Below are 235,575 nucleotides of genomic sequence, written 5' to 3' on the forward strand. Positions count from 1 at the left end.
ACTCTTTGGATACCCTGTACACTATCTAACTCCAGAATCCAAGGGATCAGCCTTGGGTCAACGTAATGATCTCTTTGGAGTTTATAGTCTATTAGCACTTTACTGAATGTAGATGTGGCCATTAAACAGGTTTCTCTGCAGCTAATTGAATATGGTTGAAAAAAAAGTGAAGGCTGGATGACAGAATTTTTCCCTTTTCTGGGTGGAGTACTGTCATGTAACAGAAATCCTTTATCTCATAACAGTAAGGAATTATTTCAATATATGCTTTTTCATGTAATAAATAATAAAGAAATGGGAAGGTAGAACAAGGCCTTTTCTTCACGATGGCTATATGAGCCTACTATGGCCAATAAAATAAAGATACAAATTGATATTTGTATAGCAGAGATAGATAATGAAAGTATGTGATGGTTTTTAAGAAGGCAATAGTATTGCAATGGTCATCAAACACAATGATGTCTAAAGTAATTAATGTTAAAGGGATCAATATTTTTCTGATTTTTATAGCCAAACTGATTCTCTAGCACTAGAAATTCATGTCTCTGGTAAGCAGAAACACAAAGTGTCTGTGATCCCAAGAGGATGATAGACACCTGCATTGAGCACCAGTTAATATTCTTGTACTGACATCACAGAATCAGAGGATCACTGAATCACAGAACCACAGAATGGCCCAGGTTGGAAGGGACCTCAAAGATCGTGAATCTCCAACCCCCCTGCCATAGACAGGGCTACCAACCTCCCCATTTAATACTGGACCAGGTTGCCTAGGGCCCCATCCATTCTGGCCTCGAATACCTCCAGGGACGGGGCATCCACCACCTTTCTGGGCAGCCTGTTCTAGCACCTCACCACGTAGTAAAGAACTTCCCCCTACATCCAAATTAATCTTCCCTCCATCAAAACCATTTCCCCTTGTCCTGCTGTTATCTACCCTTTCAAAGAGTTGACTCCCCTCCTGTTTATAGGCTTCCTTTAGGTACTGAACAGCTGCAATTAGGTCACCCCGCAGACTTCTTTTCTCCAGGCTGAACAAGCTCAGCTCCCTCAGCCTGTCTTCATAGGGGAAGTACTCCAGCCCTCTGATCATCTTTGTGGCCTTCCTCTGGACCCTCTCCAGCAGCTCTTTGTCTTTCTTGTGTTCTGGGAGCTTGTATGAGATTACTATTTTTCATACCATTACCTGAAAGTTTGCTGATGAACATCTCCAAGCAAGTCCTGGGCAAGGGTTGCGAAATCCTTTGTCTAAGGGAAAAGCAGATGGGCATGTCCTGTGGCAACGACAGAGAGATAAGCTGCAGTTCAGTGGTGGGAGAATACACTTCAGTGTGGTACTCATTTCCGTGGGGAGACAGCCATCTCAGGAGATGCTTGCCTGGCACCCTAGCATAGAATTTGTCACGTAGGCAGGAAAAATGGAGGATAGAAGAGGGACCGACCACCATGAGGATAGGTATTCTACCATCTGAACCCTCACAAGCTGAGCACTGTTTAACAGGGCTTCAGGCCTAGATGCAGTACTCCAGATGGGACCTCACAGGAGAAGAGTAGAGAGGGACAATCACCTCCCTGTCCCTGTTGGCCACCCTTCTTCTGATGGAGCCCAAGATATCATTTGCTTTCTGAGCTGCAAGGGCACACTGCTGGCTCATGACATCACTAGAGCTGAAATCATATCTTTCTATTCCTTTGATAAATATAACATCAGTACACTTGCTTTTCTTAGATGAAAACAAATCTCTAAATTATTTGCAGGATGTGACTCCTGAAGACAGCTGAAATGTTGAGTGAAATTAAGTTGGTAGAAGTTTATGAAACAAATTGATGAGAAATAATTCTAAATAATATGCTATGGATCTGTTTTAGAATCTTGTAATTCTACTTCTTCATAAATTCATGCTTCTAGTTAACCTTTGGAAACTCCTGAAAATTGAAAATTTTGTTATTATTTTAGCTGTACAATATGGAAAAGTTCTCCTCAAATTTCTATATATCTCATAGCAGGGCAGTGTGTGTTTTCTGCTGCACTTATGACAGTTTTCCTGCTTCTAAATTTTGCAGTATCTGTTCTGTATAAATATCCCATTGTAAATTAGAATTCTAAGCTATAGTGTGTTGTGCAGATACTTGAGCATGAATCATTGTCCAGGAGTCTGAATAAACAAAAGTCTGAATTAATAGTCTAAAATAAAGAGAAAACAAATACAATCTGGATGAGAATAGTTCCTACATTACTGATGGGAAATTGAGCCAATGCAAGATTAAATGATTTGACATGCCCAGGGTCATGTAGGGAACCTCTGGCAGCTATTGGCATTGAATTGTGGTCTCCTGGCCGCTAAGCTTAACTGCAGAACCATCATTCTTTTCATGATACCTTCTCTCTTCTTAACTCCTTCATGTAAGTGGGTGGCATAGAGTGACAGAGTCAACCACTTTTCAATAATAAAATGCGTCAGAGATAAGAGTACATCTAAATACCTCACACACAGCTGCTCTAGGTGATAGTTTAGCACCAAATAGCCCCCTGAATTTTAATCCCCACTGTTCTCCTAGATGCCTTGGTGTGGTAGCAAAGCTAACTTCCAGACTTGGACCTTCACTGGGCATATGTTACAACTGTAAGGAATACTTTCTCTGTGCAACAATGGACATTTATTTTTTAATATAGAGCTCAAAGACCACAGTATCCCACAATACTTAACCACTACACAGTGTAATCTTTTGTTTTTCCTACTTGCCACTCCTAAAGAGAAAAGCATAAGGAAATGATAAATCCTGTTGGGTAGAAAAAAAACCTAAGATGATCAGGATGTAATTTTCTGAAGAAATATTACAAAAAAGAGTTCAGCTCCTGATCTTAAAGCAAGACACATGTGATGGAGTCCTTCCTCCTAGTCTAGCAAACTCTGAGTTCTCCAATGCATTATTAAATGAATCGCTCTTCAGATTTAATAGGAATTTACTGTAAAAATAATAGCTTAAAATTATTCCTCCTGAATTAGGGTGTGAAAAGTTTTTACAGGGAGCTATGTTGTGTATTTGGAAAGCAGAGCCCTTCCACAAATAGCTATGCTCTATTTTGGCTCTGTAAGGAAGCTGCAGTGATCAGAAAGATGAATGCATGCTAAACAATCTTATCATCAGTGCTCTGGAGGAATGCTTTCACTTCCTATATTGTTATGGATGGAGTGACCTTAGATGGTATGCAGCAGTGCACAGCATACAATTGCGTTAAACTCTTCATAGTTGCTAAACTTTTTTGACCTTATGTCTGTAGTAAAATAGTGTCCTTCAGTGTAACTGAGAAAGATGGAAACTTTCTTCCCATCTGCCTAGTCACTCTTGCAGAGTTTATGTTGTTATGTGTCAACAGACTGTGGGCTGGTTTGTCCTGGTTCTGTGACTAATGGGATGGGGGACCTAAAGACCCATGCCCTGGGAAAGGGGAAGGGGGAAAAGGGAGAGGATAGGGAGAAGTCTTGGGATTCACGTACAGATTTATCTTTCCCTCTGAGTGGAAAACAGGAACGCAAAGTCCTCTGGGGTATGTAATTCTCTTATGAGATTCAGGTACCCAGAAATTCAGCAGTTCACAGACTTGGAAAATTAACACTTTAACTCCCAGAGCCTCAAATAATGTTATGATGTGGAATACTGATAACAAAAAAATCATAAAACCGTGACATTGTGCTACATGGACTAGCTGTATCCTTACACTATATAGTTTATACTACAATTGTCCAAATATATTTGATGAGGAAGAAGGAATAAAATAACCTCATTTTTAAGGCTCACTCTCTCTTTCATGCACTGTGCATATAAATGCAAAGTATGATGCAAGACCAAAGTACAGCCCATGTGAAAGCATAGGGGACACAATAGAAAGAAGCATCTCCCTGCAACTGCAAAGATTCAGCTTCCCAGGGAGTGCTGATATCAGTCTGGACAATTTGATGTAACCATCCCAATGTAGCTGAAGCTATCTGGGCTCAAAGATTTATTAGTTGTGAATGTCCATTTTTGTTTTTGCTGGACTAGTGCCAGTAAATAAGTCACTAAAACCACTAGCTGAGTGTCATTTGATAGGAAAAGGCTGGGATCATAAGTAAGCCTTCTGCCTTTTAACAAAAAAAGTGCTGAGGTAAGCAGTGTCAAACCCAGCTGCATCAACACGATGGTGGAAAGACAAATGAGAGCTTTCACTGCTGGATACACGGGATAGAGAGCCCACAGTTCTAAAAAGCCTCTTCACATCCCAGAAACAGCTGTCATAACTGAAACTGCAAGGGTTTGCTCTTTAAACTACCAGCTTTGATAAGGAGAATTCTCTCACTAGCCCTTTCTCTACCAGATAAACACACTTCTAGCAGCACAGCTCATCTGCAAGGTGACTGGAGATTTAAATATCTTCAAAGGTTTCCAAACCCCTCTTCTTATAACCTCTCCCACATTCTGATGCTGAGTCCCCATCTGACATTTCAGAAGGATTTATGGCGATAGCCTCTGGCTGCTTGATTGTATGGGCTCAACAATCACCACATAACATAAAACTTACTAGATTTTTTCTATGGGAGGTTGAATTTACAAAGTTAGGTACTGTTATTGACAACAGTGAACACTGAAACAGACACAATAGAAGGGATGTGGGGTCGTTTCAGAATAAATGCAGGAGTGATGACATTTGAAATCTGGTGCACATTCTGGAATGGGAGGTCAGTAAAAGTCAAAAGTGATGAAATGTGCATGCTCATAATCCTGCTCTGCTGCACAGGAGATGCCCAGGCCTACATGCTGTGTGCCAGCCTGCACATGCAGGCCATGTCTGAGTATAGGGAAAGGGAGCAGGGAGCCCTATGGAGGGGGAGGGAGGTGCCTGCAGCTGATGGTGCGATGCTCCAGACAGGCAAGGCTTTCTCTCCACAGGGACTGCCAGCTCCTGGTGGCTGTTGCCTGGGAAATGGGTAGGGAAATATAAGGAATGCTTGGAGACTATATCCTCCTTTTGGACTTGTGGATGGAGCAGAAAGTGGGGTGGATTGCTTTTCTTTTCTTTTCTTTTTTTTTTTTTTTTTTTTTTTGTGTGTGTTTTTTTCTTTAATATATATTCAGTAGATTAGACAGGTAGGTTGCTGTGGCAACAGCATGGAGGAATTCTCCTGCACACCTGCACCACAAACAAGGAGCCCTGCCAGCATAAACATAGGGAATCCTGGAGACATGTATTCCCTTTCCCTTTAATTCCATTCTCTTCCCATCCCTTCCCTCCTTCCCAGCATTTATGGAGCTCCATATTGGTAGTCCCAGCCCTCCACAGAGAGAGGAATTTCAGTGTTCTGTGTGTATTTTGAGGTAGGTTTTACAGATCTCTCTGTGAGCCCAGAAACCTGGGGAAGTAAATATGGTAGAAATCAGATAATATAAGGAAGGAAGGTAGATAATTTCTGTAAGAATTCTTTATGTTCCTCACTTTGAGATTTGAATTGTCTTTCCCTTATTACACGTAATCAACATGTGCATAGTATTTGTTTCTTGCATACTGTCCTTAAAATTGAAGTTTTTGATCTAGAAGGAGAAGATTAAAACACTCAGTTTCATTCCCAGCAATTCACTTGCACCCATGGAAAGACTGTTACCAATTTCAGTCAGATCTGAACTGGCCAAGTCATCTCCCTTGAACAGTTGGGTCATATTTCCACCACATTTAGGATCAGCTGCTCACTCTTTCTTCACTGTGCTTGAGTTGTTTGTATATGACTGAGAGAACTAAAAAACACATCTCTTTACTTGCTAGTAAAAAAATGTGTCTGTGTGAGGCCCCTGTTTCAGTCTAGATTTCTGATTGAAGTAGTAAATATTAAGCATTAACAAAAATATGAAAGGACATATGAAAATTCTTTTGAAGTGGTTCTTCCAAAGATATTACTAATATCAAATTAAGTTCAGAATTTGAATAAAATGATGAGCAATATAATATATTTTATATATATGGCAGTTTTAAATTACCTGCAAATTACTTAAGCTACAGATCTGGCCAAATCCACCGTAATGCTTTATACTCCAGAAGGAATGCTAGATTTAGCCTTAAAATATGAGAGTAGTTTTAAAAGTAGTGCCTACTATTTTATTATGTTAGCCCACAACATCAGAGGCAGATGGTGGTTGGTGGTATGTCAGTAGAAGTTGAACTCTCCCACCTATAGCCCATTGTACTTTGTTGCTGCGTGACAGATGGCAGCAGAGAGGCACTATAACAAAATGGTGTCTGATGCAGAGGTGCATTTAAAGAAAATATGTGGAATTCATTTCCGTCATGTGGGAAAAGATGGCACCCATTGACATTCATCACCACTTGCTGAACATCGAGGCGATTTCAGTAGTGGTGACAGCAACGGTGGGTCACCTCCGTTGATGAAGGTGTTTACAAGTGCAGCATGCTTTGTTCATAAATGCATTACTAATGAAGGTGACATTGAAAAGTGATGTTTTGTAGTTGAGAATTTGCTCTATCGAATGCTGTTATTGTGTTCTTTGTATCTGTTGCAGCTTCCAAGGAAATAAATAGGAAGAATTACTTTTCGAGTGACCTACATATTTCTGTATATTGTAGAAGTCAAGTCTTCCTATTGGGCAGCATACATTTGTATGTATATTATGCATATATATGTACATATATACATATATTTTAAGAAGAGTGAAAGATCATTTTTTTCTTCAGTGGACAGTACCTACTACATCAGAAAATGTCAACAGCAAATGACACTCCCAAATTTAACTTATTTGAAGATCTCAGAAACACAGAAGAGACTACAAACCTGCAGAAAGATGGAGATTTTGATTAAAGGAGTATTTATTAAGTGAGCATTACTTTGTTTTAGTTACATGAAAAATGATGGATTGTTTGTTTATAACAGAACTGAGCTGAGTTTCCAACTGTGTTTGAAAGTTAAATTTAAAAGAAAAAGATGTGGAATGGTCAGTTCCTGACACAGAAATACAACAATTCACAAAAATAAATAGAACATATACTAAAAGAATATTATTTTTGGACCATAGTAAAAAGGGTGATACATTCTTCTTCTAAAAGACTGTACCAGAAGAGATGAAATTTTGCAGCCTTTGTTGACTTCCTGAAGGAGAAAAACAGAGAAAATGCAAATTGCCTTCAGAATCCAACCGTGTGCAAACTGAGGTTTCACAGAAGCCAAGGGACACTGCTGAACACTGTTTAGTCTGAAAGTTTTTATAATGCCAGATTTGTACTCCATCATTTTTTTGGAGGGTTACAGCCACTGGTCTGGAAAATCAGTAACATCCAGCTGGAGAAGGTATATGAGCAGGGTTCTAGGAAGTTTCTACTCAAAACTGATTTTCATATGTGTATTCCCAGAAAACATGTGAGGGTTTTAAACGGCTGTGTTTGTATTCAGGGGACCCCACATTTCAGGAGATACATCTGGTGGGTGTTCTGTGCCTTCCCAATGCCAGTTTAAGGGAATCATGGCTGTTCTCATCCACTCCTCTAAACAAAAAATAAGTTAAAAAAGAACCTCTGAGTGCAAAGGAAAAAAGGGACATGAGAGGAAATTCAGGGAGGTCTTGCATCTAGAGCCCCAGGCAGACTAAGTCACAGCAAAAGTGGATATTACTGGAACAGAACACAGATTCTCATTACATTCTAAGCATGGCCCTTTAGAAGCAGTACGCTGGCTTCTTCAGAGTTTTAGAGAGGAAAAGCAGTACTTCACAGCTAGATGACATCCTTTACCCTCCTTCTTCATGCAGAAAAGGGGAGAATGGTTTGGAGTTTCCCCTCAAAATGAGTTGTTCTGTAATTTGTAAGGTACTAAAAAGTAATTCTAGGCTAGGACTATGTAAATACAGTACAGTTATTGTTTAGATACTATGAATGTGTTTAGAATGAAACCAGCATGTTTTTGCTTGCAAATGTTGAATGTGGTTAATCAATGTGCACTGAACAACTTCGCAAATATCAGGGATATTTCTATTGCCAAACTATTCAAACAATTTAGGATCTATGTAAGATACTCCACTAGGTAGGGGCAAGATATTATCTGTACTGTGTGATTCTTCATGAGCCTTCTAAAAACAGTAGTTTAAAAGTAAACATTGCATTATGTTCCACTTTTAAGCCAATTATCATATGCACAGACTCAGGGTCATAGGGGTTGGAAGTGATCTCTGGAAATCACCTATTACCACCCTCTGCTAAAGCAGGTTTCCTACAGCTGGTTGCATTAGGCCCTGAACCTTTGTACTGAAATATGCCAGCTGTTTGGAAATGCCTAGTTAACCTATTCTTCTGTATTAGGAGAGGCGAATAGTACAACATGTTGATTCAAACTGCAATAGGAATTTAGATTAAATATTTTTATTTATGATAGAATTTGATCAAGAAATAAGGAATTAACCCTTATTCTCTGAGATGTGGGTTTTAATTCAGAACTAAGTGACTTCACTGCAGATCTAAAATGTCGTGAACATTCTGTATTGGTTTAGTCTTTCCTTCCTTGTGAAAAATTTGTTTTCAAAACAGTATTTTATATTACAAAATATTATAGACCAGGTTTGATGATTTTCTGATCTTGCAAAATGATGCTTCTTTTCCGAGAGATTAAGCCTTAATTGATCCTTCCCAACATTCTTGGCTTCCACGTGCGTGAAGACATCTGCCTTTGAGTAGACAGAGATAAATGATTAGTTCTACATATACTCATTCCTTTAAATTCCATTCTTCTACCACATTGCCTCTCAGATGTAAAGTGTTATTTTCCATTACGAATAACTAATTATGGATTCCAACTTTTTCAAAGCATTTTGAAATCTTAGTGTTGCTCTGGACACTGCTCCCACCTAAATTCTCTGTCCTTGATTTCAGGATAGCACTTGAGGTTTAACTCAACATTTCTCCCAATGTTGTTGCATTCAAAACTATGGCCATGAATTTGTTTTATAATTTTTTGTTTGTTAGCTGAAGTGAATAAATGGAAAATCCTGGAAAACTGATTTATCCAATGCAGTAATAACTTGAGTAACAAAAGTGATAACGTTGGTTTTTGGTAAAGATTTTTGAAAGTTCTTCAGAACTTTTGTCCAGTGTTTGTACATACACGTGCATATGCATGCGTGTTTCTGATTTTTATTTTCCGATTAAATGATTCTCCTGTCCTGTACACACGGTATGAGACCAAAATCAGGACAGTGGAAAATAACATTCCAGTTCCATGTCATTTTTCTGCAGATTGTGCATGTGCAGTCTCAGTCATTTTTAAATATCTTTTCTTTTCTTAAAGTTGTTCCATTCTTTAGCCTATCACAGCCACTGGAATTGACTCTCTTCTTCCTCTTGGTTTTCAGTTTTAGAGGATTTTTTATGAGATGAATTATTCCTATAGTTTCATTAAGATTAATTGGCATTAATAAAAATAAAGCATTCTATCAGAGATATTTTTATCCTCAGCCTCACTCTTTGTTTTACTGCAGTAAAAGCTTCCAGACTACATACTTGGTAGGAAAGAACATGTTTTCAGTTATATAGATAGTAAGGCTGTTTTAGACTGGGATATAGGATGTACTAAATACATATAATCTGTGGGGTCAATTTTGATGTATGACATTTTACTTAAAAAATTAAGCAAGACAAAATGGAGGAATAATTCAACTGCTTCATTCTCTTATTTTGACAACATAAAAAGCTTAGCCTTCCAAGTATGCTCTCCACTGTTACTGGAGGAGATACTCCTAATAAAATCATTAGACAGTTTGAAAATGTTGTGGTCAGGATTCCTTGACCTTGTCACAAGTACTGTGGATACATTTGGGTTCAGCACTGGACTTCATGTGCCAATGGCACAGCATTGCTTTGTCAGATCAGAAGCAGTTAGGAACATGAGCAAGACTAAAGATGGGGCAGAAGAGTCAGTAATATGAATAATGATAATATGAATTTGAGGAATGTGAAGTTTGTTGAAGTTGTTTTTTGTCACCTGTTCACAGGGTTTCAGAGTCCTGTAATTTTCTCTTAGCATTTGAAGCTATTCCAGGCCTTTAGGACAAAAGCAAAATTTGTTAACAAAACCAGTCCGTTCTTTCAGTTTTTCCATGATGCCCCTGGTTTCAAAAAGGTTTTCATGCTTTGAGAAACTCTAGAATGGTCTGTTATATTAAGGATATTCAAAATACAATCAAGTGCTTCTGAAGGAAAGACAAATTTAAGCCAAGCTAATATTTTACAGTGAAATCATTTCTTCCATTTCTAGACAGCAGAAGAACAATCCACTTCATATATCTTACAAAATCATCTTTACAAAACCTGGAGTATGTTACTGCACTCTTCTTGGAGAACTGCAGGTCTAGAACAGATGTAAGTGAAAGTAATGCTGGAGCACTTCAGCTCCATGTCATTTAGTTAAAGGATTATATTAAGTTTCTCAGTGTTTATAGAATTTTCTCAGCTACCTGGCAATCTTGAGATTAATCAAAGAAGAACTTGGATTTAGATGCAAAGTTGCAAGCGAAAATGTACCTAATTATATCATCCTCTCTCCCTCCCCTTTTGACCCAAGCGCTTACAAAAAAAATCATGTTATTGGAAGTCAGCCATGGTTTAGAGCCATGTGTCTTTGATGCAATCTTTCTCATTTACAAAGAAAAGAGAGTTTATCTTCCCCTGAATGTAGAGAAATAAAGCAGAAGATAGTTACGTTACTCATAACTTAAAATCTCATTCACCTCATACTATATAATGCTTAAACTTGTTATTTCCATTCTCTCAGTATTTTAGTTACATGTGGGCATTCTTTCCAAGCCAGTACATTTGGCTTCTAAGCATCATTCTGAGGGCCACAATACCTCAAACACAAACTAGGCATTAAGATGCAGTTGTTTCATATGTCCATTGACATAGGCATCCTCAGAGGTATGAATTATGTCTGTTCTTAATTCTATGGACTGCATCTAAGCTTTTGCAGTTAAAAAATATAATATAGCAAAGCATCTGGTACTGGCTACTGTTCCTACTGGCTTTATCTCTTTGAGCTGTGTTTTTTCCAAAACTCAACACTGATTTCTACTCTGGCTTTACTTTAACTGTTTTGGAACATCATTTTTCTCTATTCCAAAGAGACAGGGTGCAGTGATCTTGCTAGTGTTTTTGTTCCATTGTGTTCCTTGTTTCCATGAACTGTGCAGCTTTCAGCAAGGAAGAACATGGATCAACCTTGGTTATAGTCAATAATACAGTTAACTGTAACAGGCTTAGGATTTATTGAAAGAGGAGCAGAGGTGACCAGAACATTAATGCTTCTGGTACATGCCCCATGATGAACTGCTGCTTCAGGAAAAAAAAAATAATAGTAATCTATCTACACTGGGAGCACTGGAGCAATTCTTTCCCACCCAGCATTATCTCCAGAGAGTCTGGGTTACAGCAAGAAACACTGGGAGTTCAGACTGTGAAAATCACATTCTTTATCATCTCCCAGAAGGCCTAGAAAGAGAACTCAGACAACGTGCAACAGAGATAAGTTTGAAACTTCCAAAGAAAATATTCTGTGGAATTCTCGAACATCTGCAGTACTCTCTCATTCTCCGCTGAAAAAATCTATAGTGAATTGAAAAATGCTTGGTTAGGGCCAATTGTTTATCCCTCCATGCATGGAATTCTGGAGCCAGTCTAATGAATCTGATGTTGTTAATAGCTCTAAATTTGTTCTAGTACATTGGAGATCAGACTGAACTGTGATCTCCAGGGCAGCATGAGAACTATCTGTCTGCGTTGGACACTTATTCTGCCTTCCACTATCTTTTTTCCTGCTTTATGTATATTTCTTTTTCAAGGATAGGACTCTGGACTTGGAAAAGTGGAAGAAGAAACATACAAAAGTAAGAAAATAACACCAACATTTTTGCAGCTTAGCTATTCTGCCCTCTGTCTGTAAGGACAAACCATTCCAACAGAACAAAACTTGTGGTCCAACAGCTATGTCCACAGTGACAAAATGATGTAATAGTCAAAAATCTCTGCAACACCTATTGGATCAAAATATTACAACGACAAACAGACATGACCACATTTAACCTGTACTCAAAAAACGCCCATAATTCAGAACCCTTGCTGTTATTTGGATGTGAAATCTGAGAGTAGAGAAAAGATAGGGAGAAAAACATTGTGTTAAGCTGGAATGCACCAGAGAATAAATGACTGGCACTTGCAAAGCTGCATTGCAGGGGAGCTTTTAACAGTTGGCCTCTGCCAGCTGATGTCTCTTTAAGCATAACAGCCAAGAAGCCAAAACTGGAAGCAGGTTCAGGGACAGAGAAACCGAATGTGGAAGGGGAGATTAAAAAATAATGAAGAACAGAACTTCTGTTCTTAAAATTCTATTGCTTTCATTGAAACCTAAACAAAGCTTTTTTAAAAACCTGAATGATATATTTTAGTTTGATAAACTTCTGCCTACCCAGTTTGAAAATCCTCTTACATTTATGCACTGAGTTAAAAGATTTCTGTTGTGGTGATGTTTTTATAAATATCCTGAAAAACCTTAGATTATATGAGATTAATCTGTATACTGATTATACTAGTTTTCCTATGGATATTCAGTACATTTTATTCTTAGTGCCCCTTGTTCCACCCCTAAGCAAGCCATTTTTTGCAGACTCCCATCCCCCATTATTCCAGGGCCTGAGAAGAGAGCTGTTTCCCCAGCCCAGGTCCCTATCCTCAGAAAACATTTTACAACAGTATCAGAGTAAAATCTTGAAAAGCACATGGGAGAAGGAGGGAAACTTTTCTTCATTTCCTTGCTAAGAGCTTTATTTTTAATTATTTAGCATTTAGTGTTCCCACAGGTTGCAGAAAATATATACCATCTTCTAGGGAAAGCCTGGAATTTCAGCTTCTCTGCTGCCCACTACCCTTTATTTTATTGTCCTTTAAAAATTCTTACTGTGGTCAGATAAAGATATTCCTTTCTGCTTTCCTTCTCCTGTTAAAGAAATTGTAATAGCTGAAGCCACACTGGGTAAGATTAGAAGGAAAGTCTGTATGCAACTGCTTCTTTTTCCTTGTGTTTTAAAATCATTCATTTTCCACATTCTAAATATTATTATTTTAGATTACTAAACAGTGCTTTGGCTTTTTGTTTTGTTTTGTTTGTTTGTTTGTTTGTTCTCCTTATTAATCTCTGGCATACTGAAACTACACAGGGTGCTCTGAAAGTAACGTTTTACTATTTTATTACATTGGCTCACAACATCAAAGATGGATATTGGAGGTACAGTAGTAGAAGCTGAACCTTCCAGAAAATATTTCATTCCATGTTGTTGCTACTGACAGATGGTAGCAGAGGGGCAGTCTGACAGAATGGCATCTGACATGGAAGTGCATATAAAGCAAAGGTGTGCAGAAAATTGCTCTTATTGACATTTATGAACACTTGCTGAACATTTATGGAGACCAAACAGTCGATGTGAGTACAGTGACACACTGGTTGGTGTGTTTCAGCAGTGATGACAGTGATATGAAAGACGAACCATGTTCTGGATGACTGTGCAGTTTTATGAGTGCAACACAGAGTTTCTTGTACACCCCTGGTGGAAATGCATGTTTGTGACTATGTTGGAAAATAGTGCCTTGTAGTTAAGAATGTGTTCTATCAAATAGTGTTATTGTACTCTTTGCATTAGTTGTAATTTCCATGGAAACAAACGAATCACAGAATTGTAGGGGTTGGAAGGGACCTCTAGAGATCACCTAGTCCAACCCCCCTGCCAAAGCAGCTCCCTAGCCCAGGTTGAGTAGGTAGGTGTCCAAGTAGGTATTGAACATCTCAAGAGGACACTCTACAACCACCCCAGGCAGTCTGTTCCAGCACTCTGTCACCTTCACCATGAAGTTCCTTCCCATATTGGTGCAGAACTTCCTAGGCTCAAGTTTGTGGCTGTTTTCCCTTGTCCTGTCTCCACAGACCACTGAAAAGAGGTTGGCCATGTCCCTTTGACTCCCACACTTAAGATACAAACATTATTAAGATAATCTTTTAGTTTTCTCTGAAATCTGAACAGATCCAGGTTGCTCAGCCTTTCTTCATGAAAATGAAATTGCTGCAGACACTAGGATTTTCAAAATAGCAATCTTAGGCTTTCGTTCTATTCCCCCAGTTCTTACAAATTATGCAGCCTTTATCCAGATGAGATTCTCAGAAGAATTACTGTAATATTTAGAGTTTGTTACAAAGGCACCAAAATGTTAAAATTATAATAGAAATAGGCCTGTGATTCTCTCAGAAAAGCAGAATAAACTTAAGCACCTAAACCTGTTCTTTTTTTTTATGTGACGAAGCATTGCATGTGTGGGAGCTCACACTACTAAGAACATTCTGAATTTCCCAGCCCACTGGGTTTTGCTACGTCCTTCATCTTTTGTTTAACAATACATGAGTAATTTTGAGAAGTCAGCAGTTCTTCTTAATGCCAGTGAGAAGTTGTCCCATGTCTTATTTGCAACATGGTCCATGCTGAAACATAAGTGTGGCAACTCCTGTCCTTGAGCAAGCTTCCTGGATGTGCACTTCAGTCTGTGAGAATTAAATGGAGTGTCAAATGCAAGGAAATATGTTCATGGTGTACACTGACGTATCATGGGAAGTATGGCAACAGGGAAAACTTGCAGCACTGCAGGCTGCTACAGGCTGACATACTCCTAAACTTTTTGTTAGGAGAGTTTAATTTGTTTGGAATAGAAGCTATATTTCCAGGGATTATCACAGCAAAATGGAACACTGTACCTTTAAGCACTTGATCCATCCTAAACTCTGCCAAAATTACTCAAATTTTATTTCTGTAGCACTCAAGAAGGCATTTCAAACTCCAAGCACTTTGCAGTTTTTATGCACGATTAAAGTTTAAAACAATGAGTGTTCTGAGATAGTTATATTTATTTGTAGGTATAGATAGATAGATAGGCGCATACACGCATAGACATGCAACCACACTAACAACACTATTGGTCATTTATAAACTCATGAAACTGCTACATTTTCTATAAACTGAGCTAGCTTAAAGATTCAGCAATAAAGCTGAAAATAGTATAGTTATAAAAAATAATACAGCCAGGGTCTATTAAATGAAACCATAGATGAAGTGAACCAGCCTTTGAATTTTATTCATTTTGAACATCATCCAAAAATTATAATCTACTGTTTGAAATGTTATATCAGTGGAAAAGGAGAAATGGTCTCCCCATCACAAACTTACAGCCACAAACATTCACATCCTACTGTAAATATATCACATACTGTATCATGTTGCTTATGGAAAATGACATTTTTTGCTTTTAATTTTCTAACCCTTTTCCTGAACTTCAGTGCTTGGCAAAGTCAAGACTGTAGTTGTTCTTTTCCATTTTACTCTGCAGGAAATATGTTTTCTCTGATCTAAAATATACCATTTTATATTTCCATATACACCACGATCTGTATATAAAAATAATGTAATCCAATTCACCTTGAGGATCACAGGACTGTATGTATGCCTGCGTTTTTTTAGTCTCTAAATTATACTGTTTCTGTTTAGTGCAGTGCTGCATTTAATAACAATTTTTACATTTATAATGTGCTGCTCAGATGAGCCAGAAATGTTGTGCCTAAAAACTTAAAAATAATGAAAATACATAACCAAAGTTCAAGCTAGTTTGGCTTTACTAATAACCAGACAAGTACCAGTATAAGGAAAAGTGACTGTCATTAGAACTGATCATGTCTCCTGCTGAATATTGTTCTGGTTGAGTGCCAGCAATACTCCAGAAATACTCAGCATCTTCAAGTTTTGGACCTTTAAGTATCTGGGAAATTATTTATCTAAAAACACTATATTAGGTCATCATTAGTCTCTCATCTTTTTTAAAGATGTAAAATCAAATCCTTACTCTAAGGTTTTCTTGTTTTATATTCAACTAAGTTTTTGATCCTAAATGAAGTAAGGTAAGGAGTTGTATTTTGAGAGAGCAGACTTTGGCATCTTTACTCACCTGTCTGTAACAGAGCGTACTGGGAGGTGGTTTGGCAAGACAGGAGGGATGGGCCTTCTTCAGTAACGAAATCTCAAAGGCCAGTCTTTATCAATGCATCTGAAGTCAAGCTGATGTACTAGCACTGCTGAACAGAGGGCTTCCTCAGGAATTCAGGAAGAAAAAAAAAAAAGAGTTTAGGGACTCTGGAAGAACAGGAATGACACTACAGAAATATCAGGGAGCTGTGCAGGAAGAAAATTAGAAGGACCAAAGTCCACCTAGCTCAGTATGGCTGGAACAGTAAAAGACAATTAAAAAATGCTTTCATAAATACATCATCAGGAAAAGGAGAACCTCCAGGCTCTGCTGGATGTGAGGAAAGATGTAGCAAGGAGTTGTGAGAATAAGGCTGAGGTACTTGTGTTTGTTTTTGTGTGTTTGCTTTTGTGTGTGTGTGTGTGTGTGTGTGTGTGTGTGTGTGTGTGTGTGTGTGTGTGTGTGTGTGTGTGTGTGTGTTTATTTATTTATTTTTGCCTTAGTCTTCATTAGTAACACCAGTTGTCTCCAGGGTAGCCAGAACCCTGAACTGGAAGACACCGATCAGACAGAGATGGATCAGAAGGTGGGCACTAAGGAGCAATGTAAATGAAGATCAGGTTCACAGCCACCTGAAGAACCTGAACACCCATAAGAAGCATCTCAGAATCCTGAGAAAACTGGCTGCTGTAATCACAAGACACTCATGATGATACTTGAAAAGTCATGGCAGTTAGGTGAAGTCTCTGATGACTGGAAAAGCACTGCTCCACCCATTTTTAAGAGGGGTAGAAAGGATGATGCAGGGAACTACTGCCATCTGCCAGCTTCACCTGTGTGCTGGGGAAGATCGTGAGTTGCTTGAGTGTGTGCAGTGAAGAGCAACAAAGCTGGAAAAAGGACTACAAAAGAAGATTTACACGGAATGTCTGAGGAATTGGGGTTCTTTAATCCAGAGAAAAATAATCTGATGGAGACCTCATTGATCTCTACAGCAACCTGAAAGGGGGTTGTTCTTAGGAAGGCATCAGTCTCTTTTCTCAGGTACCAGGTGATAGGACACAAGGCAATGATCTCAAGTTGTACCAGGGGAAATTATGGTTGAGTGTCATGAAGAATTCCTTAGAGGAGAGGGGGGTCAAAAATGAGAATCAGCTGCCTAGGGAAGTGCATGGTCCCAGTCCCTGGCTGAACTGAAGAGATGCATAGACATAATGCTAAGGAACATGGTTTATAGATGGGACTTGATAGGTCAGGTTTGTCTTAGTGATCTCAATGGTCTATTTTCAATCTAGGTGATTCTATGATTCTGTAATACTCCAGAAATACCCAGAAACTTCCAGGTAATGATCTTCAAGTATATGGGCCCAATATCTGTAACAAAACATTTTATTAGCTTGTCATTATTTTCTGGTGTGTTTTGAACATATAAAATCAAAGCTTTAAGATTTTGTTGTTTTATATCCTGGTGCATAGCAACAGGGCTGTTCCTTTGTAGAATAAAAATGACAAAGCACTTGTTTCATTTCCCTTTTCAGCACTCTTTTCAGCAAGTGTCTTTTTACAGAGACTTCTCTTTCAGTGGGGAAAAAATACTGCAATTTAAGTGGTCTGCAAAGCATTCATTCACTCTTGAGAGTGGAAGGACACAAGAAATTCATAACGAATGACTTCAGTAGTAAACTTCTAAAGTAAGTGTCTGTTCCTTATACTTGTGAACTATCAAAAACACTGTTCTGATTCTGTACAATTTTGACAGTATCATCTCTTTGATTTATTAGTTTTATATTCTCTTAAAACTATTTCTGTAAACCCTACAGTGTTAAAATTTAGTATTTATTTCTCAAAGCCTGTGACACTTCATCAGCACCCAGCAATTGTCACATTTCATATAGTTATGAGATAGCAAATGGAGGAGGATGTCCTATGTAAGCAAAGTCTGTCAGCAAAATGAAAGAACACAAACAGAACATAAAGACTGCAAAGCCAGAATCTTTTTTAGCCAAGCAAGATATATAGAATGAGAGTTGTGGTTTTGACTTGGGAGGAAGCCAAAATGAAATAAATAATACTGCTCTAGGTTATTATATTAATTAAAGTGGTAATTGAAATTAAAAGGTTTCATAACTCTTCACTGTGCATAAATAAACCTGAAAGGTAATATGCGTTTATATTTCATACATTTGCCTAGATATTTGGAAGTGATTCTGCGTTTAGACATGGATGGATTTTTGTAATTTTACCCCATAAGTATTCTAGCCAAGAGGAATGAAATGTAGATGTCTGAAGAAAAAGGTATGACCTTGCTCAAACGCACACACCTTCTCTTCTACAGACTACTAAAGCACATCTGAAGCAGGACACCACTAACGCTTGAGTTGACTATTGGTAAAACATAAACTCGCTTAGAGCATCTTTATTTGCCCCAGATAGTACACAGTCTTCATGCTCTATTTCTTCTCCACATCATTTGTCTTTCATCACTACTCAAGTCCATTCAAATTTGCACACTTCTTGGCAATGCAACAGTTTCAGCCTATTATACAGCTTCTTTTACCAGAAGTTTGATCTGAATGTATAGAAAACAGTTATTTTCACCTATAAACATATTTTCCAGTCATGTTTTGTGTGGAGAAGAAAAAGCTTTCTAATGAGTTCCTGTCGGCCCATTTCTCCAGACTGAACTTCCTCTGGACATCTGCACAACTATCTGGTATAAGAGCCACTCCTCCCAGTTTTGTGCCATCTGTATTTATATTATGCTTGATGTACAACTATTATTCACATTGTTTTGTTATATTTTGTTATAATGATACTTCTCATTATGACATATGAAATCATTGTTTTCATAGATTTTCATAGAAAAATTATGCTTAGGACCTGGATCCTACTAATTCTATTTATTTATTTATTTATTGAAATGGCAATAAGTGCTCACAAGGACTGATGGAGATGAGGCTAACAGGAGTCTCACTCACTAGAAATAAAGTTCAGCCTAAGGCAAACACAAAATGTTACAAACCTTTATTAATGATCAATAATAATTACTTTATACTAAGACTGATCAACTGTCAGGAGTTATGAATTATTTCACAAGATGACAGTAGAAGACTACTTTTGCCAACCGTACAAACTTGCAAAAGACAAATTCATTCCTTAGCGTTGTTGAGAATCTGGTTCTAGCCATTATTATCGTTGTTAATGCTTTTCTCAATACCCTTATTTGTCAGAGTACCATCCAAGGTGTAATTTACACTGAGGTCAACTGGAAGTGAAGTCACTCAGCAGTTGCAAATCTGCTCCCTAGTTCTCATGACCTGTGTGTCAAACAGTTGTCATTAATAAGATTAAACTGGTATAGGACAAAATACAGAGGAAAAAATATAGGGAATCTTCTAAAGCGTTTAAGAACTGGCTTCCACATAGTTAGTTCCTGGATCCTTTTTTCTCTCACTAAGAAGCTCCTGGTTAGTTCCGCTCAGTTGCTTTAATCAGAACAATTGTTCATTGGATTTTTCAGTTTGTTTTGAAATTTCAGAAGAACACTGTCCCACAGAGAAAAAATTTATTTCATCAGGTCAGTGTTTTTTATTTTTTATCCGAAGAGAACAAAGAATCCCAAACCAGTTACTCTCTCAATCTCTTTCATTTATTTATATTTATATTTATATTTATATTTATATTTATACTTATATTTATATTTATATTTATATTTATATTTTGTGGGCAAGAGTTGTGTAGTTCAAATAAAACACATCTTTCAGTTTGTACGGTGAATAGAATATATCGTTGCATTTTGTACTTCTTCTGCTCCATGTCAGTTTGTAAATTACAGCTGAGTTAAAACCACAATTTAGGATATGGTTCCAGTATTAACCCAGAATTTGGGAGGTGTTCAGTTTGGGTTCTGTTTATTATTTAAACGAATAATATTAATATTGCTACATAGCACATTTCATCAGCAAATCAAAGCTTTTTACTAAGGAGTCATTATGCTAACTCTGTGGATGGGAAAATAAGAAGCAGGCACGTCCAAGACCAGTAAGAATTTTGTTGGTAGTTCTGTAACAACTCTGACCGCCTGAGTATCAGTTTAGAGGAACTACCTATCATTAGTGATAAGTAAATCTCCTTTGTTTGGTTTAGATGAACCTCAAAATTTGAAGATTAATCTGAATAATTCTAATCATTTTTTACAAATATACTGAAAAAAATGATTTTATCTGAGAACAGAAGAACACTGAGTTGTGCTGCAAGGCAGATGCCCTCTTAAATTAATACATTTAATCATATTTTGCTTGATAATAGTTCAACATCTTGGTTTTTTTTTTCCCAAATAAATAAGTTTTCCTTAAGTCCCCTGGTGTGTTTCAAACCAAACCATAATGTTTTTTTTTTCTAACAGTCTTCCAGATTTTCCTGACCATACTTATTTCTTCATTGCAATGAAGAGAAACAAGTTAAGGATTTCTTTCTTTTAACCGTAACTTATTTTGGGGCATCCAGATATATTATTCAATGTATTGTCCAGTTTAATAAGATGTGCAGTTTTGAGAATTAAATTGCACAGCCTTTCAGATGGTTTTGGAACATACAGTAAATGCAGAGTAGTTCATAACTGTAATGGTTTCAAATCAACAACTATGCTAAACATTTGTGGGATTGCAGTAAGACTCTTTAATTTAAGAGGAGTTGCTGTTTTGTATGTGTGGATATGCAAAACCAATAAGTCTTAAATGAAAACAGGAAGAGTCAGATAGTTTACTTTGCTTGCCAAACTTTAAAGATCGTGAAATTGTGACTAGCAGCAAACTGATAAGACAAGAGTAAGTCATTTAATATTTATCCAACTTTTTCATCTATTCACAAATGGCTGTTCAGGTGGAGTTTTTGATGGGTGATAAAAGTGAGAGTTAGGATACCACCACAAAATTAAAATTTGTACACGCAACACTGATTTTGAATAGGTTCAGTGATGACAAAATCACTGGACTTCCTACATTTTTAGAAGTATAAACCAAGTTCATCAATTAAACTCTGACCATGGATTTGGCATTTTGTGTGAACCACAAATCCTTTTTTAGAAACAAAATTGGTGGTCATTTTCAAGTATTCAAAGATATAAGTAAACCAAAAACAAGCTGGAAAATATTTCTATTCTATCCATATGCTTCTTTACTGTGTTCAATAGCTGTGTTGGTTGTCAAAATTAAGATTTTACAAAATTATGTGCTCTAGATTCACTTGATGTTGTATACGCTCACTTATACCTAGCTCTCTCAACAAATTTCTCCTTCCAGAAAAGTGCATCAAATTTAAACTGGTCAAGGAAGGCTAAATTTCAAAAATGTTTTATCTTCTTAGGTGAGGATTGAATATACCTCAGATTATGTAAGCTATGCACACATAGAGATTTAAATATTTAAAATATTTTAAAATAGATCTGATCTATCTATTTCATATTTATATTATTACTTCAAGGCCAAAACAATTAAAAAGTGATTCAGAAAAATGGTGACATGGTTAGGATGTTTAAAAAGTACCTCTGCAACGTATGCTGGGACTGTATTCTGAGATTCCAAGAAAAAATATACAATCCAACAGCTATGACAATTGTACCCTTCAAAATTTAAACTGTGTTCTGATAAGTAAGATCAGTTTCTCATGACTTACTACTATTCGTAATGGTCTGCAAAACAAATTCTATCCTGATTTTTATTTCTGCAGGTCCTTCAAGGTTTTGCTTACGTATTTGGACCTACTAGGAATTTTTATACAGTTGGAAAGGAGAGAATTCATACCAAATCAATACCACCCTTTTTTGTCAAGTTTCATGATCTTGCTTGGCTAGTATAAGCTACAAAACATTGCTTTCTGTCCCTTATGTAAGCCAATGTGAGCCTGATTATACCAAATAAGCACATATATTGATGATAGAAGTACAGATATTTGTCAGAAAGGTATAAATACTACACTTCTATTCTATTTTTTTTAAGAAATATACAAATACAAAACAGACAAAAATGACCAATGTGTATGTGAATAGTATTATAAATAATAAATTTGGAATGAAACATCCACTGATCTCAAAACATAGCAATAGGCTTTATAATTCGGTTGCCAATGAAAATACTGTCTGGAGTATTTTCACTGGCAGACTAGCAGTTCCTTATACGTTATTATGAGTCTAATTTCTTCACCAAAATTCTGCACAATTAGAATACACACTGCAGTCTAAGATGAAATCAAGAATTTATTTTGTAGTTTAACTGCAGATGGATTTAAGTCAAAAGTTTGGATAAAGTTCTAACCTTTTTCAAAGCGAAGGGCGATTGGATCTGGTATTGTGGTAGTTATGTACTTCAGTATGGTCAACGGAAACATTCTTATGGGGTTACACAGAAGTTGGACCAACTTCTCAGTGTAATATAAATGGACAGTGGCGCAGAGTAACATTACTTTATTCATTACAAGAACACAAATTGGGGGATTTTGCAAGGAAGAAGTGTTAGCATTGATACTTTTAGCTTAACGTGTAACCATATTTCCATCTGAAGAGTTCTGTTTATAATTTGTTACCATCAGTGGGAAAATAGCCAGTATCAAAGAAACTGAAGGATTTTGATTTTAATTGCTTGATACATCAACTGAGCATAAAATAAAATTGTGAAGAAAAAAAAGTTAATTTGCACGATCATTAGATTAATTTATTTTCTATTATAATTGCATCAATATTTTAGTTTTATATACAAATGCTTTTACTGTACTCGTTATTAAGATCTTGTAACAATTATTACCTCTTAATTAAGATTTATTTCTAATCAGTTGAAAAAAATATTAGTATCATATCCAAAATCTGTCCTGGATAAAATTTACTTTGAATCACATCACAGAATCATAGAATCATAGAATAGCCTGGGTTGAAGATGACCTAAAAGATGATCGAGTTTCAACCCCCCTGCCTTAGGCAGTGCCACCAACTACTGGAGCATACTGCCCAGAGCCACATCCAGCCTTGTCTTGGATGCATCCAAGGATGGGGAATCCAGAACTTCTCTGGGCAACCTGTTCCAGTGCGTCACCACCCTCTGAGTGAAAAACTTCCTCCTAATACGTAACCAAAATCTCCCGTCTTAGTTTAAAACCATTCCCCCTTAACCCATTACTATCAACCTGTGTAAACAATCATTCCCCCTCCTGTTTATATGCTCCTTTCACATATTGGAAGGCCACAATGAGGTCTCCCTGGAGCCTTCTCCAAACTAAATAAGCCCAGTTTCCTCAACCTTACCTCATACAAGAGGCGCTCCAGCCCTCTGATCATTTTAGTGGCTTTTCTCTAGTTAAGAAAACTAAATCAATTTCAATCACAATCACAACAGCACCACAAATCTCTGAAGATAAAATGTATTTGACTACAGCTTAAATAGTAGTGAGTCTAGAGCTCAGTTATTAAGCTCTGTCAAACAGGATTTTGTACTGGAAAAAGCAGAATCATTTGTACATATGTGTGCACATAGGAATATTAACCAGCTGCACAGAGCTAAGTAGCTAGTAGTTACATGAACCAAAAATGATTTTCATCCCGAGTTTCCACAGACATACATGCAGCTGAAGATCTGTACTGTTATTTTCCTACCTATTCATAATGTCACGGACTGCCATCATTTTTTATCTGCCACCCCGTACTTTTTATTTATAAAAAGGGGACTTTTTACAGAAAATACAGCAAGTTTCCATAAAGGTAATTGTATTACAACATCTTGTCTTTCTGGGAATACCACTAAGGAAACATCATATAGAACTGGCTAATAGTTCTAAACTAATAGCTCTAAACTAATAGTTTTGAAAAGAAAATTACTTCCACAGAAAATATGTTAATAACAGAAACTGAGGATGTATTGAAGGAAATATATAACTTCATGGGAACAGGTAAAAAAGTCTTTAAAACTTACTTCCTTTAACTAGCAGGATTCAGGCAGAATAATCATTAACTTCTCATTTGAGTGAATGCATTTTTGAATGCAAAAATACTGGAACACACTGAGATGATCCTATCAGGCCATAAATACACACAGGTTCATGTAAATACTAAAATTTTCTGCATCTTCATTCTTCTGCAAATTGCTCTAGGAATTCTCTCTGTTTCCCTTTCACAGGCCCTTTTCTTTTCACAGTATCCTTTTGGATACTTCAGAGAGAACACGGCTGTAAATGTCTTCTTTCTAGGACTGATAAAACAGATCCAATCTATAGGAGTTCTTTGTCAAAGCAATGAAATGACAAGTGAAAGTTGAGTTATATTCTGGTCTGCATATAGTATGAAGAACATATCTGTCCATTGGCCTTTGGGTGGATTTGGGGAGAAAAGTTGCAAAGGTTCTATGCCAATGATGTCACACGAAAGAACTGAGTAAACAAAAATGAACTTCAGTTTACACCATCACAAGTTTAAAAATATCTTTTATTCTTTACAAAATTGAGAAAACAAAACACACAGAGACTGTCATCTGTCGCATATTCAAAAACTGGATATAACAGAGGTACTACAACATCAGAATTCTGTTAAGTATTTGTAGAGCTTGTTTTTCGTGGAACACTTGTAATGAAATGGCATTTTACTGTCTGTGGTCTTATAGCTTTCTCTTCTCATGCAAAGAGTGTTAAGTAATAATTGAAGTGATTTTGTGACAAGACCACTACCCTTTGGAGAAGAGACACAAAAAAATAATAATAGTAACATATTTAAAGATTGATATTGAAGGGATAATTTTGGATGCTCTTTCCACTGAACAAGTTTTAAATCCAAAGATAAGTAGTCAAAGAATTTTGAGTCAGGAAGCACAAATACTGGTGGCAACAAAAAACTAAGAGCAACTGGGAGCTAAGGGTTACAGAACATCAGTACAAGAATCCCAAAAGCTATGGGTTTGTATTTCTACAGGGTTGTTTTTCTACTGCCAGAATAGCCTGAAGACAGCAAAAAGGGAAACAGACAAAATTCTGTAACTGTTCAGATCCCATGGTTTACGTTAAAGGAAGCAGTTACACAGGTGAGGAGCCCCATTTGGTACTCCTGCCCACAGCAATGACCATTGCTGAGGTAGGTTGTGTACAGTTAGGATCTGGACATTCCAGATAAACTCAGCAACCACAAAACTAAGGGCACATTGGACTGGAGAGCACACTGACTGCAGGAGGTTAATGGAAAGGGGTACTGTGCGATGGTAGAGTGTTCACGACAAAGCTCTCAGTACTCACAGTCACTCCCATTGAAGCAATTTTGTGCCGTTAAACACCAACTCATTTTACCTTACTCTTCAAAAAAATAACTACTTGTTCCCAAAAGGATATTAGCCATAAATTTTTCACTCTGTGGCAAGATTTGTCCCTACTGAAGAAAAACAATGAAAAAAAAACTTATGAGATGTCAGTTTTTAAATGTCTTGTCTCCACTGTGATAGCTTCTGCGTTCATATAAGCCTTTGTGTCTTGATGCAACTATGAATATATTGCTTTTGAAGTTAGGTAATAACTCATGAAAAATATGAACTTCATCCAAATTGAAATTATTGCTAAAAGCTAGATTACATAATGAAGTTACACAGCCAGGAGCCAGTTCCATCTGAGAGGTCTGGAAAGGAGCAAGGCTTATCTTGTATTCACCTTCTCACCAGAGGCAAGAACAGAGAGTACTTGACAAAGAACTCCTAAAGTTATAAAGAAAACAGTCCACTAGAGAAACATCTGTCGAGATGTCTTGATAAGAAACAGCCAATTGATGAATGCAGGGAAAAGCTTTCACAGAAAGTGAAGTGTCCACAGTACAGTAACAGGAAAGATACAGAGACACAGTACCAATAGCTACAGTGAAGCTGGAAAATTAAGTCATTTCCAGGCAAAATATAAAGGAAAAAGCATTAAAAACCCAGAACTGCAATAGAATAAATCTTAGATGCTAGACTGGAACAGAACATTTTCATTACACCAGAGAAAGTTTTGGTTCTGTGAAAAAGAATACAGGAAACTTATTAATTTCAGGTTGCCCTCAGATTTAGCATTAATCACAGAATCACAGGATTGTAGGGTTTGGAAGGGACCTCTAGAGATCCTCTAGCCCAACCCCCCTGACAAAGCAGGCTCCCTAGACCAGGTTGCACAGGTAATCCAGCATATGATGCCCTTCAAGAAGTGACTCTACAGCCTTTCTTGCCAAAATAGGTATTCCAATAGTTTATAGGTACTTCAGAAAAAAAAAAAAAAAAGAAAGAAAGAATAAAAAATGCAAAGAATATCCACCCTGTGTTGCTGAATTGGCATCATCTACCTCAGCCTCATTGGTATGTCATCCTTGTCCCTCCAATCCCCCATGGCTACTGCTCTGCAGAGGGAGCAGAGTTATCCAATTCCCATGGAACCTGTTCCCTTCTTTCTCCCTGCTTTGTGTTTCCTGAATTTCACTTGCACTTACTCTATGTAAGTTCTCTATTTCTAACTCCCTATGCATCTTTTTCTTACTGTGGGACTCCATAACAATTGAAGATTTAGTTATGTTTTCAAATTCCCCAGATTTCGACAACAAACATAGTGTTCTTATTTTGAAACAAGTTCTACTCTAAAACAAATGCTGTTTTCCCATCTTTTCTCATCACAGTAAAATAGCTTGAGGCACTTTTCCCTTTGACCTTACCTTCCTATTCCATGCCCTCAAATGGAAACAGAGTTTTGCTTTGGGAAAATGTAAGGATGTAAGCAGAACTTCGAGTCACTTCAAAATATTTTCTGTTTTTAATAATGAATTGTGAGGCAGGAGAGGAGAAACTATGCCAAGATCTGTCTCCCAGGTGACTCAGCAATGGCACATTCTCTTAGGCAAGTCATAGAAGGCAAGGGATGAGATAAAGAACTCTCAAAAACTCTTGGAGAAAGGCTCACAATATAACAAGAGACCCTGTTCACAACAAAATAACTTCTATCTCTCTGACTCCTTAACTGAACCCTGGCATCCGTGTGGTCTCCATGCCACAGTAATAGTTGTGAATTTTGCTAGTTCAGCTATTTGGTTACCTGGATATAATATATAATATTATATAATATATTCAATTTTCCATGTATACTTCCTTTCATTTATAAAAGAATAAATTACCAATTGGCATGAATCTTCATCAGGTTAGGGCAAATGTGACTTATACAACACTTTAAGACCAATGAGCAGAGTCCTTTGATGCACAAATCATGATCTATAGTTCTTCACATTTTCTGCTGAGTTTGCAGTAAAAAATGTTGTGAATGCTGACACAGACATTTTGACGAAGACCATAAAATTCAGCCAGAGACATCCTCCAAGAACTGGACTAGATCTAGTCTAGCTCCTCTCATATCCATAATATAGACCGTTGGGTGGATCATGCAGTTTCAATTTCAGTCAAATTGTGCTGACAAAGCAAGTGAACTCCAGATGCTATCCTTTGTGATAAGGTAATTCTATTATTGCTGCTTAATTTCATATCCAAAATCTTCTCCTATCTGTTCATCTGGTCTCAGACTTAATTGTGAATCTGTATCTTAGACCCACACCTGAACCACACCTGTTTATAACCTCTCTCTGTTAATGATTGTCTGGCATGATCTGTCTGATTTAATTCCTGGTGTGGCTCTTTAACCTATTCTAAGCTTACTGTCTCAGTCTGAATCAAGTATTCATTCCAGGTCATTTGCTGAAACCCTATCCTCAGCTGAAACCTCATTCTGGGCCCCAGTCATCAGCCCTGACTGGAGATCCTTTTTGCTGTTTGCCCTTAATCTGTGAGCCTAATCATTCTAAACCATAGTTGCTAGCTTAGTTGTTTATTATTACTATTATTATTATTAATAATAATTATATAATCATTATTATTAATAATAATAATAATTATAATAATAATATTTCTTTTTGTAACTTCAGACCTGCTCTCATTCATCCACCTGATTCTGTCCTTCAAACGTAACACAATCTAAAGAAGACCTTATGCACCTTATGCCTGACAGATACAGTTTTCTCCTGGAGATTCAATCCTTAAGATGTTATTTGACAAAGGAAACCTTTTCTTCCACCTAATTGTAGGAAACCAGTTTGTGCATATGAAGCAGTCTAGGACAGTTAGGCTTGATGATCATAGAATAATTGAACTTGTTGATCTTAGTTTTCCAACATAAATGATTCTATCTACCTTGTATCCAATTACTCGTTGACAAGTCTTTTGGAGAACACTATCTTTAACTGTTTTACTTTTAATGAAGGAGACTTAATACTGAGAAATAATAGTTTAATACTTCTATGAGTAGAGATTCATCTTAAGACTGCTGTGGTATGACTGATATGCTCTCTATTCTTATATGTTCAGGTCCAAATCTGCAATTTCCCCAGAAATATCTGATCATTTGATAAAAATGCGTTTAGATGTGCTAACCAAAGAAATAAACAGAATATTTATGATTCCTGTTTGTAATTCCCTTTATTGTAGTGGTGCTGGAGCACATGAATGGAAATCAAACCACACTGCAGATGGCATGGAAATAAGATAATGCATAGTATTTCTTCAAAAAGGAATTTCAGGTAAACTTGTCTGAGCCCTTCTTAATTATCCAAATATATCAGCAAAAATTTATTCCATATTTTGCTTTTTACAGTGCTATTGGTTTCTAAGTGCATGCCAATATCAGGGAAGGATCTCAGCAGTCTCATATTGGTCTCCTACATCTTCAACTCATTTAGTCAACATTAAAAATGCCCAAGAACATTTTCAGCTTTATAAGATACATAGCACACAAGTAACCTGATATAAAGTACCTCTTCATTGCAACCTATTGTTGTAAAAGAAGAGGTAGTTAAGGATGATTTTACATGTGTTTGCTTGAGGAATGTTACAAATTATAACCTAACAGTGTGATTGTTATCAAATGACCCCATTTCTCCTTGCCATGTTAGGGGCTGCTGTTGCTGTGGAATCATATGCAAGAACTGAAAGTTATGGGACATTTTCCAAAACACAAACTGTACTCCTCTCTGCTCCCTGTGGTTGTGAATGCATGCAGATGTACATATTTATAGATACATATATAGACAAAGCTACGTAGCTACAGACATATATATAGCCTCAAATTATTGATTGATTTGGTCTTTACAAATAATTTTCAGGTTGCATTTATTACCTTCAGAAGAAACAGTGCAGTCCTGGAGAAGGCAAGCCCATTGAAGAAATCAATGAAGTTTGGTTATGGATACTGAATACTTGCAAAACTACACTTAGTAGGAAGAACCAATTTTCTCCTTAGGTGAAGTGACTGTCAACATTTTACTCAACCATAAGCCCTAAGAAATAGTGTAGTCACTGTTATAATGCAAAGGGCAATTTTAGCCAGAGCTTAGAGGACAATGTCTGCAAGTTTTTTAAACAGAACTTACAAGACTTATTGAAGTCTATAATGCAAAGTAAAATACTCTATCTAAATAAATGTGATAAAACAATATTCAGGAATTATTAGTACATCCAATTTATTGTTACAATTTATACTAATGCAGCAGAATGCACTTTTCATATTTATTTTTATGAAGAATTTCCTGGCAAAATGTTAAAGTTTGATCTTACTGTAGTTCTATCAGTCCAATAGGAACAAACACTGATGATTGTTTTTCCATTTTAATGTATTTATATCTTTAGAATTATGAAATGTCATCTGATTTTTTTAATAACTCAGTCAGCAATAACTGTGAAATAAGATTATTAACAAAGAACAACACTGATTCCATTGCCTCCTTCCAGCAGTGGATTTCATCTGCTATCTGATTTCTTCACCATTTTCCAGACTAAATTTCTCAGTAGATCTTATTGGGAAATTGTCCACTATTTGTGATCCAGACATGTAGCTGAACCATTTATGAGGCAAACGTGCCTCAGCAACATTTGCATTTAGAGGTATGGCAAGTTCTATTTTCAAATTCTAATGTGAACAGACTCAGGTGTAAGTCCTCATTAGTAACACTTAACTACAGCCAGAATATCTGCCTGAATTCTATTTGCTATAGCCTTGTGCTTATGATTTACTGTGTCCTAAACCAGGACTTTTACACTAGAAGCCTTTGGATAGAGGTTTCATAATAAATTCCATAAACAGAAACTCACTTCTATTTTTAAAAGAGGCTATGGCTGATGATTCAACAGAAAATATTTCAGAAGCTTTGTAGATAGGGTAGTCAAGGGACCAAAGGAAAGGCAAAATCAACCCAAGCCAGAGTAAAACCAGAACACCAAATTGCCTATGGACTTTCTGCAACATCTTAGGGTAGAGAAGGGACTTGGAAAATGCTGAACATGAGGCGTAATTTTCCAGATGAAAGAGCAATAGCAGGTCATATGCTAAATATATCAAGGCCAGTGTCTGAGCAACAGGACCTGAAGTAAAGATGCCCTGAGTTTCCAGAGCACAGACTCAGAATCACAGAATCAGAGAATTGTAGTAGTTGGAAGGGACCTCTAGAGATCATCAAGTCTAGCCCCCCTGACAAAGCAGCTCCCTGGACCTCAAGATCCATTCTAAACTAGTCTCTTTGGTTCAACAGGCAAAATTGCTAATTGTTTAAATATTGATTGACTTGCAATACTGCTGTCAGAATCACAGAATTGGAGGGACTGGGAGGGACCTCAAGAGATCATTGAGTCCAACCTCTCTGCTAAAGCAGGTACTCCACAATAGGTCATACAGGTAGGTTTCCAGGTGGATCTTGAGTATCTCCAAAGAAGGAGACTACTCAACCTTTCCGGGCAGCCTGTTCCAGTACTCTGCCACCATTACTGTAAATAAGTTCTTCTGCATGTTTGTATGGAACTTCCCATGCACACGTTAGGCCATTGCTTTTTGTCCTCTTGCTGTGCAACAGAGTCCAGCCTCATCCATAACATCCATGTCAGAATCACAGAATAGTAGGGAAACAACCGCTACTGCTGCTTATCAGCAAATTAAAAACTTTTTGCTTGACTATGATGTTTCTTCATCCCAGAAATATGAGAGAATATTTATTTACTTAACAGATATAGAGTTTCAGAGGAATTTCTCTGCTATTGCATTGTAAATACATTCTGGGAAACATCTTTCTAGTTTGCTTTGTATTTAAGCAGCTTCAAATACAAATACAATCTCTTATGAAGGGCAAATATTTTTGCTAAAATAGATTAAGCAGTGCAATTTCTAAAGCCATTACCTCTGACTACTTCATGATGCCAATTCCTGTTTCACTCCCTATTGCTTTTAGCAACTAACAGTTTCTTGCATCTTTCCATCTTTAATTCTTTTTTCTCTCACAATAATGTTTTAATCAGGTTTACTATTTTAGATACACGTTAAAATGTGCTAAAACTGTAGAATATGTTTAAAATGCGGAGCGCTCTCTTGAAGGAATTCATTTTCATCACACAGGCACTGGAATGCATAGTGTTGCTAACAACTCTGTCTTTTCTTCCAGACCTACACCTTGTGCTAGGTACTAACTTCATTTGTGACAAAAAGATATCAAAATGGGAATGGGAGCTTGTCCTTTCTGGAGTTACCTAGAAGCATGACTTGGTACTTCATGGAGTTAAACCATGTTACCTCATGTGATGGGACACAGTACATGGAGCAATATAGATAACACTTGTTTACAAGCAGACAAGTTGCCAGCCTGGAAGATTTATTTGGGGAAAGATCAGGAACTGCCAAACTACCATGGAAAAATATCACCCGATCTGTTCCCACTTCCCAACACCTTCTCCATTTAGGAGGAAAAGAATTTTAAGAGTTACACTGCCCTGAGGGAATTAAAGCATGATAAAATCTCTCATTTTAACGGGGCAGGGAACCTAAGCAGCTCTTCTATTTCCTCTCTATTACAGTGTAAGATAAAAAATCTTCCTTCAGAAGAATACACAATTTGTTTTGGCCAGGACAATGTTAGAGCTGGTATGAATCATGGGGAAAGATGATGAAACTCTGGAGCAGAGAAAAAAGACATTTCCAAGCTTTAGAATCTTAAATTATAATTTTTCATGATGAACCTACACTCCTTACCTATTTGGGAGAATCTGAAAGTGTGACAATCTTTAGTCCTGTAGGATGTCCTGCATGACCTTAAGAGGGTCTTGGTGAAGCTGTTAATTTTAGATTTTCATTTTTTTTTCCAGGAGTCAAGGAACAGACATATTTTGGACACATTTTGTGATTCTACTAAGCAGCTATGACAGTTCAAGAAAAAGAAAAAGAAAAAGAAAAAGAAAAAGAAAAAGAAAAAGAAAAAGAAAAAGAAAAAGAAAAAGAAAAAGAAAAAGAAAAAGAAAAAGAAAAAGAAAAAGAAAAAGAAAAAGAAAAAGAAAAAGAAAAAGAAAGAGAAAGAGAAAGAGAAAGAGAAAAAGAAAAAGAAAAAGAAAAAGAAAAAGAAAAAGAAAAAGAAAAAGAAAAAGAAAAAGAAAAAGAAAAAGAAAAAGAAAAAGAAAAAGAAAAAGAAAAAGAAAAAGAAAGAGAAAGAGAAAGAGAAAAAGAAAAAGAAAAAGAAAAAGAAAAAGAAAAAGAAAAAGAAAAAGAAAAAGAAAAAGAAAAAGAAAAAGAAAAAGAAAAAGAAAAAGAAAAAGAAAAAAAAAAGAAAAAGAAAAAGAAAAAGAAAAAGAAAAAGAAAAAGAAAAAGAAAAAGAAAAAGAAAAAGAAAAAGAAAAAGAAAAAGAAAAAGAAAAAGAAAAAGAAAAAGAAAAAGAAAAAGAAAAAGAAAAAGAAAGAAAAAGATAAAACTAAAACAATAAAAAATCGAATCTGGAAATTCAAACACAGTAATGAAAAATAATCTTTTTTTCTGCTGAAAGCTAGAGGAAGAGAGGTGAGAAGAGGTCATCAAGAAGGGGTTTTTTTTAGCAAAGAAAACATAGATTTTACATAAAAAGAAAGTTAGAGGAAAAGGGACAGGAGAATGTGGTCTGCTAGTTGGAACATAGAACAGAATGGACAGGAGAGAAGATTTGAAAGGTGAAGTTTTGTCCCTTCCAGCTCAAGGCATTCCATGAATCTGTGGAAGATGCAATTAAAGACAGCATAAAAAATACCAAGAGAGTTATATCATATATAACTGTGCAGGTTTAGCAAAATGAAGAGCTTATTAAACTGCAAAGATAGCATGAGGTTGTTGAGGAGGGAAAGAGAGCATTAAAACAGTGGACTTTAAAAGAGAGAAATTTTTGATGGTGGTATGCAGTGGGAGTGTGAAGAAATGTTCAGGAAAAAAGTCAGGAAAACAGGAAGGAATAAAGAAAGCAGTTTAAGCTGAGTTTCATTTCTCAGTAATTACAGTAGGATGGTACTAATTTGGAGTACTTTTTATTTAGAATGTAGAATGTCACTGCAGGATAAATTAAACCTCTGATATCTGAACATCTTGCAAGTGGTGAATTAGAAAGTTATAGACATCTTGTGCAACCTCCCTGGGTTTCATTTGCAAAATCACACCAGTTAAATTTTCTATACATAAAATACACTTCTGTAAACATTGCCATTCACAAATGACCCATTCTTGGAAGATGACAAAGAGTTCATTGTATAGGGCTTTATAGGACAATTATAACAGGTGAAAAACATCTGCATTCCTTTTTCATTATGTCTGAGGCACTTATGAGAACAAGAAAGGTACTGAGCTGCTAACACACCTAACGAGTGCCACACGATTTTGAGCCTGACAAGCTAGTCAGACCTCAGCTAAACAAAGGGGGAATAATGCTATCATTGTTAAGACAGCCTGAGGCTCATATATGTGTAGGTAAATGTGTGGAAAATTGTGACAGTTATACGCGCCATGAAAACTGCCAGTTTATTCATCCTTCCATTTCTGGTCACCCCAAACTGCACAGAGTGTGAAGTGCAGATTTCAATTTAAGTAACGTATATGCATTTGGAGTGCAGCAAGTGACCATGACCATGACAATACATCTACTGCAGATTAATGTCTGGTGCAGGCAGGTATGTCATAAACTATGGCTTAATATGGAGAGTCTTTCAGTGTTTCCCCCATTTTCACTAATGCATTGTGTGTGCCTGTAAGAGATTCATAGTCAATGTAAGACTATTGCTTTTAAACATTGCCTCTGACCCAGATAATGTCAAACGTCTGAATGCAGACTATGCTCTTTTTAAAAAGAGCATCTCTAATGTAATGCAAATGCACATTGTGGGGAAATTCCAGCTGGGAAAATGAGGCCTTATATTTCTAAAGCCATATACATGTCAATAGCCCATTATTCTCCAGTTTTAAATGTAATTGCAACCCAACTTGGAAGGAATTCCTGAAATAAAAAAAAAAAAATGGAGTAGCAGTTACAGAGTCTTCCAGTTATTTTATGCTCTATTCCACTCCACAAAGAGAAAGAAAAAAAAAAGTTATAAAAGTAAAAGAAAAAAGAGAAAACTAAAAGTGAAGAAAAAGAAATGCAGGAGAGAATGAAGTGAAGACGGGAGGCAGAGAATAAAAGTGAAAGTCATATCCTTTTCTTTAATGTGTTATTGGAACACTCTGTGCAAAAACATGCTGGGCTCTTAAAAGGCATTACAACATCAGTGCATCTGAAACTTTTGTGTAAACGTATCTCAGTCCAATTTTGTATGACAAATTATTTCCAGGCAATTAAGAATTATAATTGTTTTCTTTGGTTGAAACTTTCTTCTATTTCCAAATATCTTTAAAGATAATGTTTCCTATAAACCTCGAACAGCCGTCATTTTGAAAGAATTCTGTCTTAGTCATGTGAACTGCTGCTTGCAACCATCTTTTTCTGATAAAAATTAACATGTGCATAGTACAGACTTTATCTCCAGTATTGATAAGTTTAAAGTATTGTTATTTCATTGTGGAGTTTTTACCCCCTTGCCTTTCTTGGAAGAATTCCAAGAAACAGCTTCTCCAATTAAAAATAAGGTAGATGAATACTGCAGTAGGCTAAACTGCAATATTTCTTTCTCTCCTTTCTTCCCTCTCTGCTTTCTTCTCTTAGCATCAGGCCTTACACATCTCAGTATGTGAAACTTACATGGTTCTATTTCCTAGCCAGTTTTCTAGGGTAGAGAACATACACATGGAGCTCCTGAAAATAAGTATCGCACTAGCCATTGCTCAAGAAGCTCAAGAATTACTATGTGATGTATCCCCTGACAGATTGTTCCTCTGAATACTAAATTTAAGATACAAGTGTGTGTATTGTAAATGTCTTGAGAAGTCTCAGAAATGAGAATTCAGTTTGTCCACAGAGATGTAGTTTTGTGGAAGCAGGCAATTGCAGTAAGAATTGACTTTTTTCCCTGAGTTTTTTTTTTTTTATTATTATTATTTTCACACAAACCAAGAAGTAGCTGCTGATTTTTTTCCTTTTTGTAATTTTTTTCTTCTTCTTCACTCAAGGGAATCTGGGGTCCTTCTATCCAGCTCATGGAGGTTCAATTAATTACTTAGACCTTTCATCTTTCTTTAATTTATGTCATAGTGTAAGCATAAATTACACATTTTATCTGTTTCTCATCAAGCTGCATTTCTGTCATTGTTTGTAAGCCTGAGGATAGACAAAACTGTAAAATTAACCGTGCTTCAGTTTTTAAATGAAAAAAAAGTACAGATAAAAACAGTCTCCTCAGGACTTTGAGCCTCTGGTAGTTGATTAGTCCCTGCAGTAGGGAAAATTAAATTTTGTGGTTGAGACCCAGCATGCTTGGATGGTTTAATAATGCTGTGGCCATCATCCAATGGCTGACAACCAAGAACCAAGGTACTTTTTGTACTTTACTCCTTCGTGCAACACCTGAAAATCCCGGGGCGAATCAAACAGCAAATTATAGCTAAAAAAAAAAAAAAGAAAAAGAAAGAATCCTCACCTGCAAAGCTTGTATAAAAAACTCATTTTAATGCTTTCAAGCTGAAGTCATTGGGACAGAAGCCCAAAAAAGAGCGACAAAAGTATCTTGGTAAGTTCTTAAAGCACCTTCTTAAATTTGTTGTAGCTCCAACTGTGCTTGCTATTTAATATATTTCTGTTTTCAGTGCATGTATCAGGCAGTCAAAGCCAAGTAGCTACTAAAAGTAATCAAATCATATGAAGCACTTCAAAAAGCCAAACTGGTGATTATGACTAAGGGTACAAATAAAGGCCTGGCCTTCTCAAAAGTAATTGGATGAGGAATTCTTCCCAAAAGCTAAGCCCAGCCCAGGGCCCAGTGTGTACTCTCAGCTACTTCTTGAGTCTTAACTGGGCAGAGTAGTGGTCTGCATGATGCACACCTCTCCTATGCGCCTAACTGTTCATGGGCATGACTCATACCTGACAAGGAAAAAGTCTCTTTCTTACTTGGTAAATGAAAAGTCAGCTGCAACAAAATAGGCTCTGTCACTCTGAAAAAAATGAGCAAGAAAGGTTCAGTGAAATGTGAGATTCAATTTGAATAATTCTATGTGGAGAAAATTCTCAAAGCAAAAGATGATTTCTGTGATATCTGTAAGGTTTTTCTACATCGTTTTTAATAATAATAATAATAATAATAATAAAAGGCAATTTGGATGGATGGAAAATAGCCATAATTCAGTGCTGGGAACATGGTGAATATTTTTATTCCTCAGACAAATACCTTAAAATTAACAGTTTTGGCAAGCAGTGGTTGGAATTTTGTCACTTTTCCCCTTTAATTCCACAGTTGCTAGGGAGAAAGGTGATGTTTCTTTTAGGTCAGATATATCCTCAGAACAGACTTTAAGAAGCAGTTGTCAGCTTTGTTATGTTCTGATTTAGACTGAGGGAGGCCTTAGTCACAAAAAGAGCAATTTCTTTTTTACGTGCCAGTACACTACAGTGCCAGAAAGATACAATGCAAGTGTTGACTTTAGGGCTATGATCAACGTCACTTATTCGTGTTTTGTGTGAAACATTAGGGGAAGAAGGAGAAAAATGAAAATGTGTCCTTTAGTGACTGTTCTTTAAATCACATAATCTTCTTTAGCCTTTGAAATTTCTTCCTTGCTTTATATTCTCTTAATGAGGATAGCTTGGAAATGCTCTACAGGGCCACACCATTCTGCTTCTTTGTGCTATTGCCTGTAACATTTCCGTAGCAAGTGGTCAGCTTCAGGGGATCAAGGTAATTATGCCATGATTGACTTTTCTGAAAACTGACAGCAGGATTTGGGAGATAGAATTAAAATCAGAACTCTCAGAAGGGTGAACAGTTGCAGTTCAGTCCCCTTTCTGTACCAAGAGGCTGCAAAGTCAAAGACAACTATGAATTTGCTAAAACATGAGTTAAGCCTGGCTAAACAAATTGGAAACAGACACAGGGCAGAACAGGGAAAAGCATATATTTGGAACATCAAACTAAGCTAATGGTGTCATGAGATTTGTATCTGGAAATTTAAGGCATAGAAATGGGATGGGTTTTTACAAAAATGTTCTGTGAAGGCACTTCTACACTGTACAAGTAGTATAGATCTGAACTCAGATTGTACCTTCCCAAGCCTTTCTGCTTCATTACATTATGTGGAATATGTGATCAGGATCCTTTGGTTTAAAATTCTTAGAATTCCATTCTGTAGATGAACTTTTCAGTTCAATGCTAGTTATTATTTACTTAGGTGTTCATTTCAGTCCTATTATTTACTTAGTGGTTCATAGTGCTGTTCAAGAAGTGTTTAGATGAGGTGCTGAGGGATTTGATTTAGTAGTTCAGTGGGTAGGGATGGTGATAGGAGGATGGTTGGACTAGATGATCTTGTAGGTCGTTTCCAACCTAATGTATCTATGAATCTATGAACATATTTCAGTTCTTATGTATGGCCAGCCCTCAGCACTTATACTCACAGTTGCCTCTTTAGATAAGGAAATTCTGACATCCTCATTTTACAAGACTTCAGGGATGGGCTGGTATGGGCAATCTTCTCAAAGTCATACAAGATGCAAAACACACTGAAACAGCTACTCTGAATGTAAGCAACAGCTTAATCTGATATGTCAGTTTCTTCTGAGCCAGTCAGGCTCTCTCTAGTGCTGACTTCTGCTCCTCAAGAGCCTGGAAGTGTGATTAGAAACAAAGGACTCCCACAGGAAAGCAGAAATCAGCTCTGACAGACTTCCTCCCTCCTTGCATTTGGACCAAAGGACGCTTGAAAATCACATATCTTTTTTTTTTTCTTCTGCTCATACTAGAGTGGAGGTTTGTTGTTTGGGTTTTTTTTTAGCTTAATCCCTCTATTGATTGCACTGCTGTTTCTGTAAGTGAGCACCAAATTTTTAGTATACTGTTCTGACAGGCTTTGTTCAGTTTAGATGAAAAAAGCCTTCTTTTCCATGCCTTGTTTTTAACCTAATGGTAGTCCTGATTTTTCTGCCTCTCAAAATTGTTGATACTGTACCTTCTCTCAAGGGCATTTGCTGGTGCAGTCATTCCTTGAACTCTCAGACCTACTGGTAATACTGTTTTCACAAGAGGGATTTGCACTCGGTCTAGAGTGAAGTCCAGTACGTGCCTGCAACTTAAAATGTGTTCCCCCTGAATGAAATATATGCAGAGCCTTTTAAAAATTCACCCAACATAATTAGGTACACCCTGGTTCATCTAAATGTTATCCAAAGGCTAAATATCTGAAGCTTTAATTGAAAAAGCTCATTAACTTTAAATACAGCTAAAGCTGTTGAAAAAAATCTCAGTGGAAATAGTAGATTCTCCAAGAAGACCAAAAATAAAAGCAATTGAGTCTGATGTAATTAATCATAAAGTTGACTTGCATATTTGTGCTACTTTTGAAGTAAGTCTGAGTGCTTAATTAAAAAAAAAATGAAGAAAGAAAGAAAGGAAACTTGTGCATACATGCTAACTAGATTCTATTTTGTTGCAAGTTCAGTGCATCTCAGGTTCTTAAAGGAGCCCAAAACAAAAACACCTGCTTGAAGTAGAAGCTTAGTAGATAGGGTTATATTTAACTTGAAAAAGTGCTGATTATGTGTGATACTTGTCCATAATATATTGAATAAGTAATTCTTCTTCAAATCAGCAGCCAAAACACATTCCAAATTTTAACAGTTGTCATCATCATTAGTACTCAGTAATAAGCAGCCCTTAATAACATAAGTGGCCTTACTATGCAATGAAGCAAGCAGAGAAATCCTGTAGGATGTGAATTGTACCAATAGTACGTCTATATGCAAAAAAATATATATAAGCGAGATGAGAATATCAGTCAGGGGTGAGATATTAGCAAACTTGCATAATCTCTACATGTGCTACAGAATGTGCAGGATTAGCTGATGCTGTCGCTGAAATGAAAGAACAGCTGACTGCTGCAAGCATATTTGGTGTGATGCTGACATGATAGACACAATGATGAGTAGAGGTGTGTGTTACTTTTGAAATACAAGTGAAATACAATTTTCACAGCTTCTTTGAAGGTATTTTTCCCTTTGACTTCTGAACTAAACAAGACATGACAGTGAATGTGACGTTGAAATGGCATCAAGGCAGACTCATCTGCCCAGCTCTGTCTGGAGCACAGGACACTAACACTGAAGAATCAGTGTCAGGAAATACTGAGAAAGTGTGAATGTGTATTACAGTATCTGACTATCAGGATGGCAAATTCACAAGGAATCATTAATATCTGAGGAGTATCTTTATGTGCCAAACCTCTGAACTAGGCCAGCACACATAATTCATTTAGAAATTACTCCACTCTACTAAAGTGATAAAAATTCATTTGTTATCAAATGTTTTCTGTGGGAAAATAATACAGTATCAGACTTTAAATCACAACTGCATTTCCTAAAATGAACAACTTCTGCCATTAAGGAAGTATTTATATTTCAACCCAACCTCCCTTCCACCCCTTTTCCCTAAGATTCATCTATTTGACACACATTTCTGATATAGATACTGATATAGCAGGTTAGAGTAATACACTGTAAAAATATTAATTAATAAAAAAGAGAGTAAAGATGATTGTTTTCATGAGTTTCATTTTTAAAAACATGAAAATGCAGGGAAATAGTATGAATTAATAGCAGCAGGACAGAACTTTTCAGTAGCTGTTTTTACACGGTATTATAAAACCAGAAGAAAAAAATTAATAGCCTTATTTTGGTTTTTGTTAACTTCATTTTCATGACTACTGTGTGAAAACAGAAGGCTGAAAATGTGACTTAAGAAATATACAATTCTTGATCTAGACAAAAAATGTATAAATGATATAAAGAAGTATAAGCTGCTACAAGCAAAGTGTTATTTTATCTTCAGATAATTAAGCCATTCTTGTGATATTTAGGGATAGAGGGGCTTGGCTTGTTTGTCCTGACACTGGTATTGATCCTGTTTTCTTTTACGTTGCTGATTTTCACACATTCAAATCCTTAAGAAAATACTCTATCGTGATAGTCATGCATAGTTCGTGGCTTCTAAATAATGTTGTTCTTTCCTTTTTTCCCCCGGTAGTCACGTGTCGAGAAAATTAAACAGTTAGGACTGAGAGAATTCTACTGAATAGATTATGTGGATGTTCTAGTATTTAGCATATATTTAGCAGACATTTAGTATTCAGTATTTAAGAACATGTGACTAATGCTGTGTTTAAACCTGCCATATGGAAGCAGGCCAAGATTTATAAATGTAGATGCTTACAGTTAACCACAAATTGTTCTGAACGCTTGAGAATTCATTTATTTCATCACAACTTATAGATGTTTATAGCGTCTCAAATTAGGCTGTGTACTTAATTGCCCAAACTAAGAAATCAGTGTCTAACTGTAGGCCCAGAAATAAATTATTAAAAAAAAAGTTTTTAACAACAGAAACAACAAAAAATATATATATTCTTTTTTGTAATGCTGAGGTAAAAGTGAAACCTGTCCTGTCCTTGAAAATTTTGCAAGGCAGGTATTTTCTGCTATTTTTGTTGAGCTCCCTAGTTATATCTAATCTTCATATTTCCAATTTATTCCATTAGAATGTGATGAGAAAAGAGAACATTAACTCTATTAAGCAGCTAATAAATCTGGTTTATATCTTTCTCTTGTTCAGAAAGAGATCAAGTATTTTTAAACCTGGCATTCTTGTATATAGGCGAATATAAAAACTCTTCCTGTTTAAAAATGTACAGGAAAAGGATTTGAAATACCAAAATTTGCTGGGCTGTATTATTGACTGTTCTCTCCTTTTAAGGTGGGTTTTTCTTCCCTCTTCTCTCTCTCGAGGTTTCTTCTTCTTTTTTTTTTTTTTCTTTTTCTTTTTTCCTTTGCCACTGTTTTTGCTCATAAGATGAAAGTCTCCCAGATGGGAACAGAAACTATACACATCATCCCTTGCACAGACTGAATAATGGATTCAATAATAAATGCTTGTATAAATGCTTCTCTTAAGCTTATATCAAGAGAGCTGGTAGACCAAAACAGTACACTGAGAAAGGTTACAATTCAGGAATGGAATTCTACCATCAGGCTCAGTATGCAAACATTTTAAGAGGAAAAAATTCATAATGTAATGACTACTTTGATTCGAGTGTTTTTATTCACATGTAGTCAAATAGAGACAGTGCTTGCCTTGAGAGAGGAAATTTACTTATATGTGGAGTTCCCTGAAGATATTACTTTCAAGTTAAAAATCCAGTCTTCTTCCTTCTTGAAAGGTGTTTTATTTCTTTTTCAGTTAAGGCTCAGATTGCAAAGGAACTGGGTGTGATATTTACACGCCTCAAGGTAAATGTAATAATACACACCTAAACAGTTTTGCTGAAAGGTAAAAGTCTTAACTAATCAAGCCAGAGATCACATCCCCTGCACCATCCACTGAACACTTCTAAGACACAGAAAATTCCCATAACAGCTGCTGAAATTTGGAAGAGTCTCCTCACAGACAAAGAAATGTTTTGGACAGTTAATAATTAGCACTAGTGTCTCATCTTCTTTTTTTTTTTTTTTTGGACAAATCTTAAAATACAAAACGATTGAAGTATTGCATGAGAAGTATCTTTCTGCATGTACAGTTTTATATTTACTAGGTTTTTTATTTGTTCCACTTTCTAAAAATGGTTTATAGAGTTTACTATGCATACTTCAAACAGCTAATTCCTTTCCAAGTCCTAAAAAGTGTCACTGGAGACAGAACAGGGATAACTGAAATCCAATAAGTATTCTTTCTTTATATTTTAAATTTAGTTTTGAAAAATACAAAGAAACCATCAACATAACAAGTGCTGATTTTCTAAAGTAAAATTAATACTCTGAAATCTGTGGAAGTTGTATATCAGCAAGAAAGTAACTGGTGGTAATTAGTTCTGATGATAAGTTCAAGGTATACTTTTGGTTGTTCTGGTATGTCATGCTGGCATTGCTAGAACTTGCAGTGTGTTCCAGGCAGCATAACTTGCTACAGGGAGTAGTGACATGATGGAAAAGAAGGTGACTAGGGACAGAAATAAAAATAAAAGCAGGTTGCTGGAACTAATGAGTAATTTTCTTGTGAGCTCATTCTACAATGAGTGTTGAACAGTAAGGAAATCTGTTTCAGATTAGATGTCCTCGCAAGTCAGTCTAAGCTCCCTGCCTTGTCAAAGAAATGGGGTAGAAATACTGCACAAAATCTTGTGGAGTATTGCTACAGCAAAGCTATTGATTTTTGATACTCCATTTAGTTTTTATAAATTGCTATCCAAAGTCACTGCTGGGCAACAAAGAATAATAAGTCACCTCTCTATCTAATGTAATACATGTATTTGAAGTACACAGAGATTCTCTTTGTTCACCACATGCACAGCTATATAAAGAGACTTAACAGGATAACTAAATGTCCTAAACAGTCCTCATCGAACCCTTCTAAATATTAAGTTTGCTCTCATAAGAAACACAATGAAAGCAGTTCCTCTACCATTTTTTAAGTGAGATCCATTTTCTGTTTGAATTCAGCTGCATCCCTACACATTTCTCATAGAGCAGAAGATAATATCTTACTACTTGATATGTATATAATTTGCAGCCAGTGATGACTGGTTACTTTAAAAATAGAATCTGTCAGTAAAGTGAAGAATATATATATATATTTTTCAAATGTAATTGCTTTATCTGTATTAAATAAAAATTCTCAACAGTTGAAAAGAGAATGTTACAATAATACATGGATTATGAAAGAAACAAGCTTATTGTGTCATATCTGGATCAGTTTCTGTTAAATATAGAATAAAATAATCTGTTCATGTTCACAAAAAAAAAAGTATATGTAATTCAATGCAAAAATGAAGCAGTTCTTTTTCATATACAGTGTTTTTACAGTCATTCTCCTCATAAACATAGTTTAAGATGTAATCTATGGGATAATGTAATAAGATCAACAATATAACAAATGAAAAAAAAAAAAAAAGCAAAAGGCAGCCTTCTTGTTAAAGTCATTTGGAACGACATCAATGAGCTTAATACTGCCTTGGTACAGATGCACAATGGGAGCTGCTTTACAACCTATGAAGAGAGGTGGTGGCCTTCATGTTGTAGAATATGTTAAACAAAATCAGGTGATGATGAAATGAGCACATGGGTTTAAACTTTTTTCTTCAAATCTGACCTCTTCAAAATAATCCCTATTTTTCTTATTTGCCTGGAAGCAGGAAGGACACTGTCTCTAACAACTGTTAGAAAGGAAGAACAAAACACTGATACAGGGAAGAATTGCCATTAATTAAGTATGTCAGGGAGATAGCCATTGAAGCAGGCAAGAAACCATGGAGACCAATTAGCTACATTTTGCTTCATGCTATTTTGTTGGGAAATGTAGCTGAAAATATTTTGTTTCAAACTACTGCCAGTAGTACTTCATTTGTGCATGAATGTCAACTGCATATGTAACCATGAGTGAAGACAGGACCAAAACTGCCTCCAGAAGAGATATTTCTACTCCACAGTAGATTAAAAAAATACCATGATTGATCCCCTGAGGGATGTCCTTCATTGTTTTAGACCAAATAGGAACAACTGATGGTGATTCTAAGCATTGACTTCCTTATGTTCTTGAAATTTTGATAAGGTCATATCTTTTATGAAGGAAAAATAAATGTCTGGTAGGAGGCAAAGAAAGCAATCAGAAATAGCACATTATGACTTACATTATGAAGGCAGAAAACTAAAAGGTGAAATCTGAGGCAGTATTGGTCTGCTCTTTCAATATAATTGGTCCCAAAATCAAGATGCCTATACAGATACTAATGTTTCAGAAATAAATGAAGATCATATTGGCTAGAGGTTTTGCAGTCAACATTCCTTAATGTACTATGCTTAGTAGAAAAAAAAACCACATCCTATCATGGGCAAGTTTATCCCAATCTGCTGTGTATATTCATATTCCACTAATGAAAACAAGATATCTCGGTCCTAGCATCTGTTATCTAGAGGAGCTCATAGACTTCATTTCTGCTCAATCTCAGCTGCTGTAATTACCTTTTTGATCACGCTTTTTATTGGTGATTTTTATTTATTTTTATTATATTATTAAGCGTTCATGCATTTTAAGTTCTCCTCTACTTAAGCTGAGATCAATACAAGCATTGTCCACTCCAGCTTTTACATTAGCTATTAACTAGAGCTATTACAGAAAATCCCTCATACAGTGAAGCTAACATCTTTCTTTATCCTCATTAATTCATAAACAAACAAACAAACAAGAACAAAACATCCAATTTCCTGAAGTATTAAGAAGTAGTCCAGTTCTGGGCTCCCCATTTCATAAAAAGACAGAGACATCCTAGAAGGAGTCCAGCAGAGGGCCACAAAGAGGCTGGAACATCTCCTGTATGACAAAAGGCTGAGTAACCTGGGTCTGTACAGCCTGGGGAAAAGCAGACTGAGGGAAGATTTGGTTAACGTTTATAAATATATAAAGGGAGGAAAAAGGCATATGGATCAGGCCAGGCTCTTCTCAGTGGTGTGTAAGAATAAAACAAGGAGCAATGGCCTAAAATTTGTCCATTGGAAGTTCCATACAAACATGTGGAAGAACTTTTTTACAGTAAGGGTGACAAAGCACTGGAAGAAGATGTCCAGTGAGGTTGTGGAGTTTCCTTCTATGGAGATATTCAAGATCTGTGTGACCTATTGTAGGCAATCTACTTTAGCAGGTAATTTGGAATCAATGATCTCTTGACATCTCTTCCAGCCTTCTGCTTCCAGCCTCTACGTGCAAAGTCTACACCACAAAAAGTTGTCAGATATTTCTGAAGGTTTTACTCAATTGTTATAGCGGTTACAAAACAGAAGTTACTCTGTGGAAACTAGTAATCAAATAGTTTTCACAAATTTGTTTCTTTCACATTAGCTTTTTATTTAATGGAAATTAAGGGGAATAAATAATTTTTAGTTCTTACTTAAATTTTAGCTATAATAACTTCTGCTAAATAATGATTATTTTTAATTGGAAATGTGTGAGGTTTCATTAATGTTATCCTAGGTATAAGTAAATGAGCAAAAGCAAGGGGTTCATGCAATGTCCAGCAATGGAGTTGTGTCAGTTCACTTCTAACTGAAAATGGCCTAGAAAAAAAAGAAAAAATATTCTTCATCATTCTGAGTTCTAGATGTTTAAGATGTTTAGATATTCACTGGTTAGCAAACAAATCTACATCTTAGGGATGCTGAGAATCAGAAAAAAAATTGTACCCTATAAATATTAACTGTACTTTTTCCTTACCTCTGATGAAAGTGAGATGCTACTGCTTCTGTTACTTTACCTTTGATTGCTATGGGATTGGAAGCAGTCAGTCACTACAAGCTTGGCAGCTGCAGGATCCAAATATGTAGCCTCTGGAGTCAGTTTTTCTGGCAGTGTCATCCAGCTATCAACTTCTCTTCTCTATTCTACTCAGCAGATTTGATTTGATTAGTGTTGTGTATTATACCAGTGCTATCCATTTTCACACCTTTTTCTTGTAATGAGAGGAACTGAGTAACTATAGCATGCAGGTTAAGAACAAACTATGCATAGAGACCCTGTTTCTCTTTTCTATGTTGATTTACCTTCTTTAGCCTGTGTGGATTTAGCCTTAATTTACACAAACCAAGCAGAAAAAGTTCAAAATGTGTAGTACTCTTACACCAGCAACACAGTGAGTTCAGATCTCTCCTCTATTTTTTAAGTAGCACAGAATGCTCCTGTCAAATTTCAGGAAAACTAATGTGGCTGGCAACTAGGACTGATATACTATATCTCATATACTCAGTCCAAAGCCATTTGCGAATGGACTGTAAATAAAAGTTAATTAAAACAATTCTGGAAAAGAAACAGTTGACTCAGACATTCTATAGAATATGATTGAGGGTGAAATAGAGAAAGTTTTGTAAAAACAAAAGCATAGATCATACAAAGTGTATGTAAATTAGACTAAAAATACATATTTGGTATACCATCTTCAGGGGAAAAAGAGGACCTTTTAAACTTTCTGTCCAGAACAGTAAATGAGTAAGAAGTAACATGGAAAGCAGAGCCTCAGAGAATGGTGCACCTTTCTTATTTGTAGCACTAGGCACTGGTAATCTAACCATGGATAATACTGAGCTGCCTGTACCCATGTTTATTGTGAAGACCTTTGTTCAGACTTATTCTGTTTCTTGGACTGGGATCAGCTCAACCACATGCAGAACAAGAATGAATTGGTCCTAATTCTCCTGGGCTTTCTAATTAAAATCAAGCTTTAACTGAAATTTATTAGGGAAAGATATAATCTCACTAGTTATTTTCTGCTAATGGCAGAAGATGCTGTGAGTTTCTGGTCTCTTTAATAACTGTTCTTATGACATATGCAACATAATTAGCAGAATTGCTCTCTTCCTTTGAAATTGGAGTAGTCATCTTTGTCCCAAGTTCATCATAAAGAGGGGACTGAAAAGGGAAAAATACACACATAGATTTTGTTTGTAAATATACACTCCTTGGTTTCATAGAATCATATAATGGTTTGGGAGGGAAAGGATCTTTAAGATCTGCTAGTTCCAAACCCCGGCTATATTCAGGGACACCTCCCACTAGACAAGGTTGCTCAGAGCCCCATCCAGCCTGGCCTTGAATGCCTCCAGGGAGGGGGCATCCTCAGCCTCACTGGGCAACCTGTTCCAGTGTCTCACTACCCTCACTGTAAAGCATTTCTCCCTAATATCTAGTCTAAATCTACCCTCTTTTAGTGTAAAGACATTTCCCTTCATCCTGTACTACATGCCCTTACAAAATGATAATCCCCAGCTTTCCTGTAGACCCCTTTCACGTATTGGAAGGCCACTAAAAAGTCACCCCACAGCCTTCTCTTCTCCACACTGAAGAGTCCCAGCTCTCAGCCTGTCCTCATAAAGGAGGTGCTCCAGCCTCTGATCTTCATGGTTCTCTGGACTCATTCCAACGACTCCCTGTCTTTCTCCTACTGGATCCCAAGAACAGGATGCAGTACTCCAAGTGGGGTTTTAATTGGAATAGTTGCTATTCAGTATTCTGGTGGCCAAAGTATTTAAGTACTTGCTCCATGAGCTTTTTTAACTAGTCTAAAGAAAGAGTAATCTCCTTTCTCCTCTGTATATGGCAAGAGTGTCTCACACAGATGACTGACGGTGACTCTAGAGTTCCAGATACATAAGGATATATGTCCAGGGCAGAAAATAAGCCCCATAAAACCAGCCCCAATTCTTTATTTGCTTCTGACTCCAGTTTTAAAAAGAGAAAAAAAAAAAAAAAAAGAGTTCAAGTCTTGAAGTACAAAGCTTGCATTTTTTTCCACATCCTATAATACAGCTTAAAAATAAAAGAAAAAAGGAGACACCACTAACCTCGCATATGTGAGATACTCTCTGTTGTCTCATTGGGTTTATTGGGAAATTGGTTCTACAGTGCCTGGTAAATTTAGCAGCCTCTGTCTCCAGTTCCTGGTTTCCTTTTAGTTTATTTACTCAATGCACTCTTCTGGAGCAAAGTCTACAAATTCCAGCTCTGCAAAAGTTTTTGACCATATCTTGATAAAGACTTAAAATTCTAAAAACTGATCAGTGAAACTGAGTGGAATATAAATTTTATCTGCTTCTATATGTTTCCATTTTGCTGTCCTGGAGAACAAGGTGAGAGAATAGATTTTTACTCTTTAAAATTATGGAGAACATGCTGAAGGCCTGTTGAAAAGGAGATGTATGGAAGAACCCTGATAAGATTTTCCAATGGTATTGCTTCCATGAAGGCAAACATAAAGGCGAGATGGTTTTGTACATTCCAAAGTTAAATGGTGTTGAGTCCAAAAAAAAAAAAGAAAAGAAACAAAAATAAAAAAACAGAAGTAACTAATTTTATTATTCCCCAATTTAATTAAAAGATTTAAGATAAAAAAATTATTTAAATATGTGGAGGAAGAGGAGGGTGGCAAACTTATTTCCTGTGCATTGATTTTTGTCCCAAATATACACTGCTGCACTGGTAAAAATGTGCATCAGCAGATATGGCTAACAATTGATGTCACCACTGCTGAAACATGCCACCCACTGCCCCTCTGTGCTCATGTTCACTATTTGGTCTCCATAAACGTTCAACAAGTGTCAGTGAATGTCAATGAATACCATACTTTCCACATGGAAGAGTTCAATTCCACATCTTTACTTCACCCACACTTCCATGACAGATGCCATTCTGTCAGACTGACCCCTGCTGCCATCTGTCACACAGCAGCAAAATGTAATGGAACCCTGAAGGTTCAGCCACTATTGCTAAACCACCAACATGGCCCTCTAATATTATGGGTCAATATCATAACATGGGAGGTTTATGGAGCAGCTGCCATGTATTTAATATATATACATTATATACATACATGTATACATGTATATTATATATACTAGTAAGAGTACTATTGTCTATTATTACTATTGCTATCTTCTTTGTGTGTTCTTGTTTTTATTTATGGTTAAAAATCTGCTTAAAATACCATACAGAGATTTACTCAAAGGCAGGATTGTTACCGGTTGTCACACTCCAATATAAAGGAGGGAGACAAGGTTCTTTGATACTGTGTATACCCAGTGTGAGACTAAGACACAATGGGTCAAATGTTAGCCCAACCAGTTTATTACAAATACTAGTTGCTTAGGGAAATGGGGAGGGGAAGGTGAGCAATAGAAAAGAGATAAAAAGCAAGGAGTCTTGGCAGAAAGCAAGAGAGATATAATCACCACTGTGGATCCAGCGAGGTTCGTAGTAGGTCCCTTGAACTCAGGAACTTGTCTGGTCACTGAGGGGGATGGGAGATCGCAGAAAGCAGGCCAAGGGGTTCTTCCAAAGAGGTTTTCTCCTCAAGGAATTCTTTGCCAAAGGTTTTTTTCTCTCTGAGAGTTCTCCGTCAAAGATTTTTTTCATTTGGAGTTCTTCTCCAAAAGTTTTTCTCTGAAAGTTCTTCTCCAGGAATTCTTCTCCAAAATCCTTGGTTCAGTGAAGGCTTTTTATCCCCCATTTCTCAGGTGTTTTCCTTTTCTCTTTGTTTGTGTGACATGTCTGGCCCAACAGATAAGACAGCAGAGGATGTCACCTTCATTGCCGTGCAGGAGCATTGTTGTTTTTCTGTGGTGGTCAGCTTCTCCAAGCCGTAACCCCCCAGAAAAGACTATTTGCCCCTATTTCTGCTTATCTTTACAACCATAAGCAGAGACACTGAGGCACTGTAACACCCATCTAGATAATCTGCAGTTATCAGTCAGACTCTTGTCACCAGAAAAGGCCTTACGAAGCAAGCTTTGAGACAAAAGAAAGGAAAACAGTTTCTGTCCTTCACACCGGTGGTGAGGCATGATTTGGAATTTACCCTTGAACAAGTGCAAAATTGTAAAAATATTATAGAATATCTTAAAAGGTATGCCCCAATCCTTAACTGCCAGTTATTCACGGCTCACTGCAGAATGCTAGGGTTAGGGTTTTAATTATGTCTACTGAACAGTAACCAGCACTATTCAGTACCCTCTGAAGGAAGAAAATGTGTCTGTGTCTGCTCCAACTCACGCAACTGACCATACAACTGCTTCAACTCCTGTGACAGTCCCTGAGGTTGCTTCATCTACTAAAACAGGTGCTGCTGCTGATACAGTTCCTGTGAAAGCCTTTGCAGATGAACCAGAGAACCAACCTGTGCCAATATCAGCTGCTCCTATACAGTAAACAAAACAACAGTTGTCAAAGTCAGTTTGCTTACAATAAAGAGAAATTTATAGTAGGATATGAATCACAGAATCACTAAGGTAATCTAGTCCAATCATCAAACCACAACCACCATGCTCACTAAACCATGTTGTTCATATTTATATTTTTCTTGAAAATCCGCAGCAACAGTGACTCCAGCAGTGGGCAGCCTGTTCCAGAGCCTGATCACTCTTTTGGAAAAGAAATGTTTCCTAATGGCTAAACTGAACCTCCCCTGGTGCAACTTGAAGCCATTGTCTCTCATCCTATCACTGTTATCTGTGAGAAGAGGCTGATCCCAAACTCACTACAGTGTCCCAAAACTGAACACAGTACTTGTGTGTCCTCACCAGTGCTGAGAATGCAGCGATGGCCACTACCAGGCTCTTGCTGGCAACACTACTTCTGATACAAGCCAGGATGCCGCTGGCCTTCATGGCCACCTGGACACACTGCTGGCTCATGTTCAGCTGGCTGTCAACTAACACACCCAGGCCTATTTTCTCTGCACAGCTCACGTACCACTCTGCCCACACTCTGACTTTTGGTCTTCCTGAAGGTCATATCTTTGGCCTATCATTGTCCAAGCCTATTCAGATCTTTCTGTAGGGCCTTCCAACCCTCAGGCAGATCAACACTTCCTTCCAGCGTGCTGTCATCTGCAAACTTTCTGGCAGTGTATTCAGTTCCCTCATTCAGATCAGCCTTAAAGACTAAAAAAGACTAGCCCCAGCACTGACCTCAGAGTAACACTGCTTGTGACTGATTGCCAGCTGGATTTAACTCCATCTGTGACCAGTCTCTGGGCTCAGCCATCCAGCCAAGTTTTTACCCATTGAGAATATATCTGTCCAAGCCATAGGCTGCCAAGTTCTCCAAAAGTGGAAGAAAAGGATGAAGATGAAGTACGGTTGCCACAAGAATGGGAGAAGGAAGAAGCAGAACTCATAAAGGAGGCAATAACAATCTGGACTATTACCACAAGTGAGCTGCGAGACATGAAAATATTTCAGACATTGTTCAGGCAAGCGCTTTTTCACCTGCTTGCTCTATTGGTGGTGTAATGGGGCCAGTAGTCTGGACTTTGTGGGCAGCAAAGACAGGAAGCTGGGATTCCTTTCTAGAGAAGAAAGCATTGACAAAGCAATTAGAAAAGAGATACAAACCTTCACTTCATGAACATGACTCTTGCCAGTTGTGATGGAAGGTTATTTCTTCGTGGAAGGTCTGGTATATTATCTAGACAAGTGGATCACTATGGAGAAACGTATCTAGTACCTGTGAAAATTAGCCAGAAAGTGATGTATAATATTGACCTACACAGTGAGCAATTATTTGAAGGTCCATAAGACATCAAGTACACGCAGCCTATGTGGTGGATGTTTATATGGTGTGCCCTCTAGTCATATACCAACAAACTAGCTGTAATGACCTGCAAAGTTGGAGAAAAAATGAAGGTGGATGAACTGACTGGTCAACTTCGGCAATGTGAAGAAAGTCTACTGGCCTGTGTGAAGTGAGTAACTAATGCAACAACCAGGACTAGAGGGATCCCACCTCTAACCAGGTAAAGGGAAGGAACAGCTGAATTTTTGGACTGTTTCAATTCACTGGCATGACATATCAGAGCTACAGGAGAATAAGATCCTAGTGGACACAGGTGCACAATGTACTCAGGTTAATGTAATCAATGTAATCAGGTTAAAAAGGGACAGTAACCATATGCATTTCTGGAGCAACAGGGGCGATCCCAGGAGCTAATTGCATTGAAAGTCAAAGTAAGTCTACCTGCAATTGAATGGCAAAAGCACCTCATTGCGACTGGTCCAGACTCTTAGTGCATCCTTGGCATAGACTACCTCAGGAGACGATAATTCAGTGGGCTTTTGAGACAGCTGCCTTGGAGAAGGAGGGCATTAAGTAGCTGCCTACTTTGTCTCTTCTCTCAGAGGACCCTTCAGCTAAATGTAGAACAGCAGGTGCCAATAGCTGCCACAGTGGTGCCCTGGCAGTAATATTCAAATAACTGCAACTCCCTGCTAGCCATTCATAAGCTTATTCATTAGTTGGAAACCTAAGAAATTATCAGAAAAAACTTGTTCACTCTGTTACAGTCTCATATGGCCAGTGAAAAAGTCCAGGGGATAGTAGAGGCTTACAGAGTACAATCGTGGTCTGCATGAAACCACATCACTGAGTGCTGCTTGCCAGTCAACTGAGTTAAATGCAGCTGGCAAACTGTCATGACTAGTGTTCTCCAGCGACTGGGACCTGACTTGTTCAGTATCTTTGTTGAGAACCTGGTTTGGCTGTACCCTCACTAAGCTTGCAGATGGTACCAAACTGGGAGGAAGTGTCAATCTGCCTGGGGAAAGGAAGGCCCTAAAGAGGGATCTGTACATCAGGATCACCAGGCTGAGGCTAATGGGATGAAGTTCAACAACACCAAGAGGCAGGTTCTGCACTTCAGCCACAACTCCAAGCAACACTACAGGTTTGGGACAGACTAGCTGAAGGACTGTGCAGAAGAAACGTATCTGGGGGTGTCGGTTGATGTTCAGCTGAATGTGAGCCAGCAGTGCAGCCAGGTGGCCAAGAGGGCCAATGGCATCCTGGCTTGTATAAGAAATAGCGCTGCCAGCAGGAGCAGGATAGTGATCATGTCCTGTATATTCATCACTGGTGAGGCTACACCTTGAGTACTGTGTTCCATTCTGGGCTTCTCACTGCAAGAAAGATATCAAAGCTGTGGAGCATGTCCAGGGAAAGGCGATGAAGCTGGCAAAGGATCTAGAGCATATGAAGAGCAGCTAAGGGAACTGATTATTTAGTCTGGAGAAGAGAACGCTCAGGGGAGACCTTAGCACTCTCTGCTACTGTCTGAAGAGAGGTTGTAGTGAGGTGGGTGTCGGCCTCTTCTCACATGTAACTAGAAAAAGAACTAGAGGGAAGAGCCTCGAGTTGCTCCAGTGGAGATTCAGGTTGGACATTAGGAAAACTCTGAAAGAGTGGTCAGCTACTGTAATACCAGGGAAGTGGTGGAGTCATTAACTCTGATGGTGTTCAAGAAGTGTTTAGATGCTGTACTGAGAGACATGGTTGAGTGGGAAATATTGGTGATAGGTGGAGGGTTGGATTGGATGATCTAGGAGCTCTTTTTCAACTTTGGTGACTCCATGATTCTATGAAATCTGGACTATAAAATGAGTGTGTATATTTCGTATAACAGTCCAGGCAAGACTGGCAATAAGCTCCACAGTCTTCAAACTAGTACAGTGCCTGGTGTTATTTTGTTGCAAGATGAAAGATTGTCTTCTTCTCTGGTCTGACTCTCAAGTTGGAACATTCAGCTTTGTCAACATCACGATGTAGCAGCCAGAGTTGATAGCTAGTCTGTGTTCCAGGAAATCCAGAAGGATCACCCTTTTTCTATTCCAAAACATTGCACATCACCTTATCCACTGAGGGCCATGCCTTGAATTTTTTCTTCATTGGGAAATTCACAAGTCGCCACTCCAGGGAGTGCCATTTTGACTCCAGCTTATAGTAATGACAAGACATCTAATTGTTAGTACAGATGTGATACAGGAAACTGTCATGTTCAGCCTTGAGTTCATTTAATAGGTCCTGACAAGCTTGCATACAGTATTCTTTCTACTCCTGTGTGAGGATTCATGGGACCCACCCGATGCAAACTTTGCAGTATTCCCATGTTGCTACCATAGTTTCCAAAGCTCCAAAGTTGATATTCAGCTCTGTGTACAGTTCCTTGGTTGTCATCTGTCAATCTGCACGATCGAGCTGATCAAGATGCTCTTCATTTTGTGGTGTAACAGTTGTTCATACACTGAAATGCACCACCCTCTGCCTCTCTGTGCAATGATCTAATGTTTGTTGGTAGAATGTCAGCCCACTCTGGGCTAACATAGTAAAACAAGAGGTATTACTTTTGGAGCAACCCTCGTGTATATGTGTGTGTATGTACATATACATAATATTATTACATTGTTATTATGATTATTATTATTTTTCCATTCCTCTTCTATCTTAGTAAATAGTTTTTATTTCAATCCATGAATTCTATCTTTCTTTTCCCAGTTCTCTTCCCAGTTCCACTGGGAGTGGTAGTAAGTGGATGACTGTGTGGTGTTTAGATGCCTCCCAAGTCAAAGCACACAACATGGGGAGACAGTGATTATGATATAGCCCTATGGGTGAAGACAATTCTATCTCCATACATAGCCCTGCAGCCACAGATCATAGCAGGCTTGAGCTACTCCCCAGCAACCTTGTTTGCTTTGGTGTACTTCTGCATTTTGCTGCTCCTCTGAATGCATATTATCCAGCCCTTCTACAATTGCAGGTTCGGGGTTCTCCAGATGTGAGAATGAAGCCTTAAAGGACATGGTATATGGTTTTATGATTGGACTGATTTGGTCAGGTGGACAATTGGATCTGATGTCCTTCAAAGTCTTTTCCAACCTAAATGATTCTGTGTTTCTATAATTTAATGACATTTCACTAAGAACTGTAGTGATATGAATAGAAGTAATGGTTTCCAATTCTAAGAAGCTAGACTTAGATTAGATAGTAGAAAGAAATCTGTTACAACAAGGGTGGTATGGAACAACTTGCTCAAAAAGGCTGTCCCAATTTCAGGAGTGTTCAAAGCTAGACTGAATGGGGCTTTTAGTAATCTGATCTAGTATAAGATATCTCCACTGTCTTGAGATCACTGCATCTCAAGCTTCCCTCAGCCCTGATCAGTCCTACCTTGCTTAGAAGAACAAGGTTCAGCAGTAGATCTCTCCTTGCCAGATCCTCTACTATCTTTGTAAGAAAGTTATCTTCAAAAAACTGCAAACACTCCCTGAACTGAGCATGTCTGGAACATGTCCAACAAATGTCTGGATGTTTTAAGTCCCCCAACTAATGCCTGTAAATTTAAACCCAATTTCAGCTATGTGTAGAAGGCCTTGTCATCTTTCTCATCCTAGTCTGGTGGCTTGTAATAAACACTCACATTTGAGAGGAATTAGTTTAATATTTTTAATAAGAATAGGAAGAAGTAGTGGGACTTTTTCAACAGGGATGCCTTTACCTTCACTTGCAGATTCTGTCCCTGCAGGCAGCAGGAGTTGGTTTCCATCTGACACTTGACCTGGTGCCCATGCCTAGATGGCAAGAGTGGTACTATATGTGGAGTGCTGCACATTGCATTCATAGGGATATTGGCTGTGCCTGAGGTATTGCCAGCAACCTCCCAGATGCGCCCCACTGGTGGGGCAGTGTCTTTTCACGGATATGGAGCTCCAGAGCCTCCTTCACCTCTTCTTGCAGGAACAGAGCCTCCAGTAAACAAAAGTAGATGGGGGCAGCACTGCAGTGGAGCAGTGTGACAGCTGTGCAGGCTGCCATCCTGTGAATGTACTTCTTGTGGGACTGCTGCACAGTGATGGTGAAGACTCTCAGCTTGGTCTCTACGGACTTCCTCAGTATATGCATCTTCAGGAGCTTCCAGAAGCCCAGTCTTTGCTCTAGCCTTGACACAGGTTGAGGATCCATCCAGTGGGTAGATTGCCATCCTTATGGAAACAGTGATAGGGAGTGATGCAGCCTTGTGGCAAACATCTTTAAGTCTCTTCTCTAGCATGCAGAGCACCTTCTCCCCCACTTCTCTGAACCCCTGGTGCCTGCAGAGCTGTTTGTCACATCTGAGTTCCCCACTCCTCAAGCTTCTCGAAGCATTTTTCCCTTTCTTACATTTTCACAAAAGGGCCCTAGCTACATTTATGGGCTCAGCTGTCATCTGTGCAGGTGCTGTGGTGAAGCTGTTTGGGACCAGCAGGAATTGGCTGGAGCCAGCTGGAGTGTTTGGCACAAGAGCTAGCCCAGCCCTATCAAAACTCTTGATGTACTGAACTAGATATTCTAAGTATAGGGCACATGAAATACATGATGGGCAAGGAAGTCTGGGTTATTCCTGCCTCAGCAAAGTAAGCTCATCAGTGAGGTGGTTTTTGCTTCAGGACCTGGGTACATATGGTGGATAATACAGAAGGAGAGAGCAGCTTGTGCGTACCTTAAGGTGATTTGATGTTGAGTAAGAATAGCCATTAACTTGAATTGTTTGATGGTAATTGAATGTCATCATTTCCATGATTGCTATATGCATTATCAATAGTATTCCAGAAAGAATCACTTAGATTGAAGAAAAATTAGAGAATCATAGAATTGTAGGGGCTGGAAGGGGCCTCTAGAGATTATCTAGTCCAACTCCCCTGCCAAAGCAGAAAACAGGTTGCACAAGTAGGCAGCCGGGTGGGTCTTGAGTATCTCCAGAGGAGACTCAACAGTCCCTCTGGGCAGCCTGTTCCAGTGTTCCATCACCCTTACCATGAAGTTCTTACACACATTTGTGCAGAACTTCCTATGCTCCAGAATGAATGAATTCTGATGGAGTCAAAACTGGTTCCAACATGCAACAATCCAACACTATGAATCAAATCACCTGCCCTGTAGGGTTGTTATGACAAATGCAGCCCAAAGTTATGGACTAAATGAACATAATGGACAATATAGAGGAATGGCCCATAGACTACAGGATCAGTATTTGTGTGTATGAATCAAAAGTTGTAACAGTTGATGGTAATTCATTGGGATGTATGGAAAGTGTAGGGACCTGAGAAAGATGTAAATGGTATAAAACAAGAGGTGGAAACTGTCCTGATTTCAGCTGGGACTGTATTGATTTTCTTCATAGTAGCTTGTAACTTGCTATATTTTGGCTTTTGGAGAAAATGTTGTTAATACAACAGTGTTTCTCTTGTTGCTGAGCAGTGCTACACAGAACCAAAGTTCAGCTTCTCATACAACCCTCCTAACAAGGGGTGAAGGAGGGGACAGAATAAAGACAGCTGACCTAAACTGTCCGAAGAGGTATTATGTAACATATGACATCATGGATGAGCTATAAAAGTGGGGAGACTTGGCCAAGAATGGGCAACCACTACTCAGGGATTTGCTGGCCATTGTTCTGTGGGTGGTGAGCAATTGTATTGTGCATTACTTGTTTTGTAAATATATATATATATTATGTATTATCATTACTATTATTCCTTATTCTCTCTCAGTAAACAGCTTTTATTTCAACCTACAAGTTTGTTTTTTTCCAGTCCTTTCTCCTGTCCCATTTCACCCCATCTCATCCTGTAGGGAGGGGAATGACTGAACAGCATTGTGATGCTAATCTGCCTACTGGGTTAAACCACAATTTTATTTTAAGCACCAAGAGGCCTTGGTCCTGAAGTCTCTTCTGGCAAACTTGGAAAGATGTAATATAACCAGTATACATAACATACAACCGGTATATATAACCAATAACAGTACCAAGAGGTCTAGATTTGTCAGAGTAACATTTCAGATGCTATCTGAAACAATATAAAACTGTGTTTTGTACCATCAATAGCCTGACTCTTCTGTTCATACATGTGTGGTATTCCTTATTTGCATGTTTTCTAAGGACAGTATGTCTTCTAGAGAGTTATCATTTCATATGAGTGTACTGCTAAGGAAAGGCAGTCTTCCTTAAAAACAATATTGGTTACCCACTTCAGCAGCTTCAAGTTCAGCATTCATGCCCTGACAGACTTGGAGATGATTAGGGTAACAGAGGATAGAATTACAGTTTGATGCCTTCATCAGCTTACTCTCAGTGGCATACAGATAGTTACATTTTTCTATCTCAGGACTGTTCTATGAGATTAATTTTCTACGTCATTATTACTCTTTTTTGCCTGTGAAACTTCTACATCTAGAACAAGAGAGGTTACAGTTCGATTCTTTCATCCTGAACAAGGTTACAAGCTAAATATGTGTTGAGATAGGCACATTAGTGATAAGAGAAGGAAATAGGTTCACCTGGGGATACGAGAGACAGTTCAGGTAGCATTCAGTGAGAGAAATCTAGTGACAGTTTTGGAGAAAATCTGGTGATGGGACTTCTGAAATGCAGTTTGATCTGACTTGGCTGAAAAATACCAAAAAGATTAGGTCAGAGTTGTAAGTTCCAGTTCTTCTAAAAGAATGCAACTAGGGATCAGTGCTGTCTTGTTTATTTTCTCTCTGCCTAATAAAGTTGAGTCATGTGTCATGAGGAGGCAGAACCTTGAGTACTGGTATTTCTGATAATTTAACCTTATTTAAGAAAATGTATATTTTTAAATGCATGTGGTTGTAATCATCTAGCAAAATGGTTTCGATCTAGAAACAATTGGCAGAGAAAGAAGGAAAAAACTGAGAACAGTGCAGGCTCCAAGAACATTCCCAAAGGACAATATTTTCAACAACAGGAAGATTAACATGGGAGAATGAAAGACACACTAAAGTCATAGCCATTTCGTGCTCTGTTATCGGTTGTTCTAGGATCTAGATCCTTTCTAAGAGTAATTCTGTTTATAAGCACAAGGTTGACTGACAGCTTTAAATGAAGGATAGGTATGTCAGATTCTTGGCAAACAGGTAGAGCTGCAGGTCTTGGGTGGGTCAAGGAGGGAGGGAGGCAAACAGCCCTAAAAAGACAGCACTGCAAAAATTCCAATTGCAATCCATTTGTGGAGGTATTTTTATTATGTCTCTATTGTTTCTTTCTTGAATCTGAAAATCACAGGCATGCATGTGTAGGAAGAGACCTCTGGAGATCATCTGTTCCAACCCTACTCCTAAAGCAGGCTTCCTACTGAAGGTTGTTTAAGTAGGCAACCAGACAGGTCTTGAAAATATCTTCATAGCAATTTTTAAAAGCTATGTATATACATTATTGTATAAACTGGCTACATTGGTCAATGTGTTTTATTCAGAAGAGTTTATATGCTCTATCTTGTCTGTCACAGATTGAGTTAATTCTCATACTGCATGACTTTTTCTTTATTTTTTAATAACTTCCTTTTTTTTCTTTTTCTTCCCTTTCTTTTTGTGATCATGTTACAGTTAACCCACTTCTACAAATAAATGCAGCTAAACAAAAACAACACAATGTTCTTACCCAAGTATTTGTGGACTGCACTCTGTCATTATTTACAACATGTTTCATTACAAGACGACTCCAGTTCTGTTTCACTACAATATACAAACAGGAACAGAGCGGTAGGTGTTGGCTTGTCTCTCTACTATTTTTCCAAACACAGTTTAGCTTGAGACATAACTCACACAGACAGCAAACACCAAAAACAGAGATACAGAAAGAACTCAATCTCAGCACATATAAGTTTAAAATAATAATATAATAAAATGACCGAACAACATTTTGCAGACATCTAGCACAGGGTAGTTTACTCTGGCTTGAACCTTGGTTTGATGAAGAAATTATATTTGGCACTGCTTACAAAACTCAACAACAATGGCTGAACTGCAGGCCCACGTGCTTTACACATTTGTCTAGAGCTTTACTTCAGACAAAGAATTTAACACAGAGGCAATGAGGAAAAATTAAATTAATGTGTCTAAATTTACTTGTAAGTCGCTGTGAAAGTAGCACTTCCTACTTAATTCCAAGGAAACTACAACAGATACAGAGAACAGAATAATGCTATTTGGTGGAGTGAATTCTCAACTACAGAACAGTATTGATCAACATAGTAATCATCATTAGCTATGCATTTTTGTCTGTGATGAACAAGAGCTTTCATGTGGTGCTCATAAAAATCTTAACCAGCAGAGGTGACCCACTATTGCTGTTTAGGGATTTGATTGAGTAGTTGGGTAGGGATAGTGATAGGAGGATGGTTGGACTAGATGATCTTGTAGGTCCTTTCCAACCTTATGAACCTATGAACCTATGAACCTATGTTACCACTGCTGAAATACTCAACTCACCACTTCACTGTGCTTGCATCCACTGTTTGGTCTTGTGAAAGACAGAAACTGTTTTCCTTTTCTTTTGTCTCAAAGTTTGCTTCGTAAGGCCTTTTCTGGTGACAAGACTGACTGATAACTGCAGATTATCTAGATGGGTGTTACGGTGCCTCAGTGTCTCTGCTTATGGTTGTAAAGATAAGCAGAAATAGGGGCAAATAGTCTTTTCTGGGGGGGTATGGCTCGGAGAAGCTGACCACCACAAAAAGACAACAATGCTCCTGCATGGCAATGAAGGTGACATCCGCTGCTGGCTTATCTGTTGGGCCAGACATGTCACACTAACAAAGAGAAAAGGAAAAAACACCTGAGAAATGGGGGATAAAAGGCCTTCACTGAACCAAGGATTTGGGGGGGAGAAGAGCTTTCAGAAAAGAACTATGGAGAAGAACTCCCAATGAAAAAATCTTTGAGGAGAACTCCTGAAGAGACTTAGGACGGACCCCTTGGCCTGCTTTCTGCGATCTCCCATCCCCCTCAGTGACCAGACAAGTTCCTAAGATCAACAAACCTACTACAAAACCTCGCTGGATCCACAGTGGTGATTATATCTCTCTTGCTTTCTGCCAAGACTCCTTGCTTTTAATCTCTTTTCTATCACCCACCTTCCTTTCCCCATATCCCTAAGCAACTAGTATTTGTAATAAACTGGTTGGGCTAACATTTGACCCGTTGTGTCTTAATCTCATGCCGGGTATACACAGTATCAAAGAACCTCGTCTCCCTCCTTTATATTGGAGCATGACAGGTCTCCATAAACATTCAGCAAGCATCAGTGAATTCCTCTGGGTGAGATTTATTCCACATGGAGGAATTCAGTTCCACACCTTTTTTTTATACACACTTCCATGTCAGATGTCAATTTATCACAGCGACTCTCTGCTGTCATCAGTCACACAGCAACAACATATAATGGAATACTGATGGGAAGATTCAGCCTCTACTGCTTTATCACCAACATCCATCTCTGACATCGTGGGCCAAAATAACAGATTAAGAGGCATTACTTTTAGATCTGCCTTCATATATTCTTTCGGTAAATGCTGATTTTCTGTCATACATTTGTACATGTAGGTTATCGATACTGCTGTGTTCATGGTCAAGACCTTCAGCGTACAAGTACAGTGAAATCAGACTCAATCTTTCTCAAATTGATTATCTAATGTAATTACTTCAGTAAAAGAATTACCTGCACATCTCAAATAATTCTCTCTAAACAGACAATCTTTTTGAATGCTTTGATCAAAAGACTGCAGAAAAGAGAAACATTGTAAGTATTCTGCAAGGTCATTTCAGCTTCCTCCCAAGTATTATGTGCATGCATGTTTTTAAATTAAGTAGTAGTTTAACAAGAAGGATTTAAATGTCCAAGAGGTGTCTCTGGATCACAAGATAAACTTCTGTTTACATTACAACTGTAGAAATCATGTCCTTATACTAGTCTCTAGAAATCTGTGTTGGGTCAATTCAAGATGCATGCTCTTCATCACATAACGTATCCCATAATTTCTAGCTCAGCAGGAACAAATGAGCATTTCATCAAGATTAGAATGAATAAAATGAGGATGAATGAAAAGGAAGTTTTAAAACCATTTTCATCTAGCAAACTTCATTCACTCCCCTATCTCTACTCCTTGTTATCTATGCCTTTTCGTATAAAAAGTAATTTTACCCATCTGTTCTTTTTCTATTAGTATGTTGGATGTTAGATGCAGTCAAACCTTTGCTTTCAAATTAATAAAATATGATCTGGTTGTTTAAGATATGGTTCTGTGACCAAATTTGTGAACAAATAAAAAGCAAATTCTTTGCATATAACATACCAGATGGAAACGGTAAGAGCCCTGGGGCCTTTTTTACTTTTCACCCTGTGCTCTTGCAGATGGCAGGCTTGCCATTCCTTCTTTTCAAGTGCTCTCCTATGGGATGCAGAGGAGAAGTCAGTATTCCATACTCCAGCCCAGCAATGAGTGGTTCCCATAGGATTCCATGAAAGCACAAGTAATCTTTCTTTTTTCTCCCACATATCTACATGTATTTGTAAATACGCCAAGAAGGGAAAAACTTCAGTTATTATATTTCCCAACTGTACAAATGCAGCATTGAAGAGACAGATTACCTTGTGTCCTTGCATGATTTTTTAAAACGCACAAAAGCAGAGTTGGTAAGCTCTTCTTACCAATCATTATGGGCATGATTTCAGCAAATTCGAGGCAGAGAGCTCTGCCAAGTGGTCTCTGCTGTTGTCCTGTGACTTGGTGGAGACTCAGAGTAGAGAAAGTTCTGAGAAAAGGTTGTGAGTAAGGTAAGATAAGGTCCCAAGATAAACTGAGGATTCAAACAAATCAACCCAAATAATTTCAGTCACAGTCTAGCATCACAAGAAATCAATTAGGTTCCATTCCTGTGTGCCACTGTCACAGGTGCTTCCAGCAGTGGCAGCAGCAGCTTGAGGATGTAGTCCCCCGTAACTCTTCCTATGGACATCCATGGGGAATACATCTCTCTGATCTTTTTCCCTTGGAGTCTGAGGACAGCCAGGGCTGGGGGGATTGTTGGTAAAGATCAACAGCAGGCAGATGCTGCTCCCACCCAGCTGCTGCCTGCTTCCTCATCCCATCCCTTGGCACAAGAAAAGGCTTCCAATACAACTGACAGCAAGAATCCCACAAATCCACTGGGAGGAGATCCAAACAAAAAACAGATTTCCTGTGCTTAAAACCTCCTAAGCAGGGGGTACATAGGAGTTTGTGAAAACAGTTCATAATGAGGGGTATGCTGAAATCAAATCCAAGTAGATTACTCTGCTTCAGCCATGAGGAAGTGGATATTTGTGGGGTTTTTTGTTTGTTTGTTTTTATTTTTCTTTGTTCGTTTCTTATTTGCCCAGGTATCTGGTGACATGCCAAAACCAGGGAAGAATAGAGATTTTTTTTATAGATCATTAGTATTGTTAAAAGCCCAAACCTTTCACTGACACCTAACCAACACTGCCATCCATCTCTAAGCAGTTTTAATCTATGTGAAACGATACTTAAATCAGTATGACATTTAGAGTATATCACAGAATCACAGAATGACAGGGCTTCGATGAGACCTCAAGATTATCAAGTCCAACCCCCTACTAAAATAAATAGCCTACAATAGGTCACACAGGTAGGTGTCCAGATGGGTCTTGAATATCTCCATAGAAGGAAATTTCACAGCCTCTCTAGGCAGCCTGTTCCAGTACCGTCACCCTTTCTATAAAGTTCTTATACATTTTAGTACAGACCTTCCTATGTGCTCTTTAGTGCTTTGTTATTAATATCTCTACTTAGTATAATATATTAACAGCACTACTGTAAGAGTGCCACTTAAGAGTTTCCTCCTTTCCCACCAGTAAAACATAAACCTCTCAGAATTAAACTAATATTTTTTCTTACTTTCCTTTATCACAGATGTGCTATGCAAAAAGTGAAGCAATAAATAAACAAGCAAATAAACCCAACTGCTTTTTTTTGTAGACTACTCAGGTACTAAGACAGTATTTTGATCCTGATATTTTGCAACATCTATTATGTGCTTTTTTGTTTGTTTGTTTGTTTGTTTTTCTCAATAGACAACTCATTCCGAAAGAAAATATCTAACAACCTTCCTCCCTTCTCTCTCTCTCTCTTTATTTGTTGTTGTTTTTGTTGTCTAATTATTATTATTATTATTTAAGAGCTTCTTGTTCTATAGTTTTTATTGCTACTTTGGGTAAAAGCTCATTAAAATATTATGAGGCTCACAGCATAATTACTTGTCAGCACTAGCCAACAAATAACACCTGCAGCAGGATCTATCTGTATTTATTTATTGAGATGGTCCATGACATCAAAGGCAACTGGTGGTATGGCACCTCAGTATTCTGCTGTATTTTGTTGCTGTGTGACAGATGGCAGCAGAGAGGCACTCTGACGAAATGTCATCTGACAAGGAAGTGAGTATAAAGTGAAGGTGTGGAATTGAATTCCTCCGTGTGGAATAAATCTCATCCAGAGGTATTCATCACGTTCCAGTCCACTCACCAGCTTTTTTTTTTCCCTTCTCTGGACACTCTATGGCCTCAATGTCTTTCTTGTAGAGAAGGGCCTGAAACAGTGCAGTACCCGAGGTGCTGCCTCACCAGCGACAAGTAAAGGAGGCAATCAGCTCCCTGCTCCTGCTGGTTACACAGTTTCTGATACCAGCCAGGATGCCTTTGGCATTTTTGGGCACACTGCAGGCTTATGTGCAGCTCTAGCTAATCTCTCCAAATCCTCTCTCAAATGCAACTTTCCTTCTACAGATACCATATAATGTGAGGCATCACAAATGAACTCTTACCTACATACAGTATAAAACAACAGATTTATCATATAATGGAAATCATGTTTTCATTTGTCTTTATGATAGAACATTATCATATGCTTTTAGTTGGTATTATTTCCTACATCATTCTAAGTTACTTCTAGATTAGATATATTAGGTCATCCACAGTTAACCAGAGGAGCTGGAGAGCAAACATGGTTCATCTGTGATAGCCTTTGGCTGAACATTTTCACAACAGTTAGCATGAAATGCAAATACATCTTGTAAGGTATGCATCATGGTCTTTTTGATTATGACAGACTTGCCAAGCAGTACTGATGTTTGCAATTGGAGAAACAACTGCAAAGCATTTTAGGAAAGAGAAAATCTGTAGCTGAACTTCATTCAATCCTGCTTTCTCTGAGGTAATATTTTCACGAATTTTCCCTGCTTTGAAGAGAGTCTGAGATTCATTTCAAAGTGCCAATGTCCAGGTATTCCTGTTCTACAGTTTCTCTTTGTATCGTTTTAGAATCACTGTATTAGCCACTTTTCTGCATTATAAATTTAAGATTAGATTTACATTCTCATTGCCATTTGTAAATCTATTATACACATCTTATAACCCCTTACATGCACTACATATATTCTGTTACTCTAAACACTAGGGTGTTTGTACTATCATTTTAAAACAACATATATTTGGGTAATGTTTTTTGTTACCTGAAGTCATGCTGAAGTATTTATCTTGCTCAGTTTCAGGGTGCCAACTTTGTATAAAACTGCATCAGGGTGAAGGGCAAGAGTAGTAATTATGTGGAAACACACCTAGTTGATCAGGCAAAAAGGATTATATGATGACTGCCCAAAGAAAGGTAAAAAAAATGAGTAGCATGTGAAAAGGAGGAATAACCTTCTTTTGTTTAGCTTGAAAATCTGAGAGGAAGCTGAGATACAAAGATAACCTTTCAGTATACAAACTTTTTCAGAGGAGAGTGTCATCAGTTTCTTTCTATGGCTGTCAGGATTTCAAATTTCTTATTTGAGAGAGAAAAAATTAAAATAAAATAAAATGATAAACATCATCAGGAAAGACTTCCTTAAATATGCAGAAATGAAACAAAATTAAATTATACAGTTGTGTGATTTGTATGGGATGTTTTAAGAATAAGTTGGACAAACATCTGTTGACAATGGCCTTATACATATTCTGTCTGTTAAATGAGCTAGTCCTACAGATCTGTGGTGGTTTTGTAGCTCACTATTTCCACAGCTATTAAAAATCTGCTTTGCGTCTTTTTGCCCATGCTTATGGTGTTATCCAACACAGGAACTGGCTGAACAAAGACAGAGGAGTGAGAGCCTTCTGTAATCCTTCATCCTTGGTCTCACAGACAGACCTGCATACAGCTTTAAGGAAACAAACGAACAAACAAATAAAAATAAATGAGCAATCATAGAGTTAGTTTTTTTGTTAGAAATTATGAAAGATACAAACTAAATATTGCATGTTGTTCCATTCTGAAGAAAGGTCAAGATCTGATTATTTATCTAGAGATAACAAGAGGAAGGCAGATAAGGACATAGAAAAAAAGAGAGAGAGCATGTAATAATAAATACTGAATATTTTTTTTCTCTTGGTTCGTCCCTGCATCTTTAGAGCCCCATAACTTGTTCTGTTCTTTCTCAGTATCCAAATGTGCCTATAAATAATCTACAGCAGAAAAAGATTGGCCTTGGTCACTGATGCTCAGAATTCATTTCATAAGTTATCCCATATTTTAATTACTTTCCTTCATGGAAAACTTTACAAAAGTAGCACCACTGCCTCAGGGTAGAGGAGACAGCAATCTAGTGTGCTTTTCCTGTCCCAGCAGTGTCTGCAGTGAGCACCAACCCTGTCTCTGGAAAGAACTGAATATTCGTGTTTTAACTAAAGGTTCTGAAGGCATACCTTCAAAATGCTAACATTAATTTGCTAGAACATTAGAATCAATTACCCTTTATACAAAACAGATGAATGAGGAATCTGGGTTCATGAAAGGCAGGTCCTGGTTGACCAACCTGATCATCTATGACCGGGTGATCAGCCTGGTGGGGATGAGGAAAAGACTGCTGATACTGTCTACCTAGATTTTTCCTATGGAAGCTGGCAGTCTGTGGTCTGGGCAGATACACTCTTCACTAGGTAAAGAACTGGCTGGAGGTGAGTGGTGGTGAGTAGAGTTAAAGCCAGCTGGTGACAGATCACAAATGGTATTCCCCAGGGAATTGGGACCTATCCTGTTTAATATCTTTATTGATGACCTGAATGAAGGGATTGAGTGCACCCTCAGTACATTTGCAAGTGACACCAATCTGGCAGAAAGTATAGGCATTCCTAAGGGTAGGAAGGCCCTGCAGAGGGTCTGGACAAGATGGATTGATGGGCTGAGGCCAGTGAGTTGAAATTCAAGACCAAATGCTGGATCCTGCACTTTAGCTGCAACAATTCCAGGCAGTGCTACAGGCTTGGGGCAGAGAGGCTGGAAGACAGCTCAAGGGAAAAGAACTTGGTGATGTTGGTTGAAACTCAGCTAAACATGAGCTAGCAGTGTGCCCAGGTGGCCAAGAATGCCAATGGCACCCGGTATTGCAACAGAAATAGTGTAACCTGCAGGAACTGGGAAGTGTCTGTCCCCCTGTGTTCAGCTCTGGTGAGACCACACTTCAAGTACTGTGTTCAGTTTTGGGCCCCCTCACTACAGGAAAGATATTGAGGCAATAGAGAGCATTCAGAGAAGGGAAACAAAGCTGGAGAGGGGTCTGGAACACAAACCTTATGAGGAGTGCCTGAGGGAGCTGAGATCGTTTACTCTGGAGGAGAAGAAGCTCAAGTAAAATTTTATTGTCCTGTACAACTACCTGAAAGAGGCTGAGGCAAGGTGAGAGTAGGCCCCTTCTCTGGCATAACTAGTGACAGGACAAGAGGGAGTGGTCTCAGGTTGTGCGAGGGGAAGTTCTGGTTGGACATGTGGAAAGCTTGGAAATAGTGATCAGGCACTGAAACAGCCTGATTGAGTCACCATCCCTGGAGGTGTTCAAGAATCTCGTAGATGTGGCACTAAGGAACAGGAGTTAGGGTTAGTGGACAACGCTGGTGGTAGGCAGATGGATAGACTAGATGATCTTAGAGACCTTTCCAGCCTTAGTGATTCCATGCTTTCATGACTAAGCAAGGAACTTTTCAATAAATTACAACATACCCCAAAGTGTGGATTTTTTTTATTTAACACTTATCTTTCAAGTATTTTCAGTCATTTGAAAAGCTCAAGGTATACTTCACCATTAACTTCCCCAGATTGACTCAGAACTCAGGCTTCCAGTTCAAACCATTTTTGGCCAAGAACCATAAAGCAAGCACTCCATCTCCCACTGCTGTATTCAAAATGATCTCTTCTTCCCCTCCTTCTCTCCCCACCTCCCATGCACACACCTGGATCTATGCTGGCTTGACCTGATAGAGCAGTTGTGTTCACACTAATCTTTAGTGACTGTTTCGGATCCGATGATATACTTAAGTATCATGGCACCCTTTTTTCCAGATAGACTAACTGAAGCATGGATAAATTGAGTGTTTTTCCATTAAATACTTCAGCTGCCTATTGTCAGTCGCAGTCACAGAAGAAGAGTGATCTTCTATTCTCTTCCTTGTGTTACCATCTGAACACCTCTCCTGTTGTAAACATTAGGTGATTTGTGGTCAACCTGCAAGTCAGATTGTAGAGAAAGCAGTTACACAAGATCTTGTTCCTTTGGCAAATGGCAGAAGAAGGTACATAACTAAAAGGTGGAAAAGAAGCACATTTTAAATTTTGGCAGAGAACGAGATGAATCAGAAACTGTTATCCACAAAGACTTTTTGCTTCAAAGTTGTTGCAGAAATATAATTTTTCCCTCCAGCGCTTGCTCTAGGAAAAGAACAACATGAAGCTTAAGTAGTAATAAGAATTAAAAAGCACTTGGCTAGACTTTCTCATAATCTATTAAAAAAAAAAAAAAGCTATGCATATACACCATCAATTTCTTCTCAGTAGCATTGCTTAGTATAGTAAATACTTATTAAAAATAATACATTAAGATTTCTTGCATAAATAGGTTGACAGCTCAGCGCAGTCAGGGGTGTTTTTATTACCAGTTTAAATAGACTTAAATTAGTCGGTATTTAAGTAACACTAAAACAATTTAGGGTCCAAATCACAGAAGTGTTTGTCCAGAATATCCTAGTATCAATGAAAAGTCACATTTTGGGGTTCTATAGCAGACAAACTTTTTTTTTTTGTTTTGGTTGGTGAATGTTACCAAAACAGTGCTGATGGACCTCAAGTGACATACATTGCTTCTCTTAGAGTCATCCTAGTTCCCTTCCCCCTTCCTTTCCCTTTCTCTTTTCCCATCCCCTTCCTTCTTCCCTTCCCTTCCCATCCCCTTCCTTCTTCCCTTCCCTTCCCTTCCCTTCCCTTCCCTTCCCTTCCCTTCCCTTCCCTTCCCTTCCCTTCCCTTCCCTTCCCTTCCCTTCCCTTCCCTTCCCTTCCCTTCCCTTCCCTTCCCTTCCCTTCCCTTCCCTTCCCTTCCCTTCCCTTCCCTTCCCTTCCCTTCCCTTCCCTTCCCTTCCCTTCCCTTCCCTTCCCTTCCCTTCCCTTCCCTTCCCTTCCCTTCCCTTCCCTTCCCTTCCCTTCCCTTCCCTTCCCTTCCCTTCCCTTCCCATCCCCTTCCTTCTTCCCTTCCCTTCCCATCCCCTTCCTTCTTCCCTTCCCTTCCCTTCCCTTCCCTTCCCTTCCCTTCCCTTCCCTTCCCTTCCCTTCCCTTCCCTTCCCTTCCCTTCCCTTCCCTTCCCTTCCCTTCCCTTCCCTTCCCTTCCCTTCCCTTCCCTTCCCTTCCCTTCCCTTCCCTTCCCTTCCCTTCCCTTCCCTTCCCTTCCCTTCCCTTCCCTTCCCTTCCCTTCCCTTCCCTTCCCTTCCCTTCCCTTCCCTTCCTTCCTTCCCTTCCCTTCCCTTCCCTTCCCTTCCCTTCCCTTCCCTTCCCTTCCCTTCCCTTCCCTTCCCTTCCCTTCCCTTCCCTTCCCTTCCCTTCCCTTCCCTTCCCTTCCCTTCCCTTCCCTTCCCTTCCCTTCCCTTCCCTTCCCTTCCCTTCCCTTCCCTTCCCTTCCCTTCCCTTCCCTTCCCTTCCCTTCCCTTCCCTTCCCTTCCCTTCCCTTCCCTTCCCTTCCCTTCCCTTCCTTCTTCCCTTCCCTTCCCTTCCTTCTTCCCTTCCCTTCCCTTCCCTTCCCTTCCCTTCCCTTCCCTTCCCTTCCCTTCCCTTCCCTTCCCTTCCCTTCCCTTCCCTTCCCTTCCCTTCCCTTCCCTTCCCTTCCCTTCCCTTCCCTTCCCTTCCCTTCCCTTCCCTTCCCTTCCCTTCCCTTCCCTTCCCTTCCCTTCCCTTCCCTTCCCTTCCCTTCCCTTCCCTTCCCTTCCTTTCCCTTCCTTTTCCTTCACTTTTGTTGGTGGATTTCAGAAGTGATTTATTCTTCAGTTATTCCTTTATTTACTTACCTGAGAGAAAGTATGGACTGATTGATGTGTTAGCATCCATCAGGCAGCAGAGGCCCCATTTCTGCTCTTTTCAAAGTGAGGTAATTGCTAACAGAGTGGAGTTCCACAAACACACTAAGTCAGATGTTCCTTATTGTTCTTTGTTTATATTAAGTTCCTGCTGGACCACTAGCAGTACTTGTCACTGCCTATTTGTTAAAACTAAATCCCACACCAGACAACTGAGAGCTATGGTGGAAACTGGGTGAAAAAAATACTGCAGAAGGCTGTGGAACCCAAGCAGTGTTTTTCACTGGTGTGGATGCTTACAGTAGGCAGCTCTCAGGCAGCACTTTCCTAAAAGGAGCAGGACTGTTCTTTGGGAACTATTACAATCCCATCTGGTATTGCTTATTTGCAGATGAGAAATGTGTAGGCACAGTGGACTGCACTATGACTTACTGGAATGGTGACTTCACACTGTCTGCAGCTTTGTGCTATTACCTAGCTCATTTTCATTTTGAACTGCTTATTCAACACTCAACACCGAAACAGAGGCAGCAATCACTGAGGATAAGGGGAGTCAGGAAGATATGAGCAAGAGCTCACAGTTTATCACACTCCTCCACCCTTCTCACCCTCAGCACTCACAACCCACTTGTGGATCACAATATATCACAGTATATTTTGAAGTGCAATATAAATCCTGTGCAGAACTGCTTTTGTGAATATGCTGAAGTCACAGATTCAGCTGGCCTCACTTCTACCTTCATTCCACAGCTGACTGAACACTTCTAGAACCCTCACAGCAAGATGCCCCAAAGCTGTAAAAGGGATGAATGTGGAAATCAGAGCCAAGGAACAGAAGCATGGATCTTGGATCAAAGCCTCCTTGCTTTCCCTTAGACTGTGATTTTTTTAAAAAGCGTTAAAGTGTTCTGCAAATGTAACAAAGGAAGTTTCACATCTCTCCTTAAAATAGGTCGCAGGTACCTTCATAGATATGAGGGATGCCCTGAAAGTAATGCCTCCTATTTTACGATGTTGGCCCATGATGTCAGGAGCAGATGTTGGTGCTTTGGCAGTAGAATATGAACCTTCTCACCAATATTCCATTACTTGTTTTCACAGTGTGGTAGATGACACTGGAGGAGCAGTCTGACAAGATGTCTGACACAGACGTAGAGATAAAGCAGTGGTGTGTCACTGAATTCCTTCATGCAGAAAAAATGGCACTCAGTGACATTCACTGATGCTTGCTGAATGTTTAAGGAGACCAAAAAGTGGATGTGAGGTGCTTTTCAGTATTGGTGACAGCAATATGAAAGACAAGCCACATTCTGGATGGCCATGGAGACTTTTACAAGTGTGTCATGCAGACTGTTGTTCATTGCTGGTGAAAATATATGGATGGTGTATAGTGTTTTGTAGCTGAGAATTTGTTCTAACAAATAACATTATCATGCTTTTTGTATCTGTTGCAATTTCCATGGAAATAAATAGGAGACCTTACTTTCATCATGACATGCGTACCCATGATGCCAGCTTTCAACAACAGAAAAAGACACTATCAGACCAGGAAGAGATTCCAGACTTATATTAGGACTGTTTGACTGAGATTCCCTTGATTTCACATAATAGAACAACAAAAGCAGCACAGCTGATGGCATACACCATAGTGCATGTTATTTGATTCAGTTCATACTCTAACCAGCTGGTCCCCAGCAAATCTGAGAGAGCATTTCAGTGCTCACAAATCAGAAACCACTGCTTCTCATCAAACCATCTTTATAGTTGTTTTGGCACCTTGCTTTATAGATAGGTACCATATTGTTGGTATGGGACTGAATACACTAATAATAAGGCAATGTTTTGTGGAATTATCTTTGTTAATAGGCGTGTTCACATAAATCCTTATCATTATGAAGCTGCACAAATATATGCATTTAAAACAACAACAAAAATAACCTACCTGCTGAATAACTTCTCTGGCATATCAGCTTTCATCGAGAATATTAAGTACTTGTCTTACGACTGGAATGATAATTGTTAAAATGTGAGGAGAGCAAAAGCCAGAATCTACAGTTGCCCTTACACATACCTCTTAGACCATTTCAACTACTTCCATCACTGTCATTATTGTATTAAATTAGAACACTACTGATGACACTTCAGTAGTTGATACTCCTTAGAGTATTATTGATAATTAAACAGAACTACTACTAAGAATGTGGTTAGATGCGCTACTAGTATCAAGAAGAGGTGTTTCCTGGCTAAGATGAAATTCAACTGTTTTTTTCTAAAATCAGTTTTAAAAAACATCTTAAAAAAAATGATCAACATTTTAAACTGAATCACTAGTAATGAATTCCTTTGTCAATACCTAGACACCCAATTCCAAAGCCTTCCTGAAGGTGAGGAGCTTTGCAGTTGCCCAAAGGCTTTATCTACCATGCAAGTACACAAGGCACTTATGCTTTTTCTCCCTCTTCAGTCATACCAACACATAGAAATAAAGAAAAAAGAACCAAATAATTATTAATAGTAGCTATTTACTGGATAGTATACTATCTTATAGTAAAGGCTCAGAGGACAAGATAGCAGCAGGATAGATATTCTCCATTATGGCATTAAAAGGTTCTTGCCAAATAAGATGGATCTACTATACAAAAACAGGGCAAAAGTCTTCTGAGTGCACTTACAGTCGTGCAGAAATGCTCTCAAGTTTCAGCAACAAGCAGCTAAAAAGTATCAGATAGTTAATAAAAGCTTTTTCTTCCAAATACCCTGTCACTTTAATAAGCATGACTTCTTCCCAGAAATTACTTCAAAACAAACATTTAAGTATTCTTGAATGAAAAAAAAATGGAAAGGTAACAGTTGATATGTAAGAAATAATTATGTTAGGAACCTTACAGGTGAGGTTTGTCTTTTGGCAAGTGAGATAAAGTACATTAAATGACTTTAAATATATCATTTGAAGGTTTCAAGTATCTGGAAATGCCATGTGGTATCACTTCTACTTCTGGAATATTTCAAAGAGTAATATTATAAATTTTTGAAGGATTGCAAGATCCTGACATTGTAACAATTATTATTTAATTTTGCTTTTGAACAATCCAGAATAAGAAAATCTATGGAGGTTCGTCATTAAGATAACAGAAATTTCTGAGTTCCAGAAAGTTTAAAAATCAATGTAGCAACCATTATATCTATTTGACAAACTGAAAAATAAGATAATTGTTTATTAAAATGAAATAAAAGCAACAATTGAAGTACCACATACACAATATAGAGTAGATATCCATAACTTTTGTGATCAGATTAAATTATTTCTCCATATGCTGAAAGTAAACAGGCACTTTAGGGACCCACTGGAAAATGGTTTCACTTGGAACTGGATAGATACACATAACAGGCGTTTTTAATTTATTATGACTTAGTTAATCTGCTGCCATATCAGTATATCCTAAGAACGCAGTGCAAGACTGTCTTGATTACTGCAAAGGCATCCTTCTCCAGCTTGCAACTCTATATCAAAAAGACCATTACACTGCAGGATTGTATGGCTGATCACACAGTTGCTCATCCCATTGCTCTTTCCTTGGCTATCTGCCACATCAAGGGCTACTACTTCAGCAGTATTTCCCAAGGCACTTACACCTTTCTTCCTGAGTATTTATGGTAGGTATATGAGGCAGTGTTCAGTAAGGTCCTGGATAAAGTTTTTCATCATTAGAGAAGCCAGCTGTATTTGCATGTAGGTCAGCAAGCAGGGCAAAGAGAATCCATGCTCAGACTGAAAATAAATAAATAAATAGATAGATAATGGAAAAAAGGCCCATTCCTAACAGCATCAGCTTTTCTGTAAGTGCAATAGACACATTAGTGATGTAATTAGATAATATGGAAAAAATAATCCAAATCCTTCCTCCCCCTCAGCACAAAATGAAAAGATTTTAACATTTAGCTATCCTATACATGGTTATAAATCCATAGAAATGTGAAGTTACGGCTCACATTCTAAGAAAAAAAAAGAAAGAAACAAATAAACAAAGGAAAAAAAAAGGCCTCACAAAAGTCACGCTGCCAAATAGCATGTTCATAGTGGGACTGAAAACAAATGGGAAAACAGTTGTGTTTCTGGTGCCATGAGATTGTGGTGACAGAGGAAGCACTGAGTACTGAGCCACTACTGACCTGAGACCACTGTCACAATATCCTGCCAGCCCCAGCTGTAAGTTTGACATGGACAAACCAGAGCAAGTCAAGTTGGTCTCACGCTTTGAGACAGGCAGGCAGATGCTAAGGGAATGAGGTCCAAGCAGCACAGACTAAGCAGTTAACATCATAGATGTTACACTGACCAGTTTCATGCTGACCCAAAGAAAACACTGTCAGAGATCAATTTAAATAGCTAAAAGGGATGTGTACGCTTGTGTGCATGCATGTTCATGGCCAGGGAAATATAAGCCTGAAATACAAGTTTACTAGTATGAGAATGGATGTATTAATGTTGCTGTGGATGAGAATCATAGCCATGAAGTGGTCAAGAGCTGAGCCTTTAAGTATGTCCAGTGTGAAACAGACATTTCCAGAAGCTAGAGAAGACCCAGCTGTGGTAATGATTCATGCCATTAATAAGTGCTGTTTCTTCTTTCCAGCCAGCCTGCCTCCTGAGTACTTACTAAACATTGCAATCACTGCAAAACCTGCTTGTGGGGAATAGCTTTATCAAAGTGATGAAATTATCAGAGAGAAGATTCAGAAGCAGAAAAAAGCACAGTGATAAATGACAACCAAAGACTGTTCCAATAGCTTACAAATCTGGCAAAGCAGTAGTGGGTCCTTCACTTACGAAGGTCAATTAAAAATTCTAGCTGTACTGTCAACATCATTTTCCATATAACAGTGCCACACAATGTCCAAAGTAGTCCCCTAATACAAAATATCAATTTGATTTTCCTCGAGAGATTAGCTCTCTTTTTGCAATGCAAATATTTTCAAGTGTACTAAACACATTCTAGCACCTCAACATAGGCACTAAACTATTTGCATGCGAAATTACCCAAAGTAGGCAGACTGGCACAAGCTTATGCTTCTGCCATATGTGCTGAAGAATTTGAGCCAGGAAACCAGTAGTATCTGGATACTATTTACAATTTAAATTTGATTGTATGTTATTCTTCAAAATAGACAATAAATAAAAAGCTTTCATCAAAATTAATGCTTGCATGGCTGCATGTGATGCTGAATCTGCCCCAAAGTTATACGATTACACTTTCTCCCTGCTAAAAACACCCAAGAGTTGCAGAGAATTTACTCATTGCAACTGTGGCTATTTTTTATTTGGCTTCATTGGTGTGTTTATTTTTTTTTAGATAACTTTCTATCCAAAATCTGTGTTTGTGTGTATTTCTTTTAGATTACATCAGCATTTGTGTCATCTGATGTTATTACCCATGTGCTGCAGGTTGCCACAGACTTTTGCAGTATGAAAGAGTAGAATTAGAAACTTGGCCTTCAGCATTTTCTGTCTGAGGAGGGACTCTGGGCCCTACCATGCCCTTTGTCTGCACTGTGGAAGTTCAGAGAAAAGTTATAAATTTTGGATGAGCTGCTGTGGTATTGACAAAGCAGAAAAACAATTAGACCTGCTGTACTTATCACTGAAACACCAGTCGTGAAAAAAAAAAACACAAACAAACAACCATAAACCCTGTGTTTGATAAGTTCATAGAAACACCATTTTCCAGAAACAACCACCAGCTCCAAATAGGATGAGGGCAGGAGTGGGGAAATGGTGTTGACAACCATTCCAGCTGTACCTGTGCTCTGACTACAAAGTCTGTAGCCTCTGATGATAAATATTTGACTGATAGCGATGGCTACCTCATACACCACTAGAGCCTGAAGGCACAGCTATCATCTGCCAAGGAAATGGATTTGTGAAGCTGTGCCATGTCACTCAGACACTCAGAGAACCAGGGCCAATTTGACTGAAGCTGTTTTTCTGCCCACATGCATGTTCTGGACATCAAACTCTCAGATGTAACTTTTGTGCCTCCAAGTGCCATCACCTTGAGGGACTAGCTGTTTATTAACATCCTGTGCCTCAGTGCAAGTCGCTATCTGTGTGAATATCTTCAGGAAATATCTGTCCTTTATGCTGGAGTAACTTCCAATGAGAAGTGCCTTGTCTTTTTAGCTCTTCTACATGAAGAGAAATTCCAAGGAACTAGAACTGGTAAGGTCAAAACCAAATGAAATTAAACAAGTGCTTCTTCAAAAGCAGTTTTAAATTCTAGGAGCAAAATAGTTTCCAGGCACATCTGTCAGATTTCTTTTTTTTTTTTTTTTTCTCTCCTTATTCATTTCCACGTTCTACTGCCACTAAGCCTGATGGAGCTGAGAGCAGATCTGCAGGGTGGGTAGGGAAGGGGAGATACCTGCAGCAAATATTCCCTCCCCCAGGGCAGAGAGAAGCCTGCTCCATGATGAGGGGCAGAAGCGCAGACCCACAGGGTCAATCCTATGAAAATCTGTTTTCAGTCAAAACAGAGGTATGTTCTTGAGATCTGAAAATAAGCCTAATACTCACTTGATTTGTCAAAGAAGAGAAATACAAGGTGCTAGAATTTGTTCTAGCTGCAGCCTTCAAGCTAAGCAGGTATTATTCCAAAATAGAAGATGCATTGAAAATACTGGGTTTTCTTTCTCTATCAATGAAATCTGAATGCAGAGAGGAGAATCTCAAGTGCAATGAAATTGACATACAGTCTCTAGCACCTTAGGTCTGCTGCAGGGAGCAAATATGCTATTATCATTACTGTTATTACTGTTGTTGCTTTTATTATTATTATTGCTTTTTAGTATAAATCTAATCGAGTGTGTTTGATATTACCACAAGCATGACATCTAAGTATGCCTATTTGTTTATTCAGTATACGCTGGTACCACTTAAAAAAAAAAAAAAAAACTTATCCCCACGCCTCCGTTCCTTAACAATATTTGGAGTGTTTGCCACATTCCTGACCCAATAAATAGTTGTTTTCAGTCTGATACCTAGTGTTCGTAGAAGTCGCCATGTGTGATCTGCTTTCAGTCTCAGAAATGCTGAATGCATGCCTTGGTGCATGAACTCTTTTCTGAGAAGGTTTTGCTGCAAGAGCCAACTTTGCCGTAGCAACTTTCCAAAAACATCCCACAAAAGTACTCAAAATTTGCGGTTGTGTAGAAAGGTTAATGGAAATTCTCCACGTTACATGCCTACCCTTGCGTATTAATACCAGCACATTTCAAACGGTGGTTTGATTTCAAATGCTGAATTAATGAAGTGGCAGAGCGCCGCGCTGCCATGGCCGGCACAGCACGGTGTGCCAACAGCGCCCTCTAGCGGCCACCGTGCGAAAAGCAGCGCTGTTGGGTGGGCACGCCGGAAGATTCCGATTCGCTCTCAGCTGGCAAACGCTTCTGAGTCTGCTCGATGCGCCGCTGAACGCCACTGGTGCGTGATATTGAGCTCTTGGATAATAAGTGAAATAAATAGATAGATAGATGGATAGATAGATAGGTAGGTAGGTAGATAGGTAGGTAGGTAGGTAGGTAGATAGATAGATAGATAGATATAGATAGATATAGATAGATAGATAGATAGATAGATAGATAGATAGATAGATAGATAGATAGATTAGATAGATAATTGTATGCTACTTACAGGCACATGCCAGGAAGTATGTATATCCTCCCACAGTGAAAATCCAAAAATATATAACTATGTATATATATATATATTCCATGCCAGCCACAGAGAAAACAATTCCTGTTCTCCTGCGAAAAGTTTAGGGTTGTTGCAGGAACCCAACAAGAGCCTACAGAAGGGCTCACAGCTGTGACATTTCTTCCCCTCTTGAGTCTGAGATGAGGCTCAAATTAGCCTTCAAAGGGTATGACTCCAAGAGGACAATCATACCCTTTTGTTTCTGCCATGATTAAGTTTTCCCTCTTTATCTGAACCCATCCAAACCTGTCAGCTGCATCACCCATCCCTGCTTGGAATTGCTATCCTCTGAGCACCTGAAATAACATATGACAGACCTATCCAGTCTCACTCATTTGAAGTGAGCTGTCTACTCTTACTTTTGGCTTCGTTTTCCTGCAGCCGTAAAGATTCACAGCATATATCAATGGAAAATGTAATATAACACTCAGAAGTTTTCAAATCTCACTCATTCAAATGAGTGTGACTTGACAAGTCTGATGTGATAAAATAATGCAAGGAGTTTTAAAGATTTCAGTTAAATGCACAATTAAATAACTGCTTTATTCTTATTTCTACTTTTTTTTTTTTTAATTTAATAATGAGTACTAAAATGCTGCTTCAAACTGATAGAAAACAGGGAGACTCTTAGAGAAAAGCCTGTTATTTCTCACTTCAATATAAGAATACTTTGCAGTCCCCTTCCGTTACACTGGCAGAGTTTTACTGGGGGAGGTGGAGGACAGAGGTTGGGGGAAGCAGTTGGTGAAATGTAAAAGACTGAGGAGATGCAGGCCATGAAGTAGTGATTTTATCAAAGTAAATTTGCAAATAAAATGATTAAACTAACAGCAGCACAATTTGGCGTGATCTCTGGGACTATAAGCTGTTTGTTCATGCTTATCTTATGATGTGTCTGGATTTTTCCAACAGAGATTCCCCTCAGCCTGCTGGTCTCCTGTTCATACTATTTCAGGGAAGTAGGCCTTCCCAGGAGAAGTATCCAGTGTTTGGTTCTGTTCCATAAAAAAATCCCTGTTGGCTGATTTTTGCAATATGTCTAGGTGTCTCTGAATGGCAGTCCGAAATGAACACTTCAGTTCAGGGATTTTTGATGTGCCTCAGATTCCTCCTTCACATCATTGTTAGAGATGTTAAACAAGATGGATCCAAAGATGGACCTTTATGTTACCCTACCTGATATTCACTGCCAGGTGAAGTTCTCCCCACTATCCACTACACATGGAATCTTACCATTCAGACAGGTTTTCAGTCATTCAGTAGTACATCTATCCAGACAATAACATCACAGTATAAGAATGCAACAATAAGCTGTGTTGAAGTCCTAGACTAAAACATGCTAAAATCAAGGAAGACAAAGTTAGCTGGCTTTCCTTATACACAGTACACAACCGCATCTAGTCATTTCATCACAGCAGACAGAAAAGGTCAAGTATGATTTAACCATGATAGACATGTGCTTTCTTTTCCAAATTACTTCTTTCTATTTCATGTGCCCAAAACAATGGTTCCCAGAAGAATGAATTCCATGACTTTTTCTCAGAAAACAGGGAGAGAGAGATTCGTATGTAGTTTATTGGATCTTCTTTTTTTGTCCTTTGGAAGATAATTGCAACATTTTACTAACTTATGTCATTAGAAGATTTTCCGAAAAACTTTCAAAGATGATAGAAAGCAGCCTTACTGTGACACCAACCATCTTGGTCACCATCCTCAGATGCAGCCCCATCAGGTCCCTGGGTCAAGATTTCTCTAAAGATCTCATAGCTAATACTCATTCACTGCTGGTAGCACATCTCCTTGAGCCCTGCCTGGGACAATACATGGTACTTCAGCCTTTTCTGCATCCACTTAAATCACCCTCCCCATTTATCTACATGACAACACATTCCTATTTTGTTCTTTTACTGCAGATAGATGTTCATCTTGTTGCCCTTGGTGTCCTTTGGCAATTTCTTATCTGAGCTTTTTATTTCTTGACAATATCCCCACACACTTATCCCATATTTCTATATTCTTTTGTTTCCTGTTCTCATTTCCATCAGTGTAAAATCATTTACACTGGGTCTCAAAACATGCATACCTTTTCACTTGAGATAAGTCCTGAATTTTTCCTGAATGTCTGAATGAACAATTATTGAGCTTGGAGGAGATTCCTCCTGAAGACTCGCATTGCCACTTCACCGCAGCAGTTCCCCATTGTTTTCATCATTCAGATACAACCTTGCCTTAAATCAGCAGCATTTGTCACTGCCATCTGGCATTCAAATTGTTTCCCATGTATTGCTACATTATTTACCACTGTGCAATAAAGGCAAAATGCCACTGTATTAAAAATATGTCAAATTCTTTTGTGTGATCAGTTCATGAGATACCTGTCTTCCTACATATTTGCTTCAAGATTTGTTTGGGAGTTGCTCAGGTTTCAGTCCTTCAGTGGTCTGACTATGTTCCAGTTTTAAACCTGAGGCAGTAGCAGACAGAAAAAGTGTTCTGCCTTTCGTTGTGGGGCATTTATAGTAAATATAGAATGCACCTGTATGCCTTGATTCTGTGTTGAACACAGGAGTAGTGACAAACGTGGAAGACTGTACTGGAAGGAAACTCTTGTTGGCTGTTACACAAATGGAAAATCAAGGGCTTGCCATAATTAGAGCAGACAGTATGAGGACTTTCCCATACATAGTAATTGTAAGCATTACAGAGAATATAAAAAAAAACTCTGGAGAACTTGTTCTGAGCCCATCCATGTGATATCAGAGAACACACTGTGTGGACATGAAGGTGAATATGGAAAGAAAGGAGGAAATATAACCCCATGCAGCTAATTTACAATGTGACCTACATTTCAGACTAAAGAAAAAGCTGAAAATACAGCCTCAAAGCTCCTTGGGAATTGAGATTGTTAATCTAACTCTTAACCAATGTCCACATGAATAACAGGCAACTCACCAGCATATCACACTTGATCAGCAGCCTGTATTGGAAGGACTCAGGAGGCAATCACACAGTTTTGAGACTAGCTTGATATATTCTGTGACGGATGATTATGCATACTTGTGCAAGTGTTTGTATGTATGCATTTAAATTTTTTGAAGTATTTGTTCTCAAAAGCTGCCTTGTGTGATTTTAGCTTTCATTGTTGAAGATGTTCATCTTCTTTTAATTAAAATTTTGTGGAGAGCAAGGATAAACTCTCTCAGAAGCAGTGTTTCAGTTCAACAGTTTGCATCATTTCCATCCTTTCATTGGTGGATATGGCAATGTATACTGTTTGTGAATTGAAACAGAACATACTAATACGACTGGTATTTTTCTTGTTTAATTCCAGTGTACCATTTTATGGCATATGCTCTCGACTTCCTATTTTCCTTGAGCACACCATTAAGTGATACTCCTGTACCATGAGAAATAAGCTGCCTAACTGCTCCTGTTCCTCACCTACGTACAGCAAGTGTATTTTTATCACGCTTCTCCTTTGTATTGACTGCATTACCACAATTTCTCACTAATTCGAAATTTCATCAGATTTCTGCAAGTTCTTTCTTCAAAGGTATTGCTATAGAGACTTAAACAATCTAGTTCTCATGTTTGTAGCTCTTTTCAGATGCATATCTTTCACGCAGCAGATTTTAGGCACTTGTACATTTGATACGAAAGATAATTATTCTCAAGTACTCTACTACTGGCATTACAAATTAATCTTCTCAGGCTTACTTTTCAGAAGCTTTAGCAGTCCTGAACACAGCCCTTTTGTCTTCTATACCCTCTTCTTTTTACTGATTTATAAGACTTTGCATGCGGTGCATGGTTTTTCAGTTATCAGTCTTCATCCATAATTTTAAAATTAACAGTGACTATCTGTAGTTTTTCTTCTGTTTTAGTACAGTCCTTCTGACATCATCCACTTTAGGATCCCCCAGTACATTCAGTTGTAGTGGGTGAAAATAATGAACATTAATATTTGCAGTCTGCCTGTGAGAAAATATTACACCTAGGAGGGAAAAAAAAGAGAGAGTTACAGAACTAAGTGTGGTTGTGTATTGAACAAAATCTAGACCTGATTCACAGAACAATGATTTTTTAATAGAATTAATTTTGCATCAGTTGCTGTCATTGCATTTCCAGTCACTGATATCAGTTATTGAGCTTGACTTTAGCCCTCAGATTAGAATTTAACACTGCAATAAGTATACTGACCTGACTTGAGCTCTATATTTGTTTTATTTAGATTGGAACAACCTAATGTCTACATGTGGATAATCAACAAGTAGCAAGGGCAGACTGAGGCTTATTTGGGAATCCTTCAGTTCCTCAGTGAGTACACGGTGGTCTATAGGATGTTCTGCTGAGCAGAACAGGAGCCTGACAGTACTTTAATTTAGCCTGTAGACCCTGTCAGCCCACAGAGAGCACAGCAGCATTAAATCGTTTGTTCTGATTTCCCTTGATCTTTACTTCTCTTCTTCATATTTCCTTTGTAATCATCAGTGTTGAAAAATGCCAAGTAAACTTCTAAAACTTCTCAGTGTTGTATGTTCCCTGATCTTTCCTCAGATTAGACTCCTTTGCTAATTGTTGCAAACTGAATTCACCTATCCACAAATGAGAGAAAGAAACTGGTTTACATGCTTGTAACACTACCTCCAGACCTCTTTCCTGAGTTGTGCAGGAGTAATACCATCACTTTCAGTCTGTGCACGGAATGATGGGGTGTTGGTCTGCTCATGGAGGACTCCTGCCTACTCTTGTCCTTCTGGATTTCCAATGATATCTCCATCAGCTTACCTGTTAGCCTCTCATATTTACTTTGTTCAAATATTCTGTTGTCCTCTAGTGAGATTTACCTGTGAACAGCAAGGGAAACAGGGAGAACAAAGCATTTCCTGTTGACAGGGTAGGCAGAGCTACTGGTGTCCAGCAAGCTTTGGGTGCTGGGATGGTTTTGTGATGTCGTGATGTGGACTCCCTTCCTCTCCTCTCTGAAAACTTGAGACAGCACCGAAAGTAGATGTGTGGTACAGCTCTGCTGTGAGGGAGCGTGGGGTTAGGATATGACTTCCAATATAGAAACAAATGAATTAAGTGTTGTTATCTTGTTGCTTCACAAAACCACCACACACTTCATCACAGCTGGCAGATGGACTTCTCCAGAATCAGTGAGCTTAATCTTCAGCTCAGAGATACATGGTGAAGAAAACAGTCCTTCCATTACATCCTGTGGAAGTAGGGTGAAGCTGATATTTGTCCCCTTCACAGTCTCTACCACTTCAAAGATAACACAGATGTTAAGAGCTTTTTTAACTCTTTAGTTCATGCTGCAGATGCTGTTATTCCTTTTAGAATCTGACATGTGAGTGCAAATCTCAATTGCTTCATTCCTCATCAGCATTGTCGCTTCTTTTTGCCCACTCAGCCCACCTTCACTTCCATCTTTTCCTCTGGCCTTCTTGGCAATTTCAGTAAGATGGGTTGGTCATAGAATCTTCGAATTTGGAAAAGACCTCCAAGATCATCTAGTCCAGTTGTCCACCTACCACAAATATTTCCCCATTCCCTGCCACCTTTGCATAAATCTTGCTCAAAATGAGACTTCACTGCAGTAATCTAATCTGTAATGTTCTATTTTTACTGTGTTCAGTTCTGGGCTCCCCAGTATAAAAAGACAGGGATCTCTTGGAAAGAGTCCAGCACAGGGCCACAAAGGTGGTGAAGGGCCTGGAGGATCTCCCCTATGAAGAAAGGCTGAGTGAACTGGGTCTGTTTAGCCTTGAGAAAAGAAGACTGAGAAGGGACCTGATCCAAGTTTATAAATATCTGAGGTGTGGGGACAAAGTGGCGAGGCCAGACTCTTTTCAGCAGTGTGTGGAGACAGGACAAGGGGGAACGGACAGAAACTGCAGCACAGGAGGTTCTGCACAAATGTGCACAAGAACTTCTTTACGGTGAGGGTGACGGAGCACTGGCACAGCTGCACAGGGGGGTTGTGGAGTCTCCTTCTCTGGAGATATTCAAGACCCGCCTGGACGCCTACCTGTGAGACCTGGTGTAGGGAACCTGCTTTGGCAGGGGGGTTGGACTCAGTGATCTCTAGAGGTCCCTTCCAACCCCTATTCTATGATTCTGATTCTATGATTCTATGATTTGGTTTCAGCAGCTCAATTGGATCAGCTATGTGTAGATCTGCAGTTTCTCATAAGCTTTGCAGGGTAAAGATAAAGCCTATCAAGTCTGGTCTGGAAATATGAGCAATGGTTTCTCCATGAAGCTGCTCAGAGATGAAAAAAGCAATGGGAGCCTATTGAAAACACTACAGACTAATTGTTAATTAGCAACTATTGACATCACCAGTTTTTTAGATACTGTTCAGTAATCTGAAAAACTGTACTGACAAAGAAGAAGCAAAGATTACTTTTTGCCCAATACAAGCAGTGAAGAGTTCACCTCCAGGCAGTGTCCTCACGTCCCTCTTCGTCTGGAATTGCAATGTCCCCCCTGCCTGGTTCAATATTTGCTAAACACAACATTTAGGAATGGCCCTTCTACAGTTACTGTGTCACTACCACAAATAACCACGTTGTGAAGGACATAACTATACATTAAACTGAAAAGACTGGCTTAGATGCACCTACTCCCAACCTCCTACATTCTCTATGTTAACAGTTCTTCAGAAGGAATCTACAAGCATCCATGTGCTCATAGAGTGCCTGGTGAGCCCAAGCATTCATACCTTTAGATAAAGCAAACTGAAGAAATCTCTTAAAATTCTCATGCATGTCATCAAATCCAGCACTTGCCCTTTGGGCTGCACCAAATCCTCTGGTTTGACTTGCAGTTTCCTGTAGCATCATGAGTGACTCTGATTTTAAAGGACAGGATTTGTTCTATAGGCTGTCAACTTCCCTGTTAGGCAGGGTATGATGCTAAATATTTAATGTCTTCTTGTCTTCTTCCCTCATCCCAGGGAACACATTTCTTACTCTCTGTTTTTTGGATATTTTTTTTCTGGCTTACTCACTGAGATGCAGTCTTCAGAGTTTGACAATCTGTCAACAGCTTCTTAAAGTATTTGGAGTGGGGGTGGAAATCTTGCTTGAGTTCATGACCATGTTTTCCTGGAACTGAGCTTCTGGGTTCCCCTCACCCACTTTAAAGCTATATTCAAATATAAACTTGCTAGATAAAGCCCTCTGTGTATAAAATAATTCTTCCAAAATATATTCTGGCAAAACTACTCACTTTGTGTTCAGCAGATGCTTTACTTAGAACAATTATTTATTTATTTATTTATTTTAGTATTCCTTCCCTGCCCTCCTCGTGTTCTTTATCTCACACATTTTGATTATGTATGTTGTCTTTCTGTTGTGTAGGAGGAAATCTTACTTCAAATATCAGGTTTTTCTTTTTATCCTCCTCATCAATAAACTCCAAAAGGCTGAACTTCTCATCCAACTTTCAAACTGGTGATGTAAGACCAAGTTCAAATTGAGCAATATATGTGAGCATGTAAGACTTAAAAGAATGATTTGCAAACTCGTGACCACTGAATCTCTTTTTTAGAGACTTATACTTGAAATTTTGCCAAGGAAAACAACTTCATGAGCTTTTATTACTCTCCATTCCTAACAGAGGAATGAAAACTCCACTGATACTACCTCTAAAGTGAGCTATAAGTGATGGTTTCCTTTCAGATTTAGAATAGATCAGACAAATAAATCCTGGTTTAAAGAAGGATTGATTCTGTTTGTAGAAAATTCAGGAGTTTGAGTTTGATCGTATGCTCTGATATTTCAGTAGGCTATCAAGTTTTTTCATACTATGAAATGCAGTGTTCTGAACAGAATGTAGAAAATAGGTGTATTCACAACCTATTAATGGGTAGCAGCAGTACTCTGTGTTATGAATGCCCAGTAATTTACTTTAGATAAATGGAGTTGTATGGATAAAAGCCAGACCCATGGAGTCTTTATTCCCTTCCTGGCTATTTTAGATTTATTCTTTTGTAAATTCTTGAATCTATGTAGGATTTAGTTATTTGAACCTTTGGTAGAGACCTGTGAATGAAACAAATCTCATCACCAAAAGAGGAGGCACAGATTTATGGAGTCTATTTTTTTTTTCCTATAATTAATAGCTTAACAAATTTTGAAGTTTCTACTCTGTTCTTCAAGGCAAGTGTATGGTCATGCTCCCCAGCTGGGATGACTTAGGTTTGAGCTGTCTTCAATCTGGGAGTTCTATTGCTGAGCAATTACTACAAGAAAGCTTCATCCCTCCTCACCTCCTGCCTGATTTTACAACATTGATGGACAGGTAGATTTCTAGTAATGTATTGTAGATTCTGCCTTTCAGCCTTTGTACTTATCTTCTTTCTTTAATACAAATTCTGCAAAAGATTCTGCAATTCCCCTTTCCGCTGAAGATAATCAGTGTTTCTTGCTTTTCTTCTTCTGGAAAACTCCATCGTCTGCAATGCAGTCCATTCTGCTGTAACTGGCTGCTCTTTGCAAGTAGATGAAGTGAAGATTTATTGTTGTCAGAACACATGGAAATTAGAAAATGGGCTAATGGAAACCATTAATGTCCTCCTCTCAACAATCAGATGAATGGTGGATCAATGCAGTATATTAATGGATTGGAAATGATTTAAGACGATATAAACATTAAGTCTCAGATATTAGATGGGAAGAAAGTAAGCAAGACAAAGATAATACTCTATTATATATATGAAAAAATAAAATAAAATATCATCTTCTAAGATGTATTTCCTGTCCAGTATTTTGATTTCTTTGGAGAGATAATATTGAAAAACTGTTCCGTGTCTTTCCATATTACCTCCTAACACTGAAATGAAACTGTCTTCCTACTTACAAAAGCAAATAATTTTGTAAGCCTGTAACAATAAATAAATCCTTTTTCATGTATCCTGCTGGTAAAATAATGGTCATAGTTTGCAGAAAATAATTGTGTTAGTCTTGTTGCACTTTTTTTCTTAATATCAATGGCTCTTTTGTTTGCAGTTTATGCATAACACTGTAAAAAAGAAATTATTCAATATGATTGATATAACAGTTCCAGTCCTTGCACAGAATCTCCATAAACCTCAAAGGAAAACCTCAAAGAGAAAAAAAAAAGAAATCTAAAGGAAAATTACTGCGAAAGTACTTAACGCTAACCTGGCACATCTCTAAGTGAATGACTCTTAAGCTTTAGAGTCTAATTAAGTTTTTAATGTTGCCACATTCTTTGGAAAATATTATAAGCTTTATGATTCAAGAATCTTTTCTTCTCAAGTAAAACTTGGTGGAGGTCAATTCATTCACGTCTTCAGGACTTGCTTTTAATCAAAATTCCTTTATAAATTCCAGTTGAATCACTTTGTGTTATTACCTGAGGGAGTATTTATGAATATTGAAGATGATTTGAACTACCACAAATCCCATAAATGAGAGGTCAGAGAGGTTAGAGCACGGCAGTTCAGTGAAGAAATGAAAACAAACTGTAAATTATCTCCACCAGAAGGACAGCATGTTCATCCAGACATTACATGTTTTGTTTTTCAGTGGCTAGCAGCCCTCTAACACCCTATCATGGTGTTTGATTTTAATGGCTTATAATAGGTCACTGTGTTTGGAAGGACTGTTTAGTACTCACATGTACATATTTAACCCAAGAAACTATAGTTTGGCAAGTGTAGGAGTACTAATTGGTTTAATGTTCTTAATAAACAGAAATACAAGGTCTAGTTTGGTTTGATTTGGCTCTAAGTTGTAAGCAGTAGAGAAAAACTTGAATGTTTCTGGTCCACTTAAACTGAATGGGAGCTTAAAATGACAAAATTTGGTAAAAACTGTCTTGTTCTGCTGATGTTCTCACTGCATACATCAAAAAATAAAACTGAAAAATTTTAAAAGCTGTTTCATGTTATGTAGGGAATTTATTAAATAAACACAGTGGAGAAGGACGCTGTCTAAAGGTGTCAGTGCCATGTCATTACCATCTCTATGAATTTATTTCATAGTAAGTTGGATACTATAAGTGCTGCCACTGCTGTTAAATTATACTTCAGTATAAGTTAAGTGTGCTATTAAAATCATGTATTACTGACAAAGGCAATATTTATTTAATTAATTTTATGACACATATTTCAAACTGGACACAAAGAAATATTTCCTAACCTTCCTTATGGTCAAGAATTTTATTAGCACTGTCAAACAGACTCAGCATCAAGAAACTACATCCATTAACTTCAAAACCATTGCCATTATGTGATATTCTTTATTAACATGGAGTAGAGGGATCACAGGAAATCGAGAGCCTGCTGATGGGAAGGGTGGCTTGACATCAAGAACAGAGGGGAGAACTCAAAAGATTCAAACAACATTCTGGAGCATGTGGATTCTGGTCTGCAGAGGAGCAAAATTCTGGTTCAAGGAGGAAGAACAAAAACAGAGACTGAAATGGAAAAAAAATAAGAGATTTAAAGAAGTATGTAATGAAAGCAGAGATGATAAGACAAGTGTACTACATGCCTTAAGATGCTAAAATCCTCCTTTCATCCCCAAGACCCTGGTTCAAATCCAACAAGAGTCAGGAATGACAAGAAATTATTGCCACCTGACATCAATCCGAGAGCCTCTACAAAATTTGATGGTGGTCACTGTCAGACTGAATAAATATCACTGCAGTCATCCTTAACTTGTCCTTGCTTGCAGGTTATCTTCCAGTGCAACTCAAGAACTGAATGATCTTAGTAAGAAAAAAAGAGTCATACAACGAAGAGTTTTTCCAGGGAAGTTTGGGGTATGCTGGCTGAACAGAGCTGAGACAGCTTGCAGCACTGCCTGCGTTTGTAGCTATTCCCCGAACAAACAGAGGACTTCAGTTTCCAGTGCTGTCAAAATGCCAATTTTGGCAACGGTTAAAAAGGAAAAGGCCAAGTGGATCATTGAATATAATCACAAAGGAATGGAGAGCCGAAGTTATTCTGGAATCCAAAAAAGCACATCGAGAACTAGCGGGGAAATGCTGCTGTGAGCAGCTCTCACTGCAAAGAGAAAATGGTGCTGAACTGCTAATGCATGCTGGAGGACACACTGAATGCCAGAATATGTGCTGCAAGATACGTCTGTGACAATTACATGTGACCATAAGGCAGCACTGGCTTCTTGCTGTCAGACCCAGATGTCTGGAAGTGGTTTATGCATATTTGTGGGGTTTTTAAAAAAATGTAATAAATGTAATAAATGATTAATTTTGATAAATGAAATAGGTTTTCCAACCTTGTCCTGAGTACTGAAGGCAGAAAAAAAATGGAAAGGAAAGGAAAGGAAAGGAAAGGAAAGGAAAGGAAAGGAAAGGAAAGGAAAGGAAAGGAAAGGAAAGGAAAGGAAAGGAAAGGAAAGGAAAGGAAAGGAAAGGAAAGGAAAGGAAAGGAAAGGAAAGGAAAGGAAAGGAAAGGAAAGGAAAGGAAAGGAAAGGAAAGGAAAGGAAAGGAAAGGAAAGGAAAGGAAAGGAAAGGAAAGGAAAGGAAAGGAAAGGAAAGGAAAGGAAAGGAAAGGAAAGGAAAGGAAAGGAAAGGAAAGGAAAGGAAAGGAAAGGAAAGGAAAGGAAAGGAAAGGAAAGGAAAGGAAAGGAAAGGAAAGGAAAGGAAAGGAAAGGAAAGGAAAAAAATAAGAAAGGAAAAAATAAGAAAGGAAAAAATAAGAAAGGAAAAAATAAGAAAGGAAAAAATAAGAAAGGAAAAATAAGAAAGGAAAAAATAAAATAAGAAAGGAAAAAATAAGAAAGGAAAGGAAAAAATAAGGAATATTGAAGAAAGTGAGATCCAGAAGGAAAAAGAATGGAGTAGTGCCAGTAACTTTCATATAAGAACCAATTTAAAATACAGAGGTTATAAAGGAGCAGCCTACAAGCAATTCAGACAGAATTTATGTTACACACATACAAGTTTGGGTCTTAAACTGTCAAGAGAAGGCTTGTTGACACAAGTTACAGGAAGTGAAATATTAGCAGTGATTGTCTTTCTTGTCTTTAGATAGGCATGTAAGGACAAATTTGAAAAGGTATGCAGGTACCCAGAGAATCTGATACGTGTCTTAAACCTGTCCAAACTTCACAAGGGCCAAAGCAAGAAAAACTAATCAGATGCTGACACTCATTCCTTAAATTAGCTATATACACATACTTAAATATTTCTGAGGATCTGAGGGCTACACGTCTCTCCGCATCCATGGCTGCCTACATATTTTTGGAAACCTGGCCTCCATTGGCTAATTGTAATACGTACATGCCCATTTTGCAGCCCAGTGTGCTACTCACATCTTTGGAAGTATCTGCAGCAAAGTAACTGTTTTCTCTCTTTGCAGGGCACTGAAATTAAACTGTCCCTCTGACATATTTCTCATTTTCTCTGGGGGCTCAACAGAGTGTTGAGTTGATGGTGTAGAGTGCCTTGTCCCCTGGAGAGGACACAAGCTATTCCCCCTTACTGGGCTGCACCACACATTCAGTTGCTGCTGAACGAAAATGTAGGGAGGGACCTTCACAAGTGGACCTAGTCTGAGGCTGGCCACTAGGCCTTTGCTGTTGAGAGGTTGCAGGAGATGTAAACTTTTTTCCTCCTCTTCTGGTGCTTCCATGATAAAGGACTGTTCTGTGCAAAGATTCAGGTTGTCTCTTTCCATGGAAGCATTTTTGAGCACCTTTTCCCCAAAACTGTCAACAGGAAAAAGCTGCACACAACACAGTGCAGGCAAGGGCAATAAATCCAGATCAGTATCACAAAGTGCTCACCAGTCACAGATTTAGATGGCACTGTGCAGAAAAGTGCTTTCATTTTAAGAAAATAAAATATTATTTCAGCCATATTACTATGATTTACACTATCAAAATACCAAGAAAGTACACTTTCTCCTGTTCTTCTGATGTCTAACATTTCCGAAGTGTACCATGCTCATAACAGAACAAACAAACAAACAAACAAAAAACTCCAATAAAAAGACAACCAAATTGAAGTTGTTATTAGCACCATTCTTCCCCCAGATGGATGAGGGCTGCTCTGAAGCAATGCCTTATATTTTACAAAGTTGGCCCATAATGACAAGAGGCAGATGCTGGTGGTATGGCAGTAGAGTTTGAACCTCCATGACAATTTTCTATTGCATGTTGCTGCTGTGGGACAGATGACAGCAGGGAGGCAGTTTAACAGAATGGTGTTTGACATGGAAGTTCATATGAAGCAATGGTGTGTCATTGAATTTCTCTATGCAGAAAAATTCACACTCATTGACCTTCCTTTTAGCTTGCTGAGCATTTGTGGAGACCAGACAGTGGATGTGAGCACAGTAAGGTGGTGCATTTTAGCAGGAGTGACAGTGATATGAAGGACAAGCCACTTTCTAGATGGCCATGCCGATTTTTACAAGCATGGCATGCAGGCTCTTGTTCATTGATGGTGAAAATGCAAAGCTAATGGTGGTGACTGTGTTGATGAAGAGTGTTTTGTAATGGAGAATTCATCAAATAGAATTATTGTGTTCTTTGGATCTGCTGTAGTTTCCACGGAAATAAATAGGAGACATTGTTTTTGGATCAGTCTACACATATCTGTATTTTGTAAACTATACTTGTGTGCACACAACATGTGTATATCTCTGTGTTTTCTGTTGTAGCAGAAAAAACTGAAATTCCCTAAATGCCACTGAGGTACTTAAGTTACTCTTATTTTAGATATGACTAATTGAGTAAAGGACTGCTAGTTTTGAGAAGTCTTGTAGCTATGAACTAAGTCCCTTTGAGAACCCTGTGGTTTTAAAATTGTAATTTTTTAATGCCCATACTCAGCCTTTACTCCAAGGAGCAATGTAAACTTCCCTCCTGCCCCTGAAAGCCGAAAACCTTCAGGAGAAATTGAATGATCCATTACTCTGAATGCCTCATCAGACACTAAAAAAGGCTGGTCTACCATATCTTGAGCACTTCATATCCTTCTCCCCACTCTCAGTGTATCTTACACGTTCAAAGCTGGTGCTAAGATTTCCAATGCTCCAGGCAAATCATCAAAAATCTGTTCTCACCACAGGCACCCAGACAAAAATAGTCACGGGGTCATTTTGCTGCTCCTCATGTTTGCTGCCCTGGAGATACAACAGTTATTGCAGTTTCAGAAGTAATTTGATTCTAGGCTGTGTTTAAACATAGTCTTTTTTTGGTTAAGCAGAATGATGAAAAGAGAAGTTAGAATAAAAATGAAGATAGTCTGAAAAGTGTGCAGTGGAAACTAGCAACACAATGCCTTAATAAGTTGCAGATGAGCACCTTGAGCAGTTTGTTGTTTATTCTGTTGTACCTTGAGGCCACTTTCGCTTTTCTCACCCTTGTGAACATCCCTGGGAAGTCGCTTCCATGTAAACATTTGTCCTGCCTTACAGAATACAGCTGCAGTTTTACTTTCCACTGCCTGAGTAAAGGGCTGACCGCCCATCCACTGAGGTAGGGTATTTCTGTTCTGCTGTGTTCAATTGCTTGCTAGGCCAGGTAGCATGTGTTACATGCATGCAGACACATGCAGATAATAGTTTAGATAACCCCGTATGCAAAAATGTCCTGTTTCTTGCCATGCTCAGACAGATCACAGTAGGATTTTAAAGCTCACTACAGTCAAGCAGTTTCCAACTCTAGATGACTCCCTTGAGTATAAAAAATTGTGTTTTTAAAATAATTAATTGTATCAACTGTCAATGACAAAGGCCAAGAGGAAAGGGGGTAGACTGATTCATAGTGATGCTGCTGTTCCTTCCAATATCAGAACTAAAAGTGAGATGATCATTTGTCTGATTTCTTAGCTGCAAACAATTTAAAATATATTGCTAAGTGCAGTATGGAGATGAGCACTGAATTTTATTACGCAGAACAGTAGAGACACGCTATATGCTGACTGTGTAACTGTGGATTGTCCTGCTCTTCTAATTATGAATCTGCTCACTAGGAAGCAGCTGTTGTCATTGTCTCACCTGCAAGTCTCAAAATGTGTGGGCTTTTTTGGTGCATGCTGGGACAGTACAACTGGCAAACAACAGATGGCATGAGGGAGTCCCTAGTCAGAGGATGCATATGTGCCCAGTCCCAAAATCAAATCCATGTTGTTATAAATCAGGGAGCTGCCAGGCTGAGCCCAAGACCGTGTGCAGATGCCAAGAGAAACTGGGACATAACTATTTTTTATCATGGCCTAAGGGTTGCTGTCATTCAGTGAGATGATGTAGTTAAATGCTGACTCATTAGTAGGTCCATTCTCATTTTTAGCAAAATCCATTGTAGCTAAAGGTATTGTAAGAATTAAGCACTGTGGGACATCACACTAGGTGGCTATTGGATCTTGGCTATTTTACAACATCCAGGAGAGATCTCAGGAGGAAGCTGAAGGATGGGAATGAAATTTGGAACATAGCATGCAGACAAGGTAATTTGTCTTGCTTGCAAAGAAGTGCCTAAATACAGACATTTCCTGTGCAAAGAGAACAGAAAACACTTGAAATTTAAAATATACTTAAATACAGAAACCCAAGTGACAGTATGCAACTAAGAAGCAGGTGCTAGTTTTAAGCAAACCTCAGGGCTTGTTTAATAGAAGCACATCTGGTCTTTAAAAGTCAGCACAGGTGTTTGCCTTTTAATTGCACCATCTATCCTGCTGCCCCATGTTATGCCCCAGAAAAGTCAGAAGTCAACTTTGAGATGGCTGTACTATTAATGCAGGTGTTGTTAATTGATCACTTTATACATGAAATACTGAGTTTAGAGCTATGATATTGCCTCTGTTTTCTCTTGTGGTTTTCTGTCATATTCCATTTTAGAAAAATACTCTTGTTAATGTTCCACAGCTCTAATGGCTCCTTTGCTGTTATGAAACAAGCAGTGCTTTTATCCTAGCATAGCAACATCTGCTGTGATCATTGTTTTATTTCAACGTTTGGCGATACAATCATCATTGATTTTTAGGGATGTTTTGAAAGTTCTCTGTCTGTTTTCTGATCACTGTGTGAGTTAACATGAAAAATACAGGAGAAAGAGAAAAATATCCTTTAAGCACAAAATTTCTTACAGTACCGTTTTTTATTTTGATAGTAAGAGAATGTGTTGGGAAATCACAGGTGGGTGGAGATATGATTTATGAGCTATAGATCATAAAATAGTGCTGAAAAACAATGAAAGACAGATGCGTCAAATAAAACTCAGTGATGAGCAGTGAAGTTGATGATGGAATTAAACTGGTTTGGATCAAGATAGGAGTCCACTAAATCTTCTCAAATCCTTTCTAGGCATCTCAGAAGGAAAACTGCCTGTGTATAGAATTATTTGTACAAGAATTAAGTAGATATTAGTTGGAATACTGGAAACCATGCATCTGAAGGCTAGAAACGTATTGAATGGTAGTAGTTGGGGTAATCAGAATAGTCTTCTGTCCAAGACTTGTGATGCTAGGACAAAATTCAGAGGGGGAAAAAAGTACAGTCCGTGGATATGAAATGAAATGAAATGAAATGAAATGAAATGAAATGAAATGAAATGAAATGAAATGAAATGAAATAAAATAAAATAAAATAAAATAAAATAAAATAAAATAAAATAAAATAAAATAAAATAAAATAAAATAAAATAAAATAAAATAAAATTAAATTAAATTAAATTAAATTAAATTAAATTAATAAGACACTGGGGATATTAGGAAAGGAATTGGTGAATGAGTTTTGATTGATGATCCTCACTTTCCAAATCTAAAATGTTTATTTTCCTCATGAGATTTTGTTTTTTTCTGGAGCTTTTCTCCTTTAAAAGTTTTTCTCCTTTACCCATGAGTTTCTTACCTAGATATCTGGATGCCATGTTTTTCTCAAAGTATCCTTTGCAGGTGGCATTCTTGGAATGAAACCGGTTTAATAACTGAGGGATTTAAAGCAGATTATCTGAGATAAAAATAAGGATAAATTAAGCTAGTTATATTTCCTTCCTGCCTTTATCTATGTGACATTTCAGTACAACTAAAATCATGGGGGAATGGGGCATGAGGAATGAGGATAATAAAGCAGGCACGAGATATATGCTTGAGTGAACAGGGAGCTATTTTGTTTTAAAAAGTATTCTTTTTTCAATCCTGTCCACTTTGCTGAGAGAAAAACAAAATGAAAGAAAGGTTTTCCATTGAATTTGGAGATGGCAGAATCATCCTGGAATATTAAAATAATATTTCTCACAGGAGTGAAAGTTGGTCAGTAAATGGTTGAAACAGAGTATGACAGAATCAGATGATGTTTCAAGACAAAGAAATACATTTTATTGCCAGGAGAAGACAGGGGCAGGATGAGGATCTCAATTTACATCAGAAGTTTCATGCATCTGGAGAATGTCTGACAGGCACTGAGTACAAAAAGGGACTGTTTTAGCCATGGGGACCTCATTGTGAGATCTGAAAGCACGGCAGGCTTTTGGAAAAGGATGGAAGCCTAACTCAGAACCAAATTTAGGTTATTCAGCACAGTTATCATCCCAGTGACAAATGTGAGAACCGAGTGAGCACAAATACAATGGAAGGTATTTAAATTTGGATGGGTTTGAAAACAAATGCTTGATGAGATTCATAAATGTCAAGTGAACAGATGGAGCTGAGAATGAAACCAGCAGGGAGATAAGGCAGAGACTGCTGTGAGCAGGGGTGGAAAACAGGAAACTCCAGTTGGTGGGCTGCAGGGTGAGGATGACGGAGTGGGGCCTGCCAAGATAAGAGCTGAGACAAAGGCGGATATGGATGGTCATCAGGCTGCAAGGAAGAGCAGAGGTCGGCATGATCAATTATGGGAAGAAAGACCCTTGCTTGCAAATCCTGGAAGTAGAGAAAGGCTGGGCAAGGAGAAGGAGGGGGAACTTGCTTGCAGCTCAGGCACAGTGAAGCTCCTTTGCAGATCGGTTTGATGGCTCCATCACCAATGAATGTGTGGCACCACGTGCAGGCCCTGTGACCTGCTGGGGTAGTTCACATGCTCCTGCTTTACACAGAGCCATTGTCATGCACGTAGCCCAAGCAGTGCGTGCACAGTGCAGCACGCTGCTGCCATAAAGTTGTCACAAGCAAATGACATCTTCCTGGTAAGTCTGAGCTGTGTCATAATCCTAATGAGCTATTGACCCTGACAATGCTTTTCACTAACTGCTGCACACTGTCAGTATGCTGAAGGCCCAGATGAATGCAGGTGTTGGGTGTCTGGAATTTTTATTTTTGTCTCCCCTCATGTAAACTGTAGCAGGTCTCAGTAGAATGCCCAACAGTGCTCTAAGATAGTCTGCATTCACAATATCAAAAATACATTCATTCATCTTAAATGCCAAATGCTACCTTTTTTGTTCAAGTATAAATTTACCTGTGGAAACATAAAAAATGTACTGATCATATGTTTCTTCATTTGTTTTTACAGTCAGATTGACAGTAGTACACACAGATAGCAAAATTCAGAGATGAGACTCATGTTCCCTGATTGCAACTAAAATTGAATGCTAGCAAATTTAAAATACTTCTTTTTCCCTTCAATTTTTTAAAATCTTTTTCTCATTCTTTGCATTCCCACCACATTTTTTGAAAACTATGTTGCTGAAGAATAAGATCCATTTTTATTTTAACTTGCTTCACTGAGTGAAGCATTTATTGCAGTTGGGTATTGTTTAGTAAGGAGTTCTGACTCCCTGGGATATTGTGAATAGCACTGCTTTGCTTACTGTGTTTTGGAGGTGATTAGAATGTTGTACGTATGAGGTAAAATTTTTATATTCATCAAAACTCAGTAAGGCACGACACCACCCTGACTTACTTTCCTTCATACAGTTATAATGATAAGGCACTACACTCCTAAGTAATTTATATTTCTTTCTTAATGTATTTAGGCTCCTGTGATATTTCAGAATGATCACCATATATAAGCATTACCTGAAGAAAAAAAGTAAGTTAAAAAATATATTGTGTAAGAATAAATAGGGTTTATTATTATTATTATTATTACAGTCACATGAAGGCACTTGCAGATGTTCTTGCATGAAGGCTGCTCTAGAGTTTTTATTTCACTAGAAATGTTTCTAGTCCAATATTCCACCCTTACATTCATTTAAAACTGAATCAGAATTTAAATAAGGAATAACCACCCACAGAGTCTGGCACAACAATAGAAGCACTTGTTAACTTTTTCCTACATGTTATTAACAGAGGGAATCTAGGTTAAAGAGTTTCATTACAAAATATATTTTTTAATTCTTGACTGTTTTTTTTTTCTTTAAGTTTCTTCTTAACAGCTGAAAATTTTCACTTGTCCTTGTGGCCCAGGGTAATTTCTTTGTTCAGTGAAGGTTTCAGATGGTGAATAGTGGACCTTTTTGTATGTAAGAGAAGAAGTCACACACCAAGAAAAATAGACTGCTTTAGTTTATTGAGATGTAATCTAGTACTTAGAAATAAAAGGGAATAATTTCCTGTGCATTCATCCCTCTCCCTAAAACATTTATTCAAAATAATTAAAATGAAAGGCAAAAAATATTTCTAGATGTTCATCTTACATTTAGAGGAGCCTTTTTTCAGTGATTTTTAAAGTTTCTGGCAAAGGGATAGTGAAAAGATGAAATTTTGAATTATCAAATGTGCAGTGTAATTGGTTAAATAAACATCTTTATTACATCCTAATTTTCAGGTCCTAAAGTTTTAATAGATGGCTGGATATTGACACTAAATACAGCTAAAATTACTGCTACTAAACTTGAGAAGGCATATCCAAATGTGAAATTTAGTTGGTCAGTCTTCAGACCTTGGTATCTGAACATACAGCATCAGTACTGAGATTACTGAGAGAATGGAATATATATGCAAACATCTTTACTGAAGTTTGGAGCTTTAATTGCAAAATATTGTCTGAAAATGTTACAGTGAAAGACATGGGCTGACTAACAACCTTAATTAAGACCATGGTAAAACTCACACTGTTTATTTAATAGGGCAAGAATTTCACCTTTGAAACAAGAACAATGCATTTTTTCCTGTAAGGAAACCACAGTAGTACTCTGCATTATTTAACTGTTCCTCTTGAACTACCTGACCAGAGAGGTTAAGAAGAAAGCACTGTACAGGATGTTGGCTTCCAGTATTTTGAATGAAGACTCTACCAGGTGCTGTCAGTGTGAGTGCATTAACATAAGCTGAGCAGAAATTTAATGTTAAGAGCTGACAGAGTTGTGGAAATAGAGTGTTGAAGCAGATACACTGTCCTGGTTTGTTCTATGACCAGTGACTTTCACTAGAATTGTATCGTCATGTTACATTATCTTTTAGGAGTGAACTTGTGATTTTCAATTACATCTGAAACTAGCCATTTAAGAACAATATTTCTCCCCTACAGTAACAGAGCTTCGTTTCCAAGTCTTTTCCCCACTTTCTACTGTTATGGTTTCTACCTTCATTTTGATTCCTTAGCAGCTAGTTCCCAGTGAGGAGTTGCATAGTGTGGAGACAGATTTCCTCAAACATCAGTATAAACTGTATGCAGTGATTAATTCCACTGAATGCATGCAGATGGAACTAAGCTTTTGTGGACTTAGAGCTGTAAGTTATACAACTGAGCATGGCAAAAAATGGAGATACTGTAACTAGACCCTCTTAACATATATAGCCTACGTGATAGCATGGTACAAGGGAAAAAAAAATACACAGTTCAGATGGAAAGCTAGTTTAGAAAGTAACCTTTTAATTGCTGATGTTCTATTTAATTAAGAAGAGTGCAGCATTCAAAGTATCTGCTTTCCCAGCTATGAATTCCTTGTCTGAGTACTTGTTCTGCAAAGACACAATGTTCTCTGATTTAGAACAAAACAAAAGAAAAAATCCCAAACTCCACCAAAACTTATTTCCTTAATTTTCTCTTGGCCAGTATGTTACATTTCTATAGAACTGCATCCAGACGAGTAGAAACTATGCAGGTGATTATTTTTTTTCCCCAAAAAATTAATAGCTTGTATTGTCACTGTATAAAATTTTCTCCTGTGCATTAAGCTTGTGTGGAATTCAATCATACCTTACATGCCATGTAATACATCTAGGTAGATAGTGGGAAAAGAACAAAGTTTTTCAACAATATTCTTTGAATTCTCAATTGGTCCCTTAGAGGTTTTTTTGGAACCAGGATATGTATTGACTCCAGTATTCATCTTCATGAGATACTAAGAAACTAAGAAACTAAGAAACTAAGAAAAAGTGCTGTATCATTCTGATGAATAGAGGCAACATTTTTCTTCAGTATCCATAAGCTTTTTATACCCATTTCCTTTTTACCTACTTTTCAGCATTTGCTCATTGAGGATACTCTGTCTTGGGTTACTGCAGGAAGCTACAAATTTTGAGCACGAACTTCTAAAAAAACTGAAAAAAATAATAATAAAGATTCAACTTCTAAATATGAAGTCTTTTCTGTATCAGTGAAACAGATATGCACTACTCACATTCAACACTGACTGTGGGGTGAAACATGGGGGATCTGGATGCAAGAATGCCATTTCCTCTATTTAAACAAAAATATAAAAATACAATGCCATCCCTTCAGCAAAGTTTATGTCAGTCTGAGGCTTGCTTTGGCATCTATGCTGTTTGACGGCAACTAGCATGTTCACTGACTGCAAGGTGGGGTGTACCTTTCCATTACCTGTTCAAAGCCCAGCTAGAAACCAGCACTCATGCAGCATGACTTGAGGCAGGTTATAGTGGTCACCAAGGTGTGCACTATGACAAACTGGCTCAAGGCAGTAAGATAGGTAACAAATCCTAATTTTCAGTCATAAAGTAATATATTTAAATAGGGAAGTCAGAGGATGGGTGGAGCTGATTTCAACCTTCCTCAGAGCGACACGTGTATAACTGATAAAGAGTTAGCAGTACAAGTTCAACTTCGCACTGCTAAAGCTTCAAGTACTATTGGATGAGTGCAAAACAAGACTTTCATGCAGGAAAAACTTAGGAAAAGCATTGCAAGGAAGACACATTTCCAGAATTTTTGGGAATGGGGAAAAAAAGATGCTGGGCAAGTGTTTATCTATAAAGTATCTGCTTGTTCCTATTTATGTTTATGAATCTGTTCAGTCCAGAAGCACTTGCCCTTCATGTTCATGTTGTATTAGGTTCTGCAAAGGAACTGAAAATTACCAGTTAGTTAGAGAGGCAGTTGGAACAGAGGACTTTAATTAATTTTTATTTTTTTTTCTGTAAGAAAAAGCGTAAACCAAATTAAGTACACAGATTCATGGAATCATAGAATCACTTGAGTTTGAAAGTATTCTTAAAGGTCATCTAGTTCAATTCCCCTGCAATGAACAGGGGCAACTGTGGCTAGATTTATTCAGAGTCCCTCCAGCCTGACCTTGAATGTTTCCAGGGATGGAGCAGACACTACCTATCTGGGCAACTTGTTCCAAGGTTCACTATCCCCATCGTAAAAAAACATTTTTCTTATATCCAGTTCCTATGTCAAACATATGTGTACTATCTGTATGATTCTGTAACACTTTTACATATTTCAGGGAATGCATATGCCTTTTAAAACTGAGGCTGTAGTGTTCACATGAAGTACCTACCCTTCAACTCAGTAGGAGCCTGATAGAGCAGAACAGCTGCACTAGCTTGAAAATAGTTACTACTGTGGATTACTCATTGTGGTCTTGAGAGCAAGGACCAACTGCTGCCAACCAGCATGGCTGTCCATGTTCACTGCTGATGAATACCTGCACATTAAGAAACTGATGGTGCTGAGTATTTTCACCTGGCTTGCTTTCTGCCTGGGCTGTTTCTGGAGAAACCTCTTCTGTGGTTATCATACTGGACACAGAGCACTGTAAGCAGTGCTGTTATAGGTGATAGAGACGAAAGATGAGGCACTGACCTCTGCTACTTCATCACTAGCTGTGCTTTTTCCCTGACTGTAATCCCTTGATGACACCCCTGACTAGGTAGCATTAAATAAATACTTGCTATTTAGTCCACACTGTAGCCCATCAAGAAAGAGAAGGACATTGTTTTCCAAGTGCTGACTCATTCTGAGTGCCAAGTACAAAAGAGCTAACCACAAAAAAATAATGTTTCATTCAAATGTACACTTCATTCTCATGACGTGTTCTTTAAAGCGCTGTATTCTAACTAGGCAGGAGGCTTGTGTCTGATGATGACCAGCACTGAATTCTTGCTCAGCTGGCTGGCAGGTGTGAGTAGTCTTGCAGAGACGGCACAATCAGCCCCTGTGGAGCAAAGAGTTCTTCACACCACTCAGTGGCAATCTCTCCTGCCAGTTAAGGGGACGTGTGGATGAAATCCAAGTGAAATTGCAACCCCTTCACCTTGGCTGTAAGAATGAAGACTTTGGCTTATGCAAGCAAGGCTGCAAGCAGGATGAAAAGGAAAGATCTCTTTGCAAACAGTGGGAGAGACACAAATGAACTGGAGGCCATTTTAAGATTAAAACAAAACTGGTATTTCAAAAGGAACAGGGAAAAATTTTAATCCTTCATCTCTGGCTTAACTTGGACCTCAGGACAGCATAATATTTTTTTAAATGCTTGGGCTCCCATTACAGCACATCATCATCACTGAGAATTCATGCTCTATTATTCACCCTTGCTTGAAATGACATAGCTTTGATCAGAACACAGTCAGGAACAAATGGAGTACCAAGAGAATCTGTCAAACACTGAAGTGGATATCTTCTGCTGCAGCAGTTGAAGACAGTAGAAGAAAGCCCTGAAAGGATGTAGGGTCTGCCAGCTAGGACCAAGTGTAATATTATTGGGTGATTTTACCTCTGTGTGAAGGACAGCTGGAAAAACTGCTAATATCTTGACAATCAAGAAAAAATATATGTTAATGATTTTGAGAGTATCTGAGGTCTGTAGAACTAGGTTTGTTTGTCTTTTGTTTTTAGAGAAAGCAGTACTGTACTGTGGTTTTCTGTTTAGACCTGGGCCTGAGCTAAAACTCATTAGGAATATAAAGAGGCCTAACATTATCCAAAATCAGAATGCCAATCCTTTTCTTTTGGAGAGCATGAGTTAGTCATATCAAGGAGATCATGTTGTTGAGCTGATATGTGATGACTAATAATCATTACTCTTTTATTAAAATCTGAGCTTTGAAACTGTAAACTCAGAGCAGTCTCATGAAAACAGGCCTGAGCATAGCCAGTATTACACTTTTGTATTTAACTTTTAAAATACTACACATATGGTCCATTATGAGTCTTTGTATCAGCATTTATTTTCCCTTATGCACAGCAAAGCCATCAAACCACCTGCTCTTTTAGCTAGCAAAAATCATAGTAAGAAAATAATTTGTCCATTATTAAATGGTCCTATATCTGTATCAAGTTGTTCTGTTTCTCCACTGAAATATTACTGTGTATCTGTGAATAAATGGATAAGAGATATGATCTGATAATAGATCTGTGAGTGCATTACAAAAATAACAATTTTATTCCTTTACTAAATAGTTTCTCTATTCATGTTTAGTTTTAAAGAATGTTGAAGCAAATAGACTTCCTAGAAGCTTGAGGGCGTAGAATACCATTGATCATGGGAAACATATTTGCTGACATAATCATTAATTTAGCCTACCCTCGAAGATTTTCTCCATTTATAGTGATAGGCAAACATTTGTCTACTGTGATGGTGAGATATTAATTTTCACAGACAGAAGTGTGATAAAAATGCAATTTTGAAGAGTAAATCATAGAATGACTGAGGTTCTTAAAAGCCTCTGGTGGTCATCTGATCCAGCACCTGCTCCATCAGGACCACCAGGAGCCAGTTGTCCAGAACCATGTCTAGACAGCTTTTGAAGATCACCGAAGTTGAGACTCTACAGCCACTGTGGGTAACCCATGCCAATGCTGAAGTCACTCACACATTAAAAAAAGGTTCATGGTCTTCAAAGCTTATTCTGTGTTCCAGCTCATGCCCACTGCCTCTTGTCCTGTAATGGGCAGCCCTTGTAAATGCATGGTTCCACTCTTTTTCCACCCTTCTTTCAGGCATCTATATACATAGATAAGATTCCTCAAGCCTCTTCTTCTCCATGCGGAACTGTATCAACTCTCAGACTCTCCTCATACGAAACACTCACCAGTCTCTTTATCACCTTCACAGTCCTCTGCAGGACAATGTCCACTAGTTACATATCTCATCTTGGATAGCCCAGAACAGGACAAAACCAGCACTCCAGGTGAGGCCTCACCAGTGCTGAGGTGGAGAAAAGAATCACTACACTCAGCTTGCTGGCAATACTTTGCCTAATGCAAGCCAGAATACCATTTGGCTTCTTCTCCACAAGAACACATTGCTGGCTCATGGACAATTTGGTGTGTCCATCAGGACCCTCAGAACCTTTTCTGAACAGCTGCTTTCATGGCAATTGACCCCCCAGTCCGTGCTGGTGCACAAGCTTGCTCCAGCCTGAATGAAAGATTTTGCGTTTCCCTTTCCTGACCTTCACAAGGATCACATCAGCCCAATTCTCCAGGCAGTCGAGCTCCCTCTGGGCAACACAGCCAGGCAATATAACCACTCCTCCTGGTTTTGCACCCTGATCAGCTTGCTGAGCATGTACTCTGTCACATCATCAAGGCCATTAAAAAGATAACAAATAAAACTGGGTCCAGAATTGACTTCAGCAGTAGATCAGTAATGATTGGCCTTTAGCTAGATTTTCTGCTGCTGTTTGCAACTCCTTCAGCGCAGCTGCTCATCTGCCAGTCAGATCTTTTTCCACTGATAAAGCCTTTACCTCATCAGCTTGTCTATGATGCTCTGGAAGACAGTATCAACAGCCTTGATGTATTTGAAATAAATATTTGCTTGAAACAATAAATAGATAGATAGATAGATAGATAGATAGATAGATAGATAGATAGATAGATAGATAGATAGATAGATAATTTCTTGCTTTCATAAAGTCATGCTAACTACTTCCAGTCACATTTTTGTCCTCAGCATGTTTGGAAATTTGTCAGGATTATTTGCTCTGCAATCTTCCTAGGGACTGAAGTGAGGTTGACTGGCCTATAGTTCAACTGTCTTGAATAAAGGAATGATTTTTGCTCTCTTCCAGTCCTCAGAAAACCTCCCTGACTGACAAGTCTTTTTAAAGATAATGAAGACAGATGTCATATTAATATGCACCAGCTCTCTCAAGAAATAGGCCGGACATCATGTATGTGGTAGACATGAAATACGGTTGTATGAAGTGGTGGAAATGTAGTACATAGGCAAAGATGATAGAGTAAATGTAATTTTGTTTGAATTCAGCTCTGTCATTCCCTTACATTTAGGTACACCATCAGCTGCCGTATGGTACATAGTTCAGCGTAAAATGAACAGAGAGGAGAAGTTAGATCTACATCTGCTGACAGGGTTTTTGTTTGTTTGCTGTTTATTTTTGCCAACTTTACTAGGACATGCTGGAGCTGCTTTGGGATTTAGTGGATCTTCAGAAATAAATCTATGCTGAGACATTGGTTGTCTGGGTTATCTGCTTCTGCAGGGTGTTACCTGTCCGGAAACAAAAGTTCACCACCCAGAAATGTACTTTACTTTGATATAATTCAGGAAAGAGTGTGCTTTTGGGAGAAGGAAAGGCGGAAATGAGCTGGGAAATGGTGATAAATGTTGAAATCAACCATCAAATCTACATACATATAAATACCCAGTGTGAGCTCAGGAAACAGGAAATGTGCATAGTATTTATTACCCATACAGTGAAGTGAGCTCATCTGGCTGCATGTCCTGGAGAGACAAGGATAATCCTGTAATTAACATTTGCACCACAAATGTGAAAAAATCCTGCTGGTCATCTCTTACTTAGAAGTGTAGGTGCAGAAGAAGAGGACAAACAGCAGCACATAAAGGCCACAGTTAACTGTTTTCAAGGAACTGACTCCACGCTGTTCAGAATGTAGTATTCATGTGCACAGGCACACCTGCAAGCAGGCCAGAGCATTTCTAGGTGCTATACACAAGGACATCCTGGTTCTAAATACTGAAACACACAATGTACTTAACTTGGAAGCCAAGAGATGCTGATGCAGAAAAGTAAAGTGAAACACAATTTTACTGGTGCCTGGAGAAAATAAAGATATAAGAAAACAAATTACCTTGATGGTGTGACAGGGTACATGCTCAGCAAGCTGATCAGGGTGCAAAACCAGGAGGAGTGGTTATATTGCCTGGCTGTGTTGCCCAGAGGGAGCTCGACTGCCTGGAGAATTGGGCTGATGTGATCCTTGTGAAGGTCAGGAAAGGGAAAATCTTTCATTCAGGCTGGAGCAAGCTTGTGCACCAGCACGGACTGGGGGGTCAATTGCCATGAAAGCAGCTGTTCAGAAAAGGTTCTGAGGGTCCTGGTGGACACCAAATTGTCCATGAGCCAGCAATGTGTTATTGTGGAGAAGAAGTCAAATGGTATTCTGGCTTGCATTAGGCAAACTATTGCCAGCAAGCTGAGTGTAGTGATTCTTTTCTCCACCTCAGCACTGGTGAGGCCTCACTTGGAGTGGTGTTCACATCCTGTTCTGGGCCTTCCAAAGGCAAGAAAGACATGAACACGCTGTAGATAATCCACCAAAGGATTATACTGTGGTTCAGTGAGCCCAGTGAAAAAGATATATTTGTGTTTCAAGTAAATAAAATAAAATTGTGCTAGAGACATGGAGAAAATGAGTGAAAATATAAATTACTCAGAAGATGGCACTAATTTTCCTTTTTGGCAGATGTTATGTAAGAAGTTCATTTCACTGAGAGATAGAAGAAGTGAATAAATACCAAAATCATCCCCAAATGTTGATAGCCAGCCCTTTATTGCAGTTGTGAAAAATGGTTAGCCTTTGACATTCTTGAGACCAAAAGACAAAAGAACACCTATATAAAAGAAGAAATACTGTATGATATTTCAATGACTCTTCCTAAAATTTTCAGAACGTATTTAAAAACTTGATTACATGATTCTGTTAGATTATAACTGAGTTAATGCCAACAAGTTACACACTCCAAGGAAGGTGAAAATCTCCCTAAACTGGGGTGAAATTAATGCTGCCAAAACTGAATTGGATACTCTCCAGAAGTATTTCCAAATGAAACTCCTCCATTACTCAGCTGGGCGCCAATAAACAGGTCAAATTTAAACCCTGGAATTTTAAATGCATTGAAAGCCAAGAGCTCATTTGCCACACAATCACTACAAGCAGATTTTTTCTTTTTTTTTTCTTTTTATTTTGAGCAATTCGAGGACACTTTCTATATTAAAAGGAAACAATTTGCCTCTTGTGGCTCTCCTTAAGTATATATAAAACAAAAGAGCAGATATAAAAGTTCCAAGATGGAATTCCTTCATAACTAAAATGCTGAAAGCACAGTGTTATTATGTTGGTGTATTAAATTGTAACTGTGGAGTAGATGCAGTTTTGGTTTTTTGGAAAATTGATGTGAGTTCCTAGCAATCAACCCGTCCTCTTATGCTTTTATATATAAAATGTTGAACTAATGATAAATTTTTAGTTAATTAACACATGATTCTGCCTGCAACCAATTCGGTTGCCAGCATGTCCCCATTATAAATATGTAACTGAAGGATCCTACTGAATAAATGCATAAATAAGATATAGTAGCAAAAAAAAAAAAAAAAGAAAAGAAAAGAAAACCATCCAGCTTTGCATGTGTTCATTTTTACACTTTTAACATTCATTATACTTTATAAATTGATATTTTTATGGTCTTCGATCTTTAACAGAATGTTAAGAGTCAAATCTAGTTTTTTTGTTACTGCAAGCTTTGCCATGTAGCTCCACCATGAGTGTATGTGGTCCCCTCTCTTGTTTTTTACCTTGTACTTTCCTTTCAAAGACCTTCTGATATATGTCTTCTTTGAGTCATGCAGAGAACTGGATTTTGACCAGCTATCATCTACAGCATGTTTGAGCTTTCACAGAAATACACATAACAGAGAACTCCCACAGGATGAGTGATGAGAGCTGCACAGTTTCTAAGTCACAGAGACTTTCTAATGCAATGTGGTGTTAAAAATCTTCTCAAAGGAAAAACAAGGAAAATTTGTTGCTGCTTAGTGCCTAGTGTAGAAAGGGAATACTCTTCATGAAATTTTGCAGAGCACCTTTCAGGGAAGTGGGTACCTGAATTTATTTTCCCTTTACTATTGTAAATATTCTGGGAGTGAGAAGAGCAATCAACCTCATAAAAACATGCTTATTTAGAAGTCAAATTCTCAGGTGTGCGACAGAATGGCACATTATAAAATGGCACATTTTTGGTTATGTGGTTCCTATGAGTGCTTATGTTATCTGTTGCAAAGCAAAAGGCTCCTTAATGACAGTTCTGGATAGAGGGACTGATTTTAATTTTACATTTTGTGTATTTGTACTGTTCTCAGTAAGTAGTGTCTTGCAAAGTATTTAAAGGTAAGTCTTTAAAGGCACAACAGAAGAAGTCAGGTTTGCTTTCAAAAAAGTGAACAGAAATGGTAAAAAGTCTTTCACAGAAGAAAAAAATAATCTGCTCTCAAAACACTTCTGAGAAAAGACTGATGAAAGACTGAGAAGAAAAATGATTCACCACTATTTGGGAGGGGAAACAATGAACTAGAATCAGACAACAAATATTTGGAACATCAAAGTAAAATGAAGAATACTGCTAATAAAATCAATTGTAAATACAAATTGAATAAAAATTTCAGACAAATAGCTAAAGAAATGAAAATAAATCAAAAGAATTACCTTATTATATCATATGCATATAGTTTGTTATTGATTTACAAAATGACTGCAGAGAAAAATCTCCATTCTTCATATTCCACAAGTACAGCTAACCTGATAGAGAGATTCAATAACTGTACCTCATATATGATATTAAAAACAGCAAGATTTTATACATTTTTGTTTCTACCTATTACTTTATTATTATACTTTCAAAGTTGGCTTATAGATAATACAAATGAAAAGGAAAAAAAAGCCCTTAAGAGTGTCTTTGCTTTCTTGATGCTTACCTTTAGAAAGTGTTGGTATAGAGCTTTGAAGGTTAGTGATTATACCATGTGAAAGTGCATACTGATTCTATACATGCCACAAAAGAAAGCTCACTGGAGAAGGAGGGAGAAAATAAAAGTGTGAATAAATGCACTTCATGCAGGGCTCTGCAGGAGGAGCTTTGATGGTCCCAAGCTGTGTTGGCAGAGGCTATACCCAGCAATATCAACCCTCTGCATAGTCACCCATGGAAACTGCTGCTGCCCTATCATGTCCGGTTGGACATGCCGCCACTCTCCTTTTGGTTTTCCAGGCTTAACCAAGTAAATCCCATACTGATAGCAGAAAAGGATCAGCCCTCTCAGTGCTAACACTCACCACTTGCACTCCATGCAACATGTGGAAAGCAGCCCCAAGCAGCCCAAATGGGCAATACAAAGCAGAAACCAAATTGCTAATCTGCAGGAAAAAGTCTGATGCCAGCAACACTATTAAACAGTACTGAACGCATCTGTAATATTAAGGATCATGGTTTTATGAAAAGAAGGTAAGAGGTCATGTGAATTTAGGGCAGACAATGTGGTCAGCCATACAAGGTGGGCCAGGCAGAAGGGTTCTGTATAACCAGAGTACTTTCCCTTAATAAGTGTACCACTTTCATTTAACATAGAAGTTATTATATGTATTTCTTGCAAGAGTCTTCTTCCACGTTTATGTGTATACATAATGCATATATATATATATTTACATGTAGATTACAGTTAGTGACACATACACCAGCATGGTAAGGGTCCTGTGGCCATACTCATTTACAGTTGCAGTTGATTAAGATTCAGTAGCATTTGAAATACATTTTGTCCTGTATCTCAAAAGTCTTCTCCAAATAACTGACATTACTATTTCAAAATATACTAATGGAGTAATTTTCAATTCATGCAGAGATAGTCCTGACTTTCCTTCCAGTAATATTCTCCCTATTGGGTATGCTTAAATGTCCTATGCAAATAGAGTTGTATACAACTTGTGCCTATGGAATACTGTGAGATATGGAAGCAGTTCCTCAGCTCTCTATCTTCTTCTCTGCCTTGAGAATTTTTATTCACAGCCCCTGCCCAAGAGACAGGAAAAAATGTCTTTGTTCACTGTGCTGTTCATAGAAAAATCTCTGAAGTAAAGCAATTAATCTGAAATAAAATTATTGTTATTATTAGTGCTCTCACAGACAAGTTATAACCATAGCTTTAATGGAAAGATTATTCAGCTATGCCATAATTTTTCAGAAACAGACAAGCACTATAAAAGGAAAGCCAAGTTAGAAAAACAGTGAAGAGTTATCCTTGCAATCCCTTTGTGCTGGTCTAGCATCTGTCCTTAGTGTATCAGCCAGCAGAGACCTCTAGAGGCTGCTCATGCCTTCAACCTCCTGCGCATTGGCATCCATCATATAAGAGATGCATCTAAGTACTCCACCATCTGTGGGACAGACATTTGTTCCCATGGTGTGTACATGAAAGCCCCACAGCTTTCCCATTTCTGGACCATATGCCGCTCTCATTTATATCCCATGGATTTGGAACTGAGGCATAATGTAAATGGGAAAGCCTAGTTATCAGGATCTGCTGTGTAATTTATGCAAAACTAGGGCATTGTCATTCTGCAAATCATATGGTGCGTATTTCAGGAATTCATAATTTACATTAAGATGGGGGTGTCCTAAATACAATTGGGAATGTACTGATGCATACATCTGAATCACAGAATTCATACTCAGTTTCCTATTACTTCCTCATCTACAGACTCAGTGATATTCTGATTCTAGCATTTACTTCAGATTTTAGCAGACACAAAGATGAAATATGCATCTGCCTAGGTTTCCAAATGTCTTCTATATTTAGCTGTATCTGCAGTTTTCAGTCAATCACTCTTTATTAATTAAAATAAATAAATAAAATAAAACCTTATTTTCCTCAAAATTCTTTGAAGAATCTTCTGTAAGTATTTTAGAAAGGCACTTATGATCAATTTAATCTATGACTAGTTTGGTCTCCTGTGGATAGTAAGCACTATTTTCTGTCTCTAGTGAACTGAAATATTAAGTTGTATCTACCACGGATGCAAATTCTTTAATCTGTGTTTCAAGTCAGGTGATGTGGATATATATTTTTTATTTTTATAATATTTTAAGTTTCTGTTAAACACCTGCAGATAAACTAATAAAATTGCTTCCTTCAGTACGGAGTCAAAATTTCCTGGTACATGTCAAGCTATGTTTGATTCCAAATACTTAGAAATGTCTTGATGCCAAACTGTTGAGGACACAGCAATACTGTATTATTTTTCAGTATTAGAAATAATGTAGCCAGCAGGAGCAGGGAGGTGATCATCCCCCTGTACTCAGCTCTGGTACGGCCGCACCTCGAGTACTGTGTTCAGTTTTGGGCCCCTCAGTACAAGAAGGACATTGAGGCCCTGGAGCGTGTTCAGAGAAGGGCAACAAAACTGGTGAGGGGTCTGGAGCACAAGTCTTATGAGGAGCGGCTGAGGGAGCTGGGATTGTTTAGTCTGGAGAAGAGGAGGCTCAGAGGAGACCTTATTGCATTCTACCACTTCCTGAAGGGGGGTTGTGGTGAGGAGGGGGTGGGCCTCTTCTCCCTGATAAATAATGACAGGACGAGAGGGAATGACCACAAGTTGCTACAGAAGATTTAGATTAGATTTGAGGAAACATTTTTTTCTCTGAAAGAATGGTCAGGCACTGGAATGGCCTGCCTAGGGAGGTGGTTGAGGCACCGTCCCTAGCGCTGTTCAAGAAGCGTTGAGATGAGGTGCTAAGGGATTTGATTTAGTAGTTCAGTGGGTAGAGATGGTGATAGGAGGATGGTTGGACTAGATGATCTTGTAGGTCCTTTCCAACCTAATGTGTCTATGAACCTATGAATATAGTGCTGTGGGCAAAAACTACAAACTACACTTCGACCAAGTTAATCTCTCCTACAATTATGGAAACTAATCTTAATTAGTTTGGCACCTGGTGCTGTTTAGAAAAGCCTCCTCATTGCATTTTATACCCTTTTGCTTCTTTCAATGGTATGTTTTTTTTCCCAGTTAACCTGACCAAAGGCCAGGTATATAATTATCCAAGTAATTATATACTGGGATTATATATAATAATTATTGTTGGATGGGAGTTAAGCACTTAAATGCTCTGTGGATTTGGTCTTCAGTGCTTTCCTCTTGGCACCATGAAGCTACTGCCTCTACTGTAAGCCACTGTACCATTGAGGCATATCAGAGAAAAACTGCTGATGCCACAACCAGATTTCTTTGTGTCTGTTGCTATGACAAATTTACTAGGACAGGCTGCTCAATACGTTCCATCTGTGAGTACTACCCTTCAGTCAAAAGGACTAGCACTTTTCAAAAGAAGCAAAACCAAGCCAAACCAAACCAAAGAGTGAAGAGCTGGTACCTCCCCTATACTACTCTGTTCATTTTTCCTTTATTTTTTGCTTGGTTAAGGAAACACACAGCTGCCCACTCCAATCTGAGCTTAGTAGTGCTGCATATTTCATCACTCTGCGTCATTGCCTCAGTGTAGAAACTAGAGTCCAACAGCATGTTGTTATCTCATGACAGTGCAGAATTTAGTGTGTCAAGGCACAAATGGTGCTTCCTAAGTTTCTGAAAAGAATAGAATGAAGGATGGTCTAGGCAAGTTTCATTTGTTGTTAAGTGATGCCACCATCTGGCGAGCTACCATTTTTTCACAGCAGATTGTCATGAGATTCTCCACTAGCTAAGCAGTCACCTCAGTGACTGTCTGGAGCTCAGGCCACCCCTTCCCCTCTAGAATCAGGACAGATGTTGTAGAGTCTGCAGAGGTGTCTGAAGAAAAGCAGGCACTTCAGAGGCAAGCAAAGGAGCTGCATGCCAGTTAGACTCTGTCTAGGAGTGCTCTGTGTTTCTTTTGAGTTTTATCTTTTCCTTAACGGGGTGAATTCTGTGACTAGTGAAGAGGTCAAGCCACATAAGAGTTACTAATGTCCTGAAAGTTCTTGCACATGAAACAGTATGAAGATCTTATTTATATGGAAAAGGGAGCACAAAGGGAATGCTCAGTCAAATATTAGCCTGAAGGATTGTGCAGCCTGGCAATTCAAGATTCATTTTCTAAAGTCCTAGTAAAATACAGTGGTACTTAATGAAATACAACTCTCTTGCACAAAAAGTCTGTACTTACTGTGATATTGTGTGAAATGAATCTTCTTTTTGAGGTTATACCTCCTTAGCTCTCCCTCTAAGAAGAGTCTGGAAGCAGATTTTCCCTTGTACTTTATTAAAATGTCAATGACTAATTTTTAAAGAATTTGATCTTCAGAGAGGAACAAGTAGAAAGATTGTCTGGGGTTTTTTTTGTTAGTTTGTTTTTTACATACAAGCCCAGTTTCACATAGTAGCTATTGCTGTGTGATAGATCAAAGAACGAGAGAAATGGTACAAAGCCTTTCCAGTGATACCCATCACAGCCAATTTGCTTCTTTGGTTTTGCTTATTTTATGAGTCTAGCTCTTTCCTTAATACCAAATATCTATTCTTCTCCATGTTTTATCCTAATCACATTTCCCAGGCTGTATGTTATACATGATCTCCTAAATGCCTGATTTCAACTCTCATCTTCTTTGTTCACTTACTTGGTCAGAGAATTTCATGTCACTTGGACATATTTATTCCAAGCTCCATAATCATCCACCTGTACTGTGTGTTACGTACTTCCTATATCCAAATGCCAGGTAAAGATCAACAATGTGGGAATGATCATTGACTTTCATGAGAACTGTTAAGATTGAAAACGATAAAGTCTGTTCTCTTTGATGAAGACTGTTAGTCAAGAACAGACCTGATGCTGATTACAGTGGCCTTTTTGGAGTAAAACAAAATGTTCAGAGTAAAATGAACCTCATCCATTAAATGTTTCATGAGTTCACAGGAAAGATAGCAGAAATAAGTACAAGGAGGCAAGACTTTGTGCTTTGGTGAAATTCTTTAGTATCCATGTGATCCAAACCATATTCCACCTTAGGAATTCTCATATGAGTTTCTAAATCATAAGGAAGTAATTTGCCCATAGTGGCTTACACTCGATAACTACATATGTATGAGTTTCTTAAAATGGTGTTACTTAATAGTTGCCTTTTCTTCTATTTGCTTTTGTTTTGTAGATTTCAGTTCCTGATTTCAACTGCTTTCATCCTGAACAATGGTTGTGAACTTTATTTCTTGGAATGAGTTTTTTGGTTCTCTGTCAATTGCTAATGACATAACTAACACCTAAATCATCATGAACAATCTCGCCTTATGCTCTGCTTTAGATATTTGGACTATCAGCAGCTCTTGGAGGAAATAATAAAGAATCACAGTCTTGGCATATGAAAGTATAAAATAAGGAAGAATGTTATCATCAGCTATTTTACTCTTTAACGTGATTATAATTGATAATGTGATTATATAATATTTACATGTCCGGTATATCAGATTCTGGCATTGTAACCATCTATACACTTTTTTTGTTGGTGTTTCTGCTGGTGTTGTTTTGTTTTTGTTTTGTGTGTGTGTGTGTGGGGGGGGGGGAAATCAAATGAGAGAGGTACGTAGAAGTATAACAGGAATGTGAAGTATGTGGGGGTGTCAAACTTAAGCAAATTCTTTCTGACTAGCTTAGAGTTCATCATTAACATGAATTCCTCCCTGAGATTAAAAAAAAAAAAAAAAGGGCTTATCCAGGCCTCCTGTAGCATTCGTTGTTTTTACCTCCAGTTTGTAGAACACTGCTATTCTCATATGACAAACTATCACGTGAGTAGATAGCTGTCAGAAACAGTTCTAACCCAGAGACAGAAGGCAGGCACTTGTACTTTCAGTCTCATATCTTGTGGATCCATTTGTCATCTATTTGAGGGGAAATGAAAAGTCAAAGAAAGTATATTTGTAGGACTTGGAGGAATAGAGTGAAAGACCAGTCACTGCTGTACTTCAAGTCTAAGTGCTCTTTTCAACAGCTGTTTCAAAATGTCACAAGGCTAACAGTCACCTTATTGATGTATAAGTGCCTTAGCAGGGCAGTTACAAGCACATAAATCCAAAAAGCCACATCAGCATGAGAAGTCTGTTATAATACTGCTTGATTAATATTCACCATAGGGAGAAAGAATTACATCACGTGAAAACAAGATCCTGTGCTACCTCCTTGGCTTTCTTGTCCTCATTCTAGTCAGTAGGCTGAGACCTGACCCTGGGCTGCGTGCTGTCTGGCGATGCCCATGCACAAACAATGTTCTCCTGTATCCTTTGCTGACCCTCTACTCCATTCTTTCCATGGAAGAAAAGTACAGTCAACGCCTGGAAGCCAGCTTAACCACAGCTTCCACTCATTTGTAATTACGTCTTTGTCTCTGTGGAATGTGGTGAGCATAAGAGTGCCAATTGTGATAAGCCAATGTAATGGAAATGAATGTAAGCTGCAATATGACACTACATAAAATAATATCTGTCTGTTTCACATCCAGAATTGATTAGTCTAGAGATCTCTTGAAGATTCCATACAAACATACAGAAGAACTTAATTATGGTATGGGTGACCGAGTACTGGTACAGTTGCCCAAAGAGTTTGTGGAGTCTCCTTCTGCAGAAATAGTCAAGACTCATCTGGATGTCCACCTGTGCAACCTATTGTAGGGGACCTGCCTTGGCAGAGGCATCTTGGGGTGCCTTCCAACCCCTGCAATTCTATGATTTTGTGATTAGCCAGGATTTCATCTCAAGGTCCAAGACATTAAAATGGGAAAGAAAGGAGATATAATAAGAATATGTTGGGAAAAAAAACCTTCCCAGAGCAGATATGACTACCTCAAGTTTTATTCAAACATTGCTATTCCCTTGAAAACAAAATCTTGCAATACAGTCTTAAAGGAAAATGAGTTACTGTCCTCTCTAGTCTAGCCCTCTCTTGCAAAAATTAATATTTGATGAGGTGTAGCCAAGCCTCTGATTGTATTTTTAATACCAAGTTTTGTTTGGAAAAAGTCTAGGCAGAATACTTATATCTTTAAATGCCATGAATCTGTATGATATTTGAATGAAAATGGGAAATTATAGATGCTGTCCAGCAAGTAAATAAGATGGCTTAAAAATGCCATTGGAATTCACTATCATTGAAAACCTCTTCAAATCCTTGTTACTGTGAATCAATATTCTTAAAAAACACAGATTCTATATCATTCAGGAGTGTAGATATGTTCCATGATATATTAAGTATTATCAGTATACTTACATCTGGCTGTAGCAGTGAACATGAAGCACTTTTCTATCTTTGTAGAGTTCAATGATTGTACTGACATCTACTGGTATGACAGTATTTATAACTAATAACGATCATACATGTGGTAAGAAATGGCAAACCTGCTTTTGAGGTTTAAATACTATCAGTCTCTGTAAGTCCCTGCTTCACCCCCTTTCTCCCCCTTCTCCTGACCCCCTTTTTTTTCCATTACAACAAACAACGGTGCTATTGTACTGACATCCTGCTATAATAAGATATGTTTTCAGGAGCTGCATTTTCACTGTAATGAAATATACTATCATCAAGTTCCAGTTTGGGTATTTTCATTTTTATTTGGGTTGGCTGATATTTTAGCACTCTCTAGTCACACACTGAAAGAAACTGAGGATTTTGCAAGATAACTGATTACTAAACAGAAGTGATTGCAATGGGATAAAAGGAATAGACCACAGAATTAAACAAAAGTTTTCTGAGTCTGGATTTAAATAGCCCTACTATTGTATCAGAACTGTTGTGTTATCACTCTGACAGCACAGACATCCTGCAATAGAACATGTTCATAAGCATGGAAAGACACCCATCTGTCATGAGTGTGGAGTGACTACCTCCAAATAAAGATTTTTGATAACTCTTGGAGAAATTTTTCATTTATAATGGGCCAAGATCATCATGAAATGAAGTGGAATCCTACTAGAAATGAACATTCTGATGGGCAGAGACTAATACATGTGAATGATGTTCTTCATAAATCATGTCTTTAAAAAAGAAAAAGAAGAACAAACAAACCAGAACTATTAAATGTAATAAAATTTGCAATTGAATGTATTCTCAGCAAATTAACAAAGTTTGGAGACTACATCAGTCTTTTTGAAACACTGGGCTGTAAATTTATCATAGATGAGTTCTATGTTTTTCCTTAAAACAGAAGGAAGTAAAAGTATCCCAGAGTACCACCTTTAAATAGTGTTTCATCTTTGCACAATGCTTTGTTGCTAGTTTTCAAGTCACATTTCACAAAAGAACCTATGCTTAAAATGTTCCCCCCAAATTTGACTAAGAGTGCAATAATTGGCAGAATAATATTTTTAATCTTGATCAAAGAAGGGAGATTAAACAGGCATTATAGAATCATAGAATCATTATGCCAGGGCTGGAGGAAAAAAGAAATATACAAATTTCATACTAAATCTTAGAGGATCGTGTTTCTTAACAAGATCCTCTAAGATTTAGTATGAAATTTGTATATTGTCTCCTTCAAAGTGTATTTGAAATGGTTTGAGGAATAGTCCATTTAAAAATTTTGTTGCAAGTTATTTGTAGCAGGTGTTCCTTGATTCTGGGCTATGAACATCATTAAATCTACTTCATTAATGAGTTGTGCAAAGCATCAGTGCTATATGTTATTGTTAAGATTGAACTGTGTAAACCTCGAAAACGATTCATTTATATTTACCTGCAGTCAGATAGGAAACACAGCGTTATTTACTTCTTAAATGTGATTGTATTTCTTATTTCACTTTTGGACTTCTTAAAACATTAAAAAAATATGAAGGGGCATCAGTCATGATAAGTGATTAGTAAGTTAACTTGAAAGTTGAATATACTGATATGTATCTTGATAAGCAGTAGCTCTGGACACAAAGATATCTTGCAGATCTCTAATTTTTGTAAATTAAACATACAAATCACATTACATTAATCCTTTTTTCTGTAAGCCATTATATAGAACTCACCATAGCTCGCTAAGAGAAACTACTGACCAACAGTTATGCTAATTAAGCTACAATTAAGCTAAATGCTTTTGCTTTACTGTTGTAATATAAGCCTTCTAAAACTACAAAAAATCACAAGCATTTTGGCCCATGCTAACCACCTTGACATGACACGATCTCAGTGTGTCTTTACAGCAATGCTTCAGAAATATAAACTCATTTTAAATATTTTTTATTAAATCAAATAAAACTAAAAATAATATATTTACTACAGATAGTAACTATGAAAATTAGATTTTAGTTGAAGCCCCCAACCACATATTCCAAATCTGCTATTTACAAAATACAGCTAGTCTGCAGTATTAATATTTAGGAAATAAATTATCTTTGCAATACAAAATAATCTTCGGATATCATCCAATGAACACTAAGGTTGTGGAAACGGAAAATCTAAACAGACATTCAGGGTTGCAAATAAATGTCTTCGGTTAAAACAGGATGGAAATGCTGCTGTAACTAGAAAACCTAAATATTTGAAACAAATACTTAAAAATAACCTTAAACCGGCTTACCTTCTATTTTCAAATTGTCAGAATACTACAATAGAGTTTTCTTTTTATAAAATGAGACAAAGGTGAGGATACTGAGAAAGTTGTTACAGGTGCTCTCATAAACTTAATGTAAGGGGACTTTATACTTAAATATCTATATGACTGAGTTTTCCAGCTTCCCCCTTAGATAGTGTAAAATCTTGCCACCTATGATATCTTGTTAATCTTGCTACATATTTCATGGCAGTAAACTTGTCACCTACCGTAGAAAGACTGCCAATAAAAAAATCAACTATTCCAGAATGAACTTGTCAATTCACTGATGTTCTGATCAAGAAGGTAACTTCAGGCAAGCCTGCTTACTTTCTTTGCTGTTTGGGGCATCAGATTTTGCTTACTCATCTTTTGCTAAGATCACAGATGTTGTAATGCCAGTCCACTTCCTAATTAGCTACTGCCCTTCTTCCAGGAAGACATCTAAACACTGACTATTCCCACAGATTCCGATAAATTATCATTTTTTATGTAATAAATATTTACTGTCTTATTGTTTGTCATCTCTTAACATTTATATCTTGACTAGATTTTGTTCCATACATTTTTATTAATATGATCATCTTTACATGATCCCATGTAAATTTCTATTTTGTAGCAAGGAGTTCCACATGTTCCCAAAGATTTATCTCCTTCTGTTCCAAATAGTACATTCTAGTTTAATCTGTACTTGCACTGAGAAGAAGCAATGAACTGTTTTTTTCCATTTTCCTTCCTCATAACATTTTCTGCTCTGCAGTGTCCCACAATCACTGCTGACTACCCACAGGCAAACACTGTGGCAGGTATCAGCTCATCTGTTGACAGATAACATTTGATGTTGCACCAGTGAACTAATTTCAGTCTTCTTGTCTATAATCCTTGACTGAGAGTCAAGGGGGCTGAGAGTTTGCTCCTTCAAGTAGTGTTACTGTGCCCTTCCTGAGTTTTAGCAGATGTTCTCTCTCCTTAACTTCTAGTTTGCGTTTCCTCTTTGGTCTTAGTTCTGGGTTACAAAACATTTATGTTCTCAGAAAACATTTGTTTTCTCATATCTCACATCAAGGGTGAACAATCATGTATGCCCTGCCACACTTGTAGGGAAAATATCCTTGTAAGAAATGTGTGACTGTTTCTGGTTTATGTGGTACACGCTCCCCACTCTGATTGATGCTTATGGCCTACTGGAAGCATGAAGTAGCTGAAAGTCTGAAGGTGAAATCAGTCTGTATATAGACATTTATATATTATTTTTTTCCTCAAAATCTACTCACAGCTGGGTATAAACTTACTGTCCCTCAACCAGATTGCAGAGGCAATGTAAGTCTCATTATACTGTTCTGAAGAGGAATGTGCCTGTTTTATGTATTTCAAGATTTTCCTTATTCATATAGAAGGATTATAGTCAAGACGTTCTCAAATTTTAAGATGATAGGTTAATAAGAGACCTGATTGGATCTTTCCTCATGATAAAAACTAGGAGGTAAGGAGTCTACATCTCAGTCCAAAAGCAGTGTGATCAGTACAGCATGGTACAGGCTTGCAAATGTGTTTTCATGCCTTGTCTCTTTCAGGACTTTCAAAGCCCTGATGGAAGTACTGAGATATGAGCAGAAAGTATTTGGTTCCTTACAGAAGGATTCTAGGCCTTAGCTATGCAGAGTATAGACACGAGTATTTAAATCCTTCCTCTTCTGGGTTTGAGGTACTTTCTATCTTGTAAAATTCACAAATCACAAAGAACTCTGGCTAGCTGATACCTGAAACAAAAGCTTTCTCAGTTTCAAGTGTAGCAGAGATGTTATTTAAGCATAGGATAATTTAGTGGGCAGATATTATAACTGTTGTATACTAGGCTTGAATCCAGTTTTCATTCCTTCCTGTGTCTGGACCGAGCACTTTCTTGATCTAAGACACTAGTGTGACGTTACTGGAGTGAGATAGGTTAAAGACTTCTGTCTTGAAATTTAAATAGCACTGTGTATGCAGACTGCAAATTGGAACAGTCTTGGTGTCAAGAGTAGGAACTACAACTAACTCAGACTACTAGTATTTAATATAGTCTAGGTTTACTTCTCCTTTGCAAGAAACGTGAGTTTAAATGCGTTCCAAGAGGGTTTTGATTGTGATTGTTTTGACTAAATGCTTGATTCTCACTTTTAAAAAGTGAAGTAGAAACAAGGTATCCTTTGTCCATGAAGGTACCTAGGAAAGCAGATACATTCTGGTTGAAAGTACTGGATATAGTCCTCAAATTTAGGTAAATATATGTTTGGTCTATGGTCCTAGCATGCCTTTCCAGAGAGTAGACTAAGAGCCATCTCCATAAATGCAACGTCAAAATATAATGGTGATGGATCTCAAGGTGTGAAGTCTCAGGAAGCAGACTTTGGACAGACTGAATTTTGGGTGTAAAATACTAGTACTCTTCTTCAAGTATTTGCATGTATGTAGAGAAGGACATTTTGATCCCTCCATCTACAGCACATTCTTTAGGTACTGATTCTCTTTGTTTTTTCCTAGGATAGTTTCAACATCTAGTTCATAACAAAGGAATGGACAATGGCCTTATTAGAAAAAGCATCAACATAAGATTTCTGCAGTAAAGGATTACTTCGTAGGCAAAGCTATCTGAAGGCACCAGCAGTGCTTCTACAGTCCACATCAGTTTCAGGTACCAGAAAGGAAGAATTAACGGAGTGACCTGGAATGGGGGAGGAGAAAGGTTTCTTGAAGCCACCTGAACTGGATAACTGGATGAAGGGCTCTATGTTGTCTGTTGGAAGGGCTATATGGCAGCTAGTGGTCGAAGGAGACACAGCTGGTTTATGCAGAGTGATTCTAAAAACTATATGGGCTGTTATCCTTCTACTTGCTTCCCTCAAGCTTTTCCTATTGAAAAACAGTCAAGGGGGAGAGGGAGATCTAGAAATGTCTCTCTTATTATTTGCAATTGTTCCTTTCTACTGTTAGAGTAGCTTTTTATAAGGCAGATACTTTGTACTTTCCAAAATGTCTGTGTATGTTAAAGTGATATAGGGTTATGAGATATAGCAAATTCCGTATTTCCATGCCCTTTGCCTCTCCATGTTACTGGTGATGCCTGTGCATTTATATCTGAAGCTTGAGTTCTCAAATAATATGAGTATGAGAAGAAGACAGGAGGGAAAGAGTGATTTTTGTTTGGTTGTATTTTGTTTATTTTGTGAAATGACATTGTTATTCTTCATTTCTCCTGCATACAAATTAGATTCAGAGTTCAAATATTAGTAACAGCAGCTTTAAAATTCATCACTTTACAGTTGTTAAATCCATTTCCTCTTGGTTTGTCCCCTTGGCAACAAAAATTAAAAGGCAGCCATGTGATAAAAAAAAAAAGGCAGCTCATCATAGCCTGTCTTTGCATAACACGCTGTGAGATTCTGATTGCAGACTTGATGTTGGCTCAAGTTAGAAAACTGGGAAGTTTATTAGTGCTTTGAGATCTTGCCCGGTGTTATGCACACTGTATTAATCATTAAAAGCTGGAGAAAATGGAGATCTAGCTAATGGCAGTGGCAACACCATCTAGTTAGAAAATAAGCAATTTTCTGCATACAAAACTGAAAGTACAGAAAGGCATTTTACTGCTGGAAGTGAGAGGTTCAGCTTACTACAGCTGTGTATTTCCATATTGAACATTCATTCTTATTGTTAATTATGATGTAAGTTCCTGGCACTTACTGAACAACTAAGGGCAAAATTTCACATATTACATATCAGTCTCCTCGTAGCCATACCACTGTGAGAAGGAACCCTTACATATGAGAAGCAGATGACCAAACCAGAGAGGTGTACTTTAACAGAAGAAAGGGATTTATGGAGTCAGCTTCACACAGTAACACAGCTTTTTTAATACTAGTGAGAGCACAGTTGGGCTAAATTCATATCCGCTTCATTTGCTAAAGTGATTTTCACTTAATACTAAATTCCTATTTAAGAATAATGTGAAATTTGCCTTCCATTTGTCAGATACTTGTACAGATGGGCTTATTCCAGAAACATCAACCTTTTAAGGTCTTTTTCTCAGTTAAAATCTCTTTCCATGTGGTGTTCTTTTTCATTTTTTCTTAATATTTTTTGGCAGTGTGCAGGTACCATGAACTCTACATTATCTGAGTGGCCAGGGGAAGGCATATCTGGTAAAAATACAAAAAAAAAAAAAAAAAAAAAAAAAAAAAAAAAAAAAATTGTATGGATCCTTGTATCAATGAAACTGCCTTAGACTTTGAAAACTCACCCAATAACAGACATACTCATTTATATCTGGGCCATTTCCTTTTCTCATCCTATTCACTGAATATGAGATAGTCTCATCACAAGAAAGGTTCCCCACTCTGATTGTCTTACAGGTGCTGATCTTGCTAGACAAATAAGGACTGTTATGGGATGATCAGACAACTGACCAGTGAGATGGACAACTGCTTTTGAACCCTTTTTCTGGGGTATCCTCTTCAACAGACTGTAGCAGTTTCCTTCAGAGATGTCAACTGTCATTCTTAAACAACTGAGCTGACATGAATGGGCAATATGCAGTTTTAAACTCCTATGGAAGGGGATGTGAACTTAATGTGTTCGAATTTTAAACTCTCCAAAACTCCATATCAACACCAATACTGTGTTGGTACCGCCTAGTCTGTACTAATCAGATAATCTATACAACTAAATATTAAAAGCATTAGTTGCTGTTAATAATATTAGTAAAGATACTTGGGGGCTTTAACCAAGTGCAGCTACATTGAAAACAAAATGTAAGGAGGACGTCAGTGTGTTTTTGGTTTCTTCTCTGTATGTAATTTAAAATTGAAAGATCTTGAAGAACCATGTGGAAAAATCCCTCTTGGTAAACCACCCTCTGACAGGTCATGGAGGACAGTTGTTTGCCAAGTTCCTCCATATGTAGAACTACTTGGCAAGTCTATTCACAAGTTTTATGGTCGTTTGTTGTCCCCATGCACACACTGCAGCTCTGATGCTGGTTTCTGTCTCAGACTGGAAGATCTCTTTTTGACAGTCCAGTAGGTAGAGAGCTCTTCATCCAAAACGAGTCATTGTTGTTTTTCAGAAAACAAGGTTCATGACTGAAAACACAGACTTTCCCTGTGCCTTCAACTCTGAAAATCATGGAATTAAATCCAAACAGGAACACCTCCCCAGTTTCACAGTTTGGATCAGAAGCAAAAAACTGTAAAAGTCAAGTACTAGGGCAGAATCTCAGTATCTGATTACCTCAGTAGTCCATACAGAGAAGGACAGAAGCTGCTTGGGCAGTATCACATATAGGTTGATCCTTCTGCATGATAAACAGCAAGGCCATGTGACAAATCACTCTATTGCAATTGGTCTGCTTATTTTAGTTCCACCAATTCATCTTCAAGAGGATTTATTCCAAAAATAAGTTAACCACCCAGAGAAGTATTTCCTTGTCTTTCTGTAGTAATTATTCCCTCCCATCTAATATATTGCAGTTTAGATATCTGTAGAACTGGTTCATTTTGTAGCATTTTTTCAAGGAAACATGTATCATTGTTCTGATACTACAATACTTAGTGAAGACAAGCTATGATTTTCAGAGAATAATGTTAACTGAACACAAACTTCCAAACTGGCCAGGCCAATTCTCCCCATTCTGACTTTTTTAAAGCTCAAAGTACTCTTAGGTAGGACCTACCTATTTTTCTAATATAATTTTTTTAAGGATGTACTATCTTTTATTTTCAAATACTGGATCAGCTGGTTGCACTGGTGAGAACTGCTAATGACAAGGTGATTTGGGCTGCATTCCTGGAAGCATTTCAGAAAAAAGAAACTTCTAGGAAGTTAGGTTTTCTGAAAGTGGGGTCTGTCAAATACACAGTCACTGTCAGCAGCACACATTAAAACTACAAATAAATAAATAAACTTAATCTGAACAAACCAGACTCTCCTTATAGGTATTAAGTGTCTGAAAAATCTATGATAAGGTTAATATGCTTTGTCACTTACTTGGCTTAACTTCCCTGCTACGGGCAAGACCTGTGGTTTTAAACAATCCTGTTTGTGTGTAAATAAATGCTCTTTTAATTTGCCATAATTTCAAGTATTTTGTTTTGCAGTTATAAATAATTAGCATACCTTTTATGATTTCTTTTTACTCTGTTCTACCTTAAGGGGCATTCTTTCTCTTCTACACACATGTGTAACCTCCAATAGCAATAATAACAGTTATGAAGTATAGCCGCAAGGGAGACAATTTCCCTAAAAACTTTTAAATGTAAATCTATGCACCATTCTTGCCAGCTTGCATGCTTCAGTAAGTGCAACTAATATTCTGTACTTGCCAGCATAATAATCCAAAAATTGAATAAATTCCAAGCACTAAACTTACAAGAAAGTTCCTAATTTTAACTCTGCATAACAGCATGCTTGGTGTTACCTCCAACTGCTACTTACATCTTGCTGTCTGATTTTTGAAGCCAAAATTTTGTGTTGAGATGATGGAGGAGAAAAGTGTTAGGTTTGGTTGTGTACTTCTGCCAGCATAATTTCTAGAAAATGTATTGTATTCTAGTCAGTCCCATGAAAAATAAGATTTATTCAAACAGATAAAGTTAGCATTACACATTTAATATATTTAGACTAGCAGTTACAGCAATGGTGTTCACAGTTACCTTTGGACTCAGGTTGGTTTTCTACAGTTTAATTTGGCTTAATGCTATGGACTACTCTTGATGTACATATTTGGGAATAAAATTTGATCTATAATAATCATCAACATTTTCTGACAAGAGTGGTTATTTGTGGTGTTCAACCTAAATTTGCTGTAAGTACTCTACTGTGTCTGTGTATGAAAAAGTACATGTGCATAACCATTAGTACAATTATGATTTAAGTACTGAAGGGTTAGAATATAAAAGCAGATGTATGTTCAATTGTTAATTAGGTTAGCACTTATGAGAAAGATTTATCAGACTCTTGTTTATATTTTAAGTTCAGAGCTGGGATTTTTCAAGAATAAGCATAATATGTATATACATACATATGAATCCCTTCTCTCAGGAGAGACAAATGGGTCCCTAAAATACATACTCTGTGAATTCTGTAGGAGGACATCCAATTGCAACTTCAGTACAAAAACGCTGTCCAGTAAAAAACAAAATAAAACAAAACACATGGCATTGATACACAATTCAGTGTGACAAAATTGTACAATGATTTTGTGAATACATCCTTTTGTGTTAGGAAATATATTGACTTGCGCCAAAAATGTTGTCAAAGAGTTTTTGAAGGCAATACCAATTTTGCAGTGCAGTCAACGTTTATGACTCAGGTAGAGAAGGACCAGAATCTTATTCTCACTTCATTTTTAAAATCTGTCTCCATTACTCCTCTAATACTGGGTTCCCAACAGTCGCCTAATGAATGATTTAATGGACACATAAAATGCCTTGGCTTTCTGTAAGGACTTTTCATTCTGAGTTTACTTCTCTGCATCTTCTAATAAATCTAAGCAGAGCCTTATTAATATTAACCTCCGTTGTTTTACCAGAAAGTTGTGCTAAAAGAAGTAAGCCAGGAAGGTAGACATCTCATCCAATATTCATAATTCTACCATGAGTGTATGAGTGTATTTTAGATTAGCCTGAGAAATGAACTGTACACAGAATAGTAAGCATTGTGAAGAATTGAAGGGACCTCTAGAAATCATAGAGTCCAGCCTCCTCCCTGATAAAATGGTTCCCCACAGCAGGTCACACAGGAAATGTCCAGAAGGGTTTTGAGCACCTCCAAAGAACTAGACTCCACAATATCTCTGAACAGCCTGTTCCACTACTCCTTCATTCTCATAATAAAGAAGTTACTATTACCTAATTAATATTAGAGATTAATAATAGAGAACAGCAAGTGCTGGTGTTGCTATCTTAAGGTCCCCTACATCTTCTTTTTAAAAGTCTTCCTAACAGAACACAACATTATGGAATCTGTTGTAGTAATGGTCTTTTGAGGAAATGTTGTGTTTTAAAAAGCTGTTTGAAGTTTTATTTTAAAATCATGAGATCAGTGTGTATAGATGTTTGAACGTATGCACTTATTTATTTATTCACTCATCCATTAGCATGTATTTTTAAGCTTCAAATACAGATAGATTCTCTTTCTCCATGTTTTATGGACAGCATCATACAAAGCTGCACGATGTTAATGGTTTTCTACCTATAGAAATACAGCCATGACACAGTTTTAATGTGCATTAGGTGCACAATACCAAGCCCACCTGGGGAACCATTTATAACATAAGACCTCCTTTTTCCAATAAGGGACCTGAGGGGTAACACGGTTTCCTTTGCTGTGGAAAAAATTTAACAGTAAAATTTACTTTTAGCAAAAGCAAGAAACAAGTAAGTAATTATTGTTGTGGTCATTCTAAACTTGTTTGCAAGTTTTATACTCTGGACCAGTCGTGTACTCCAACCCAAAACAGTTTTCTTTGCTATTTGCTAGATCTGTTTCTACACAACTTGACTTCAATCATATTGTAAATGAAAGCTGTGATGTATATTTAAAGTATATGTGTGATGTATGTTTACTGAGAAGGTCACAACTACAAGTTTGTGAGTATAATTAAGCCCATGCAAATACTTGCAGTACTGCCTATGGAAGCATGATGCTTTGAACTTCAGTAGGTATCATCTGCTTAACATATACTTCAAGTGACTTGACAAAATCCAAATATATTGAAATTCTACTTGATAATAGCAGATTTGACATTAAAAAATGATCTGGAATGCATATCCCATACAAACACAGGTTGTCCTGGGAGGGTCTTTCACACCAATGATTTTGAACATTAGGTGCAAAACGCTACTACACCCAATTTTTACTTTTTTAACTCCAAATAACACTCCTGACATCACCACACTTTATTTCAGTGAGTTTAAAAAAATGATTATATATTTATACTGATATGCTATTTATATAGCAATAAAGAACAGCTGTCTGATTTTGCATTTATCGAACTTATTGTTGAATAACGACATGCACAAATTTCTGTTGAATTTTATTGTAGTCACTAGATGTAATATGGAAGGCGGGTGACAGTTCATACGGCATTCACACAGAAAAAGCAAACAGAACCTCAGTGTTTGATCTGATGGGCAAATGCTCACCAGAAGACACTGGGATTGTGCAAACTGAGCTAAGTACTGAAAACTATTAATTTTTTCAAAGCCATAAACTGGAAGAACGACTTTCAAACACTAAATTATGCACAGATTCTAAAACGCAGCACAGTAAAAGGATCATTTGGAGCAGCAAACCGAAATCTGCCCTTCCTCAGTTCAAAGCCGCTCCCGCTCATCCTACAGCTCACTCCCTGCAACGCTCTTGCCTGATGATCAGCCCTTTTCCGAGGGCAACCGCACAAAGACGAGACAATCAACGCGGCCCAGCCCGCCGCCTCCCCCCGCCCGGGCGCTCGGTGTCAGCCGCCGCCGCACGGCGTAGGGCAGCCCACCCCGCCCCCCGGGATGCGCCGGGCGGTGCCGCAGGGCCGGCCCAGGGGGGGCGGCGGGCAGGATTATGTTTCAGGCCGGCGGGGCGTGCCTGAGCGCGTTTCCCCGGGGCGCCGTTACTCGGAGGTGGGAAGGGCGAAGGCGGAGAGCGGGGCCCGCGGAGCCGCCGGGTAAGCGGGGCGCGGGGGCCGCGGGGAGAAGGCTTTGGCGCGCCTCGGGAGGCGGCGCGCCGGCCATGGGGAGCGGGGCCGCGGCACGGCCTGCGGAGAGCGAGCGGGCTGCGGCCTGGCGGGGGCAGCCGTCCTCGCGTCAGCGGCGGCCGAGGAAGGGAAGGTCCCTGAGCGCCTCCTTCTGTCGCTCTTCTTTCCCCCCCTTCCGGCGGGCAGCTTCCATCCCTGCCGCGCGTCAACTCCCCGAGGCCGCTCGCAGCCGGAGGCCCGAGCCGAGCCGCTGTTTTGCCTCGAGTGGGTGCTCTGGAGGGGCTCAGCAGGCGCTGGTGGGCTCCTGGGGACCGGCGCTTCCACTGTGGGTGCCGCTGCCCGCGGGTGCCGGGCGCTTCTGGCAGCGCCGGACCCCGCTGTTGTTGTTGCCTGAGTGTGCGTGTAGGCACCGTCCTTTGGGCAGAGTGTAGCGGTGCGAGGCCGCAGTTTTGCCGTCTGGTGGGCGGGGCTGTGTGAAGAAAAAGGTTTATTGTATGGGGTGATTTCTGTCTTGGTTGCTTTTCCCTTCTGCTTCCAGTACGATCCTGAGTTACTGGAAAGTTACTAGTAGGGAAGAAAAAGCCCTTACAGAACTGGCTCTGTGAATGCTGTTTACCACATTTCATAGGTTTAATTTGCAGCTTGGCTGAGCAGTGCCGTGTTTTTTATTTATTTCCTTTCAGCTTCCAAAAACAGAGCCTCATCCCTTTTGCTTCTTACCACGTGCGGAAGACTGAGTTAGCGTAACTTGCTGAACAGAAAACATTCCTTGCCATGGTATTGGAGTGGATAGGGGGAGTCCTTTGCCCAGCAGAGCAGTGACTGGGCCAAGCAGAAGGGCCTGGTTTCAGCTGTTGTGGCAGCCTGTTGTGTAACGCCTTGCAGTTTCTGTATCAGCAGGGCATTTTCCAAGATAACAACCTGTTGGGAGGAAGGAGTCTAAACAGATAAAGGGAAAAGTTGTAAAATGTGCCTGGGAAATGTCATTTCTCTACATAAGTGGAAAGTAATGTAACTTTAGGGGAACTAGAATGCTCAACAAAAATGCCTAAGGGCATATTAATGTCAATCACGGAATCGTAGGGGTTGGAAGAGACCTCTAGAGATGTTCACTAGCAGTGTTTTAATGGAAGAGAGCACCATCTTAGTTTTCAATATTTTTACCCATTTAAGCATTTAATATCTCAGTGTTGCATTAACAGAGCACAGGTGTAACATTTACTAATTACAGCCGGTGTTTCTGCTGGTTTCCTTTGTGCTATCAAGCTTTTCTTACGGAACTGGATACATTGTCCTCTTCACATAACAATGCGGTGGGAGAGCTAGATCGATTTCCTCACTTCCTCACTGGGGGAAAAAAAAGAGCTGCCCTACTTACATACTAATTGATGTTCTTTATTTTCCATACCGTGCTGTGTTTGTGAATTCTGTGGAGATTAATGCCACTTCAACCAGTGCCTTGAAAAACAAAATTAAATATGTTTGAAATTTTACGGTCCATATATCACCCAAGAAAATTTAAAATTCTGAAGGTAATGTGCAGTACACTCTCTAATTGGCTTTCTGCTGAAACATCCCACTGAAGCAGTTTCAGCAAATATGATACCAAGCTGATAATGTAGTCTGTCATCACTGGTAAGGACAGCTTTGTTATGCTACAGGCATTCCCAACAAGTCAGTGCATAAATATGTTGTTTTTTGTTTTTTTTTTTCAGTGTCCTCTTTTTACACAGAAATTGGTTTGGAATACAATTGGTTGTTTCTTGTGGAATAATTAGCCTACATGGTTGTAGAGTATTTCTTTAACAGGCTTTTCAGACTCAGTACTTGTATCCAGGCCACCTTGTATCATGTTCTGGTTTGTGTGCTATAATGACTTCCTGCATGACTCTCCATTGTTTTCATAGTATATGATAAATGTTTTAAAGTATTTTGGGTTTATCATGAAAATTATAACTCTTCTTCATTGGCTCTTAATGGCTGCTTTACAGTGAGGTTTCTTTTTTTTACTCATTTATGAATACTTTTTTTTTTCTTAATCTCTATGAAGATTCCAGTATATGTTGAGATGCAATTATTAGGTAGACTTAATTAAACAGAGTTTCTACAAATTTTATGAATTTGGTAATCTACCCTGTACACTGGAAAAGGGAATAGGAAGTATTAACCATGCCTAGACATCATAGGATGGCTTGGGATATGTAGTGTCACATATATTTTCTGTATACTGAGAAGCTGCTTTTCAGTTTCTGAAGCAAATCCTTTATTTCTAATGTTTGAAGAAAATTATTTCAATTAATCTCTATTTATTTACCTCATGTTTTTGTTTTGTTTTGTAAACAGATTTTTTTTTCCTTAGAACACCAAGATGTTTCCCTATTGTGTTGGTTTTTGTTGTTGTTTTCCAAATCTCTTTACCAGTCACTTGTTAATACTCTGCATCACATATGTTTTGTCTGCAAATGAAAGTAGTAAGTGTCATTTAGGCTCAGTTCTGGGTTACCGTTGTAACTTGCACACTGTCTAGTGTAAATATTACACTCATGTAGAGTTCTTGACTGTATTACAGAATAATATTAATTAAAGAGAAACAAAGAGATTGGATATTTTTCTGAGAGCTTTTCAAGGATCCTTAAAACTTCAATGTAAAGATAAAATTGTTGAATGTTAAAATCTCATTTTCACAGTTGTTTGGCTCTACTTTCCTCTGAGATACCGAGTTGCTGCTATTACCTTTTTACATCTTCTTACACATTCAGTGTTCTGCTAAGTTTCAGGAAGCTAGCATTGTCACTTTACAAACCAGCCTGCTTGTAGCCTCCATACAGCCTTTCTATCAGTTTGTGAACTGGCTTTTTGTTTCTGCTTTGGAATAGTTTTCCTTTAACACAGCTTTTAAATATGCATTTCAGGCTTCTCACGCTTCCCTGTTATGTTCCTGGCAGTCAGTGGAGATCTGCTTTGCTCTTTGTGGAACAGCATACATTAATTTTATTTATATTAAGCCCTCACAAATAAATTTAATGTGTATTGAGTCAGTTCAATTCTGTTGTACAGAGGTGTGCAGTCCCTCTGCTGATGAAACAGGTGGTTGATGTTAATTCTGCCTATTGATATGTTGTTTTGGAAACAGTGGTCTAGGTTTTTTGTTGTTGACTTTATCCTTTTCCATTGCTTGTTTCTTTTTCATCTTATTTCTCCTTTTTTTTTTTTTTTCTCTTCTGTGCTCAAATATATTTATGGCTATCACTGTGAGTAGTGAAGGCGGTACTTGTCAGACTTGTTGCTGAGCCTGTGTAATTCTGCTGGGAGTCCTTGAAAATGCTCTATGAGCAGTGGAATTGCCTTCATGGCAATAGAAAAACAAATAGGAAGCATGAGGTCTTTCATTTGATCTTGAATGGTTTCAGATGCCATTATATTATATTGACAAGGCATGTTTTTCAGGAGTCTGAGGATCACTGTAATTTTCTTCACAGGGATGTTAGCCAGGGTGAGGGAGGTAGCTGGGAGAAACAGAATGGCTTGCTTAAATAGCAGGTTTCCTGGTAATCATTGTCTTCCATTTCCTATGTAGTATGGTTTATATTCTTGTGTCAAGCAGTGCTTACACAATGTGCCTGTTTGAGTGACAGTCAGAAGGGAAAGGAATGAAAAGACATGGGATAAAAATAAGGTAAGAAAAGAGATATCTTCCTCAGCCAAATTCAGGCCTAGGTGCTGAAATTTGATTAGAAGTTTTGAAATACATTCTGTAGATACTAAAAAGAGTAGGCTCTGATTACTGTGTTGCTACATTGAGTCAGATTTGGTTTTAATCTCATGCAGCTCTTAGCCAAAGTTTGGACTTGGAGATTGCTCTTAAGATAGGCATTTCCTTTGTATCCTGAGGGCATATAAAGTAATGCAAGAGCTACAAGGCAAAGCCTATTACTTTTTCTATCTTTGGCATCACATGTTTGCTAATCCAGTGCTGTGAGTGTGAGTTTCCAAGCTGTTATCTGAAATGTATTTGTGAAATAGTAGATGGAGTATGTGTGAAAGAAAAAGAGGAAGTTTCCTTCTAGGAATTAGATGATCGAATGTGAAGAAGCAATAATTAGAAGCAACTCACCTTTTCCTCTTTCATGACTCTTCTGTGTGTTTTGCTGAATAAGGTTTGCGTGACCGCAGTGAAAAGGAAGTACTGAACATACGTTTTGTGTCTATTTTTTTTATTCTTAAAAACCTATAGATCTCAGAGTTTTAGGAGTGGGCACTAAGAATCCAGGACTGCAGCATTTTTCTGACAGCTGTTCTATGAGAAGAGCAGATGCAGTAATGGAGAGATGCATATGTAACACATTTTTGTGTGTTAAGAGTGGGAGAAGTAAAATCTTAGAAGTGTGAGTGTATCAGTGATTATATGATGAAGGAGATTATCTTTAGCTTTTGTGCAAGCTTAGCAGAAGATTAAGTTTCTCATCCTGTACTTAGCTAAAATTATTTGTGCATTTATTTTATTTTTTTGCTGTAAAGTAAGATAGAGATATGGTACCTATTTTTAAAAGTCTCACCTGTGTCTTTGAAACACTCAAGTGTTTCATTAAGCAATACTTCTTCCAGTAGCCTATAAAAAAAGTCAGAGTCAGTCCGTGTTCTTGCACTGAGACACACAAATAGTTAAATCTACTTTCAGATGAGCTGGTAAGCTCTTTGTATCGTGGCTGATGTTTGTGTCATGTATAGAAGGGCAGATTTTGGCTTTGGACTCTGTGATACAGCTGGCCAGGAGTATGGAAAATGAGATGATCAGAAACAACCTCATATTCACTCATGTGTCTAGAATTTGTGATGGTGATATAGTAATATTCACTGTAGCAAATGAAAGATGTACTAATTTCAGCAGAGTTGTGTGTGTCTCCTTACTTTTCCTTTGTCAAGGTTTGCTTGTTACACTGTTACTGAAACAGTTACGAGTCTGCTGTGTGCTGTGCCAAGAGCTGTTGCTGTAGTGAGTAGGAGTGGTGACCATGGACATGTCTTTGTAATGCGTCTTAGGCAGATGCATGGTTGCTCCCCTTGTTCTTTGGCTAGGCTGATGTGCCGCTAAGCTGGTGCTGACAGATCCCAGTTGTTAGCATGGATATGGCACAGTGGGAGCAGAGTTGGGTGGCTTTCCACCATTTCAGAATGTGCAGAGAGCAAAGCGTGTCATCTTGAACTGTGATACATAAATACTGCTGTGCCTGAGGCATTGCTTCTGCGTCAGTGGAAGTGTCCTGAAGGAAAACATCCTGAGAGCAGTTCCTGTCTTGATCCTTCTTTGAGCTGCAGTTGACAAAGGCATTAGGTGGATCAGCTGATGATTCAAACCCTGCAAGTATAAACCCAAAATGAGGAAAATTAAGGAAGAGTAAAATAAAATGAGAGTTAAAAATTCATTTGTTGGCACTAAGATGACTCTGGGATAGTTGTCCTACCTCTAATGAATGAGGTAAGTGAAGAGTGTACTGTGAGAGTCTTAGTGTTCAGCAATTTTTTCATTGCAGATTAAATAGGATCATCTCAACCTCTAGAATTATAGTTGGTGACTTCTATTAATGAGCGTCTGTGTTCAGAAACCTTCCGATTCAAATCATCAGAGGTTATGTTCCAGGATTGCTTCAACACAGTGGTGACCTTGTCCATTCTATTGCTTGTAAATATACCTTTCACAGCACATTAGAACTAGGCAAGTTGAATCATAATGTAATGCAGTATCCACCAACTGTAAAAGATATCTGCTTTTCTTGAGATTCTTAGAGACCTAAAGGCCTAAAGCACATGTAACCTTCTGTTTTTCCTGATTAGTTCCTCAAAATGTGAGAGTTGAAGATGTGATGGCTGTGTGCATGTACATATGTGGGATCATGGGACTGAAATGACTTAAAAATAGTCTATTTTTTTTGTGCCCTGTTCTGATTGGATCTGGAATACCACTGCATAAGCAGTTGTACAGATAAAAGTGGAAGGAAAACAGGAAAGCATTTCTTTAATTGGCATTGCCACTGAGAAAAAGACCTGAGAACATTGCTTGTAAGTGACTCTACTTGTAAATAGGGCCTCTGCACAGGTTGTGTGATAGTAGTTTTTTAATCTGGAAGTAAAAGCTATGGGTGATGAAGGTTAGGGGAAAACCAGCCTCTTTCATTAATTTTTTTTTTAATAACTTCATCCAACCCTTCCAATGTTAAACAGACAGTCTTGTTTTTGAAGAGTGAACAGGTATAAACACAAGATATTCTAGGACAAGATGTTCTTGGGAAGTCTGGCAAAAGGACCTTATTATCTTAAACTGCTTTCAAGTTACCAAGATGACAGCATTTATGGTCTTATTAAGCCTGGTTCCATGAATTTTTCTTTGTAGGGTACTTTCCTTCCTTTGAGTTTGTGTTGGTGAGAGTCAATCATCAACTGTATCTGACTATTAATATTAGCATCCGTAAGCAGTGAAGGCTGTAGCACGAGTACTGGAGGTTGTAGTGTGACGGTTCTGCAAGTCCTGATAGCAGTGGTGCTTTGTGACTCATGGATTTCTTTTTAGGTTCATGCACCTGAGATTGTCAACATAGGGCTTGAAAACTGAACCTACAGGGAGGGAATGTTTTTATGAGTCACTGAGAAGGAAAGCAATGAAATGCTGTGAAGTCTCAGTGACAGCTATGATTCATAGCTTCTGATTAGAGCAGTGCGGGGCATGTTGTGCAACAGTGTACAGACAGAATCTTTGATAATGGAAATGCAAAAAGAAATTATCTAAGGGGATGTAGTTTTAGCGGGCTGTTAGGGGACTTGACTGTTGATTTCAGAAATTAATGTATTTTTTTTCTTTCTGAGCTCACTACTTAGTGTTCTACGTGTGACTATTTCCCTCTGTTTCCTTTTCTCAGGAAAAACCAGGACAATATTTGTATGTGCTGTCTCTTGGAGTAGAAGCTGAGAAGCAGAGAACATGTTGGAAACAATTGGTAATCTTTTTTTTTGTTTTTCTTTTTCTTTTATTATAATTTGTATCACTGTATTTGTTAAATGTAGTATGTATAATTGATAGTGGATATTGGTGTATACAAATGAGATGAGTTTTATTACAGATACTTGGCAATTTTTTGTTTGGTTGCTTTTAGTATTAGGAAACACAAAGATGTGTCATCATTTGTTAAATGTATTTAATTTTTTTTCTAGTAGTCTTTTTTTCTAATCTTCAGTATAATTTAAAAAGTCTGTATAGAAAAGACATCTTATTCTTTTTAGGAATATTTTTGTTTGTTCTTGTTCACAGTTGCTTCTAGCCACAATTCCTGTACTGAATTTTAATGAAATCTTCTCCACATTTACAACCCAGTTACTAATGATAAAAAAAAAAACAACAAAATGTTATTTGCCTTCTGCTTTGTGCTCTTCCTCTGTCTTTCTAATTCATTAAGACATGCCTGGATCATTTCTGAAAAAAAAAATCCCAGCCCCCTCTCAACCTCTGTAGGTTTTAAAAAACAGGTATGTAATAAAATTTCTTATGTGCTTTCGGTATGACTGTTTCTAAAGTGCCCCTGACATGAATGAATGTTGCTACAGATACTCATCGGGCCCTCCAGGCCGTGGAGCGCTTGCAGGCAAAGCTTCGGGATCGAGGTGACATCACAAATGAAGAAAAACTGAACTTACTAAAATCGATGCTGCAGAGTCCTCTTTTTAACCAAATTCTCAACCTCCAAACTTCTGTTCAGCAGCTGAGAGATCAGGTAAGAAAATCGCCCTCCCAGACACAAGAGAAAGATTGAAGGCAGAGAACTGTGTGTGTCCCTCTGCATTGTGAATATTAAAATCAAGTAGTTTGAATGAAAGGTCTGATTTAAAGCTTCTGTGAGAAGAGGAGGATACACCCACTGAAGTTTCTGGGCTTTATTATGTCATATAATGTCATATATGTCCCATACATAGAGTATGCATACTTTTTTTTTATGTACATGCTTGTAAGTGGCTGTGTGCACTGGAGTGAAATGGTGATATTGGGTAGTAAGTTAATGTGCAGCATTCTGTCACTGTCTTTGAAAAGGAAGGAGTGTATTTTGTTTGCTCTTTCATTCCTTCCTGTTGAATACTCCTTCAGCAGGAGATGAAGGTGTTTTGTTTTTTTTATAAAAGTGAGAGATTAAAAAGAAATGTCCTACCTCCTTTCTTTTTGCTCAAGAATTTAAGTATTACTTTTCTATACCTTTCTTCAGTGAGGATGAGAAAAGGAACATCTTATTTTTATTGACATAATTATGTATTATCACTTTTTTATTCTGATGGCAAGGAAATAACTAAAATATAAGATCGTTCAGTTGCTGAATTAGGTCTGTGCTATACACTGCTCTGTGAATAGTTTTTCTGTTGATTTTGGCAAGCTGTGTAGCTACGGAGTAGTATAATCATTAAGATTGGAAAAGACCTCTAGGGTCATCAAGTCCAACCATCAGCTGTTCATTACTTGTTACTGTTATATCCTGCTTTTCATGTACAGTCAACACCCATTGAGCTTTTTCTTCTTCTGTAAGTGTAGTCCAGCCACTTCTACGACTTAGAAATGCTTCTTACAGGCTTCAGATCAGTCTAGATGCTTTTCAACAGCGTGAGGCAGAAAGAAAAATGTCTTTTTTTTTTTAAATTGTATTTTGTTGTCACTCTGATCAGAAGTGCTGTGTTCTCTAACAACAGAATGCGCAATATTCAAACACCTAAAACATACCACATGAAGGCATACTTAGCGTGTGTGGCTTGTATGCATAAATGCTGAAGTAAAAAGACTCTGCATTTTGACCTTATTGAAGCGCAAAGCTTCATCTTGTCTCCCACTGGAGTGTGTTTGGTGAGAGGAGTCCTTGTGTTCCTGAGGCTGCTACTGCTGCATGGCACTTTACTGTTTCCTGTAGATTCTCTTGATGCTATTTTACATTAACAAGTATGTTATAGTGGTGTCTACAGTACCATACATGATGATACACTGGTTTTTTTCGATGTTGTGTTTTTGATATGTGATGTCATATTAAGTTTGCAGTGATTAAAAGAAACTTGGTGAAAAGTGCTTTTGAGAGGCTTTTTGAGGCTCCATTATTTGGAAACTGACATCCAAAGATGCACAGTTAATTCTGTGATAATGACTGTGGATATGTACAGTCCAAAAACAAGATGTGCCTGAAACATTAGTGCGTATTTGTTGAAAAGACAGATTATTCTTCACTTAGAGACATTATTTTAGTACTTAAAGGATGCTTATTTTTCTGAATACAGCTACCTGAATGAGCCATTAACAATATTCTATATTAAATTTCAAATATGTATTTAAAAAAAAAAGTTATAATTTCACCTGCAGCCCTAACCCCACAGGTTTATTTTCTGTGCATTAAATTCAGTGGCCAGCATACATGCTCAGTTTAGCTGATAGAACTATTTCTGTGTTGATTTCTTTCTTGATATATTTTTGTATGAGCACCTGAACATACAAGTTTCCATTCTTAGATTTGGGTCATCTCTTTAGACAGTGTCCTTTTTTTTTTCCTCTCTGGTTTTGTTTCTCCCCTGCAATATAACATGGGGTTGCGTGTTTCTTCTTTGCTTTGTTTAAATGTTTATAAGTAATTTTGAAACAAGATAAAGAATAAAATAATATAATAACATAGGCAGTCGTTTCAGAAAAATAACTTTCTTGATGTTTTCAAAGCTGCAATTTTGTTCAGGGCCACTTTTTAGTTTTCTTTTTAGGGCTGGAAAAGCTTTGTGTTCTTGGAACTCTTAAGTCAGTGAAAACAGCAAGGCATGTGAAATGGTGTAGAGAGGTGCAATGGGTGGTTGTTGCAGTCTCTACCTGCTGCAGACTGAGGTAGTTCATTGCACATGTGAGAATTTAAGCCATCCTGAAAGTTGAGCCAGTCTGTTTGTTAAGGTAAATTGTAAGTGACAGTCTGTTAAATTGTTAATGTGTTTTTAATTTGAGTTTTTAAAGAGTTACAAGACTATTGCAAAATAATCAGGAGAAGAACCTCTGTCAGGAAACTATAGGTGTGAAAGAGGATGGGAGCAGAGAAGAAATGATGCCAATTAACTTTCTTGATTGAACTGATTTGTTGTGAGCATCCCAGCAGTGATTTGTGGGCCAGTAGGACATATTTCTGTCTTGAGGCACAGCATCTGGAATCAGAATCATCATGGTTAGAAAAGACGACTAAGATGATCTAGTCCAACCATCAACCTATCACCACAATGCCCACTAAGCCATGTCCCTAGATGCCATCTATGAACATTTCTAAAACACCTCCAAGGCTGGTAGTTCTGCTGCTTCTCTGGACAGCCTGTTTCAATGCCTTACTACACTTTCTAAGAAGAATTTTTTTCTGATAACCAACCTGGAATGCACCAAAGGTTTATGGGCTGGATCGATTCTGTGATGAATGGGGCAGGGGAACCCACAGACCCATGCTCCAGGAAGGGAAAAAGGGCAGGGGGATGAGCCTAAAAACAAAAGAGTGTCAACGATCTGAGGAGGAAAGCTAATTTACTAAATAAGATATCAAAAGGTATCAAGATAACACAATACAATACAGTGTAATTGGGATTGAAACTAAGAAGTCAAATAAAACTAGAGAGTGTTCAAAAACCGCAGACCTTACTCTAATGCTGAGGATGAGACAACTAGGGAGCTCACATTCTGCTGGGATGATAGAAAAGGAAAAAAAAAGAGGGATCCTCGTGACGTGCCAACAGTTTTATCTTTCCCTCTGAGCAGAAAATGGGAAAACACAAAGTAATGCAAAGTCCTCTGGGCTATGTAGTTCTTCTCTTCTGAGACAGGGATACCCAGGACTACCAGTGATCCACAGAACTGGGGTACTAACTCTTCTAACTCCCAGTGCACTCCATGATGTTATGATGTGGAACACATCATAAAAATCGTAAAACTATGACAGAAGGCATAAAGATAATTGTGAGACTGTCTTTTGTTTGCGCAGGTCTGGAAAATGACCTGCCAATTTTGTAAACATCTGTCGTGATTTCCCAAGATGTGAGTATAGAGTGCTAGCATTCAAATACAGTGGCTGCTGCTGCCATTGTTGTAGTTTAAAATGCTAGTCTTCCACTCAGGTGTGGTTTTTGGTTTTTTTGTTTGTTTGTTTGTTTCTGTAGATAAGTGATCTCTTTGCCTGTAGAAGATTTGAGACGTGAGTATCTGTGCAGATGTTTCTTCAGATTTGCTCTCTCGTAATTTCTTAAAGCTTCTGTGTGCTAATTGGAAACTGATTCCCTTGACTATTGGTGTGTGCTTGACAAGAGCATCTTGAGTTTGTTTGAGTTTAAATGTTATGTTTATTGGAGGAGTGTAGGCTGAGCTTCATGTTGCTTCATCTGTACATTGGTAAGGCAGAATGGTGAATTCAGCAAATCTGATGCTTTGCTGCCTATTGACATGTGCTTTAAAGATGTGTGTTTATTTTTTTTCTTAGATGAGCGCACAGGATTTATTTATGTTGCAGTTTTGTCTCTGCAGAGTTAAGAACTTGAGTGGAAAAAATTTAGAAATGTTGAAGGAATGATTTATTGAGAATTGTTCTCCTGGGTTCACTCATGTCAGCGGTTAACCACCACTGAACCTTTGAGATTTTTTTGTCCCTCACTCTTCTGTGAATGTTTGTTTTCAGCTTGTGAAGGGCAATCTTGCTGCTGGGAGATGAGAGAGTAACAAAAAAGAAAAGTAGGAAATGTGATATTTTGAATTATCTAAGACTTTCAGTAGCGTTTTTTATATAAAATCTATTAAAGAAAACACTTAGACAGCACTGGCAAACATTATATGGCACTTCTTTTCTGTCTCTTGCTGATTTACTGCCTCCTTTTCTCCTTCTCTCTCTACCAGAACAAAAAATTATTTGGCTCAGCTACATTCCTCTCTTATTTATTTATGCTGTTTCTGTCTGTTTCATACCCCTGTGAGGATGGAACTCTTTCTCTGGAAGATGAAGGCATAGTTACCAGAAATGTTTTGAAGCACTGCTGGACAGTAGGGTTCCTCATGTATCGCTGCTGCTTATTTTGTAGGAGACCTGGAGGAGGTTTTGGTGCTGTTCTCATAGTGTTTTTGTACATGCATCCTTCTCCTTCAGAGAGGATTTTGGGGTGGGTGAAGAGCATCCTCCAGGGAGCCTGCCAGTGGGTCCTCACCCAACACGTCCCACACAGTGTTGCTGTGGGGCTAACTTGCGTTCTGACACCTTTGATATTGTTTTAGCTCTCACTGACTTTGTTGGTGCTCAGCGCACAGGTGTATTGCATGAAATACATCCTCATGGTGCATGTGATGTTTCTAAAAATGCAGATAAACCAGGACTTCTTTTTTTTTTATTTTTTTTTTACAACAGAGGTTACAGTGATGATTATATTGTTTTAAATGCTGAGAAGATACAGATATGACTGGAATAGTTTTGGTTTTTTTAAGTGTTTTGAACAACGAAGTGTTAGTATGATTTGATTACATAGAATCATTGAATCACTCAGGTTGGAAAAGACCTTAAAGATCATCAAGTCCAACCACAACCTAGCCATACTACCTAACTGTAACAACCCTCCATTAAATCATGTCCCTGAGCACTACATCCAAATGGTTTTTGAACACCACAGTGACAACCACTATTATTGGGAGGGAGTCTATTCCAGTGCTTAACAACCCTTTCTTTAAAGAAGTGTTTCCTTACATCCAACCTAAACTTGGTGCAACTTGAGGATGTTTCCCCTTATCCTGTTACCACTGAGAAGAGACCAACCCCGCTCTTGCTGTAAGTACCTTTCAGGTATTTGAAAAGAGCAATAAGGTCTCCCCTCAGCCTCCTCTTCCCCAGACTAAACAGCCGCAGTTCCTTCAGTCGCTCCTCCTTTTAAATCATATTTCTAACATCTGAAGTTGGGATTTATAATATTTTTAGAAGCTATTTATCAGTCATGATACTTTATGATAAGTAGGAGGAACTCTGGTGTATCCATAAATGTGTTGTTACTTATCTTTTTCAGGTAAATGTTACTCCTTCTGTGCAATCTGCTGGTGATTTCCCCCAGCTTCTCCACCATGGTGTGAATGTAGGGTCCTTACCACATAATGAGTCATATTTGTTGGCTGAGCAGAATGGCAGCCCAGTTAATGTGCTGGAAGCAACAATGAGATCCATTACTCCACAGATTAATGGGAAATCTTCTAATGATGACTTTGAGCAAATGATCAGAAGTATGTCCCAGGTAACCGTATCTTCTGCTAATCTTGAAATGTGACAAAAAATAGCGTACTTGATATTAAAAAAAAAAAAAAGCAAACAAACAACATAGAAAACTTTTTACTGTTAGGAGCAACTGGCAAATGAGAAAGCAGTACTGGAAAAATAGCCTTGAGGTTGTTCCTGCTGATACTATCTTTAGCTGGGTAGTGTGACACTCACAGAACTGGATGCTGTTGTCTTTCTCTGCTCATTTCAAGACTAATGCATGTATGCAGGGCACCCTTTGATAGAGCATGCTCTTGTATACCCAACTAACAAAAGCTAGTTGTTCTGTGTCATTGAAAATTAGATGAAAAATTCCTTTTTGACACTGCTGTGTGTTGTTCTGTAATCTTACTATGATTCTGTGGTAGGCAAAAGTCACTTCAGTGATTGTAGCTGAGAATGGTCATGCATCTGTTATGGCATTTTTCTAATTACCTTTTGAAAGAGCTAGATATGGGAAGTCTTCTGCAGTTCTCCTTTTACGTTTCTACTTTTCTTTTGAATTCCATCCTCTTATTTCTTGTCCTGCATCAAAGTTGTCCTCTACTCTCTGAAATTTTGTAGATTGCCACTGTTGAGCCTGAACTCTATATTGAACTGATTTTTCCTTTTCTGTCTCTCAAATCTTTTATAATTATTACCTGTCTAATATGATAGTTCAATCTCAGAACTGAAGAACTGTATTTGTTACCAGTGTTACGTAGCCTTTTCTGGTTGTAGCAGTCAAATTTAAAGTTCACTTAAAAAGTTGTTTACCACATTCATTAATTCTGCTCTTTGACATTTTTAATATCTGTACCCTTTTATTTCTTCTGAACAGGGTCGTCCTGTTGAGACAATTGAGCTTATTAAGCCTCTCAGTGGTGGCCTAGGCTTCAGTGTTGTGGGACTCAAGAGCGAAAACAGAGGAGAACTAGGAATATTTGTGCAGGAAATCCAGGAGGGAAGTGTAGCTCATAGGTAAGATAACAGCTGAAATATTTTACTGTGCCAAGTGTTAATGACACACTACAGTTTAGTTGTGTTATTGCTGGTGTATTTGTGGATTGAGCATGTGTTTCACTTGCACTCTGAGCCATGCAGCCTAGCATCACTCAGTTTTTATAATTCCGGAGTAACACAGCATATGACTTGTGCTTGAATTTTACTCAGATGTAGTTTCTTCATGGTTTGCTTATAGTAACTCCCTTTCATAAAGATGGCTATAGTTCTTGTCATGGCTTTTAAAACTGAAATACAGGTGTTGCCGTATTTGGCTGAAAAATAACTTAGTGCTAAAAAAAAATCCATTGTGATTGGTGAGATTGTGAAGTATATCCCCACTATGCAAGTGTAAGGAATCCTTACACCTAAGCTTTTAAGTCAAGAAACTTTGACCTGACATCTTCAGGCTTTTAAAAATACTCAGCTGGTGCTATCAGAAACTCAGCAATAATGATAGCTTGTATATAGTGTGCTTTAGATATTAATCCTGGTTCTGCAAACTGTTCAAAGAAAAGGATTTCTGCTGTAAGAGCAAGCAAACGAACTTACTGGTGAACATCAGCAATACTGGTTCACCATAGACTAAGTTGTTGTTCTGCAATGGGATATTTAACTTCTCTGCTGATTTGCTGGTTAGATCTTTTTTTTGTGTCATAGTTTATATATTGCAGGGGGTGGCTGGATCATTTTAGTTTTTTACATCCTTACAGTATATTTTAATTTGCCTAAATCCTCCTTTTTTCCATTTTCCCTACAACCTTTCCATGTGGCCTTTGCTTTTGCTCCTAATCCTATATGGAGGAGCTGAGAGACCTTCCCTGAAACAAATCTTGCTAATGTGCTGGCAAGAGAAGAGCTATTCAGTAGTTGTTATAGACTCAGATCATGAAGGTCCTCATAATAATAAACATTCCATAGCATTCTGAGAAATAGTTAAAGTTCACAAGTAAAATATTATCTGTTAAAGCTAAATAGTGGTTGTTGTTTTTTTTTTTTTTGTGAATGCTATTGATTACTTGTAGTATAGAAGCTGCAGTAATATGGATTCTTGTTCTCAATACTTCCCTTTGTTTTGCAAAGCACTGCCACTTTAGGACACTGAAGGCATGTCCAGTGTCCCTGCTGATTTGTTGTGGAACAGATAGAAGCAGTGAAGGAGGCAGATGATAACTTGTCTGTGTAGACTTCATAGAGCTCATTTGAAGTAAGGGCCAGGTGGGGAAGATTGTGCAGTTTTACAGTAGTGCTTCCTTTGTCAGAAAATGAAGAATCATTCTATAATTTACTCAAGACTTTTTTTTTCTCTCATTTAAAAAGGCATCTATTCTATCATTTTTTTTCTTCGTGCACTCCCCTCCCCCCTTTTTTTTTTTGTATAAAAACAAAACTAGTTTCCATAATGTCTTGATGCAAGTCTGTTCTTTGAATATTCAGAATGGGTGCACTGAACAAAGCAGAGCATTTGGTCTGTTAATCAAGAGGCTCAAAGTTGGGAATAAACATAAGTTCCCAGGCTATGGTTGGGAGTGACTGAGATCTAATATGCTTAGTCTTGGATGGAGGTACAGGGAGAAGAAAGCTAGCTTAGGGGGGTAACAGCCAGGGGAGAGTGGCAGAAGGATTAGCTTCAAAGGAAGCGATCACCAGGGTGCTGCATCAGCTTCTTTCAGCAGAACTGCAGGGAAAGATTAAAAAGGAGTTCAAATAGAGAAGAAGATATTGAAAATACTGGAAAACTGTCAAAATATTATAATTACTGTGGCAACACTTTTTGATTTTTATTGTTTGGTTGATTTGTCACCCCCCTTCCCTGTTGATGCATACATGACAGAGATGGAAAGCTGAAGGAAGCAGATCAAATCCTTGCTATTAACGGACAAGCCCTTGATCAGACAATTACACATCAACAGGCTATCAGCATCCTACAGAAAGCAAAAGATAATGTCCAGCTAGTTGTGGCCAGAGGCAATTTCCCTCAGCTCATCAGTCCTGTAGTTTCCCGGTCTCCATCTGCTGCTAGCACAGTTTCAGCCCATTCCAACCTGGTGAGTATACCCCAAATGTCTGTGTAGTCAGTTCTGGGCGTATATGTGTTTAGGTCATCTAGTATTCTGTGATTTTATTTTTTTTATTGTAACTTGTTTGCATATTTTTTCATCTACAATTTTTTCTTCCTGATATCTTTGTTGCACTTGGTCCCATGCAAAGAGTAGAAAATACTTAGCCTTGCTGTGAAGATCTTGATGTTGGCCATCTACCAACCTATATCTCCATCACTGCAAGTAGAGCATATTTAAATTCCTATATAAAGTTTTGTTTTAAGGTAACAGTAAACAAGATCTTTTCTTCTGTCTTACCTTCTGTGTGGGCAAAAAGAAATTTTTGTGGAATTGCATTCTGATCTGCGCAACCACCTCAGTGGGTACTTCTCTTTTCCTTTGTTCTGTTATAGCAATGGGTCTCAAATAAACCAATAGAGGAAGCTATCAGAATGTCACAGGTAAAGACACACTTCATGGCACGCAGAAATGAGCTCTGCTGCTTTTGAAAGCTTTTACACATGTATATAAGGAGAAGATAGCTCAGAAACGCAGTAATATTATGCCCCTCTCTTTGTTGTATCTTCTTCATGTAATGTCTGATACATTTTTTGCTTCCCCCCATGGTTATTTCTCTGTATCTCTTAGTTCAGTTATCTGTGAGTGTTCCTTACCTGCAATTACAGACTGCCCTATATGGCGTGGTCTATCAACTATTCTAGTTAATTTCAACCATTGGCATGAAGCATTTGGTGACAGAATTTCAGAATTATTGCGTCCTTATGTGTGCAGAAATATTGCAGATCAGATAACCCTTTACTGTCAGTGCAGAGGAAGGGCCTGCTTTCTTGTAGTACTCCTGTTGTGTACTTCTTTCTCTTTGTGATTACTTCCGTATTTCCCGAACATCTTCTGCCTCTTGAAAAATGTTCTTTTTAAACCTGGCGTAGCTCATTCATTTTTTTTTCTTATGTGTTTTTTTTTCTAGTCATTTCTAGTCTTTTCCTTCAGATTCAATTGCTTGTGAAAAAGAGCTTTTCTTGAAGCCTTCTTGTTTTGGATTTTCTTTGTTATCTTTGATTTATGATAAGGCTGTGGATACTAAATAAGTACCACATGGTTTTGTATTTGCAGTATCTTGATTTCCAAAATAACACTTTATTTTTGAGTTCCTGATGGAACAATAGCTGTGGTTTTAAATTTTAGATGAGTTAATGATGTGATCTGTACTTATACTAAACAATACCATGAATGTTCCAGATATCAGACAACCCTGAAATCTTTGTTCACTACTCAGGGAGAAAATCTATTCATACATAACTTGCAATATATACTGCTTTGCTTAGTCTTAGCTTTTGAATGGGGTTTATAATTTCTAATGTGTTTTGATTGCCAGTTCGAACATGCACGTATTTAAAGGTTTTATTTTCCAGTTCTGTGAGGTTTCTTAGGGGGAGCAGTTCTGTTTTTGTTTTGTTTTGTCAATGACAAGGAGGTAGGTAATCATAAGAACATTGCATAAATTCTTTCAGGTTCTCATTCATGATGAGAGCCACCTAAGCAATGACAGGATGTGTGACCAAGGCACAAAGCTGTGGTGTAGGAGGTTCACACTGGACATTAGAAAAAATTGTTTGTCGTGGAAGTGGTCAAGCACTGAAACAGACTTCCTAGTGAGATGCTTGGTGTCCTGTGATTATTAGTGTATATGACACATTTGGATAATGCCCACATTAATATGTTTTAACTTCTGTTTATTACTGAGTAGTTCAGGCAATTGAACTAGATGATGTTTGTAGGCCCCTTCTAACTGAACTAAACTGTTCTTGCTCTATTAGCTAACCTTCTGTCTACTTTTCTTTATTTGAATACATACCTGAGAAGTCAGAGAAAATATTTGTGAGTATTAAGATGTAATTCCATATTTTTTATCATTTGCAAATTTAATGCTTATTTCTTTGAGGTTCACTGGCAGCATGTGGAGACCATAGAGTTGGTGAACGATGGCTCAGGTTTGGGATTTGGGATAGTTGGTGGAAAATCAACAGGAGTGATTGTTAAAACCATCCTCCCAGGAGGGGTAGCTGATCAGGTAAATTCAACCAACCTTTCTATTAATCATTCAGTACAGTGTGAAGTTTCTCTTTACTTTTATACTCATACTAACTAATGCTAGCTTTTTCCTTTGAAGAGTAAAAAGGAGAGAGCACGTGGTGAAACCCTTTGAAAAGGTTTTTTTGGTGCAGGGAATCTGTGCATTTGAATATAAAAACTGGTGCAAATGCTAAATGCTTACGCATTTAGACCTCTAATTCTTTCATGAATATAGTAGTTATAATTCAAGGAGGCAGTAATTATTTTGCCTCCTCTGACCATGCAGGTTAAAGGAGTGCTGATTCTGCATCTCTCCATTGGGCTTACTTAAGGTCAGGGCAGGCATCTGCCTTCGTGGATCTGCTTTAGATCATAGGCTATGTAGCTAACTTTGATCCTTCCTGGGGCGGTTCAGAAGAAGTGAAAGTGGTCATCAAAGCCCATTTTGAGCTTATCCCTAAGCAGAGATGGATTTGTTTTCTAGACTTTAATAATTTTCCATGGGCTAAGTTCCTGTGAAGCATGGTTATTAGTTAAATAGGAGAATAATCCTAAATAAATGAAAGTGTAAAACAATATAACTAATTGGAGTTAGTTATATGCTCTCTAAGAGAGAAGTGTATTTTATTTTAACTTATAGTTAATTCTGAGTGTTGTTTTTTTTGAAAAGAAGCATTAAGCTGAGTATACCTTTTAATGCTGTGTTTGAAAATGAGACCTGGAGTTCTGTAAACTATGTATAACTGTTAGGTATTAGCAGGTGATAGCCATAACTATTTGTTATTTTTTTCATGCCTAGGTGACTGCTTAAATAAAGAATGTCCTAGATATTTTTTGAGAAATTTCTAATAAAATTAGCATGCCATTGAGTGACACGCTTGACTTCTACCATGCTACCAGGATGTTGATTAGGTATTCAGGCAGTCTCTAGTTCGTATGTATTAAAAGTTACTAAAAGTATGTAATCATTCCCTAATTTTATTATTAATGTGAGGAATTGCAGGGTGGTTACTTCATTATTTATTTTTCTGATCCAGCATGGGAGATTGTGTAGTGGGGACCACATCTTGAAAATCGGTGATACTGACTTGACTGGAATGAGCAGTGAACAAGTGGCACAAGTTCTGAGGCAGTGTGGAAATCGAGTGAAACTGGTAATTGCAAGAGGTCTTGTTGAGGAACCACCTCCACCAGCAGTCCCACCAGGTACTCCAGTACCCATCTCAATGCCAGAGAAACAAGTAAGCAACAGCAAATACACTTGTGGCAAACTTTTACTTCAAACACAATTCTATTTTAACTTCTATTTGAATGTCTTTCATGCTTATGTTCTCAAAAGTCAGCATTTTTAATCTCAGTAGTGTTGTTTTTATCTTACTCTCTGGGAGATGTTTGATGTCAATAGTCTATGCTGCAAAGAACTGCAACATTCTTTCAAGTGCTTGAGTCCTTCTATGATGCAGAGTTGGGAATAAAGATATGACCTGAATAACTTCAGGATTGATTAACCCCTGGACGTGCTTGTGATTTCGCAGTCATGCTTTGGAAAGTATCTCTGTAATTTTTTCTTTAGAGCATACTGGTTCTGTACTATTTCACAGAATTGTAGGGGTTGGAAGGGACCTCTAGAAGTTATTGAGTCCAACCCCCTGCCAAAGCAGCTCCCTAGCCCAGGTTGCACAGGTAGGTGTCCAGGCAGGTCCTGAATGTCTCCAGAGAAGGAGACTCCACCACCTCTCTGTGCAGCTGTGCCACTGCTCCGTCACTGCACTGGGAGGAAGTTCTCATTTGTGCAGAACTTCCTGTACTTCAGTTTGTGGCCATTTCCTCTCATCCTATCACCACACACTGCTGAGAAGAGTCCAACCTCACCCCTTTGCCTCCCACACCTTAGACATTTATAGACGTGTATCACATTCCCTCTGAGTTGTCTTTTTTCAAGGCTGAACAGATCCAGGATTCTTCTCCTTTCATTATTAGGGAGGTGTTCCACGCCCTTTATCATCTTTTTAGTCCTCCGCTGGACTCTTTCCAGGAGTTCCCTGTCTTTTTTGTACAGGAAAGCATGGAACTGTCACAGTACTCCAGGTGAAGCCTGGCCAGGACAGAGTAGAGGTGGGGTATCACCTCCCTCGACCTGTTGGCCATGCTCTTTTTATGCGCCTCCATTTCACTGTCTACTTGTACTTTGTCTCTTCAGAATCATTGTTGTTTCCATAACATTACAGATGTTCGTCAGACAGTTCTTCCCTGAGCTAGTCAGAACATAGAAACTACTTTTTTCTTGCATCACTGGGCATTGCTTATTTGGTAGTCATTTTTCACAAAAAAAAAAAAAAAAAAACAGCTGCTACACTTATTCTCTTGCTCCTCTGCTGATGATTTTACTCTCTCTACTGTTACTCCTCAGACTATCTGTGGTTCCTTTACAACTGTCAGCCTTTTAAAAATTCTGTAAACATCATCATGTCCTATCAACTCAAACGTCTACAATATGGATTATTTCCACTTTTGTAGCAAAGCCTTTTTTTAGGGAGGTGAGGAACAGTAGTTGTAGAATCATAGAATATCCCAAATTGGAAGAGACTCATAATGATCCAGTGGATCCAGTTCCTGGTTCTAACAGGACCACTTAAAAATGTGACCATATGACTGAGGCTATTGTCCAGATACTTCTCAAACTCTGACAAGCAATGTGCTGTGACTGCTTCCCTGGAGAGCCCATTCTGGTGCCTGACACCCTCTTGGTGAGGAAACTTTCTGATGTGCAGCCTGACCCTCTTCTGATGCAGCTCCATGCCATTCCCTCAGGTTCTGTAACTGTCACCAGAGAGCAGCGCTGCTGCTCCTCTCTCCTCATGAGGTGTCATTGGCCGCAGTGAGGTCTCTCTCTTCAGTCTCCTCTTCTCCAGGCTGAACAAACCCCAGTAGTAAGCCATTCCACATACATCTTCCCCTCTAGACCCTTCACCATCTTTTTAGACCTCCTTTAGACTCTGATAGTTTTATGTGCTTTTTGTACACTGATGACCAAAACTATACACAGTTCTCAGTGTGAGGCTGCACTAGTGCAGTGTACAGCAGAACAGATACTATCTTTGACTGTCTAAGAATGCCGTGCTTGGTGCACCCCAGGGTACAGTTGACTGCCTGAGCACATTGTTGACTCGTATAAAACCTGCTGTCAACCAAGACCCCTGAACCTCTTTCAGCAGGGCTGCTTTCTAGCGTCTCATCCCTGTCTTTATGTCTAGCCAGGGTTGCTCTCTTGGTGTATAATTTGGCCAGTGCTGTTGTCAAACTGAAGCAATTGATGATTTGCCCAGCTCTCTAATTTGTCTAGGTCTCTCTGCAAGGCCTCTCCACCCTCGATGGAGTCAGCAGCTCCTCTTAGTTTAGTATCATTGGCAAACTTAATTGGAATACCTTCTAGTCCTACCTCCAAGTCATATATTAATGTGTTAAAGTGAACTGGCCCTAAATGGAGCCTGGGGAACCCTGCTAGTCATTGGGTAACAGCCCAGTGTTTACTATAATTCTTCAGGCCCAACCTCTCAGACAGTTGCTCACCCACCATGTTATGTTTTTGTCTTTATATATGCTGGGCATCTTGCCCAGAAGGATACTATGAGAAACATTATCAAAAGCTGTACTGAGATACAAAAAGATAACTGGTTGGCTTCCCTTGGTCAGCTAGATGGATGACCTTGTCATAAAAAAAAAAATAAGTCAGTTAAAAAGAACCTTCCCCTCATGAACCTGTGTTGGCTGTGACCAGTGACCTCATTGTCCTTTGGAGGTTCTTCAATAACTTCCAGCATAGTTTTCCCCATAATTTTGCAAGGCACTGAAGTGACAGACTTGTAATTACCAGGGTCTTCTTTCTGACAATTCTTGAAAATTGTAACGTTTGCCAGCTTATCAGCAACTGGGACCTCTTCAGTTTCCCAAGAAACTGTAAAAAGAAATTCAAAAATACTTGAGAGAGGTCTTGTGATGACATTAGGCCAGCTCTGTGGGAACCCTGGTATAAATTTCATTGGGCTCTGTGGTTCTATACGCTTCCAATTCAGAGTGGTCTGGGAGTTGATCATTATCACAAGTCACAGTCCTCCATCCTGGGGCATCTGCAGTCCCAGAGCCCATTATTGGTGTTGAATATGGAGGCAAAGAAGGCATTAAACATCTCCGCTTGTCTGTGTCCCTTTTGTAAGGTGACAATTCTCATCAGGAAATGAACAAATGTTCTCTCTGGTCCTCCTTTTGTTGTTAAAGTATTTAAAAAAAATCTTTTTGTTGTCCCCTCCAGTTCTGGCCAGCTTCAACTCAAACTGAGCTTTAGCTGCACTAATTTTCTCCCTACAAAGACAAACAGCATCCCTGTAATTTTCCCTTGTGACCTTACACTCTTTTTCCACCTAAGCTCTAAAAGAAGATCCCTGTTTGGCCAAGCTGACCTTCTGATGTTTTGGAACTGCCTATATCATAGCTCTCAGGAGATGGTACTTAAAATGTGACCAGCATTGATGGACTCCAGTGCTTCAAAATGAATTTCCCAGGGGACCTTCCTAACTAATACCCCGAGCACCCTGGAATATGTTCTACTCATATCCGGTGTTGCATTGGCAAAGATGGCCACCAACGAGGTCTTCTTTGTTCACAAACAACAAATATAGGAGGGCACCTTTTCTCATTGGCTCCTTTAGTAGTACCTGTACTAGGAAGCTGTCATCATGATGTTTTAGAAATCTCCTGGACTTGTTTGTATGAGCTGTGTATGTGTAGCGTTCCCAGTTAATATCTGTCAAGTTGAAGTCCTCTTTAAGGACAAGGTTGGAGGTCTCTCTTAGTTTCTTAAAAGTAATTCATTGGTGTCGTCATCCTGGCTGGGTGGTCTATAGAGGATTCTCACAGCAGTGTCGCCTTTATTTGCTTATCTCTTAGTGCTTACCCAGAGACTCTCTGCCACTAGCTGACAGCTCTATACAATCCAGCTCTTCTTATTACATACAGCAGCAACTCTCCTCTGCTTCTCTGCCTCTCTCTTTGGAAAAGTTTGTAATTGTCCATCAGAGCACATTGGTCACAAGACTCTACCAACTAGGTTTCACTTATAAGTGACATCATAGCACTGGGCTGAGCCAAGACCTCTCCCTTCTTAACTGTTCCTCATGCTGCATTCATTGGTGTAGAAGCATTTCAAATGTGCTTCATTCTACCCAGTGCCTTGTGGATTAGTATCTCAATAGCATGCAGCCCCTCTGATTATGATACAGTTTGATAGCTTATTGTATGTGCACTTCATCTAGGCTGCTGGTCTCACATACAGCCCCAGCATGCTGCCCATAGGCTCATCTCTAGCCAGCTAGGTTTTATCCTCCTCCCCTTTCAAATCTAGTTCAAAGCCCTTTGTACAGTTTTGTCACATGAAGTTATAATCAGATACAATTAGATGTGAATATGTGGAATAGATGAATGAGACAAAAGGTGCTTCTGAGCCTGTAAGTAGATAAAATTTATGCTTTGGAAAGAATTTTTCATTCCTTTTTCATGTTATGCATTTCAGATACATCAAAAGAAGAATCATACCTTCTTTAAGAATTCCTTACATGACTGCCATTGTTTTAATTCTGTTCATTGTAATGGTATCAGTGGAAAAGAAACAGATATAACGACAACAGACTGGATGAATATAAGGTTAACTAAGAAAGTTAATCTCAACATGCACTCCTTGAGTCATTCTGGAATCTGTTGAGAGGAGACGGGTGTATTTCTGTCTCTGCAGCATTGAGGCATTAGACCACGGCTTTCCTGTAGATGAAATGAATAATATTTAACCTATTAGTTAACTGTAAAGTGGCAATTTGAGAAGGGAGACTGAATTTGATAATTCATTTGTATGTTTTTCTTCAGAATTTACTTTTCTGTAGTTACAGGATGAGGCCAGTTGTAGGATGTGTAGAATTTGCAGTACTGGTAAAAAAAAAAATAATAAAAAAAAAAAGCTGAAAGCCCCCAAGAGGCATATTTGCCACCTTCCTCTCCTTTTCCTTTGTTTTTAATACCTTATCCCTGGTACACCAGTCTTGTCAGGAGCAGGCTGTTTTAAAACTGCTTTTGCCTGCACAAAATCTTGGAGAAGGGAGCACTCACGTAATGATGCTGCGAGCCTCAGCAGTTCGAATCTGGATATTAAACATCAGTGAAGTGAAGATGATGAAACTCCTTGGTTTGTCCGCTCCTTCCTCACAAAAACATAGTGAAAAACTGTGAAGAGGTAGATAAAGCAGTAGAATGCTACTTTTCCTTTGATTGTGTTTTTAGATTGAGTTTTTCAGATAAAGAACTGAATTCAGAAAAGTCAGATTCTCTTTTGAGCAAATAGCATCATAGTTCTCCTGAAGTATCCTTTCTTTGGGGGGGTGAGAATTGGAAAGGAAAAGTGGGACAACCCATCTATCATGCAGAAGAGACAGAATAAAATAGAGGTACAGTAGGATCTTTGCAGAATTTTATTCAATTCATTGCAGAATTTTACTGTGTGAATAGCCATTGCAAATATATGTGTAAGTACTGATATCTGTATAAACATGTAGCCATGCACGGACACTTGTCATCATCAGAGTTGATAGTAGGTACACACTTTAGACAGATGAAGTATGATCATTTCTGAAAAAAATGTTATTTAATGTTGAGATTAAGTTTTTTTAAGTTGTGTTTTGCTTTCTGTTAATATTTAGGCATTATTATTGAAATGAGAATTTAATATGCATTCTCCTGTAATAGATACTTTCATTAATGAAAAGTAAATGAATTATTTACCCTGATATTCTTTGTTGTGGAAATTTGGGGGGATGAAGTAGGTGTTAGTGGAGATCATCATTATTTAGCTAATTGCTAATATCTAGTTAAATGCTACTGTATGAAAAAGAAATTTTAAGTCTTTCAAAGTACAAGAAAAATAATTGCCTCGGTTAAATAGCTTTAATTCTCTTAAACTTGCTTGCATAGGAAAAAATAGCTGTATTGAACAGGAATTTATATAAATAGGAAGAGAATTTATTTTTAAGAGGACAACATTATAAAATTGTTTTTTAAGAAGTACCAGAAAAGTTGTAAGTTACATCATATGTTATTTAAAAATGGTTTATGTAACTTACTGTAGAAGAGGTTTGTTGATCAGTTTTTAAAATTTTAGTCATTTTTACTCATAAGGTGATTTTATAGGTTGAAGAGTAATATCCTAGGGGCACTGAATTGAAGAAGGCATGACTTATGTTGCTTTAGGATTTGACATGTTACCTGTGCTTAACTTCTCTGTTTTTAAGAGGAAGAAGAAAATTTGTATCTTTTTTTTCTCTCACGTATATGTCTCATATTACAAGCTTTCTTTGTATTTTTCATATCAGGTGAATGTTTCTGTTGATAGTTGTGAAGAAGGAGAGAAGTTTAACGTGGAACTCACTAAAAACATTCAGGGATTAGGAATAACTATTGCTGGTTACATTGGAGACAAAACATCAGGTAATTATAAATTCCTGTAGTCTGCTGTACAGTTTATTGTGTAGTAAGGCATAGCTGAATTAAATTTTAAGGCATGTAACTTCACTTTTTGGATAACATTTCTTAAAAATCCTTAGTCATAATTTTTTTTTTTAAGAAAATTTAATGATTTTCATTTTAAGAGATTCAGTTTAGAATTAATCTGTTTTGTTTTTTTTAAACCCCACCTGTTTTTTTTTAATTAGGTCTTAAATTCACTTGTGCTTATTGTGTTTTCAGAAAACTAATATGGATTGAGCCAGTTTCATAAGCACTGATTGGACTTCTAAAATCAGATTTTCAGTTTTGAAGACTCATAACGTTAGCATTCTAATGAGTTTTAGGAAGTATTACTATAATTTTTCATTTTTTTTAAAGCAGCATGCAAAGTATTACTAGCAGATAAAAAAAAATTCCTTTCAGTGACCTCTGATTGTACTCAGTGTTTGTTCATCTCTTGGGTTGTTATAGATCTGGGTTGACTCCTGAATTTCACACTAATATGAATAAATAAGTGCATCAGTATTCATGTACAGTTGTGTATTTTTGCTATGTAATTTCAACTACAATTATCAGAATAATACTTCAGAACTATCTATTGCCTCCCTAGAAGAATATGGCAAATGAAACACTGTTAAGAAGGGGCAGTTTTTAAATATGCCATAAACATTCTCAGATTGCTGTGGTTGTGACTCTTAGTTGTATACATATAATTAGGAAAATTTATGGGTAAATACATTGTGTATCATTGGCATAATTAGCGGTCTTTGAGAAGCTGAAGCAATTTAAGCAATCTGTTCTGTAAGATAGAATGGTCACAGTATCTTCAAGTAAATTCTTTAAAACACAAATAAGATCAAGTAAATTCTTTAAAACACAAATAAGATCATAGAATGTTTGATAGATGTCACAGCATATTTTAGCTGATAAATTATTATGCTGTATGTGACTGCATTAGGTGTCTTCATGCCTTAGGTGCTAATGGAGCATCCTTAAGTTTATGACTTAGTAATTAGGCAAGGAACCATTTTATGTCGTAGAATCAGCAATAAAACTGCTGGACAATGAGGACTGGTAGTTAAATCTTTCTCTAACCTGACAAATAACAGCTTGTCATCTTACTATGCAGCTGTTACAGGCTATGAAAATGCTTGGAAACTAGGAAGATAAGCCATATAATTATTCACAAAACCTAGGAAAACTAATTAATAAAAACAAGAAAACAATTGTAATTTTCATAATTTGAACATATTTGTTGTCTTACTCTTCATAAGTTGAGTATAGTTATTAGAGCAAACCAGAAACCTAACATTCCTGTTTGCTAGATCTTGTCACGCTGAGGCTAAACAAGATAAGTCTTCAGGTCTTTGAAGGCACTGGTACATCTTGACAGCTGCAACAACCTGTTTACAGGGCTGTGACCATAAGTCCTGATTTCATACCAGTTAATGCTAATACTGATTTTATATGTAATACTGCAATCATCCACGTAGGATATCCAGATATTTTCTCTTTACTCAGATGAAGTTGTTTCAGTTTTTTCCTTTTTTTTTTTTTTCTGAAACGGTTTCTTTTTTCAGAATTGCTTTTGAAATTTATTTTTTTAAACTTTCCATAGTTGTTTTTGGTATCTTAACTTATTCTTCAGATTCAAAATCAGTAATTATCTGAATTTATTTTGAGGTTTGGATTTTTTTTCTGCTTCTGTCTCTCATCTGTTTTGCTTTTTCCTTATTGGATCAAACAACTGTGATAAACAGCTGGTTCAAGCAAACATTTTAGTCCTTCTTGTTTATAACATTCTGCATTGTTTACCCTACTGTGCAGTTTCTTAAGCGTAGTAAGTATGCAGAGAATTCAGAATTCACTAGATTAGTGTACCCAAACCAATTTTTGTGCCTTTCAATTTTAAATCTAATCAAGAAAAAGAGATGCATTGTTTTTGTTGTTGATTTTGGCATTTAGATTAAATTAAACTAGAATTTTTTATATTACTTTTGTAGAAAACAGTTGTAAGATTTTGAGTAAAATCACATCCATTAATGGCATTAATGAGACTCATCTTTTAGGAAAATAATACTATGTGTTTTACTTAAAACATGTACTTTCTTGGTATTTTTTTTCCTTATCTTACCTGTAGGTTGTAATTTCTTTCTTTTCTCTCTTTGCTGATGATATTAGTAGTAGATTATTTGTATTATTTAAACTGTCTCTTTAATTTATCATTTAATATAAATTGCTCTGTTTTTTCATCCCAGAACCTTCTGGTATCTTTGTGAAAAGCATTACAAAAGGCAGTGCTGTTGAACAAGATGGTAGAATCCATGTGGGAGATCAAATTATTGTTGTAAGTAAGCAAAGAAATGAAAACGCTTTCAGAGCTCCCTACTTACACAAGTTGTTAAAAAATGCTCATGTAATGCTTGCTTAGTCATATAATACTTGCTTAAAACATTTAAGATTGTCATTGAAACAGTAAATCCTTTTTTAAGTGAGCATTCAATTATATTAGCTGTCTGATTATGCTACATGTAACTCAAATTTCCTAAGGAAACCTGCTCATATGCATGTATCTTATGAGGAGGACTGTTGAAACTGGTTAATAAAGGAAGAGTTTCAAAGTTTGATACAAATCATGCAACTATTTTCAAGTGATTTTTAACATATGGTATTGAAATGTTACCAAGAATTTAGACTTTCAGAAAAAATATTTTCCTATCTTGCATCTGGACTTGCAGATAGTGAAGGCAGCAGTAACAACCAATTACAGTCTCTCTCCAAGTAGGAATGTGCCAGTGGAAGTATATATGATATTTATAATTATTTAAATGTAAAGTTCATATGGCTGAAACATATCAACACTATTCTCTCCTTTTATGTCTGCAGTAGCAGAAGAAATTAAGCAATGAGGTTTACTTAAGATGTAGTGGGGACATTAAATAGTTCTGGCTTACTTTTAATTACCTTACGTTTAAAAGGATACCAGAGTTGGAAGTAGTTCAGAGAAGGACAAGAAAATGATTAAAGTTGAAAGGACAGCTATTCTTTTTTCGGAAGGAATTACAATATTGGAGTATGTATTCCACATACTGCCCAAACAGATACTGGGGTAAGGGACTGTAATGCAGCTTGGAGGTATTTCAGAAATTACACATTTGAAAGAGTGAGATGGGGAAAAAATAGGATAATATGGAGCTTACAGAAAGAAGAACAATAAGTTCAGTATACTAGGGCCAGCGGGATGAAATTGAGCAACTCCAAAGTATTCAGAAAACAAAGCTGAGTTAATGAGGTAATGGGATGTTTTCAAAATATCCCAAACTGTATTTATTAGAATACTTAACTATAAATAACAACTGGGCAGCTGGTACAGTGCTTGATAGGGAAGTTGAATTTCATTGTGTTCAGTAATGGACTTCCCCATGTCTGAGATTATCTGAGCCTAAAACTCCTGTGCTCTGTAGTTTTTCCTGTTACAGTGAATGCATGTTTTTTTCCTCGCCCCTCTCTAGCTAATTGTCCTGACCATGGCTGTATTTATTTGGTATATGTATTAATTATTTAGTAAATAAACTAAATAAATAATACATTTATTATATTGTATTATAAAAAATACAATGTATAATAGTTGTGGTTTTTTTCCAAGTAGTTCCTAATAGAAGATGGGGATGTTGTGGCAGTTAGGGAGTCTGTAGGGGAACCATGAATAGTGCTTCCAATATCTTCTTCCAGCTCGCAGAGCATGTCTGCATGGTTCATTTTGACAGGCATCCGAAGTGTTTCTCCCCACTTTGCTGTGGTACTGGTTGGTAGCTAGCTAATGAGTGTTTCAGTAAAAGTGATTAGCATATTGAACATTCATATGTCTTCCAGGTCTTTGTTCTTGTTCTTCTACTTGCTTTGTATTCTGACAGATGCTGAGCACTCAGAGTATTGCTTTACTCTGGACATTGTATATCTTTCTGCTAATAAGCTACTTAATCCTGCAGGTGGATGGAACAAATCTTCAGGGTTTTACTAACCAGCAAGCAGTTGACGTTTTACGACACACCGGACAAACAGTTCGGCTCACTTTGATCAGAAGGGGGCTTAAGCAGGAAAATCATATTCAGCCCCAGGAGGATTTCAGTGCTGCTGTTGAAAGGGACTTAATGTTACAAACAATGGACAGTGGCACAGCCAAAGGTAATTAAAACTGGCTTTGCTTTAAATTTGGCTTGAAGTATTTTTCTTCTCAATTACAAACTGGAAATAAAGTTGTCTAGATTCATTCTGAGTAGCTGTTCCTGGTGCTGTACGAGTGGAAAGTTTGATCTATTGCAGATTCATTAATCTTTTAGAAACAGTGGTATTATTTGCTACATTTTCAAAGTAAATATTGAAAGCTCTGCACTGCACTACCAGCTGAAGTCCTTCAAGGCTTAGATCCTATAGATCTTTGAATAGTAAGTAGGTAGGTAGTGCTTTATTTGTGCCAAAGAGTGATAGCAGTGTTAGAAAGCAAGCAGAGATATTCTTCACACTGGGAAAAATGAGTCTTGTTTCCTTTTACTCTTACATGTCTGTGTCACAGTCTTGAGGTATGACAGAAGAGGCTTAAATGTACAGTGTGTGTACCTTGAAGTACAGGTGCCAGATCTTGTAGTCCATGTGTATGAATAGAATATGTATGTGAGGCTGGATGATAAACAGATTATTTTCAGCTACTTCCACTGTGGGCTGATATCAGTAGACATATGCTACATCTTATAATCTGAAGTATATTATCCAGCTTGCATAAGGTTTTGAAAGGAGTTGTAATGTATTCTCTGAATGGCATCCTCTCATTCTACCTTTGGTACAAATTACAGAGGAAATGCTTAGAAAGTGCTGTTTCTCCAGTCTAGAGGTCTTCTACGCAGCTGACAGACAGCAACATACCTAACATAATTCTGCAGCAGGAGAGATTTTCTACAAGTGAGAACTTTGTCAGCTGTAAAGTACTACATTCCTCAAGTCTATACCATTTTCATTTTTCAATGTTAGTTTACTGTGCGTCATGAGAGAAAGAAGAAAAACAAACACAAAAACAACATAAGTTGATATGAGTGTTGCAGAAAGGGACACAGGGAGAAGGCAAAACATGAAAAAAATATAAAATACCAGTAAAATACAGTGTTTCTTCTGGGCCTTTTATGCCATATTCTGTTTGCCAAACATGGATTCTCTGGTTCACTGGAAGAGGAGTCAGTGCCCTGGAACATGTCCACAAAGTTGATGAATACATAAAATAGATCAAAATTCTTATTCTTCTTTTTCCAGATAACTGTGAAACAGAACAGGGATCTCCATCGCTTCCATGCAGTGACAGCGTGGTAAACATCAGAGAAGACATTAAACAACAGGAATCAGGTTTCCAGTGTTTGATATTTTATTCTGAGAAAATGCACTTGGCTGTGCTTACGTTTAGGCTCAGAGTTTTGTGTGCATTTCTGTCATGTGTTCTATGAAAATGAGAATGTACATCTAGAAATTAATCATACATGAAGATGTGTACTGCCTCTGTACTGTTGAGTGCCATAAGTACTTTGACAACTACTACTATTTATGTCTGAAAACAATTACATTTATAAAAAGATGTCACATGAAACATTATGCTTTTTGCTTCATACTTATCTTACATTTTAGTCCATTTATACATTTCTGCTTGAACTTTTTCATTCGTCTTTTTCACTTCCTTATTCCCTAACATGCCTTCTGGAGACTTGAACCTCTTGTGATAAGTTTCCATCTCACGAAGTCCCAAGCTTGTATTCATTTAAATCTGTGTTCAGTGATAGCATTTGAATTCAGTCAGTTCTGATATACTGATATTTTTTTTCCCATGCCTTTTACGGAAGTTCTTATTTTGTAGTTGATATTTTATTTTCATAGTTGAGGCATTTCAGTTGTGGGCATATGGTTTCCAGATTGAGACAGCTGTGATATGCTTTGTAACATTTTCTTTTATCCAGAGCTTCATGAGAAGCTGATATCCATCCACCCATTTGATTTTTTTTTAAGGGTATCTTTTCAGTGTATCTTCTTTTAACTTCTGTTTTCCATTTTTCTAGATAACTGAAGAATTTGTTTTAAGACCTTTTCTTTTGTTACTTCAGGGTCTCTGGAGGAAGTACTGTCATATTTGAGTGTTGCACAGCTAGCTTTTTTTTTTTTTAAATAATATTTCTGGGCTCTGTTTAGATTTATGCCATTGTCTGAGGCTGTTAATCACTTTAAATTCTTATGGAAAGTCACCATGACTTCAGACCTTAATATTTTAATGAAGATTTTAGTGAGCATTGAGACGGAGAGTTTGGTTGCTTGACCATATGCACAGCATGGGGCTGAGGACCGTGAATATATAGAGTTCCATTAATTCTGCTGTACTATTTAATCTGAATACTGGCTCTTGTTCGTATGTTACTTTTTAGATTCTAGGGCAGGAAATACCATTTGAATGAGGAAAAAATAAGCAGGAGAAAATAGTCTCCCTGTTTTTTCAGCTTGGAGAAAAACTCTTATCATTCTAAGAGCTGCTCCATTGTTCTGTCTAGGATGTCACTGTCTTTTTCACAGCATCCAGATTCTTCACTCTTCACTGAATTCCAGTAGTGATTTCATTGTTGCTCGTTATCTATTGTTCTTTCATGGCCCTCTGTGGCCTAAAGGTTTAAAAGATCTTTTGCTGTCAGGGACTGTGAGCGGGAGATTGACTGGTGGAGTAGCTCCCTAGAACGCCAGAGCAAAAGGCACCGGGGAGATCCCCCGCAGTTGGTGGTGGACTCCCTGACCTGTCCCTGTAGGGCAGAAGGGGGATATCTGAGGGATAGGGAGGGCTGGCAGAGAGTCCCTGCTCAGTACCCTGCCTGGTACCATGGGCAATCTCCCCCTCTGCCTCCTGTGTCCCCAGATCCCCCTAAGCAATAGATTTGCAGCATTGGATGTTGAAGAGGTGATAAGGGGTGAAGTGCAGGAAGATTCCTGCAGGAGGTCACCAATGCAGGGCAGTCAACTCCGTGCATTGAGACTGCTACTACTAAGAAAGAAAGGAAGGTGATCGTAGTGGGTGGCTCCCTTCTAAAGGGAACTGAGGGCCCCATTTGCAGACCAGACCCAAACCGCAGGGAAGTGTGCTGTCTCCCTGGGGCCCGGATCAGGGACATTGCTAGAAGACTCACAGATTTGATACGCCCCACCGACTACTACCCCATCACTCGTAGTTCAGGCAGACTGCAATGAAATATCTCAGAGAAGTCTGCGAACTATGAAAAGTGATTTCAGGGGATTAGGGCGATTAGTTCAAGGGGTGGGAGCACAAGTGGTGTTTGCTTCCATACCTGGGGTGGTGAAGGACACAGAATGGGCTGGGAAAACACAGGTGATGAATAATTGGCTGAGAGGTTGGTATAGAGACAGACACTTTGGGTTTTTTGACCACAGGGTAGTTTACTCAGCTCCTGGCCTGTTATCTGTTGATGGGAATGCACCTATCTCAAAGGGGGAAACGAATCCTAGCACAGGAGCTAGCTGGACTCATTGAGAGAGCTTTAAACTAGCTGTGACGGGGGAAGGGGATAAAACAGGGCTCGCCAGTAAAGAGCCTAAGGAGGCTGTGCTGGAGAAAGGGGTGAGGCAGATATCTCAGCTGAAGTGCATCTATACCAATGCACACAGCGTGGGCAATAAACAAGAAGAGCTGGAAGCCATTGTGAGGCAGGCTAACTATGACCTTGTGGCTATTACAGAAACATGGTGGGACCTCTCCCATGACTGGAATACTGGGATTGATGGCTACAAGCTCTTCAGAAGGGATAGACAGGGAAGAAAGAGTGGTGGCATAGCTCTCTATATCAAAGAGTGTTTTGATGTTGAAGAGCTTGAGGTTGGAAATGATAGAGTCCCTATGGATAAGGATCAGATGGATAGTCTTTAGGAGTGACATCGTGGTGGGGGTCTGTTATAGACCACCTAGTCAGGATGAAGAAATAGATGAGGTGTTCTATAAACAACTCGTAGATGTTGCACGATGGCCAGCACTCGTTCTCATGGGGGACTTCAACTTCCCTGACATATGCTGGAAATATAATACTGCACAGAGGAAGCAGTCCTTGAGATTTCTAGAATGTGTGGATGATTGCTTCCTGACACAGCTGGTGCAAGAGCCTACCAGGGGAGATGCCTTGCTAGACCTACTTTTCACTAACAGGGAAGGACTAGTAGGAGATGTGAAGGTTGGAGATTGTCTTGGCCAGAGTGGCCATGAAATGGTGGAGTTTGCTATTCTGGGTGACATCAAGAGGGTGACTAGCAAAACTGCTACCTTGGACTTCCGGAGGGCAGACTTTGACCTGTTCAGGGTGCTTGTTGCAAGGGTCCCTTGGGACTTGTTCCTGAGGGGTAAAGGGGTCCAGGAAGCCTGGATGCTCCTCAAGATGGAAATCTTAAAGGCACAGGAGCAGGCTGTCCCGGAGTCCCGTAAGTCGAGCCGGAGGAGAAAAAGACCAGTGTGGATGAACCGGGAACTTTTGTTGAAACTCCGAGAGAAAAAGAGAGTCTGTGTCCTCTGGAAGATGGGACAGGCTACTTGGGTGACTACAGAGAACTGGCCAAGATTTGCAGGCAGAAAGTTAGAAATGCTAAAGCCCAGCTTGAACTTAGACTGGTTACTGCTGTAAAGGAGAAAAGAAAATCCTTCTACAAATATATTAACAGCAAGAGAAAAACTAAGGAAAATTTCTCTCCTTTACTCGACGAGGCAGGGAATGTAACCACAGATGATAAGGAAAAGGCTGAGGTTCTCAATGCCTTCTTCACATCTGTCTTTAATAGACAGAGCAGTTGTCCACACGGTACTTTTTGCCCTGACCTGGAAGTCCGGGACGGAGCGCATAATGCACCCCCTGTGATCCAAGCAGAGATGGTCAGAGATCTACTCCTCCATCTGAACTGCCACAAGTCCATGGGGCCAGATGGGATCCACCCAAGGATGAGGGAGCTAGCAGAGGTGATTGCCGAGCCACTTTCTGCCATCTATCAGCATTCCTGGTTGTCTGGAGAGGTCCCACAAGATTGGAGGCTTGCCGATGTGACTCCCATCTACAAGAAAGGCCGTAAGGAAGACCCGGGGAACTACAGGCCTGTCAGCCTGACCTTGGTATCAGGGAAAGTTATGGAGCAGATGATCTTGAGGGAGATCACATGACATGTGCATGGCAATAAAGGGATCAGACCCAGCCAGCACGGGTTCACCAGGGGCAGGTCGTGCTTGTCCAACCTCATCTCCTTCTATGACTGGGTGACCAGACAGGTAGATGAGGGAAAGGCTGTTGATGTAGTCTACCTGGACTTCAGCAAGGCCTTTGACACGGTCTCCCACAGTATTCTCCTGAGGAAACTGGCAGCCTGTGTTGTGGACAGGTTCACTTTTCTCTGGGTGGAGAACTGGCTGGAGGGCCGTGCCCAGAGGGTAGTGGTTAATGGAGTTAAGTCCAGCTGGCGTCCTGTTACGAGTGGTGTCCCCCAAGGGTCAGTTTTAATATCTTTATTGATGACCTAGATGAGGGAATTGAGCGTACCCTCAGTAAGTTTGCAGATGACACCAAGTTGGGAGGATGTGTCAAACTGCCTGAGGGTAGGGAGTCCCTTCAGAGGGATCTGGATAGGCTGAACAGCTGGGCTGAGCTCAATGGGATGAGGTTCAATAAGACCAAGTGCCGGGTCCTGCACTTTGGCCATAATAACCCCATGCAATGCTATAGGCTTGGGGCAGAATGGCTTGAAGAATGTAGAGAGGAAAAGGACCTGGGGGTGTTGGTTGATGCTCGGTTTAACATGAGCCGGCAGTGTGCCCAGGTGGCCAAGAAGGCCAACAGCATCCTGGCCTGTATTAGAAATAGTGTAGCCAGCAGGAGCAGGGAGGTGATCATCCCCCTGTACTCAGCTCTGGTACGGCCGCACCTCGAGTACTGTGTTCAGTTTTGGGCCCCTCAGTACAAGAAGGACATTGAGGCCCTGGAGCGTGTTCAGAGAAGGGCAACAAAACTGGTGAGGTGTCTGGAGCACAAGTCTTATGAGGAGCGGCTGAGGGAGCTGGGATTGTTTAGTCTGGAGAAGAGGAGGCTCAGAGGAGACCTTATTGCACTCTACCACTTCCTGAAGGGAGGTTGTGGTGAGGAGGGGGTGGGCCTCTTCTCCCTGATAAATAATGACAGGACGAGAGGAAATGGCCACAAGTTGTGCTGAGGAAGATTTAGATTAGATTTGAGGAAACATTTTTTTTCTGAAAGAGTGGTCAGGCACTGGAATGGCCTGCCTAGGGAGGTGGTTGAGGCACCATCCCTAGTGCTGTTCAAGAAGCGTTTAGATGAGGTGCTAAGGGATTTGATTTAGTAGTTCAGTGGGTAGGGATGGTGATAGGAGGATGGTTGGACTAGATGATCTTGTAGGTCCTTTCCAACCTTATGAACCTATGTAGAGTCTGTCCAAAAGGAGCAGGATTTACTGTCAGATCTGTAAATATTTCAGCCATTCCACTGAATCAGTCTGGTCAGCCCACCTAAATACTGACTTAACAGGTGCTTGAGGCATGTATGTAACTTTCATTTGCTTTGTGCCTGATAGTCCTTCAGAACACTGAGGTTAATTTAAATGTTTCCTTTCTTCCCAGCCACTTAGGACAAATGTTATGGTTGAACTTCCAAGTCTCTCAAAATACAGATAGGGGAAGGGATGTTGCAAATTGGGCAAGGTGCAAATAATTTGCAACTGTCCTGCAAGTTTTTCCTCCGGCAAGCCCAAACTCAGTGAGACAGTACATGTCAGGTTTCAGTCGTATTTGGGAGAGTGCAGGCATTGTGGATTGATTGTGCAGTCTTGCACAGTGTATTTACTTACTAGTGATAGAAATATACAGAACATTTTAGTTTTTGTCATAGTAATCTGAGACATCACTTCTAGATTTCCAGCTAACTGCTGTGGAAGAAGCAGCTGTGAAGGCAAAATGGCAGAGGATAATGGGGTCAAATTACGAAATAGTGGTGAGTAAGCTGTAGTTTTTATTAACTGGCCTTGAATCTGTCCTCCTAATATGTTTGCATGCAAATATGTGTATAATTTGTTTGTTACTTTGTAGAAAGTTATACACGAGTCCCTTAGTCTGTAGAGATGTTTTTGTTTTGGGGATAAATTTTGCATATATTTTTTCTGTAGTGTTGCTGGTAAAATAATGTTGTAATTTAACCCAGCAGGTGACTGAGCACCACACAGTTGTTTACTTACACACCTCTACCCTCTTCCCAGTGGGATGTGGGAGAGAAATGAAAAAGCCAAGTAGAACTTGTGGATTGAGGGGAAAAAAAAACAATTTACTAAGCTAGAGAAAAGGAAAAAGATAGTAATTTAAACAATTATATATATGTATGTGAGAAGTGATGCCTAAGCAATTGCTCACCACAAGGGCTTTTCATTGTATTCAAAAGTTTAAGTTAGATTCTTTCTTTTAATCTGTTGCTGCTATATTTTAACAGTGTTGCTAAAAAACCTAAACTAAGAAGTATAAATGTTTTTTGTAGTCTTAAGAGTCTGCATTAAAAATGGCAATATTTCTAGGGTTTTTTTTCTGAAGTAATGGTTTCCCTGTATGTAAATTGCATCTGAAGGTTACACATATGGCTGCAAATTTGTCCTGAGTAACCTTTTCTTGTTTTGATCTCTTAGGTTGCTGTAGTTAGCAAATTCAGTGAGAGCAGTGGGCTAGGAATAAGCCTTGAAGCTACAGTGGGACATCATTTCATCAGATCGATCTTACCGGAAGGGCCAGTTGGACGAAGTGGCAAACTGTTCAGTGGCGATGAGCTTCTGGAAGTAAGAAAAAAAATTATACTTTTCCTTGTTCTGCTTTTAGTTGGTTTTTTGAGAAGTAATTTGCTTTTCACTGTTTACAATTTTGGGAATGTGGCATATCTAAACTTCATACCACTATAACTGGAATTTTTTGAGCAGTCACTTCATATGTACTTATGTGTTTTTATGTGATTGCATGCGCTTAGTTGCATATCTCAGCTCATAGCTGATTTTTCAGATAAAATTGAAAGCCATGAAAGAAGAATATCTAGAAAAAGCATTTAGGTTTAGTAGAGTGAAGAGTGAAGTTAGTATGAAGAGAGTAAGCACTTGCTTGTTTACTTCCTAAATTATTTTCTTAGAATGAAGATATGAATTTGGTTAGCATAACTGGGAGAAATCAACATAATCCATATGTTTTCATGCTTAATTGTTGGAGAATTCCTGCAACAACAAGGCAGACATGAGCTGCTTCAGCTGAGCAGTTCAAGCTGCCATGATGTCTATGGGAAACTTCTGTGATTATGTTGTTCAGCCTGCCTTCAGCAAAGAAGGCCTCACAGACTGCTGATAATTGTAACTTCAGGTATTTTTAGGATTAGCTGTTCTTGGTAGTCTATTCTGTTTAACTAGCAGGTGTTCTTCCCTTTGGGCTCTGTGTTATGCGCTGGCCATGCTGATACGGTGCTCAAGGGAAAGTACACTGTGTGAACCTTGAGAAAAGTAAAAGCAGGAGATGGTCTGTGGCGAGTGAGAGAGGTAAAGTGCACTTTGTACAGGGGATGCCTGCCAGCACTGCCTTTCACATCCGCCGCTGACACATTCCTGTTTGGGTTTTTAGGATTAGGATGATATCAAGAGTTAGCTCCCTCAGGATGGTTTCTCACTGCTGTTAATTGTTGGGAACTGCTTAAAGTTGTCTTTCTCTGAGGCTCTCAGCCAATGATTGTGTGCTATTCTCTGTACGCCCCTGTCTTAAACACGATCAGAATAAGGCTGTCCGGTAATAAATTGGAGCATGGTTTAACCATATTGGTGTATGTCATGACTCTGGCCATTTTCTCCGATGACACTTAATATGCCTGTTTTCATGCTTAATATACCTGTTTCCCTGCAAGTCAGCTAGAATTGGTTTTTTTTTCATATTTATGTTCCACGTTTTAGTCAGGGGTTCTATGAAGTGACAGAGTATGTGATGTTTGTAAGATGGTTTCCCAGAATTTATGAGCCTTTCCAGCTCAAAACATGTCTTGGTGCTTGTTCTGAGCACCAAATTCAGTAGACAATGCAGGTTGAAAATCTGTTTGAGATTTTGTAAACCTATATATAAATAATTTTAAAATAATCAGATAATTCGTTTATGGTTTTTCTTTCTGGGGTTTTTTTTTTTTCATGTTTGTTCATTGTATTTTTACTAAACACTGTGTGTTCTTCATTTCTTGAGGTGAATGAGATCTCTTTGCTTGGAGAAAACCACAAGGATGTGGTCAATATCTTGAAAGAACTGCCAATTAAGGTCACAATGGTGTGCTGCCGTCCAGTGGCTGCCCCTGTCAGTCACACAGAAGTCCTGGAGAGTCTAAGTCTATCTGAGGTTCAGCTTGCAGAGAAGGTATTTAAAAAAGCAGGAAAAAGAAAAAAAAATCAAGAAAAATACTGTTTCCTTGAAGAAAAACATGAAGAGGTCTTTTATAAGATTAGAAATACCTCTTTAATATTTTAGGTCTTGGAACCAAATAAATAGGATAAAGCAAATTGTATTCATTTGCTGTACTTTTAGGCCAATGAGAAGATGTACATACTGGTAGGCCATGTGCAAAAATCATTAGGGACACAGAACTACTCTGTTGAATTTTGTTCTGCAGATGGGCTTTTTTAGAAATCGATTATATTTCAGCTGTTTCTTTAACTTAACACAACTTCTGGGTTGTGCTGAGTAGAAATGAACATGCAGTTCATGGCTGGCAAGCTTCTGTCACTCAAAAGTTAAAAGCTCCAAGCAATCTGATGTGATAAGCACGTAGAAATGGCTTTCAATGCAACAAAATGGCAGCATTTATATGAAAAAAAAGACCCAAACACAGTTAGTTTTGACTTCTGGACAGCACAAACCATTCAGCTGATTTTTGCTAAGCTTTGTTATGAAATCAAAGAAAGATATATATATATACGTGTGTATATATGTACATGTGTTTGTGTGTATGCCCCTTCTGTTTTTCCGAATGTTTTCTCTTAGTGCTATGTTTAAGTCAAAGCCTATTATTTATAGGCATACCATTTAATAACAGATGTTTTCTTTGTATTTTAGCTTTGTATTTATGTACTGACAAAACTTTCTGAAGTTCCTTGTTTGACAGAAATTCCATTTTGTAAATACTTCTACCAGAGAGTCTTTTCATATATTTGCAGCGTCAATAATTTGTTTCAAGGGCATTAATTCTTTGCTAGACTTAATCAGACTTGTTTTCTCACTCTGCTGAATGCTAGTTCTGTCAGTGTTTTGAGAAATGTTACCTTTTTCTTTCTCTGTGAATACTCTCTGCAAATTCACAAACATGTAATGTTCACTGTTTTTCAACAGGCTCATATAAATCTTGGATTCACTGGCTCTTCAAACACAGAGGAAACAGCTTTGGAAATTTCTGCAGCTCAGAGTATGGATGAGACACAGAACTCTTCTTTCACGATGTGGGAAGCAGAAGTGCAGCACACTGAGCTGGAGAAAGGAAGCATGGGACTTGGATTTAGCATATTAGACTACCAGGTAGCTTTTATACCTTTTCCTTTGAGTAGGAAACAGAATACTTTGTATTACTTGGGTCTCATAGTATAATGTAAATAAGTATTTTAATGATAAATGTGGATGGAAACCAGTATAGTGGAGCTAAATAGATGTCACTACTGGCAAGCATCTTACTAGCTGCATTGCTTATTCCTTTTGTTGTATTACAATTAATGATGGAATTCATCTGACTATATCTGGGGAGTCTTTGCCAACAAGCTGGCCAAACTTACAGGGAGGGCTTTAAATTTGAAAAATGATGGAGTTTTGGAGTTTTGCATACCAATGCATGTAGCATGGGTGAAAAACAGGAGAAATTTGAAGCTGCTGTGCAGTTAGAAAGCTATGATCTAATTATTATCACTGCAAGTTGGTGTAGTGGATCACATGATAGGAGTACCGTTGTCAGTGGTTGTAAACTGTTCAGAATAGGCAAGGAAGGAAGGAGGGTTGGGAGTTTTGCCCTCTATGTTAAAAATGGGTTGACTGCACAGGAGATGACTTGGAAAAACAGTTATGAGCATGTTGAGAAGTTATGGACAAATATTAGGGGCAAATCCAAACAAGGAAACCTCACAGCTGGGGTTTGAAACGAGCTGCCTGATCAAGGGGAACCTGCTGATGAGGCATACTCAGCTGCAGGAGGCATTGTTCAGGATCAGAGCCTGCAAGCACTGGTACCTCAGTCACTCTGATATCTGCTGGAAAAGCAACTCAGACAGCTGTTAAGTAGTCCAGGAGACTTCTGGATAACTTCTTAAGCCAAGTGATGTATAGTCCAGTCAGAGGACAAGCACTACTAGACCTGATGCTTACCAGTGCAGGCCAGATAAAGGGTAAAGTCAAGACCTTGAATTTTAGTAGAGCAAATTTCCATCTATCCAAAAGAATTAGTTGATAGGACTTGCTGGGAAATGAACTGCCTTCAGGATAAAGGAGAGCAGGACAGGCAGCTCCCTAAGAAAAAGAGGATTTAATCCTCATTTGTAGGAAATGCATAGAAGTCCAACGCAGCTAAGACTTCCTGGCCTTCTTTACAGACTGTGGTGAAACTTTGTTGTAGCTTTTCCCAATATAAAAGGGATTTTTAAGAAAAAGAGAGACTTTTTTACCAGAGCATACACTGAAAAAACAAGAGGCTACAGTTCTACTGTGAAAGATGGTGGAATTAGTTTGACTGTAAGGGAAGAAATTTTTATTTAAAGTGGTAGGACTCTGGAACAGGTTGCCTGAAGGAATGCAAGAAAGTGTTTAGAGCAGAAGCTGTAGAGCAAGATAAGCACCATGAGAAGGCAAGACTGAGAACCAAGGTCACCTCAGAAGAAATCAGGCTGCATGATTATGACCCTGACGGGAGGCAGAGTACGTGGCTCGGTACAACTCATGACCTGATTGGATAAGCACCTGCATGTACAATCAGGGAGTGATTGTTGAGTGCTTTGTTGATGTGTAAAAGCGAGTGGGAAAGTTAAAAGAGAAAACTTGTGAATGTATATAGGGCATATTGGAACTTGTGATAAACAATTTGGATCTGAGTCTGTGCCTCAAATGCTGCAGCTGCTCAAAGAAGTTGCGGATACCTCATCATTGCAAGTGTAGAACGTCAGGTTTGATGGGGTTTAGGGCAGCTTGTTCTAGTGGAAAAAGACCCTGCTGGGCAATAGAACTAGATGATCTTTAAAAGTCGCTTCCAAACAAAACTATTGTATGATTCTATGATTTTACAGGTTCTAATGGTAATGATTTATCCTGAAAAATAAAAAATAAATAAAATCCTAACATCTCGAGAAAGCTGACCCTCTATAATGACTTTGCTGTGATGAGTGTACATGCCTTTATTCGGGCATCTTGTCATGTATTTTGCATCTGCAGTGAGGGTGTCCTTGCTTAGGGTAAGATCCAATAAAGGTCTTAAATGCTTAAAGCAGGATTTACTAAAATACAGGACTGTAAATCTGAAATCCCATGCTTAGCTGCTGTCTATCTAGGATGTGCCTAGATGTCCTCATTAATTTTGTGTTTGATTTCAAAATTCCAGTAATCTCAGGCTGTGATTTTTGTTGTGAAACCTGTATCAGAACAGCTGTGTGTCTGTCTTTGTTTGGACTTGGTCAAATTCCAACAATTTTCTCTCCTCTAACAGGAGGAGTTAACAGTTGTTACAGGGAATATTTTTAAATTTCTCAGAAGAGTTAAATAACTTTCCTTCTGGTCAGTATAGGCTTTTGTCAGAGTGCTTCATGGTCTAACAAGTCTCTGCTGGATCTTGTCCTTGGGATTATGCACACTGTGCTTTTCCACTTGTAAGTGGAAGTTATTCCCATGGTGCACTGCTTAGAAATAATCCATGCCCCATTAATATTTCTCATTTGCACACAGGTAGATGTGACGAGCAGGGGCGTTTATTAATTTGAAATATATAGGAATTATCAAGTATCTTTGTACATGGTGATTATGGTTCAGTGTGTTACTCTTAACGCTCTGCAGTGACACTCCATAGCTGTGTTGGAGTATTTGGAGTCCTTATCAGCACAAATTAAAATATATGTTTGCTTCAGCCTCTTCTTAAGTACAGGCACAAACTGTGATTGCCTATGTGGTAATTTAAAGTGTTATTCTATATAAAGATTGTTGGAAATACCTTGAGTTACTGTATGTATTTTGCATGTGTGAATTGCATGATATCATACAAGACTACACAGCTATCTGAAACTTACTTACCTGTTTTTTATGTAATTACTGTTATTTATCCTGTGCTCTCACTGGAGAGATTAGGTTAGAACCTTCACTGACAAATATTTTATTTTTAACTAGGACTGTGAGCAATAAATTGAATTTGCTGTAAGATTTATGTTTATATTTTGCATTATACATCACATTTTTAATAAACTTTCAATGAACGTTGACTTTAGTCAGAGCTGTGTTTATACTAATGTATTTCTCATGTTTTATACAATGGAAAGTTTGTCATTCTTCACCCCAGGAAAAACTTGAAGGATGTAGGAATCCTATGGAATGGAAATTTTTGTTTGTTTGTTTGTTTTTTCAAAAAATGTGACACTCAGTGTCAGCTCATAGATGCTCTTCAAAGCATAGACAAAGGTATCAGTATTTAAATCCAAACACTATGTCTAGGAGCACTACCTGTACATGCACTTAGAAAGTTTTTCATAACCCCTGTGGTATTTTCCTTAATGCATTAATTGTCAAGGGTGGTCTTAGCTTCCTTCCCTCCTCCAGACCACCCCTCCCTCCATTTAAATGAAGTCTGTGGGGTTTTTGTTTTTTTTTGCTCTGGTTTTGTTTTTTGCAGAGAGAACTTCACTTTGTTTTAGGTTTGCACAAGCACTTTACTCTCTGAAAGTGCTTTCTCACCTGAGTGAGATCTGGTGCAATGAAATACAAGGTGGTTCTTGAGATAAGCCCTTTGTTCCATTGAGGAGCATATGTGAACATTTTCCTAGTCTGCACTGTATGGCTGTATTCTCAAACAGGTAAGTGAAAACTGCACAGTGTCATTGCAGTAGGAATTATTTTCATTTTTAGGTTTAATTAAATCAATTAAATTAAATTAATTAAATTGTAATGCAGGCTGCACTCTGTGATGGAGATTTATGATGAAACGCCACCTAGAAAGGAATAGTAGCTTTCATGATTAAGGATGGAAAGCATGAGGAGATGTAAATGTGTGAGGAGCATGGACAGGGGTGTGTGCACCTGCAGAGGGTTCATCTGGAGCAGGGCTGTGTTGGGGGTCATTAAGAGTACATGCATAAGAATTAACTTGTCAATTCAAAAAGGAGTAAATAAAATGAAATGTCTTCCTTTTTTACTTAACTAGGATCCTGTTGACCCAGCGAAAACTATAATTCTGATTCGCTCGTTAGTTCCTGGTGGTGTGGCTGAGCAAGATGGCAGACTTTCTCCTGGAGATCGGCTTATGTTTGTCAATGATATCAGCTTGGAAAATGGCAGCCTAGAGGAAGCAGTACAAGCACTGAAAGGAGCTCCAGCAGGAACTGTTAAAATAGGAGTTGCCAAACCTCTCCCTGTAAGAATTTGGGCATGTTATGGGTACTTTTCTTGTCATTTAAGTTGGTACATAATGATCCTGATTTCTGTATACGCTTTATGTGCTTTGGGATACTGCTGGGTCCAGATTGCTATTTCTTCCTGCTATTAGGACTGGCCTGTATAGTTTATGGCTGGTGTGGTGAAGTAGGATGTAGTATTGTTGGTCTTGTAGCTGAGTAAACAGAGAAGCATCTTATGACTAGCGCAGTCTTTTAGGGCTGCTGGTTGATAGAGGTAATTCTGTGTTTATTGCTGAATGTTTGATGGCATAAAGTCACTTTATGTTGTTTTCTGGAATTTGTCTACTGTTCTACTTCACCAGTTTTGGTCTGCTACAGGTATAGACTTTGTATACAGGCTACATACTTTGTTTAAAGAAAGATGAATGCTCTTGAGATACTTCAGACCTTACTGGATATTTTGGTACAGGTATAAATAATTCTGGTACTGATTTTGGAAAGTCATCTCTATCAATTTGAAGAATGAAGTTTATTAACTGCATTTTAGCCTTTCTGAGACAAAAATACCTAATGAGTTTTAGGAGATGACTGACTGTAAGATTTGTATTATATGTTTTCTTCTTCAGTTAAAAAAATGATTATATCTAGAGACCTAGGTTTACTAAGGCAACATGTCAGTAAGGATGCTGTGCATACATGTATTTTAATAATTCAGCCTTCACTTTCTGTTCAGTTAAGAGTCCTCATTTTTCCCTTGTGTATAAGGGGAATATATATTTCCCTTTATATTCTTTCAGATCTGGTGGTGTCACATTTTATAAATGAAGGAGAATGTGAAGGGTTGCTGAGGATAGCAAACATCTAGTTCTAGATTATATGGGGATAATGATTACCAGGAAGACCTGGTACTTCCTGAACTTTGTAAACACTGACGTCTCAGGTCAATAAATTAAAAACCTACTGTGCTACAATTGTGAGTATCTTTCTGAATTATCCATAATATACTCAACTGGTGTTGATTAGTATCTCTGCTGTGTTAAATTCAAATCAGTAGAATGGCATTGATTTTTATGCCACTGTATTTCTAAGTATAAACACAGCCTCTGTTTATTTTTTACTTTTTATATGATAATACTGTCATAATCTTCGTGGGTGCAGATGCCAGATTTTCATTCTTAGTGCATCTGAACATCCCTTTGAAAATCTTAGCTTGTGTAGGCTAATGTTCATGCACTTATTTTTTATATAACTCTTTTCACCTGTGTTTCATAGTATATTACCGTCTACTTTCCTAGCTAGCTTGAACGTTTTTGGGGGACGTTATTTTTACACGTAAGCCAGACTTACAAGGAATGCTATATTTCAAAGCTATCAATACTTTCTCCTAACAGTATTCTTTAGACTTCAGGATTAGTCAGTGATTATGAGACTTGCAAGATCAAAAGGTACTGTACAAAGAACACAGCCTGCCTGAGCATCCAATAATTTTACATAGCTCAGAAATTAATAGGAAGAACTTGGGTAAAAAGGTTAAAAGAAATGTATCTCTACAACCCTCCTCTGCTGTGGCCTCACAATCCCATGTCTCTCCCCACTCCCCCCCCCCCCCAAAAAAAAAAACCAAAAAAACAAAAAAACCCAATAATTTCTATGTTGGATTCATATGAAAATAATTAAAACACAGTGGAAGAATAATGAAGTGTATGGCATGTATGTCAGCTGACTATCAAATATGCAGAACAGAAAATTGAAAAAAATGTCAACAAATTAGAATGTTTGCAGAGTTCATTCAGAAGGAATTGTTTTTCATAGCTACGTCTATCTAATTGTCTAGTCATTCCATATTTTTTTTGCACAGCCTTGATTTGGGACTTATTTTCAGCATCACTAATGTATATTTTCCAGAAGATGCACTGAAAGTAAATCACTAGCTTGATTTACGTGTTAAGTGTTTAGGTATGAGAGAAAAGACATTTGTACCCCAAAAAGAAATCAATCTGTTGATGTCATAGCAGATTTTTCCTATTGTTGTTGCTTATCTGACAATTTAAATTAAAGATATGATTAACCACAAAAGCTGAAAAACAACAAAAGCAACAGTTTGGTTGCATCTCTGCAGATTGATGCACTTAGCTGCTTCATGTAAGTTTACAGTACGGCCATAGTTTCAAACTCACTGAACATTTTTGTTAGCATACAATGTTTTCTTGGACCTCTTCCGGGACAAATGAAATTATAATCAAAATACTGAATATGAAGCACCATGAATTGAGTTGTTTATGACCCAGTTTTATTCTAGTATTTGAAAATGTGTGAGTCTTGAGAGGAATTATATTGCATTTAAGAAAAAAAAAGTGTTTCCAAGATGAAAAAGAGCACCAATGTTTGGAGCTCTTTTAAAATCTTCTTCGTATATAAGATGCACATTCCTCCTATGTTAACTTTCTTGTGGAATATAAAACACATGCTTTGTAAATACATATTTTTCTTACTGTTTCAGGTATGATAATTGTTTCTTATTAATGTTTCAGAAAGCATTGCAGATTACGGAAGATTATTTATGTACCATTTTATAAACAACCAAGTTAAATGGGGGAAGCATTCCTGACATGAGGCACTAAGTGAAGGTGGTTATTTTTATAGAGCTAATTCTTGTAAAAGAAAGCAACAGTAAAAAGAAGGGTACCAAAGAAATCCAGATATCGACACCAGAACACAGTAGAGTTTTCCTAACACTTTGAAATAGAACAGTGCCTCTCAGCCCTGCAATTCATTCCAGTTCAGACTCCAGCTTCAGCTCAGGTATTCCTTGTAACCTCTGAAGATAAACTCATACCAGTTATTACAAGAAGCAGAATTTTTTTCCTACTGTGATGTGCAAATGTAACTTCATTGTAAAAGCATACAGAGAACTAAAAAGAGCAGGCTGTGAGTCAGTGGGTAGTGACCGAGGTGCGTGTGTTTGGGGCTTACGTGGTGTGAACGTTACAGATAGCCTGGCTGATTAAATTGCTTCTGTTGTTAGGTGGACTCCGGCGGAGCTGATCTTCCCATTGAATCCATCTTTGAATCTCAGTTTTCTGCAGAGAATTTAATATTCCCGACTTCAACATCAGCTACATCTGACAGCCTATGTAGTGAGGATTTCAACTTCAGCTTCCCGTTGTCAACATCAACTCCTAAGGTAAAAAGGTTTTATCTCTTATGGGTGTGGAAGGGCTCATTGTTCCTGTGTGCCAGCATATTACTAAACATCAATGCTTTGTGTCGTCGTAGTTCCATCTGCACTATCATTTTTTATAAGTTTAAAGTGTCATTTTTTTTCAAGATAGCTGTTGTGTCTTTTGGTGTTGTCTGTGTGGGAGAGAGGGAGCTGGAAGGCTGAAAACTTGGGCTGTGCTTTGTGTAACCAGAGAAAGTACTGTGAGATACTTGTAATATCAAATCTGCAGTGATCAGTCTTCTGCAGAAACGCAATTGGTATTTCTTCAGAACATACTGAAGAGTAATAATATAAAATACTTGCACATTTCTGCAATATTATAGATACTAAAAGATAAAATTTTTGCCCTAAGCTTTGCTTTTTTACTGTCTAATAATCATATATTTACTAATCAATTTACAGTGTTCTTGAATGAATTGTTTGTAATGTTACTGTATTTAAAACTGTAGCGTATCAAATCTCTGATCACTAATCAGTTCTATTTAAACTTAATAAATGAAGTTAAAGACTATTACTATTTTTATTCCTGTTGGTCACACGCCCACTTGATTGTATCAGAATTGGGTTTATTTTTCTCAGTGTCTTTTCATTCTCCTTTCTCTTTTCAATACATAGATTTATTTCTCTAATCCAGGGTCTTCTGAGTCATTTTTCCTAGAATTGATGGTCTTTGAAAGCAACACAGTGGGAATTTCTTTTAGGTTTAGCACTAGCAGTCTTGAATAGAGTAGCTTTTGCTTTTACCTATGTGCCTCAGCTATAGTATCTTCCTTTATCCCTTATCCCTGAATATGTTCAGCCCTTATGACGCTCTCCTTGAAAAGCTAAATTCATCTTCTAATGGCTTCTCCCAATCTACAGAAGAGCACATCTCTGCTGTGCCAGTGAGGCAGATTGCATTGTTAACCCTGTAATTGTTACTTAAATGGATTATGCATTTTTCATGCTGAGAAGCATTTTATGAGATAGGCCCACAGTTTACATAATATAGCATGTTGAGACATCAGGAAGTCTGAATTAATTTTTTATATTGACTTAAAGAAGGCTTTAGCTTCCATTTCTTTCTTTCTTTTTATTTTCTGAAGATTATAGTCCTAACTTTCCACTGTTCTTTCTCTTTGCACGAGTATGAAGAGCATGTTAAGTTATCTTCAAGTAACCTTTATACTGTGCAGTACTTCAGAAAGTAAATTCAACAAGGAAATCAATTTGTGAAAGAAGAGATTGGAAGCAATAAAATGCAGTAAAAAATGAAGTAAAAAATGAAGAAAAAACCAAGTACCATTAGATGTTATGAGGAACAGTGGGGTATTTCAGCTATTTCTGAATACAGAAGCAGTTGAAATGCAGATTATGAATCCCTTTCCCATCGCTTTAAAGGTAGCTGATGAATAATAATTTTAGGTCAAAGTAATACTCAAATGAGATCATGCAGCTGTTACTACATATTCTTGAAATTTTATTTGTCTTCAAAAGTTAAAGCATTGGCTTTTCTTTAAATTAAGGTAATTTAAAAAGGATATACATTGCTACTATAATACACCTGTATGATGTAAGGAGAAAGTGTTGAATACTATCTGAGTCTTTGTAATGAACATACTCTCACTGATCTAAAAATGAATATGAAAAGGATTTAAAGGTGTATGTCCTGACTGTTTGAAGTCATATGAGTTCATTAAAGCATGTTATAGTCCTGGTGTTCTAGACACCAAAAAGTAGGAAATTTCATTGATTACATCATGTAGATTAGTACTTTTTAAGCCTTGCTCAGTTATCTTCTCACATGTTAATTAAACCAGTTGTTTACTAAACCAGTGGTTTACAGGTGAACCATTTTTGATCTGGTCTCGGGGCGGAATAAGCGTGTATGCACTCTGTTAAAGACAAGGAAAAAAAAAGAACAACTTCAGGGCTATGAGAGAAAAACATTGCAAAATATCTACAAATCCTGTGAATTTTGATTTAATATATTCTGGAAAATAAACTAGAGAATCATGTTTTTCTCATTTTATGGAAATGTAATAAAAGAGTTAGTGGGATCAGTGGATAAAATCTTAGATAAAGGTAGACATTCTTGTGACTACATTTGCTGCCTTTTAGAGAAGAAGCTATAACAACGATGTAGAACCTTTGCTTGTAACCTCTTTGTCCTTGATATATCTTCTTAATACCTAATAGCCTATGTATTTTTAAAATTGTTTTGGAAGCTACAGAGGATTGGAGTATTTTGTCAGAAGCTTGTGATTATTGAAATCCTTTAAAAACAATCGATGTGGGGGATCAGGTAATCTTGATAGCGTAAGAGATTTTGTAAAGAGGACTTAGTCCTGGTATTGCTGTTTTGGTTAATGACACTAGCAAGTACTGATTGCTAAACTTCTGTAACTGCATTGTTGCATTTTACACTTTAAGACATACATATTCATTTATTTGCTGTGGTTTGACTGAGATTTTACTATTCCCTCCTTGTATGGAAGGAATATAAAAAAAACAACAAAACAACAACAACAAAAACAACAAAATAAAAATTAAAAAGCTCATGTTTCTTACATGGATGATCATTTTTCTATAACCTGTTTGAAGTTACTTTTAACTGGGAGGTAATTTGAGAAGAAAAACAGTGGACTTGCAATTTTTTTTCCGCCTGAGAAAGACAGTTGTATGCTCTGATCTTAGTAAATTACTGTCAATTATTAAATTGTGTCTAATTTGAGAATGTGTGAATGGATACTACTTTGCTAAATTTGTGAAGATTTACTGACTGATACAACATTAGATTTAGCCTTCAGCTATAACTTCATATTCATTGATCTGTTGATATTATTTGATATTATAAAACGGAATAATTTGTCTCAGAAGTCAGATAAATTTTGTAGTAAAATACCTTTAGGAATCTACAGAAAGTACTCATGTTAGAACAGATACGTTTGAACTCTGTAAGATTAGTTTCTGTTTAGGTTTCAGCATGGAATTTACATTTTAGCATACGTTTAGCATACAACAAAATAATGTTGACTGATTGTTTATTGTCTCCTGTTTTCAACAGATTGCTGGAAAGGAATATTCAGATTATGATGATGATGTATTTACTGAGAGTCCATATAAAGTGGATCTTAATGAGACAATTAGAGAACAAAATACTGTAGTGATCAGACGACTGGAAACTACAACTGAAGAAGTCTTTCAGTCCATGGATATTTTGGATAATAAACAAGTAAGCATTCAGTTACAAACTATAAATGAAAGCATAACAGTTTGGACTGAATCTGAGACAACAGCAAAATTTGCACAAAATTCTAATGCACATGTCGATTGCACAGGAAAAGTAAAAATTTCTTCTTTTTTTTTAATCCAAAAACTTTGGGAAGATATTATTAAACCATTGAATCTCCATCTGAAATAGGCATTGATCAGCAAGAATTTGTGGCTGTTTGACTGTAAATGCGAAGAATCAAATGTGGAAGCTCATATCTAAAAGTGAGCAATTCAGTAGAGCTAGCCAAAAACAGGATAATTAAAACAAAGCCAAAACAGAGATAATTAATGGCTTCAAAAAGTAATCTCCCAGAGACTGGAGATAATGCGTCTTAAGTCTGCTCATACCTCGCAACACTAGTCGCTACTGGAGCGTAGTGTACTTGTTGGGCAGAGTAGGAGTCCAGAGCAAGGATTTTCTATTAACTTCCACAGAGATGTGGGCATATAGAGGAGGTTCACAACTGAAAACCAGGTGTGGGGAACCAGTGGGAAGTGATGTGAAACTCTTACGTCCAGGTGCTCATGCAGAGCTGTACAGTTCATCTCACGTACTAAGACTGTGCAAATAGTCTTTCCTTATAAGACAGTCACCGTGACTGGTTTTGATTCCTTCCCTTCAGTGTTTAAAGCATTCCTAAAGGAGTTAGTTTTATATTAATTTCATTACTTTAGCAGGTAGATGTGCATGTCAGGTGTATGAGTCAGCAAGGCACCAAATTCATCATGCTAATTTAATTTAAGAAATTAAGTAGTGTCTCTAAATTAACAATGTACTTTGCAATAGATTTTGTTTCACATTTTAAAAACATGTATGTCAGTTTTATCTTTAATGGGCTGACTTTTCTGGTGATGGTATGGCAAATCTGTATTAATTACTCTCATAGCATTGCTAAAAGGTAAGATGAGATGAGGTCTGTGTCCACGCATATTTTTATATCTCTATTCTCTCCTTTCTTTTAGGATAAAAAGATGTTAATGGAATCTAGCTGCTTATTGCCTATGGACAAAAGTTTTAGAACCTCAGATAAACTGGAAAACATCTTTAAGGAGACCATCACTATTGCAAAAGGCAATTCAAGTCTAGGTAAAATAACTGTCATTTTTTTTAACCTGTTCATGAACATGGCTTTCTGGTTTTCCCTTATATTTCACATTCTAATAGTAAAGACTAAAAGTTTTCATTTTAAACAGGAAAGCATAACACAGTATTTGTCTTAGCTGATTTTGCTCTATTTGACTGTGATGGCATTGAATCCGTTTGCTGTCCCCTTTAACAGAAAATAAAGTGCCTGTTCTCACTGATGTATTTTTTTTTCCATGAAGGAATTCAGTTGATCCTAAATGTTAACAGTGCAGTTCTAATACATTGTTTTTTGTGTCTGTCTGTAATACAGTGGAAAAACACAAGATGGGGCCAGTAAATGCTGTATTTTGAGATGAAAAGACTTAGGTCAAAGAGCTTTATATTCAAATGTGTCTAAACATGAAATCATCTTGTTTTCTGAGAATGGTCATAAAGATCTAAACAAGCTGTTCAGTTCCTTTCTACTGATTTTCACTTTATCTTGTTTCAGTATTTCTAAAAAATAGTGAATACATTTATCTACAGTATATTAAACTCAAAAATATAATTTTGTAGAGAATCTGTAATTTCTAAAGGTCTCCAATCTGCAGCTCCCTGAACATACTGATTGAGAGGTGTATTGTGGTACTAACAGGAACAGCAGGTTTAAGCAGTTTTTGTTGTCCTCTTCATGTTCTTGTTATGCCTGTGGGGGCAGTGAGGCTGGAGTGAGCACAAGCACAGGAATCTCACAGCCAGTCCATGGAAGGTTTTGGCAGCAACAGCGCTGTTCCCCTCCTGGCGTGGGCCAGTGTGTTCATTTGTTTTGATTTGAAATACAGGTGCTTTCTGGCTTTGTTAGAGTGAAACTTGTGTAAGTGCTGGCTGTCTGCAGTGGCTTCAAATATGCTTAGAGATGCACTGTCCATAGAAAGCACCCTGACAGAAAACCTTAAGCCATTTTCCACAAAATATCATAGTTCAGAACTTCCTTACTGTGCTGAAGTGGGTGGCATTTCTTGATTCCTGGCAGAGGAGATAAAGGATAATCAAAAAGGTTTTTCAAGTGTATCAACAGGGGAAGAAAGACTAGGGAAAATGTTGGTCCCCTACTAAATGAGGGGGGTGTTCTGGTAACGGGGGATACAGAGAAGGCAGAGATACTGAAGGCCTTCTTTCCTTCTGTCTTCACTGTGGGAACTCATGGGCCCTGCTGGTAATTGAGAGGGTCTTGAGAGTGGAAGGCTCCCCTTTGGTGAGGGAGGGGATGGTCCAAGGGTATCTAATGTACGTAAATCCATGGGCCCTGATGGGATGCATCCACTTGTGGCAGAAGTGATTGCTGAACTGCCCTCTATCATCTTTGAGTGGTCTTGGAGAATGGGAGAGGTGCCTGGAACCTGCAGGATAGCCAGCGTCACTCTGATCTTTGAAAAGGACAGGGTGGAGGATACGGGGAACTACAGGCCAGTCAGCCTCACCTCCATCCCCGGATGGAACAGGTTGTTCTGGATACCGTCTCCAGGCAGTTGGAACAGAAAAAGGTTATCAGGAGTAGTCAGCATGGGTTCACCAGGGGAACGTTGTGCTCCACCAACCTGGTGGCCTTCTATGATGTTTTTACTGGCTGAGTGGATGGGGGAGAGCAGTGGATGTAGTCTACATTGATTTCAGCAAGGCATTTGACACTGTTTCCCACTGCATCCTTATAACAAAGCTGAGAAAATGTGGAATAGATGAGTGGACTTTGAGGTGGGTCTGGAACTGGCTGACTGGCAAAGCTCAGAGGGTTGTGCTCAGTGGCACAGGGTCCAGTTGGAGGCCTGTAACTAGCTCTGTTCCCCAGAGCTGCTCCTGGGTCTGGTCTTGTTCAACATCTTCTTTAGTGACTTTGATGAGGGGATAGAGTCCACCCTCAGCAAGTTTGCTGATTATACAAATCTGGGAGGAGTGGCTGACACGTTGGAAGGCTGTGCTGCCATTCAGTGAGACCTGGACAGGCTGGAGAGTTGGTCAAAGAGGAGCTAGATGAGGTTTAACAAGGGCAAGTGTGGAGCCTTGCACTTAGAGAGGAATAACCGCATGCACTGGTACAGGCTGGGGGATGAGCTGCTGGAGAGGAGCTCTGAGGAGAGGGACCTGGGTGTCCTGGTGGATGACAGGCTGGCCATGAGCCAGCAGTGTGTCCTCGTGGCCAAGAGGGCCAATGGGATCCTGGGGTGCATTAAAAAAAGTGTGTCCAGCAGGTCCAGGGAGGTGATGCTTTACCTCTACTTTGCCCTGGTGAGGCCTTACCTGGAGTGTTGTGTCAGTTGTGGGCTCACCCAGTCCAAAAAGGACAGGGATTTCGTTGCAAGAGGTCCAGGGGAGGGCTGTGAAGGTGATAAAGGGCTTGGAGCACCTCCGTTATGAGGAAAGACTGAGATACCTGGGTCTGTTCAGCCCTGAGAAAAGAATACTCAGAGAGGATCTTATCCACATCTATAAATAAGGTGCGTGAGGCAAAGGGATGAGGCTGGACTCTTCTCAGCAGTGTGTGGTGATAGGATGAGGGGAAATGGCCACAAACTGAAGCATAGGAAGTTCTGCACAAATGTGTGTAGGAACTTCTTCCCAGTGCAGTGACGGAGCAGTGGCACAGCTGCACAGAGAGGCGGTGGAGTCTCCTTCTCTGGAGACATTCCAGACCCACCTGGACGCCTACCTGTGCAACCTGGGCTAGGGAGCTGCTGTGGCAGGGGGTTGGACTCGATAATTTCTAGAGGTCCCTTCCAACCCCTACAATTCTGTGATTCATGATATTGTAATATTGTGAGCACTTTTGTATAGAACATGTCACAGCTGACACTCCCTGGAAAATCATAAATATAAAACTCCAGGCATTGGAAACATCATGTTATTTCATCAGTTTAATAAAATCCCATTATGAAAGTCATTTTGCAGTTTGTCCAAAAGTTAAAATGTTATTTCTACATACCAAAATGGAAAGATATGTTATTTGTCTAAGAAGCTCATGGAGTAGTTTCTTGCTAACAGTGCCACCTTCTTATAGCTTGGATAACTGTTGATCTCAATTGCAAGTGAACGTTGAGGAACCAACACTACTAAGTGATTTTGTATTTCTGGAACTCCAAAAACACACAAGTGAAAATTTTGTTTAATCTTGTTCTTTAAATACTAGCAGTATCTTTTTTTTTCCTACTCTGAGACTGTTATATAGGAGGCGTTTACATGGTCTGCTGAATCTAGATAGCCTGTAGGTTGTAGTTACTTTCTAAATTCTGTAGTCTGTCTTCTAAGGTCTAAATTCCTACACTAAAGCGTTCAGTCTTCTGTATATTTGTATGTAAATGGCTAGAATTTTCTCATATCAGAATCTTTGGATGCTTTGCTCTTGCTTTGGAGATCATGTTTCTTTCACTCAGTCTGGACAAGATGGTACAGACATGCAAAGATAGAACTGCACTCTTACTACTTGATAGCTTGAGGTTTACATCAAAAATCAGGAGAGCCCAAGAGGAGCGTTCACTGCATCTTCCTTCAGTAGATTCTGCTGTAAAAGGCACTCTTCCTTCAGTTGCTTTTTCTTGTATGGAAAAGTTTTCACATTCATCAGTACACAAGAAGGAATAAAAACAAGCTTGATAGTATTAAGACAGCGGAAGTCTACAGTGATAGCAAGGGCGAGGAGTCTGTTCTGGGTCTTCAGGTACCTTTGCCTTTGTGAAGAACAACTGAAGTGTCGTCATGAATACCCACTGCGCTGAAGGTAACATTGAGAACTCATGCATGTAAGAATAGTCATGAAGTCTTGGTGAAAGCAAGAGCCAAAAGCAAGTCACCTTTGGCTCCCTGTGACCAAGGAAAGGGAAGATTGTTTCTGCCTCATTTCCCATTAGTGAAGCAAATTCAGAGTTAAATGATGCACATAAATCAAGAGACACAGAATCCGGCTGTGCTATGGGTAGGACTATGTATCTGTTAGTAGTACACAGGCTATTGCAGAAGTCAGGGTGCTCTCTTGAGCCTAAGCAATTAGATTCCTTAATTTTTGCAGAAAATTAAGAAATGTGCAGTATTGCCCTGTGCTCATAGTTAATCATTTGATCTTTTAATTTTTTTTCTGAAAAGAACCACTGTAAAACTGAGATGTGGCAAATGAACCACCTGGAGGAGTTATAAACTTAACTGTTTTAGGAGTGATTTTATTGCTTTTATGAGATCTATTTGATTTTTGGTTTATTTTACACTTAAATATTCCACTGTTTCTTACTTTTTTTTGTATTCAGCATGATATCTGAAATGGCATAAGGTAGCGTGAAGATACTGTGATTGTGATTTGAAACTCCTGTCTTCTGTTCAAAAGAAAGAAACACAAGGAAATAAGGACAGTGTTAGGCTTGTTGCAGGTCATGCAGCTGTCTTTTGCCTTCCCAGTCTGATATTACTTTCTCTTGTCTCCAAGAGCTAGGGCTTGAAGAAGGAATTAACTCTTAGCTGTTCCATGTCTTTCTCACTCTAGGAATGACAGTAAGTTCTGATAAAGATGGCACAGGGATGATTGTTCGTAGTGTCATCCATGGAGGGTCAATAAGTCGTGATGGACGAATTAGTGTGGGAGACTGCATCCTGTCCATTAATGAAGAATCAACCACTAACTTAACCAATGCACAAGCCCGGGCTATGCTAAGAAGGCATTCGCTCATTGGACCAGACATAAAGTAGGTATAGCCAGAATATTAACTCTAGTAGGAAAAGGATAATAATTAAAATTTGTTCAGATTCATGCATATTTTCTAAATCAAAATTTTGTTTGTTTTTACAGTGTGTATTTATCTTTAAATTACCATTTCAGATTAATAGTTTACTATGAAGTTGCAGTTCCATGAGTTTGAAAGTTCAAATCACTTGTGTATGAGGCTTTGGATGGGCTTAGAAAAATCAATTCTGTGATTAATTACCTATCATCATGACTACCTTTACCTGGCTTTATTGAAACGGTAGGATTTGTCAGAGTTTTGCATTTCCAGTATGAAACTGCTATACAAATTAAGAGTTTCCTCTTAATTTAAGTTTTTGTTTTTGAAATGTTGACTATCCTGGCCATTGCACAAGTGACTTCATCTGATGAAAAAGATATTTGTAATGCATTTTGTCTTTGACTGCCAGACAGAAAGTATAAAACCTGATGTTAATGCAGAAAAGCAGTATTTAAAAAAAATGTCAGTACATCGGTGATGAAACAGTGTGTTTTGTGAAGTCACTTCCAGGTTTTCAGTAGTACATATGAAGGAGCTGTTTCTCAAATGCATTAATATTTGTTCTTTGGAGCACTGCTTAAAAATTAAAGTATTTAACACTCTTAATTATCCACATGTTTAATACAAAGGTTTCTTCTTGAGTTCAATTTTTAATGGAATGTTAACATTTCAAAAGTACAGTTCTTTGTAGATTTTGCCCATATATATCCAACATATAAACATGAAGTGTTCCTGAGCTTATGGATGATACTCCTGTGGGGTAAATAACTCCCAAGGATGGTACTTCACAAAGAAATAGTATAGATGATGGTATATTTTGAGTAGTTCTATATAGATGGGATACAAATAATACAAAAGAGAAGATGGCTCACCTTCAGGATGACAAGGCTCACAGGGGACTCCACATGGGAGGGATCTCCGAGAAAAGATCCTTCCCTGGTGGTGGTCAGCCCTTAAATGGGGTCTGGGAGAGGTGGAGCCAGGCTCCACCCCTTCCAATCACACAGATATATCACCTTCACCTGTGCCCCCATGGCTGACTTGGTACTCACCTCAGGTGATCAATCAGTGGTTCAGGCCATGATTCAGCAGTTCCTATACAACTCCAAACCAATGAATGCTGAGTTTACAGCTCAGATAAACAAATAGATGTTGTTCTGAAATCCACAATAACTTTAACTGGGTCAGATCTGCTAATGAAGTTCCTGTAACTATTGTTAATAAAAGCCTCTAATCATTTAAGGGGGCAGCTTTGAAAATGGTTGGTACAGTCCCAGGGCAATATCAGGTAACTAGTTTCTGTTCATTCAAAATGGACTGCAAGGCTTTTCTTTCTTCCTTGGAAGTATGCTGGCTTTAAAGAGTTGTGGCATTCTGAGAGCAAGTAGGCAAGGTATCTTGACTGTAAGTGGTATGTTTAATTGTCTACCTTGCAATGCGCAATGTGTTTAGTATTAGGAATTTGTACTAGCTTGCTTAAATACTAGATCCTGCTTACATAATGTATTACATTTGCTGACAGTGCTGTTGTGAATATGAGCAAATCAGTGTTGATAAAACATTATATTGATTATTCTTGTAAGATTTCAAACTTACAATTCCAACTTCTGTGACTGAAATCCATCTGCATATGTATCCATATGTCTGCTTGAATATCCAAATGCATGATTTTTTTTCTATGAAGAGTCTTTCATTAGTGTCAAAGTTATATGATGAAACAAAGATGTGTTCATGTTTTGTGCTCATCTTTTTAAAGTTGCTTCATTTTTGCTGTGATATTGAGTTTTGCTTTACAATCTTAGTTGTTTTCCAGATACATTTGTAATATCGAATCTTACTAGATGTCACAGAGAATAGTGCTTCACCTCCTTCTCTAAGAACTTCTGAGCCACACACATTCTGACTTCAGATTTTTGGCTTTCATTTTCATTTTATGTTTATGTTCTTCAATGCATTCCCATGATAAGAGTTTAAAATGAAGCCAGTGTTTGTGCTTCAAGCAAGTGAAAGACCAAGTCCTTTCACAATTTCCAAAGGGATCTTGCTGAAAAAAGAACAGGGCTGTATAATTGTGATACAGAGATACAAATCTACTCCATGAGCATAATTAAACTTTTCAGTAATTTACACATAAGGGAGAAGAAAAAGATCTTGGGAAAATATTATGATACAAATGGATAACAGTGCCTTGAATCAGGAATTCAGAGATAGGAGGACACTGTATCATGGTAATTCTTCTTGCTTGCTTCAAGGAGTTCAGAGCCCAGGAAGCATTGTTTCAGAGTTGATGTAGTACACAATTATGCAGGTTTAGTGATCTAAGTGCCAGCCTTTCAAATAAGCAAGCATTGAATCTTTTTTGTATCAGCCTTGGAGAAGGAAGATGTGCAGCCCTTCAGTTATGTTTGTATGATTCCTTTTTCCACACAAGAACACAAAGTTAGTAACTTAAGTATTAAGAACTATTTTTGAGTACCAGAGTGGCTCCAAAAACTGATTTGTGGAGGAATGTTTTAATGTCAAAACTGTTTCCATGACAAAAAGCATTTGTCCCTCTGCTCTATGCTGGTGAGACCTTACTTGGACTACATCCAGATGTGGAGTCCTCAACATGGGAGACATCGACAATGTGGACCTCTTAGAGCAGATCCAGAGGAGAACCACAAAAATGGCCCAAGAGGTGGAACACCTCCCTTATGAGGACAGGCTGAGGTAGCTAGGGATGTTCAGTCTGGAGAAGGAAAGGCTTCCAGGAGACCTGATAGAGGCTTTTCCATATCTAAGTGAGGTGGGGGGGAGCATAAGAAAGTAGGGGACAGACCCTTTAGCAGGGTCTGGCGTGACAGGACAAGGGGAAATAATTTCACACTAAAAGATGGGAGATTCAAACTGGATGTAAGGAAAAATTTTTTTACAGTGAGGGTAGTGAAGCACTGAAACAGATTGCCCAGAGGTGTGGTAGATGCCCCATCCCTGGAAACATTCAAGGTAAAGCTAGACCAGGCTCTGAGCAACCTGATCTAGCTGTGCATATCCCTACTCATTGCAGGGGACTTGGGGCAGATGATGTTTAAGGGTCTTTTCCAACTCAAACAATTCTATGCTTTCTGTGATAACACATCAAGCCATTATGTGCTATGTAAAGGCTTTGTTCTATTTTGTTCAAGGATTTCATAGTTTTGCTCAGTTTTCATAGTTCAGGAATAAGCAATCTGAGTTCCTTGTTGATATATTCTTTTTCCTTTTGTTTGTGAGAAAACAGGTGTGTGGCCTTACCTTGATTCTTCTTCACTTCTTACTCCACCTTGCTAGGAGCTCTTATATTTCTGGAATAATAGGGTGGTTTTTTTTCAGCACTATCTGCTTTTAACATCTTTCAGATGATTACTAATCTGAGTTGGAGTTCATCTGCCTTAACCTAAAGTGTAGGGATGAATTCCTGATAAAGAAGTAGAAGATAGATTGCAATTCCATTTTCCATGCTTATTAGTAATCACTGCTATAGACATTAGTAAGATGAAGTGGCTTCTGAGGGAGGTATAAATGATGTGAAGGTCTAATAAATAATAAAAAAGAAAGTGGGGGAGACGGAAAAAAAAAAAAAAAGCAGCTTATACTTTTGACTCCTTAAGTATGCCTCTCACATTCAGCATGAGACACTGATGTTTGTTAACACAGTTGTAAAACAATGCTGCATCATATGCTTCGCATTCTAGATCTTCTCCAGCACCTTCTGATGATCAGGCCCTCTTTTATGTGTGAGTATTGGCGATTCAGAAACTCATCATGACTCTGTGTTGCAACTTGTCTGTAAAATCATTCCATGCTTTTATTACATCCATAGTTATGTCAGGGATATATCCAGATATAGGTACATATTCCATCTCTCTTTGTGTGTGCATGTGCACTTGTGCCTGCATGTGTGGATGTATATATATATATATATATATATAAGTATATGTGTGTACTTCTATTTTTATATGTAGTCATATCCTAAAACATGAAGATTGGAGCATACTTCCTAATACTGGAATGAAAACGCTTGTATTCTAAAAGACTACCACTAGTGACAGTCACGTGCGTGGCTTATGTATCCATGTGTCTGTACAGGGTCCACTGCTAGAGTACAATGTACTGATATCTGGATTAATCTCAGTGTCATATTTTCTGTGGCATTTACATTTTTCTCTCTTTGTGTGTAAAAAGGTTCAAATTATACCTTAATTTTTAATAATTTGTTGTGAAAATTGTCCACATGTTGTTATTTGGTTTGTTGGTGTTCCAAGGTTTTGTGAGGTTGTTCAGTCAAGCATGTGATAAATGTTCCTCTGTTCTGCATGCACTGTTGTGTTTACACACGTTTTCATTTGTACACCATTTGGTGTTTCCATTGTCACAGCTGTCATTGCTAGTGCATATCTTGGTGATGGGGGTGGTATATCTCAAGAAGGGAAGCCAGAACACTTACTCCTAAAAGCCATACAACTGTAAAAGCAAGGAAATTATTAAACCCCGTATATACTTTCTGCTGAAATTGTTGTACCTCAGCTTGTCTTGCAGATGAGAAATACAATAGAATAGTAAAACATTTAATCATTTCCTGTCCTCTTTATCTTCATGCCTGTTTCATAGTACTTGTTTCTTTTACTCTTTTCCCTGTGACCTTTTAAGGCATCTGTCAGTCTCTTCTGGGGATGAACCATTCAGGTCCTTAGTGGATTTTTATTTCCACCATCAAGCATGAGTCAACATAGCTGACCAGAGGAGCCCGGCACCCTTCTTGTTGTGGCCATCTTATCACATTAGTGATGTCATGGTATGTGATGAGCTATTCAGGATGGTGCAGGATATCTTCAGACACCACTGTGATCTCCAAGAAGTGAGCTGCAGTAGCATTCCAGCGAATGATGGATTTGATTCAATGTTGGATTTCTGCCCATGGGTACTAAAACAGGGAACGGATTATTGACAGGTGTATGTCCAGGGCCATTAGTAGTGCTAGCTGACCTTGCTATGTCTTGTGGGGGGCAGGAAGAGGAAAGACAGACAGTAAAGGCAAACTTCTAACATACATGCTCACTAAAGCTTGAATTTGAAGCAGAGATAATCTTTGTGTGTTCCTTTTCATTTCAGTAATAGCATGCAAAGGGGAAAGGAATTGTCATGGGCAGCCGTGCCAATAATATAGATTAATTTATTAAAGTAGTTAAGGAAACCTTAATTCCTACACAGAAGGTGGATTTTTTTTTTTTTTTTTTTTTTTTTTGCAAAACACAAATAAATGTTCTAGCTTATATTTATGAAATTGCTGAACCATTTTTGGTGTTGTAGGAAAGAACAAAGAGCAGAATTAGTTATTGAACGTTCTTTTGAGGGTTTATAATTAGGCAGTTAGAATCATAGTTAAGCGCTAGAATAGAAATAATGTAATTTTTGCAGTGAGCTACAGGAACTGCTAGTGATTCTAAAATTGGACTCCATCAGTGGTGGTAAGTTACCCCATTGAGGTGCACAATTTTTAAATAATGGACCAAACCCCTTCTATTCTCAATTCCTGTGCTGTACACAGAAGTTTACCTATCTAAGAGATTTTTTGGGAGAGTTTGTAAGTACCCTGTAAGGATATTTGAGAGCATCCTTCAAGCTGCACCTTCAGAATGACCCAGGACAAGTTAGTTAGTTATTCAAGTAATTAAAACCTGCTGGGTATCCCAGAAGTTGTAGCACATCTGGTTTGCCCGCTCTGTTAGCTGACCTCTAATGTTGATGTTACACCAAAATATAAGTCAAGACCTTTATTGTCCTTGGACTTCAGGACCCTGCACAATTGCTTTGTGCTACCTGTACAAAAGGACTGGACAAGAGATGTGACATTCTGGTCACTCTGCAATTGATGGTCACTCTCTTCTCTCTGCATTGGATTCAGTCTGGACATCTCTGTTTCCTTTTCAAAAACTCTCCATTCTCCTATCTGTACTGTGAACAACGGCTTCTTACTGCATTTTAGTAGAAAAAAGGTTGCCCAGATTTTGTAACCAGTAGAAACATTGCTTGCAATTCTAGTTTCTTTAATGCAGCTGCCTGTCAAGGAAAAGTACATTATTTCCTACTTACTTTTTTAGAGTAAAATTTGTTGAATTCAGTTGCGATGACATTGATGAATGTAACTGGATGGGTGTTGCTTTTTCTTTCGTTGAAATACATATTATAATGCATACTTATTTTGTCTTTTATAGTGCAGAGCATTCTTATGGGCTTACTAAGATAGAGCTTCTACAGCAGCATTTGCCCTGTGGGTGTTCTAAGAGCATAGTATTTGCACTTTGCTGTAGCTTAGCACATTTGAAGTTGAAGATGGCAGAGACGTGGTTGTGATAGTTGGCTAAAATTAAAGAACTTCTGAAATAATAGTTCTTATTCTTTTCCCTCTTTCCTCTCCATTATACTACTAGACTGAGTAGCTGTTCTATTTCTTGCCTGTTTCTTTGTGCTCAAGGAGCACACATAAATCTGATCTTCCACTGAGTGTTTGTTTCCCATTTAATGTTAACTCCTCAGCATTTCAGAATGAGACTATACTATCTGTGAAGCACATATCACTTGAAAAAAAAATGCCAAGGCAGGAAAGTTAATGAATTACATGTAGGAGAAAAGGAGCAAGTGACAGTACAGACAACATAGAAATTTCTGTCAGAACTAGAGAGTTCTTCCTTTTCAGCATCCATTTAGTAGATGGTAGGATACCCTTTCGTGTATGTATTCTTTTTCCATCAGACTCAGTTCTTGTCAGACTTTGATCGGATAGCTAAGCTGCTTGTGGGACAGCCAAAGGTTTTTGTCATGACAAAGCCTGGTTATACTAGAGCTATGTCCTTTATTTGAATAGGCCTGTTCAGATCATAGTGTCCCTTTACCCATAGAGGAAATTTTTCAGGCAAGATTTTTCATGCCTTAATCTTCTTTGTTCCTCCCTCAGCAGTCTCTTGTGCCATTTCTCTTTCTGGTTCTCTTTCTGGCATTCAAACCTGATTGAGTTATAGCAGGGCTTCAGAAGCCTGCATGTCATTTGGCTGGTGGAACACAACTATCTCAAGCTGACTGGACATGCATGTTGGTATGGAGGAAGGAGCTGGGCAGAGGATTACTCCCTGCAGGTTACCTGATACACTGTAACACATTTACGTGTCCAATCCGATGCAGTATTTTTAACTAAAAGCATGGAGACCTGAAATACCTAGGGAGCCTCTGTTGAAAGCACAAAATTTTCTGCACACTATCTTCTAGAAGCATATTCAACCAGCTTTTATGATGGTAATGATGCTTCACACTTCACAGATCTTTGATTATTTGTCTTTGCACAAGGAATCTTTTTTGACTGAAACAGAATTATCTCTGTTACATACTTACTGCTCTTAAAACATCATTTACTTAAATGGAGTAACTCAAAAAATGTCAAGGGCAGTTCAGCTGTCTAATTTGACCACAAGTGCTTATTTTTCACAAGCGACAAGAATTATTTAATTCTTTATTTTCAGTATAGCGGTTTTGTGATTTTGAAGTCAATGCCTGTATGAAGAAGTCTTTAGTAATTTCCTCATATCCATTCTTCACACACACCAAAGACATATCTAGAACTCCTCATACTACTTTAAACATGTCCATTTTATTGCAGTATTACATATGTGCAAGCAGAAAATTTATCGAAGTACAGAGCCAGTTTGGAACAACAGTCAGAGGAAACTATGTCAGTAATTTCTCCTTCACAAGCTGCCTGGTGAGTCAAAAAACCTTTTGTTTTCCCCTGTGGAAACCTCAGATCTAACTCTTTGCGTATACTTTGAGTAATTCTGGATGCTAAGTTTTATTTCATAATTTATATTTTATTTTTAGAGCTGAAAGATGGTTGATTTTCTTTCAGACTGGACACTATTTACATAGAAGGTTGCTCACAATAGAGTTTTGGCTTTGGCTAGCAAATTTTTCTGACATTTTTATGAGCCTGTTTTACAGGTATTTGTTCTCTCCAGTAAGGAGACTGTGTGCCATCCAATCCTAAATTTCTTCTAAAGAACAAACAAATTGATTTATGCATTGCTACAAATACTCGGTGCTTCTGGCCAAATTTGAAATCGATATTCTAACCAAAATATATACTGCAGAGAATTAGTTTTGCCTACCTTTTTCTTGCTTTCAAAAATTCATTAGTTCCAGGCCAAAATATTCAGTGACTAATTATTTTTTATTAATATCCAAAATCAGTAATGGTTTTTGAATTCTGAGGTTATTATTTGTTATAAGTAATAAATAACTAATAATTAGTGATGGTTGATTATTAGAAATAAGTAATTATCTTCAGCTTTGTTTTAGTTCTAGCTCCAACATACAGGGTCTTTTAATCTGTAGTTGTTGGTTGACAGAACTTAATAGTAGAGACAAATGCTTTGGGAGTCCCTGTGTATGATACATGGTCTAACAGGTTTCTGGGTACTGATCTAGCAGAATTGAATTTCTGGTAGAAATACAGTGCTGTCAGTATCCAGTACCTGAAATTTTGCTTGCAAATACAGTGATTTTGTGGAATTTTTCAAAATGAATTTCATATTTCTGTTCAGCATCAGGGAAATCCCAGAGCTTCCAGAACGTGAAGAGGGGGAAGGAGAAGAAAGTGAACTTCAGAATGCAGCTTTCAGTAACTGGAACCAGCCCAGAAAGTAAGTCTAGATCTTATACATAGATGTTATATAGATCAATGTACAATCTAATCAGAAATCCCAAAATTTTGAAACCCATGATACCATTTAAGAGGAATAAGAAAATAGAATTACTGCAGTTTATGTGTATTGTGCATTATGCAAGTAATTCACTGCTGATTTTTGCTGTCATCGGCCTAAATCTCTGGAATCTAATGCTTGCTTAATTGCTTTGCTAAATTTATAGGCTTACTCTCCGTGAGCCAGTAAGAGGAGCTGAAAAGAAAGATTCAAAGTTTTAATTAGAAGGCAAAGTAAATGGGACCAATAGCAGTTACAACTTTCTGAACAACCTGATAGATAACTCTCACTGAAAGAGAAAAAAAAATTGTTATTCCTGGGTGTTTTTAAATGATCATGCCAATCTGAGGGTCTTCATTGATTGGCACTGTCAGATTTTAGACTTCATTTATTTTGCTTCTTGTTTTATCACAACAGGGTTGAACTTTGGAGAGAGCCTGGCAAGTCACTGGGGATCAGCATTGTTGGAGGACGAGGAATGGGGAGTCGCCTGAGTAGTGGGGAAGTGATGAGAGGGATCTTTATCAAACACATCCTGGAAGACAGCCCTGCTGGCAAAAATGGAACGCTGAAAACTGGAGACAGGATTGTCGAGGTAACAACCAAGTGCCTTTCAGTTGCAGTACCCACAGCATCTCAGGAGTTGCTGAATTAGATGTTTGCTACTGGTCTGAACGTTCTGCAATTGATCCAGCTGACACTTGAGCTATAGAGTGTACTACTGTGTTACAGACACAGCAGCGCCATCTACTGATGTTTGTGTGCAGACAGTTTGAAGCTGTATGTACAGCCTGAAGCGTAAATGACAGGCTGTGTGAGCAGGGGCCTACAAAGTTAGTAGTTCCACCTACATATCACAGATCCAGAACACATAGGAGGATGTTTGGTAAGCTACAAGGTTTTACCTTTGCATACTGGATAGCTACACAAATAGCCAAAGATCAAAAAAAGATCTTGTGCATTTTAGGAATTAAGGAAGATGCTGTTTTCTTCCTGATGACATGTAGAAAGATGAATTTGATACAGAGGTTTTTCAGGGAAGTTAAGTGTGTTCATGCCTAAGGATATGGTAATCAGTGGTGTGGTAGAGAAGAGCTCATCTAGATTCATCTTCTGCTCAATCTTTGCATGTGCAATGATTTTTGCATTCTTGGCTCTGTAGTATTGAAAAGAGAATCTTTCCTGTCGTGGTTATCAGCAAATTAGACATTAACATGTATACAGGTCATGACATTGGGAACTACACTCCTTTTCACTGTGATGGGTGTTAGCTGATTGTCCATCATAAAGAACAAGGGTGATAGAGGTGTTAACATTTCACCTGGTTTGGACTTCACTTGCTTACCCGCTCATATTAAGATTAGTGATATGTGGCTGCTGCTATATACAAATAAAAAAAATTGAAATAATAGAATAACAAAGGACAAGATGGAAGATTTTCTGGTATAAAACAAGTTAGGAAGTTGTACTTTGCTTGGTGGCCACAAAAGTAGTCGTTATTCAGTAACTTTCTGGGTTTTTATGAATGCAGTAATTGTCTCTGAGAATGGTGCTTGCAGAAGTTGATGTGGGTGAGCAAAATTAGTGTATTCATGCAACTGTTTCTGAATGGATGGTTTCATTTATTTGAGTTGAGTGCAAGTGGTATTTCAGACATGGAAAGCTGCAGAGCTGGATGATACTGTTAATGCCTCATAGGTTTAGCAAACTTTTTTTTTTTTCTTTCTCTGTCATTATACAGTGGTGTTAGTTAAAGAGGCAGGGGTAATCCTCGTTATGTAACTTTTTTGTGCAAGAATTGCCACTAACAAATAACCTATCTGCATTAGCTTCTAGCTTTTATTGTGGTCATTGTGAGAATGCTTTACTGATGCTAACTTCACCATGACATATCCTCAGCTGGATGGCAAGACAAGCTGTCATACACAGGGATACATCTGAAAGCAAGAAAAGGAGCAAGCAAACAAACAAAAATGTTTCTTTAGTCATGCTTTCCTTTAGAATAGAGATGGCTCTTCAGCTCTGACCTAAAAAGATAGCTTCTAGGGAAATGCCTTAGAGCTGAACACATCTTTGCATTAATGGTGGTGTTAATGGTTGCTTGAAAAAAAAAAAAAAAAGGCTGAAAAGAAAGAATAGACTGTACTGACATAATACTCCATAATGACAGTTTCCAGCACTTACAAGATTTACAAACTGAAACTTTTTAGATACTGGAGAAGTGGGTTATTGACAAATAGAATGTATGGGGAAGTGGTGTTTAACAAATGCTGCCACTCTGTTCATTGTACTGTATTTATTTTATTACATTGCCTGTGGGAAAACATAATGAGCCTAAACCATGATTGCTGAACTCCCCCCCACCCCCCCCACCCCCGTTCCCTTTTCTTAACCATGGAGGACATTTATTTGATGTCCTTCCAGTGCTCTTGGACATCTCAAACCTATATGTAAAGGGACAGGTGAAGTCATTAGAAACCTTTCCATTAGTAACAGAGATTTGGGCTTAAGTTTTACTTGAAGTTCTCTGATCAGAACCCAGAGTTGATTTGTGATTCTTGTAGCTTCTCATAATGTTAAGATGAGGCCTTCCAATTACAGGTGGATGGAATTGACCTCAGAGATGCAAGCCATGAACAAGCTGTGGAAGCCATACGGAAGGCAGGCAATCCTGTAGTCTTTATGGTACAGAGCATTATAAGCAGACCAAGGGTAAGCATAATGAATGCAAAAAGAGATATGGTACATAGTAATAGATTAATTGAATATTCAAGGTGGTGGTGTTTGGGAGTGGGGTATTTAATCCTGAAAGTTCCATCTTAGCCATTTCAGGAGCAGAGATTTGATTTAAATATTATTTCCATTTAGAATGAAATCGATTTGGATTTGGATTTACCCTCCAGCACGCCGTCCTCAAACTATTTTGAAAAGCCTCAAGAATGATAATTTGTGAGGGGCAGAGTAGGAGTCTTAACTAAAATCAACTCTTAGAGATTGACAGCATGTCAGAGGAGCGCATGCAGAAATACAGCATCTGTTAAAATATTCATTGGACATTAATGAAAGGATGTAGAAGTACATGGAAGGTTTCTGTCTCTGAGCTGCATGGACATTGCAGACAAAAGCTAATAAGCTTTAATATAGTTGATTGCACCACCAGAAACTAAAATTCCTCTTTGTAGAGAGTCTGTGTAAGTTGCATGTTTATTTACTAGTTGTCTCACAACTCTTGTTCTCCAGCCAGGGTCTCTTTATAGCCCTTCATCAGCTTCTGCTCTCTGTGAGCAGAAACCTACTAACCCATTTTATCGTCATTCATCTAAGGTAAAGTTGCATGAAAAAGATCTGTTGAATGTTGGTTTTTGCTACTCATGATACTACAGTAAGGCTTCTGCATTTGCTGTGATGTGACCAAAATGGCCACCACTGAATGTTTAGGCCATTGTTTGGGTTTGGAATTACACCGTTACTTTACCACTGCTTTTCATATTTAGAGAATGCTGTGTTTCTTATTGCAGTTCACTTTTTTTTCTTTGTTTGTTGTTTGTTTCTTGAATGTTTATTAGCAAATCTTTGTTTCTCTTTGAGAAGAAACATTGCAAACGCTCTTTGCTGTACACAAGCTTTGCATTGTGATCTTTTGTAACTGGCATTATATTTATTGTCTTCATCACTGAATCATGCATCTGTACTTTATAATAAGATCTTAAAGGGAATTTCCCGCTTTCGTTCATGTGCAGTTACCCACATAGCTAACTGCCTGCACATGGTAGCTTTATTTAATGTAGTGATGTTACGCATTTTCAAGTTATGTGTTGCTAATGAGTCATGTTTGTCCCTTTTCTCTTATTTTATTTAGGCTATAGTAGAAGTTAAAGAGGTCTGAAGCATACTGTAGAATATCTCAAATAATGCAAGTGGATTGTGAGAAGCTAGTTCAGTAATTTTGCTTGCAAGCAATTATCTGTGAAATCTGTTTCATATTAATCCTGCAGCATATACTTCTGAGTTAAGAGTTAATCTGTCACCTTGATTAGGGCCTCAGCCATTCTGTTATGTTACAGCATTATGCTTTACAGTATGCATATCTGTTACCTAAGCATCCTGGGTTTATTAATAAACAGAACACAAATTAAAAATAATAATAATCATTTATCCTGGTTTTTTTTATTGTTTTATTTAGTAAAAAAAAAAAAAGTAAAAGAATCCTTTATTTTAGTGTATGTTTTACTTTCTCTAGGCTGTGGAAGAAAACATGCTTCATGCAGATTGTTTAGAGTATAACTGTGCAGACAAACTCAAGTGCTCCAGATTTTATCCTTGCGAGCAGTCCAAATCAGTGCAACACAGTTGCATAAATTAGAATTAGAACTAGCAGTTGTCTTTTAGGTGCTTTGCCATCATGAAAAAAATATCAATGGCATAATTTTGAATTACCATGGCTGATCTTCTGTTTTCTCTGTTACAAAGACTGCTATTTGTAAACAAACTTTTCATGATACTTATTTTAGCTGCCTAAAACTAATCAGGATACAGTTGATAACTTTTTGCAGTGGTTGATGTACTCTTGACAGTGTATTAGCACCATTACACTGGTAAATTATTTTTCCCAAACTCCTCTTTTCGAAAGAAGACATCAAGTGTGATTTGCATGTGTAAACAGAATTTTTTTTTACTGTAGAGCAACTGCTTGTTTACTGTGAGTAGCTTGCCATTGAAGAGACCTTGTTTATACAGATCTTTACCTTCTCTGTGCAGACCAAGATGTATCGTCTTATGAAATTACATTACATTATGCTTTGCAAAATTATATTTGAGGATAAATGCTTAGCAGTCCATTTCCCATTTTCAGAAATGGTGAACAGAACGATGTACTTTAAGAAAAATTTTTAACTGCACCATGTATCTGGATTAAGCTACCATGATGTAAACGTGTTAGTTATTGCTGCAAGCCCTTCGCATTCCATTCAGTATGTTCCTTATTTTCCAGCATCATAAAGCCTATAGCAACCAGATGTTTAGACCGCAAATAGATGGATGCCCTTATTATAGAAATTATTTTTATGTATACATTTGACTGTTTTTTTTCCTGATCTTAAAATAGAATGCAATACTAGAACTGCATACAGACTATAAATGATGATATTACATCCTTTGAATTTATTTACACAACTGTTAAATAACAGCAAGGAACTGCCTTACCTTGTACTGTTTAACAAGACCAGCTTGTTATAATATAAATTCAGTAAATCACACATTCATGTGCACAGATACAAAGTGAGATGTTAAGGCAGAGATGTTTAATACTACTAAGCCTTACATTTTGCACAGGGCACTTTGAATGTATTACCTTGATACTTAAATCACATACTGAGACCTATTTTGGTTTTCAAAATAAAACTAAGCCAAAGTTTTTACTGCGTTATTAAGAATTGCATCTCATTTAGGAATCTGCAATTTTATAATTAAATAACTGAAGTGTACCCCACATACTGAGATACTTTGGCAAAATTGTGCAAATACCACAACAAGTAAATTTTATATTGCTTATGCTGCTGAATACTACACTTTATGCATTTTGTGGGCTATAACATATAGGAGGATAAGTGTTTTCCTTTAACCTCTGCTAAACATAGCTGATCAACTTGAGCATACACTTTGAAAATACAGAGCAAGTGCAGTTTATCTACCCTTGCATATCCACATGAAATACTTTAATTACACGTCGCTTGATCAGGACAAACTACAAAATAAATACATTTTGTTTAATGTGTCACAAAAGGTTCACTTAAAAATGTTTTTGTTCAGTTTCTGTTATGTTTTTCTTTTAGAGCTCTACCCTGCCTTTCCTGCAGAACTCTCTTTTCTGTAGGCCAACTATCTTCAGCAGCACTAACCCATTTGCTGATTCTTCTCAGTTCAACGCTAACAAGGTTGGATGATGATTAACTGTCTGCTTTTGACTCACCAAACTTGATGTGTGTACTTTTTTGACATTAGTGTGTCTCTGAATTTAAATTCTTCTGTATTCTATTTGGATAAAATACTGTGCTGATGAAGATGGAAATTCTGTGTAGTGAGTTAAAAAAGCACAGACATGCACATGCACGCACATACAAGCAGGGAAAAGTTTTGGAAGAAGTTAAGAAATACCAGGTCCATTCAGTGGTAAATCTGAATTAATCAGAGCTGTCAAAGGAGTAAGTTCTCAGTTATAAAATCAGTCCTTGTGATGTTTGTTAAAATTTCTACCAGAGTGGAAATCTGTCATCAGTATGCAGTGTTTTGCTGCTATGTACTTTTTCTGTCTCTTTTTTTTCCCCATATGAAAGCCCAAGAAACATTAGCTTCTTTTGTTTAATGGTGCTGAAAATACTTTCACTATTCTTCCCAAAAATTCTTCTAATGTACCGTGGACAGGATACCTTCATCTTTGGAAATCTGAAAGAAGTTGACTTTTTTTTCTTTTTTTTTTTTGTGATTAGAGCTTACACTATATTATTCATGTTGGAGACAGAATTAACCTAACACAGTGATAAATAAAGGCTTAATTAATTTGTGCATGCATTTCTGATTTAAAGCAGTAAGAGAGTGGGGGTGTTTGTATCCTGTATTTTTCCCTGTAGCAGTCTGTTGGCTATCTCAAATGTAAAATGGATTTCTGTGATACGTGGTATATAATTGCATGTACACTTTTGAAATCTCCATTTGTTCCGGGTATGAGGAAAGGAAGTGGAAGTGTAACATAAACAATGGCTTGTATTTTCTGTATTTTCAAAAATATTTCTTAAAAGGTTATATGTTTTTAGAGGAAAAACCTGTTTTTGTAGTTTATGCATTAAGATAAGAATGGTCTTTTGTCATCTCTATCAGCTTTTTCTATAGTGCTGAACAAAGGTTCATGTTCAGTAAGAAAGCTTGCTAAAGCAAGGTCCTTCATAATTCCTTAAATATTTTTTTTCATTTACAAATTGACTTAATACATTTGCTGCAGTTAGTAAAATGAAATTGAGTTGTTCATTAGTAACACTACTTATTGCCAAAGGTACTGTAACGTGGGTTGCTGTTTTCTGTTGCTGTAGGAGGTATCGAATCCAATTAGGGTTACCTTCCGTTGTTCCCCAACTAACCCTTTTGCTCCCACACCGTTCAAGGTTTGTCTTGTTTCTAGTGTGTGGGTGATACTGTATGTGTGTGCTATGCATTTGTACATGGCCTGTGATACCTTCCAGAATCCTGTTTATTCCTCCATCTGTGCCTCCTCTGTTGAAAGTGGTACTGCTCCAGCTGCCATATTTAGTATTCGTTTGGCTGTCATCAGTGACCCTGATAGCCAAATGGGTTTGTGTACTATATGGTGCTTTGCATTTTGAATAATGTAATATGAAATACTGTGCCATGGTACACCACGAGTATTTCATGAATTAAAGCATTTTAGTGTTTTTTTTTTTTGTGTGTATGGCCCGATTCAGAGAGCAAAAGTCTTATGTGTACGTAAACATAGGGGCCAGCTCCTGCTGCTAGAGATACATGTGTGCCAGGCTGAGTTCTGAAGGCAGAAGGTGATATCCTATGCCTGAATTGCATCATAACACCTTTCTTTGCCTTTTCTTTCGTATCTCCACAAAGAAAAATTTACAGAGCTTCTTGATCTCCTCACTTTTTCATCCCTGCTTTTCACCCCTGCTGAGGTAGAGGTCTGTCACCAGCTTTTCTCCACATTTGATACATGAATTTTTTGTTAGAAAATAGCACTTTTGCTGTTAATGGTTTCACTCTTGCTGTTAAAAGGTTTCACCCTTCTCTGGTTCTGATGGGTAAAAATTCCTTTGTTGTAATTTCACTACATCAGTTGAGGTTTATGTTTTAGAGTACAATTTGCAAAAATTGTAAATATTTCTGTAATGCATTGCCTTAAATTGCCTTGGTTTTCAAGCACAGGCATGGCGATGTTTTATGGAATTTAAATCTAAACTGATGGCTTGTCCAAGGTGTATGTTGTTATTCTGTACACCCCGAGCTCTGATAAAGTATTTCAGTGCTTCTGGCTTCTACAGACATTATCTGAGATCATTATTTTCAAGCTTGGTAATGGAAGATAGTGAAATCTGAAATTACAAAAATAGAGCTATGAAGCTAGTATTGAACACTGTCTTGAAAATGCCAACAGCTGATGGGCACAGATGACTTCAGAATGATGATATAACTTCATCTCCCTTATGAAGACAGGCTGAAAGAGCAGGGACTGTTGAGCCTGGAAAAGAGAATGCTCTTGGAAGTCTGGATAGTGGCCTTTCACTAGCTAAAGAGAGGTTACGAGAGAAAAGGGGACGAACGCTTTAGCGGGGTCTATGGTGACAGCACAAGAGGAAATGGTTTCACACTAAAAGATGAGAGATTTAGATTGGATATAATGAGTAAGTTTTTTACAGTAAGGATAGCAAAGCACTGAAACAGCTTGCTCAGAGGTGTAGTGAAGGCCTCATCCCTGGAGACATTCAAGGTCAGGCTGGATAGGGCAACCTGATCTAACTGTAGGTGTCCCTGTTCATTGCAGGGCAGTTGGATGAGATGACATTTAAGCGTCCCTTACAATTAAAACCATTCTATGATTCTGTGATATTCAGGCATGAATTCCTTGCTTATGTGTTTGCTCATGGATTTCATTTTGGTTTTAAATGTATTGCATTTTTGGAAGAACTGAGTTCTTTGTTTCAGCTCCCTTTTCTCCTATTTGACTTCCAAAAGATACCACAGAAGAAAACACATGTGGCAGGTTTTAGAAATAAAATATAGTATGAATCTTTTACGAATATGTCATTAAAATTTAAGTCTTTATGAGATACTTTTTTCTGACCTGTAAAATGGCACATAAAACTTTTCTGAATTGGGCTTTAATTGTCAGTTCTGTTTGCTTCTGAATACATTTTGGAGTGAAGTCATCTCTTACCTTGCCTAGTATTTGTTTCCATCTTTGATCTCTTGCAGCTTTTCTGTTCTGTGTTACACATTTAGGCTTCCAGCAGCTTGGTATTTAAACTTCAAAGCCATAGTCATTGTCTTTTTGATATTTTTGTATGCTGTCTTGCTGAACACATATGTCTGCATTTGTGTAGCCATTATCTATTTCTTGTTCTCCACAGGCTTTCAGTCAGTCCGATTCAGAGCCAGAAAAGACTTCATTTTGTAACTTGCCTCTGCCTCCTCCTTCCGCGTTTTCAGGAATAAGCTGTGATGATGCACAGTCATCTTCTAGCCAAGTCCCAGAGGATGTAGAGAAGGAGGATGAGTTCGGTTACAGCTGGAGTAAGCTTATCCTTTGTGATAATTTTTTGAATATTCACTGCTGAAATGGTATTGTAAGAGAAGTACTTTATTCTCATGAGGTTTTTTTATTGTTAAATGTTGCTGACAGCTTTCGCATGTTCTTGCTCAGAGGCACGTAGTGACATACAAAAATGATTTGTTCTTCTAAATTATTTATTGATCTCTGAGTTTCTCCATGATCCATATTCACTATTTCATATTCAGGACTTCCGGAATTTCAATTACCTTCAGTTACCTGAAGGTGTTATTGGAGTAAAGATTATTGTTTTTATATGCGTTTTGTTTTTTTTTCTTTTAAGTTTTTGTTTTCCCAAGTTAGAAAGGAAACAAGGAAACAGAAATCACCTAAAACTTAGCTGAAATGAAAATATGGAGTACAGTTGTGACTTACTCATCCAGTTTGCGTTCTACTGTCGGATGCTGTCCATTGGACAGTATTCTTAACTCTCCAGCTGGTTTGTGAGCCTCTAATGCAAACCCAACCTCTATTTTCCACACCTTTACATTTAGAAAAGATTACACAACGCTATGGAAATCTGCCAGGGGAGCTACACATGATTGAGCTAGAAAAAGGAAGAACTGGTCTGGGACTTAGTCTGGCTGGTAACAAAGACCGATCCAGGATGAGTGTCTTTATAGTGGGAATTGATCCAAATGGTGCAGCTGGTAAAGATGGCAGGTTACAGATTGCAGATGAATTACTAGAGGTGAGTTCTTGCAATTTTTATTGAAACCAAAGCATACTGACTTAAAATGCACTAAACTACTAGATTCTTGCTGTTGTTCTTTAGTGGATGTTGCAATAGGGAGACAGCAATTTCTGTGTCATAGATTGTAAACTGTAAAAACTAAGTTAAAGTCTCTTCATCCATCTGTGGAGTGCTCCAGATTTTCTAATTATTGTCCTGTCTACTAGAAGTGTGATAATATCAGAAGGTTTATGTTACGTATAAAACAGATATTAAGAAGAGGAAATAGAAACAGATTTGTTTGTATCATGAACTCTCTTGACACATTTGGGCTGTTTTCTAGTGGCTTTTTGAAGAGAGCAAACCACTTAAAGTGCAGATAACATTCTCAGTATGTTTATGAATGCGATGTTTGTTATTACTGCAGTTCAACTCATTTGGCTCACAGATATATTTTCTGCTGTGGTTTTCCTCAGTTTAGTTGTTGTAGTTAACATTACCCTCACAGATCTGGCTTTTCTAATGTTGAAACTGTAAGTTGCAGTGCTTAACATGGCAGTGAGGAGATTGTTCAGTTCCAAAATTCCTTCCCAGCACCAAGCATGAGGATGACACTGAAGGCATGAGGACTGGCAGGGGCAGACTGGGAGAGATTGTAGAGGATTTGTGATACTGTGGACCTAACCTTATGCTTGTCATTTGCAATGAGTCCACTGTTGTGTGCTAGATGGTTCTCTTGAATGTGTTAAAGTTTTTAAAAGTTTTAAAACCTTAATATTGCAGATGCTGAGTATCCTTAAAGCGCGCTGAAATACGTCTCTGAGTCAGCTCTCCTATAAAATCAGGGACTGACACAATTAATAAAACATTAGCAAATTTTCAAGACCCACCTGGATGCCTACCTGTGCAACCTGGGCTAGGGAGCTGCTTTGGCAGGGGGATTGAACTCCATGATCTCTAGAGGACCCTTCCAACCCCTGCAATTCTGTGATTCTGTGAAATTATGGCCTTACTGTGCAAGCTCACACTTAAATCTCCGTGGACTTCATGAGCTTTCAGTGAGTCTTCTCTGCCAAATGAACATGATAATTATGAAGTCAAATATTTAGACTATAATGCCCCAACATTCAAATTCCTTTGTAGGACATACATTGCTCAGAGCTGATATTCAATAAGTAGTAGTAAAAACAACAAAAGAAAGTCTTTATTTGCTTTGGTAAGAATTATTGCTCCATCAGTCACAAGGTGAAAATAGATAATGTGCGAAGACAACACAGTGTAATCCAGATAACATTTTTAGCATTGTTACAGTGTTAGACTGAAATTAAACTGCAAAGAATTTTTTACTGAAAAGAGGAAGTGAAAGCAGGACACAGCATACTCCATAATTATAATACAATTGCAATTTTAGCCAGTGATGTGGGATAATAGGTTTTTTATTTGAAAAATAATTAACTGTTTTTTTCTACGTAGATAAATGGGCAAATACTGTATGGAAGGACTCACCAGAATGCTTCATCCATAATCAAATGTGCACCATCTAAAGTAAAAATAATCTTTATCAGGTAAGTTCTGTTTAAAAGTCTTGTTAAAAAATAGATTTTAATATACTCAGGTTCTTGCACCAGTAGTATTTCTTTTTTGTTTTTAATTTTGGAGAGATTGATATACTTGTGAGCCCAGTTCATTGAGATTGTTAAATATATCTTGCATTTCTGTTTTGATATTTTCATTGTTACTACCAAAAATAATGTGGAAGAGCTAGACTTAAACTTGCATTAAGTAATATGGTATTATTTTACTTTATTCTATTGCTGAATCTCTTGTAGAAATAAAGACGCAGTAAATCAGATGGCTGTTTGCCCTGCAAAGTCAATAGAGGCTTTACCTTGTACTCCAGAGACACTTCAAATACAAGAGGTTAAGTAAATTTTGTTTTTTTCTCATTTGACTAAGGTCCTGACGTTGTTCTGTATGGAGGGGTGCCTGCCTTGTCCATTCAGAAAATATTGCTCAAAGTAAAGAAATCCAGTGGAAAAAATAAAAGAGACTTTATCACAAGTGCTATGTTTACGGTACCTAGATCTGTTTTACTTCGTGTTCATCTGAACTAAGTTAATCTAGTATTCCTGTGAAGAGGGTTGTAGCAGTTTAAATGGATCCATGAAATGACTAGACCCACTTTTAAGTGTTTGCCATTTCATTTTGATGAAAAATGTTGAAAATAGCTGCTCACAGTTGTGTTTTCATTATTAGATTGACACTGCTGCAGACCCTGGTGTTTCTTCTGACTTTAGTTCATATAAAAATATTCAGTATGTGGAACTCCCTAAGGTATGTGCTGAGAATGATACTGACGCCAGTCATGTTTGCGTTCAACTGCTTGCTGTTTAATAATGGAATCCCTCAAGACAAACAGACTTTGTCCCTTACTTACTGGAAGTCAGACCGGAGGTTTCTAGAGTCCTTTTGTTCTTCCTTTCTTCTGAGTGAACCAAAAACTTTCCTGATGTTACAGTTTCCTTAAAAACCTGAGGAAGCTTTTTAACATCATATAAATTTGCCACGTGCTCTGTGTCTCTGGAAGAAGTCATCTCTGGACTTAATTTTAAAATTTTCAGTAACTAGCTGCTTTGGTTGGAAACAAAGAGAAGTTGTACAATGCTGTCAGGTATAAATTATTGCCTGAGTTGTTCCAAGTAAGTTAATCAGCAGCAGATTATGAGCACTAAATTTCTCCACTCCAAAAATATGTGCTGAAATTATGCCACTGGAATAAAATAGCCAAATGTTTTCAATCTGTGAAGCTGCCAAGCGAAGGGTGGAAAACTCTCTTGCTTGCTGCCATGAAGACAGCTACATCTAGTGGACATAAGTTTGTCTCCATGTAAGGTACCTTGCCTTTCCTTGTTAACCAGGACAGTATCGTATGGATTAAGGTATCCAGATGATTTACTTCTTTCTAAAAACACAGGGGAAATTTCACTCTCTCACATTTACTAATTTCAAAGGGAGAGCATGCATTTTCCCCTCCTCCATATTTTTCATTCATGTGTATTTTTCTTTGTGAATTTAAGCTTTATTTGCCTCAGTCGGGAGTTTCCAAATGTTCTGTGTTGCTGCTAAAAAAGACTAATGGTATTTCAGGCTGCATTAGGCAAAGTAGGTCAAGAGAGGTGATCCTTCCCTTCTATTTGGTATTGGTCAAGCTGCATGTGGAATGATGTGTAAAATTTTGGATCCTTTGGCATGACAGAAACAGATATACTGGAAATAATCCAGCAGCAGGCCACCAAAATGATCAAGGAACTGGATCACTTCTCCTATGAGGAGAGGCTCAGATTGCTGAGACTATTCATCTTGATGGAGTCCTGGAGGGAACTTACCAATTTGTATAAATACCTGTAGGGAGAGTGAAAAGAGCCAGACCATTTCAGTGGTTCCCTTTCTCCAGGATAAGACACAGTGAGCACAAACAGGAGCCAGGGAGGTTCAATTTGAACACCAGGAAGCACTTTTGTACTCTGCAGGGAAAGGAACACTGGAACAGGTTGCATTGTTTAGTGACAGTGGACTCTCTTTTCTGGGTATGTGAAAGCTGTCTGGACATGTTCCTTGGCAGCCTGCTCTAGGTAGCCATACTTAAGCAAGAGATTGGACAGGAGCCTCCAGAGGTCCCTTCCAGGCTCCACCACTCTCTTATTCTGTAATTCTCCTTCTTCTGAGTTTCAGAAGAAAGGGTTTGAATTTAGAATTGCTTTAGATATGTCTTGGTAAGCAATACACTATTAATAGGCTGGGAAAATCTGCAGTTCAGAAATAGTTTAGTTTACAGTAAAACACTGATGCATTCATTGTGAAGACCCAAACTTCTGTTATTTCTGCAATCTTCACTAATCTTTTTTGAATGTATTCTAACATTCTGATAAATTCAGTACCTAACCATTTGCATATTTCTGTTTACCCCAGGATGAAGGAGGTTTGGGAATTGCCATTAGTGAAGAAGACACAGTCAATGGAGTAGTTATTAAGAGTTTAACAGAAAACGGTGCGGCAGCAAAGGTGTGAAAATATTTTAAATCCATATGAAAATATAATTTTTTTTATAACTAGCACCCAGAGTTTACATTTCTTTTTATTTCCAGGATGGAAGAATCAAAGTTGGGAATCAGATCCTGGCAGTGGATGATGAAATTGTTGTGGGCTATCCAGTAGAAAAGGTGCTTCTGAATTGTGTGGAATATTGTAGCAGTCACACCACTAAGTATAGGAGATGGTTGTCTCAAACTAGCTAGTGAGGTTTTGGTGACTCTTAACTAAAATTTCAAAGTCAGCTAAGAAACCAAAGATTCACAGGTTTTGTCTGGATAAAGAAACTACTGCAGAATAAGCTGAAGCCTACATAAATAGTCTTTCTCTTCACTATGGATGTGATTTTTTTCCATGTGGTTGCATCTAATGACTAAGAAACACTTAGTGGTGGGGTAAGAGGTATGAGCTGTAACTCAATCTTGTCTCTTCATAACTACTCCACTATAAAAGTGTTAGAAACAGTGAAATTGATATGTCTATATTTCAAACAAGTGAGTTGTATCTGTGCTAAATCAGGCCATTAACTGAGCTTATACATAGGGAGTGTCTGTAACAAACATCTTGCTATATTTCATGCCTGTTATTTCAACCCTTTGGCAAAAGCTATTTCCATTCCTAAATATCAAGATTTATTACTAACTTCCAGCTCACCAAATTCAGTTTAGTCTCTGTAATGAATTAAGGAGGGCATTTTTCTTGTACCTTCCTTGTTACCCAGAAAAGTGATTCTTTAGGCACAAGATGATCACTTTCTGTTTGTTAAAGGCCAATTAGCAGAGTATCCATCTTACTCTCTGAGAACACTGCTATAGTTCAAGCAGTAAATATCTAAGCAGTACTGCAGTTGTCTGCAGGGAAGTGGATAAAGCTTGAAAGAAAGGAGGAAGAGACTGAGTAAGGTTTCATTTATTATATATATATATATATATATATATATATTATTATTATTATTATTATTATTATATATATTATTATATTTATATTGTAATACTTGGGAGGATTTGGTGCCTGTGAGACAGTAGCAAACTTTAAAGGTTTTTCACCATCTCCTAAAACCAGAACATGAGATTGATCCAATTTTGTGTTATATATCAGTATTATCCTTTTCCTCCTGTAGTTCAGATAATAATTTCAATTTTTCCTTCCACCTGTGTTTCTGATGAAGGAGTATGTATGGCACTACTATGCTTTGATAGAAAACTATAGATTTCCTGGCATTGATTTTTGTGGGATCATAATTGGGCTCCACCTGGCATTCAAAGACAACACTAGTTTTCTGATCTTCCTACTAATTGCTATAAACAGTAACTTTGTCCAGAGAAACTGCTCACAGGTAACTACATTGTCATCTGGTATATTTTGGCAGAGTTCTATTGAAGCTAATTGAATAACATTGTCCAGCTCAGAGCCACAAACATCAATATTTATGCTTGTTAATTGGCAAGAAAATCTGCAGAATAGTGACTTCTAGCAGTTTGGAGAACAGTTCTTTTGCCTATTTTACTATGGCAAATCCAGCTACATTCTTCACCAGCTTTTCTTTATATCATTCAGTTTATCAGTCTCCTGAAGACATCCAAAAGCACAGTGAGGCTTACAATCAACTCAGCAGAGGAAGATAGCCCATCTATAGCACCAGTCCCTTCCAGCACCGCATCAGCAGAGAGGAGGAATATCCAGCCACCAGCATCTGTTTGCTCTTCCAACTCACCAGAGCCAGAAACAGTCAAAAGTAAGGGTCTTGTGTGTCTTGTTTCACAACAATTACAAGATAAAAATGAGGACCTGGCTAGTGAACAGTTTTTGTTTGTTTTTGTGTGCATGTGACTATCTTCTGAGCTTCACTTTATAGTACTTCCAGGTTAAAGAGCAATCTAAATAAAGTAATGAGACTCCACACTGTAGGCTAACTCTTGCCTTCCCATTTGCCTATTTGTGGAAGCGGAGGGGTAGAGTGATTTCTGTCCCAAAGGCTATGCAGCAAGTGCTTGGATCATGAATGAATTGTTGTCTAGAATGAAATGGTAGTCATTTCCTCTAAATCAAAGAGAAACTTACATCATCTTTTCTAGAACAGAGGAACGAATGATGCTTTGTCACTATGTAATACTATCCAAGTTTGACTCTCTCCCTTCTGACTAGAGACACTACTTATTAATGATGGCTATTGGTTAAGCAGCGCACCGCTAAGAAGCTAGTAGAAGTTTAATTGAATAATAAATGTATTAAAGTTAATTTATATGTACATCACTGAAAGTATTGCTGAGTCATATTTCTGTTGTTTATTATTAGCAGTAATATTGGTATGCAGTTACATTACTGTTAAGGAAACACTGCACAGCCAAAGTCTTTCACTCCTTCTCCGTGTCTTATGGACAAAGAACTGGTGGAGGTGTTGTCAGTGCCCGATCCAGCATCATCAGTTTGTCATTGAAGCTTGATTTCACCACTATTTGTGGGGATGTACAGTACAACTCTTGAAAGATCTTCCTCTTCTTCATTCTCCAGCTGATTGCATAACTTTTTCCCCAGTTTTCTTCTACCAAGTCTATATTTTCCCTGTAGATGAGGGAGCACTGGCACTGATTTCATAAAAAACTGGAGGAGTCTCCCTCCTTGAAGATCTTCAAAAGCTGCAAGAACATAGTCCTGGATGGTAATCTCTGGCTATTCCTTCTTGAACAAGGGTGTTGGACAAGGTGACCTCCAGAAGTCCCTTCCAATCTCAGCTGTTCTGTGATTCTGTAACAGTTTTTTGTCATACAACAAACAGCTTGCATAACAGAACAGCTCACAAAGAAGCTTTACCCTTGAATAGTCTTGAGTGCTCTTCTACTTCCCTTTAGAAGCCAGACCTACTTGTTTTAAAGCTTAGTGTTCCTACGCAAGTTATTGCTTGCACAACACCTAAATGTTCATGTAGTAGAAATGCTTATTTCTGAGTGATCAAACCCTCTTTCAGTTTCAGTGGTACTTCTTTCAATTGATTACCCTTTAAAATGTCTAAAAGAGGTCTTCATTGTTTGATTTTAGTTCTGGAAAACTCTGTTTTTGATATCTGAGACATCAGTGATAGAGATGATGTTGACATCCCAGACATTTTGATTGCTGGTCCATTCCTTTAATTAAACTATTTTGCAGTATTAAATTATTACACTATGCCCTCCTACCCTTCTTGCATTATTTGTTTTGTCTTTGAAAGATACAGAACTGACAAAAAAAAAGAGAAACAAAGATCCATTTATGTCATACCAGAGCTGAACTTGGTTAATATCGCAGATAATTGCTGCTTTGGGTTATAAGTTGACAAAAAACTGCTTGGACTACCACTGTAGTTGACTCGTGCTTCACATTCTTTCTCATGTTATAGATCTGGGTCTGGGATACAATACTTACATGGACCTTGACTTACCCCATTATAGAAGGACTGGACTGTCATCCTTGTGTCCATGTATGTCGTATATTGTATGCACTCCATTCATCTGTGATCTAAATTGCAGACTTGCTAGTGTCAGTGTTTAAACTAAATTATCTCCTTTTAACTATCCAAACTGTAAGAAGGAAGTAGTACAGACGAAGTATATTTTATGTGGTACTATTTCACTTAAGTCAAAGCTTTGGCCCAGGTTACTTAGTGGCACATAAATCAGACAACTGATACTGAAACCACAGAACAATACTTGTTTGAGAGGAAGGGAGAATGGCATTATGCAGGCGTTTTGAAATAAGAATGTTATCTGTAGACTGACTGTTAAGCTATTACTGTTGAGCTGTTAGTCAACTCTCAGAATGATACGGTAAAATGACTTTTCTAATACCAAGCCATCTTACTGTGACTAAGATGTTAACTTCTTTTAGATACAAGCAGATCTTCAACTCCAGCCATGCTAGCATCTGACCCAGCTACTTGTCCCATTATTCCTGGATGTGAAACTACCATTGATATCTCCAAAGGACGGACTGGTCTTGGTCTAAGCATTGTTGGAGGAGCAGACACTTTGTTGGTGAGTTGGAAAAATATATATAATTCACATTAATTAATAATGAAATTAAAATATCTGTTAGAAGATATTTTATCTTCCTTTCTGTAGCATTTATAAAAAGATACTAAAGATATCCCTTTAAAAAAAAAAAAAGAAGGAAAAACATGTTTGAAATTGGAAGTGTAAGTTAACTTCTTAAATATTTTGGTAATCTTTTCATTATTCTTCTGGCTATTTTGTTTATCACTACTGAGTTTTAGAAGAAAATTTCCATAGCTTTTTCTTCACAGTTAAGGGAATTTTCTTTCAGCATGCAACTTATTTTTGTTGTTTATCTGCAGGGAGCAATCATTATCCATGAAGTGTATGAAGAAGGAGCAGCATCAAAAGATGGAAGACTCTGGGCTGGGGATCAGATATTGGAGGTACAGTGGTTTATTTTATCACTGTTTATTGCCACTGCTAGCTAGACGTATTTTATTTGTCTAGTGGACATTCCTGCATTGTTTAGCAATGTGTGCTTTCATTGTAGGTGAATGGAATTGACCTCAGGAGTGCCACACATGATGAAGCAATAAATGTTCTCCGACAGACTCCCCAAAAAGTTCGTCTTACTGTGTACAGAGATGAGGCCCAATACAAGGAGGAAGACATGTATGATGTACTAGTTATAGAGCTCCAGAAGAAGCCTGGCAAAGGCCTTGGGCTGAGCATAGTTGGGAAGAGGTATGAATATACAAGTACAGTCAGTGTCTGGGACTTGTTGGTCATGCTTTTTCTTTGGTATGCAGTGCTCAGATCCTCTGAGCTTGATAGCAGTACATACCATTTTTATGTCATTTCTAGAGGAACTAGCCCAGAAAAACTAGATGATGTTCAATGTGTTCCCAATTACAAACCATTAAAATAACTCTATTAAACAATATTGTAATGCAGAATGTATGTGTTCTTGCAGAAATGATACAGGGGTGTTTGTGTCAGACATCGTCAAAGGTGGAATAGCAGATGCAGATGGGAGATTGATGCAAGGAGATCAGATATTAACAGTGAATGGAGAAGATGTTCGAAACGCTAACCAGGAGGCTGTTGCGGCTTTGCTGAAGGTAAAGGAGGTGGTTAAAAGCGAAGAGCTAAAATCCAGATTTTTTGAAAGCTTGAGTTTCATTTAGACTATATTCAGACTTTTCCTGAACTGTCGGTGGGAATGAACTCTGAATCTGAATTTCATTTCCTGGAGGCTAGAGCGGTCAGATTTTCGTATTTTCTCTGTTGAAAATGGAAATAGTGGTAGTGTAGACCTCTGTATGTGTATAGGGCAATAAAAGACCATTAGATACGGCATTACGCTTTAGGTTGTTCTGTTTTCTCCAATGAAATTGCATTTGTTTAGCTATCTCACATTTTAAAAAGATGTTCAGAATTGATTTTATACAGAAGTCATCAGAATAGTTATACCAAAAAGTGATTGCTTACAAAGTTGATGTTCATTTTTTTTCCTGCTTCTGTCTCGTTACCTTATGTCAATTAAATGCTGTGATGCCTTTCCCAGTGAGAAAGGCATCTAGCATAAGAAACTGCTTTCCCGACAAGATAACTGAAGTAACCTCGTCTCAGAACCAGGTCTTCTATTCTCAGCAAATTTTGTGTATCTGATCTCCTGCCTCTACTTCTAAATCAGTATGAAGTCATGTATGCAATATTTCTTGTTGTTTAGCAGAATGTCCAGCTGGTCAGCCAACTTGTCTGGCTTCTATTCAGAGTTTTAAGACAGTCCTGCTTCATATCAACATTCCACCAAGTCGGTATTTTCCAATGAAAACATTCCACTTGAAAAATTTTAACAGCTGTTATTCGTAGGTGACTGGTACACAGACACAATCATGCTTCTTTACATTACATGCAAAGATACATTTTCCAGTTCTTTAACAGTTCCTTAAGCCTTTCTTTTTCTTTTTTCTTTTTCCTGAGGTGACAACTCAATAACACAACTGAGAATGCTGGAACTAGAACTGTATTCTGATTGTGAATATACTCATTAGTATATTCTTACATGTTAATTCTTACCCGATTCTTCCTTGTATATACTGACAGTGAATTTCTTCTTCATGTATTGCACTTCTGTATCTTCTCTGAATTAAAATACCATTTTACTTGGACAGTTTATTTCATTTTTGTTAGTTAGTAAGCATTCAGGAGTATACAACTGAACATTCATAATTCCACTTACAATTTTTATACTCAAGTCTTAGATACTTCATCTCACTCTGATCTTGTAAGTAATTGTTGTAGTCTTGAGAAAAGTGACTTTTAAAATACCTCAGGTGTATTATTATTACAGTTCTACTTTGTTCACAAAGTACAAAGGGAGTAAACTCACACAGGCAGTAACCATTTTTAGTTCAGGTATCCATCCATTCTGCTTCCGTTCACAAGAATTAGATCTAGAGGGAATTGTCTTGTATTTCCTAGCGTGTATTTTGTTATTTACAATCTTCGGAAAATCTAAATGTACTTCAACTGCTATAAAACCACTAGAATGTTCCCTTAATCTGAATAATCTGAAAATACATTCTTACAGTGTTGTATAGTTTAGTTTTGTTTTTTCTAGGTATCCCTAAAATTCTGATTCTACCATGATCTTTGTTTATATGGTTCTTATTATATAGGGTTGTTAGTCCTGTATTCTGCCTTCTGTCCCTATTTTTTCTTCTACCAAATGAAATAACTATTGTCATAAGCTTTAATGTTTTCAGTATGAGAGATGTATCATGACTTTTTTTTTTTTTTTTTTTTTTTTAGTGTTCATTAGGTACAGTAAGGCTAGAGGTTGGAAGAATAAAAGCTGGTCCATTCCACTCTGAGAGGAGAACATCCCAGAGCAGCCAGGTTTGTAACTGTTTGGAAGAAATAAAATATTGAATAATGAAAGCAAATAAAAAGAACTGATTTTACGATGACAGTGATTTTTCCATACACTTGGTCCAAGATGAATCAAAGTAAGAAATGCAGGTAGGAAATGCAGGTTTAGATTAGATGTTATGGGAAAATTTTTCTCTCAGAGGGTGGTAAGTGCTGGGAAAAAAAAAAAAAAAACTTGTCTAAATATTAGCTGATGGAGTGTCTGGAGGAATGCGAGATACATGTGGGGATGCGTACAGTTCTGTCTTCTGTATTGTTTCCCTGCCTTAAAAATCATTGCTATCTTTTCTACTAGACAATCTTTGTTAACTGATTGAATGTGTGGAAACAAGGGAACAGTCTGTCCCTCGAAAGTAAAGCATTTCATGGGGCTGTAGTCATGCAATCTGTGTTGTTCTAATGGTGTTCCAAACAAGGAGATTTGTAGTGTCCAAGAGGTATATGAGGTTTGTTGTGTCAGCTTTAACAATGCCTAGAAAAAGTAGCAGTAAAATGCAGTAAAAACACACTGAATATAGTGGCATATGATTTTACTTCTGTCAAACTGTGAGTCTGGAGCAGCTCTATAATCCCACTTTAACATTGCATTTAGGTCAGTGAAGAAAGTGGCAGTCTCTCATCTTTCAGCGTTCCAGCTTCTGTTTCCAGCATGCCTGATGTCTTTGAAAGTGGTCTGAAGAAGAATAGCAGTAAGATTGTTTTGGTCCTTTCTCTAGTTTGTATCTTAGAATTGGTAAATGAGATACTCTCTAACACGTTGTTACGTAGACATAAAAGTGTCCTTAAAATGCCACAGAAGTGGTTATTGTACTCTTCGTTGTTTATATCTTCAAATTACATCTAAAAGAGACTTAACAGGTTGTTACACCATCAGTTTAGATGATGAGAATCTAAGTTAAACCAGAGTTTTTAATATAATCTAAGAATTAATGTATTGAATAATTCAGCTTTCTGTCTCATTTTTTGAGAAATATGTGGTCAGTTCTGGATACTTTGTAGTTTAATTATATGGGTACCTCCAAAAATAATGCCTCCTATTTTTTTCCATGAAAACTACAACAGATACAAAGAACATGATAACACTATTTGATAGAGCAAATTCTGAGCTACAAAACATTATTTTTCAGTGTAGTTGCCAATGCTGATAGTCTAATAATATAAAACTCTACACTGGTGGAGATGACCCACTATATCACAGCAGCTGTGATTGTGTTATCACTAGGAAAATGTTTACTATACAGTCCATCTTCACTGACGTGAACAGATGGAATTCAAAAGGCACAAAATCTGCACTATACAATGGGCATGGTACAACAGTCCAGCAAAGATGGGAAATGTGCTCCATGATCTTCCAATTGGAGTGATGCCTGGCATTGTCATGTCAAGAGAAAAGTTGTCTGGCCTAACTGTAGAAGTTTGAACCTCCAGCTTAGTCAACATTGTGATGGAGCTGTCAGAGTTGATGGTTTGTCTGTAGGAAATATAGAATGATCACCTCTTTTCTATTCCAAAAGACAGTCCAAGTCACCTTACCCACTGAGGACTGTGTCTTGAATTTTTTTTCTTCAGTAGAGAATTTGCTTGTTGCCATTCCATCTGCCATATTTTGTCACCTGTAATGTTGTGATCCAGGAAACCATCACCTTCATTTTTGTATTGGTTCCATAGATCCTGACAAATCTGCATTTTCTGTTCTTTCTATTCCTGTGAGCATTTGTGGGACTTGGTGCAAATTTTGCAGTATTCCAACATTATCACCATCCTTCCCAACACGGTGAAACTGATACTCAGCTCCATACACAGTTCCCTGGTTGCAGTCTGCCAGTTTATGTGGATAAGCTGATCAGCATTTTCTGATGCAAAAGTTGTGCACAGCTGTGCAGAACATAGTTTGTCTCTCACATTGTGGTCATGACTGCTGAGATGCACTACTCGCTGCCTCACTGTGCTCAAATCTACTGTTTGGGCTCCTTAAACATTCAGCAAGCATCAATGAAAGCCAGCCTTTTTTCTGCATGGAGGAATTCAATCCTGCACCTTTTCCTCTTAAGCATTTTTATGTCAGACACCATTTTGTCAGACTGCCCCTTCTCTGTCCTCTGTCACATGGCAAAAAAATGTAACGTAGTATTGGTGAGGTTTGACCTCTGTTATCATACCACCAACATCAGCCTCTGACATCATGGGCCAACGTAATATAACATTAGGATATATCTCATAGGACAGATGTCCAGTGATCACATTTACAAAAAAGTGACTTCTGACCCAAGGATTGCTATCAAATTATAGTTTTTCTATTCTATTTGAGGATTACCTAGCAATCTTACTCCAAACATTTTTAGAATTGAAAATGAATGGGCTTTTCAAATATTCTAGAAGTATTTCAATCATACTGTTATTAATAGCATTTCAATCCTAACAATTAGCAATTAATTTCAAAAGCTTTAAAAAACATGTAATTAAATAGCAGAAAGCTAGAACCATTGTAGTGTTTTCGACAACTTTAATAGAAATGTTTTCTTAATGTGATTCACCTTTTCTTCTTAATCTGTTTGACAGCATCTTCTGAAATCCAGGGACTAAGAACAGTTGAAATAAAGAAGGTCAGTTACAGGAATTGGTGTGGTAACAGTTAATTTTTTTACAATGTTATCTCCAATGCTTTTATCTTTATGTGAAATAGGTGTAACTTAGAATTTAAAGCAAAGGAAAAGAGAGGATTACAATATGAGTTAATGGAACCCAGTTCCACTTTTATCAAATGGAGTTAAACCCAGACTGAGTCTTACTGAAGACATGGAAACTGTACTAAATTTGAAAATCTGTTCATATTTGTCTTCACACATACTTTAAGGGCTTTTACATGACAGCTGCCAGCTTTCCAACTGAAATTCAATTGACTTTTGCTATTTATAGGAACACGAGAGCTAAGCTGCAGACTATTGCTGATTGTCTAAAACATGCATGTTTGATTTTGCCTGGTATCTGGTTTCCTTGGTTGCAGGATTGTGTTTAGGTGTTCTGTTTATACAGTAGAATCTGTTAAAATCAGTTTATGATGGCAGTTCTGGTTGTTAGGTAGTTGAGTGTTTTTACAGCAATGAATATCTAGTTTTGTTCTGATCTTTAGGAGGCTAATAGAAGGAGATTAATAATAAAAGGACACTCAGTCTTAAGTGTCCAGTTTTCCTTACCCAGACATTCTGATTTCTGTAAGTAGTTAGTTTGGCTAGGTGAGCCATCAAACCATCACCTGCCGCTGATAGGAAGAGCTAAAGAGTGCACTCTCTGTGCTTTTCTCAAATGTATTAACGTTCAAAAATGGCTTGAAACGAAGTCATTCTGATTTTCATAAGGTAGGATTTGTGTGATAAGTCTACAATTCTGTACCTACTTTTCCTTTCAGAAAAATTTCATCTTTTTTTTTTTTTTAATGACAATAATAGGGCCCAGCAGATTCACTAGGAGTGAGCATTGCTGGAGGGGTTGGAAGTCCTCTTGGAGATATTCCTATATTTATTGCCATGATGCACCCCAATGGAGTTGCAGCTCAGACTCAAAAACTCAGGGTAAGTTAATCATTAATGCTGCGGTTTCATTGCAGGAGGGATGATTCATGGTGTTGGGTTACTGTATGCTGAAGCTAGTTCTAGCTCCAATGAGAAGAACTCATTCTTCTTTAACTTAAGTGTTTCTTATTACAGTACTGTTGAAAAGTTATTTAACTACTATAGTAATTATTTCATGCAGTATTACATAGCAGTTAACATCCAATTATTGGCTCTTCTCACCTACCATTACCTACCATTTGAGGTACACAGCAGATGTCCCCACCCTTCTAACCACCAGGTGCAGCCAGGTCCTTGAGCAAAAGCAGTCTCACAAGTGGGCATCCACTGCTCTCAGCATAGTCTTTAGCAGTCCATTTTATCACTGAATTTTAGCAGGAGCTGATGCACGATAAGGGATGAGATATACCCACTCAAAGCCATACTCTATGGCTCGAATTTTATGAGGTTGTTTCAGAAATGAGACCTGTTTTCTGACTCAGTTCTTGCTGGGACGCCGTGTCTCCTTATCAAAGCCCAGATTTGTATTTCAGGCAGTGGTATGGGGCATAGGATTTTTTCAGCCATCCCATGATTGCTTCCATTGTAAGCACATGGCATTTACCTTGGCAAGTTTGTGAGGGTGAGATGCAATCCACTTACCAGGTCTCCCTGTATTTATATTTCAGCCATTGTTCTTCTTACCAGAAAAAAAATTATCTGCTTGTTCTCCTTCGTTGTAGCACATTTCACATTCATGAATAACCTGTTCAATAGCATCCATGGTCAAATCCACCTCTTGATCCTGAGGTCATCTATAGGTTTGCATCTGTTTCTTGATGGCCTGAGATGTCATGGATCCACTGAACTAGAAATTATTCACCTTTGTGATGCCAGTCCATGTCTACCTGATCCACTTCAATTCTAGCAACCTTATCTTCCTGTTTTTCAGTGGCCTGCTTCTTGGGTACATGGGCATCTACGTGACATACTTTTACAACCATGTTGTCTACCCAAGGAACAGTATCTTTCCTCGATGCAGCAACCTTGTTGGGTTTGCTTCTGCGCTGTCAGTTGTTCTGCTTTGATTGCAGTAACCATCCTCAGAGCATTCGCCACAATCAAGGAGTCAGTATAGAGGTAGAGGACAGCCAGTTATCTTGTTCAGCAATATCTAAAGCCAGCTGAATGCCCTTCACTTCTGCAGATTGACTCAATTCACCTGTTCCTTCAGTAGCTTCTGCAATTCATTGAGTAGGGCTCCAGGGGTTAGCCTTCCACCTCTGATGCTTTCCCACATTACAACAGGACTCCTAAACGAACATGGCATATTTCTTCTCATTTTCAGGCAGTCTGTTTTATAGTGGAACCTTTTCAGCACTCATCACCTACTCCTCTGGTGATATTCTGAAGTCTTTGCCTTCAGACCAGTCCATAATCACTTCTAAGATTCCTTATTTGTGCCCACTGTGTGACACATGGCAGTTATTTAATTGATCACATCCATAGAAATCTGCTACTGTTTTTTCAGGACTCTGCTGTTGTTCAGGGGTGAAGTTCCAAACCTCTGGGAGTGCCCAGTGCTCTGTGCACCTGCCCACACCATCCTACTCCCTGCCACTCATAACCATCCAGCCTTGGGACAAATCTCTGCATAATCTTAAAAAATTATTCAGTCTCAAACAAATCCTGAAACACACTCATGACACATAGCAATAGCAGCACACTGGTTTGAACATCCCACGGATATTCAGAATTCTCGAGAACTATTGTAACTAGTCTAGGGGAAGAAGGAAAAGTGAAAGAGAAAGAGGTGCTGAAGAACTGCTAGAAAATATCCTCTTCTATCTCCTCTGTAGCCAGGCTCTCTATGGAGACAAAGCTAAGAGTGTCATTACTAATAGCCTCCACAGTGTCATTCCCAAAGCCCAGGGATGACTGCAATGGCAAGAGCAAACATCACATCAGTTTCCTGACCAGACCAGCTATTTTATCATAATATAAGCCAAGGCCACGTAGAATAGTAACATGAATACCTTAATTGAAACCCCAGAGATGGCAAACAATGCAACACTGAAAATTAATGGCAAGTTCCATGCGAAGACTCTCAGAGAGCTCCCCAAATAACAAGAAAAAGAAATTAACATCATCACTAGCAATTACCAGACTACTGCAACACTCACAGTAACCCTGTGTTAGCATTCTCTGGTCAGATATGTTGTTATCTCAACACTTCGAGTCTCACTTTGGACACCAAAACGACTGTTGCGCTTTAAACCAGAAGAGATCAAAGCACCACAGAGTCATTGCTCATTACTGCCTTCACTGTGGGATAGAAGAGAAAATAAAAGTGTAGAACTCATGGGTTAAGATAAAAAGTACTTACTAAACAGAGATAAGTATGAGGAAAAAAGGAAAATAGATGATGTTTGTGTATATGAGTGTATATATATAACAAGTGATGCACAAGCAATTGCTCATCACTTGCCAACTGATGCCCAGCTACTTCTGAAGCAGTGGCCCTGAACTCCCCCTTTTTAAAACTTTCTTTCTGTATGATACCATAAGGTGTGCAATATCCCTTTGATCAGATAAGGTTGACTCTCCTGATACTGTCCCCTCCCAGCTGCTTGTAGCCCCAGCTCCCTTACTGGCAGGACAGTAGGAGAAGCTGAGAAAACTGAAATTACCTTGGCTTTCTAGGTCACTGCTTAGCAACAACTAGAAACACTGCTGTATTATCTATCAACGTTGCTTTTCTTCTAAAACCAAAATGTAGCATCATACCAGGCCCTGTGAAGAAAAACAACTCTACCTCTGCTGAAACTAAGACAGTCGTGGTGGTTGTGAAGATTGTGTGGGCACAGTAATAACACTGGGCAGGTAGTAAGGTAGCAGTTTAATGATACAGTCTTGAGTGCTTCTGACTGTGGCAACAATTTTGTCTGTTTCCACAAGAAGTAAGTCATGTTGGTAGCAAGGTAACAGGTAACTGGTGACAGATACTGACTAACTTGGGAAGCAAGTCATAAGGCAACCTTGGATCATAAGAGTGGTAAGCTTTTAAAAATTCATGGTAGGGAATCCGATTCAGAGTTCTGCAAGTGAGCTACAGTGATGAGTTATTTGTGTAACTGCACGTATGCAGATTGCTTCACACCTCGTGTTTTCTGTTTATCTATCTAAAAATAGGGACAACACTTTTTTTTGATTCTGAGTTAAAGCAGTAGGTCTCAACTCACACATCACTTACATGTATTCTGTATTTGGTCTGTACCAGAAGTTGTAGAATTTAACTAATCTTGTTTGGAAAATGTGCAGTGTTATTTCAGGATGAATTCAGTGATCTCTTACAATAATTTACTGCTTCAACCTATGTGTATTCAGATGATATGCTCTATGTTTCTAGAGTATTAAGACCCATTCTGTAAATTACTTTTTTGCTATGTACACACTACAAATAAGCAAAAAAATTTGCAAGTTTTTTTGTCAGATTTTCTACGCCAGTCTCACTGCATTATGTAACTCAATGATGTTATGTATTTGAGATAAAATGTACCTAAAAGAGTTGCAATTCTTTCTGCTATGTGTCACTAGATATAGTGATAAAATCTAGCTAAATCCAGATACTCAAAATAAAACACCAAATATATCTGTGCAGCTAAACTTCTGGTAGTTATATTTTTCAAGATTTTCTTCTACAGGTTGGGGACAGGATTGTTAGCATCTCTGGGACGTCTACTGAGGGCATGACTCACTCCCAAGCTGTCAACATCTTAAAAAATGCTTCAGGCACTATTGAGTTGCAGGTAAAAAAAAAAAATTCTTTAGCATTATCTGGAATATTTTCTAAGTTGTATTTTGCCAACTGTTGTGGTGAATTATTTTAGTATCAGCATTCTCATTTTACTGACTTTTTTTTCACTCATTTTACTGAACTCTGTCCTTAGGTGGTAGCTGGAGGAGATGTGAGTGTCATAACTGGTCAGCAGCAGGATCCACCTACATCCAGTCTTTCACTTTCAGGACTAACTTCAACAAGCATTTTTCAGGATGATTTAGGGTCAGTAACTATGTAATACACAACCTTTTTAGCCTTTTACTTTGAGTGAAACTCGGCATAAAACAGCTACTACTTCTAGCAGATAGCAGTTGAATTGTTTGGCTTAATCACAAGTCACACCTTTGGTATATGTCACACCTTGAAGGTCCCATTCTGCATTTTTCCATGATGTGATTCACTGCTGCTTTTTTTCTACTCTGCTGTGGAATGAAAATGTGACTTCATTTCTTCTCATTAAATAAATCCTTTTATTACTGAGCCCTGTCAGCCAGTTAATATACCAAAAAAGACTATGCTCAGGCTTAAATAGCAAAGTCCTTTCCACCATGGTACTTCTTGAACCTTTCATGTGTATGAGGTATACTGCTTCTGGTAGACTAGAAAAGACACCAATGAAAACAAGAGCTGCCTCAGTTTAGGTCATCAATTTGAGATATTTTTATTCTAGGAGCAGAGGAAGAGGGAATGGGATTCTTTAGCTCCACAAAAGTATGAGGGCTGTCCGAAAAGTAATGCCTCCTGTTTTATTATTTTGGCCCACGACATCAGAGACAGATTCTGGTGGTATAACAGTAGAAGTTGGATGTTCCTGCCAACATTAGTTTTGTTGCCATGTGACAGATGCCAGCTTTGGGCAATCTGACCAAATGGTATCAGATGTGGAAGAGCATATGAAGGAAAGGTGTGTCCTTGAATTCTACTATGTGGGATAAATGGCACCCACTGACATTCAGCGATGCTGAATGTTTATGGAAACCAAACAATGGATGGAAGTACAGTGGGGCAGTGAGTGATGCATTTCTATTTTTAGTGCACTGGGGTGCATTAAAAGCAGCATGGCCAGCAGGTCAAGGGAGGTGATCCTCCCCCTCCACTCTGCTCTGGTGAGGCCTCACCTGGAGTATGGTGTCCAGTTCTGGGCTCCCCAGTACAAAAAAGACTGGGATCTCCTGGAAAGAGTCCAGTGGAGGGCCACAAAGATGATAAAGGGTGTGGAACATCTCCCCTGTGAGGAAAGGCTGAGAGACCTGGGGCTGTTCAGCCTAGAGAAAAGAAGACTCAGAGGGGATCTGATCCATGTCTATAAATATCTAATGAGCAGGAGGTAAAGAGACAAGGCTGGACTCTTCTCTGCAGTGTGTGGTGATAGGATGAGAGGAAATGGCCACAAACTGAAGCATAGGAAGTTCTGCACAAATGTGCATGGGATCTTCTTCCCAGTGCAGTGACGGAGCAGTGGCACAGCTGCACAGAGAGGTGGTGGAGTCTCCTTCTCTGGAGACGTTCCAGACCCGCCTGGACGCCTACCTGTGCAACCTGGGCTAGGGAGCTGCTGTGGCAGGGGGTTGGACTCCATGATCTCTAGAGGTCTCTTCCAACTCCTACAGTTCTGTGATTCTGTGATTTCAGTAGTGGCAACAGTGGATCATCTCCACTGGTGCAGGTTTTACCACTGCAGCATGCAAGCTCTTGTTCATTGCTGGCAAGTTAATGGTAGTGATCATGTTGAAAAATAGTGTTTTGTAGGTGAGAACTTGCTCTATCAGATAGTGCTGTTGTGCTCTTTGCTGTCATTTCCACAGAAACAAATAGGAGACATTACTTTCGGAGCACTGTACACTCTTTAAAAGATAGAACTTCAGATTTTAATATAGTCAAAATACATGTGTGGAGATTTATCTCTGGATTGTCTACATGAACACATTCCTAGAAATACACATTAACGTGTCAGAGAAGGAGAGCTAAGCAATTAAACCTAGCAATATAACTATGAGTCTAATTTGATGTTACAGGTTTTTTAAACTGTGATCATTATGAACATTTGAGATACTGGTATTGGATCTCTGCGTATCCATTAAGCACCATTAGTGCAGCATTGCAGCAGTAACCATGTTCTGAGCATGGTGGAAACAGTACGAAAGTATTTGAAATACTTATTGAAATGTGGGCATTAGACAGAATTAGTATTCCTCATTAACAGGACTGAAGTCATAAAGGTGCTCATATTTACAGTGGAAAAGAGGGAAAAAAGGGATGCATTGCTTAGCTGGAAAGGTGAAACACTTTTTGTTGACACCATTCTAATGTAAATGTTTGATTTAGACAACAAAACAATATTTTCTATTTCATTAGGCCTCCTCAGTACAAGACCATTAGTCTGGATAGAGGACCGGATGGCCTAGGCTTTAGTATTGTGGGGGGATATGGCAGTCCCCATGGAGACTTACCAATTTATGTGAAGACAGTATTTGCAAAGGTAAGAGTATTTTTGTTCAGTTGATCCATTTGTTAGTTCACAGCAGGTAGTTTCTTGAAGTATGACCTGAGTTTGAGACCTAAGAGTTGCAAACAGCTTTTCTTCACAGCTTTTCTTACCTAGTGCGAGTTCTGTTCAAAAAGTTCTTGCAGCTTTTGAAGTTAGAGGAAGATTCAGAATTTCCAAATGCATGTGACAGCATATGGTGGAATCTTTTTCAGCTCTACAAACAGGAAATGTTCATGTACTTTTTCTTCATGTAATATAAGGGGCCAATTAATTAATTTTCATTGGAAGTCTGAGAACTGTACTAACATACAGTAAATGAACTCATTCTGGACCTTTGGAGAAGTTCAGGTACTGACTCGGCTTTGGAGTTGGGCCTGCCATAGGGAAGAGCCCCAAGACATTACAAACTGTAACCAAGAATTTCAAGCATTTGTGGTTAGTCAGTACAGAACTGAGTTTTGATTACAGGATTTCCAACACCAGTTGCTGAAAGGTCTTGAAAATCTCATTCAGACCATAATGAATGTGTAGGAAAGAGCAAAAGAAATGGATGAGTCTGTAATTATATGTTGTATTGCTTCAGGGTGCAGCAGCAGAAGATGGACGCCTGAAGAGAGGGGATCAAATCATTGCTGTGAATGGGCAGAGTTTAGAAGGGGTGACCCATGAGGAAGCAGTGGCTATTCTGAAAAGAACAAAAGGAACGGTCACTTTGACTGTTCTGTCATGAACTGGCTGCCCAAAGGTGTAGTGGCAATGAGACTGTATTATTTGAATTACACACAGCAAAGAAAGTGGAAATGTTTATATAACCTTCTTGCTTTTCCAACTTATCAGGACTGTGTTATGTCATTGAAGAAAATTAACATTTAGTCATATTTTTGTATGCAGTAGAAGTATTACTCTTATTGTCAAACCATGGGGATAAAGTTAATTCATCTGTGTCAGACGTGGATATTTTGCCTAGTAGCACTGTAATGAAAACATACAAGCAAAATTGGAAGCTGCTTTGAATATCTGAAATTTGCATTAATAGTGTGGACATGTACTCAGGACTGGCTCCCAGGACTGCGTGCCGCCTTTAGCTTGCAGGAAGAGGGTGGGCTGAATTGTGAGCTGTGGTGGGACACGTGTGCCCTTCAGGACATGGTTTGGACATACCTGGAATCCAAGGTGGAAGAAGTTGATGTTAAAGTGTCAGTTGCCATTTTAAACAGCATCAGAGTTAGAGTCCTTCCTGGACTGAGAAAGGCTACAACCAGTGGTTAGCTGAACGCCAGTAGGGGGCTGAAGATATCCTTCCAGTAGGAAAGAGTGGAGAGCAGAAAAACAACAGTGAAATTCTTTGCATCAGTATCAGGGTGAAAAGGAGAAGCAAGAGTTGCTAACATTATCTAGGGGCTGATAATTTTAGAGGCGCTTCTGCAAGATGATCTATGAATCTGTGAATCTATGATGTCTGATAAGATGCAGCCATGTAGCTCTACATTTGGACAGCAGTGTGGTCCACAATTTATCGGTATCTTCAGTTAAAGTCAAAACTTTCTCCCAGAAATGTGCATTGTGAAGCCATTTTCTGATTGTCTTTGGCTCTCCCTCCTTCAAACTGGATCTTCAGATTCTGGCACATAAAGCACACTTTGCCCATAATTTACCTTCCCTTATAAACATTCCAGTAGATCTTTTGAGGGAGGAACACATGTGGCTAATTAGCATGCTGTGTACTTCCTGTTGTAGCAAGACTGTTTGTGTTGTTTAGCAAAAAAAGAATTATAGCAAGAGAGCTAGTGCATGCCATTTGTCCCATTGAAGGGAACTGTCCGAAATGCAAACAGCAGTCAGGCCATTATAAGATAAGAAAGAGTGGCATTTGTATTAGGGAGAAATAAAAACAGAAGTGTGTGTGAAATAGTATTAGTAACTTGGTAGCTATCTCTAACTGAATTAACAAGAAAACACAACTTTTTGTCTGGTGAACTATTCTAGAAGGTACACTGTGACAGGTTAAGATGAAAGAATACTGATGGTACCATTACTGGTTATTGTTGTTATTGGGCTGTTCTGCTGTACTTACTCCTTAGAGTGAGAAATGCCTACACTACAGTATGCAGAGTTCTTTTAAATGGTTTCTATATTTGTAAAAGAAGTAGCACACGTATATTTTATTACTACTGTTGTATCTGAATGAAAAATGAATAATAGAACTGTCTTTGATGAAGAAATAAAGTTGTAGGTGAGTTTCTAATGTGTGCTAGCATCACTCATTCTGCTTTGAAAGATTAATCCAAACTTTGTAAATAATGACAAGAATTTATTTTTACTAATCTCTATGTGATCAGTAGAACATGTAGTAAAACTTGCTTTATTTGGATTTTAAAATTTAATCCTCACTCACACTTCTTTAGCAAATTAACAAGACCGGATTCCGAAACTGTCTAGGAATGAATAAGAAGTTGCACGGCTTGTTTAAAACAGAGAGCATTAATCATTGTTAAGTCTATTTAAAAAGCAGTCTGTTGTGCATAGGACTTTGCACAAGGGATGTCAACAATCAGCTATGGAGCTTGGAATGTCATTGTTAGTGGAGACCCATGCTGCTGGCTCAGAGCCCCTCTGACAGGACAGCTGCTGTGCAACCACTCCTTGTTGGCTACTGTGGACTGGGTCAGGAGATGTAATAAACAATGCATGAAATGGTACACTCATGAGAATGCACATATTTAACTCCTCGCAGTGTGCAGGTATCATTGATGGAGGTGCTTTCCTATTTCCCTACTGGATTTTATTTCCAATTTATGTTTGTGGAAAAAATGGTAATATTAATTCCCAAGTGGAAGAATGGGTGGAAGTAGCCATTGTGTTTTAGGTCACAGCCATTAATGACAGGGTTATGTGCTAGCTGGTGAAGCTGCTGTGAAAGACAGAAACTGATTTCCTTTCTTTTGTCTCAAAGCTTGCTGTGTAAGGCCTTTTTTGGTATCAAGACTTTGACTGATAACTGCCAATTATCCAGATGGGTGTAATGGTGCCTCAATGTCTCTGCTTATGGTTGTAAAGATAAGCAGAAATAGGGGCAAGTAGTCTTTTATTGGGGGGGGTGGGGGGTATGGCTTGGGGAAGCTGACCACCACAAAAAGACAACAATGCTTCTGCATGGCAATGAAGGCGACATCCTCTGCTGGCTTATCTGTTGGGCCAGACATGTCACACAAAGAGAAAAGAAAAACAAAACTGAGAATAAAAGGCCTTCACTGAACCAAGAATTTTGGAGAAGAACTCCCAGAGAAAAAAACCTTTGACAGAGAATTCCCTGAGGGGAAACCTCTTGGAAGAACCCCTTGGCCTGCTTGCTGCGAAGAACCCCTTGGCCCTGGCTTTCTCGCATCCTCTGCAGAGACCAGAGAGCTCCTGAGATCGACGGACCTACTACAAAACCTCGCTGGATCCACTGTGGTGATTATATCTCTCTTGCTTTCTATTAAGGCCCCTTGCTTTTTATCTCTTTTCTATCACTTATCTTCCCTTCCCCATATCCCTAAGCAACTAGTATTTGTAATAAACTGGTTGGGCTAACATTTGACCCATTGTGTCTTAATCTCACCATCGGGTATACACATAATCAAAGAACCTCATCTCTCTCCTTTATATTGGAGCGTGACATTTTTAATGGCGTAGTCGGCAGGATACCCGACAGTGAGAGTGTTACCCTTCCAGGTATAGTTGATGTGTGTACCTTCTGGAGTTGCCCAGAGTGATATTTTTGATAATTTAGATGTGAGTGCCTCTCCAGAAAGAATCACTCCGCATATTGAACCTTAGCTGTGTTAGTGGGAACTTTAAGTAAAGTTGATCCTTTTCCTGTGTGCACCTCCTGGAGTTGCAAGGGGTGATAATTGGAGAATTCTAACGTGAGCACCTCTCCAGGAAGATCACTCCACATATTGAAACTGAACTGTGCTTTTGGAACTGTTTATGTGTGTGCCTCTCGGGAACCTATTAAGCAATTTTGGGACCCGTGAAGATTATTGTGTATTTTCGAAACTTAATGGTACCTCGTAACTTAGGTGTGGTGTTTGATGTTTTTTTTCTCTCTGCTTGGCTTCACAGGGAAGTGAGGAGTGATTTACTTATTAGCATTTTCTTTGATCTTCTTTGTCTTTTGCTGCTCCTCTCAGTAAATGGAGGAGTGATTTGAGTATTTGCATTTGTTTGACTCGAGCTTTTGGATACTATACCCTCACTCTTTCTCCGTGTAGATCCTTCCGCATGTTGAGAAATGAGCGACAGTGTAGTCACAATGAAAGGTGAAGATGTGTTATTTGACCTTTTAGAAAAGCACGGTGCCAGACCCTCATTAACAAGGATAGACTGGGCACGGCAGAACTGGCATAACTTGCAGAGTGTTTCAGACCTTATTAATGTCCTGCAAAAGAATGCACGTACCTGAGCTGGGAAAGGAAAGCATTTATTTGTGCAGTATTGGGTTCAGCTCTGGTTGCAGCCATAGAATTCCGCGACCAGCAGCTTAAAGCCAAGCTTTACAAGGAGTCAGTTAAAGTAAGTCAGGAATTGATAAAAGCTCTGCAAAATCAAATTGTAAACCTAGAAAAGCAATTGGAAAGAGAAAAACGTAATGCTAATCTGTTGCAAATGGTTTTAAGGGAAGTGTTAAACAGGTAAGGATGCCAGCGATACTGGTGCACCTCAAGAGAAAACTTATCCAAGGGAGGAATTGCAAGGTATAAAGGCATATATTGACAAATTAGAAGCTCCCCCAGCTCAGTTGTGTCCTTTAATTAAAACTGAGTATTCATACGATAATGGAGAGGATTTAGATCCTCAAATGAACATTAAAGAAATCCCTTTCTCTGCTACTGAGCTAGCAAAATTGAAGAGATTTCGGCCGCTCTCCTAAGGAATCAGAAACAGAGTACGTATGGAGGGTCAGCCTCACAGGTGGAGACCGGATACTTTTAACCGAAAAAGAGGCTGAAGGTTATTGGGGACCAGGAGTATTTTTAACTACTGGTAACAGTCATGCTCCTTGGTCCCTTACACAGAGAGCTGCCTATTGGGCAGGTGGTCTTAACCCTCTAGAAAGGGGGACCCCCTTGCCATTATTGGGACAGTTGATCAATTAGTAGAAAGAGTTCAAAAGGCTGCTTGCCTACAGACAGATTAGAGAAGTTAGTTAATGGCTGGCCAAAACAAAAGTCTGAAAGAGGTGACACTCCACCTCCGAGTGCCCCCCAACTTTGGAATCAGCACGGGCACTAGCACTGCAGGAAAGCTAACGCCCTCGCCCCTCTCAAGTGAGTGGGGGGGAGGAGGGTGGATGTACATTAGAAAACTTACAACGAAAGGAAATGACCTGTTAAATACGCTTAGAAGGCTAAAGATACCCTGGAAAAGGAATACCAAAGTACCCACTCACTGGATTATTCCCTCATTTTAACCATATTAACAAGCCCCAAAAGGGCAAGCTATGTCCTGTTTTGTTTTACAGAAGACCTCCGTTGAACCGACCAAACACAGAAGGCAGACAGCTGACTTGAACCATTTGTGTTTTGGGACAAATATTGAAGATTTGATCATACTAGAACGCTGAATATACCTCTTGATTACACTGTGTATTTTGGTTGCATAGTATTATGTTTCAGGTGGTTGTGGGTGTGGGTGTTGTCTTTAAGTCTGTTAAACTTCACACTTGGGTTTGAGTTTTCACAGGTTTTGCTGGCTTACTGGCTACTCCCTGCACAGTATTGCCATTCCTTTTGATCCCTTCTTCTATCTCTTTTTATCAAACTGATTATGATTTGCATGTAACTCTGCTATGATGTTTCCAACTTCATAATAAATCAGGAGATAAACCAAGGGACACATCTAATATCTGTCAGATGTGGTCACAAAAAGAAACCCATTATGTTATTGATGCTTTTTAGTGTCAGAGAGATGTTTGTTGTAACACCAGTCCAGGAGTTCCATCCAAAACATGGTTGTTGGAAAGTATCTATGTTTTGTTAAGTAAGGTGCATGATTCTGTTTATGTTTCTCTTATGTTTTATATTATGGGATATCCTAAACACACTATCCCATTAAAGTTTTATAGATTATAACAATACTTGATCTTGCCAGACTAGTATGTATCTCTCTCAGCATTTCAATCACTTCTGAGATGCTCAAATGGACAATTCTATTTAACCTTGAAACAACATGCAGTGTTGCAGTGTGGTGAAGTTATACCTTCACTCAGCCTATTAGAAAACATCTGTTTCATCTACGATCCTGGCAAAACGCCAGGTCATCTTTGGGAGCATTGCCTGGCAAGTCCATGTGTTGTTGAATTGGACTGGATATGCTTTCTGAGAACTGAAGTTGCAAGTGCAGCAAGTGTTGGTGGTGGTATTGTGGAGCCAGTTGGTACTTGATGTGTTGGTGAGGAGTGGGTTGTTTGTGTCAAGTTGAATGGCTCTGGTTGTTGTCTGAAGATTGATGGTAATGGTGAGGTTGTTGGGCAGGTTGGCCAGGGTGTGCGGAGAGTTGCATATGTTCTCGTCTGGGCTTGGAAGGGCCTAGAATTTTATCTTTTTTCCTGTCTTCCAGGTGGACCATGGGTGAAATGTATTCTATTTTATCTATTTTGTGTTGTTGCAACTCTTCTGTTTATTCCTTACATGATTCCTTGTTTTATTCAACTTATTCAACATGTTGTATCTTCAATTCAAATTACAACTGCTTCAACTGGTGATGGACAAATCCAACAGATCAGAGCAACATTTGTAACCAAGCCCAAGAAATCCTTTATAGCAATTGTATAACGTTTAATTCCTCCTTACTTCCCCACCCCTCTTTTCCCTTCTGCTTGTTTTCTTTTCAGTTTCCTTTCCCGCTCCACCGTGGACAGATGCTTGCACATCAGTTTCAAGTAATCTTTGAGCCACCAGGTGGTGTGAAAGAAAGAAACTGTTTTCCTTTCTTTTGTCTCATAGCTTGCTTCATAAGGCCTTTTCTAGTGACAACTGATATTCAGGAAGATGCTGACAGTAGCGGGTTAGACGGATATGTTTCTAACACTTGAGAGCAGCAAACCTACTAATGGAAGATGATATCTTGGTAGATTGAACTTCTTAACTTTCTGCCGTATGTTTCCATTTCCTTACACTAAAATATTTCACAGTGTTAAATAAGGATCTTCTCCTACTGAAAATGATGATATTAAATGGGCATGCTAACATTACATTGGTTGTAGGATCACCTACAACCAATTTTATCTGTGTTCTTAGCTGAGATTGCTACAGTGGAAACTTTTCAAGTGCCTGCAGTTAGATGTTCATATCCAGACTACCCAAGAATAGACCATTGGAAGGTTTCTGTCTAAGATGGGAGGTCTCAAAGCTGTTAGCACGTGTTTATGTCTTCCAGAATTTGAGTCTTTGTCAGTTTGACCACTCTTCACTGGTAGTAGCTATCAATAATTTTTCAGTAGTCTTGGGAATCTGAAGTGGTCCAAGTTGAGTAGAAGCTGACAGATGTCCCAGTTTTTGATTAAAGTAACTACCAACTGGTCACTTTGGTGCCTCGTAAAGTCGTGGAGAAGATTATTGTGGGAGTGGATGAAAAATACTGGAGCGACAAAACAGGAATTGGTCATAGCCAACACAGGTCCCACTTAACTGAATGTATTTCCTTTTTGAAGAGGAAAGCCTCTCTGTTTGACAAGAAGAAACCGCTAGATATAATCTTTTTTTTTTTATTTCAGCAAAACTTGATAATATTTCTCACAGTATCCTTCTGAACAAAATGTCCAGCAGACAGTCCATAATATGGTAGGTGAACAAATGGCTGCTGGGTTGAACTCAGAAGGGTTGTCAGTAGTGTCCCAGTGGGCTGCCATCCAGGCACTAGTGCAGTTACCCAGATGTTCATTTTAAAATGAACTCTTTTCAGTGTTTTTATAAATGATCTAGATGCAAGACTTGAATGTGTAGTATGTAAGCTTCCAGATGGTTATTTAGATTCAGAAGAGATGTTGACTGTCTCCACAGTGGAGATGCCTTGCAGAGAGATCTTGACAAACTAGATGGTTGGGCAATCACCAATCATATGAAGTTTATTAAGAGCAAGTACCAGATGGTGTGCATGGGGCAGGGCACCCCTGGCTGTGTGTACAGACCAGAGGTAGAGAGACCAGAGAGCAGGTTCTTGGAAAGGGATCTGGGAGTTCTGGCAAGTTGTGTACAAGTAAACAGAGTGCCTGGGCAGACAAAGGGGTCAACTATACCCTGTGATGCATCAGTCCTAGGACCGCCATCTAGGAAGGGTTTGTCCCACTCTGCTTTGCACTTGTTCAGCCACACCTCGAGCGCTGTGTGCAGATTTGGGCATCACAGTGTAAGACACAAAACAGCATCTGAAAAAGGGCTGTGAAGGGACTAGATGGAACTGCATTGAGCTCCACTTGGGGGGAGAGGGTCGGGTTGGATGTGAGGAAATGGCTCTTTACTGTGGGAGTGGCTAGGTCCTGGAGCAGTTCTGGGCAGTGGTCACAGCACCAAGCCTTCTGGAGTGAAAGGAAGATTTGAATAATGCTCTTTTGGACATCGGTTTTGTGTGGTTCTGTGTGGAGCCCTGAGTCAGTCCCACAGGTCCTTATGGGCCTCTTCCACCTTGGGATAGCCAATGATTTTATGATCAGTTAAGAATATAGTTGGAAGAAGAGATGCATTACATCTGAAAGGCATAATACCTTAGCGTTTGCGTGCTTTTATCTCATCAGGAGAATGAGGACAGAGGAAATGTTATTGTTCACAAGTACTTCTCACTGATCAACAAAGCGTCACGGTTTGATGGGATTTCATAGCTTTCTTTTACACCCCTCACCCTCCAAAGCCACAGCAGGGTGCACATTACTGGAAGAATGAGACCCAAGAGTAAACTTTCAGGATGCCTTGTCAAGTTTACACTGCAGCACACCAGGTAGAGACAGGAGAACTAGTACTTTATCCCAAGTTTAAGGTACCCACAAAGGGATAAAAAAAACAAGTAGCAAGGGAAAGTATTGATGCTAGAATTATCCTAGGAAATACAAGCAAATCCAAACACACTGCCTGGTGCAAACTAGTTCAGTTTCAATAGTTTGAGATTGAAATATATGACACGTTTAATGTAGTGCATTACAGAGTTCTTCCACAGTGATTTTAAATACTGGATAAAAATAGCTACATCTGCAGCTTCCCCTTTCTGCATAGTTCACTGTGTGAATTGAACTTATGAACTTATGAATTCCCACCTCCCTGATAAATTCTTTAATGAGTGTGCATAGGCTCCATAATTTCTCTTGCAAGTCCATAACATCCTGCTATAATGGCAATAAAACTGAATTTACAGTTCAAAAATGAATGGGAATTGGAGAGAGGAAATGTTTAGCCATTTGGCAAAAATAGGTCTGGGGGTAGCTACCACCAGCAGTCAGGATAACGCTGTCTGCCTGAGCTTTTCTTTGGATTTTCAAGGCCAAATATATATATGTATATTTGGGGTGTGTGTGTGTTTACTCAGTCAGCTGCTGATTTCAACTGAGCACACTTGGTCTTGGTCTTTGTGAGAGTCTGTTTGACTTTTGAACTCAGTTCCACATGTACACCTCAAAGTCAGAACAGATATAGAAAAAGGACCCAGGTTTGTCCTCAGAGATTTATGGTGCAGCGCTGCTAGTGCTGCATTAATCACTTTCAGTACTAGCCACTAGATAGCACTAGAGAATCAAGCCTCAAACTGTGTAGGATGCATAGATCTAAACAAATTCAAGTAGCCCTGAAGAAGCAACCACTGAGTCTGCTTGCTGTTCAGCAGCCTAATGTAAATTGTTCCATCGGGAGAGAGTTGCTCTAACTTCCAGCCTACAGTGATGTATTCCCAGGCAAAACCATAGAGGTAGTGGGAGCAGTTACACTGTTCCAGCCCCCTTAAATAATACTTCATATTGACCCTCATAAAGTGTATGAAATAATGTTGAAGTAAAAATAGGCCTCCATGATTCAGAGCAATATACACCTCCAAAAGACATCCTCAACAGAATGTTTATTCAGAGAGGGTAAAAAGCCATCTATGTCTGTCACTTTCTGAAAGTTTGTTTTAGCCTTCGTAAAATAAAAAGCATTTTTAGCTTCCCAACAAGCATTTCAGGGTGACTGACTACCCTTCACTACTACTTCACTGACTACCCTGTGAGAAGCCAATAGCTGGTGTTTTTAACCTTTGCCATGAAAACCATTTGAGACACAACTGCTTGCTTATTGACTGCCTTTCGGTAGGCCACGTATGAAGATACATTTCTTTCTAAGGGAGTAAGAAATGTTAAAATGTCATTAGAAGAACGTTATGGCTTACTGTCTTGTGCAATCTCACAGAATTTGCCTCCTCCTGCAAACTAAATACTTGTCTTGAAGATCAGAACTGTGATCAGCTCAAGTCATCTGGGTTTGATCTTTGTCAGATCCTGCTGAAAGGGCTGCTCATACTAAATAGTGAAGCAGGCTGGTTACATTTTACTCTGGGTTACATAAAGGATTGTTCTCAGTGACATGTATTGACATTGTTCACACACACTAATTTGCACCCAGGAAGCAGAAAGTCCAAGAGATACATAAAACCTGTGTGCATGGGTCTGTGCATGTGTATGTGTAAACAACTTTCAGCTGAATTCTGACAGAAACACAAATACCTTTCTGCAGCATCTTGGCTGTTTTGATGTTCTGTTTTCTCATGTAATGGGATGAGGAGGGGGGATGGTGCCTTGGAAAGTTAGAGCTGAGCAATTTGGTAACTTTATATATTTCTCCTTATATAGGGAGAATCCTGGTTTTGGGACCCACTGCAAATGTAATGAGGATCTTGAAAAAGAGTTTAGAGGAGTAATGCTGGGATGATTCCTTAGGAAACCCAAAGGGATATCTCACACACTGCCAAAAGGCATCATGCATTTAGTGTAATATTATGGGTTACAAAATTTAGCTGAGTTGCCCAAGTATGATTCCAACCAGTTGTTTTCAAAAGCCTACGTTGTTGTATGCTTTTCCTTATGAAGGACCTGTAGTTACTGCCAAAAGAGAAGCAAAATATAACACATGTGCCTAGACAAACCAGGTTATCTACAACTCCTACTCGATGTAGAACCACACCATGATAGCCTAGGAGAGTGTCAGCCATTCCTCCCAGCTTTGTGTCATCAGCAAACTCACTGAAGGTAGATTATCCCATTATCCAAGTAGTTGATGAAGATATTGAACAGACTGGACCCAGCACTGACGCCTAGGGAACATCCCTAGTTTCAGGGCCCCAGCCAGGCTGCACCACTGATGACAACTCTGAGCTCTGCCAGTCAGACAGTTGTCAATCCACCTCACTGTCCACTCCTATATCCCAGTTCTATCATTGAAATTACCTCTGCATGTACTTAAAACTGAATATGTGGCTACAGTGCCTTCAGAAACTCCACTTTTTCATTCCCCAGTTCTATTGCAACCAGGGATTCATGTGGGAATTATTCCCCTAGTCCTTCTCACTACTTGCAAAGGGACATAACTGCATAACTGTTGCAGAGGGCTTGGCACGTGGGCATTCTCCCTGCCAATGCCCAAACCCACGGTGCTTATAGCTCTGTTTCTGTCCCAT

General features: G+C 38.3%; 1 protein-coding gene across 6 annotated transcripts; it reads left to right on the forward strand.

Moving 5' to 3' along the window:
• Nucleotides 1–127,217: 127,217 nt before the first annotated feature.
• Nucleotides 127,218–225,330, forward strand: MPDZ (multiple PDZ domain crumbs cell polarity complex component). 6 transcript variants are annotated; one of them, XM_065745491.1, is made up of 46 exons: nt 127,218–127,272; nt 134,214–134,291; nt 134,896–135,062; nt 140,359–140,580; nt 141,424–141,563; nt 143,419–143,632; nt 145,590–145,718; nt 146,758–146,961; nt 153,130–153,244; nt 155,521–155,609; nt 157,252–157,447; nt 158,564–158,653; nt 164,240–164,319; nt 164,999–165,145; nt 166,569–166,736; nt 167,706–167,888; nt 171,748–171,957; nt 174,966–175,124; nt 179,382–179,505; nt 184,007–184,205; nt 187,961–188,002; nt 191,917–192,018; nt 192,857–192,955; nt 193,433–193,610; nt 195,617–195,727; nt 196,256–196,339; nt 202,159–202,321; nt 202,853–203,049; nt 204,505–204,596; nt 204,861–204,951; nt 205,288–205,365; nt 207,001–207,093; nt 207,177–207,251; nt 208,678–208,855; nt 210,982–211,127; nt 211,448–211,531; nt 211,639–211,832; nt 212,062–212,209; nt 213,906–213,992; nt 214,618–214,714; nt 216,585–216,628; nt 217,472–217,594; nt 221,278–221,382; nt 221,524–221,636; nt 223,770–223,893; nt 224,486–225,330. In XM_065745491.1, exons 2-46 carry the CDS (start codon nt 134,276–134,278, stop codon nt 224,630–224,632), a joined length of 5,847 nt encoding a protein of 1,948 aa, XP_065601563.1. In that variant the 5' UTR covers nt 127,218–127,272; nt 134,214–134,275; the 3' UTR covers nt 224,633–225,330. The 6 variants fall into 6 exon arrangements, with proteins under 6 accessions (XP_065601563.1, XP_065601566.1, XP_065601565.1 ...); XM_065745494.1 differs by lacking the exon at nt 196,256–196,339; XM_065745493.1 differs by lacking the exon at nt 187,961–188,002.
• The last annotated feature ends 10,245 nt before the right edge of the window (nt 225,331–235,575 follow it).

Source organism: Cyrtonyx montezumae, unplaced genomic scaffold (genome assembly GCF_038088225.1).
Source record: "Cyrtonyx montezumae isolate F1298 unplaced genomic scaffold, pur_monq_1.0 scaffold_36, whole genome shotgun sequence".
Taxonomy (NCBI): domain Eukaryota; kingdom Metazoa; phylum Chordata; class Aves; order Galliformes; family Odontophoridae; genus Cyrtonyx; species Cyrtonyx montezumae.

Bases quoted from the DNA above. Each gene is read 5' to 3' on its own strand.
- MPDZ (XM_065745491.1), top strand. The intron at 202,322-202,852 runs GTAAGCTTATCC...CTTTACATTTAG, and splicing joins TGAGTTCGGTTACAGCTGGA to AAAAGATTACACAACGCTAT. The intron at 221,383-221,523 runs GTAAAAAAAAAA...CTCTGTCCTTAG, and splicing joins CAGGCACTATTGAGTTGCAG to GTGGTAGCTGGAGGAGATGT.